General features: G+C 48.0%; 4 protein-coding genes, 5 long non-coding RNA genes, 1 other non-coding gene and 2 pseudogenes across 17 annotated transcripts in view; 7 read left to right on the forward strand and 5 right to left on the reverse strand.

Annotated features, from left to right (window-relative positions):
* Positions 1–2,106, forward strand: part of BANF2 (BANF family member 2) — a 6,116-nt gene extending 4,010 nt beyond the window's left edge. The window contains exon 2 of the mRNA XM_069548898.1: positions 1,936–2,106. Coding sequence (XP_069404999.1) covers positions 1,936–2,082 — 147 coding nt within the window. The 3' untranslated portion in view covers positions 2,083–2,106. The remainder of the gene's footprint in view (positions 1–1,935) is intronic.
* Positions 2,107–52,195: 50,089 nt separating this feature from the next.
* On the forward strand, positions 52,196–53,171 carry LOC138417250 (KATNB1-like protein 1 pseudogene; annotated as a pseudogene).
* Positions 53,172–70,958: 17,787 nt separating this feature from the next.
* Positions 70,959–90,107, forward strand: LOC138416947 (uncharacterized). Its single transcript, XR_011247906.1, has 2 exons — positions 70,959–71,092; positions 88,467–90,107. It is a non-coding gene; the product is annotated as an uncharacterized lncRNA (long non-coding RNA).
* Positions 90,108–92,631: 2,524 nt separating this feature from the next.
* Positions 92,632–102,380, forward strand: LOC138416946 (uncharacterized). The gene is made up of 2 exons (XR_011247905.1): positions 92,632–93,623; positions 102,247–102,380. It is a non-coding gene; the product is annotated as an uncharacterized lncRNA (long non-coding RNA).
* An 8,114-nt stretch (positions 102,381–110,494) lies between these two features.
* Positions 110,495–116,296, reverse strand: LOC138416949 (uncharacterized). Of its 2 annotated transcripts, XR_011247911.1 has the most exons (4): positions 116,107–116,296; positions 113,623–113,810; positions 110,969–111,322; positions 110,495–110,532 (listed from the first exon to the last, which is right to left on the reverse strand). It is a non-coding gene; the product is annotated as an uncharacterized lncRNA (long non-coding RNA). The 2 variants fall into 2 exon arrangements; XR_011247910.1 differs by lacking the exons at positions 110,495–110,532; positions 110,969–111,322 and adding an exon at positions 114,218–114,398 and having other exon boundaries at positions 113,623–113,838; positions 116,107–116,277.
* LOC138416948 (uncharacterized) lies at positions 114,091–118,362 on the forward strand. 3 transcript variants are annotated; one of them, XR_011247907.1, is made up of 5 exons: positions 114,091–114,231; positions 114,897–115,095; positions 115,698–115,781; positions 116,817–117,122; positions 117,528–118,362. It is a non-coding gene; the product is annotated as an uncharacterized lncRNA (long non-coding RNA). The 3 variants fall into 3 exon arrangements; XR_011247909.1 differs by having other exon boundaries at positions 114,093–114,231; positions 115,607–115,781; XR_011247908.1 differs by lacking the exon at positions 115,698–115,781.
* Positions 118,363–127,696: 9,334 nt separating this feature from the next.
* On the forward strand, positions 127,697–128,164 carry LOC138929733 (small ribosomal subunit protein uS12-like; annotated as a pseudogene).
* Positions 128,165–140,876: 12,712 nt separating this feature from the next.
* Positions 140,877–165,923, reverse strand: SNX5 (sorting nexin 5). 2 transcript variants are annotated; one of them, XM_069546473.1, is made up of 14 exons: positions 165,383–165,923; positions 165,054–165,131; positions 154,926–155,030; positions 153,773–153,883; positions 152,821–152,942; positions 151,247–151,370; positions 150,421–150,516; positions 149,184–149,289; positions 149,025–149,100; positions 148,022–148,061; positions 147,837–147,923; positions 145,721–145,880; positions 142,765–142,850; positions 140,877–141,619 (listed from the first exon to the last, which is right to left on the reverse strand). In XM_069546473.1, the coding sequence occupies exons 2-14, from the start codon at positions 165,102–165,104 to the stop codon at positions 141,569–141,571; spliced, it is 1,215 nt and encodes a 404-aa protein (XP_069402574.1). In that variant the 5' UTR covers positions 165,105–165,131; positions 165,383–165,923; the 3' UTR covers positions 140,877–141,568. The 2 variants fall into 2 exon arrangements, with proteins under 2 accessions (XP_069402574.1, XP_069402575.1); XM_069546474.1 differs by lacking the exon at positions 165,054–165,131 and having other exon boundaries at positions 165,383–165,684.
* On the reverse strand, positions 156,130–159,583 carry LOC138416952 (uncharacterized). Its single transcript, XR_011247912.1, has 3 exons — positions 158,890–159,583; positions 158,282–158,400; positions 156,130–156,191 (listed from the first exon to the last, which is right to left on the reverse strand). It is a non-coding gene; the product is annotated as an uncharacterized lncRNA (long non-coding RNA).
* LOC138417934 (small nucleolar RNA SNORD17) lies at positions 159,348–159,583 on the reverse strand. Its single transcript, XR_011248351.1, has one exon. It is a non-coding gene; the product is annotated as a small nucleolar RNA SNORD17 (small nucleolar RNA).
* MGME1 (mitochondrial genome maintenance exonuclease 1) lies at positions 164,824–176,133 on the forward strand. 4 transcript variants are annotated; one of them, XM_069546472.1, is made up of 6 exons: positions 164,826–165,660; positions 166,137–166,257; positions 167,648–168,229; positions 171,566–171,785; positions 174,492–174,624; positions 174,972–176,133. In XM_069546472.1, the coding sequence occupies exons 3-6, from the start codon at positions 167,716–167,718 to the stop codon at positions 175,131–175,133; spliced, it is 1,029 nt and encodes a 342-aa protein (XP_069402573.1). In that variant the 5' UTR covers positions 164,826–165,660; positions 166,137–166,257; positions 167,648–167,715; the 3' UTR covers positions 175,134–176,133. The 4 variants fall into 4 exon arrangements, with proteins under 4 accessions (XP_069402570.1, XP_069402573.1, XP_069402571.1 ...); XM_069546471.1 differs by having other exon boundaries at positions 165,631–165,811; XM_069546469.1 differs by lacking the exon at positions 166,137–166,257 and having other exon boundaries at positions 164,824–165,660.
* Positions 176,134–197,341: 21,208 nt separating this feature from the next.
* On the reverse strand, positions 197,342–223,506 carry OVOL2 (ovo like zinc finger 2). Its single transcript, XM_069546475.1, has 4 exons — positions 221,913–223,506; positions 221,009–221,229; positions 210,604–210,793; positions 197,342–198,032 (listed from the first exon to the last, which is right to left on the reverse strand). The coding sequence occupies exons 1-4, from the start codon at positions 222,010–222,012 to the stop codon at positions 197,719–197,721; spliced, it is 825 nt and encodes a 274-aa protein (XP_069402576.1). The 5' UTR covers positions 222,013–223,506; the 3' UTR covers positions 197,342–197,718.
* Positions 223,507–252,377: the final 28,871 nt, after the last annotated feature.

Raw genomic sequence — 252,377 nt, forward strand, 5'->3', positions numbered from 1 at the left:
AGTACAAGGCCTGGGTGCCAACGTGGGTCACCTACAGGGACCCCAGACTCAAATATCACTGCTGTTGAGCAAGGAATGGGCACGCAAGCTAGAGCCTGGTCCAGACCTGCTCACAGGTGGGGTGTGGCATTGAGGGGACATCTTCCCTGGAGCCACCATCCCGTCACGTGGGCAAAGGCTGGCATGGGAGAGATGGTGGGAAAGTACGTCAGGGTGCCCGCATCCCTTTCCCTGCGGTCAGGTTCCTGTGCTCCCAGAAGGCAGAGGGTGGCTCCCTGGGTAGGAATTCACTCTCTGGAGCCCGGAGAGAAACCAAGAGGGCTTGGTTTCTATTAGGGCCATGATGAAGGCCCACAGCTCCAGCTTCCCTTGGGAGCAGAGAGAAGCAGGCTGACTTACCCAGCTCCAGAGACCCTCCTGCCTGCAGGATTTCTGGGAAGTTCACCTCTGGTCCTGAGAGCCACACACTCCCTGGCATCCTGGCTGCCGCACATGGAGGGGACTTGGAGACTCTGATGGCCAGAGCAGCGATGGATGCCAGCAGATGGCAGAGGCGCCAGGCCAGGCGGCAGTCGGGTTGCGCTGGAATGGGGCCCAGGACAGGAGTCCTAACCTTCTGGGTTTTCAGTGAGTCTATTCGGAGAGTGGATGGGATGCAAGAAACCGTCTCGGGGTCTGGAGCCTGTTGATGAAGTTCAAAAGGGCCTCTTACTATTATCATCGAGTTCTCTTTCCTGGGACAAAGCTCTGTGTTTCCTAATCTTGCACTGCCAACATTTACTGAAGCAATGGGCTCAATCCATATTCAGTAAATGTTCATTTTTTTAAAAAGTTGAATTAAAAAAAAAACTCAGTAAAATCACGCTTGAAAAGATGAGGATACTGATAAGTAAAATGAGGTGATTCTCAGCAATAACATTACTTTTTACAAAAGATGATTAAAACACCAGATAAAATGACCATGAAATCCTGGCCTTTGTTTCTTTTCAGAAACTGGATCTAGGCAAAAAAACCCCCACCAAACTCCAATGCTTAGGTATATTTTAAGACTAGAATTCAGCTTTTATTTAATGTCTTTTAAAAAATTCATCCCTTCAATAGTTCAAATGAAGTTTGCTTGGTTTTATGTAAGTGAAATACCCAGACACCAGCGGATTTTCCTGGAGAGGGCCCAGGACTTAAGGCCTGGACACTGGTTCCTATTCACTCCAGGCCGGAAAGCTGGGCACTGGATGCGACCTTAAATCTCCAGCCTTCCCTGTTCAGTGGCTCGGCCAGTCTGTGGATCTCAGATGTCTCTTTCTCCATGTGGTCCTTTCCCCTCAGTAGTAACAGTGATGAAAACAGCGTGAGAGGAATGAGAAGCTGTGGGACCAGGACTCGGAAAAACAGAGAACAGCCTAGAACTTTGACTAGTGTGTTTTTCATCCATCCACAGAGACTCTTCAGCAGGGAAGAGGGGCAAGGCTCAGCGTGCTCCACACCTTGTATGTTCCTCCCATGGACAAAAAGGATTTTGCATTTCTCCATTGGTCTCACTGGGGCCCCCCAGGTGGCTCTAGTGGTAAAGAACCCGCCTGCCGGGGCAGGAGACATAAGAGACATGGGTCAGTCCCTGGGTGGGAAAGATCCTCTGGAGGAGGAAATGGCAACCCACTCTAGTATTCTTGCCTGGAGAGTCCCTTGGACAGAGGAGTCTGGCGGGCTATAGTCCAGAGGGTCACACAGAGTCGGACACGACTGAGCACGCACGCAGGCACCTCTCAGCCAGGACCAGGCTCTGGTCAGGATAGAGTTCCCATGGCCTAGGTCAGGATTTCAGGGACGGCCACGGCCCCTTGGATCTGACCTGTGTCCGATCCTTGGTTTTCTCGGGTGTCCTCGCACTGGGGAAGGAAGAGCATAGCTGAGTACTTTCCTGTGTTCTCCCCACAGGCTTACGTCCTGTTGGGACAGTTTCTCCTGATGCACAAGAGGGAAGCCGAGTTTCAGAAGTGGCTCATCTGTTGCTGCGGAGCCACCGAGTTTGAGGCCCGGGAGTGTTCCAACTGCCTGAAGGAATGGTGCTCCTGCTTCCTGTAGACCCAGCCTGGCCCTGAGGCGCCTTCCCGGAAAACAATGCCTCTGCATTGACCCGGGCTCCAAGTCGTTATTTCCCTTTTTGCTTTATTGACACAGGTTTGTTATAAAAAACAGCTCAAGAAAATAAAAGAAGACAAATACAAGCACAGTGACCTCCAGATTCCACCCACAAACATTTGCCTTACGCCGATATCATGCCAGCTGTCTCTTGCTGCTGCTGCTGCTGCTGCTGCTGCTAAGTTGCTTCAGTCGTGTCCGACTCTGTGCGACCCCATAGATGGCAGCCCACCAGGCTCCCCTGTCCCTGGGATTCTCCAGGCAAGAATACTGGAGTGGGTTGCCATTTCCTTCTCCAATGCATGCATGAATGCTAAGTCACTTCAGTCATGTCTGACTCTGTGCGACCCCATGGACAGCAGCCTACCAGGCTCCTCCATCCATGGGATTTTCCAGGCAAGAGTACTGGAGTGGGTTGCCATTTCTTAGCATATGTTTATCTCCAGGAATGGATAATTTTATTTTAAAATGGGAATTCAATTTTAAGTCAGTGTAGTAGTTATCAACTGCTGCAGAACAAAGGAACCCAAAATGCAGCTGCTTATTAACAGGAACAATCATTTTATCTCACTCAGTTTCTGAGGGTCAGGAACTGAGTTGCTTGGGTGGGTGGGTCTATCTCAGGGCCCCCTGTGAGATTACAGACTGTGGGCCAGGGAGCAGATTGGCCTGGGCTGGAGAAGCCACATGGTTTCTCATGTAGCTGGTGGCCTGAGACCTCAGCTGCTCTCTGAGGGGGGCCTCTCTCAGGCTTCGATGACCTGGCTTCTAGGCTCTCCCAAAGCAGGTGACCCAGGAAGGAGTAAGAGGGCAGGAGGCCACCGTCTTTCATGACCTCAACTCTCACACAGCCTCACTTCTGCCTTGATTTGTTTTCAGAACCAAGTCCCTACGTCCTCAAGGGAGAATTAAACTTTTCTTAAAACAGCAAATAGTTCAGCTTAGTCACTCAGTCGTGTCTGACTCTCTGCGACCCCATGAACCGTAGCACGCCAGGCCTCCCAAAACTCCCGGAGTCCACCCAAACCTATGTCCATCAAATCGGTGATGCCATCCAGCCATCTCATCCTCTGTCATCCCCTTCTCCTCCTGCCCTCAATGTTTCCCAGCACCAGGGTCTTTTCAAATGAGTCAGGTCTTCGCATCAGGCGGCCAAAGTATTGGAGTTTCAGCTTCAACGTCAGTCCTTCCAATGAACACACAGGACTGATCTCCTTTAGGATGGACTGGTTGGATCTCCTTGCAGTCCAAGGGATTCTCAAGAGTCTTCTCTAACACAACAGTTCAAAAGCATCAATTCTTCAGTGCTCAGCTTTCTTTATAGTCCAACTCTCACATCCATACATGACTACTGGAAAAACTGTAGCCTTGACTAGATGGACCTTTGTTGGCAAAGTAATGTCTCTGCTTTTTAATATGCTGTCTAGGTTGGTCATAACTTTCCTTCCAAGGAGTAAGTGTCTTTTAATTTCATGGCTGCAGTCACCATCTGCAGTGATTTTGGAGCCCCCCCCAAAAAAGTCTGACACTGTTTCCACTATTTCCCCATCTATTTGCCATGAAGTGATGGGACAGGATGTCTAGTATGCAAACATTTCTAAGAGCATCACAGACAGGTTTTCGAGATACAATTTGCATATGGTTTAACTTGTCCTTCTCAGGTGTGTAGTCCTATGAACGCTGACAAATGTGCTGTCCTGGACCACCACATCTTCATCCACCCCCAGAGAGTCCCCTTTAATCACCCCTCACCCCTCCCCAGCCATTGGCAACCAAGGATCTGTTTTCTGTCCTCAGAGTTTTGACCTTTCCAGAAAACCGTATAAATGGAATTGCAGAATATGTAGCTTTTTGAGACTGGCATCTTTCACTTGGCGTAATTCAGCGAGGGTGGATCCGTGATACAGGTTTCTTCAACTTAAGAAACTTAGCAGCTGCTGTTGGTGTCCAGCTATATCCCGTGGACAATCACTGTCCTTGGGGATAGTGCTTCGCTCAAAAGCACCGACATCTCCTCGGCCTGAGGGGGTCTCTGGCTGCAGGAGTGGGTCAGCCCACGCACAGGGAAGAGAAGAAATGCCGGGAAGGTGACACCAGGGGAGCTCTCGGTCTTGATGGAAGTTGATGGTCCGAACGCCCCAGGTCCTCTCGCCATGGGTGGGGCAGCTCTGAGGAGGTTCCCCCAGTTCCCCAGGGGGGCTGAGCCAGGTTCCCCACAAAGAGAGGCCCCCTCTCTTTAATACCTAGCCCCACTTCCTCCCCGCTACATCCTGTGTTTCCAATAGCCTGCCCGGCCTTCCTGTAACTCCTCCTCCACCCCAACACACACACACACACACACACTGAAATACTCAAATTTAGAGTCTGCTTCCAGAAGAACCCAAACTAAGACAACCGTGTTAAGACTTGATTTTAATAGAAGAAAAAAGGTGGAACAGCGCTGAAAGAATTGCTGAACTTTACTGAATTTTTTCTTCATCACTAGATATAGTCATTTCTAAGTTCATTTCTTCTGAGTTTAAAGAATAATGTGAGGCAAACAGTAAGAGAGAGGTTAGCATCCTTAGGTTTATTGTAAACTCTGTTTTTCAATATTAGACAGTATAAACTTCCACTGGGTGGGGGGGCAGAGAAGGAAATCGACACTCTCACTTCTTCCCTCTCATTTTTAAATTGGCTTTATTGTTCCTTAAAAAAATTTTTTTTATTGTGGTATAGTTACTTTACAATGTGTTAGTTTCTATTGTACAGCAAAGAAGATCAGCTATATGTTTACATATATCCTCCTTTTTTTGAATTTCCTTTCCACTAGGTCACCACAGAGCACTGAGCAGAGTTCCCTGTGTTATACAGTAGGCTCTCACTCTGTTTTACACATTGTTGTATATTTGTGTCGATGCCAGTCTCCCAATTCATCTCACCTCCCTTTCTCCCCTTGATGTCTGTGTTTGTTCTCTACATCTATGTCTCTTTCTGCTTTGCAAATAGGTTCATCTGTACCATTTTCTAGGTTTCACATTCATGTGTTAATATAAGATATTTGTTTTTCTCTTTCTGACTTCATTCTCTATGACAGTCTCTGGGTCCTTTTAATTTCTCAAGGTTTAGAATGCGTATACCTCCTTCCCATAAGCGTAACCCCTCTAATTATTTAGTCTTAGTTTTATATTTAAGAGCTTATCATCAATCTTTGTTAGTATCGTCATTTTAAAAATCATAGCCTTGTCATTCTCAAATTCTTTATTTTGATACATTTTTTGTTGGTTGAGGTGGACAGAATCAATCCACCTCGATTGGAAAGGGTCACAGTATGCTGTGGGCTTTGCAGGTGGCTCTGTGGTAAAGAACTCGCCTGCCAAGACAAGAGACATAAGAGACATGGGTTCGATCCCTGGGTTGGGAAGATCCCCTGGAGGAGGGCATGGCAACCCACTCCAGTGTTCTTGCCTGGAGAATTCCATGGACAGAGGAGCCTGGAGGGCTACGGTCCACAGCGTCACAAGTTGGACAGGACTAGCATCAGGAGAGCTCTGATCGCGGTACTCAGGTGCATGGGAACTCCCTTTCAATGCCTGCTCCTGTGAGGACCATGGCCGTGGAAGGGAGATCTGGTGACTCACTCCCTGTATTTCAAAGTCTCTCTCCAAAGTGGTACATTCCACGGATGCTCATATTTCATTGGTCAAAGCAAGTAACATCATCCCTAACTCCAAGGGGCAAGAATTCTTCTGCATTCAGAAGAAGCAGAACTATTTGGTGACAGTAACAACCAAGACCACCCTCATTCAATGAAGCTCATTATTGTTTCTCTGGCTGCCTCCTGAGTGTTATGTTTCCTAAATTCATAGCATGGTTGGGGTCTTTCTACTGCGGTCTGAGTAACTCCTTCTAACTCTGCTTCTCTAGTTCTCCTCAAGGAGAGGCTGAGGAGGATTCCAAGTAAGCCAACGGGTTGGTCCAAAGACTTAAACAGCTGCATCTCCTGGGAGCTCAGGTTCTGACTGCCTAGAGTCTGTCCCTGTTGCTGCCTGCACAGCCCATCCTGAGATCAAGTCTCCGCTGAAATAGTCACGGTGTTTAGAAGTCACCTTCCTGCCCGGGATGGGAGCTGGTTGGCTCCAGGGAAGGAAGAGGGAAGTAGCTTACCCCTCACTCCCTCCCACTCTCCTCCGACACTGATGAAATTCATCCCTTTCACCAGGTTGGGGTCCAGGATCCTGTAGGAAGGTTGGGAGCTGAGAAGCCTAGAGGAGTTGAGCCCCAGGCCGGAGGAGCCTCTGCAGAAGGACCTAGCCCATAGACTCGAGTAGCTGTTCCCTGTGTGATATCATGGGTGGGACATCTGGATGAACCCTGTCCCCCCAGAGCTTCCCCATGAACACCAGGGATGCTCTGCATCAGCCATTCGATTCCTTCCATTCCGTTTTGTCTTCTTTGTAGGTAAAATTACTGGCTTCAGTTCTTCACTGCTCCCGGTATTTCCCTACCCCCATTATGTGATCGTGTATCCTCCCTATTAAAGGAAGAGTAACTCCCAGCCCCCTTGGGAGTTATTCTCCCCAAATTTGTAACTCTCCCCCAAAAACTACCATCCAGTGTTTTGTTGTATTTCTTTCTACTCCTTCTTCACTTGAATAGGTGTCCATTTGTTAATAACAGGTTTATTGAAATATATTTCACACATCATAAAATTCACTCTTTCAAAGTGTACAATTCGGTGGCCTTTGGTGTATTCCCAGAGTTGTGCAGCCACCACTGTTACTCAATTTCAGAATATATTCATCACCCCCAAAAGGATCTCCCATTAGCAGTTCCATTAGCTGTCACCCCTCCGTGCCCCCCAGCCTGCCCCTGGTAACCGCTAATCTACCTTCTGTCTCTATAGATTTGCCTGTTCTGGACATTTCATAAAAATAGTATCGTACAGTCTGCAGGCTTTTGTGACTGGCTTCTTTCAGTGAACATAAGGTATTCAAGGCTCATCATGGTACAGAAAGTGAGTGTGTTCATTTAAACAATAAATGGGGATCTCATTAAACATCAGGAAACATCTTGCTTCCTTCATTTATACATTAAAAATTTTTTTCCTCATTATTAATCTTTGAAAAATACTCTTTAGCAGTTATATAACAATTCATCAGATCTAAATGCAATAATGTATTGAACTGTTCCTGGTTTTGGACTTCTGGGGTTTCTATGAGCAGGTAATCATGTTTTATTGAATGGGTGAATGTTTATTGGATGAATGAATGAATGCATGAGTGGATGGATGAATGAATGGAGCCTTAAACATGAATCTTTGCAGCATTTCCTATTTCTCCTTTAGGAAGATGCTGAGAAAAGGATCTACAGTAGAGAAATGAACATTTAAAAAATTTTTCATTCTTACTGCAACTGTTTTTTTCTAGAAAGTTCGACCCAATCCGCTGAACGAGGTTTTAAGTTTGTCTGACCACATCTCACTCCATGAGTAAAACTGAATTCCTTATCACGGCCCAGGAGGCCCTGCAGTCTGGCCTGTCCCCTGCCTAATCCCTCTGTGTCTGCCCCCCACCCCCACCCCAGCCAGGCTGGCCTCCCTGTTGATCACACTCCCTTGCTGGCAGTGGGGCTGGTGGCCTCTGCACATCTGTCCCCTGTGCCCGGAGCCCTTCCCCAGCCCCTCACGGCTCATTGCTACCTTTCAAGGCTCTGCTTAAGAGACACTTCTGTGCAAGGTCCTCCTGTTCAAAACGTCACCCCCAGCAGCCCCTGTCTCCTCCCTCAGCTTAATTTCCTATTTCTCCATAGCACTTACCACCTTCTAATATTCTGCATAATGTGCTTACTTTGTTTATTGTTTCAACCCCCTAAAATGAACAATTTGAGCCTGGCCCAGTGTCTGGCATGGGGAGGCGTTCAATAAATAAGTGTGGAATTGAGTTGGCGGCCAGCATGGAGGGCTCTCCCTATTAAATCGGGGGCTTCCTCCCCTGGAGGCTCTGTCTTCCACCAAGTCCTAGTCAATGTTCTTTCTTGACTCAGCTCTGGAGCCAACTGGCCCATCCACTGCCTTGAGGACTGTGGATTCTGCCCCGTAGTGAAACCCGGAGGAAGCTCTCGGCCCCTGACAAACACGCCCCATTGACTGGAGAGCACTAAGGCGTGTTACTGGAAGGAGCCCAAACCTTCCCAGGGCCCACACAGAACAGAGCGCACCAGTGACCACACAGCCCCCTGGCCTTGGAGCCGCCTGTCAGGGCCTGGTGTCCTCACTAGCCTCCAGAGAGCAGCTCCAACCCAGACACAGATGGGAGCCCCCAGTCTCTGCAGAGCAGGCGGCTTCCTGGTGCACACAGCATGTTAAGGTGGGGAGAAGAAGCCCCCACAGTAAGCCGGGACTCCCCTCTCGGCCAGACTGGCAAAGCAGCAGGGCATTCCTCAGGGGCCTCCCATTGTGGGCCACTTCCGGCCAGTCTCCCAGGGGCTTCCAGGGCAGCCAGAGGATCAAAATCCCCAAATCCACACGGCGATGTGTTTAAAGGACCCACGAGTCAGTGGACGCTGACGCTTCATCATTTATGGTCTTGGGATTGGTCCTGAGCCAAGGAAGCACATTCATAAATGGCCCCAACCCCACAGCCACCCCCAGGTCACCCCCCCCAGCAGGCTGGCCCACCAGGAGGGCCAAAGGGCTTCCCTCCTGATCTGCCCCATAAATCCACTGCCCACCCAGACCCCCCTGCCCAGCCCCAGGACCCAGCCACTGTGGAGGGGGCCACTTGGTCCTTGCTGGGAACATTTCTGGAATTCGTCCTTCAGAATGACTATTAACCCTCAAGATATACTCTTAAATATTCCCAGTGGGTCAGATCTACATCTTCTGAAGGCCCATTTGAATTTGGGGGGAAATAAAGTTATTTAGAGCAAAGTCTGGTGAATAGGATGAGTGATTGAGTTGTGGAACACGATTGTTTAGAATTCCCCATTTAAGTGTGTAATGTACACAGAGAAAGACACACAAATTATAAGCAGGCAGCTTGGTGAGTTTTAGGGAATGGAATACAGCCCAGGTGGAGAACAGGTTTCTGCTGGCAGCCAGGAGGCCCTTCAAGCCCCTTCAGATAGGTCTACCTTCCACAGGCTATCCTGACTTCTAGCAGTAGAGACAGTTTAGCTTGCTCTTGAACTTGACGCAATGGGAGCCTGCAATGTGTACACTTCTGTGCCTGGCTCTTTCCGTGCTTGTTTGCAGGATTCATGCATGCTAATGAAGGCACAACTCTTTCTTTTTCGTGACTGTATACTATTCCGCTACACAACTGGACTAGCTTGTTTATTGACAAATAGTGCTGCAGAGAACATTCTTGTACCTGTCTTTTGATGGATGTATTCTCATTTGGGCATATACCCGGGGCAGAAGTGCTGGCTCGCAGGGCATATGTGTATTTAGCATTCCCAGACACTGCAAAACATTTCATCGTGAGACACAGTAACATAAACATTTCTTGAGAGGCTTGGATCTTGGGACGGGCACAATGTACCTCTCATACTGGCATTTCAGGCTCCCTACAAATAATTTCAAACTCCCTATCTCTCCCTAAACCCCAAGATTCCAGAGCACCCATCCAGGGAAGTCTTCATTTAAAGTTTTAGCTTTTTGTTCACCGTGGATTTTTTTTGCGTAAAGCATCTGCCTACAATGTGGGAGACCCAGGTTCAATCCCTGGGTCGGGAAGATCCCCTGGAGAAGGAAATGGCAACCCACTCCAGTATTCTTGCCTGGAAAATCCCATGGACAGAGGAATCTGGTAGCTACAGTCCATGGGGTCGCAAAGAATCGGACACGACTGAGCAACTTTCTTTCTTTTCAAATTAAAAAAAAATCATGTTAAAATGTTATTTATCCAGACTCCTGAGGTTCTAGGTGCCCCTTCAAAGTGGAGCTCAAGGCAAGTGCCTCCCTGCTTCTCAGTGGCCGCAGCCCTGGCCTTGTCTTCTTGTCAAGGTTCCTCTCAGCAAAGAGCCTGGCCTTGGGGTGGTAACCCCCACCAAGTGAGGCTGAGTGAGAGCAGAGGAGGAGTCCCATCATTGTGGCCCAGGGAACTTTACAGTCCTTTCCCTCTCCCCGACTCCCTGAGGCCTGCCAGGCTGGGAGGCCGGCTATTGAAGAATCATGGCCCTGGGCAGGTGGCTGGAAGTTCCCAGTTCACCCCCCCACCCCCGAGGCTGCCCTCCTCCCGCCAAGCCTCCTGCCACCTTTGAAATCTGCCCAGGGACCCCATTGATCTCACTTCCCTGGAGTTATTCTGAGTTGAGTCCTGTGAATCTTCCAAATTGAAGGCACGTTGCCCAACAGTTTGGTAGAAAAACACAATCGTCACCCATTTGGAGCCATAGATTTTTCCCCAGAGCTGTTCGGTTTCACTTCACTGTCCCCAGGTTCCAGGTTTCATTCCTTTTCGCTCTACAGCTGCTTTTCTCCGTCTCTCCCCACCCAACCCTGCAGGTGCTGCTGCCCAGGGCTCAGTTGGGAGGGGCTCTGGCAGTTTCTGCAGAGGTCAAGTTGTCAAGGGAGGCAACAGCTTTCTTTAAAATGAAAATGAGACTATTTCCCAGTCAAGTAGGGCAGCTTGCACCCCGACAAGAACCAAATGCCTCAGAAGACTGTATACTGCCGTTCCCCTAAGTAAACAAGCCCGTTCTATGAATTCATGGAGGCTGACCTACTCCTTCACCCCTCACCCCATGGCCCCACAGTCCCCTCCCAGATACACGCTGAAGGGGAAAGCATGAATCACAGCCCCCACACTGGAAACCACCCAGATGTCCATCAGTGGTAAAATGGTTCATTTGTTGCTTGTTGTGTCCAGCTCTTTGCAACCCCATGGACTGTAGCCTACCAGGCTCCTCTGTCCTTGGGATTCTCCAGGCAAGAATACTGGAGTGGGTTGCCATTTCCTTCTCCAGGTAAAATGATTCTTTAAAAAAAGGCAAAAATAAATAATCATCAATAATAACCATAACAACTAAAAAGAAGCAACAGCTCAGTCGTGTCCGACTCTTTTCAACTCTGTAAACTGTAGCTGGCCAGGCTCCTCTGTCCATGGGATTCTCCAGCCAAGTAAATAAGCGGATGAATAAATGCCATCCAATGGAATATCCTACAGCAGTGAGAATGAACAACTGTGACTATATACACAGAATGTTACGCTGAACAAAAGAAGCCAGGCACGGAGCACGTGCTGGGTGATTCCGTGCCTGTGGGGCACTGCCATCTGCCAATAGGGGCTGCCTTTCGGGGACAGGCTGCAGGCTGCCTTGCAGGGACAGGGCTCTGGGGCAGGTGTGGTCGTGGCTCTTGAGCTGGGCTGCTGTGTTTGTGAAAATGCATCAGACTGTACATTTAAACACCTGTGCACATTTCTATGTATCTGTTACATTTAAATGAGTCAGGAGCAACAGGCAGCTGTCTCCCTTCCCAACTGTCCTCTTGGACCTGATGAGCAGTGAGGTGGCGTGGTAGTAGAGAGGTGCACCTAGGCTCCTGAATGCCCCCCAGGAGAGGGGAGAGCCCTCAAAGCTGCCCCCACCTGTCCCATCCCAGAGTGGCTCAGCAGGGCTGGTCACCTGGATCAGGACTCCCTTCTTGTCCCCAGGACTCCAGTCCAGTCCAGTGGATGCCAGGGGCAGGGAGGTGGGCCCTCTTCTCCAAGGAGGAGAACCTGAGCCCTCTGAAGCAGAGCTGAGACAAGATCACTGTCACCTACCTGCAGGGCTGTGACAAGGACAATGGTACCCTTCAGCCAGATCAGCTCAGGCCCCCATGAATACACAGCCCATCCAGAGGCTGGCAGATCAGGAGGCAGCTCACGTGATACAGTCATCACGTGTGTCTTGAGAACCTCTTATTGGCCAGATGCTCTGCTGGGTGCTGGCAGTCCACCCCTGTCTGTGGCTCACTGACAGATGAAGATCCAATGTGAAAATAAACAAGGCAATCAATTCAACAGGACAGTGGACAGCAGACCCACCCCTAATATCTACCAGCTCCAGACAAGAGCTTGCATGAAAGCCACCAGCCTAGAGGCATAGGAAACCTGGGCTCAGCTACCTGGCACTTTTGGGCAACCACTGATGGTCACTGGATCCATGCCTCCCAGCATGGAGTGTGGGACATGGCAAGCCTCCCCAACACCTAAAAAAATCTGGAAACCCAGCCACATGTGTACTTCCCATAGAGACCAGTCAAAATCGGCTGATCATCTGTTCAGCAAGGCTAATTGGAAATGAGTCACTTTTATTACTCCCCTGGTGGGAGTGAGGACTGTCTACATATTGGTTGGGGTCTCTGGGGGTGTCAAGGCAGGGTAACCCCAAGACTATTTGAGATAGGGACAGAAATCCAATTCCAATTGGGTTGAACAGCAGTACAACAAATTTATTGGTTTATGTACCTGAGAAGTCTTGGGGGTTGGCTTCAGGAATAGCAGGCTCCTGGTGCTCCAGTTTTATTCCAGTCCCCTAAGTTTTAAGTATATTAATCCAGGTCAGATGGATCCATTAAGAATTTTTAAGTGTGGGTGGAGCAGAAGGAACCACTCACTGCTCAGGATTCTCTGGTTCTGCAGGTCCCAGGTCCTGGGAAGTCTCACGGCCTGGAAGGAGAGCAGTAGGGTCTTGCCCTCCATCCAGCAATCTGGAGGTCTGAACTCTGCATCCTAGGGGCTCAGCTTGTTTTGTTTGGCTCTTGTTTCATTTAGAAAATGCAGGGTCATTTGCTGACACTTATCAGTTAGGTTTTGAATAAAAATCCCCTGGAGGCCAACCCAGCAGCTTCTCTCTGCAGCCTCCTGCAGCGCAGGCTGGAACTCAACCCTGCTCCCTCCCCAGGAGACATTGACCAGCGACAAGGATGCTGGCAGAATAAATCCCCAGAATCCTTGCCATCAGTGGCAACTGTAAAGGATGCTCCATGCACCACGTCAGCTCCCTGGGCCTCAGCACCCCAGTTTACACTCTGACCAGCGTCTTCCCATCCTCTTCCTCCCTCAACCACCCGCACCCCCCATTCGTGCTTCCAGAAGTCGCCTCCCAATCCTCTGCTGGCAACAAGTCTTGTCTGCCTCTGCATTTCAATCCAACCCTCAGCCCAGTCCTCCCAGTGAAGCCCTCTGCCCTGCTGGGTGGATTCCTCTGGAGCTGGCTGGGACTCAGTCCTGATGCAAGAGCCATGGACCTCCCAGAGGCTTCTGCATTTGGAGAAAGACTGGGCCCAAGAGCCTGTCATTTCAGAGAAACCTCCGGCACAGCCTTCCTGGAGTTCTGCAGTTCCAGCCTTTTCTATGCTCGCTGTAGAAGCTGTGCAAGCAGCTATTTGCTTTCCAGCCTGGAGCACTGAGGGGCTCCTTCTAAATATATCTCGACACACTCACAACTCTCCACTGCCCAGATGCATGTTTGTCAGTTGCCCTTGAGCCTGTGGTCAAGCAGCTTGGTAGGACCCAGCCACGGGCCGAGGCTGTGGTTCAAAGTGCTTCGCCTGCTCTGTGGACACCCACCCTCCTGGAGAGAAATAGCAGGGTGGTGAGATTCATCATGAGGCTGGCTCCGAGGGCAGGGGCTTCGCAGAGCTTGACAATAGGCCTGGCGCTTATATTATGCACCAATAAATATTTGTTAGACAGAAATTCTGAAGCCATCTGGGTAGTTTTCTCCTCCTTTCTTTTAGAAGGAAGTCCACACACATAGGGTGTCATTGCTGGTAGCAAGCAACAACTGGAATTGACCTCACGTCCTGGGTGTCAGAGGGTTAATTCCTATGCTCTCTCATCTAATGGAATATTTGAGGCCTTTCATAGGGTGAGTGTCATGCTCTGAGCTGGAAGTACCTCCACGATGCTGTATTGTTAAGTGAAAGAGGAGCAGGCCAAAGACCGCTTGTGAGAAAAGGAAATACTGCTCATAGCTATGCGAAACACCTCTAGAAAGACAGAACACTGCAATCAGGGGGTCCTGGTGGGGAGAGGTTGAACGTGGAGGGTCAAGGTGAGCAAGAAACTTCACTTTGTATATTTTATAATGTATACACTATAAAAAATACACACACACACACACATATACACACATTTATGACCTACTTAGGGACCTGAAATGGGTTCTGCAGGGGAGAGGGCAGGGTACAAGGGTGATGGGTTATCCCTCCTGAACATGAATCTGGGCAGCCATTTCTGGGGGTGACTCTCTTCAGTGTCTTGGCTTCATCTCCTTGCCGTGGTTTCCAGGGCCTTCCAGGCCTGACTATGTGGCCTTGCCTCTCACCATGGCCCTCTCCCCCTTCCCCGCCTCTCTCTCTCCCACAGAGCCCACCTGGGACTTCCCAAGCAGGGCCTTGGCTCCCTCTCACCCCTGGGAACAGTGCCTCCCAAGGTACCTTCCACACTCTGTGACTGCCCCCTCACCCTGCCCCCCATCCCCAAGCTCTCACATCCTCCCTTCAGACTCTCCTGGGGTTGAAGTGTCTCTATCTCCTGCCACACGAAGCCCAAGAGGCAGCCCCAGCCACCAACACCTGGTCCAACTCAAGCATACACCCGACAACACACGATGGATGGATGAACAGATGGGTGGATGGAGAGATGGGTGGATGGATGAGCAGGTATGTGGATGGAGAGATGGGTGGGTGGATGAACGGATGGGTAGATGGATGAACAGATGGGTGGATGGATGAACAGGTGGGTGGATGAATGGATGGGTGGATGGATGAACAGGTGGGTAGATGGAGAGACGGGTGGGTGGATGAACAGGCAGGTAGATGAACAGGTAGGTGGATGGATGAACAGATGGTTGAATGAACAGATGAGTAGATGAATGGATAGGTGGATGGATCTATTTGGAAGGGGCTGTAGCAGCCCAGACCCACCAAGACTCACTGGCTGTTACCGCCTTCCTTTGCAGTATCTGCCTCTTTTCATTCAAAGGCGGTGCCTAAAGCCTCTGGAGGATGCTTTGCCTGTGAACAGGTCAGGCTGGAAGCGCCCTGGGAATTAGCCCCAGCACCTCAGCCAATGACCCATGGCACAAACCCACTCTCCTCTCTTGGGGTGGTGGGCATCATACTGAGGAGTGGGCACCGCAGCCTCACAGAGCATCCCCACACAGGTATCCAGCTCCATGACGCGCCAGTACCAGCTCCTCCCCTTCCCTTCTGACCCGCACCCAACCCTTATCAACAACTCCTGGCCCCCTCCCAAATAAATGACTTGCCCGTGAATCCTTGCCTCAAGGTCCAATGGCAGGACTTCTTACACGTACACCATCTGACGGTGCACGAAGCTACACTGGGGCCGCCAAGGCCAGGCCCTGGACCTTCACTGGCCCCTCTGCAGAGTGTACCCAGGTGGGCACAGGAAAGGACAGAGACTGGTGAGGATTCAGAAGAGGGGGCTACGACTGCCAAGCTGACAGAAGCAGCCAGGGTTCCAGGCGCGGAGGAAAACACAAGGCCGGGGCAGAGAGCAGGATGGAGGCGAAAGGCCTTCCGCAGGGCAGCACAGGATGCCTAGGGGGAGGTAGGGGGTGGGCTCCCCCAAGTCCTGCCGTGAGCTGGGCCGAGGCGCTCAGGGAGGGAGGCGGAAGCCCATGGCCACGTCCCGTCCAGCCCTGGGAGGGAGGCCCAGGCGGGCCATGATCAAGCATGAAGCGACTCACTGCAGACTGGGTGAGGCCGGAGCTCGGGTCTACCTGTAGGGCCACCTGAGGGGTAAAGTGGGCCCCGAATGAACATTCCCAGGTTTTCTACTGAAGAATCCACCCCTCTGACAGCCTGGGGGCCAAGGCACAGATTTGAGGGGGAGGACAAAGCTCTCTTTCGGGTCTTGAACTTGCACTTTCAGGATCCCGAATTAAAGATGGCTTCTGGCCTTGGGTAGGGGGATAGCACAGGTGGCTGACAGGACAGACATGGACTCCACACGTGAGGCAGTGGCCACCAGGAAAGGCAGCCAGGAGTCTGGACAGTGTGGACCCTCCCTACAGCCCAGATCTGCTGCCTCTGTTCTCTCTGGTTCTGGGGTAAGACAGGTAGGTCTGAAGCTCCAGACACAGTCAGGAAGGGACCTCTACACATGCCACCTGCTGCAGCAGAGGGACCCGGCTCCTCTCTGAAAGCGAGATGCCAGAGCCACACCTGGCACATAGTGGCTGCTCAATGAGTATATGGCAAATACAGGAAGAGATCCCAGGTCCAGTCTAGGAGCTGACCTAACAGTGAACACATGGAGTCTGCCCTTTAGGGAGGAGATTACCATAAGGTGATGTTCAATACTAAGTGCTTTGAAGCAAATGGACAGGGCTATACCCTGATGGCAGGAAGTGGATGTGGTGTGGGGCTTGGAAAGCTGCTCTGAGCTGAGACCCAAAGGATGTGAAGGTGCAAGCTTTGGGCAGGTGAGGAGCTATATCCCCGACAGAGGGCATGGCCAACACACACCACACACACACACAATTTAAAACTAGAGAAGCAAGGCTAAAGTTGGAACAGGCCTTGCTTATGCCAGAGTAAAGCAAATAATAAGTGATGTCATGGAATAAAGGGTAAGGCATGTGGTTAGGGGTTCAGCTTTGCCGCTAACTCCCCATGTGGCCCTGAGGGACATTCTCTCTGGGCTTCCTTCCTTCTTGCTGCAAAATGAGGGATGTGGCTAGCATGTGGAGGTAAGGGGGAGCACACCACCTCTGAGAAAGACTGTGTGCATCTCTTTCCAGCTCCACGGCCAGTGGCATCACACACGTGGGACGAGATGGGCCATCGAGGGACTGTTTATGCCATGGACATCGGCAAGTGCTGCAAATCAGGTTTGTTTTTTTTTTTTTTTTGAGAGCTAGTTGCTAAATATTTACCAGCACACTGGCCTAGACAGTACTCCCCAACTCTTGCTAAAGTCTCCTAAGTGTAGATGAGAGCTTGTCCCTATCCCAGAGGTCAGGGAACTCAGCCTCTCAGGAGAACTCTCTTTAAATCCTCCTACTGTCATTCCTGGGCTTCCCTTGTGGCTTCCCTGGCAGCTGGTAAAGAATCTGCCTGCAATGCGGGAGACCTGAGTTCCATCCCTGGGTTGGGAAGATCTCCTGGAGAAGGGAAAGGCTACCCACTCCAGTATTCTGGCCTGGAGAGTTCCAGGGTCTGTATAGTCCATGGGGTTGCAAAGCGTCAGACACGACTGAGCGACTTTCACTTTCACTGTCATTTTTAAATTCAGTTTTACATTCTGTGCCTTAAGGGAGCTCTGCATTTTGCTTCCTCACACATTGCAAAATAAAAAAATTTTACTTCCCTGACTTTAGGGACATGCCTGTTGTTAGTGCTGTGGGTTTGTTAATATCACACACACACACACCTGTTCTTCCCGCCTGAGTGTCCCCTGTGCTCAAAGCCAGCATCATTCAGTCCCTCCAGGTGTAAGGCCTCCCCCTCCATCCTCTCTCCCTCCTTTATCTCTGTTCCTTCCAAACCCCAGGCCCTGGACTTGGACTTGGGCCCTGGGGGGTAGGGGAGGAAGCCAGCCCCGTTGGCCCACTGATGAATGCATGGGTGCCCCGTGGCTCAGGACAGAAGCAGGCAAAATCCTCCCAGGACAGTGGTACCCAGGCCCAGCCAGTAGACTGCCCCCACCTCTTGGGATTGAGCAGCCACCCGGCTCCTTGCAGGGGGCCCCACAAACGTTGCCAGCACCCACGGGGTGTGTCTCCGTAGACAGAAAGGAACAGGACTTCCCTTTCCTCCCCCTGCCCCTCTGGAAGCATGTGGGCTTAGCCCTTCACGCCGCGGCTGGGCTGGGAGATTGCGGATGCCACGGGCTTCCTGGCTGACCTTGGACAGACATTTGTGTTTTGTCTATGCCTCTTTCTCCACCGCTGGCTGCCACCAACCTCATTGTTGGGGGTGGCTGGGCCGGGGGGAATTCTCCGAGGTGGCCTCGAAAAGCAGACAATAGTTCCACACACAGAGCTGGGCATGTTGGCTGAGGGTCCATATCACTGAGAGAGGGGCCAAGACCCCTCTGCATGGATGCCAGCCCCTAGGGTGTGAGAATGTCCATCACGGAAAATTCCAGGACATTCCAAAGCAATGCCATGCCCCAAAGGGGACCTGAGACCTTTGTGGAAGGGAGCAGAATGTGATGGGGGGGATGCCTGGGAACAGTTACACAGTAAAGGGGCCCTGTCCTCCCCACTCCTCTAAGCTTCGTGCTGTTTCTAACTCCCGGCCTCAGGACTGCCTCCCCCATCACTCTACCCAACTGGCCCGCAAGGATGCCGCTTCATTGCAGATTCAACGGCTACTCCCCAGAATGCAGCCCACCACCCATATTGTGATATTTGTACAACCTTTGACCTCCTTCACTTAAACGTTCTTCTCTATGGGGGTCTTAGCTGGGGTTCAGCAGAGCAGAGCCCAGGACTTGGTTGCAGAGGGTTCCCTCGGGAGGAGGCCCCGGAGGCAGGAGTAAGGTCAGAGGAGGGAGGCCGGGACAGAGCTCCTGGTCTTGGGCACCTGGGGTTTGCTCCCTCCTTGGCACCCCCACCAGGAATGTACAGGATGTGCCCTAGGGTTATCTCTGCAGAGGACAAAAGCTGGAGCTTGAGCTGTGCCCCGCGGTTACTTCCCAGGGGCATGAACCCCCCGAGGCAGTGAGAGCCAGCGTGGTGGGTGCTCGTGCTGGGAACGCGCTGCATGCACAGGAAGTGTCTACGCTGTGGCCATGGTCAGCGGCCGATGGAGGGATGAGGTGGGGGATGCCAGGTGTCCCCTGGACTTGACTCCCCAACAGCTCCCCTGTGGCCCGCCTCCTTCCCCAGAACACATCTCTCCACCTGTTTCCAGGGCCTCTGAGCCCCGCCCCTCGCAAATCTCCTCACCCACCCTGCTCCCCACAGACCCCTCACCCCTGCCCTTCCACCCGAAGCCTTTGGCTTGTCTCCTGCGCTGCACAAAGCCCATTGTGCGAACACTCTTCTGTTTGCGCTTCTTCCTCCCCCAGGAAGCTTCTTACAAGCAGAGACAGTGGCCTGTCACCTACCACAGAGCTGGGCACGCTGGAGCAGCTCCGCACGGTGCCCAGAGAGGTCACCAGGCGGCGTCTGTGGGGAGCTGGGCTGGTCTGCGGCTCGTGGTGCTTGCTGACACCTCTGGCACTTTGACGGGGTTCAGCTGGGGCCGCCAACCGGAGCGTCCACAGGGTGCCTCTCCAGCATGGTGGTCTCAGACAGGGGGTCACAGAGGCTCAGAAGTCCTGCCAGCCAGGAGAAGGCCGCCGGAAGTCACAGAGCAACCCGCCCCTCACGCCCCGCTGGTGGAAGTGGACATGAGCCCACCCGTTCAGGGAGAGGGACATAGACTCCACCCCTCCAAGGGAGGAGTGCCCAAGAGTTTGTGGTCTCCCATGGCCTCTGGTGGGGAAGGAATATATGAAGAGGGGAGAGGGGATAAAATAAAATAAATAAAAAATTCTATGTTGGATGGTGGCTCCATCAACATGACTAACTCCAGGAACCTGTGAACGTGACCTTATTTGGCAAAAAATAAAATAAAATCTTTGCAGAAGAAATTAACTTATGGACTAAGATGAGATCATCTGGGATTAACTGGTGGGCCCTAAATCCAACAGCAGGTGAGCCCATAAGAGTGAGGCAGAGGGTGATCAGACAGAAGAGGAATCACGGCGAGGATGGGGTCATGTAGCTGTCAGCCAAGGGGCGCCCGGAGCTGCCCAAAGCAGGACAGAGCAGGCAGGGTCCTCACCTAGAGCCTATAGAAGGAGTGGGGCCTGGCCACACCTCGGTTTTGGACTTCTAGTCTGAGGATCTGTGGGATGATAAACTTCCGATTTAAAAAATGGTTTTCATTTTATGGAGGTATAGTGGATTTACAATTGTGTTAATTTCTGCTATACAGCAAAATGAGTCATACACATATATGCTTTTTTGGCATATTCTTTTCCATTATGGCTTATTACAAGATACTGAATATAGTTTGCTGTGCTATACAGTAGGACATTGCTATTTATCCATCTTCTATACACTGGTTTGCATCTGCTGACCCCGCACTCCCACTCCATCCCTTCTGCACTCCCTCTCCCCCGGGCAATCACAAGTCTGTTCTCACAGACTCTGTCTGTGGGTCTGCTTTGCACATCAGTTCATATGTGTCAATTTTAGATTCCGTGTATAAGTGATATCATGTGATACTTGTCTTTTTCTATCTGATTCACTTCACTTAGTATCATAGTCTCTAAACCCATCTGTATTGTTTCCCACAAGTGGCATTGTTTCATCCTTTTTACGGCTGAGTAATACTCCATTGTCTGTATGTACCACGTCTTCTTTCTCCATTCATCTGCCAGTAGACACTTACGTTGCTTCCATGTCTTGGCTATTGTGAAGAGGGCTGCTATGAACGCTGGATGCATATACCTTTTCAAATGAGTTTTCTCTGGCTGTGTGCCCAGGAGTGGGGTTTCTGGATCAAATGGCAACTCTGTTTTTAGAGTTCCAATGTTTGAAGTCACCGGTTTGTGGTCATTTGTCACAGCAGCCCCAGAGAATTGATAGGCACTGAAACAGGACAAAGTAAGAGGATTTTAAGAAAGGGATTCTTTCCCTCTCAGTCTGACAGAGGCCAAAGCCAACCGATGCTTGGCTCAGACGCACAGAAACCAGGTGACGATCCTGTCTCCTGACTGCCTCAGGGTTAGGCAGGGCTGAATCTGAGAGGCCAGAGGGGCAGAGAGTCCTCTGAGGAAAGTGGCTGGAGGCTGGGAGGCCCACCCTCCTGGGAACCAGTGGGGAGGCGGCCGCCTCACCTCAGCCTAGGAATGTGAAGGCAGGAGGCCATGGCCTGTGGCCCGAGGAACAGGTAGGCTGTGACGGTTGCACTGGAACCAGCCAGACCCCCAGGGGTGGCGACGGCAGGGCCAGGATGCCTGCACACTTGCCGGGCACCAGACAAGGGTGAGAGAGGCCGGGACCAGAGCCGTTTCAGGTCCTATTGGGGTGCAGCCCTTCCCTGGCCCTCAGCTCTCCTCTCTGGACTTCTTTCCACCTGGAAGAGCCAGGGGCAGCCAGGTGAGACGTGAGGAGGGTGGGAAGCTCAGGGCTGAGAAATGGTGATGGAGCCCATCCCACCGTCTCACTCCCTGCTGCCAGTGCCCTCCCTGATCTGGGCAGCACTGACACGTGCAGCGTTAGGGTGATGACTCTGCACTGAGCATATCAGGTGTTATTGATACAGCGAGTCAATTCTTGCATCTGAAAAGGGGCCAGAAGACACTTGTCCCGGGGCCTGCACTCTGCCTGCTCCAGAATTCTGTTTACTCACATTTGTCTAAATACACATGACTCAGACCAATGGACTGCCCTGAACTCCACCTCCTGACCATCCAGAGATGTGAGCGGCCACAGCCTAAAACCCCTGTGGGCTCCACCCGAAGACTAGGTGCGGGCTCCACCCGAAGACTAGGTGCAGGCCCCTCCTGTTTGCACGGGAACCTGATCAAGGCCCATCCTCAGCAGACCCACAGGGAGCTGGGGCAGGAATTCAACCCGGAGGCAAGGGGAGCTGGGCGTTGGTCAGTCACTGGCTGCCCTGCAGGGAGATGGACTCCCAGACCCCAGGTGCTCCTGGCTCTAAGGGGTGGGGGTGGCTGTAACACCGAGGGCAGGTACCTGAAACCACAGGTGTCTGCAAAGCACACAGATGCTGGAAAAATGACCCCATGGGTCAGGGAAGGGGAAGAGAGAAGAGACATGCACCCCCACAAATCACATAAGATTTATTGCCGTGGCCATGGACTAGGACTCCAAGGATTGAAAATGGCCCTGGTAGCCTGTCCTATGTCACCGTAGGAGCTCCACCAAGGTCCCCGCTCTGAGTAGCCATCAGGGGTGCCATTAACACTGCTGTCAATGGCCAGGCAGGTGACACGGTGTCCGCTTCCGTGTGGAAGGGTGGTTGCTTCCTCCAGGAAACAATACACAGCCCCAAGTTACACTTCTGGTGCCAGACGACTTATGGAAGCCAGTGGGTGGCCTGCCACCCCAGGGTTCCTGAGCCCAGAGCCACAGAAGGTGGCTCTGCTTGGATGCCTGGCCAAGCTGAGAAGGGCGGCCCTTCAGTGACAGCACAAAGGGGAGGCTCTTGGGCTTCCCTGGTGGCTCAGAATCTTCCTGTAATGCGGGAAACCTGGCTTCGATCCCTAGGTTGGGAAGATTCCCTGGAGAAGGGCATGGCAACCCACTCCAGTATTCTTATCTGGAGGATCCCCATGGACAGAGGACCTGGTGGGCTACAGTTCATGGAGTTGCAAAGAGTTGGACATGACTGAGCACCTAAGTGCACACTTGTCTGGATGCACTTTTATCTTCTTTCACTAATCCCAGTTGCCCACCCACATCCATCCACCCCCCCTCTCCTGCATTTTCCCATTGCTTCTCTCCTTCTGACTCAGGGATGTCAAAGCCACAGACACTCAGAGCATCACTCAGCCGCACGGGACCCTCAGGGACAAAGAGGAATTTCACTCATGATCTAGAAGACTAAAAGGAAGGAGGCATATTTAAATCAGAAGGGGCGAACTATTTTTGCAAAGGACCTGATGGGAAATATTTTAGGCTTCCCAGGCCATAGAGTCTATTGGGAATGCATGCTCGGTTGCTTCAGTCGTGTCCAACTCTTTGCAACCCCCTCGACTATGGCCAGCCAGGCTCCTCTATCCATGTGATTCTCCTGGCAAGAATACCAGAGTGGGTTATCATTTCCTCCTTCTTAGCAAGCATAACTAGGTGATAGGCCTCCGTACTCTCCTAGGGTGGAGTTTTTGGCCCTCCAATGCCAAAAGTTTACTGAACTGGACACTCGTGCGTGCATGGTTGGAGGGCAGTGGTCCTCTCCAGTCTTAACTGGTTCAACTTAGACACAGCTGACCCCAAGTTTCTAAGAAAAACAACCTGGGCAAACATTGCTCGGGCCGCATGCTGTTTAGAGGACGTGCAGGTTTTAAAACGACCTTGAATAGTGAAGGCAAGTGATATGGACTTACTCGCTACCCATAGACTCACTGGGAAGGACTTCTTTCCCTGACAAAAGCTAAGCTGTTCTGCATGACTCCTATAGCCCCTTGCCCCAGCTTTCTACTAATGGACACCAGAGGAAAACAATGTTCTTTAATTTCCAGCATTGCACAGAGCTAAGTTGGAATTTATTAACTATCTAGTTAATAAATAGATTTTTATTAGAAACTAATAAATCTAATAAATAGATTATTATATTATTAATAAATAATAGAATATTTAATAATAATAGATTATTATTTAAAACTATCTAGTAAATAAATTGGTCAATACTTTATTAGTAATGTTTAAACAATTGCAGAAGTGCAGACAGAAGATCTGAGAAGTCAATAATTAGTGTCAAGTGACTGTCTAATGTGCAGTCAGAGGTCAAATAAGAGAATCCAAGAAAACCCAAAATAGATATCCATTAGCCAAAAACTGTAGGAATGTCATCAATTACTTAACATGGAGAGACTGAAGTTATGCCCATTCATGTGTCAATTCAGTCACCCATTCATCTGTTTATTAACAAACATTCAATGGTCTTATTTGGAGAGGGGTTTATTTTGTGTCCTCTCAAAGCAAACCTTGAGACAAGGATTCAAATGCAAGGGGGTGGTTTCTGGTGACTTGCACCAGCCAGCTCCCCTATTAAACCTCTCTGAAATGAGATGAAATCCATTCATTTCATGGTGTTGTCTCAAGCGGAATTTTTTAAATTGCAAATAACAAAACACACAAGTAATAGTGGCTTAAGAAATACAGACACAATTATCTAATAAAAAAAGAAACCTGCGGATGTGATAGTTTTGGCATAGCAGCCCAACGACATCAAGAAAGATCATAGATTTTCCCAGCATTCCTGCACCACCAACCTCAGAGAGTTCGTTATCACATTATGGTCACAAGATGGCTGCTGTAGCTCCAGACATCATAACCACACACAAGCATGGGAGGGACATTGCAGCTGATGGTACTCCAGTTCCTCCAATCTCCTTCCACCTTAGCCTTTGTGTGTGTGTGTGCGTGTGTGTGTGTGTGTGTGTGTGAGCTCAGGTGCTCAGTCGCTCAGTCATGTCTGACTCTGCGACCCTATGGAACTCCTCTGTCCATGAAATTTTCCACTTATTGCTGCTTCTGCTGGAGGCTCCATCTGCAACAGAAAGAACAGGATGAGCTTCCTCCTCTGCTGTTTTCAGTATCTCTCTGGTGCCTCCCATTGGAAGAACCTCAGCAGAAGCCTGTCGGCAAGACAGCCTGGCAAATGCCACTTGCGGAATTCCAGCCCCTTTGACATGGAGTGTTAGGTGATTCACAGAGCAGGGTGGAAGGTGTAGAGAGGATGGGTAGGTGGGTGTCAGGGAGGTCTATGTAGCATCAGAACTGGCCAAAGAGAGAGAGAGAGAAAGGACAATCCCCCTGTCCCTACTTTGGGGTGGCTTCTGCAGTAGAGTAATGGGGGTTCCAACATCCCACAGGTCATTGGACAAGATATCTTATCAGGTCCCTCCATTGCAAAAGAATTCCAGTTATGTATCGTCCACATTCGCATTTCCACGGCTATCTTCACTGCATGGTTTTATTCATTTTGAGGGGAGAAGTTGACTACGTGGCCTCTGTTAGACAGCCATCTCCCTGGTGACTGGGCTCACAGTCAGCTCCTCATTCGACTGCCTCCTTGCCTCCCAGCCCTGACTTCACCAGTGTTACCGATAGGCGTATGGCCTCTCTGTGTGTAGGGCATTTTTAAAACTCCGCTCTGCTCTTAAAACATGCCCAGGGTCTTAAAGGAAAGATCCCTTCCAAAACTTGGACAGGCACCAAAATAAACTGTACAGAAAAATAAAACCTCTTTCTCCCTCACTGAAGAGGGAGAGCTTATGAGCCTTGGGAATAAACAGTATGTTCTAATGTGTGTGGCCAGTGGGCAAAACTTTGAATATTCATGAACCATCTCCCTGCCCCTCCATCCTGCAACGAAGGTGTTGGAAACCATCATTTAGGTACCGCCCATTTAGAGGAAAGGTATATTAAGTATTGGTAGGCTGATGGACCAAAATGCTCTAAAAACAGTATTTTGGACAATTTCTTTAGAAGTTGGACTACTTTCTGATACAAGCGAAGGCAATGGAAAAAACTGGGCGAATGACTGATTCCAGATCAAAAGTCTGGATCAAAGAGACTTGCAGGTAGTTTTATAAGCTCTAGGCCCACCTCACGTCCCTCCCCACTTAATAACAACTCTTTTCACCCTGGCTTCCGTGCTGCGCCTCTGTCCCTTGCCATATGAGCTAACTGTGCACTACTTGCTTAGAATGTCTTGTGGGAACCAAACCAGTGCAGGGAGCAGAGCCTCCTAAAGTCTAATTAGGAAACTGCCAGACCTCCAGGATCAAGCCTTGAGGTCTTTTCCTCTCTAGGTCTTTCGGGTGTTCTCCAGGGTTGGATTAAGCCAAGGGTTCTCAACCTTGACTGCACATTAAAATCATCTCGGGAGCTTTTCAGTATCACCATACCCACGCCGTGGACACCCTGCCCCAGCAGTCTCTGGGGGTGCGCTCGGGGCATAGCGCTTTACCACGTGAGCAGTTTCACCTTGGCAACAGCCCAGGTTGCTGTGGTGGCTGGTCTCTGAGACGCTGCCCCCAGTCCCCACCCTTCCTGACATACACGTGACTGCCCCTCGGGGAGAGGCAATGTGTTCCTCCAGCACCTGAACCTGGCCAGCGCGATGCATGCCACTTCCGGTCTAGCCTCCAGGGAAGTGGCAGTCTCTGCTTTCTTCCTCCTGAAACATTTGCTCTTGGATGGTTCCCACTCAGAACCAGCTGCCATGCTGTGAGATGCCTGAGCCACATGGATAAACCATGTGGCAGATGAGTAGGGGTGAGTGGGTCAAGGAGATAGCTCATCACTAGCTGCCAATCGTGTACAGCACCTAGACAGAGTATTAAAAAGCAGAGACATTATTTTGCTGACAAAGGTCCATCTAGTCAGAGCTATGGTTTCTCCAGTAGTCACGTATGGATGTGAGAGTTGGACTGTAAAGAAGGCTGAGCGCTGAAGAATTGATGCTTTTGAACTGTGGTGTTGGAGAAGACTTTTGAGAGTCCCTTGGACTGCAAGGAGATCCAACTAGTCAGTCCTAAAGGAAATCAACCCTGAATATTCACTAGAAGGACTGATGCTGAAGCTGAAGCTCCAATACTTTGCCCACTTGATGCAAAGAGTCAAATTATTGGAAAAGACCCTAATGCTGGGAAAGATGGAAGGCAGGAGAAGGGGATGACAGAGGATGAGATGGTTGGATGGCATCACTGACTCGATGGACATGAGTTTGAGCAAGCTCCAGGAGTTGGTGAAGGACAGGGAAACCTGGCGTGCTGCAGTCCATGGGGTTGCAAAGAGTCGGACAAGACTGACCGACTGAACAGCAACAAATGTCAGGCAGCTCTCTGGGGGGGACCAGCCCAGTCAAACCTTCAGATGCCTGCAGTCCCTGATGACATCGACGGAAACCTCAAGAAGGACAACATGAAAGTGAACTTGCCCTGCTGAGCCTCCAGCATCTACAGATACAGGAGAAGGAGTGAATTGCCATCTGAAGCCAATAGGTTTGGGGTTATCGTCCACCATACAGCAATGATCAGCTGGAACCACCAGGAACCGTGTCATCCACAGGTAGACATTCTCCTAAGATACCCACTGTGCCCAGGGCATGAGGACACTGTACCTGCAGGGGCCCAACCCTGTCCACACTGAGTCTCACCTGCTCCCACAGCCTTGCTGGCACAGGGGCAGCAAAGAGAGGGCCACCATTTCCGTCCAGGGAGAAGTGAACCACCAGTTGTTCCCTTCTGGTCCAAAGAAGGATTCACCCTGTATTTAATTTTACTATAACATAGTATTCAGTTTTATATAGTGTGCTATAATTCATAGAGGTTTCCCTGGTACTGCAGCTGGTAAAGAATATGCCTGCAATGTAGGAGACTCCAGTTTGATTCCTGGGTAGAGAAGATCCCCTGGAGAAGGGATAGGCTACCCACTCAGGTATTCTTGGGTTTCCCCGGTGGCTCAGACAGTGAAGAATGTTCCCACAATGTGGGAGACCTGAGTTTGATCCCTGGGCTGGGAAGATGCCCTGGAGGAGTGCAAGGCAACACTTCAGTATTCTTGTCTGAAGAATCCCATGGACAGAGGAGCCTGGTGGGCTTCAGTCCATGGCAAAGAGTCAGACAGGACTGAGTGACTAAGCACAGGATAGCACAGCAGAGAATTCATAGATTTCCACTGGGTCCCTCCTGATCCTTCTGGAAGGGAAATACCATCAGCAGGCCCTTTTGCAGACGAGGGAGCAAAAGGCTCAGAGAGGGCATGTGACTTTGCCCAGATGGCACAGCTGGGGTTGGTAGAGGGACTGCCTTGAGTCCAAGCCAGAGTTTTTTTCTGCTATGCTGCACAGCTTCTCTGTTTTGGAAAAAACAAACATAAAAAACATCTTGAGGGTATGATGGAAAGTGCTGGTTGCCATTCAATATCTGTTCTCCCTTTCTGGGTAAACAACAAAATCATGGTTGTATTTAGGAAGGAATGTACCCAGCCAGACTCACATTTCCCTGTCTCTCTTGTAGCTAGGTGTGAAGGCATAACTACATGAGACATAAGCCTGGGTGTTGGTGGGGCTTCCAGGAAACCTCCTTCAAAGGCATCTGTCTCAGTTGAGATAAATGCCTTGTTTGCCTTTTCTCCTTCTTCCATCCTGAGTTCATACGATGGCTGGAGCTCTAGCAGCCACATTAGATCATGAGGATACTGTGAAGGCAGAAGTTACTTACGACAGACAAGGGAGCAGAAACATGCAGCAAGCTGGGGTTCTGCCCTGGGTCGTCTACTTCTGAACTTCTCATTTAGTGAAAGAACAAGTGCTTGGGGATTTAAGTCACCACTTTTTAGATCTCTGTTACTGCTGCTGCTGTTTAGTCACCAAGCCTTGTCCAATTCTTTGCGACCCCATGGACTGTAACCTGCCAGCCTCCTCTGTCCATGGGATTTTCCAGGCAAGAATACTGGAGTGGGTTGCCATTCCTTTCTCCAGGGGATCTTCCCGACCCAGAGATTGAACCCACATCTCCTGCATTGGCAGGTAGATTCTTTACCACTGAGCTTCTTGGGAAGCCAAGATCACCCTTTAAGGCACTGTTAAAATTGCCTGTGTCTGTCCTGCTTGCCCTAAACTATGAGCATTCTGAGGGCAGGACCTGAATACATTTCCCCATAATAAACTCTGTGAACAGGTCCAGCCCAAAGGCCTGAGCCACTGCCCCCAAAGGAACCACCCCACATGATCTGGTTCTAGAGGAGGGGCCAGCCCTCTGAGGAGGTGGCTCAGCTCTGCCTAGAGGCAGTGGGTCTGGCCAAAAAACTAAAGCAGGAGAGGAAGAACCAGAGAGTGAGAAAAATCAGAGTTAGGGGAAAGAGGGAAAGACATATAGAGAAGGGGAGAGGTGAAAAGGAGAGGGTGAGAGGGCAGAGCTAAGGTTATAACCAGAAAAGTGAAAGTGAAAGTTGCTCAGTTGTGTCCTACTCTTTGCGATCCCATGAACTATACAGTCCATGGAATTCTCCAGGCCAGAATACTGGAGTGGGTAGCCTTTCCCTTCTCCAGGGGATCATCCCAAGCCAGGGATCAAACCCAGATCTCTTGCAATGCAGGCAGATTCTTTACCAACTGAGCCACAAAGGAAACCCAAGAATACTGGAGTGGGTAGCCTATCCCTTCTCCAGGGGATCTTCCCGACCCAGGAATTGAACTGGGGTCTCCCACATTGCAGGCAGATTCTTTACCAACTGAGCTATCAGGGAACCAGAAAGGAGCTGCAAATATAGTTTGGTCTCTGCATCCCCAGGTTCTGCAGCTGTGGTTCACCCAATAGCAGAATCCGAGTTTGCAGATCTGGAACCCACGGGTGTGGAGGCTGGCTGTCCTGTGCCATCTTACATAAGGCACTCGAGCATCCATGCATTTAGATATCTCCGGGGGTCCTATAACCAATCTTCCTTAGATATCAAGCGGGGTAGTGATTGTGGTAGGTTAGTTGCTAAGCCATGCCGACTCTTTGCAACCCTACAGACTAGACTGTGGCCTGCCAGGCTCCTCTGTCCCAGGCCAGAATACCTGGAGTGGGTTGCCAGTCCCTTCTCCAAGGGATATTCCTGACCCAGGGATCAAACCGGCATCTGTATTGCAGGCATATTGTTTACCACTAACCGACGAGGGATGCTCCCACATCAAGGAACAACTGTATAAAGAGGTTGATGAGGACCCTCAGGGAGAGAGGAGACCAGCAGGAAACAAGCCTGTTTCACAGTCATCTCCCTCCCAGCTCTCGCCTCTCAGCTGCCCCGTAGAACTGACTCCGGCCATGTGTGCAGTTGGCTCAGGCCTCCAGTTCTGGAGCCAGAAACATAAACCAGAGAGTGAGGGAGGCAGAGGGTGGGGTGGGGGGGTCCAGAGACGGTGCACAGCACCCAGGACCCTGGGCCCTGGCACTCCTTTCCCGCCGCCCCCAAGGCAGGACAAGAATTCTAGCCTCCTGAGGCCACAAGAGCCCAAGGGGACAGTCTAAGGGCGGCCAAGGGTCTCAGAGCAGAGGCTGCACTGTGGCAGGAGGGGCTCTGGGCCAGGGCCCCACCAGGACCCATGAATCGAGCTGTGTCCTGGGAAGGGCTGGACCCGCCAGGAGTGTGGTTGCAGAGCCCACATAGCAGACAGTTCAGGACAGGAGAGGTTTTGTCACTGAAGAGACTCTGAGTCAAGCTGCAGGACATCCTGGCTACTCAGCCTGGGGGCTTGACAAGCACGTCTCCCAGGCCAGATCCCTGAGTCATCAGAACCCCCTGGGGGCAGGGGTAGGGGTCAGGCATATTTGAAAAGCAGAGTCTCAGGGCCCCGCCCCACCCCAGGGATTCTGAGTCCAAAGAGCAGGGGGTGGCCTGGCAAGCTGTGGACTTAAAAAAAAATCCCTGGAGATTCTGAGAGGCAGCAAACTCAAGAATCAGTGATCTAGAGCAAGGCTCAACAAACTTCTTCTGTAAAAAGCCAGGCTGTGAATATTTTAGGTCCTGCAGGCCAGTGGGTCTCTGACTTAACCACTCAGTTCTGCAGGGTGGCTCCACCAAAGCAGCTATAGATGGTGCAGAAATGGAGGGCACAAGCTGTGTTTCTGCGAAACTTTATTTATGGCCCCTGAAATCATAGGATTTTTAGATGTCATGAAATTAAAAAAAAAAAAAAATCCCCAGCCACTTAAAAAGTCAGAATCACCCCGAGCTCAAGTGCAGTGGGGACAGGACTTGGCCCGAGGGTCTCGTTCACAGATCCCGGCTCTAGACCAGAGCTACTGTGAGGAATCAAGAGCAGATGTTGAGAGTTTTGTTACAGCATCCAGGCACGGGTATGGAGGCTCCACTTGGCTGATGGGGTGATGGTGAATGTGCTGGTAAGCCCCGTGGGACTTGTGCTGCTTCCATCCTGAGATGGAGGACCACATGTGGTTGAAGGTGGGTGATGGGTCGGAATGTTTAACAACTGGGCCTCCGTCCCAGAAGTTTTGAAAAGCAGTGATTTATGGTATTCCTTTGACTTCACATGGGATCCAAATCCTCCTAATCTTTACCCAACCACAATCTCTAATTCTCCCTAAAATCTGCAGTCACAGCTACAACAAACAAAACAAATCATGCAAGGAGAGAAAGAGCTGGGAAGGAATATGACAAACGGGGAGTGAAGATTTTCGGAGGACAGTGACCATACATATCATTTCATTGTATTTGTCTGTTTTCCAAATTTTCTGTTAAGGAACACATGTGAATTTTATAATCGAAAGTTTTGGGACTTGGTGGTGTTGTTCAGTTGCTCAATAGTGTCTGACTCTTTATGACCCCATGGACTACAGCAAGCCACGCTTCCCTGTCTTTCACTATCTCCCGGAGTTTGCTCAAACTCATGTCCATTGAGTCGGTGATGCCATCCAACCATCTCATCCTCTGCCGTTCCCTTCTCCTCCTGCCCTCAATCTTTCCCAGCATCAGGGTCTTTTCCAATGAATCAGTTCTTTGCCTCTGGTGGCCAAAGTATTGAAGCTTCAGCTTCAGCATGTGGGACAGTTTTTTAAAAATAAGGAATGGTTTTACAGAAATTCTCTGGAGATAAATTCCTCCACCAGACAACCCTTCCTGCTGTCTCCCAGCCTTACAGTCAGTAAGTTCTTTTTTTTTTTTTTTTCCCCATTTTTATTGGAGTATAGCTGATCTACAGAGCTGTGTTAGTTTCAGGTGTAGAGTGAAGTGAGTCCACTATACATATACACACATCCACTCTTTCTGAGATCCTTTTACCATCTAGGTCATTCCAGAGTATTGAGAAGAGGAAGTTCTTTGTTATAATTTAATCCACATCTAGAGAATCAGGGAAGAGACGAAGAAAATGGAAAACACGTGCTGTCCTCATGACTGCGGAGCTGTTTCTTGTTATTCTTTGTTATTTTTAACAGGAGGCTCATGGGTGGAGGGCAGGGGTAGGTCAGGGCAGAGATGCTGCCAGCGGTCAGGAGTCTACCACCACGAGGACCGAGGGAGCAGAGAGCTTCCTGCACTGGGGCATCCGCTGGACCCTTCCCGGTGAGTGTCAGTCATGAGCTCCAAGAAAGAGTTTGGGAGACAGTTCAGAGCAAAACACTTCCTTCCAGGGAAAACCTCAAGTGTGCAGTGATCACAAGCATTCAAACCCTGATGTGGCCACTTGTTCACTGTGAATCTCAGGCTGAGCAGTGGGGCTCCCGGCGTGTCTTAGCTTTCCCCTCCAGGACAGTGGGGGTAGATAGTATGACCCCAGCTCCCCAGCCAGGCGACATGGAGACCAAGGGAGACAGCACACACAAGCGCACCTGACCCAGGTGGCCTCTGAGATGCCAGTTTTTCCCGTTTGCTCTGATGGCGGAGGTCAAGTTCGGTATCCCAGGCAAAGGGCAGAACATAATAACTCCTTCGATTTGGACGTGCTCTTCCAGAAGATGTGAGCTGGAGAGCAGACACCTTCTTTCTGGGTTCCAGTCCTACACCTGAGTGCACACGTTTGACTCTCCCCAGACCCCAAACTCAGCCCCAGAAACTAGCTTAGGATTCCCTTTGCTCAAGATCTTCTCAGTCCAAGTTAGTAACCACAGGTGGCCCGTTTAAATGTAAATTACTTTGATTTAAGTGAAATTTAAAAATTCAGTTCCTCGGTTGCACTGACCACATGTCAGATGTTCAGTAGCCACACGTGGGTGCTGTCGTGGATGGGACAGACACCATCCTGCCACCATCCCAGAAGGTTCCATCATACAGAGCTGTCCTGGAGGCTCAGTGGGACCCCAGAGGACTGCCTAGACAGCGATGGATTCTGGTGGCCTCTTGGCCTCTCATTTCTGCAATAACTCCTTCTCTATGTGAAAACAAGAATCTACTAAGGTGCCATCTTGGGTCTGGCATATTTAGGGGATGAGCAAGCAGACCCCTGCGTAGGTGAGGTCTGGTGGCCCCTGCAAGACTCACGCCCCGAAGCCAAAAGAGGCTTTTGCTCACTGGTTGACTGCCCTTTAAAAAAACAACCAATAAAGAGATGATACTTTTATATAGCCACTATGGAAGACAGTATGGAGATTCCTTTAAAGACTAGGAATAAAACCACCAAAGGACCCAGCAATCCCAGTCCTAGGCATGTACCCTGAGGAAACCAAAATTTAAAAAGACAAATGTACCCCAATGTTCATTGCTGCACTATTTACAATAGCTAGGATTTGGAAGCAACCTAGATGTCCATCTACAGATGACTGGATAAAAAAGCTGTGGTATATATATGTAATGGAATATTACTCAGTCATAAAAGGAATGCATTTGAGTCAGTTCTAATGAGGTGGATGAACCTGGAGGCTACTATACAGAGTGAAGTAAGTCAGAAAGAGAAAAACAAATATCATATATTAATGCATATATATGGAATCTAGAAAGGTGGTACTGATGAACGTCTTTGCAGGGCAGCAATGGAGATGCAGATACAGAGAACAGACTTGTGGTCATAGGGAGTGGGGAGGAAGGAGAGGGTGGGATATACAGAGAGAGTACATTACCATATGGAAAATAGATAGCCAATGGGAATGTGCTGTGTGACTCGGGGAACTCAAACAGAGGCTCTGTAACAACCTAGAGGGGTGATGGGGAGGGAGGTGAGAGAGAGGTTCAAGAGGGAAGGGACATATACATGTCTATGTCTGGTTCATGTTGATGTTTAGCAGAAACCAATACAATACTGTGAAGCAATTTTCCTTCAATTAAAAATAAGTAAATTTAATTATTAAAAAAAGAGGTGGTGCTTTTATTTTCTTTTTTAACAAGAATAGTTTAAAGAATTTGAATTCAGAACGGCTTGGTGATAGTTACAGTATGGAAAGAGAAAGGGCAGCTTTAAGCAGTGAGGACGCTGAGCTGCCAGACTGCTCAAGGGCCAAGGCGGTCCCTGGATGCCCCGGATCCTCCCAGGGGCACCAGGTTCTCAGCGGCACCCAGACGTACTGGGCTCCCCTGGATGGAGGATGGACCCAGCTCTGCTTCCCCAACCTTCTCCTCAGGGCCCTGGGGAATCTTCGCTTCTAATTCCAACCTCAGATGTGCTCTGTCCCTCCCTCAGGACATGGAGTGGCTGTCAGTGTCCACGGGCTCTGATCCCTCTGGGAGCTGAAGCCAAGCCCCGCGGTGCTGAGCGAGGTCGCAGGCTAAGCCTGCTTCACCCGCACTCCGGTGCAGTCGTCAGAAGTGTACAAATGTTATTGTACAGTGTAAAACAGTGCAAAAACCTCAACCCTTGGGCCAAGGGAGTCAGTGGGGTTAACTCCGTGGATCTGTCCCAGAGGCCTCAGTACAGCTGGGTGTCAGTTGCCCACCACGGTCAGCTGACCAACTGCACCCCACTTTGTCACCTCCCTCCCCTCTCTGTCTCCCTCCCTACACCTCTACTGCTCTGTTCTGGGATCACCTCCCAAACAAACAGTCTGCCCTCAAGACATTTGATTCAAGGATTGCTCCCAGAGAACACAACAGTTGTGGCAATCCGAACGCGGGTTGGAAAAGCATTTCCAGACACAGGGTATTTCAGAAGGGAGTTAGTTGATTAAGGACAAAGGGCAGAGATAATGCAGGCGCTGCGAGCACAGTGGGCCACCTCTTGACTGGCCAGGGAGAGAGGGGGATAGGGTTAGAATAGCAGGCCAGCTCAAGAGGGAGCTGACAATTTCCGTGGGTGAGTAGCCAATTTTTATAGTCTTAAGCCAAAGAAAATTCCTGCTGGGAGGATGGCATTAGGTGATTGGTTAGAGCACTTTAGAGTGAGGACCAGGGTGGGTATTTTTGCCTAACACGGGCCAGGAGGACGACAGGGGATGAGATGGTTGGATGGCATCACCAACTCGATGAACATGAGTTCGAGCAAGCTCCAGGAGTTGGTGACAGACAGGGAAGCCTGGCATGCTGCAGTCCATGGAGTTGCAAAGAGTCAGACATGACTGAGTGGCTGAACTGAACTGATTGATGGGCCAGGAAGTGGGCTGGTGATGATCCAGGGCTTTTGGTAATGGTTATAAGAGACTCAGTCCATTCTGGAAGTTGATCTTGTTTCTGGACTCTACATCTCTGGCCTTGGTGCAAGGCCTTGCAACTGTGACCTTGGCTTTGGACACGATGGCAACCTAAGACAGAGACCAAATCCCAAACAGTTCAAGAGCAGCACCAGGAAGTTCTAGAATCAAGAGAAAAATATGTTATTAAGATGAAAGGGGGAGCCGTCCTTTAAAATTCACAGAGAAGTTTTGAGCCATTTGTCAGCAAAGGAGCCCATCATCTGGGATCCCCAGGGCTCAAGAGGATCCCCGAGATTCAAATACCTCCTTCTGGACAACCTGGGGAGTGGAAAGGAAGAAGGGACCCATGCGTTTGCCTTGAAGGACCAGTTTAGACACCCTCCCCACTGAGGGGCCCAGATCCACAGCAGAAACCCAGTCCACCCAGCCAGATCTGGTCAGCCACGTTAAGGGAGACCTGCAGGCACAGTGCTACCCAGAAACCAGAAGGGGCAGACCTAGGACAGTGTGGTCCCAGGGTTGGTGGAGTCACGGGAAGAGAGCAGGCCACATTCTGCCCGGGGCCCTGGGCAGAGAGGGTCCAGCAGGCCACTCTCACCTTGTCTCCTCTCCACAGTGATGCCGACTTGCTGGTCAAGTCAGAGCACCCCCACTTCCTGCACCCTCATGGCACAGCAGGCTAGCAATGGCAAAAAGGCCTCCACACCAGGCATACCCACAGCTCCAGAGCAGCCATCAGCTGGCCGAGATGTAAGAGCCTAGAACTGTCTTCTGTGTATAAAATAGATAACTAATAAGGACCTCCTGAATAGCACAGAGAACTCTACTCAATGCTGCGTCATGACATGCAAGGGGAAAGAGTCTGAAAAAGAGAGGATGTATGTATACGTATAACTGATTCACTTTGCTGTACACCTGAAACAAGCACAGCATGGCCAATCAACTAAACTCCAATTTAAAACGTTTTTCATAATATAAAACAAAACACAACGGGGACTTCCCTGGTGGTCCGGTGGTTAAGAGTCCACCCGCCAGTGCAGAGGACATAGGTTTGATCCCTGCTTCTGAGGTCACTCCACATGCCGCCACACAACTATTGAAGCCCAAGCTCTCTAGGGTCCATGCTCTACAAGAGAAGCCACCTCAATGAGAAGCCCATGCACTGCAACCAGAGAGAGCAGTCCTGCTCGCTGCAACTAGAGAAAGCCCAGTCACAGCCACAAAGACCCAGTGCAGTCAAAAATAATGAAACAAACAATTCATTAAAAAAAAATACGGCTGTCCTCGCCGGCTACGTCTCCGTGCTTCTGCAAAAGCACTCAGTAGAGCAAACATTTCCTCTTGCTGTAGAGCTACACTGTTGTGTCTGATTCCCGATGGACTTTTCCAGACCATCTGCGTGGCCTGCGGGAGGAGCTGGGTCAGTGGTACGGACAGCTCACTGCCTAGATTATTGGACTCTTCTGGTTTTCAGCTTTGAATTTTGAACTAATTTTAGACTTAGAGGAAAGTTGCAAAAAATAATACAGAGCATTTGTGTGTGCTCCTCATTCTGCCTCCTCCCGTATTAGCATCTCACATCACCCAGCCTGGTAGCAAAGGACAGAAAATTAGCATTGCCAGATTCAGGTTAACATTCGGTAACTGAGCTGCAGAAAGTGGTCAGATTTCACCTTTCTTCCAGCACTGTCCTTCTGGGCCTGAATTTTATCCATGGGCCCACATTTCATTCCTTGACCGTTTCTTCTTAGTTTCCTGGGGTCTGGGGGAAATTCCTTGGTCTTTCCTGGTCTCCAAGGACCCTGACCCTACAGAGTACTGGTCAGTTATTTTGTAGAATGTCCTTCAACTTGGGTTTGTTCAACGTTGTCTCATAGCTGGAGTGAGGTTATGCATTTTTTTGGCAAGAATTCTCATGAAAATGACGTGCATCATCATGTCAGAGGTTTTCTGATGTCAATATGTCTTAATACTGGTGATATTAACATTGATCATTCAGCTAACACTATGTCTACCATGTTTCTCCACTATGAATGAAATTGTTTAAGATAGACTCTTTGGTGTCTGGCTTTTTTTTTTTTTTTTTTTGTCATACAATATCAAGATTTTGAGATTCAACCATATTTTGGCAGGTATTATGTATTCCCTTGCATTGCTGTGAAGTGTTTCACTATGTGAGCACAACGCCATTCCCCTCTACCTCTAGGTGAGGTGGGAAACATCAGCCTCTCCCTCTCCATTGCTACAGCACCATTTGGGTTGGTCCGTTGAGTACAGTTGTACAGCTCATGACCTGTGCAGCTGGACATGGCAAACTGTGATTCAAGGACTACCAGAATGACAATCTAGGGCCTCTGCTTTCCTTGCCCCAGCAGATTCTACTGCATGATCTCATTTGGAAACTCAGAGTGAAGCCCATGCTCTGGCATGGCAGTATGGTATAGTGGCTATGCTCATAAACTTTGAAATCCAAATCTTGGTTTGAATCTTTTTCTTGACACTCCTGAGCTAGGTGACCTTGAAAGAGGTACTTTTCACTGGGACTGTTCCATCAGTCAAAGTGATGCTGGTGGTACCTGTCCCATAAGGCTATTCCAAACATTGAATGAGATTTCCTTAGAAGAAAGCCCTTAGCATGGTGTCTGGCGTATGATAAACAGCCAGCAAATACTGTTATTGTTAATAACATCATTGTTGACTTTTATTATTTATTAATTAATAATATTTTAAGATTGTTCATTTGCTTCGCAGCCTCCATGGCCTAGTCAAGTTGACGCATAAATTAGCCATCACACAGACTTCCCTGGTGGTCCAGTGGCTAAGACTGCACTCCCAGTGCAGGGGCCTGAGTTCAGTCCCTGGTTGGGGAACTAGATCCCACATGCCACAACTGAAAGACCCCACAGGCTGCAGTGAAGACCCAGCACAGCCAAACAAATAAATATTTTTAAAAAATTAACCGTCATAGTGGGCTACAATTAGTGGCTTCCAGTCATGCAAAAGGTTGGAAAACTCAAAACCCTTCCTAAAGTCAATTCAGTGAATAACGAGGGAACTTGTCAGGTGGGGCTTCCTCCTGACCTTAGGGAGGAGTGGGGACTGTGGCTAACTGGGGAGCCCAGGCCTCGTTGAGCCCGGGTGGCCTGGGCTTTGCCCCAGTCCACCATCACATGGGGACATACTGTAGCCAGACTGCCAGACACACCAATTTTTTTTTTTTTCAAGAAACATTGAAATCTGAATTTCTATGTAAATTTTCTGTTTCTTTAATGCTGGCAACTAATTAAATTTTTAAAAATACATGCAGGCCAAACAAATCCAAGCAGAGAAGCACCCTCAGGCAGCTCATTTGCAATTCCTGACTTACAGGATCTTGCTGGATCTCTCAGCTTCCTTGTTGTACTTATTCATGGAGCTTTCGGTAGTAAAAATGGTATCTTTGCAGAGGACATAGTGAGTTCTTTCCAAACAGGATTTCTCTGCACACCCAGAGCAGCTTCATACACATGAGATCAGAATGTGCATCAGAGTCACCTAGAGGGCTTGCTCCAACGTTATCGGGTTCACCTCTTGTCTCTGTTCCACTGGATCCAGGGTAAAGGCCGAGGATTGGCATTTCTGCCAAGTCCTGCTGGTCCAGGGCCCAGACTTTGAGAACCATCAGCCTAGAGGGAGAAGGAGCTCTGGGTGGATGGTGTGGCTGGCTTGGCGACATGAAGGGGGACAGTGTGCAGCAGGGGAATGGGGGCGTGCTGGGTGGTCATCTGCTTCAAAGTCACTGGGTTACACCAGGCCCGTGCTACTGCTGTGGGGTGGCCCCTTTCTCAGCCCTGTCAGGGGTCCTGCTCCTTGGAGCTCCATAAGGAAGCAGGGATGGAGGACTGTGAGGGAAGGCACCTCCTACTCCACCGGGAATGATGCCCCAAGGTCCGGGAGCCTGGGAGTGAGCTTTCCTGGTCCCTCTTGGATGGTTGCACAGCAAGTGTACTTGACATGACATGTCATGTACCAATGAAATGCCATGACAAATGGCTAGAAAATGGGAAAATGGTAAACTTTATGCTATATATATTTTTTTTACTACAATGAAAATTATGTACGTGTGTGTGTGTATCTGTAGTTTCCTGGTAATTCGCTATAGCAGCCCCAGGAAGCTGATACATCCTCCATAAATGTTGGTGGAAAAATACAGGGAGAAGGAAGGTGCCTTTGAGGGTGGCCAGTAGTACAGAAAAAGACTTGACCTCAGTCTGGCTTCTCAGACCTAGGCCACCTCCCCAGACTTGGCGAGGGGGTGTCTCTTATTAGAAACACTTATTCTGGCCTCCTTGAGGCATCTGACAGCTTACGGAGAGCCAGCTGGAAGAAACCCCCCCACCCCACCCCCTAGAGGCCAGGCTGGACATCCTAGGCCGTGTTCCCTGGATGGGCTCCAAAGCCCCCAAAGGAAAAGGAGTGGTGGGCCCCTGAGCCCCTGCACATGGCAGCAGGGGGAAGGGCTGGCTCTGCTGGCCCAACCAACCCAAACGGAAGCCACGTGCCTCTGCCAGGGACACCCCAGCCCCCCTTCCACAGAAAACAGGGCTTCCCCCTCGGAGGCCCCTCCCTGTACCCCTGGCCCTGCTTCACTGGTTCAGGTCCCATAAAGACTTCTCTCCAGTCTGAGACACGGGAAGGAGCAGATTCCCTGCAGCTGTTCTTCTGTGCTGCCAACCGCTGGCTCCCTTCATCCAGTCTAGCCTCTGCCCTCTACCTTAGGAGGGGCCCCAGCCCCCACGTCACAGTGACCAGAAAATCAAGAAGAATTCGCTGGAAATGCCTCAGGAATGCCCCTGCCCCCCACCCCTCAACACACACACACACTCTGAGGAGGAGGCCATGACAGCAAAGACAGAGGCTCCTCCCAGGATGACCCTCACGGGGTGGTGCTCCAGCAACCCCGCCCACACCCAGCTCCACACGCTTCACCTCACGCCCTCAGAATGTCCTCCTGGAGCCCACCTCTGGCCACAGGGAGGACAGCCTCACTGCCACGTGTCCCCCAGAAGTCTGGGACCGGCTGGGGTCCCAACGTCATCCTCCCTTCCCCAGCCCCAATGCTGACTTCAGGTAAGAATTTCCTATGTTCGGAGCTCCTCTTTTCCTTTGATTCTTTCTTTAAATCATGACCAAAGATGTCTTGAATTTTCCCTTTGGCCAAGAGATACAGGCCTCCTAACAAGCATGTAGCCCTGCCCATCCCTCTGACCTGTATCCCAGCCCAGACGTCCAGGCCCCTTGTCAGTAGGCAGTGGGGCAAACAGACGCCCTAAGCGTGGAGCTGAAGCTGCAGCTGGCAGCAAGGGGAGGGGCTCCTGGCTGGAGGAGGCCAGGGCTGCACCCACGGACAGGGCTGGCTGTCCACTATCTCAGCCTCATTGTCAGCTCTGGTTAAGGCAATCAGGGCGGGGCCCTGAAAAGACTTTCTTCCCCTCTCCCCTGAGAACATCCCCCAACATGGTCCTCAAGCAACTGGAGTCCCTAAATCCAGCATCCTCACAGTTTGCCCAGCTCTGCACCACCTGCATTTAGTCCAAGCTGGTAACGAGTTGAGATGGTCCCCAGCTATCACCTGCACTCCTAAAAGCCTGACCATTCTGCTTCTCTCTTAGCACATCCACCCCCATCCGCCCTCTTCTCTGGGCAGTTAGCGCGGAGCGATGCTGCGTGGCCATCCTGGCTTCAGTCAGCCCTGGGCCCCAGCCCTGGCTCAGCCATGTGAACTGTGCTGGCCCATGTTCTATTTTCACTCACCGGCCTGAGCCACGGGGCCAGACAGAAGCCCATACCACGTATCTGAATATCTAAGTGTGATAAATCAAGCTAATGAGTAAAATATACTCCATGTCCCCACCTTGACTGTATTCTTTCCAAAGACCTGGGAGGCTAGGTTTGAGGTGAGAATTCTCGGGCTCCATGGAGACCCACTCCAGGACGTGGCCACGGGGGGAGTGTGGACCAGGTGAAGGCCTGGCCCCTGGCCTGCCCCCAGCCACTCCACCTGTTACCACCAAAGCCTCCTACATGTGCGCAGCACCTCCCAGCCCCGCGACTAAAGAGCTTTCACAAATAGCTGCCTCTCGGCCACTCCTCCACACGCTCCAGTCCTGGGTTTCCGTTGAAAGAGAGTGTTAGTCGCTCAGTCATGCCCAACTCTTTGAAACCCCATGGACTGCAGCCCTCCAGGCTCCTCTGCCCATGGGATTTTCCAGGCAAGGATACTGGAGCGGGTTGCCATTTCCTTCTCCGGGGGGGATCTTCTTGACCCAGGGATTGAACCTGGCTCTCCTGCACTGCAGAAAGAGTGAGCTACTTTACCGACTGAGCTACGAGGGTTTCCTTTGGGGTTGGGTTTAAGGTCAGGGAGGAGACCCACATGGGCCCTGGGAGGAGGCCTCCAGCCATTGGGGCAGGAGATCCAGGGAATCAGGTATATCGGGCTTGGTCCAGATGGTCTCACAGGCTCTAGGTAGGTGTGTCCCCCAGCACCCAGCCTCCTTACCCCAAGGAGAGAGCAGAACCTTCTAAAGCAGGGGTCCCCAGACTCCAGGCCACAGACCGATAACTCCTGTCAGATTGGTGGCGACATTAGGGTAAAAATGAAGTGCACAATAAACGTAATATTCTTGAATCATCCCCAAACTGTGCCTCCTGCCCAGTGCATGGAAAACCTGTCTTCCACAAAACTGGTCCCTGGTGCCAAAAGAAAGTTGGGTATCTTCTCTAAAGCACAGGGTACGCCCCTCCACTTGCTGAGAGGTCTCAGCCACTGCTGGTGTGATCTTAGGATATTTTCTCAACCTTTCTATTCTCAGCTGCCTCCTTGATAACTTGTCCCACAGAGGTGATGTGAAGGTTGACTGGGATACAGCAAGTAAAACCTCCAGCACAGCATCTAAAATGTGGAAAGTGAGTAAATACTGCTGGACAGATTCGTCGTGTTTGCTGATTTTTTCCTGGCATGAATCCTCCCCCCATGGTGGATTTCAAACTGTCCACGTTACTTTACTGAACCTGAGCTGGCGTGACCTGGCTCTGGCCTCTGCTGATGGTTTCCAAAGGATGCAGACAAGACCGGTGAAGTCAGTGCCAAGAACGAGTGGCAGGAGAGATCGTGTTGGGGGTGGAATGAGGGGTGGTACCTTCTGAAAGGGATGCCATATGGGGTGAGCTTTGAGGGTGTGGGAAGAGATGTGTGAAGATTTCCCAGGCAAGAGGGGCAGCTTGGGCAAAGGCCCAGGGCTGGGAGAGCCCCAGGAACATGGAAGACCCACCCCAGTCAGAGGTGGGGTACCCAGAGAAAGATGCTGGAAGATCTGATTGGAAAGCACTTGAAAGCAGAGCTGAGGACTTAACTCACGTGGCAATGGGGAGCCACGGAGGCGTGTGTGCAGGGGCTGATGTGGTCCAGAGGATGAAGCAGGAGCAGGTGGAGGTGGCCCGGATGCAGGGGGAGCCTGGATGGGAGGTGGGGGTGAGGGGTCGAGGAGCAGCCCCAGCTGCCCAGCCAGGAGTTCATAGGAGGGACAGGCAGATGCAAAGGGTCGTGTTAAACTCTGCTCTGAGGCTACAGCTGGGGATTTGCTGTTAGTTTCCTCTGAGGAATTGTTCTCCTAGAGAGAGGAGAAATGCTAATGGTCATGTCCTGAAAACACTTGCATCTTCCAGACAAAGAATGAGGGGTCTCCAGTGGCCCCTGTAGGGGAGAATTTGCAGGGAAGGGGGCTTCTCCAAAGGCCTCCCTGCACAAGGTCCAGCATCCTTCGAGGACCCTCTAAGTCTCAAGTTCCTCTTGGTCGCCTATCTCCATGGTAACAAAGGGAAGATAGGCCAGGGAAAGCTGAGCGTGTAATTTGTGTGGGAGAGGCCTAGCAATCCTGATCAGGTTGAGGGGTAGGGGGTACCCTTCAGCCCTGTCATGCTCCATGCACCCTGCTGTTGTCCTAAATGAGGGTGGGCGTGAGGAGTCATCAAAGACCCATGTGCCCCTTACACTATGACATATCGTCCCCTTAATCCTCACACACATTCTGTCTGGAAATCGGTATTTATAGCTCCATTTTACAGATGGAGGAGCTGAGGCCCAAAGAGGGGAAGGGCTCCAGCAGGCAGGATGCGGGAGGGCAAGTGCTCTCCCATGCCCAGGGCTCTGCCTTGGGATGTCCAGCCAGTCCAGGGGCAGGAAACTTGCACCTGTGCAATATCAGAAGGAGCAGAGAAGCCTTTCTGCGGTCATCGGCAACTCAACAGCCTAACGATGCTGGTCTGAAGAAGCCTTGGGGACCCTCGGGCCAGCACATTGCACCTGTGTTCACCGCACAGAGGCAGCCCTTACAGTGACCCAGGTGGAGACACCTCCATCCGTGAGTGTGGAACCAGAATAGAGCCCAGCCACCTCGGGACCAGATGAACAGAGTTGAGTTCACATGAAACACGGGCCTCTCCCAAAGTCTTGAAAGGGTTTTCCAAAGTGTCTTCTTATTGTTCAGTCACTAAGTCATGTCCGACTCTTTGCAACCCCATGGACTGCAGAACGCCAAAATATCTCCCAGAGCTTGCTCAAACTCATGTCCACTGAGTCCATGATGCCATCCACCTATCTCATCCTCTGTCTCCCCCTTCTCCTCCTGCCCTCAGTCTTTCCCAGCATCAGGGTCTTTTCCAATGAGTCAGCTCTTTGCATCAGATGGCCAAAGTACTGGAGCTTCAGCTTCAGCCTCAGTCCTTCCAATGAATATTCAATGTTGATTTCCTTTAGGATTGACTGGTTTGATCCCTTGGTTTGCTATCCAAGGGACTCTCTAGAGTCTTCTTCAGCCACAAAGTTCAAAAGCATCAAAAGTGGCTAGAAGAGGCAAACACAGGAGAAGAAGGAGGGGGGCAGGAGTGAGGGAATATTCCAAACCCACAGCCCCACCACTACATCTCCAAACATCCCTTCCCCACCTCTCTCCAAAGTCACACAGCACAGCGAGGTCTCCTCTCCACCCCCCACTCACCACAGGCCCCAGCCCTCTCTGCCTTCCTCCCTCGCCCCCTCCTCTCCGCCCTGCTCTCCACTCCAAGCTCCCTCCTCCAGGAGGCTTTCCTCTGAGAGCAGCTGTAACGCTTTCTCTGGAAAATCGATTTAGTCTCTCGCATCTTCTAAATATCTCCTGCCCATCATCCCATGAACACCCCAAGGCTGGGGGGAGGAAGGCCAGCCAAGGCTAAGGGGGAAATGTGCGTGTCACAGTCACTCATTACTCATTCTACCAGACGGTGGGGAAGGTCCTGGGCTGCAGCTGAAGACACCTGGGTGTCACCTCAGCTCCATCACTCAGGAGGTATGTGACCTCCAGTGGGACAGTTAAGCCTTGGACTTTGACTTAGAGCAGAAATTGGAAGCAGGGGCTCCTCCCCCTGGGATGAGAGATGCCGTGAACTTTGAACCTGCCGGATCTGGGGCAGAGGAGTGAGAGACAGAATCATATCCCATCCCGGGGAAACAGACCCAAACAGAAGGATGCTTCTAGAACACAGTCGGTCTGTGGTCCTCCAAAGCGTCACAAAGAACACAGGACTCTAGAGAGACGTGACGGCTGAAGGCGGCATGATCTGGGGGTGGATCCCTATCGTGGGATGGGGGGGAGGACATCTATAAAGGACATTATGGGCACAACTGGAGTGTGTGCGTGGATCACACAGTAGATCATCGTTTTGCGTCCATGTCCCATCTCATGAAGCTGATAAACTGTACAGCGGGTGTGTAAGAAGATGCCCTTGTGTTTGGGAGACACACACTGAAGTACTGACAGGCGAAACCAAGGACTCTCCAGCTTTTCCAAATGTTTCAGAAATTAATAATAGCCCAAGTGTATACATGCGTGTGTGTGTATGATACATATACACTACACATGGGCCTCCCTGGTGGCTCACATGGTAAAGAATCTGCATGGAATGCAGGAGACCCAGCTTCAATCCCTGAGTTGGGATGATCCCCTAGAGAACTAAATGGCAACCCACTCCATTTTGTTTGAAAAATCCCTTGGACAAAGGATCCACTGTCCATCGGGTTATAAAAAGTCAGACACGACTGAGTGACTAACACTCGCATACTATACTTACGTTTTATTTATATATGGAGAGGACAGTGCCAAATGCTAACAAATAGGAAATCTGATAAAGTTTTGATCTTATTTTAATAAGTTTTCTATGGAAGCATTTCAAAGCAAAGAGTTAAAAAGAAAAACAACAGTGGCACACAGGAGTCCTGTGGTTATGAACTTTAAAATATCAGAGAAGCTTGTTACCCAGCTCTCATTCAACAAGGGTTTGCTGAGCACCTGCTATATGTCAAACACCGCTAGGAACTGGGGCCTGGGGGAAAGAAGCCCCAGTCTAGAAGGCCAGACCAAGATCAGGAGTGCACATGGTGAGAAAGAATGCATTACTGTTGCACTCCCCCATCGTCCTCGGGCCCCAAGGCTCTCGTGCCCTGGGAGGGCTGGGGCCCACTACCTGGAGGCCCTTCCCAGGTACTGCCCACACCTGAAGGCGTCTACTTTGGCACTCCCCTCCCAGAATCTGATGGCTGCTCATTTGGGGGTCCAGTTAAAGGCTGCTGGCCCCTTGTCTGGATTTGGGGTAACAATTAAGGCCTCCCAGCTTCAGCTCTCCCACAGGGTCAGCCAGACCCCTGGGAGACAGCACGGCAACTCAGCTTCTCCCTTTGCCAAGAGCACACTGCCGAAGACCCAGGGTTTGTGTCCAAGGAAACTGAGAACTCCAAAGTCCCAGCAGGAATCGAATGCCAGAGTCAGATCAGGCAAAGTCGAGGTGGGCTCTCAAAGGAACGATTGACAGGAGTGTGGGTGGGGTGTGGTGGGACCACAAGGGACAAGGCAGTGAGCTGGGGCTGGGAGCAACCAGGCTGTGGTTACCCCTACAACGGCGGTCCCCAGAGAGAGTGGTCATATGGAGCAGCGTCCTTCAGGGAGACACGGCCAGCCTGAGAGGGCCCTGCAGACGGAGACCTCTGCCCCTCCATTCTCCCCACCTGCCCTGAGTCACCCCCCGCCCGGGGGCTCGGGGCACAGGGGATGGAGAAGGTGGGGGTGGGTCTGGGGACAGGTGGAAAACAGGAAATGGCAACCCACTTCAGTATTCTTGCCTGGAGAATCCCATGTGCAGAGGAGCCTGGTGGGCTATAGTCCGTGAGTCGCAAAGAGTTGGACAGGACTGAGTGACTGACACTTTTACTTTCACTTCAGGGCCCAATATTCCACCTTTGGATCTTATCCCTTTGAGAATCTGATGGGAATTCTAAACTCTCCCAGGGAAATGGAACCTAAACACACAACACAACTTTGCACCTAATTTGAGAATTTCATGGATACTCCCCCAGGAAGGCACTATAGCATCAGTTACACAGTGCAGTGCTATGGAGTGGTCCAAGTGGACCCTCAAATATGGGCTCTGGAAGGGAGGAGAAAAGCAGAAGAAAGGGAGGAGGTGCCAGTACCCTTATCCTACAAAGCTGGGAATCGAGAGTTACATCAGCAACTGTTGTTGGAATAGGAGGTGCTCCTGCAGAAACCAGAAACAGTCTCAGAAAGTTCACACATTGGGAACAGGGATCTAAATGCTCATCTGGGCGACTGCAGGCTGAGTAGCTACTGTCTAATGATGGGGACTGAGGAGTGGAGGTACACGTTTGAGATCTGGAGTTTGGAGAGAAAAACTGGAACTAACTTCCAAAAGATGTTGTCTCTCGGACAGGTAGGAAAGCTCAGCGGGTGAGGTGCAACTGTTTTCATGTTAATGTTTTCTGATACGTCTGAGTTGTTGCCACATATGTGTGTGGTGTATGTACTGTATATTACTTTGATAAATAAAAATAACTTTTATTTTAAAAGCCTTGCTTTGTGTCTGCCCTTGTCTCTACCCCTGCAGGTCCCCGAGGCAGGCAAACCCCACATCCCTCCAGCAGGCTGGCTCACTCCCACCTGTGGAGCAGAAACAGCCCTGCTTCTGCCACCTAATTCTGTGTCATAAAAACCCGAAAATGCTGACTCAGAACAGTAATGCATTCTTTCTCACCATTCTGCGGATTGACCAGGTGGTTCTGGCTGGGAGCTCAAGAGAGCTGTTGACCAGAAGCCTCTGTTACTATGTGTGTGTGTGGGGGGGGGCGGTGGGGGGGGTGTATGTGTGTGTATGGTGTGTGGTATGTGGTGTGTGTGCGTATGTGTCTGTATGGTATGTGTGTGTGTGTATGGTGTGTGGGGGGGCTATGTGTGTGTATGGGGTGTGTGTGTGTGTATGGTGTGTGGTGTGTGTGTGTATGTGTCTGTATGCTGTGTGTGTGTGTATGGTGTGTGTATGTGTGTGTATGGTGTGTGGTGTGTGATGTGTGTATGTGTGTGTATGGTGCGTGTGTATGGTGTGTGGTGTGTGTGTGTGATGTGTGTACATATGGTGTGTGGTGTGCGTGTATGGTGTGTGTGTGTATGGTGTATGTGTGGGGGGTATATGTGTGTATGGTATGTGTGTGTATGGTGTGTGTGTGCATATGGTATGTGGCATGTGTGTATGGTATATGTGTGTATGATATGTGTGTGTATGGTATGTGTATGTATGGTGTGTGTGAGTGTATGGTGTGTGGGGTGTGTGTGTGTGGTGTATGTGTGTATGGTATGTGTGTGTACGTGTATGTGTATATATGGTGTGTGCTGTGTGTGGGGGGGTATGTGTGTAGGGTGTGTGTGCATATGGTGTGGTGTATGCGTGTGTGTGTGTGCTGTGTGTGTGCATATGGTGTGTAAGGTGTGTGTGTGTGGTATGTGTGTGTGTTTGTTGGTGTGTACATGTGTGGCATGTGTGTGTATGTATGGTGTGTGTGTGTGCAGGCACAGCCACTCTGCACAAGTGTTTCCTGAATGTCCAGGTGCAACCTGCAAAGACTCAGGTTGAAGGTCCCAGGTCCCAGCCTGTCTCACTTGGGAGGGAGACAATTGTGACAGGGTGAGAAGGGAGGGGAAGGACCAATGGCCAGATACGCATCTTAGTGAGACTTCTGACGGTCTTTCGAGGCTTCTAGGCAAGAGAGTAACAGACAAGACAGTCACACTCACTGAACTCCCCAGGCGGAGGTGTGGAGCCATCATTACACAGGTCCCTGGGGTGTTGTCTCTGAAGGAGACACAGAAATCTGGAGCACACATGGCCTCCAGGAAGAGACAGAAAAGGAGAGAGACCCTTGAGTATGAATTCTTCTGTATGTTCTGGGTTTTATTTCATGTGAGCAGCTCTTCAAAAGCAGAACTTAAGATCGATCCTGGCAAAGTAGACAATAGTTCACCCAAGTTTCTTCATAAAGAGGAATCAGTCAAATCCAAATTGAAGAGAATTCTGCAAAACAAATGGGTTCCCCGGATGGCTCAGCCAGTAAAGAATCTGCCTGCAATGCAGGAGATGTGGGTTCAATCTCTGGATCAATACCAGTGTCTGGAAAGACAAGGAGGGTAGGAGAAGATTCACATGAGAGGCGGTAGAGAAGACCCAGCAGTGGGGGGAGGTGATGGGCCTTACCTGGACCCTGGATCACGAGGGAAAGGCCAGGATTAGGAAACCTGGCAAAATCTGAATACTGGCCCCAGAGAGACACCAGATGTGCCTCTGTCAGATTCACTGGTGTGATAAGGGTTTTGTTCTTATAAAGGAGAATGTTCATTTCTTAGAATAGATGTGCAGACTTACCCGCACAAAATGTGCAACTTTCAAATAGTTCAAGGGGGGAAAAAGAACCAAGAAGAAAAGAATGAAGGAAATATTACTGATTTTTTTTGGACCAACGTCTGTGTTTCTATAGTGAGATAGAGTAAACGTGGCAAAACGTTGACTGGTGATGAATTTGACAGTTATTATTCTCACAGTTTTCTGTGGCTGAAAATTTTTTCAAATGAAAAGTCAGGGGAAAATTAAGATGAACGTAAAATAAAAATCCTTTTTAAACAATGGCTTATGAAAGGAAAAAATAACGAGTGTTGCCAGATTCTAGAATGAATGTTGAAACTTTTCATATTTTAGTCAAAAACACATCCCTCCCCCGGACAGCAGTGGCCAGCTGACCCGCCCCCTCCTGCAGGTGACAGGACGCTCAGGCTTCCAGATGCCTTTTTGAAAACACTCACCTGGACTCCACACAAAGGGAGAAACAAATCACGGTAAAGGCACTGAGGGAGCCACATGCTCAGAAAATTCTCCGTTCTTTGCAAGCATGTAGACATTTCCAACAGTGCAATGACCTGACCTTTTTCACACACCAAGCCAAAGTCATTTTTCTTTGAATAAGCTCAGATTTAGAACAAGAAAATTATCCAGGTGGCCTTTAAAGCACGAGTGTGATTGTGGGAGCTCCCAGCACCAGAGCAGCAAGAGGGGCCAGGTTGATGGCTAGTGACTTGGGTCCATTGGACCAGTAATGTCCCTCCTTCTACACGCAGGTGCTGGTTGTTTCACCACAAATTCAGAGTGTGGACTGGCCACCACGCTGCATTTCCGGTAAAACTGGAGATATTAAGAAAGAAAACTCGTTACCATTCACAGTTGCCCAGCAGTGAGTTGGCCCTGATAGACGTCTGCAGAGGAGGGTGTTGATAGTACCAGGGGGCACCCAGGGAGAGGGGTCCTGGCTGGGCCAGTAGTGCCTGTAGACGGGAATCCTGAGATGCAAAGAGGTGTGGAAAACTGGGGGTGCTGAGGACAAGGTCTTGAATTTGACTCTGGGTATTCAGATTCGGGATCCAATCCTGAGCTGGCACAGTCTCTCCAAGCCTTAGACCGGGCTAGTGAGGAGCCAAAAAGAGGTGTGCTCTGAAGACAAAGAGAGGGGAAGCCTCTGAAGCCCCTGGGTGTGGATGAGCACAGACCAGACCTGGATGTGCTCCATGGGGACCAGACCTGGGGTTCCTCCATCGCTGCGCAGGGGCAAGTGGAAGGTGTGTTTTGTGGCCCTGGCGGGGAGAGTGGGGAAGGTGGGACCAAGGAGCCACCCCCCAAGGAGAAAAGAGATGCTTCATGAACTTCAGGGCTTCTGCTTCCCCCAGTGGAATTTGCAAGTTTGGATTCTGAACTGAACCCTTCAAGAAAACGGGGCTGAGACTAAGGCAGGATCTGTCACCCACCTCCCCACCAACTCCCCACTAAATATGTGCTAAAGAAAGCAGTTTCATAGTTTATATCCATCGAGAAAAGAGGGAGCCTTCAGAAGAGCCTGATTCACTAGGACAATTGAGCGGCCACCTGGGAAAAATTAAGCAGGATCCCCACCTTACTCCTCAGCCCAAAATAGACACAAGAAAAGATGCTCGGGACCGCTATTTATCAGAGAGATGCAAATCAAAACCACAATGAGATGTCAGCTCACACCTGTCAGAATGGCCACCGTCAAAAAGACCACAGATAACAAATGCCGGTGACAATGTGTAGGAAAGGAAATACTCATACTCTGTTGCTGGGAATGGAAAAAGAGGCAGCCACTATGGAAAACATATGGAGGTTCCTCAAAAAATCAAAAATAGAATTACCATATGAGCCAGCAATACTACTCCTGGGTATTGTCTTGAAGAAAACAAAATGCTAATTTGAAATATTATTTGAGATATTTGTTATATGCACTCTTATGTTCATTGCAGCATTATTTGCAATAGCCAAGACATGGAAGCAACCTAAGTGCCTACCAGTATATGAATAGATGCTGATGAGTTTTTATATATGGATACAGTTTAGGTTTTATATGTATTTATAAACATACACACACACAGACACATGGAATATTAGTCATTAAAATAAGTTAATCTTGCCATTTACAACAACACAGATAAATCTAGAGTGTTTTATGCTAAGTGAAATAAGTCAGACAGAGAGGGACAAATGCTGCACACGGTATTTTCATTTTATGTGGAATCTAATAAACAAAACAGAAACAGACTCATAAATATAAAGAAGAAACAGGTGGTCACCAACAGGTCAGGGGTTGAGTAAAATAGCTGAAGGAGATGAAGAGCCACAAACTTCCAATTACAAAATAAATAATTCACAGGGATGTGGTTTACAGCTAATAGAATATAGTAATAAATACTAATTTTTATGTATGGTGAAGATGGTTGCTAGAATTATTGCTATGATCATTGCATAATTCATTTGATTGTCAATTTACTATGTAGTACATCTGACACTAACATAATATTGTTCATCAACTACACTTCAATAAATAAATAAGTACATAAATAAGTAAATTCCAGATGGGTCAGAAATTCAAACATTAAAACAAACCATATAAGCATTAGGAAAATGGAATAAGTTTTTAAAATAAGCTCAGAGTGGGAAAGATTTTTCTCAGCAAAACAAAATTTGGAAGGCATTTTCTAAAGTAATAAATTTAATTATATTAAAATTTTAAATTCAAGTGTCAAATAAAAGTCCAATTATAAACAAAATACAAAGAAGTTTACAACTTGGGGGTTGGCAAAGGTCAATTTCCTTAATATATAAAGCACTTCTAAATATCAATTGAAAAAAAAGCCAACCAAAGTGAAGCGAAAGTCGCTCAGTCATGTCTGACTCTTTGCGACCCTATGGACTGTAGCCCAGCAGGTTCCCCTGTCCATGGGATTCTCCAGGCAAGAATTCTGGAGTGGGTATCCATTCCCTTCTCCAAGGGATCTTCCCAACTCAGGGATCGAACCCAGGTCTCCCACATTGCAGGTGGATTCTTTACCATCTGAACCACCAGGGAAGTCCAGAAAAAGGCCAACAATCTAATTTAAAAAAAAGAAAACAAGATGGGGAATGCCCTGGTGGTCCAATGTTTAAGACTCCATGTTTCTGCTGCAGGGGGCATGAGTTCAATCCCTGGTCTGGGAACTAAGATCCTACATGCTAGCTGGTACACCCAAAAAAAAAAGAAAAATGGGAAAGGTTAGAAAAGAACTTATAGAAATGGGAATAAAGGGTCTTTGAACATAATGAGAAGACACTTTAACCACACTGGTATAAAGAAGAAAGAATTATAATGACTATACTTACCAATTACTTTTAGCTCCTGGGCTGGTAAATATCAAAAAGTTTGATGGCCCTCTGTGTTGGTGAGGATGTAGAGAAACAGAAGCTCTCAAATATTGTTGATGGGACTTAAGAAATCAGTACAAGGGCCGCGCGCGCGGCGGCGTTTGAATGGCCGTTCCTGGATCTCGGCCGGGGAGCCGAGGGATAGTCTGGGCTGCCGGGCGCAGTCGGTCAGCGCCTGGGCTGGGCGGAGGCGCCGGGGTACCATGAGGCGCCGGTATTTAAGAGATTATGGCATCTGAATCCCACAATGTTAAAAAACGCAACTTTTGTAATAATACTGAGGATCATTCCATTGATCTTCCTAGAAAAAGGATCTCTAATTTCACTAATAAGAACATGAAGGAGGTTAAGAAATCTCCAAAACAGTTGGCTGCTTACATAACTAGAACAGTTGGACAAGCTGTGAAAAGCCCAGATAAACTACGTAAGGTGATCTATAGAAGAAAGAAAGTTCATCATCCTATTCAAAATCCTTGTTACAGAAAAAAGCAGTCCCCTAAAAGTGGGGGCTGTGTCATGGCAAATAAAGAAAATGAACTGGCTTGTGCAGGCCACCTCCCTGAAAAATTACGGCATGAGAGTCGAACATATTTGATTAACTCCAGTGATTCTGGTTCTTCACAGACAGAAAGCCCATCATCAAAATACAGTGGCTTTTTTTCTGAAGTTTCTCAGGACCATGAAACAATGGCACAGGTTTTGTTCAGCAGGAATTTGAGACTGAATGTAGCTTTAACTTTCTGGAGAAAGAGAAGTATTAGTGAACTTGTAGCATATTTAGTAAGGATAGAGGACCTTGGAGTTGTGGTAGATTGCCTTCCCGTGCTCACCAATAGTTTACAGGAGGAAAAACAGTATATCTCACTTGGCTGCTGTGTAGATTTGTTGCCTCTAGTAAAGTCACTACTTAAAAGCAGATTTGAAGAATATATAATAGTTGGTTTAAACTGGCTTCAAGCAGTCATAAAAAGGTGGTGGTCAGAACTATCATCCAAAACAGAAGTTGTGAACGATGGAAATATTCAGATTTTAAAACAGCAATTAAGTGGATTGTGGGAACAGGAAAACCATCTTACTTTGGTTCCAGGATATACTGGTAATATAGCCAAGTTGCATTGAAAGACTTCATCTATAGCATTTGGCTATTCAAAACATCCTTGGACTATATGATTTCCCCAAAAATATCTCATCTGAGAACTGTGAACTATGGAAGAAATCAAAACCATTTTTTCCTCTAAAGAAACGTATGATGAAACCACTAATGAAATGCTACCGATCTGCTTCACATTGAAGTGGAAGAAGATCCAAAAGGAGCAGCTTCAGCTTCAATGAGGTGAAAGTGCACTACGGAGATTGTTCACCTCTGCTGCGTTTGGGATTTATATGGTTATTTGGTAACATTGTTTAAGAACTACTGGGTCTTAATGCAATCCTGCATAAGAATATAATTTATACTATGTGAAAAATAAGACAGGACTTATTACTAGGAATCACAGAGACCAATCATCATTACTTTTTTTTAAGATTGTGTTTTATAAGAAAACACTTATATGTGTGCAGCTACTATTTTCTTATGTTGAAAAGACTTTGAAAGTTTAAACCATTATAGCAAATAATCAGTACTAAAAGTTTTTTGTTCACACTGAGATACTGTGTATGCAAAATGCCTTAATTATTAATAAGCCAATGTGTATGATAACAATATCTGTTTAAGAAAATTAAAAGCAACCATGCTTCTGGCATGATAAAATCATGGAATTAAATCAGGGGTTTCCATTCATGTAGAATGTTGTTAAAACTTATTCTACACCGTTCTTAAAACTTGAGAATATTTTTAGTATCTCTGATTTTTTTTTTTTTTGCCAGAATCATGTCATGTAGGTATGTATGTGTTACTCCTATATATAAGAAAAAGGCGAATCTGTATTTGTATGAATGCTTAACTGGAAATGTCTATGGAATTGACTAATTTATATTCACTTTTTATTGTATATAGATTTCTGATATTTTCAGTTCTGTATCATTTAAAGTTTTCTTTATTTGAGTAAAAAAAAAAAAAAAAGAAATCAGTACAGTCACCCTAGAGGGCATTTTGACAACATTTATCAAAACTAAAACTGCACATATCTTTTGGCCAAGAACACCACTGCCAGGATTTATCCTGCAGACACACAGGCACTTGCGCCAAGCAGTCTAGTTACAAAGATAAAGATGCTCACTGTGGCTTAGAGAGATAGCAAGATTGGGAGCAACCCAAAGGCCTAGAAATATAGAATTGGTTAAACAAATATATATCCTACAAGGGATACTAACAGCCACTTTTTAAAATGAAGAAGCACTTTCTGTGCCCATACAAAACTATCTCCAAAATATATTAAATGAATATACAGTTGCCCCTTCCACAGTGGGATTGGGTTCAGGCCCCCACCCCCACATTTAGTCACACCCCAAAATCCTCAGATGCTCGAGTTCTTCATATAAAATGGTGTAGTGTTTGCATATGTTAGACCTCCATCCTCCCATAAACTTTAAACCATCTCTAGATTACCTACAATACCTAATACAATGCTGGCCCACACAGCAAATCCAGGTTTTGCTTTTTTGGAACTTTCTGGAATTGGGGGGAGGAATTTTTTTTAATTTATTTATTTTTAATTGAAAAGTGAAAGTGAAAGTCCCTCAGTCGTATCTAGCTCTTTGGGACCCCATGGACTATACAGTTCATGGAATTCTCCAGGCCAGAATACTGGAGTGGGTAGCTGTTCCCTTCTCCAGGGGATCTTCCCAACCCCGGGAATTGAACCCAGGTCTCCCACATTGCAGGTGGATTCTTTACCAGCTGAGCCACCAGGGAAGCCCAAGAATACTGGAGTGGGTAGCCTATCCCTTCTTCAGCGGATCTTCCCAGCTCAGGAATCGAACTGGGATCTCCTGCATTGCTGGCCAATTCTTTACCAACTGAGCTATCAGGGAACCCTTTTTAATTGAAAGATGATTGCTTTACAGTATTATGTTGGTTTCTGCCAAATATCAACATGAATCAGCCATAGGTATACCTATGTCCCCTCCCTTTTGCTCCCTCCCACCTCCCTCCCCATCCCACCCCTCTAGGTTGTTACAGAACCCATTTGAGTTCCCTGAGTCACACAGCAAATTCCCATTGGCTATCTATTTTACATACGGTAATATATGTTTCCATGTTACACTCTCCATATATTCTACCCTCTCTTTCCTCCTTTGGGGGAATATTTTTGATCCACAATTTATTGAACCCATAGTGTGGAACTTGCAGATAGGAAGGGCTGACTCTGTGTGTGTGTGCGTGTGTGTGCATGTGTGTCCTGCATATAATATATTTATATGTACATACAAGTGTATATAATCTATATTATACATTTGTACATAACTTGCACAAAATATACACATATGTATGCTTGCAGGGACTACCTCTGGAAGACGCACAGGTAGTGGTTCTTTCTAGAGAAGAAGGGATAGAGGGATGAAGCCACTTATGTTTCATGTGTGATTATACTAACATGTAGATGTTTTACCTATTTTGAAAAATAACACACTTTACATTTGGGTAGATCAGCCACGTCTTCCTCATGGACAAGTTCAATCCCTCAAGACAGAAACCAGACACTTAGGGGACCCCAAAGGTGATGCAGGCTTGGAAATGGAGAGACCCATTGGAGGGCCCCGTGCACCCCACTGCTCCACCCTGGAGCCAGCCCCAAACCCAGGGAACATGCTTCTGGCAAACTGGCCAGGCAGAGAGAGATTGGTAGTGTGGGGAGAGGGGTAGTGGGCTCTCCTAAGCCAGGAGCCAGTCACCTCCAAGAGAAGAATGAAGGAGGCAGGGCCAGGACAAGACTCAAGGAGGTGGCTGGGTCAGAAAGGGCTGCTGAGAGGGGCCTGGGTCAGCCCAGGTTGGGGTGGAGGTGCAGAGCTCCTTCTCAGACAAAGACCTGGGCCCATCAGCCTCTGAGCAACTCGAAGGTCCCTCAAGGCTGGAAGCAGCCCCTCAACTCCACCAGCCACATTTCCGCTGAGAAGTCGGCCTGTGTTTGCGGCCACCACATAGGCTGGACTGAGTCAAGGAATTCCAAGAACAGTCGGCTCCTGCACCACCAACGACCCCCCACCAGACGTGCGGTTGAGCTGGACTTGGGTCTGCACTCTGTAACATCAGCCGTTTCTCTGTGCCCAGGTTTTCCCTTCTATGTCTCAGTTAAGTGTTCCTTTTGGAAAACTTTCAGCCTTTTTATGGCATAGTTAAGGGGAGAGGAATTTTTCCAGAACTCAAAAGACGCTGGTTTAGCTGGGTTGGGAGGAGAGGGAGATTTAGGGGAGAAGAGCCGGAGCAGCTGTGGCTGGGGTGAGGGTGGAGGGACAACGTGAGACCTTGGGGAGCGGGGGACTGGACTCCTCCAGGCCTGGGCCACCTGTCCCAGGGGCCTCGGGTGCTGAGTCTCGACGGCCTACACACATTACAGCTCTCCAGCCTTTGGTCCTCCGGTACCTCTCGTCACCCCTCAAGTCTCCTGCCCTGGCACTGTCAACCCTCAACACACATGTTCAAACATTCCCTGCCAGCCCCGGACCCCCGTGGTTCCCTTCCTCCCCACAGCTAGCCTTCACCTCTCTCCAGCGACACCAGAGAGAAAAACTGCTGGGGAAAAGAACTTTCTGGAATCCACCCCAGCTAAAGTTGCTAAGAGCAACTCAGAGGAGAGCAAGGAAAGTCCACTGAGGCCACAGACCCACCTGGACTCCAGGGACTTGCAGGGACTTCTGGGGGTCTTTGGAGCCCTGTCCAGTCTGCCCACTCAGACCCCCTCGGCCCAGCCCCTCTGTGAGACGTCTGCTTTCTCCACTCTGTCGTCTTCCTCCCATGGCTCGTTGACTTCCTGCCAAACCATTTCCCTCCTGGCTCCAAACTTCTGTCGGGAAAGAAATGAAATCAGCACTTGGAGGACTGGAAGGGGAAAAACAGCTGCTTCTAACAAAGTGGGGTGGGGGAGGGACTGGCAAGCAGCTGGATCCTGGTAGAAAAGGAAGTGTCTGGTGGGGACGCCGAGCTTATAGCCAGAGGGGCAAACTCACAGCCCAGCGGGCACCAGGATGGAGGCTTCCTATGGGCATCTTGGGCTGCAGTCTTCAGACGCAAACACATCTCATGTTCAAGTTAACCGTCCTCGGCTGTATGTTTCCCCCCACTTGATAGATGTGAGTCCAGCATCTTTCCTCTTGACTCTCCTATGAAGAAAAATTATAGTGCATGTGTTTGGAACATGATAGAGAACAGAGGGGGCTGCGGCATCAGGACCCTCCACTAATATTGATTGGCACAGGAAGATACAGTGGCCTCCACCAATTGCGGCCACGTGGATCGTGGGCCTCCGATAATAAATCTGACCTAGAGACTCGGATTCTTGTGCACAGATCACCTGAGATTTAAATGTTGGCAACTAGCTTCCCTGTTGGCTCAGACGGTAAAGAATTTGCCTGCAATACAGAAGACCCAGGTTTAATCCCTGGGTCGGAAATATCCCCTGGAGAAGGGAATGGAATCCGGTATTCTTGCCTAGAGAACTCCGTGGACAGAGGAGCCTGGTGGGTTACAGTCCAGGGGGTCACAAAGAGTCAGACACGACTGAACGACTAACAACGAATGCAGAGGCCTTAAGGCACTGGCAGACCAGCTCACTGAGGGTTGAGTAAAATTAATGTGAGAGCTGGGCTGACAGGTCAGAGGCGGAGACCTTTCTTTATGGGTGATAGCCGATGAGTGGGCTTGGCTGATTGGGCCACTGTGGCCTGGAGTGGGCAATGCCCGGGGCCCCATCCACCCCTTGAGTCTCCTTTTCTCCTCCCCGCTCAAAAGGGCTTTTGCTCTCCGGAGAGTGCCGCTTGGGCTCGTCCTTGAAAGGCTGCCCGCCTACCACAGAGTTTCCTTGCCTGGAGACAGTGAGCCCGGAGTACTGGAACTTCACAGTCTTCTTCCAGACCCTGCTCGTCCACCATCTTTGGTGAAGGACTAACAGGAGTGTGGACATTTGGCCCTCTTGCCTCGAGTCAGGATGACCCTGAGCATCCTTCACGCTCCAGAGGTCCCAAGGCTAACACACCCTCTGTGGGACTCTGCCTAAAACTGCTCCTGCCATGGCCTTCCCTCTGCCCTGAGCTGCTTTCTCCACTCCCTTCAAAGTTTCTCCTGGGAGAACTTCCTTAATAAACCACAGGCACACGAGCCCTTGTCCCAGGATCTGTTCTGGAGGCCCCTCCCATAGACATAGCCAGGCTAACAGACAACTCCGCCCACAGTGGAAAAAAGAAGTTTGCCAGGAGCTGAAACCACAGTTAGAGAGCCTCAGAACTGTCAAAGGACACTGCCTTTTCTGAGAACCAGCTTAGGATGCTCAGGGCTCCCACAGCCCCTCTGCTCTCCTGTCCCACCCCACCCCTTCCTCTGCAAGTCACCCTTCTTTTACCGTGTGGTTGCTCCCAAAGCTCCCCTCCCCCAGGTCCTCCCCCCACCACCTGGCAGCCATGCAGACTGTATGTCTGGGTGGGACTTGACTGGCAAAACCCAATTTCAGTAAGTCCCAGCCCTGTTGCATAGTGGCTGGTACAAAAAACCCACCTGGAAGTCATTTAGAAAACAAAAAAAAATTCCCAGGGAATGCTCCGGGGAGTGGGCAGAAGTAACTCAGTTATCTTGAAGATGGAAATTCTAGAAGACAGAAGCAACCTTGATATGAAGGCTTGGAAAATGAGGGAAGTCGGTGAGAACAGAGGTTAGGGTTAGCAGCCAGACTGGATGGTTGTGGTAGACTCTACAGTTTCCCTGGTGGCTCAGTGGTAAAGAACCCACCTGCCAATGCAGGAGACGCAGGAGACATAGGTTTGATTCCTGGGTCAGGAAGATTCCCTGGAGAAGGGAATGGCAACCCACACCAGTATTTTCACTTGGGAAAATCCCATGGACAGAGGAGACTAGTGGGCTACAGTCCATGGGGTTGCAAACAGTCAGACATGACTGAGCGGGCCCTCATGCACAGAAGAGGCTGGATGAGAAAATGGAAGAGAAAGGAGGACAGAGACCAAACCTGGTGTCTGTTGGTTGCAACCAAAAGCACCTAGGAAGTGAAGGAAGCCAGTTAGTGCTGTGGGCAGCTGGGACACTCAGGACAGAGGTGACCACCAGAGAGAGGCAAGGGCCTCAGAGTTACCCCAACCAAGGGGAAGGGACCTGGGGCAATACCCATCAATTTCTACCAGCCAGAGCAGCAGGGCTCCAGCTCCTGGGGCCTCCCACTAGATTCCTAGGAGGAGATTTTTTTTAAACTCACGATGCCTGGGTCCACGTCCAGAGATCCTGGGTTCACGAGCCCCAGCACTAGGGCTGGAAAAAGCTCCCCAGGGAATCCATGTGCACAGTACGGCTTGGGAAGCCCCAGTCTCACTGACTTCTCGGATTCCCTGGAGCCTGCAGGCTCAGGGCCTCCCTAAATAAGTTCAGCTGAGGATGGAAACCCTGGGAAAGCTGCCAGTGCAGCTGGAGATAAATCACTCATGGGCCGGGACCGTAGCCCGTGGAGACTTGAGAAGCGGGGGTTTTGGCCTTCACTCCGCTGTTTGCGCTCCCGTGACCAGAACGGAGCCCGACCCACAGACGTTCTTTTCAGGAGGAAAGAAAAAACGTCAAACACATTTTCTGAGGTTTAATTTCCTCCCAGTGTCCTGAGGAAACCTTCCTAAAGCTCAGGCACCCTCAACTGAGTCTCCGGTATAACATCAAAGACTTTGAAATCGATACCCAGTATGATTTTGCTAAAGTAAATAAAAACCAGGGGAGGAGGAAAATTAAAAAGAGCCTGGGTCTAGGAGAGGCCGAACCTCCACCGAGAAAGTGAAAAAAAGAGGCTGGTTGGGGTTGGGGAGGGGGCAGAATTCTGAGAGTTTCAAATTCAGAGAAAGGGTTGCCAGATTCAGCAAATAAAAAGAGTCTCATTCAATCAAAACCTGGATGCCTAGTTCAATTTGAATTGCAGATGAACACTGAATAATTCTTTTAGTGTAGAAGTGTGTCCTATGCCATAGGGGTCATACTTATATTAAATATTGCATGGGGCAAATATTAAAAGTTGTATGCATTGCCTATCTGAAATTCAAACTTAACTAGGCATCCTGATTTTATCTGGCAACCCTAAAACCTACAGGAGAGTAGATAGGTCTCAACTGATTGTGCTGTGCTCAGTTGTGTCTGACTCTTTGCGACTCCATGGGCCCTAGCCTGCCATGCTCCTCTGTGCATGGGATTCTCCAGGCAAGAATACTGGAGTGGGTTGCTATTGCCACTCGTTCAGTTCAATCAGTTCAGTCGCTCAGTCAGGTCCAACTCTTTGCAACCCCATGAGCTGCAGCACACCAGGCCTCCTTGTGTATCCCCAGCTCCGGGAGTTTGTTCGAACTCATGTCCATCAAGTCGGTGATGCCATTCAACCATCTCATCCTCTGTCATCCCCTTCTCCTCCTGCCTTCAATCTTTCCCAGCATCAGGGTCTTTTCAAATGAGTCAGTTCTTCTCATCAGGTGGCCAAAGTATTGGAGTTTCAGCTTCAGCATCAGTCCTTTCAATGCATATTCAGGACTGATTTCCTTTAGGAGGGACTGGTTGGATCTCCTTACTATCCAAGGGACTCTCAAGAGTCTTCTCCAACACCACAGTTCAAAAGCATCAATTCTTCAGTGCTCAGCTTTCTTTTTAGTCCAGTTCTCACATCCATACATGACTACTGGAAAAACCATAGCATTGACTAGATGGACCTTTGTTGGCAAAGTAATGTCTCTGTTTTTTAACATGCTATCTAGGCTGGTCATAGCTTTTCTTCCAAGGAGCAAGGGTCTTTTAATTTCATGGCTGCAGTCACCATCTGCAGTGACTGGGGGCCCAAAAAAATAAAGTCTGTCACTGTTTCCATTGTTTCCCCATCTATTTGTCATGAAAGTGATGGGACCAGATGCCATGATCTTAGTTTTCTGAATGTTGAGTTTTACGCCAGCTTTTTCACTCTGCTCTTTCACTTTCATCAAGAGGCTCTTTAGTTCTCTTTGCTTTTTGCCATAAGGGTGGTGTCATCTGCATATCTGAGGTTATTGATATTTCTCCTGGCAATCTTGATTCCAGCTTGTGCTTCATCCAGCCTGGCATTTTGCACGATGTACTCTGCATATAAGTTAAATAAGCAGGGTGACAATATACAGCCTTGACGTACTCCTTTCCCAATTTGGAACCTGTCTGTTGTTCCATGTCCAGTTCTAACTGTTGCTTCTTGACCTGCATACAGATTTCTCAGGAGGCAGGTAAGGTGGTCTGGGATTCCCATCTCTTTAAGAATATTCCACAGTTTGTCATGATACACACAACCAAAGACTTTGGGGTAGTCAATAAAGCAGAATTAGATGTATTTTCTGGAGCCCTCTTACTTTTTTGATGATCCAGCAGATGCTGGCAATTTGATCTCTGGTTCCTCTGCCTTTTCTAAACCCAGCTTGAACATCTGGAAGTTCACGGTTCACCTACTGTTGTGGCCTGGCTTGGAGAATTTTGAGCATTTTGCAATTGTGTAGTCGTTTGAGCAATCTTTGGCATTGTCCTTCTTTGGGACTGGAATGAAAACTGACCTTTTCCAGTCCTGTGGCCACTGCTGAGTTTTCCAAATTTGCTGGCATGCTGAGTGCAGCACTTTAACAGCATCATCTTTTAGGATTTGAAATGGCTCAACTAGAATTCCATCGCCTCTACTAGCTTTGTTTGTAGTGACGTTTCCTAAGGCCTACTTGACTTCACACTCTGGAATGTCTGGCTCTAGGTGAGCTGATCACACCATCATGGTTATGTGGGTCATGAAGATCATTTTTGTATAGTTCTTTTGTGTATTGTTGCCACCTCTTCTTAATATCTTCTGCTTCTGTTATGTCCATACCATTTCTGTCCTTTATTGTGCCGATCTTTGTATGAAATATTCCCTTGGCATAATTTTCTGGAAGAGATCTCTAGTCTTTCCCATTCTATTGTTTTCCCCTATTTCTTTGCATCGATTGCTGAGGAAAGTTTTATCTCTCCTTGCCATTCTTTGGAACTCTGCATTCAGATGCTTATATCTTTCCTTTTCTCCTTTGCTTTTCGTGTCCCTTCTTTTCTCAGCTATATGTAAGGCCTCCTCAGAAAACCATTTTGCCTTTTTGCATTTCTTTTTCTTGGGGATGGTCTTGATCACTGCCTCTTGTACAATGTCATGAACCTCTGTCCGTAGTTCTTCAGGCACTCTGTCTATTAGATCTAATCCCTTGAATCTATTTCTCATTTCTACTGTTTAATCGTAAGGCATTTGATTTAGGTCATATCTGAATGGTCTAGTGATTTTCCCTACTTTCTTCAACTTAAGTCTGAATTTGGCAATGAGGAGTTCATGGTCTGAGCCACAGTCTGCTCCTGGTCTTGCTTTTGCTGACTGTATAGTGCTTCTCCATCTTCGTCTGCAAATCAATCTGATTTCTATATTGACCATCTGGTGATGTCCATGTGTAGAGTCTTTTCTTGTGTTTTTGGAAGAGGGTGTTTGCTATGACCAGTGCATTCTCTTAGCAAAACTGCTAGCCTTTGCCCTGCTTCATTCATACTCCAAGGCCAAATTTGCCTGTTACTCCATGTATCTCTTGACTTCCTACTTTTGCATTCCAGTCCCCTATAATGAAAAGGACATCTTTTTTTGGTATTAGTTCTAGAAGGTCTCGTAGGTCTTCACAGAACTGTTCAACTTCAGCTTCTTCAGTGTTACAGGTCAGGGAATAGACTTGGATTACCATGATATTGAATGGTTTGCCTTGGAAATGAACAGAGATCGTTCTGTTATTTTTGAAGCTGCATCCAAGTACTGCATTTTGGACTCTTTTTTTGACTATGAGGGCTACTCCATTTCTTCTAATGGATTCTTGCCCACAATAGTAGATATAATGGTCCTCTGAGTTAAATTCACCCATTCCAGTCCATTTTAGTTCACGATCCCTAAAATGTTGATGTTCACTCTTGCCATTTCCTGTTTGACCATTTCCAATTTACCTTGATTCATGGACCTAACATTCCAGGTTCCTATGCAATATTGCTCTTTACAGCATCAGACTTTACTTCCATCTCAAGTCACATCCACAGCTGGACATTGTTTTTTCTTTGGCTCTGTCTCTTCACTCTTTCTGGAGTTATTTCTCCACTGATCTCTGGTAGCATACGGGTACCTACCAATCTGGGGAGTTCATCTTTCAGTGTCATATATTTTTGCTTTTTCATACTGTTCATGGGGTTCTCAAAGCAAGAATACTGAAGCGGTTTGCCATTCCCTTCTCCCGTGGACCACGTTTTGTCAGAACTCTCCACCATGACCCGTCCGTCTTGGGTGGCCCTACACAGAATGGCTCATAGCTTCATTGAGTTGGATAAGGCTGTGGTCCATGGGATCAGTTTGATTAGCTTTCTATGAATGTGGTTTTCATTCTGTCTGCCCTCTGAGGGATAAAGATAAGAGGCTTATGGAAGCTTCCTGATGGGAGAAACTGAGGGGGAAACTGGGTCTTGTTCTGATGGGCAACTGGTTAGGACTCCCTTACCTGGGTGTGAGAGTTACTGGTGTCTCTGCTTAGGTAGAGGTCTCTGGTTTCACCCGGGCATCCCTGACCAGGCAGGTTGTCTCTGGCCTTCTATCTGTAGGTAGAGTGGAAACGCCAGAAGAAGATGTGGAAGTAGACAGGAAAGGGAGGAATGAAGGGAGGAGGGGGTCCAGCTAGGGGTGCGGGGTGAGGGGCCCCACATCCCCTGGCCAGCCCTCCCCACTCCAACTCCACCCCACCCCACCCCGCGCTACAGGCCAGGGTAGAAATTGCCTCTCTCTCTGCCATCCGAGGATGTGGAGCGAAGGTCGGAAGACATCCCGTAGCTGCCCCAGCCCAGCAGCGACGGGAGGAAGACTGAAGGCTTACTCACCCCGCCCCGATACTCGACACTCGATACTCGGGGCCACCCCTTCCCCGCCCCCCACTCCCACCCCCTACACTTTTCTCCCGGGTTGCCTCCCTCCACCCTCCTCTCTCCCCACCAAATAAGGAACCAGAGGGAAGAGCGGCGGTGAGGATGCCCGGGGGCTGCTACCCTCCCTCCGGCAGGATCCGGCTGCCTAGCCGCCGGGGCTGGGGAGAGCAGCTGGAAGAGGCCCCTCGGGCCAAGGTCAGGGTTGGGGGGCCGGCGGCGGGCGTGAGGCTCGAGCCCCTGCAGGTGAGAAGGGCCCGAAGGCCCTTCGCTGGCCCCGCGCTGCCTGCGGCCCCTTCGTGGAGGATGACGTGGCGACGCGAGGCAGCGCCACGACTTCGGCCCAGACTTCCATCCCTCGGGATCCCGGATCCGACCCAAAGAAAAGAACTCAGACCCAGGAGAGACGTGTCCGGAAGCCGTCGCCCGTGGTAGGGGACACGGTTTAATAAATGTTGGTACATCAGCATAGTGCAATGTGACTTTATGTCTCCTGGAACTCCTTAGGTGCCCGATGGTTGACGGGCACCCTGCCCAGCCTCTGGGTACACAAAGGTAGAGATAAACTCGGTTCTTTGGCTCTTTCCGGGGAGTGAAGGCTCAGGGGCCGGGGGTCACAAGGGCAACAACAGGCCTTTAATAAGAGTTCAGTCTCCAGAAGCAGGTAGCCAGTGGCGGGTTTGGACATGGGTCTCTATCCAGCTGTGAGATGAGGACCTCAGAGGGACTTGGGGAGGGTCCAGTGGGGTTCTGCCTGTGAGGCCCTTGGCACAGAGCCTGGCATGTAGGTGAAGCTGCCAGCAGTCACGGATTGTCATTATTACTGTTATATTACTATAGGAGTGCAGTAGGTGCTGGGGGCTTCCCAGGTGGCACTAGTAACGAACCTGCCTGCCCGTGCAGCAGACATAAAGGACACAGGTTCAATCCCTGCGTCAGGAAGATCCTCTGGAGGAGGAGAGGGCAACCCACTTCAGTATTCTCGCCTGGGAAATCCCATGGACAGAGGAGCTTGGCAGGCTACCATCCACAGGGTCGCAAAGAGTCAGACATGACTGAATTGACTTAGTACTCAAGCAGGTGCTATAACAGAAGAATTACAGTGTAGGATGCTGGCCCAGAGACCAATGGGCTAAGTACCCTAACAAAGGGCACAGAAGCTTCCAGGAGGACACAGAACAGAGCACACTCTTAGCACAGAAGATGGGGCGTATCATTCTCCCTGGGGATGTCACCAAAGCTACCATAGGTGGCCGCTCAGCTAGATCATGAAGGATATGAGGTTTGCTGGATAACGAGAAATGAAAAGGTGTTTCAGGTGAAAGCGAACATGTGGGCAGGGCGGATTCCAAGATGGGCTTCTAAGTGTCTGGAGAAGACACAGATGAGTGAAGGGTTGCAGCTCTTCCCTCGTGAGCATCTGCCCTCGACTGCACATGTGCCAAGCTGGCCCTCCCTCTGTGACTGTCTGGACCCCACCAGGCACAGCCTCCATCACGGCGAGGTCCCCGTCCTTTCAGCGACCACGTCAACCCACTCAAGGTGCTCTGAGGCTCACATCCAAAGGGAAGGTTCTAGGTCTTTTATCTTTTTCTTCCCACAATGATTCTTGGCCCTTGTGCAAATCTGCTTACCCTTTTCCAGCCACCTTTGAGCTTTTCACGGGTGAGTCATTTTTATGTCCATTGGCCAAAATCCAAGCGAAAAGATCCCAAGTTCTTGAAAGAAGGGGCTGTCATGATAATATTAAGGATAACAGTTAACAAACATGGCGGCTTCCTCTCCATCAAGCACTTTGCTGATGCCTTCTCTGTGAATCACTGTTCTTACCCCCTGGTTTCAGGTAATGCAGCTGAGTTGAAGTGATCTGTTCAAGGGTCACCCAGTTAGTAATGGTGAATCAGATTCAAACCCAGGGCTGCCTTACTCCAGAGCTGATTCCAGTACCACTGGGCCATCTTTCTGCTTCTTCTTTTTTTTTTTTTTTTGGCTTGCAGCATGCAGGATCTTAATTCCCAACCAGGGATTGAACCCATGACTCCTACAGTGGAAGCAGAGTCTTAACCACTGGACCCCCAGGGAAGCCCCTGAACCATCTACTGAGAAAGCTAAACATGTCTAGTTAGGGCTTAGATCAAAAGAGGGGAGAAGGGAGGGCTCCTAACCTCTTCATTTGGAGGACAAGTTAGCTGGTGAAGATGTCACCAGCCCAGCAGGGGCCACAGCCACGGACCCAAGTACCATCTGGTGAGTGTCCTGTAAGCTCCAGATACCACCCTGCACATCATGTCTTTCAACCAAGGGAAATCACATGAGGTCTTTCAACCAAAGGAATTTAACACAGGGAATTTGTTTTGCAGCTTGGACTTCCTGAGGAGCCAAATGGGATGGTGAGGTGACCAGACAGTTTAGTGACAACAGTAAGTCACTGCTGCCATCACTAGGGCCAGGACAGGAAGGGAGAAGCTAGGGTTACTAGAGCCCATGGCTCAGGCCACCTGGCAGGTGCTGGAACCACAGTAGAAATGTAGCCACAGAAGCACAGGTTTGGGTGGGATTTCTGGCAACTACCCCCTAAGGTAGTTATTTTTGCCCCATTTTAGAGATGAGGAAACTGAGACTTAGAGAGGTTTAGTGACTGGCCCAACCATGAGGGAGGTCAGTGTGTCTGTCTTCATAGCTCTGGCCAAACCAGTCAGCTCAGGGACTTTGTGAGCCATTAAGAATTCAACAACAGAGGAAGACAACTTAGGAGCCTTCAGGTTCCAAAGACCCAACAACGGTGGGGGTAAGGGGTCAAGGGCCATTGGGTGACAACGATGCCTGTGTGTCTCTCCTGTGCTGTCCCGCCAAGTCCCAGCTGTAGCCCAGAGAGGTACATTACATGAAGCCTGGACTCTGACTATTGGGACTAAGGGCGATTCTTTTTCCTTTGAGGTCTGTATTTTCCAAATCTTCCCAGAAGAACACACACATCTTCATTAGCAGGAAGGACAGCTCATCTCCAGGCATCACTGAAAAGGCAGAAGTCTCCAGATGAAGCCTTTAGCAGAAGAAAAGTTGGGGCCAAAGATGGTGACACGAGGGAAGACTGGTCAACACAGGTGGCTCATCACCAGCCAGCAGCCTCCTCCCCGGAAGGGAACACAACCAGGAGGTGAAAACATGCAATGGTAAGAGCTTCCGTTCACACATACACACCCAGCCCTCTTCTGCACAACACACACATATGACACACACAAATGTACACACACAAACACACTCGTGTGCTCTCGTAAGCAGGCCCAGCACACATATTTGCTTACATGTACACATGAAACACACATACAAACCCACATTCCCATACACACATATCCACAAACGTGCAAATAATAACACACATGCACGTTTACACATGCCAAACAGAAGTCTGTTGTGCACATGCACACATCACACCCATGTACACACACACACAAACATCACATACACACAGGTTCATTCTGCTTCTTTTCAAATGAGACTTGGCAAAATGTTCCTTGTCCCAGGGAGTGTCTGGCCTCCTTGGAGTAGATCCCGGTATCACCTTCCAGGAACAGAGAAGGCTTCACTTTCCAGCCCCAGAACACAAGCCAAACAGGTGCTGTCTCACAGGTGGGCCCCAGAGAGCACCTCCCCCTGTGATGCGAGTGGAGACCCAGGCAGTCCCCCTGAGCACCCAGCAGTCCTGCAGCGCCCATCAGGCAGCCTGGGAGCTCCCTGAGGACCCACACCCTGCTGGGCCACCCCGAAGTCTCAGGAGCAGCTGCAGAATTGGCAGAGTCCACCTGTCCCCAGAGGAAGTTGTGAGGCCAGACCCAGCTGGGCACCCAGGAAGGCTCCTGGAGTCTCTTTATGAAGCAAGGGGTGCTGGGAAAGCTGAAGAGTCGCATCCAAATCAGTGAGGCTGGAACACACCCTCACACCAGGCAGAAAAATAAACTCAGAATGGCTTAAAGACTTAAATATAAGACAAGACATCATAAAACGCCTAGCAGAGAACATAGGTAAAACATTCTCTTACATAAATCTCACGGATGTTTTCTTAGGTCGGTTTCCCAAGGCAACAGAAATAAAAGCAAAAATAAACAAATGGGACCTAATCAAACTTACAAGCTTTTGTACAGCAAAGGAAATCATAAACAAAACAAGAGACAAGACTGGGAGAAAATATTTGCAAATGAGTCGACCAACAAGGGCTTACTTTCCAAAACATACAAACAACTCATACAACTCAATAACAAAAAGCAAACAACCCATCAAAAAATGGCAAAAGACCTAAATAGAAATTTCTCCAAAGAAGACATACAGATGGCCAATAGGCACAAGAAAAGATATTCAACATCAAAATTATTATTACAGAAATGCAAATCAAAACCACAGAGGTATCACCTAACACCTGTCAGAATGGTCATCATTAAAATGATGTCTAAAAACAATACATCCTGGAGAGGATGTGGAGAGAAGGGAACCCTTCTATACACTGTGGAAATGTAAATGTGGGAATGTAAATTGATGCAGCCACTATGGAAAACAGTATGGAGGTTCCTTAAAAAACAAGAAGCAGAATTACCACATGATCCAGTAATCCCACTACTGGGCATATATCCAGAGAAAACTCTAAATAAAAAAATACATGCACCCTAATGTTCATAGCAGTACTATTCACAATAGCCAAAACTTAAATGTACATTGACAGATGAATGGGTAAAGAAGCCATCATATATATACATACATGTATATATATATATATATAATGGAATATTACTCAGCCATAAAAAGAATGAAATAATGCCACTTTCAGGATCATGGATGGACCTAGAGATGATCACACTAAGTGAAGTAAGTCAGACAGAGAAGACAGTTACCATATGATGTCACTGATACGTGGAATCTAAAATATGACATGCATGAACTTATCTAAGAAACAGAAACAGATTCACAAACATAGAGAACAGACTTGTGGTTGCCAAGGGGAAGACAGGAAGGGGAGGGATGGAGTAGGAGTCTGGGGATTAGTAGATGCAAACTATTATATGTAGGATGGATAATCAACAAGGTCCTACTGTAAAGCACAGGGAACTATATTCAATATCCTGGGATAAACCATAATGGAAACAGATATGAAAAAAAGAAGAAGAAAGAAAGTTCCTTGCTGCAAGAATTCTCAGACCAAGCCCCTGTCCCTAGGTGGGCTCAGTTTCCTCCTCTGTAATGAAGGGGGCTCTCAGCACATCTCGGCACATCCCTTACCTACTGCATCAGGGTCTTATAGTTCAAGCTGCAGGTTTAGCCCCTGACCTTTGCAAGCAGGGGGAGAGGAATTTAATTCAGAGGCTAAAGTACATCCACCACTGTCAGTGCCACTATAAATATACATGCCGCTCACTCACCAGAGCGCCCAGGTGGCTCAGGGAGAGAACACACCTCACCAAGTGGTACATTTACCCTCTCTGGGCCCCTTCAGGTTAACCACAGCCCCCTGTGGCTTGCCAAAAACATGTGCCCATATGTTTCCTGGATGACAATGGAGCAGCAAAGGGCCTGGGATGGGAGGGGCCGCTGGAAGCCGAGGGCCTCCAGGAGGTCTAGAACAGGAAGCGGGTGGCAGGCTGGTCTGCAGGTGTGGGACAGGGTCTCACAGGCTTCTGAGCACCAAGGCAGGGGGCCTGCTTAGGGTGGGCTAAGATTCCCCTCTGTAGAAAGGTAACTTTCCAAAGAGGATGCCCAGCAGAGACTGAATTTAGAGCTTTTGCTTATTTATTTTTTTAATGTATTCATTTTTATTCATTTGGCTGCATCAGGTCTTAGTTGCATCATGCAAACGCTTAGTTGCAGCATCTGAGATCTAGTTCCCCAACCAGGGATCAAACCCAGGGCCCCTGCATTGGGAGCACAGAGTCTTAGCCACTGGAACACCAGAGAAGTCCTAGGGTGTTCATTTCTTTAGAAAGACCTTGCCCATTACATGGTAAGATAGATGAGGACAAGAAATTAGCTTTAAAAGACCTGGGCTTGGCATCCCTTTGAAAAGGAGACCCTTGATGGTCCAAGGAGTAAGGAGAGGGCACACAGGGGCAAGGTAACTCAGGGTGCCCAGATAGTGTTGCCCTTAACCCTGGTGAGAGCCCCCACGCTGGTCCTTCTGGGCTGTGTTGGGTAAGGAGTTGGTGAGACAAAGGGGACGTGTACAGCCAGATGACCCATAAGCTGTGTGACCCTCGGCAGGTTACTCAACCTCTCTGATCCTTCATTTCTTTCTCTAAAGTATGATGTCATGTGAAACTTTTACAAGGTTGAATCACAATGAATACTGAATGAAAACAGCTCTTCTAGGGCACACCCTCTTCTTCGAGGGCAGCATCCCCAGGCCCGTGGGGTGGCCCAGGGCCTCTGTCTGCAAGCTGCTTTCCCGGGCAGCTGCGGTAGCCAGAATCCCAACAGAAAAACAAGAGTCCAGGCCAACTGATTCTACAGGGAATTAATGTAGGAAGGAGCAGATGAAAACCTAATAGAAGCGGCAAGAAACCGCTGCTTCCCTCAGGCTGGAGGGACAGAGGAAGCAGGGCAAGATCAGTAGCTAAAACCAAAGAGGAGACAACGCCCGCTTGGGCTGGTTCAGAGCCGAAAGCGCTAGAGGTACCCGGCAGGGTTTCTCTCCTCCCGTGGAGGGGGAGGCGGTGCCGATCTCCCTTCCCCGCTTCCCATTGGCTGAACCTAGCGGGGATGCCCGCGTGCAAGGGGCCCTGGGAAATGTAGTCCACGGGGTCGGGCCAGGCAGCACTGCAGAGCAGGAGAGCGGGCGGGGGCGGGGGTGGACCCGATGGCTGTAGCTGATGCCCAGTTGTACCGTGGGGCGGAGAAGGGCTGCCTTCGGAGGCAACGGGTTTGCCTCTGCTGAATCTTCAAAGCTCCTCGGTCCACACATCGGTGGAGGAGGGTAAGTCTGGAGAGAGAAGCCTCTGTCACCCCGCACCATCAAGAGGGAGAACTGGAGAATGACCTTGTGGGCACTTCAGGTCACTTGACCCGGGGCCTGGGGAGCTAGTACGCTGGATCCCAACCCTGACCTCCCTGCACGATGGCTCCTGAGCCGCCCTGCCGGCCACAGCTGGGCATCTAACTCCGGGTTAGTGGAGAGCCGCCAACATGGGGGACGGGGAGAGGGTGGGGGAAAGGTGATGGGGGGGGGGGGTTGGTAATAGCAGTTGCTGTTGGTGAAGGCTTTAGGAGTCTAGGCGCTAAGCTTCATGCTCTAGATGGACAGTTTCATCTGTTCTTTTAACAACCCGTAATACGCACCAAGTATGTCCCCATAAAATCCAGGGGGAAAATTTTTTTTTATCGTCAAAAAATTTTAAAAGTATGTCCCAGGTGTCCACAAATAACTGAGCAAAGTCAAAATCCTGAAACTGAAAAATGGGAACCTCCCAGGAGGTCTGAGCCGGTGTGGCGTGACTGGCTGAGGCCAAACAAGACCTTAGGGTCAACATAATTTTCTGTTAGGTAGATAGAGAACCATTCACTTTGGCCTATGTTCTATGCAATACAGTGGGCATCAGCCCCCCCTCTGTTTTCCTTTAGTATTTATCATGATGCAGGTTTATAAAAGTTTCACATGACATTATACTTTAGGGGAAGAAATGAAGGATCGGAGAGGTTGAGTAACCTGCCTAGGGTCACACAGCTTGCCCGTGAGAGACAGCATGTTACTCTGTGATGGAGTGGCTGCTAATGAACCCCTCCCCCACTACTATTTCCCCACCTATCCAATCAGGTCCAGGGTGCCCGGCGCTGAGCTGAGGTGGCAGGCAGGGTGGTGATGTTGGATGTTTATATTCTGACAACATCCCAAGGCCAAATGCAAACTGGGCCATGCCCCAGAGTGTGATGCTACACTGCCTCCAGGTCATGATGGTGAGCACACCATGCATAGACGGAACAGGGTCAGTGGGAACCCCAGTGGTCAGCTCTCAGAAGCCTCTCTGGCTCTCCCTGACTTTTCCCTTTAAGCCAGTAAGACGATGGCAGCAGGAAGAGGCTATGAGGCTCTCCAGTCTCCCTTGCCCTGCAGGCCCCAAAGGGGTTGGGTGACTTGTCCAAGGTGACACAGCTGGTGGAGGATAACCCATACCACACGTGCAGCTGCAAAACCCATTTCATGCCTGCTTCCTCTCTCTGTCTCTGAAATGATGCCTCTTCACCACTTGAGTTTCGGTGGTTCAAACCTAGAGGGCAGAATGGGTTGGGTTGCATTTTTCACAAAAGCCTTCACAGGTCACAGGCAAGATTTTGCTTGTGAACTGAAAGTAGGAATTTATTAAGTATGGTTTAGGGCACAGCTCTCTCCCTCCTCCCCAACCCAAATATATCAGGATCTTTTCTCCTACCCCCAAAATTATATGACAGGGTGGAAAAGAGGAATCTGTTTCATTTTCCCACTCCTGGTGGGACATTTCCCCAAAAAGGCAATTCAATCCTCACTGGAAGATTAGGAAGAGGGCAGCTCCCAGTCTCATGGCTACATGAGACACAAGTAGATGAGAAGAGAGCTCAGACAGAGTCCAAAGCCTTGGGCTCCAGGCCTTTCATCCACCAGGCCTCTCATCCAGGCCTCAGCCATTTCATCGAGGGGTCAGGGGGCCACATCTTCCAGGTCCTTCTAGGAGGATTAACATTCTGCTAGAAGTCGTGTACTTGGGAGGCAGCAGTTGTAATACCTGAGTTCACAGCTAATGAGCTGCAGGGAGCAGGAGGCTATTTCAATGCACTCAGAGATGGGCAATCTACTTGAAAACGAGGCTACTTATGAATGCAAGGATGATATTACATCAGAGCATTTTGGCTGCTTAAAAAACACCCCCAAACTCAGTGTTTTAAAACAACAGCCATTTACTTAGCTCATGATTCTGCAAGTTAGCAGTTTGGGCTGGGCTCACTCCTATGGCCTGGGGCAGGGTTTGCCTGGCCTGGCTCCTGTGTCGATACAATGGCTCAGCCAAAGTGTATGGCTTCATCCTCACAGGGAAGCCTGGGCTTTATATCTTGTAGCTGGCAGGATCTGAAAACAAGAGCCGGGAGTTTCCCTGGGGGCTCAGTGGTAAAGAATCCGCCTACCAATGCAAGACACATGGGTTCGATCCCTAATCTGGGAAGATCGCACAAAGCCTATGCTCCACAACTATTGAGCCTGTGCTCCAGAGCCCGGGAGCTGCAACTACTGAAGTTCGTGCATCCGGAGCCCGTGCTCCACAACAAGAGAAGCCACCACAGTAAGAAGCCCATGCAACACAACTAGAGAGTAGACCCCGCTCACTACAACTAGAGAAAAGCCTTCAGAGCAACAAAGACCCAGCACAGCCAAAAGTAAATAAATAAAAATAAAATTTTAAAGACTGGAGCAGAAGAACTCAAGGTCACTGTGACTGTATTCCACTGCTAAGGTCAAGTGACAAGCCCAAGCCTGATTTGAGGATTGAGAAACTGGCTTCAGCTCTTCATGGGGGAAGCTGAAAAGTCACATCCCAAAGGGGCATGAACACAGGAAGGAAACAAAGACTATCACCATGTCCCCAGATATCCTTTCTAAAGTCTTCTAGGAAAAAAGCAGAGACTCCTGGCAAGAACAAAAATGTTGAATAGAATAGTCCACCCAAGCAAGGATTCTGTGGCATCAGCCCAGTGTGCACCTACTAAGTGCAAACTGCAAGTCTTAGCAGTGCTGAACTGGAGCCCCTGAGTCCTGATGCACAACAGCAACTGTTAAATCCTCTGGAATTTTGTGAGCCCTGTGTTGAACCATCACAGCTTGAAATTGACCATGGCAGGAATATTTACACCCTGGAATCAGCAAGCACCACAAATCAGGCAACTGAGTTAACAGGACTCCACTTGTTCAGTCACTCAGTCGTATCTGACCCTTTGCAACCCCATGGACTGCAGCACACCAGGCTTCCCTGTCCTTCACTATCTCCCAGAGTTTGCTCAAACTCGTTTCCATTGAGTCAGTGATGCCATCCAACCATCTCATCCTCTGTCATCCCCTTCTCCTCCTGCCTTCAATCTTTTCTAGCATCAGGATCTTTCCCAATGAGTTTGCTCTTCATATCAGATGACCAAACAAACACTACCATAACAAACACTTTCTCTCCCAACCCAATGAGTAAGACGGACAGATAGACAGTGAAAGATTATAAGACTCTAATCAGAACAGGCTGAGCGCAGTGCAAGGCAGAAGCCAAGAGACCGGAGGAGCTGGCTTTTTCTCTGGGCCTTGAAGGGTGAATAACGGGAGGCGAGGCTGCAACGGGAGTAAGGGGTGCAGGCAAAAGCAGAGAGCGGGGCTGAGATCACAGAGCGTCGTTTAGCCTGAGCTTGGCTTCCGGTGACGGTCAGAAGTTTACTGATCCCATCTCAATCTTGGGAAGTAAGGGGTCCAGGCAGGCACATGGCCCTCCCCCCACCAGCCCGTCCACCGTCCCGTTGCACGACCTTTTCCCTCCTCCTCCTCTAATTGGCTGCAGTGGGCAGTCCGTACACCCACCTGGATTTGACACCCGGCTGTGTGTGCTTAGACAAGTTGCTCAACCTCTCTGAATCTTTGTTTCCATGTCAACAAAATGGAGCAAAAGTAACTGCAGGGTCCCTGGGATTCAGGGGCTGATGCCGGTGTGGAACTTAGCATGTTGGCTACCCATAGAGTGGACACTCGGCGGGGAGTGTGTGTGAGAGAGAGACAGACAGGCAGGCAGACAGAAAGATTGGTTCTTCCCTCCTTTCTAGGCCCTGACCAAGCCCATCTCAGCCTCCCTCCACCCACTCTGGGCGGGGTGGGGGGGGTTTGGGGGCAAGGCCGCTCTCCTTCCCAAGCTTGCAGGGTTGGGGGAAGAAGGCCCCAGGTGACCTGGCCTTGTGTTGGTTGATTCTCTGTGGGCAGCCATGCTGAACCTTGACCACTTCAGTCCAGTTCACTGAAGTTGCTGCTTCAAACAAAGCATCCAAGGGGACTCCTGGCTGCAACCCCCCAGCTTGTCCACCTTGGTCTGCAGTTCAGGAACCCCATGATGGGATATGGCTGCCACACTTGCCTGGAAAGGCCTCTTTAGGAAACAGCACCAACCCCTCCAGGAACAAAAGGTGGGGTGTCTGGTTGGCGCAGGACCTAGATACAAGCCCAGAGGGTATGAGGGCCAGAAGTCAGCTGGGTCAGTGATCCAAGCAAATATTTGGCAGATCAAGGCTCAAGGCTGACCTTGAGAGTCCATCACTGGGTCCTCGGAGTGTGGGATCAGGCTACTCTCCCCCGCCTCCCCCTCACTGCAGGGGCAGGTGTTTCTAGCCCAGAGCGGCCCCCACCCCCCATTTTCCCAGCCCCCAACCTAGAGTTCCTGCCTTGCACACCTCACCCCAGTGGCTCCCCTACAAGTTAGTGTCTTCCCCAGAGTGAGGCGTGGGGGCCGCCAAGCATCTGACACTATGTATTCATTGAAAGGACTGATGCTGAAGCTGAAGCTCCAATACTTTGGCCACCTGATGTGAAGAACTGACTCATTGGAAATAGACCCTAGTGCTGGGAAAGATTGAAGGCAGGAGGAGAAGGGGACAACAGAGGATGAGATGGTTGGATGGCATCACCAACTCGATGGACATGAGTTTGAGTAAACTCTGGGAGTTGGCAATGGACAGGGAGGCCTGGCGTGCTGCAGGCCATGAGATTGCAGAGTCGGACATGACTGAGCCGCTGAATTGATTGATTGATCCCTCCTGAAGAGAGGCCCGCTACTCGCCCCCACCCCTAACATCCCAGCCCGGCTCTCAGTGCCCCTAGCTGGCAAGGATGTCCCCCTCCAAGCCTCTGAGGGAGACAGCCTCGGAGGCACGTGAGGGAGCTGGATGCACATCCCCCACGTCCCCTGCAATGGAGAAGGCTCCCGGTGCTTTCTTAGAAAGCTGCTGAGCACGGCCCCAGGCAAAGCCAAGAGCACGGCACTGCCTGCCCGGGTGCTTTGTTCCACTTCCTGGAGGGCTAAAAATACCCTGGCACTGCCAAGGAGCCCAGGGGAGCCAGCAGCGGGAGCGGTGATCAGGCACCTGCCACAGTTAAAAGGAGAAACGCAGTCACTCCTTCAGAGCAGAATGAGCCAGCTTCCTTTCCCCTGCCCGCTTGGTCCCCAAGACTCTCCCTTCTGTTTCCTCCTCTTGCCATCGAGGGGGCTCCCCTGGGCCCCTGCTGCACCCCTCTCCCTTCCTCCTTCCTCCCGCTGAACCACCTCCACCCCAGAGCAGATGACTGGGCTCTGACACGTGTCAGAACAGCCACTGTCCTGCAGAGCACCCCAGAAGCCTCATATTCCTCCAGCAAGGCTGTGATTAGCACCCAGGCTTCAGACGGAAATCCCTTAGTGGGTGAGAACCCAGGGGCTTCAGTTCAAGAGATGGGTCTTGACATCTGTCCAGCCTCAGTCCGTCTTTATCTTCTCAGGACCTCAGGCCTCTTTGAGAATCTGATGAGAGGTCTGGGCCCGGAGTAGCCTTCTCCAAGCAGTGGGAGGGAATGCACGATGGTCAGAGCCCCATCCAGAACCCCCCAAGCCCCCCCAAGTGAGGAGCCCTCCATGTGTTGGAAGCCGGGCCCTGAGTAACACCCTGAGATGGACGATGCGGGAGGGGTGAGGGAGTGGGTCGGGGCATGCAGACAACCGACAGGGCAAGTGTGGGGGAGAGGACCAAGGGCCATGTGGTGGGGGGCTGGAGGGGCCAGGACAAACCGGGGTGCAGAAAGGAAGAGGGCATATTTGAATGGGATTTTGAAGGACAGACAAAATTTAACCAGAGAGAAAATGTAGGGTCAGAGAAGGGCATGAAAAAATAGCCTGTCTGGAAGCAAGAGCAGCCAAAGGACTTGCATAGGGCTTGAGGGGCGAGCATGTCGGTTTTCCATTGCTGTGTAACAAGGAACACACGCTGGTTGTCTCACAGTTTCCGTAGGTCAGGGGTGAGCACAGCTCTGCTGGATTTTCTGCCCATGAGTTGCAGAAGGTGTCTGAGGGCTGTGGTATCCCTGAGGCTTCGAGGGGACAAATCTGCCTCTCACTTCATCCAGGTGACTGGCAGAATCCATTGCCTCACAACTCCAGGACCAAGAGCCCCAGGTTTCTACTGGAGGCCACTGCAGGCTCCTGGAAGCCTTCTCATCACATAAATTGGCTGAAATGGAATCTTATATCAGATAACCTAAGCAGGAAAACTACATTCTATGGTCAAACAGCCAGTCACAGGTCCCACCTACATCTGGGTGAGGGGATCACACAGAGGGGTAAAAATAGGGGGTGGAGTTCACCAGGCCATTGCAGAATTCTGCTGACCACAGTAAGACTTAGCTGGAAGACAGGGTCAAAGTCCAGTTGTGAAGACCCTTGATTCAGTGGGAAACAGAAAGCCCTGAAAGCGGCTGGGAGGAAAGGATGAGAGCAGAGGTACAAAGTCAGTGCCCTTTGGGAAGGCAGCTGCCATGGCTTAGTGTCCACTCAGCTGATTCTGATTTCCTTCTGGCCTCTATTCAAGTAAGTAATCAGTAAGTCTGATCAGTAAGTCTTCCCTGTCCACCTGACAGGAGAGGCTCACCTGCCTCTTCTCCCAACTCCTCACTCAGCCTTATTGTCTCACAGCCCTTACCACCATTGGTCCCGCTCTGTGTTTGCCTATCTATCTGCTCATTGTCTTTCGCTCCCTCATAGACTGCAAGAATTCTATTTGGCTTACTGCTGTATCTCCAGCCACATGAACAGTGCCTGGGGTAGAGCGCATGCTCAGTAAATATTTGCCTGTCACTCCAGACAGAAAGAATGGATGAATGAATGGGCTCAAGAAATTCTGGCAAGAGACTTGCTAAAACTGCCTGTGATTAAAATTCAGCAGCGGAAGAAGGCTGCACTGGTGACGCACTGAGGTTCGTGTTGATGAGTTGGGTGGTGATGCTCACCAGCATCTCCACGGGAAGGGGATGATCGCAATGGAAAATAGACACTGAGTTTAGCTTTGCTCGAATGAATCTGAGACAGCTGGGAGCAGCCAGGTTGGGATAGCTAGTAGGCAGTTGGAAATGTGAGATTCCAAGCTCATGAGATGAGTAGGGAACGGGAAATAGATTCCACAGTTAGTGCTCCTAGGGGACAGATAAGTCATGAGGTTAAACGACAGGAGAGAACCAACGAAGCATCTGGAAAGGAGTCCATCTGAGAGGTAAGAGGAGATGGGGCAGGGGGGCGGGCAGGGCAAAAAAGTTCCTGGAAGAAGGTGGTCCATGCTCAATGATGCAGACAGGCCAAGCAAACAAGACAAGAACCGAAAGACTTTGGTAATGAGGGGCCGCTGATGACCCCATGACAGCAATCTCAGAGGCATGAGGGATTCCAGGTCAGTGAGGGGCTGCAAGTGGTACCAAGTTCCCCTCAAGGAGGAACCTGGGATGACACTGAGAACAGACATGATCGTGAGGAAGGGAGGAGGGAAGAAACGGACAGGTCCCAGGGTGATGAAGGATGTTCTGGGACAGCCAATGAGCCCAGACTCAGACCCCGCTCACACTGGAACGTTCCCTGTCCTGCCCCGCCTCCACCCAGCCATCAACACAGAAGGAGCTAAGGAAAGGAGGGACTTGGATGGAGAACACATGCCGTCCCTTGAACCTGCCCCAGCCCTGGGCTTGAACTAGCTGCTGAGAGAAGCCTAAAAGGGAATCCTCAGCGGGGGAGTTCAGCATCTGAGGCCTCCTGGTTACTCATGGGGCATTCTCCTCTCACCTGTTCCCTGGGGCTGGAACCCACTGGGAGGAAAGGATGAGAACAGAGGTACAAGGTCAGTGCCTTCTGGGAAGGTGGTTGCCATGGTTCCAGGGAAGTGGATCAGGGGCTGTGGCCATGGGGAGGGAGAAGAAAGACCCAGTAAAAGACCCGTGGCAGATGGCAGCATCTCCCGTCCACGGGCTCTTCCACAATGAGACCTCGACACACCCCTTCCGAGAGGTGAGGCCTGAGTCTCTCCACCCTGACCCTGGTGGCCATTGTGACTCAACTAGTAGAGTCTGGCATAAAGCGCAGCAATGACCTCATCCTTGGGGTTGGACCTCACAGCTGAACAGAACCATGCAGCTTCTGAAGGTTTCTCTCTGGGAACATGTGTCTTTGTAGCTCTGAGCCACCACATAAGTCTGACTAACCTAAAACCACCACAAAGAAGGCCCTTTGACCTGGCCTCAGCTGAACTCCCAGCTGACACATGCCAGCCACACCTCTCACCAAGGCTCTTGAAAGCCATGGCTCTTGACCTTGATCTGCCTTGTTTCTGGGGTAGATCATAAGGCCCAACCTACCCCCCTCCCCTACCAGCCCTGAGAAGGCTGACTTTACCTCCCCAGGGCCTAGAGTGAGTGATAGGCAAGCAGGCCCTGGGCAGGGTATCGCCCCTGACCTGGTCCCCGTGGTGGTGGACACAAGTCACCTGCCAGCTCCCAGACCCCCACCCACTCCCCTCCAGGAAACATGAAAATCCAGAGACCATCCCAGGCCCCGCTGCACTCCAGGAAGAGAAACTGGGCAGCTGCCCAGAATCACACAAAATGGACTTTGGGCTGATTGCCCAAGCTGGACCAATGCCCCCACCTTCTTAGAAAGGGCACTGTTTCCGGAACCAAGGCCACAGCTTGTCACGAAAGCCAGATGTTGGCAGAGCAGGACAGATAGATGGGAGGGGCCACTTGAGCCAGATGGGGCACCTCCCTGATGCCTCCCCAGCCTGTCATTTGGGGGCAGGGAAGGCAATCCTCAAGTGCAGGGAGTAAGTCATTATGGAGGACAGTTCCAGCTGCTTCTGAGAACAGGCTGCAAGGGCACTGGGGACTCAACCCCCAAATCTCAGCCCTTAGCAGTGAGATAAACAGAGTTTGGGGAGCATCACAAGATGGTCCTCTTTAGAGCGAAATGGGTAAGGGGAAATCAGGAAGAAAATGTTTCATATCCTGTGCTTGTATTAGGATACATGTAACCGGCCATTTAGGATAGGGTTCGATTTATTATTTAAGTGGACTTTTATTCAGTTGGATGGCATCACCAACTCAATGGACATGAGTTTGAGCAAGCTTTGGGAGATGGTGAAGGACAGGGAAGCCTGGCATGCTGCAGTCCACGGGGTCGCAAAGAGTCGGACAAAACTGAATGACTGAACAATTCTCAGTTATCCATTCTTTTAAATAATTTTGTAAAATTTATCTTTGGCTATGCTGGGGGTTTCAGTGTGTCTGCCCTCTGATGCCCTCTTGCAACACCTACCATCTTACTTGGGTTTCTCTTACCTTGGGCGTGGGGTAGCTCTTCACGGCTGCTCCAGCAAAGCGCAGCCGCTGCTCCTTGCCTTGGACAAAGGGTATCTCCTCACTGCCGCCCTTCCTGACCTTCAACGTGGGATAGCTCCTCTAGGCCCTCCTGTGCCAGCGCAGCCACCGCTCCATGGATATGGGTTGATCTTCCTGGCCTCCGCCCCTGGCCTCAGGCATGGGGTGGCTCCTCCCGCCCCAGACCCTGGCCTCTGGATCACAGCCTTTTCTAACTCAATGAAACCAAGCCATGCCCACGGCGCAACCCAAGACGGGCGGGTCATGGTGAAGAGGTCTGACAGAATGTGGTCCACTGGAGAAGGGAATGGCAAACCACTTCAGTATTCTTGCCTTGAGAACCCCATGAACAGTATGAAAAGGCAAAATAATAGGATACTGAATGAGGAACTCCCCAGGTCAGTAGGTGTCCAATATGCTACTGGAGATCAGTGGAGAAATAACTCCAGAAAGAAAGAAGGGATGGAGCCAAAGCAAAAACAATACCCAGCTGTGGATGTGACTGGTGCTAGAAACAAAGTCTGATGCTGTAAAGAGCAATACTGCATAGGAACCTGAAATGTCAGGTCCATGAATCAAGGCAAATTGGAAGTGGTCAAACAAGAGATGGCAACAGTGAATGTCGACATTCTAGGAATTAGCGAACTAAAATGGACTGGAATGGGTGAATTTAACTCAGATGACCATTATATCTACTACTGCGGGCAGGAATCTCTCAGAAGAAATGGAGTAGCTATCATGGTCAGCAAAAGAGTCCAAAATGCAGTACTTGGATGCAGTCTCAAAAATGACAGAATGATCTCTGTTCGTCTCCAAGGCAAACCATTCAATATCACAGTTATCCAAGTCTATGCCCCAACCAGTAACGCTGAAGAAGTTGAAGTTGAACGGTTCTATGAAGACCTACAAGACCTTTTAGAACTAACATCCAAAAAAGATGTCCTTTTCATTATAGGGGACTGGAATGCAAAAGTAGGACGTCAAGCAACACCTGGAGTAACAGGCAAATTTGGCCTTGGAATGCGGAATGAAGCAGGGCAGACTAATAGAGTTTTGCCAAGAAAATGCACCGGTCATAGCAAACACCCTCTTCCAACAACACAAGAGAAGACTCTACACATGGACATCATCAGATAGTCAACACCAAACTCAGATTGATTATATTCTTTGCAGCCAAAGATGAAGAAGCTCTATACAGTCAGCAAAAACAAGACCGGGAGCTGACTGTGGCTCAGATCATGAACTCCTTATTGCCAAATTCAGACTTAAATTGAAGAAAGTAGGGAAAACCACTAGACCATTGAGGTATGACCTCAATCAAATCCCTTATGATTATACAGTGGAAGTGAGAAATAGATTTAAGGGCCTAGATCTGATAGATAGAGTGCCTGATGAACTATGGAATGAGGTTCGTGACATTGTACAGGAGACAGGGATCAAGACCATCCCCATGGAAAAGAAATGCAAAAAAGCAAAATGGCTGTCTGGGGAGGCCTTACAAATAGCTCTGAAAAGAAGAGAAGCTGATCTCTTTAACAAGTGGTGCTGGGAAAACTGGTCAACCACTTGTAAAAGAATGAAACTAGACCACTTTCTAACACCGCACACAAAAATAAACTCAAAATGGATTAAAGATCTAAATGTAAGACCAGAAACTATAAAACTCCTAGAGGAGAACATAGACAAAACACTCTCCGACATAAATCACAGCAGGATCCTCTATGATCCACCTCCCAGAATTCTGGAAATAAAAGCAAAAATAAACAAATGGGATCTAATTAAAATTAAAAGCTTCTGCACAACAAAGGAAAATATAAGCAAGGTGAAAAGACAGCCTTCTGAATGGGAGAAAATAATAGCAAATGAAGCAACTGACAACTAATCTAAAAAATATACAAGCAACTTATGCAGTTCAATTCCAGAAAAATAAACGACCCAATCAAAAAATGGGCCAAAGAACTAAATAGACATTTCTCCAAAGAAGACATATGGATGGCTAACAAACACATGAAAAGATGCTCAATATCACTCATTATCAGAGAAATGCAAATCAAAACCACAATGAGGTACCACTTCACACCAGTCAGAATGGCTGCAATCCAAAAATCTGCAAGCAATAAATGCTGGAGAGGGTGTGGAGAAAAGGGAACCCTCCTACACTGTTGGTGGGAATGCAAACTAGTACAGCCACTATGGAGAACAGTGTGGAGATTCCTTAAAAAATTGCAAATAGAACTACCTTATGACCCAGCAATCCCACTGCTGGGCATACACACCAAGGAAACCAGAATTGAAAGAGACACATGTACCCCAATGTTCATCGCAGCACTGTTTATAATAGCCAGGACATGGAAACAACCTAGATGTCCATCAGCAGATGAATGGATAAGAAAGCTGTGGTACATATACACAATGGAGTATTACTCAGCCGTTAAAAAGAATTCATTTGAATCAGTTCTGATGAGATGGATGAAACTGGAGCCGATTATACAGAGTGAAGTAAGCCAGAAAGAAAAACACCAATACAGTATACTAACACATATATATGGAATTTAGAAAGATGGCAATGACGACCCTGTATGCAAGACAGGAAAAAAGACACAGCTGTGTATAACGGACTTTTCGACTCAGAGGGAGAGGGAGAGGGTGGGATGATTTGGGAGAATGGCATTCTAACATGTATACTATCATGTAAGAATTAAATCGCCAGTCTATGTCTGACGCAGGATACAGCATGCTTGGGGCTGGTGCAGGTGATGACCCACAGAGATGTTATGGGGAGGGAGGTGGGAGGGGGGGTTCATGTTTGGGAACACATGTAAGAATTAAAAATTTTAAAATTAAAAAAATAAAAAACTAAAAAAAAACATAAAAAAATAAAGTTCTTGTCTACTAATCCCCCCCAAAAAAAGAAGAGAAGTTAAAAGCAAAGGAGAAAAGGAAAGATATAAGCATCTGAATGCAGAGTTCCAAAGAATAGCAAGAAGAGATAAGAAAGCCTTCCTCAGCGATCAATGCAAAGAAATAGAGGAAAAGAACAGAATGGGAAAGACTAGAGATCTCTTCAAGAAAATTAGAGATACCAAGGGAACATTTCATGCAAAGATGGGCTCGATAAAGGACAGAAATGGTCTGGACCTAACAGAAGCAGAAGATATTAAGAAGAGGTGGCAAGAATACACAGAAGAACTGTACAAAAGAGATCTTCACAACCCAGATAATCACGATGGTGTGATCACTCATCTAGAACCAGACATCCTGGAATGTGAAGTCAAGTGGGCCTTAGAAAGCATCACTACAAACAAAGCTAGAGGAGGTGATGGAATTCCAGTGGAGCTATTTCAAATCCTGAAAGATGATGCTGTGAAAGTGCTGCACTCAATATGCCAGCAAATTTGGAAAATTCAGCAGTGGCCACAGGACTGGAAAATGTTAGTTTTCATTCCAATCCCAAAGAAAGGCAATGCCAAAGAATGCTCAAACTACTGAACAATTGCACTCATCTCACACGCTAGTAAAGTAATGCTCAAAATTCTCCAAGCCAGGCTTCAACAATATATGAACCGTGAACTTCCTGATGTTCAAGCTGGTTTTAGAAAAGGCAGAGGAACCAGAGATCAAATTTCCAACATACGCTGGATCATTGAAAGAGCAAGAGAGTTCCAGAAAAACATCTATTTCTGCTTTCTTGACTATGCCAAAGCCTTTGACTGTGTGGATCACAATAAACTGTGGAAAATTCTTCAAGAGATGGGAATACCAGACCACCTGACCTGCCTCTTGAGAAATCTGTATGCAGGTCAGGAAGCAACAGTTAGAACTGGACATGGAACAACAGACTGGTTCCAAGTAGGAAAAGGAGTACATCAAGGCTGTATATTGTCACCCTGCTTATTTAACTTATATGCAGAGTACATCATGAGAAACGCTGGACTGGAAGAAACACAAGCTGGAATCAAGATTGCCAGGAGAGGAGAGGGAGAGGGTGGGATGATTTGGGAGAATGGCATTCTAACATGTATACTATCATGCCAGTAAGAATGCCAGTCTATGTCTGACGCAGGATACAGCATGCTTGGGGCTGGTGCATGGGGATGACCCACAGAGATGTTATGGGGAGGGAGGTGGGAGGGGGATGCATGTTTGGGAACACATGTAAGAATTAAAGATTTTTAAATTAAAAAAATTAAAAAAAAAAAAGATTGCCAGGAGAGCTGCAGTCCATGGGGTCACGAAGAGTCGGACACGACTGAGCGACTTCACTTTCACTTTTCACTTTCATGCATTAGAGAAGGAAATGGCAACCCACTCCAGTGTTCTTGCCTGGAGAATCCCAGGGACGGCAGAGCCTGGTGGTCTGCCGTCTATGGGGTCGCACCAAGTCGGACACGACTGAAGTGACTTAGCAGCAGCAGATATGCAGATGACAGCACCCTTCTGGCAGAAAGTAAAGAGGAACTAAAAAGCCTCTTGATGAAAGTGAAAGAGGAGAGTGAAAAAGTTGGCTTAAAGCTCAACATTCAGAAAACGAAGATCATGGCATCCGGTCCCATCACTTCATGGCAAATAGATGGGGAAACAGTGGAAACAGTGTCAGACTTTATTTTTGGGGGCTCCAAAATCACTGCAGATGGTGACTGCAGCCATGAAATTAAAAGACGCTTACTCTTTGGAAGAAAAGTTATGACCAACCTAGATAGCTTATTCAAAAGCAGAGACATTACTTTGCCAACTAAGGTCCATCTAGTCAAGGCTATGGTTTTTCTTGTGGTCATGTGTGGATGTGAGAGTTGGACTGTGAAGAAGGCTGAGCGCCGAAGAATTGCTGCTTTTGAACTGCAGTGTTGGAGAAGATTCTTGAGAGTCCCTTGGACTGCAAGGAGATCCAACCAGTCCATTCTGAAGGAGATCAGCCTTGGGATTTCTTTGGAAGGAATGATGCTAAAGCTGAAACTCCAGTACTTTGGCCACCTCATGTGAAGAGTTGATTCATTGGAAAAGACTCTGATGCTGGGAGGGATCGGGGGCAGGAGGAGAAGGGGACGACAGAGTATGAGATGGCTGGATGGCATCACTGAAATGGGCGTGAGTCTGAGTGAACTCTGGGAGATGGTGATGGACAGGGAGGCTTGGCGTGCTGCAGTTCATGGAGTTGCAAAGAGTTGGACACGACTGAGCGACTAAACTGAACTGAACTGATGCTGGGGGTTCCTTGCTTCCCAGGCTTTTCCCTTGTTGCAGAGAGCAGAGGCTATGCCCTAGGTGCAGTGTGCAGGCTTCTCATTGTGGTGGCTTCTCTTGTTGTGGAGCACGGGCTTTAGGACACATGAGCTTCAGTCGTCGTGGTGCACAGGCTTAGTTGTTCCACGGCATGTGGGATCTTCCCGGATCAGGGATCGAATCTGTGTCCCCTGCATTGGCAGGCAGATTCTTTACCACCAAGCCACCAGGGAATCCCTATGCATTCTTTTAACAAATATTCATGGAACATCTAATATGTGCCCATCTCCCCAAATGAGAAAGACATGCTTTCTTGAATACATATATGTGAAAATATGCAGAAGCTATCTCCAGGACAGTGGTCCTCAACCTGCATCCCCAGGGACATTTGTCATTGTCTGGAGATAATTTTGGCATCCGGTGGGTGCTGCTTATATCCTACAATGCACAAGACTGTCCCCATGACGTAGAACTATTTGGTCTGAAATGCCATTAGGGCTGACACTGAGAAACTCTGGGGCTGGAAAGATGAACATAACACAAGAAACAGGTGAGTGATGCTTACCTGTGGGGCAGAGGAACTGGGAGACCAGGATACATGGAGATTATACATGATACATGTGAGATGATTCTTCTCCATTGTGCACTGTTTTGAGCCATTTTGTAGAATGTCTTACCATGTGCATGTTTTCCTTATTTTCTAAAAGGAATAACTATGACTTGTCGTAGCCGTACTTATTTGGGAGCCTTCTGGTTGTTGGGGCAAAGGAATTTGAAGAGGAGGGAGTCCCAGGGTGTGCACAGTCTGGAGCACCTGCAGCTGTGGGCCATCCAGCCTCCTGTGGTCCAGGCTCCTCAACTTTGCCACTGACACTGAAGCCCCGGTCGCTCTTTCCCGATCACTGTTGGGTGTTCAGCAGCATCCCTGGCTTCTGCCCACTCCTTGCCAGGGGCATTCTCCCCTTCACTGTGACAGCCAAACATATTTCCAGATATTCCCAAATGTCCAAGGGGAGGCTGACAAGGGGCAAAATCACGTCTGGTTCGGAACCACTATGCCAAACCCACTCTGCAAATCCAAACACAGGGAATTTCCCATTCACTGACCTCACACATTTACAGTGGCCGGGCTGCATCCTCAGAGGGTCACGGAACCATGCAAACCAGCACAAGGACATGGAGTGAGCAGAAGCGTGGGGAGCAAAGAGTGGGCTTTCAGCTACCTGTGGAAACTGATGCTCCCCGATCCCTGAGACAAGAGGGGCCTCGGGACTCCTCTGAACCATCCACCCAGTTCACTGAGGAGGAAATAGAGCAGAGAGGTGATGTGGCCAGAGTCACACAGTGCATGATGACTGGTGACACTGGAACCACTGTTCCCTGTAGCATCCCGAGATGTCCCTTGGACAGGACATTTCCTTGTTCCTCATCCACTCTCTATTCTACGGGCATCCTGGAGTCTCCTGGGACACTCTCTTGAAAGTGGACCACCTAAGAGGGTGCAGGGCTAGCGTCCTGGGTTCTCCACATTTACCCTGCCTTTCTTGATAAGCTGTTCCCAGGCAGCACTAGCTTCAGTGTGAACTCGCTTGTTTGTGGACACAGGGTTGTCTCCCAAGAGTTCCTTCTGAGGCCACAGGAGCTGGGACCTGGGGAAAGCTGGTTTACAGAACCCTCTGACGTTTCAGTGACAGAGACCAGCAGGGAGGAATGGCTGAGAATCAAAATCCACCTAGTTTCAGGTCCCTGGGGAAAGGCAAGTCAGGGTGAGCCTGGCTTTGACAACAAAGTCAGCCAAGCCATCTGGTCCCTTCTCTCCTGGTATGAAAAGCCAGGCTGCTTTTTTCATGGTGAAGAACCCAGGCGTGGAAGCTGGACTGCCTGGGTTTGTAATCCTCTTCTGCTACTTTCTGCTGTGTGGTCTCAGGCAAGCTACTCAACCTCTCTGAGCCTGAGTAGTTACATCAATAACAGTGACCGCTTCATAGTATCATTAGAGTCAGCTAAAATAAAATACGTGACATTCTTAGCACAGCTACCAGCACATTGTACCTACAAGTTACATGATTCCACTGCTATTGCTGTATGATTCATTCTAAATATAATTAGGAATACAGTGTTTACAAATATGATATAAATATAATAATACCATGGCTCATGGGCCCAAAACAGGTTTTCACAAATAAATTTCATCTGGGGACAAATAGGCTAGAAAACGAATGAGACATTTCTGGTCATTTGTATGACATTCCCCCCACCCCCCATCCCATATTGGAAAATAAGAGGCACTTTTAAAAACAAATTTTAATGGTGGCCTAGCTCAACTGAACAGGACACAGTCGCCCTGTTCTTGGTTTCGGCTGCTTTCCATCTGCGGTGTTCTTCTCATTGATCAGAGATCAATCCCTAAGGCCCGGCAAAGGAAGCTTTTAATTGCTCTGGATGGACCGATTTGGGGCTTAGCTGCTCAAGCATATAATTGACTGAGAGAGAGGGAGAGAGGATGAATTACTTTGAGATTGCTTTGAGATAAACGTGTAGTCAGATCTCCCCCTCCCCAATCTGACCTAAAAGAGACCCCCTCGCCTGTCTCCCCCAGCTCTGGGTCTAGGAGGCCCAAAGCAGGAACCGCGTTTTCCTGCTTTTATCAAAATAACAATGGGTGATAATAACCACCACTCTCCTTCATCATTTGCACTTGCCGTAGGTTGGATTTCCCCAGAAGACCTGGGACAAACATGGAGTCAACCTTCTCTATTTGGAGGGAAGGCTGGAGGGACCAGGAAGGGAGAGGGAAAGTGAGTCAGAGAATGGGAGTCGGCCAATAAACGGTGTGTTGGCAAGCACGTAACCACTGGGACCCCTGGCACTTAACCCTCCAGGGAAATGTGGGGGCCGGCACAGAACACAGACTTCAGCATCAGCTTGTTCAAGGGACAAGGGGGCTGGGGGAAATTATACACCAGCCCGCTTGGTCACGGCCTCAGGGCTGCTCCTGGTCGAGGGGGAGTCAATTCCTGGCGTGTGCAGCCACCCCCAGGACAGGCAGCCAGGGGAAGGGTGACACAGACAGAGGGGGCCCCCTCTGGAAAGGGAATGTGTGGGGTGAAGGGGCACCGAGAGACTCAAATAACAAGCCCCCCAATAGGATGATTCTATTAGGGGAACCACTGGCTGAAATGACCCGCTGTGACCAGACACCACGGTAACCTTTTATATGAGTTGTTTTACAACAGGAGGTCCTGGTAAGAAATACAGAACTAACAAGCTACCACCAACTGGAAGAATTCGGGAAAGGTCAAAAGGAGAGAGGAAACTCCAGTCCATATATATGTCCTACCAACCTCCCAGGAGCCTTCTGGCTGGAAGCCATTTTGGCTGAGTGGATGCAAGCACCATCAGGAAGGACTCCTGACTCAGAAGGATTGGCCAGAGACAACCCAGGAGCTAATCCCATCACCATAAAACACAAGACTGTGAGCCACGTGGCAGAGCCCTTCTCCTGGTTCCCTTTGCGCTGCTGTTCTCTGCCCAGGCACCCCTTCCCAAAAAAGCCTCTTGCTTTGTCAGCATGCACGTCTCCTCGGACAATTCATTTTCAAGTGTTAGATAAGAGCCCACTCTCGGGCCCTTGGACGGGGTCCCCCTTCCTGTAACAATTCCCTGTTTCCCCACTCAAATATCCAAAGGATGTGTGACCTAACTGAATGTATTTAAGATAATCTTTCAGTCAATGAAATAGTTAATTATCTATTTATAACAAGTAACTTACTTGCCATCTGTGAGGTTGGCAAGTCATGATCACAGGTTATGTGGGACAACGTGTTACTTTAGAAGAGTGCTCTCGTCACCCTATCCTGTCACTCGATTTTTTTGCCACCTCATCCACTGCACCTGTGGGCTCAGGGCCTCTGCCATCATCAAAGCCACCTTTTGAGTCATCTGAGTCGTCTAAGCACGTCTTCTTCTCTCCCTTCTTGGTTCTCTGCGATGCAACATTTTTGAAATCTGTAGGATGCTTTCATGGGCATTTTTATCCAAGCTTCAAGCACCTATTTGCATAACATTAGGGCAGCTGGCGGTCCCATTCATCAGAGCTGTCCCTGCCTGATCCCCATCCTGTAACCACGGACTGCGTGTTCTTAAGTGTCCTCAAAGGATCTGTGCACACTCGCACTGGAGCCTATGACGCCATAGGATCCGTTCCAATCTGGGTTAAACTTGCTAACTGCCTCTCAAGCGGTTCCTCAGATGACCTTGGCCAGAAGGACCCATGCAGGTTGTTTTAGGCAGCATATCTCACTGGTTGTTCAAAAACTAATCACTAAGAGCACTCCACTACATGAAAGAATGTGTGCGTCTTTCTTGAAAATGAACAGCCTCCTGTTTCGGCATCATTTGGTGAGTGGGGAAATTCATGGTATATCCAGAGTGCTTTCGGTGGTTCTGGGCATAAGCTCGTGTAACCTCACTACCCAACCCTGTAAGGTGGGCTCTGGGATACTTCCCATTTTATGGATGGAGAAACTGAGTCTTGGAGATGGGAAGGGACTGGCCCAGAGTCACACAGGAAGAGGCAGTAGAGCGATCTGAACCCTGGGTCTGACTGAAAACAGGAGAGAAGAGGGCTGTAGGGGGCTGGGTCCCTCTGGAGTTGGGAAGGGCCCTGGGTGGAGAGAACACTGTGGAGCTAGACACCTTCGTCACATAACAGGAGCACGGCTGCTGAGCCTTAAGGGCCTCCATGTCTCCCAGGGGCCCCTGACCCCACTGGAGACCACCCCAGTCCAGGCCTGGAACCAATGGCCATGTAGGGGCACCATTGTCTCCCAGGCTGGGGGCAGGGCAGGGCGAGGAAATCCAGCAGCCACATGTGCACCCCTGAGTCCTGGGTGTGTTTCTTCTCTTCTGGAAATCAGGATGAGAAGAGAGAAGAGGAAGAGATGGAAAAGGGGAAACTGAGAGAAGACAGGGGCCTGATTTCCCCTAAAGGGCCACGAGAAGGGACATGGTGCAGCCACGGTTGCCGGATCCCAGACAGAGCTGGATCCTCCCAGGGTTGCCAGCCGTCCCACCAAAAGGCCTCCTTTGGCCTTGCTCTCATGTCTTCACAGCTGCAACGTGCAGAGGGTTCTCACAGGCAGGGTTTTAGTTTCACAAACATATGCTCAGAAAACGGTGCCTCCCACCCCACCCCACCGCCCCCTCACCACCACCCAACAGCAGCCACATCAGCAAATCATGCCACAGAGAAAAGGTCTGCTGCCAGCAGGGCTGGAAGACGGCAGGAGCCAAAGGCCACTCGGGTGGGATGCTCTGTTTTAAATTAGCCAGTGTCTATCCCCTCCCCCAGGGACAGTAACCAGACTTGGGGGTGAGCAGGTTTGCCCCAGCTCATGAACATTTGATGGACGATCCCCAGAGTGTGAGGCTGGGACCATCCATGGCCACACAAAACCTCCAGCTCACGTAGCCCAGTGACCTCAGAACAGACCGCAGAGGACAGGGCGAAGTGGCTTCTGGGACCCACCCAGTAGGACAGGCTCTAATCCCATATTCTCCTGGTTTCGCCTCATAATGGCTCCACTGGGCCCCTGAGTGGTCCCTGAACTGTCTAAAAAAGGAACACGTGTACTTTGTGGTGAGGACACTTACCACAATTTAGTCTCAAGACGAGACTGGAAGACAGCTGTCATCTCTGACAACCCTCTTCTTATGGGGTGGGGGCTCCCACTGTGAGGATCTCGGTGAATGGTAGGCGCCTGCCTCCTGGAACAGAGGCAGGGGAGGGCGGGGACCTTGGCCCAGACAATGGGATAACCCTGACCAGGGCTCCAAATGGTGTGACCTTGGGAAAATTAACCTCTTTAAGTGTCCATTCCTCACTCATAGAAAGGGAACAACAACTTATAACAACTTGATACGCTGTTGAGTGAAAACAGCAAAGCCCTAAAAATAATGCCTGACACAAAGTAAGTGCTCAACAAATATTAGATCTAATCTTCAAAACACCTTCAGAGGGTAAATAAGCGTCTTATCCCCATTTCTGGAATGGTAAACTGATGCTTTCCTTGTGGCTCAGCTGGTAAAGCATCTGCCTGCAGTGCAGGAGACCTAGGTTCGATTCCTGGGTTGGGAGGATCCCCTGGAGAAGGGAAAGGCTATCCACTCTGGTATTCTGGCCTGGAAAATTCCATGGACGGTATAGTCCATGGGGTCATAAAGGGTTGGACACGACTGAGCAACTTTCACTTTCAAACTGATGCTTAGAAAGGTTAAGGCCTGAAGTAAGTCAGAAAGAAAAACACCAATACAGAATATTAATGCATATATATGGAATTTAGAAAGATGGTAAGGATGACCCTATATGAGAGACAGCAAAAGAGACAGAGGTAAGGAACAGACTTTTGGACTCTGTGGGAGAAGGCGAGGGTGGGATGATTTGAGAGACTGGCATTGAAACACGTATATTATCATATGTGAAACAGATCGCCAGTCCAGGCTCCGTGCATGAGGCAGGGTGCTCAGGGCTGGTGCACTGGGATGACCCTGAGGGATGGGATGGGGAGGGAGGTGGGAGGCAAGGTCAGGATGGGGAACACATGCACACCCATGGCTGACTCATGTGATTGTATGGCAAAAACCACCGCAACATTGTAAAGTAATTAGCCTCCAATTAAAATAAAAAAAGAAAGAAGGACTAAATTGTGGTAAGTGTCCTCTCCTGGGCGGTAAGCAGTGGGGCCGGAGTTCAAACCGATCCCAGAGATGCCTGCAGGTTATGTTATGTAGATTAAATGCCTGTGTGCACCTACTAGATACACAGTGCAAGGTCCTGGGGATACGACTGTTGCCAGACCCCGCCCAGCCCCGCGCCCTCGCTGGGCGCTGACTTTGCTGGACCTCGGAGCAGCCCTGGCTGCAGCCAGAGGGATGCCCATCGCCCTCAGGCGACTCAGGACTGCGGCTGGGCTGCTGACGTGTCGGGAAGGAAGGGGAAGCCATCACCAAGGTGTGGGGCGTGGGGCACCCTCTTGGGGTGGCCGGAGTCTCCAAGAGCGCCCGCTGTATCGCTCGCTGCAGCTGCTACGGCTAAGTCACTTCAGTCGTGTACGACTCTGTGCGACCCCATAGACGGCAGCCCACCAGGCTCCCCCGTCCCTGGGATTCTCCAGGCAAGAACACTGGAGTGGGTTGCCATTTCCTTCTCCAATGTATGAAAGTGAAAAGTGAAAGGGAAGTCGCTCAGTGGTGTCCGACCCTCAGCATGGACTGCAGCCTACCAGGCTCCTCCATCCATGGGATTTTCCAGGCAAGAGTACTGGAGTGGGGTGCCATGGCCTTCTCGCTGCAGCTGGCGACCTTTAAATCCAGCTTTAAATAAACACTAGTCCGACCTGGAGCAAACCCGAAGGGAGGCGCCTGCTAGGGAAGTCCCGCCGCCCCGAGGCTGGCTGGTGGCGAGAGCCGAGCCTGCCCGAGGCCGCCACGTAGCGGAGTCGGCCTTCCGGCCCCCTCCCGGTCCGGCCCTGCCTGGCCCAGCCCACTCCGCAGGTCGCTGTCAGTCAGCCTTCCGAGCATCCCGGACTCCCGCGGAGATCCGGGAGGGCCTGCCCGTCAGGCCCCATCCACTACTGGCGGCTCTCACCGTAGCCCCGCCCACCGGCGCGGCCGACTCCTCCCCGGCTCCTGCCTCCGCGTTCGTGGTCCTCCATCTGCTCCTGCGCCGGATCTCCGCAGCCGCCTCCGCCTTCGTGCTCACACTCCCACAACACCCAACCCCCAGAGATTCAAGAGCATGCGCTCCAGCATCCGACTGGCTGAGTTCAAATCCCTGATTGCTGGATCTGTGACTTTGGAGAAGGTACTTCAACTCTCTGGGCCCCAGTTTCTCCGTCTGTAAAATGGGGATGATGGTAACAAGTGCTCACTCCATAAAATTATTGGGGAGCTCAAACAAAATAACACACATAATGGGCCTGGCTTAAAAATCAGTGCTGATCTCGTATAGCATGGAAAGGGGCTAATCAGAATACAGAGCTTAATCATCCCAAGGAGACTTCAGTTCAGTTCAGTCGCTCAATCGTGTCCGACTCTTTGCGACCCCATGAATCACAGCACGCCAGGCTTCCCTGTCCGTCACCAATTCCCAGAGTTCACTCAAACTCATGTCCATCGAGTGGGTGATGGCTTCCAGCCATCTCATCCTCTGTCGTCCCCTTCTCCTGCCCTCAGTCCCTCCCAGCATCAGGGTCTTTTCCAATGAGTCAACTCTTCACATGAGGTGGCCAAAGTATTGGAGTTTCAGCTTCAGCATCAGTCCTTCCAATGAACACCCAGGACTGATCTCCTTTAAGATGGACTGGTTGGATCTCCTTGCAGTCCAAGGGACTCTCAAGAGTCTTCTCCAACCCCACAGTTCAAAGGCATCAGTTCTTCGGCGCTCAGCTTTCTTCACAGTCCAACTCTCACATCCATACATGACCACAAGAAAAACCATAGCCTTGACTAGATGGACCTTTGTAGGCAAAGTAATATCTCTGCTTTTTAATATGCTATCTAGGTTGGTCATAGCTTTTCTTCCAAGGAGTAAGCGTCTTTTAATTTCATGGCCGCAATCACCATCTGCAGTGATTTTGGAGCCCCCAAAAATAAAGTCTGACACTGTTTCCACTGTTTCCCCATCTATTTCCCATGAAGTGATGGGACCAGATGCAGTGATCTTCGTTTTTTAAATGTTGAGCTTTAAGCCAACTCTTCCACTCTCTTCTTTCACTTTCATCAAGAGACATTTTAGTTCCTCTTCACTTTCTGCCATAAGGGTGGTGTCATCTGCATATCTAAGGTTATTGATATTTCTCCCGACAATCTTGATTCCAACTTGTGCTTCCTCCACCCCAGCGTTTCTCATGATGTACTCTGCATAGAAGTTAAATTATCAGGGTGACAATACACAGCCTTGACATACTCCTTTTCCTATTTGGAACGAGTCTGTTGTTTCATGTCCAGTTCTAACTGTTGCTTCCTGACCTGCATATAGGTTTCTCAAGAGGAAGGTCAGGTGGTCTGGTATTCCCATCTCTCTCAGAATTTTCCAAGTTTATTGTGATCCTCACAGTCAAAGGCTTTGGCATAGTCAAGAAAGCAGAAATAGATGTTTTTCTGGAACTCTCTTGCTTTTTCGATGATCCAGCGGATGTTGGCAATTTGACCTCTGGTTCTTCTGCCTTTTCTAAATCCAGCTTGAATATCTGGAAGTTCACGGTTCACGAATTGCTGAAGCCTGGCTTGGAGAATGTTGAGCATTACTTTACTAGCATGTGAGATGAGTACAATTGTGCAGTAGTTTGAGCATTCTTTGGCATTACCTTTCTTTGGGATTGGAATGAAAACTGACCTTTTCCAGTCCTGTGGCCACTGCTGAGTTTTCCAAATTTGCTGGCACATTGAGTGCAGCACTTTCACAGCATCATCTTTCAGGATTTGAAACAGCTCAACTGGAATTCCATCACCTCCACTAGCTTTGTTCATAGTGATCCTTCCTAAGGCCCACTCGACTTCACATTTCAGGATGTCTGGCTCTAGGTGAGTGATCACACCATCGTGATTATCTGGGTCTTGAAGCTATTATTTGTACAGTTTCTTCTGTGTATTCTTGCCACCTCTTCTTAATATCTTCTGACTTAGGGTTGACCAAAAAGTGGGGCAGGGGAAGTCCTGTTTCCAGGGACAGGAATTAAGGCTTTGCTCTAGAATAGGCAGGAGGTGGGGGAGGTGGAGGGGCCCCTCTCTGTCTTGTAGATACCACAGAGGCACTGGAATTCCACGGTCTGTGCTTGTTTATCAAGCACTTATCAAGCACCATCTGTGTGCCAAGCACCGCCAGGGGAAACCACAGCTCCTTGAGATCAGGGAGCTCTCAGAGTCCAGAGGCATCTAGCAACAGACTGCTGAAGGCAACAGGGAAGCACATAGAGCCACAGAAACGGAGAGGAACCAGCTCCAAGGCCCAGGGAGCACCTGGAAACCTCCCTGTCAGGGAGCTGGTCTCCAAGGAGGACCGCTTACATGGGCAGAGAGCATCGTCAGCTCTTGGATGTGTGGTAGGTCTCATTTGCTCAGCTGGGGAGATGGGCTGTGTTCCTTAGCCCCATTCAGCTGATGGAAAAGTAGAGGCCCAGAGAGTAAATATCATCTTCCCCAAGAGCAGGCTTTTAGTAAAAGGGTATTCTCTCAGATCCTAAAGAGCCAGTTCGCTCAGCTTCCAGGAGTTTACCAGAAGACCAGAGATGAGGGGGAGGAGAGAGGCTGGACAGATAGCCAGGCTGGCTGGCCACAGGCCCGGCGCAGGGTCTGGACTTTGTCCTGTGTGGGCTCGGCGAGCCTGCACACAAGTGTCCACACCCCCATGTTGCTCCGCCAGCTGTAAGACCAGACTTTGTCCCTGTGACTCCTAGAACTTCCTGAAACAGGGCTCCTCACCACGACACATGGTTTAAATGTAGTGATTTAAAACAAAGCTGTTGGAGAGAACAAGGGCCATTCCCACCAAGAAATCCTTTCCTCATCTTCCTGTCTTTGCAGTGTCCACACAGGCACGAGGAGGATGAGGGGGTGCCATCATTTATTGGGCACTGGGTGAGCCAGACCCTCTGCTGGGACCCTCACAAATATCAGTCCCTTCCATCCTTCAAATCAGAACCCTGGGGCAAGAGTCATGAGCAGGAAGCCACCTGGAATGAGAAGACGGAAGCCTGCCTCTGGCTGAGCCATGCAGACATCTCAGGAGGTTGGGGATGGGGGATTTGACTCCTCTCCCCCCACCAGTGCTGCAGGCTGGGGAGGCAGAGGCCTCTCCTGCTTCACTCAGAGCCCAGGCAGGCCGGGGAGCAGGCACAGGGAGCCTCTCGGCAAGGTGAGGTTAGACCAAGTAGGAGGTCCTGGCCAGCTTTGGCACCTGGTAGGTGGAGCAGCCAGACTTACTGAATAAAAAAGGCAAGATGCTATTTACATTTGAATTTCAGATCAATCAGAAATAAGGTGTAGTATAAGGTGTTCCATGGACTAGGGCTGTTGGGGTAGGGAACAAAGAGACAGGGACAGATTTAGGATTTGATGAGGAGATAGGCTCTGGGGGATTGCCATGAACTGGATGCAGGAGCCAGAGAAATCGGGATCCCCCAGGCTCCAGGCTTACAGCAATTGTATGGTTAGTGGGACCACTGAGTGAGCAAAGGCAATGGAGCAGGGTCAGATTAGCGAGGGGAACCAGGGGCTCTGTTTCTGGCTGTTAAGTTGAAGGTGTTTATTTGAGCCCCATGTGGAGGTTGCACAAGTCTGGGACTTAAGAAGGGACCTACTAGGGGCCTATCAGCATGTGGATGGAATTTAAAGCAATGGTTCTGGACGTGACCACCTGGAGCATGAGAGGGCAGAGACAGTGGTCCTGAACTTGACCTTGACCTTGAAGACTCTCAATATTTGCAGGTCATCCAGAGAGGGAAAGGCAGCCAAGGAAACAGAGTCAGAGCGGCCAGGGAGGTGGGAGGAAAGTCTACTGGGGCAGTAGACGCAACAGAGAAGGGTGTTTCTAGAAGGCACGGGCAGACTGTGCTGAATGCTGCAAGGAGGTAGGGAGCGGAAGCCAAGGCTGGCCTGCAGTGGACTGAAGGCAGAATTAGAGGGGAAGGTGCAGAGGGCCATCAAGGAATCCTGCAGTGTGGGTGGGGCTGGAGGCAGAGGGAACCAGGAGGCAGTGTGGTCCACAGTTCAGTTCAGTTCAGTTCAGTCGCTCAGTCCTGTCCGACTGTTTGCGACCCCATGAACCGCAGTACCCCAGGCCTCCCTGTCCATCACCAACTCCCGGAGACCACCCAAACCCATGTCCATTGTGTCAGTGATGCCATACAACCATCTCATCCTCTGTCGTCCCCTTCTCCTCCTGCCCTCAATCTTTCCCAGCACCAGGGTCTTTTCCAATGAGTAAGCTCTCCCCATCAGGTGGCCAAAGTATTGGAGTTTCAGATTCAACATCAGTCCCTCCAATGAATACCCAGGATTGATCTCCTTTAGGATGGACTGGTTGGCTCTCCTTGCAGTCCAAGGGACTCTCAAGAGTCTTTTCCAACACCATAGTTCAAAAACATCAAATCTTCAGCACTCAGCTTTCTTTATACTCCAACTCTCACATCCATACATGACTACTGGAAAAACCATAGCCTTGACTAGATGGACCTTTGCTGGCAAAGTAATATCTCTGCTTTTAAATAAGCAATCTACTTTGGTCATAACTTTCCCTCCAAGGAGTAAGTGTCTTAATTTCATGGTTGCAATCACCATCCGCAGTGATTTTGGAGCCCAGAAAAATTAAGTCAGCCACTGTTTCCAATGTTTCCCCATCTATTTGCCATGAAATGATGGGACCAGATGCTATGATCTTAGTTTTCTGAATGTTGAGCTTTAAGCCAACTTTTTCACTCTCTTCTTTCACTTTCATCAAGAGACTCTATTTCTTCTTCACTTTCTGCCATAAGAGTGGTGTCAGCTGCATATCTAAGGTTATTGATATTTCTCCCGGCAGTCTTGATTCCAACTTGTGCTTCCTCCACCCCAGCGTTTCTCATGATGTACTCTGCATATGTTAAATAAGTAGGGTGACAACATACAGCCTTGAAGTACTCCTTTTCCTATTTGGAACCAGTCTGTTGTTCCATCTCCAGTTCTAACTGTTGCTTCCTGACCTGCATATAGGTTTCTCAAGAGGCAGGTCAGGTGGTCTGGTATTCCCATCTCTCTCAGAATTTTCCACAGTTTATTGTGATCCACACAGTCAAAGGCTTTGGCATAGTCAAGAAAGCAGAAATAGATGTTTTTCCAGAACTCTCTTGCTTTTTTGATGATCCAGTGGATGTTGACGATTTGATCTCTGGTTCCTCTGCCTTTTCTAAATCCAGCTTGAACATCTGGAAGTTCACGGTTCATGTATTGCTGAAGCCTGGCTTGGAGAATGTTGAGCATTACTTTACTAGCATGTGAGATGAGTACAATTGTGCAGTAGTTTGAGCATTCTTTGGCATTACCTTTCTTTGGGATTGGAATGAAAACTGACCTTTTCCAGTCCTGTGGCCACTGCTGAGTTTTCCAAATTTGCTGGCATATTGAGTGCAGCACTTTCACAGCATCATCTTTCAGGATTTGAAACAGCTCAACTGGAATTCCATCACCTCCACTAGCTTTGTTCATAGTTATCCTTCCTAAGGCCCACCTGACTTCACATTCCAGGATGTCTGGCTCTAGGTGAATGATCACACCATTGTGATTATCTGGATCATGAAGCTCTTTTTTGTACAGTTCTTCTGTGTATTCTTGACACCTCTTCTTAATATCTTCTGCTTCTGTTACGTCCATACCATTTCTGACCTTTATTGAGCCCATCTTTGCATGAAATGTTCCCTTGGTATCTCTAATTTTCTTGAAGAGATCTCTAGTCTTTCCCATTCTATTGTTTTCCTCTATTTCTTTGCATCAATTGCTGAGGAAGGCTTTCTTATCTCTTCTTGCTATTCTTTGGAACTCTGCATTCAAATGGATATATCTTTCCTTTTCTCCTTTGCTTTTCGCTTCTCTTCTTTTCAGAGCTATTTGTAAGGCCTCCCCAGACAGCCATTTTGCTTTTTTGCATTTCTTTTTCTTGGGGATGGTCTTGATCCCTGTCTCCTATACAATGTCACGAACCTTATTCCATAGTTCATCAGACACTCTATCAGATCTAGTCCCTTAAATCTATTTCTTACTTCCACTGTGTAGTCATAAGGGATTTGATTTAGGTCCTACCTCAATGGTCTAGTGGTTTTCCCCACTTTCTTCAATTTAAGTCTGAATTTGGCAATAAAGAGTTCATGATCTGAGCCACAGTCCACTCCCAGTTTTGTTTTTGGTGACTGTATAGAGCTTCTCCATCTTTGGCTGCAAAGAATATAGTCAATCTGATTTCGGTGTTGACCATCTGGTAATATCCACGTGTAGAGTCTTCTCCTGTGTTGTTGGAAGTGGGTGTTTGCTATGACCAGTGTGTTCTCTTGGCAGAACTCTGTTAGCCTTTGCCCTGCTTCATTCTGTACTCCAAGGCCAAATTTGCCTGTTACTCCAGGTGTTTCTTGGCTTCCTACTTTCGCATTCCAGTCCCCTATAATGAAAAGGACATCTTTTGGGGGTGTTAGTTCTAGCAGGTCTTATAGGTCTTCACAGAACTGTTCAACTTCAGCTTCTTCAGCATTACTGGTCAGGCCATAGACTTGGATTACCGTGATATTGAAGCTTCCATCCATAACTTTTGGGGTACATTGCTACCTGGAGGCATAGAGACAAACCTTGACCACCCCCCTCTAACTGGCAGTGGAACCCTGGACAAATCAGGTCAAATGAAAATGGACTAAGGGTCTTTGAAAGTGTGTTAAGTGACACAAAAGAGTGTGAGGGATGAACACACACAACAATGTGGATGGATTTCAGAACTATTACAGAGTGAGAATCCCATGGAATGAGGAGCCTGGTAGGCTACAGTCCACGGGGTAGCAAAGAGTCGGACACGACTGAGCGACTTCACTTTCTTTTTCGTTCTTTCTACTTTGTGAGAGAAGCCAGCCTCAAAAGAGTCTCTGCAGTTGGACACCATTTATGTGAAGGTCAAGAACAGGCAAAACTCATCAAAGATGAAATAAAGATGTGAGCTATGGCTGCCTCTGGGGGCAGTGAGGGGGAGGGTGGACCAGGAAGGTGCTTGAGGGCACCATCTGGGTGACAGCGGCAATGGCCTGAACCTTGACAGGGTTCTGATTCACACAGGCAGATGCTTTTGTCAAAACTTGGCAGATGGCGTGCTTAAGATTTGGAAACTTCATTGCATGTAAATTTCACCTGAGAAAAATGAACTGTAAAGTAATTATTCAACAGAATGATACATGAGCTGAAGTGTTTAGGGGTGAAGTCTGCAACTCTCCTTGAAAGGTATAAAAAGAGATAAGATGGATTGATGGTTAGAGAGCCGGACAGATACACAGTGAAGCAAACAGAGCAAAATGTTATCCAGTGGTAAGTATTTGAATGTTTGCTCAACTTTTTTCAGAATTCACTTAACTTTTCTGTATGTTCAAAAAAATTTTTTTATAATAAAATGTTTGGGAGGGGAATAAAGAAAAAAGGATGTGTGAACACTTTCACCCACTCCCAAGATGTTTGTTGAGTGTTGACTGTACATCGGGTTCTGCGAGACTGGAGTGGTGCTGATGGTGGTCCCAGAGCTGTGGTGTGACATGCGCTCTGAGTGAGTTTTCCTAGAGCAGAGAACTGTCACTGTCCCTTCTCATGGGGGACACCAGAGACTAAGAAAAGCACACAAGTCTTCCAAATTTAAAGAAAGAAGCCACTGGAGCCAGTGGGGTAGGTGAACAGCCAAGCGAACAAATGAGATTTGGATTGGAATATTCAACACATGCTAGAACATTAAAGACAGTCAGATTTGGAAACAACTGCTTCAGCCCCAGAGGTTAAAATATGCTCCATCTAATTCGCCTACTGTCAGGGGTGGGGGTGGGGAGGTTGAAAAATGTTCCAGTCCCCTATGTCTATACAGCAGGAGAACATGAAACCCAGATGCCTCCACCCAGGATTTATCCTCACTGCCTTGTTTGAAGAGTCAAAGTTTGGCAGCAGCTGACATGTAGTTGTAGGGGTGGGGTCCTGGTTAAGTCATTTATGCATACTTAGACACTTCAATCATGTCCAGCTCTTTGTGACCTCAGGGTAGCCTGCCAGGCTTCTCTGTCCGTGGGATTTTCCAGAGAAGAATACTGGAGTGGGTTGCCACATTCTTCTTCACGAGGTCTTCCCAACCCATGTCTCCTAGGTCTCCTGGCTTGTAGGCAGATTCTTTACCCACTGAGCCATCAGGGAAGCCCTCAGTCATTTATGGTGGTTTAAAATGCAGTGGAATTCTCCACAGCTGTTAAAAATGAGTGCAGTAGCTCTATATGTCCTGGACTTTGAATAGCTGAAATTTTAATGTAAAGTAAAAATAACAATAAATATTTATATAAATGATCTTAATTATGTCAGAAATGTGTGTAGACATATACAGATGAATATAAACATATATCTCTCTATATATTATGCTCCTCTGTCCATAGAATTCTCCAGGCACGGGTACTGAAGTAGGTTGCTATTCCCTTCTCCAGGGGATCTTCCCGACCCAGGGGTTGAACCTGGGTCTCCTGCATTGAAGGCAGATTCTTTACCATCTGAGCCACCAGGGAAACCCCATATATTATGTCCTGCATGTCTGCCCAAATCCATATGTTGAACCTGTAACCCCCAATGTGGTGGTATGAGGAGGTGGGACCTTTGGGAGGTAATTAGGATTAGATGAGGTCATGAGGGTGGGGCCCCCAGCATGGAGTTAGTGTCCTTAAATGGAGTTCCCTCTCTACCAGGTGAAGACACGGTGAGAAGTTGGAATCTTCAGCCAAGAACTGGGCCCTTGGCAGACACCAAATCTTCGGGCTCTCTGATTTTGAACTTCCCAGCCTCTGCAACTGTGAGAAATAAATGTTTATTGTCTAAACCACACAGTCTGTGCTATTTTTGTTACAGTAGTCTGAGCTTAGACAGTATATAAATGTACACATACACACACAGCACCATGAAAATGTTCACCAAAATGCCAATAAAGCCACTTTTCTGTGATGGAATTTGAATTATTTTTTTCTTCACTTGGTCTTCCCTGGTAGCTCAGACAGTAAAGAATCCACCTGCAATGCAGGAGACCTCAGTTCGATCCCAGATCTCCTGGGGAGGGGAACGGCTACCCACTCCAGTATTCTGGCCTGAAAAATTCCATGGACAGAGGAGCCTGGTGGGCTACATACAGTCCATAGGGTCACAAAGAGTCGGACACGACTGAGCAACTTTCCCTTTCACTTTTTCTTCACTTTCTGTATTGTTTAAAATGTTCACAATAAGCATGTATCATTTTCATGAAGCAATTCTCTTTAAAGATATTTCTTGGAGTAAACTGACACTTGCAAAATCCCCACAAATGTGTCCTCCTCACCCTGAGTCCAGAAGCAGGAGGAGCTTTAAGAGGGTGGGTGAGCTGGGGACCCTCTCCTGAGTAATTCAGGGCATTTCTATTTTCTCCTGAGCCCTGAGACAGGAGAAGTGATATCATTTGTGGAGCCAGGGAAAAATCAAATTGTAGAGCTCCTTGTTCAAAAATCATGAAGAATTTCAAGATGCTGATAGCAGAGCATTAAGCCAAGCGTGAGACTCTGGTGAGCACAGGGTCTATATGAGGCCCACCCAGCCTGGCGAGACCATCTGGGAAGTAGCTGGCAAGGCAGCCAGAAAAAATGGTGCAGGAGGAACTAACTGTGGCCTTAGGAGGCTGAGTGAGGGATCCTCACGGACCATCAGCTCACCGGGAGTCTCCCCAGGGCCAGCGTGAGAAACGTTCCGTACCTGAGTCTTGGAAGGCTGCCCTTTGGAGTGTGCAAACCCCACAGCCCCGTTCATGGTGGGTGGGGGTTGTTGAGCTGCTTTAATTAGCAAGGGGGCATCAGGAGAGCCTCCTGCCCTGGGATAGAGTGAGCCCTTTGGAAGCAGCAGCCATCCACGGTGTGGCACCTTCTCCTGGGAACCCTCAGACAAACCCTGGGAGCCCCCAGCCCAGCCCTCCATCCCCCTGGCCAGGTCTCCCTGGGGCCCTGTGACCACCTCATCCAGCTGCTCACGGAAAACCTGCTCCAGTGCCCTGACTCTGGCCACAAGGAGACCCTGTGTCCGACCAGCAGTACAAAGGCAGGTCTGTGAGGGGAGGGCAGGGACCAGGGCACGGGCAGGGGCTCCCACATGGTCCTCGGGCTATGGATTGGGCTAAGGGCTCCACGAACTCTCTGCTAACCAGTTCCAGCCACTAGCTGTCCACACCCTCCAGCCCAGCTGAAAGGGACCCCAGAGATGGAAGTGAAGACCAGCGGCACACAGCCAGCCCGTCCAGCGGGCACCCGCGTTCCCCTGCTGCCTCCTCCCAGCCGTGCTCCACTGGCAAACCTGTGTTTCCACCGAACCAGAGACCCCTTGAGTCCATGCCCAGCCCCTCTCAACCCTTCAAACACACCTCCTCCACGTTCCCCAAGACTCCCTCTGCTGCAAGGACCCTTCACTCCAAGACTTCATACTGGGCGCCTGCTGCAAGCCCAGGTCCACGGCAGCATCTCCAGGCCGGGTGCCAACCTCAGCAGGTGCCTTGTCCCCGGCCACCCAAGTGCACACAGCAGGCGCTCAGTAGGTGGACCTCCTCTGAGCCGACTGAACTGAAGGCTGGGCCTCTACCTTGAGCACTCGCAGGGCTTCCTTGCTCCAGCTGAAGGTGCTCAGACAGCACCTCAGCTGCGGGCAAGGGTGAAAAGATGGAATGGGGGTGGTGAGGTCTGGGGGCGATGAGGTCTGATGCTGCCAGGAGCCACCTCCACCCACGAGGGTCAGAAGCCTTTGGGTGCTTCCCGCAGCTTCCTCTCCCAGTAGGACAATTCTGGGGCGCATCCCACCTGCTTCCTCGGGCGGTGCCAGCAGGATGGGGTCCCAGGTGCCCCATAGGAACTGCCCACGAATGCATTGTGACCTCCCCTTCCAGCCTCCTTGCCATCTCTCCCCGTGCTGGGGCATCATCTGGCAAATACCTGCCTGCACTGGGCTGGTGCAGGTCCCTCTGGCACAGAACTTCATCCCAGGCCTCCTCTCAGCCCCTGTTTCCCTCACACGTGAAAAACATTTGTCCCCCATCTGTCAGGCATCAGGCAGGGGTGCCTTGGAGTGAGGAGAAACCTTCTGTAGGCCTCCTCCCCCTGTTCTCGGCAGTGGGGGAGGTGGGGAGAAAGAAAGTAGAACCTGGAAAGGAGAGGCAGGGAGAGAAGGTCTGAGTGTTGGGTACCTGGACACCACAGCCCAGGGCTGAGCACCCTCACTGGCTTCTCCAGAAAGGCCCTGCAGGCTTAGGACCTGCCCTGCCCCCCAAGCCCTGGAAAACTCAGCGCTATGGCAGAAAGCAAAGAGGAACTAAAGAGCCTCTCGAGGAAAGTAATAGAGGAGAGTGAAAAAGCTGGCTTAAAACTCAACATTCAAAAAACAGATCATGGCATAGGATCCCATCATTTCATGGCAAATAGATGGGAAACAATGGAAACAGTGACAGACTTTATTTTCTTGGGCTCCAAAATCACTGTGGATGGTGACTGCAGCCACGAAATTAAAAGACAATGCTTGCTCCTTGGAAGGAAAGTTATGACAAACTTAGACAGCTTATTAAAAAGCAGAGTCATTACTGTTCCAACAAAGGTCCATATAGTCAAAGCTATGGTTTTTCCAGTAGTCATGTATGGTTGTAAGAGTTGGACAATAAAGAAAGCTGAGCTCTGAAAAATTGATCCTTTCAAACTCTGGTGTTGGAGAAGACTCTTGAGAGTCCCTTGGACTGCAAGGAGACCCAACCAGTCAATCCTAAAGGAAATCAACCCTGAATATTCATTGGAAGGACTGATGCTGAAGCTGAAGCACCAATATTTTGGCTACCTGATATGAAGAGCTGACTCATTGGAAAAGACCCTGATGCTGGGAAAGATTGAAGGCAGGAGGAGAAGGGGGCGACAGGGGACAAGATGGTTAGATGGCATCACTGACTCCATGGGCATGAGTTTGAGCAAGCTCCAGGAGATAGTGAAGGACAGGGAAGCCTGGCACGTTGCAGTCTATGAGGTCACAAAGAGTGATTAAAGTGAGGGCTTGTGTTGCCTCGGTGTCTGGTCCCCCTCTTCCTGGTGGGTACAGCCTTGGGGAGACTGGAAGGAGATGCAGGGAGGGCTCAGGGCATTGATCCACCCCTGTGCCCCAGCTAGCCAGCAACTGGAGCCCCTCTCCCTGCGCCCTGCTGGCCAGCGCTGCTAGTGGACACCTCATCAGCCCTTGCGGTTCTCTCCACTCTCCCCACCTGGCTGTGAACAGCCTCTCCATTGGGAAAATGTCCTTAGTGACCCCCACTGAGTTGCTGCTGGTCTGTTGTTGTCCTGACAGGAGTGGAGGCCAGGAGGCCACCACACTCCAGCCTTTTTCCATGTCTGGAAAATGGGTGTGACGATAGCAATGCTAACATCTCGATGATCTCAAAATGACAAATGACAGGCCCTTCTTCAGACCCACTTGAGGAAGAGGAAATTCTCAGAAGGCACTGGGGCCCCTGCCGTGATGGAGGAACCCGAGCCAGGGTCTATGACTGGTTCCTTTTGTCTTTCTGTCCTTCCCCCTTCTCCGCTGCATCTCACATACACCCAGCTAAGCTTCCCCTCCAGCTCACCAGTCCTTTCGGTCTCAATCAATATAGACGTTATTGCACAAAAACGACTCACATGTGTACGGCGGGAGCCTGCTTCTGTTCACTGATCACCAGGCGCCTCGCCCAACCTGCTGTATGTTCCTTTGCTCTGCAGCCACATGGCCCCACATCTTCTGGGTGTCCTACTAACCTTTACTCCCTTGACCTTTACACCCTAACCCCAGGGTGTTTTTGCAGTAACTGTCACCAGTGTCTGGAGCACAAGTCCTTTTAGAGTCCTCTCCCAGGATCCTTTTTTTTTTTTGCCCGCACAGCTTGTGAGATTTTAGTTCCTTGACCAGAGATGGAACCTAGCACCCTCAGCACTGAGCGTGTAGAGTCCTAACCATTAGGCAGCCAGGGAAGTCTCAGGGTCCCTTCAGAAGCAGATGCTGCCTTCCTCTCCATCCTGACTGCCTTGCTCCATCCCCAGCCCTTGTCCTGGCTCCCACCTGGAGCTCATGAGACGGTGCAGTACAAGCATGCCACCCTGTCCTCCAGTCCTGCCCTGACATTCTCTCCGGGGACAGACCCCTGGGGCACAACATCATCCCATTTGGTCCGTGTTCCCCAGCAGCCAAGACTTTTAAAACACCGTTGAGCCTTACACTGAAGAAAACACAAAGCTACTCTTGTCTTCTCCCGGCCAGGCCACCTCTGCTCTTTAAGTTCAGACACTAGCCATTCGATTGAGCACACGCATGCGCATCGTTCCTAAGGTTTTCAAAAGAGGAAAAGGACACCCAGAATTTTTTCAAATATTGCACAAAATATAGTTTCAAATATCGTGTCAGGCACAGTCCCTGGGGGCACAGAGGGCACTCAAATGGGGCAATTTGAGGGGAGTTGGATAAGCAGACTGTTGACAAAGGTGCAGGAGGATTCAGTGCCGGGTTAGGCAGAATCCTGGGGTGAGCAATTTCGGGGTTCCTTCCCAGATGATCCAGAGAGAATGACCCACATGAGGTCCTGGACAGGAGCAGGGGACCTCAGGGGAGGGCGGTCCCTGACCTCTGCAGACCCAGAAAGGAAGGAGCTGGGGGGTGGGGGGGTCAATATCCAGACCTTGCCTTTCTCCTACCCTGCACGTACCACCCCCCTGGGTGGACCCTGCTGAAAACAGGATGTCCTGGCTTAAATGTCCAGCATCCTGGGACACAGGTCAGAGTAGACAGGGACCAGGGGTGGGGGCCTGGGCGAGGCACAAAGAGAGGAGGAGCAGTGGGAGATACTTGCTCACAACAGATTTGAAAGTGTGCAGTGCAATTAGCAATGATGGATTTAGTGAAAAGGGAGTAGTTATTTGCACAACTAAATGCTTTTTGGATTTTACAAACATTGCTAACTAGTTATCTTGAAAATAACAAACTTCCCCCTTGCAAGTAAACTGTAGTTCCATTCATGGACAATTCAGCTGACTCAGCACTCCCAACATCCAGGTAAACCAAATCAGGGTGCACTCATGGGTGGGCTTTGAGTGACGCTCACTTCTGGAAAAGGTCCCCTCTTGCGGTGTTCGATGGCATCTGAATGGGGAGAGGGCAAACAGTTTTCCCAGAAGAAAATTAGAGACTGAGGAAAAAGGAGGCAGATGCTAGAAGGCCAGGAAGCCAGCCAGCCATCCCACGGAGGCACAAGTTGATATGCAAAGCTCACCCCATTCCTTAGCAGCTAAATGCTGATTGAAACACCAGTCTGTCGTCCCCAACAGTTTGCGAGAATATTTCAGGCAGCCTTCCACTTTGATCTGTTATCTTTAAGCCTGACCAGCACAATCTTTCCTGGTGGCTCAGACAGTAAAGAATCTGCCTGCAATTCGTGAGACCTGGGTTCCATCCCTGGGTTGGGAAGATCCCCTGGAGAAGGGAACGGCTACCTACTCCAGTATTCTTGGGCTTCCCTCGTGGATCAGTCAGTAAAGAATCTGCCTCCAGTGCTGGAGACCTGGGTTTGATCCCTGGGTTGGGAAGATCCCCTGGAGGAGGGCATGACAATCCACTCCAGTATTCTTGCCTAGAGAATCCCATGGACAGAGGAGCCTGGAATCAGACACGACTGAGCGACTAAGCACAGCACAGTCTTTCGCATAGATGTTCCTTCTTGATGCTCCATCAGAGACACTCAGGCCAGCCACGTGAGCCCCTGCCTTGGGTGACCAGGCAGCCAGTGAACATTTCCCGGGAAAGTCCTTGTGATGGAATTTTCTCCTATGCTCTCAGCGCTTGGGAGACGTCATCGCCAAGTGGTGCTTCATTTGTGACGTTGTGTCGCATGACACCTACAGGGACAGACCCACATCCAGCTGGCGGCTCTGCTCAGTGCCAAGGCCCAAGCTGCCCACAGCACCCCAGCCAGCAGACTTGCGGCTGAGTCCAGGTCCCCCGACGCTGCTCCTGGCACAGCACGTCCACCAGCTCCCTGTTGGACACCTGACCTCAGCTAGAAGTCCCAGACACAGACAGAACCTCCACGTGCTGGCATGGCTGTTCCAAACAGCCTCGTGCAGACCCTCTCCTGGTTCCCTGTCTCTTCTCACCTAACGCACGTGGGTAACTGCCTTTCACAGACGGAAGACGATAGCGAAGCGCCACCCTGAACTGGGCAGGACAACATGCAGGAAGCCCAGAAGACACTGCAGATTTAAAGAGCCCCTTTGAACAACTGACCTTTTGAGACAAATCCCAGGGACCTTGGCACAGCCTCTGAGGCGGCAGAGTGGGGAGGGCACGTGGGCCACTGACAGGTCACTGACTGCTCAGCTGCACCTCCGGTGCCTTCTTGAAATGCCTATTGTTTCCTGACAGCAGTGGGGGCTGTGGACTGGCTGGCTCCCGGTGTCACATCCCCTCAATGGAAGCCTTTGTCTCCTGCCAGAGGCTCCATGGTTCTTGTCTTCACGGTGCATCACCCTCACCCGAAGGCCTGCTCTGTGGACCGTGTCCTGGCAGGGCTCCAAGGAAGCCGTCAATCCCTCCTGGCACGTGCAGAAGCACCACTGGCTGAACGGGGAAGCAGAGATCTCCATCCTGGAGCTGGGCTGGAACTAGGTCAACCCAAGTAGGGGAGGATTTCATCACACCCTCCAGCTCCTGATCACCTTCCAGCCACATGGCATCCCGTCCTGCTGTTCCCATGGTAACCAAACTTTCAAATGGACCCCTACCTCTTCCTGGCAATGGGTCCCCCACCACGTTTCATAGAGCTGACCTGCGTGATCAGTTTCGGAAATGGCAGGATGTGACTAGGTCATGATAGACCTTGTGGGTTCCACCTGCTCTCCCCAGGGTCGTGGCTCTGGGGAGAGTCAGCTGCCACATGCTGAGGACCCCCAAGCAGCCTTGTGGAGAGTCTGTGGGGTAAAGATCTGAGGCCTCCTGCCAACGGCCAGCATGAGCACTTCATCCATGTGAGTGAGCCGTCTTGGAAGCCAGTCTTCCAACCCCAGTCAAGCCTTCAGGTGAGTGTAGACCTTGCACCTTGATGACAACCTCACAGGAGACCCTGAGCCAGGACCACACGGCTAAGCCACTCTTGAATTCCGGACCCACAGAAATGGTGAGACAGTGAACGACTCTTGTTGCTTTAGGCGACTCTATTTTATTACACATTACATGGTGTTATGTAGCTTCCTGTTCTTTGGTGGTAAAGTTTGAAGGGCTGAGGGGCACGATGCAGAGTGGTGAAAGGGAGAGGATGGACAGGGTCAATGACCCAGCACACTTGTTTCCTGATTCCTTACTTCCTGCCCCTCATTGTAAAAAAAGGAAAGAAGTGTTAAAAATATAAGGGTTATCCCAGACATTCCAACCAGCAGTCAGTGCCTAGGATCTCCCCCCAAGCCCCCCAAGAACTGGACACTGCCCTCCCACAAAGTGTCCCAAATCCTGTTCTCCTAAAAAAAAAAAAGAGAGAGAGAGACAGTGTAGCATAAATGAATATCAACAGTATAGACAAATACTCTTGACAAATAGAGCCCTGAGCTCCTTTCCAAAGAAATTACTGCCTGGCCAGAACTTCTCAACCCATTGTGTGCTTGGCAATGGGTTCTTCTGAAAATCTAACCTTCTCTCTCATCTGTTTCATCTTAGCTTTATTCTAAAGTTCCAAGCTACTGAGGGACTTCTCTGGGGTCCAGTGGTTAAGATTCTGAGCTTCCAACGCTAGGGGCATTGGTTCAGTCCCTCATGGGGGAAATAAGATCCCACATGCTGTGCAGTGCAGCAAAACAAACAAACAAACAAACAAACAAAAAACATCATAAAGTGCCAAGCTATTGAACTAACTCATCTCAGCTTGGGGACCACTTTCACTCTTACCTCCAACGTTGTATCACCTTCATATCCGGTGTCTGCGTCTGTAATGTTGACTGAAACAGTGACCTGGGCAGAGCTAACTGCAGAGCCCTCTGGCCCTTCTTTGCAGACCCCACCACTGCCTGGGGCCAGAGACCCCTTCATGACAAACACGTTGCAGAGAGCTGTGCAACCTGCCACAAATGCCCCAGAAATACTCTCATTACCAATGAGTTTATGTTAGTCTCTCAGTTGCGTCTGACTCTTTATAACCCCATGGACTGTAGCCCACTAGGCTTCTCTGTCCATGGTATTCTCCAGGCAAGAACACTGGAGTGGGTTGCCATTTCCTTCTCCAGGGGATCTTTCCAACTCAGGGATCGAACCCGGGTCTCCCACACTGCAGCCAAATTCTTTTCTGTCTGAGCCACCAGGGAAGTGAGTTTGCCAATCCATTATCTGAATGCTGACTGGACACAGCTCATTCATGCTACTCACCAGCCTGTCTGCAAAGTGATCTTAGCTTGTGTTTTAGTTTCTGCAGATTCTGTAACAAAGTGCCACAAAGCTGGTGCCTTAAAACAACAGAAATAGATTCTCTCAAGGTTCCAGAGGTCAGAAATCTGAAATCTGTATCACTGGATGCAAACCAAGGTGTGAGCAGGGTTCTTCTCCCTCTGAGGGCTCTGGGGATGGAACTGGTTCCTCATATCTTCCAGCTCTAGTGCCCACTGGCCTTCCTGGGCTGTGGCTGCATCACTCCAGCATCCAAGTCCAGCATCTTCAGTCTTTCTCTGCTCTGTCATCAATTCACTCTCTCCTCTCCGTGTGTAGGTCTCCCTCTGCCTGTCTCTTATAAGGACACACAGGATGGCATTTAGGGTTCAGGCAGATAATCCAAGATAATGTCTCAAAATCCTTGTCATAGCAGATGAGGAGATAATTATAGAACATGAAAGCATATAATATTTTTATATAAAAATACATATTTCAATAATTTTGAAAAAATAAAAAGATCCTTGTTACATCTGCCAAGACCCTTTTTCCTTATAACATTAATAGGTCCAGGGATTAGGATCTGATTTCTCAATGGGGTGGGAGGATTATTCAGCTCACCTCCACCAAGTTTTCCCACCTCACGGTCACTTCACTCCTTCCTGATGCTTACAAAGAAGCTTCATCACGCTCTGCTGTATATCATTTTCCTAAAGTTAACCTCAGGATTACCAATATCTCTACTTTTATCAATCCACTGGAGAACTCTACTTCCCCAGACCACATCCCTCTGAACATAAAATTGGGTTCATAATAAATCAAAACAGCATTTCTCAAGTTTGCCATTATTGCTAGTTCTCCAGCCCCCTGGAAACATCAGGACTCCCTAGAATGCACCTCTTAGGTGGAGGCAGGCTAGAGGTTGAGGTCATGATTTCTCAGTTTGGACTTCCTGGGTCTGAACCCTGGCCCCATCACTGTGGCCAGCTGTACTTTCCAAAGATGGACACCAAAATCTCTCCCGCCCCAATGCTCTTCCTGAGCTCATCAAGAGGTGGAGTCTCTTTCTCCACCCACTTTCATCTAGATTAGCCTATACTGTGCTTTCTCCCACAGAGAAACATAGTGGGAAAGACACTGGGCCTCTTCCGCTGGGCTGGCAGTTTCCTGTTCTTGCCTCTTGGAATATTCCTTCTTGGGATGCTTCTCTCTGAAGCCAGCTACTGGGCTGCGAGCAAGCCCACCACATAGAGACCACTTGTGGCTGCGGTGGCTGACAGCTTCCAGATGGCCAGCCCTGTCAAGCCTTCAGATGCCTCCAGTCCCATCAACATCTGTCTGCAGCCACAGTAGACCTCAAATGAAGACCACCCAGTGAGCCCAGACAATGGGCAGGACCACAAATGACAATAAATTGTTGTCTTGGACTGCAAGGAGATCCAACCAGTCCATTCTAAAGGAGATCAGTCCTGGGTGTTCTTTGGAAGGACTGATGCTAAAGCTGAAGCTCCAGTACTTTGGCCACCTCATGCGAAGAGTTGACTCATTGGAAAAGACTCTGATGCTGGGAGGGATTGAGGGCAGGAGGAGAAGGGGACGACAGAGGATGAGATGGCTGAATGACTCGATGGACGTGAGTTTGAGTGAACTCCAGGAGTTGGTGATGGACAGGGAGGCCTGGCGTGCTGTAATTCATGGGGTCACGAAGAGTCGGACACGACTGAGCAACTGAACTGAACTGAAGCAGTCGAGTCTTGGGATGGCTTATTATACAGCAGTAGATATTCAGATGAGCCACTTACTAACTGCGTAGTCTCAGGTGAGGAACAGGCCTTAGTTGAGGGTCCGGTCAGAAGGAGACTCTACAATAAAGACATGGTGCCTGTAGTTTACCTGGACTCCAGGAAACACAGGTAGGAGAGTGTGGAGGTGAGAAAGGAAGAGAATACAGCCAACAGAAGGAGAGCATTTGTGAGCAGGTTACCATGGTGACCAGTCCCTCCGGGACCCACAATTATCTCCTCAATAAGAAGGTGCAGCCTCTGTGGGAAATGCTATGATGTTTCCTCAGAAACTTAAAATTGCCATATGACCCAGCAATCCCACTTCTCAGTATGCATCCAAAATCATTGAAAGCAGGATCTCGAAGGGGTATTTGCACACTCATGTTCACAGCAGTATTATTCACAACAGCCAAGAGGTGGAAGCTACCCTGGTGTCCATCAGTGGATGAATGGATAAGCAAGATGTGATAAATACATATGGTGGAATATTTTCCAGCCTAAAAAATAAGGAAATTCCGTCACTTGCTGCAACATGGATACACCTTGAGGACTTTATGCTAAATGAAAGAAGCCAGTCACACAAGGACAAATGCTGTGTGATTCTACTTAAGCACAGTATCTAAAGTAGTCAAATTCATAGAAACAGAAAGCAGAATGGTGGTTATCAGGGACTGGGGGAGGGGAACGAGGAGCTATTCAGTGGGCACATGGTTTCAGTTTTGTAAGATGAAAAGTTTTAGAAATCTGTTGCATAACAAAGTGCCTACCGGTAACACTGCAAAGTCAAAAACGGTTAAGATGGTATGTGCGCTTTTATCATAATTAAAAAAAAAAAATTGTCTCAGCAAGAAGCAAACAAATTGGGGTATTTACCATCAATTTCCTGGTTGAGGGCATTAACTTGCTCAACCCTCAGAGGATCAGAGGACACCCCTGTGCAGAAATACAGGAAGTCATCAGCCATATGTGATTCTCGGGGTGACCTCTGGATGACCAAGGACCTGGGTAGGGAGCTTATGGAGTCTTACACATCACCTACGTTTGAGTTTTGGTTTCCTTGTCTGTAAAACAAAAATGAGAAGGACCCACCTGAAAAAAAAATAGAAATAGCCACCTGGTCAGACGGTTGTGAAGGCTGTTTTGGGTGACGCAAGCTCCCTACCTCCCGCCCCACCCCCACCCCCACCCCGCCTCTCCAGCCTGAATTTAAGTGTGCAGAGCTTAATCTCAAACTGAGACCTGCCCCCATCACAGACCCTGCCTCCCCCCTTTCGTTTTTACAAATCAGTGATGTATTTGCCTAGGCCCAAACTTTTGGAATGAGCCTCTGAGTTTTGCAAAGAATGAGGCAGTGGCTCTGGGTCCCAAAGCTGCACTCAGCCTCCCTGGACTCAGTTTCCTCCTCCCAGCTCACAGACGACCCGCTGAGGGATGTGGACACACAGGCAGCCCTCTCACCAACCCCTACCAGCGTGATACCAGGTGGAGTCCTTGTGTAACTGGCTTCTTTCATTGAGCACAGCGTCCTCAAGGCGTATCTATGTTGCAGCATGTGACAGAATTTCCTTATTTTGGGGGGCAGACAAGACTTGGCTCTTCTTTATCTCGATTCTTGCTCCAAGCAGGGCTTTCAAAGCCCCTTCTGGAAGCTGGGAGAAAAGGAGCCAAAATATTTGCAGCGGTTCCAGCTGGTTTTAGGACTCAGGGAGTAGCTATCTTCTTCTTTATGCTTTCAGGATTTTCCACAATAGGCACATTCTATTTTTTTATTGACAGAAAAGCAAATTTATGTTTTTTTAAGCAAGCAATTTCAAAGCCCACGTGGTTGCCTCCAGCATTCTTTGTAGCCTCAGCTCATTCTGGGCGTCAGCTTTTCATTATTCTATCTCCTGCCTCTCTGACTTGAGTCCTCCACCTTTGGACCTCAGCTCCATCCTTCACAAATCTGAGTTAATCGCAGATGCTTGAACAAACCACATCAGCTTCCCTGTATGCGTCCTTTTGATTTCTTACTTCTCTTTTTAAAATTATTTTTTATTGGAGTATTGCTGCTTTACAATGTTGTATTAGTTTCTGCCGTACAGCAAAGTGAATCAGCCATATGTATACATATATCCCATCTTTTTTAAAATTTTCTTCCCATTTAGGACACTGTAAAGAATCCACCTGCCAATACAGGAGACGCAGGTTCGATCCCTGGGTTGGGAAGTTCCCTGAAGAAGGCAATGGCAACCCACTCCAGTGTTCTTGCCTGGAGAAACCCATGGACAGAGGAACCTGGTGGGCTACAGTCCAAGGGGTCACAAGAGAGTCAAACACGACTGAGCAACTAAACCACAACAACAAGTGAGCAATGAGTAGAGTTCCCTGTGCTCCAGAGTAGGTTCTCATTAGTTATCTGTTTATGCGTAGTATCAATAGTATCAATAGTTACCTATTCATGTGTAGTATCGATAGTGTCATAGTATCCAGAGTAGGTTCTCATTAGTTACCTATTCATGCGTAGTATCGATAGTATCATAGTATCCAGAGTAGGTTCTCATTAGTTATCATCTACTTATGCATAGTATCAATAGCGTATATATGTCAATCTCATTCTCTCAGTTCATCCCATCCCACTACCTGGGCCTTAATTTTCCTTCTCACTGGGAGTGTTTATAACCCAAATTTGCTTTACAATCTCCCAAACCAAGAAACTGCCCTCACATTCTCTCAGTACGATGCACTGAGCAGAAAGCAGCATCCCTTCCCTAAAATTCTGGCTGAGAATGCATGACTTGAGCCTAATCTGAGGAAACATCAGACAGGGCTAAACCAAGAGAGCATCTGTAACATGACCGGCTCTTTCTCTTCAAAGACGTCAGTGTTGTGAAAGCCTGAGGAGTGGCTTAGGAGAGAGAGAACCATCGGAGGCAACTTGTGATCCTAAATGTCATTTTGTTTAAAAGGATAATATTGGGACAGTTGGTGAAATTTGAATCTGAATGAGGCCTAAGGTGACGTCACTGGGTTGACTGAAGTTCCTGAGTCAGGTAACCACCCTGTGATTCCAGGAGAGAATGTCCTTTGTATTTTTTGGAATTATACCACCAAAGCTTTGGGAGGTAAAGAGTGTCCTAGCTGCAACCTGTTCTCGTATAATTCAGAAACACACACACACGTAGAACGTGGATGAAGAGTAAAAAAGAAGTTCTTTGTTCTATTCTTGGGATTTTTCTGTAAGCCTGAAGTTACGGTGAAATTAAAAGGGAAAAAAAATCCTGCAAACCTCAGGCAGCACAGGCCCATCACCTGCGGTCTGGGCGTTTAGTTCTCTGACCAGAACCTCCCTCCAGTCCACACTCATCCCGCACTCACCACAATGCCCCGCTGGCCCGTCAGAACTTCCATTTGGAAACCTCTTAGGGGCCGTCTCCCTAAGGAAGGTGGAGAGGCCTCTCCCTGTCCCGCTGCAGGGCAGGAAGGCCTCTCCGCTACAGATCCTGGATTCTCAACGTCACAGCAGCAGTTCTCACCCTCGGCAGCCCTGAAAACTCCAGGCTGAGGAAACGCCCTTGATGACAAAACACGCAGGCTCTCGGCAGGGGGGCGGGGGGGGGCCAGACCTCCTGAGTCAGAATCTGCACGTTAAACAAGCTTTCTGGATTTCCGGGTAGGGCAGCTTTAAAGGAAATCCCCAGCATCTCACACGTGTGTTGGGGCCCCCAAGCACTTGAGACTCAGGATGGAGTGACTGAGGTGGCAGGCGGGGGTGGGGGGGTGGGGGGTGGGGGGGTAGGGGTTGGGAGGGCCGGGGGAGGGGAAGGGGAGGGGGATGTCCCCTCAGGGTGACCCAAAAATCCCTAGTAAAAGATGGTTAACAGAACCTAGACAGAGGCACCAGACTGCTGGACCAGAACGGGAGGAAGGAAGCAGACAGAGATCCTGCTGGAGTTAACTGTCCAGAGAGCAGAGTGGGGATGAAGACAACCCCTGCCCGCCCTGTCCGCCCTGCCCCAAGAGCCCCTTGGTATGCCCTTTGATTTGACCTCCAGAGAATAAAGCTGACACAGCCCCTTGACTCCTAGGAGACGACCCTCTGGTGACACTGAGCAGGAAGACAAGCTCCGAACTAGATGTCTGTCATCGTCACCTGCAGGGGATGCTCTTACCATCTGTAGACGTCGCCCTCAGGCGGCACTGCACTCCAGAGTCTCAAGGAAGGTATTATTATCCCCAATTTACAGACGAAGAAACTGAGGCTCAAAGAGATGACTTTGCTTGCCCCAAGCCACAGCAGCTGTTAAGTGGCAAGGCCAGACTGACTTCCAAATCGCTCCGGTTCCACTGGCTTGACAATAAGCTAACTGAAGCTGAACCCTCATCTGGATGTGGTGAGCAGGGGCCTTAACTGGCTGCTATGCTGAATCTCCGTTTACTCTCTGCTCTCTCCTTTGCTGAAATGACAGAAACAAAGGTTACTCTAAAGCTGTGACCCTCGGGCATGTGTGGCTATTTAAACTTTAATTACAATTAAATAACATTTACAATTCAGTTTCTCAGTCAGATGAGCCAGGTGTCAAGCACTCAGCAGTTACACATGGCCAGTGGCTACAGAAATCACACAGGACAGATGGCAGCGCAAACTTCCAAAAGTTCCCTTGAATGGGACTAGTCCAGAAAAAATGTATATGCCCTTCACTACCCACAGTCACTCTTCGTTCCAAGTTAACTTTTTAATTTTTAAATGAAATGTCAGACCCACAAAGTTTACTTTTACCTTCTCATTTGTCAAATAGAAACCGGTATTTTCAGCCAGGAAACATCGGGTGTTATTAATAGAAGGGAGGCGCCTGCTGACATCACATGGTATTACAACCTAGCGCAATCAGACACTGGAAACTGGCCAGAGGCTGGCGTCCAACAGCCATCACTGCGGGATCCAGGAATCCACAGGTGTGGGAGAAAACCCATGTCAAGAGGAGATCCGGGATGAGGCTCCAGGAGGAGACACGGAGCCAGAGAATTCATCCATCAGCAAGCTGAAATCTCCAGCATTATACACCACGTGCCTGACACTAAGGACTTAAATGACTGATTGTTGGACTGATTGCTTGATTCTTAGGATTCTAGAATGGCACCACCGAGCATTTAACCTTCTTATCATTTTTTTTCTCCAACTGGACATATCCTTTATGTTATGAAGTCAATGGAGAAACAAGGGATCTCTGTTTAGCTGACATGAAAGTGTTCAATAACCAAGGGAGGTTAGAACTTCATGAAATCATCAGGAACAAGATGTCAAGTTTTCTGAGTCTCTGTTGTGGACACAGTGGGGGAAGGAGAGGGAGGGATGAATTGGGAGAGTAGAGCTGACATATATATAGTCCCATGTACAAAATAGGTAGCTAGTGCGAAGCCGCTGCAAAGCACAGGGAGCTCAGCCCAGTGCTCTGTGATGAGCTGGAGGGGAGGGATGGGGCAGTGGGAGGGAGGCTCAAGAGGAAGGGAATATATGTACACTGATAGCTGACTCATGTTGCTGCACAGCAGATACCAGCACAGCACTGTAAAACAATCATCTTCCAATTTAAAAAATCATAAAATAAAAATATCATTTGCAACCTAAAAAAACATGGCTTTGAGTCTCTGGTAAAACATGAAAAGACATCCCTGGTTTTTCCTTTGACCCACAGTGTCAGGAATGAAAGATGGCCTGCCTGATTGGGAGATGAATCAAACCCCAAATCATTCATTCATCCATTCAGTTCACAAATACTGATAGGGCTGTACGGGAGCCAGGTGGCCACTTACCTGAGCCCTGCACACAAAGGGACACAAAATCCATCCCTGATCTGGAAGTCACCCTGCGCAAAGCAAGTGCTCAGCAAAGACCTGGACAGGGCAGCCTCTAAGATGTCTCCTGGGGATCTTGGGATCCAGGTGCTGGGATGCCTGGGCTACTGGCTATGGATCTTGACACTGAAGAAACTAGAGTGTGGATGGCGATGCAATTCCAGTGCCCCCAGATACTGGGAGGCTTTTCATGGGATCCGAGCAAGCCGATCAACAGGTTTGAGCCAGGGTTGTGTTAGTGATCTGGTGGCCAAAGGCTGCTTACAGGTTGCTGTCCCGAACTGGAGGGGGCCCACGATCTGGCCTAGCTTCAGGGGGATGGGAAAGTAGAAAATGGAGAACACCATTTATTACCAGGTCCACAAAAGCCTGCTTTCAAATAGGAAAAAAAAAAAGAACAGTCCCCTATTTCATGAATTTTACTGACTCTCAGTCTTGCTCGTAGGCTGTTCTCAGTATTAGGGAGATAGATCCATTAACTTCTGGGGCCAGGAGCAGACTCATTACCAAGATCCCTTCTCTCACTCCCATCTTCTGCACAAACCCACTTGAGCCCCTTCTCAATTCCTGGCATAAGTAGGCCACTGTTTCATGATGCTTTTCCCTTAATAAAAATTTCTCAGATACCCAATAGAAAAAGTGGGCAAACAACTTAGACATGGCAATTAGCCAAATGGCCGGGAAACATGAAAAGGTGATTCACATTAGTGGTTACAGGGGTTACAAATTAAAACTCCGAGTCCTGGACTGTGTACTCAACAGGATGGCTACAACCAAAGCTCTGGAAACATTCAGGGGAGTGAGGCTGGGGAGTAACAAGGGCACACACATCGTCAGTGAAAAGGTGGATTGGTCCAAGCCCTGCAGAATCCTGTCAGGTAGTTCTGCTAAAATTAAACATACCTGTAACATCTGACTGAGCAGATACCCTCCTGGGGATGAGCCAAAGGAAAGCAGGTTCCTCAGAAGCACCCATTGCAGCTGAACCGCGAATAGCCAAACCCTAAACTCAACCCCAGAGAAGGCAATGGCACCCCACTTCAGTACTCTTGCCTGGAAAATCCCATGGATGGAGGAGCCTGGAAGGCTGCAGTCCAAGGGGTCGCTGAGGGTCGGACATGACTGAGCGACTTCACTTTCACTTTGCACTTTCATGCATTGGATAAGGAAATGGCAACCCACTCCAGTGTTCTTGCCTGGAGAATCCCAGGGACGGGGGAGCCTGATGGGCTGCCGTCTATGGGGTCGCACAGAGTCGGACACGACTGAAGCGACTTAGCAGCAGCAGCAAACTCAACCCAAATGCCCATCAGTGGAAGAACACAGGAATACATGGTGTGCAGCACAGAGGGGAGATGAGTGAATTGCTCTTACACACAATGCTATGGATAAAGCTCAAAAACAACGTAAAGGAAAAGCAACCAGACATGAAGCAGCACATCCCATCTAACTATTTTTATATGGAGTTTGACAGTTTGTTTGTGACACTGGGGTCACAACAGGGGGGCAGTGGGCAGTGGGGCTTGGGAAGAGGGCTTGAGGGGCCACACTGGATGATGGAACGTCCTCTGTGCTGACCCGAGTGGTGGTCACATGGGTGTAGACAGTGGTAAAAATTCTTCAAACCATCCACTTAAGAATTTTTTGTTTTGTTTTGCTTTAATATTTGTTTGTTGGGCTGCAGTGGGTCTTAGTTGCAGCATGTGAACTCTTCATTGCGGGACATGGGATTTAGTTCCTTAACCAGGGATTGAACCCAAGCTCCCTGTTATGGGAGCACGGAGTCTTAGCCACTGGACCACCAGGTCCCTGTCCACTTAAAATGTGTCCATTTTATCATCTGTAAATGATGCCTTAATAAAAAAGTAAATAAAAACAATCAAACGTCTTGGTGACCACCCTTGACAGAGGCATGGCTGGACAGCAAAATCTCACCTGTACTAATGTGACCCCATCCCCTGGGAGTTTACTAGGGCAGTCTCAAACACCCAGTTCCCAGGCCCTTGGCAACAGTTTCCATCCTTACCGCTCAGCTGGCACCAAAAATGGCGTGTCTCTTTCCAGCCAAGCAGGCTGTGGCACCTCCTGCAGGTCTCCAGGGACCCCCTCCCTGGAGTTGTCCTCCAACAGCTCCCAAGCCCCTGGGCCCAAGTGCTGCCGGCCCCGCCCTGGACCCAGGAGCCAGGCCTGCTCAGAACCTCAGAGTGGGTACTGCTGGACTTCAGCGAAAGCTTACGGGGCCACAAGTACACTGGACATACAGGACTGCTCTGGAAGGGAAGGTTAGACAAAGGAAGAAATGCTTTAGGAGGGTCCTGTATTTAAAACTCCTTTTCTGTCAATCACTTATACTTCAATTTTTAAAAATTTTTAAATAAATAAACCAGACACCTTTTTCTGCTAAAATTGCACAGTTTCAGCCATGTTGCACCCCAGCCCACAGACCGGGGGATGTCAACTTCAGTTGTACATCAGAATCCCATGGAGCTGTGAAACGTAGGGTGCCAGGCCCACCCCCAAAGACCAGCTGAATCAGACCCTCCCACACAGTGATGCTCAAGGCGTGCTCCTGAAGCAGGAACATGTTAGAAATGCAAACGCCCACTGAGACCTCCTGGATTCTGGAACTGCTCCCAGCAATCTCTGTCATAATTGTTCTAAGAAGCCCTCCCAGTGACTGATACATGCTCTAGTGCGAGGCCCTCTCCTGTGGTTAGAAATTTGCATTCCTCACGGGTTCACAGGTGGTACAGACACTGATGTTCTGGGAACCATCACTGTCTAACTGTCTAATGGGCAGACCCAGCTCTGAGGGGTGGGGATTAAAAGCTGCCCAGGCGAGTGACTCTGACCCAGGTGAGGGTTCATAAATGCTTCCATGGACTGTAATCATTGAATGTGGCAGGAGACCCACAGAGGTGAGGACACTGCAGGAGGAGAAATGAAATTTGTTCTGGGGGCTTCTTCTCATCCAGTGAAACTGTAACTTGGGGTTCTTGGTGTGGTAGGACTTACTTGCTAGCTGTCTACCCCTAGTGTTTTCTGGCAAGATAGGAACTGAAGAGGTTTCTGGAAGAACACTGTACAAAAGCCTTAGCTGGGGAAAAAGCCCGGTTTTATCCTCAAAGGTTAATCTTTGGTCCATGATGGATGTGGAAGCAAGGGTGGGGAAACTGAAGAATAAAGGGGATGGAGAAGAAGAGAGTCGATGTGGGGCTGGGCACGAGCCAGTCACAGGCTGACAGAGAGAGAGCTAGGGGGAGGGGTGGGGGGAGGGGAGGAGACACATCTTTCCAAGTAGAACTGACTCTTAAAAAAAAAAAATTGAGCCCCAAGAAGGGTTTTGTGTAAGATTAGAGGGAAGAATGGAGCAGGCTGACCTGCAAAGCAGGAAGGAAAAGGATTGAAGTGAGTCCAGAGGGATCTGAAAGGACTGAGGGGGTGGGGAGGTCAGCTGGCCAGGGGAAGGGGTCAGTGGCAGAGGACTGAAGCTTCCTGTTTTCAGACTAATGGACACGGGTGGAGGGGGAGGAAGGAGAGGGTGGGAAGAATGGAGAGAGTAACTTGGAAGCATATATACGACCATGTGTAAAACAGATAACCAATGGGAATTTGCTATTTGAATCAAGGAGCTCAAACTGGGGCTCTGTAACAACCTAGAGGGGTGGGAAGGGGTAGGAGGTGGGAGGGAGGTTAAAGAAAGAGGGGATACATGTATACCTGTGGCTGACTCATGTTGATGTATAGTGGAGGCCAACACAATATTATGAAGCAATTTTCCTTCAATTAAAAATGAATAAACTTGGGGGGAAAAAAGCTTTCTGTTCTAAGAAGGCAAACCACAGGCTGGCAGGAAACAGTCACCACACATAGATCTTAGGAAAAAACTTGCATTTAGAACATAGAGAGTAGTTGCACAGCTTACTGGTAGGAAGGCAGACAACTCAATGGAAAAAAAAAAAATGGGCAAAAGACATGAGTAGACACTTCACAAAGGATATACAGATGGCTGACGAGCCCATGAAAAGATGCTCAGCATGACTAGTCATCCGGGAAATGCAAAATAAAACCACAGCCAAATACCATGTAATACCCACAAGTATGGCTAAAATTAAGAACTTGCAATACCAAGTGTTGGCAGAAGGGAGAGCATCTGGAATTCTCATATTCTGCTGGCAGAAACTGAAAATTGAACAACCACTTGGGGAAATTCTGGAGTTCCTTTTAACATTAAACATATACCTACCCTGTGACCCAGCAAATCCGCTCAGATCTTTCCCAGAGTGCAATTAAAACAAATATCCACAAAAAGACTTATGGCTATATTTTTACATACCACTCCCAGAAAGTCTTTGCAAGTGCCAAGGAGGAAAAACTTTTCTCTGCCTTCTTAGCTTTGTGATCGGGGCCTGTAAATTAAGCTGAAAAAGGCACAGTAGTAAGAGAAAAAGCAGAGCTTATTTATTCATCCATGCAAGAGTCCTCAATAACAAGAGTAGTCCTTAGAATCTGGGCCTTATCTACTTACACACCTCACTTAGTAGGGGAAATGGAAGAGGAGGAAAAAGACTTCTAGAGGAAGAACAAGCAGGTTTCTTTAGGAAAGAAAAATGGGTTTTAGGAAAACAAACTGGCCAGTAGAACATTTGTGATGGTGTTTGTTCATGCAGGTCCTTCCATTTTCTTCATACACTGTGAAACTCTCCCAAGAGGGGCTTTTGGAAGGTTTATTCTTGGTCTCTCTCCTGCCCCAAAGAGGAAATTTATGATGATCCTCGTTTCTCAGAAATTTCTCCTTTTAGTCAGATAAAGGAAGCTCCAAGAAGACTTCTTTCTGCCTCTGTTGAATCTCAAATATCTTCAGTATAAAATAATCTTATATCAACTCTGGGGCTCTGAGCAGGTCTCACAAAGGGATGCACAGAAAAGTGATAATAGTGGTTATGGGTTTGTAGAGCAGGAGATGGAGGCAGGTAGAAACTGAGAGGTTGGGGACAGGAATAAAAGGAAAATATTTGGGGCACGTTTTTAATTTATTTTAAATTCTAGAAAGATATGAATGTGTTGCTCATTCAGAAAAATTTAAGGTCTAAGCATGTTTCTGATCCTTTTAAAGATAAGTTTCGACTCCCTATTTTAAAAAAGATGGATTTTTGCCTCATTAGCAAGGCCTAATAGGATCCAGCCCTGAGGGAGGTGCAAAGATTTTATCATCATTTGCTGCAACTTCTACTGGGAAAGGTTATAAGAATCAGGTCACTCTTTCCACTTTGCCAGGAAGGATACTTTCAGCAATGTCTTAGCTATAAGTCCCAGGACTCTCCCTCATTGTCCCTCCTGGTCTCCAGGAACACAAGACCAGCTGGAGAAGACTGGGGTGGGCTGGCAGTGGGTCTCCAAGAGCCAGCCGACAATGGAAACCATCCCCCTTCAAGCAGATGTCAGCTTATTCCTTGTGTTTTACACACGGGTAAAAGGGCAGGTTAAACTCTGACAAACATCTGCATCTTGTCCTGACATTCTGACTCACTGCCCTTAAAAGAATCAAGGTACTGTCCAGCTCAGAGAGGGAACTGTTCTTGATCTGAAGAAGACCCCAAAATAAGAATGCAAGGTCAATTCAAGGTTTTTCAGATATAGTTGGTGACAGGGTCTTACATGCCCTGAAATTTTAAAATACAAACCAGATAGGAAAAGAAAGGATCAAGGTTCTGATTCTGGGGACACATCTCATTTCCAGAACATGCCAAGCACACTCCCATCCAGAGGGCATTAAACCCCTCCTCTCACAATCTTGTCACATTACCCCTGCATCTCATCCTGAGCTCATTCGTTTAAATGCACCTCCCTCAAAATACATCTAAGATAACCCTAAATATGTAAGTCCACCCAAGCAGTCTCTAAAACACATCCCTTTCATCATTTTAGTCTCTTCAGAGTCCATGTGCATGCATGCGTGTTAAGTTGCTTCACTTGTCTCCGACTCTTTGCAACCCCATGGACTGTAGCCTGGCTCTGTCTGTGGGATTCTCCAGGCAAATACCAGAGTGTGTTGCCATGCTCTCCTCCAGGGGATCTTCCCCACCCAGGATTGAACTCAGTTCTCTTATGTCTCCTGCATTGGCAGGCAGGCAGGTTCTTTACCACTAGCACCAACTTCAGAGTCCTTACCACCCTCAAATTCTTTCTTATTTGTTCATTACCTGTCTCTAAGAATGTCTCCAACAGTGCAGCTATAACTGGCTCCTTCTTCCCCTTCCCCAGTGTTTCCAGCAAGTGCCTAGCAAATAGTAAGGGCTCAGTATGTACTCAATGGATGAATAAATGAATAAAAGTTCAACTTGAGATGTCTGCAAAATATCCAAGGAGCAATGTCAAATGAGAACTGTCTAAGGTCTACTGTACAGTACAGAGAACTATATTCAATATCCTATGATAAACCATAATGGAAAGGAATATGAAAAAAAGGTATATATGTGTATAACTGAAGCACTTTGCTGTACTGCAAAAATTAACACAACATTGTACATCAACTGTACTTCAACTAAAATTAATTTTTATAAGTATAGTTATGTTGAAATAAAGTTTTCAAAAGCAAAAAAAAATTAATTTTAAAACACCAAGAGAACGAGCAAAAAAAAAACAGGAGAGCTGTTAAGTGTGGGCATCTTTAGAACAAATTCATTCTTTAAATCTATAGGAATCAGTGAACCACCTGAAGAAAGACTTAATGAAAGAAAGGGTCTGAGCTCCTAGGAACCCAGGCTTCCAAGGTGAGTAGAGAAAGGGGAGAAAGTGAAGAAGAGCAAGAAGAGTCTGGCGAGGCAGAAGAAAAACCAGGAGAAGCCAGTGTTGTGGAGGCTGAGAGACAAGAGGGTTTGGAGAGGAAGGAGTGGCCGCCTGTGTGGAACATGACTGCAGGGTGGGCAGCAGGGAAGCGGTGAGGATCTGGGCCAGGCAGGTCCAGTGTGGCGATAGGCAGAAACCAGCCGGGAATAGACAGACGCATGAATGGGCCGGGGGAGGAGTGAAAGCCCAAGTGTCAAAGACTCTATGAGGAAGGTTGGCTGCGTCAATCGGTGGAAAAACTGGGTGTAGCTGTAGGCAGATGTGCATCCAGGGAAGATCCTCTTCTGCTTAATATTTTATTGTGAAAACTGTCAAACCTGCAAAAAGTTGAAAGAAGAGTATAACACACATCACTTCACCCTTTACCTAAGTTCATTATTTGTTAACGTTCTGCCTCATTTACTACCCCTCCCCATGACACACACACATAGTCATTTTGGGGTGCACATACTCCTAAATACTGCAGTGTGCTTTTCCTAGGAACAAGACCATTCTCTTCCGTGAGCTCAATGCCACATCCCACTCAGAGAAACGGACCATTGAATCAATAATGTCATCCCGCGCACAGACCGTGTAGACATGCCCCAGCAACAGACACATTCTTTACACTTGCTTTCTTTTTTCCCATCCTGTAGCCAATCGGGGTCCACGCATTCCCTTTGGTTGTCACGTCTCTGTTCTCTCCTTTAATCAGAAACAGTCCTTGGCTTTTTTTGTCTGTTTGTCTTTCACGGCACTGACACGTTTGAAGGGTCCGGGTTGATTGTCACGTAGCTCATCCCAAATACTGGGGACTTTGTCTGATTGTTTCCTCATGACTGGACTCAGGTTAAACATTTTTTTGACAGGATTACCACATAGATGATGTGAGCTTCTCAAGGGAGATTTTAAAGATGGAAAAAAAATACTCCTTGAATGATGTCAATGATTCAGTAGATCAGGGACAATGCTGGGGAGGCACAGAAGTGGAGCAAGGAAGGAGGTCATGATGTCTTTGAATTTGCTGGACGGAGGTGGGGGGCTGGTTGTGTTATGGGGTTCCAGAATGCAGAATGAATGAATGGATAGACACAAGCATTTGAGAAAATTCAACCTCTATCTATAATTTTTTAAAAAACAAAAACTGTCAGAAAAATAGAAATAGAGAGGAACTGACTCAACTTAACCCTAACCCTGGCTGCTGAGCCAGCTAACAACTTCTGCACCCTCTTCAGCTCTGAGGGTTTCTCTCCCTTACTGTTCCATGTGAGCTGGGATTCAGGAAGGAGCCGAGACTAATACCTTTGCTCAGCCTACCCTCAACTCAGAAGGCAGGAGCTAGAATTTTACTCTCTGTTTGAACCTAAAATCCAAATTCTCTCCTTGACTGCTGGCCCCCTCACACAAGGCTTGTTTACAACCAGCCAGCCAGTCTCCTCCTCCCAGCCTCTCAGGTTGCAACTGTGCCTTCTTTCTCACCAGTCTGCACCTGAGTTTTACTGTTCATTTAATCGCATCTCACTGCAGGGCAGAGTGGGTGGTTTATCCCTCTGTTAGGAGGTAGGGAAGAGTCTGGAAAATTCACTTTTAAGTGTAACCTGCCTGCCTTAGATCAACGTTGCCTCAGTTCAGCTCAGCTCAGTTGCTCAGTCACGTCCGACTCTTTGCGACCCCAGGGACTGCAGCACGCCAGGCCTCCCTGTCCATCACCAACCCCCGGAGTTTACTCACACTCATGTCCATTGAGTCAGTGAGGCCATCCAATCATCTCATCCTCTGCTGTCCCCTTCTCCGTCTTTCCCAGCATCAGAGTCTTTTCAGATGAGTCAGTTCTTCACATCAGGTGACCAAAGTATTGGAGTTTCAGCTTCAGCATCAGTCCTTCCAATGAATATTCAGGACTGATTTCCTTTAGGATGGACTGGTTGGATCTCCTTGCAGTCCAAGGGACTCTCAAGAGTCTTCTCCAACACCACAGTTCAGATGTCATATTTTTTACATTATGCAAGTAATATTTGGTTATATTCTTTTCATAAACATTAAGCCCTTATGAAAGATTCCCCCTTTACTCACCACTCCCAATACAAGCAGATCTTGGTGATACTGCAGGCTTGGGCCCAGACGACAGCAATAAAGCAGGTCGCACAAATTCTTTTGGTTTCCCAGGACACATAAAGATGTTCACACTGTCTCTTAAGTGTGGTAGCATTATGTCCAAAAGGCAATGTGTATACCTTAATTATAAAGTACTTTCCTTTTCACTCAGGCCTGTGATACCGGCAGGATGGGCAAGTGTCACAGCCTTCATACTGCCAGGAAGCTCCATAGCCACTGACCAGTCTAGAAGTGGCATGATAAACAGTACAAGAAAGCCCATGCGGGCACAGCACTGAAGGCCAACCCTTTTGGAGGCACTTCTCATGCCAAGGGAACTGTGCTTGAAAAAGCAGGGGTTGAAACCAAACAGCCAGATTCTGCCATCAGGAAGTGTCCCAGGGTTCAGCTAATCAAGAATGGTAAAAAAAAAAAAAAAAAAGATCACAGCTTTTGTACTCAATGATGGTGGCTTAAATTTTATTGAGGAAAATGATGATGTTCTGGTTGTTGGCTTTGGTCACAAAGGACATGCTATTGGCGACATTCCTGGAGTCCACTTTAAGGTTATCAAAGTAGCCATGTATTTGTTTTGACCTTATACAAAGGTAAGAAGGAAAGACCAAGCTCATACATTCTGATGATGAAAGCACAATAGTAATAAATTTTCATATGCCAAAAAAAGTACTTTCCTTCCCATAGGCCATGTGGTGCAGCCTCCCCAAAAAACTTCTTTCTTGATAAAAAATGATAACCATCATCTGAGCCTTCAAGGAGTCATAATATTTTGCAGTACTAACACTGAAGATCACCACTCACAGATCACCATCACAAACATGATAATAATGAAAAATTCTGAAATATTGCAAGAATTACCCAAATGTGACACAGAGACAGGAAGTGAGCAAATGCTGCTGAGAAAGTGGCACTAATAGACATGTTCAACGTGGGGTTGGCACAAACGTCGAATTTGTAAAAAAAAAAAAAAAAGCAATGCCTGTAAAGCACAATAAAGTGATGTGCAACCAAGCAAGGTGTCTGTACCAGACAGATGTGTCTGCAGTCCCGTTCTTATACATTTTCACATGTATTCACAAGCCCATAGGAAACATAAAGTGTTGTTTTATTGTGGGTTGTTTGCCTTTTTTTTTTTTTTTAACATTTAACACATAAGAGCACTGTATCATTTCAGTTCTGAGTCTCAGCCACTTTTCTATGTTAGGTCTTATAAATTTCTCACTTTTAGTTTTTTTACCCTTACCTGGATTTTATACTGTGCACATAACATGTTTATATAGTCATTCTTTAATTAATAAATATTTAGGTTCTTTCCTGTTTGTTTTGCAAGCAGCACAGCTGAGCATCACAGCACAGGGTCTGTGGTCCTGTGCCCCGGGCTGAGGTAAACACTGAGAAACTTTTATAGCAATTTGGTAGAGTGATGCTATGTCAAATCTCACAATAAAAATCATCACCATCACAAACATGATAATCATGAAAAATTCTGAAATATTGCAAGAATTACCCAAATGTGACACAGAGACACAAGGTGAGCAAATGCTGCTGAGAAAGTGGCACCAATAGACATGTTCAACAGGGGGCATTGTATTTTGTAAGCCTTTGTGTTTTAGAAACTTTATCCCTCTAGCAATTCATTTCTACTGTAAGAGTAAAAAATGTATTAGTTTGTGATAGGTTGGAAATAAAGGCTGGAGCTTGCTCAGGATCACGGAGAAGTCGTGCTTTTGTGACCAGCCTCACCCACCCACGATGTCACACTTCTGCAGATTCAAAGAAGTGATTCTCTTGGTTATAGGATGTGGACATTTTTGTATTATAATAGACCGTGTCAACTTGCCCCCTCAAAGGGGCCAAGACAGCCTCCTCCCACCTCCACACACACACACACCAATCACTAGTGTTTTCTTTTCTTTTGGCCATCTTGAGCAGAATCTTAGTTTCCCCACCAGGGATGGAACCTGGGCCCTTGGCAGTAAGAGCACAGAGTCCTAACCACTGGACCACCAGAGAATTCCCACAGTTGAACTTTTAACTCACATGTTCCTGAAAATCAGGAAGGTGGGACTTCTTTTTATATGTTCATTGTCTCTTTCCGTTTCTTGGAGCCCAGAAAGTTAGCCAGGCCCTGGACTGTGACAGCCCTTTTTTCACCTCATCTGCTTTGAAGTCCTAGGTGGTCTCAGGAGGTGGGCCAGACCAGGATGATTCCCTCTTTGTTCAAGGAGGCAGGGCTGCACCCGGGGCCCACAACGAACCGCAGACAGCTGATGGCAAAGCCCAGGTCTCCCAGCCCAGAATTCTCACTCCAGACCCAGAAGGAAAAGCCCAGGCCCAGGAGCTCAGCAGAACAGGCTGGGAACGCAGGTCAGGCTGTGAGGAGTCAGAAGAAGAAGCCAGAACTAACTCTAACCCTAAGCTCTGTCTCCCTTCCCCACGCCCCACCGGGATCACCACCCTTTAGAAAGCCCTTGCCTTTGAATCCTTGCAACAGGTCGACTTCTGAAGGAACCCAAACTAAGGACTTCCCAGCTCTCTCAGGAGTTGGTAAGATCAGGTGAAGCTTGTAAACAAAGGTTAAGGTTAACCTCATGACCTCTCGGCACGCCCCCCTGTGCCACACAAAAGGAGCTCCTAGTCAGTGTGACTCCAGTGTCCTCCAGCTTTCAGTCCCCAGGGAGCTCCCTGGGGGGACTCCAAGATAGAAGGGACAGGAACTGTAAAAGGCAGTCATTTTGGAGCTGATTTGGACTCTGCCTGGTTTGAACAGCTCCCCATACAAAAATCACAACTTCTAACTCCACGTGGCAGGGATTCCTTCAAATACACAGTTCTGCCAACACACCAGTCAACTAAGGAATATGTTTTACGTATAATCTAGCCCATAATGGATATCAAACAGAAGGTGTGACCTTGCCCTCAAAGGCCCACAGAACCCAAGCAGAATATCTAACGATTAGCCAAGCGAGAAGAAAGGGCAGCAAAATCCTGGGAAACCATAAGGAGCCAGGAAACATGGGGGCTCGTCCACAGGACTCAGGAGTCCTGACGGCGCTCCTAGCAACCAGGGTTGCAGGACTGGGAATAAAGTAAAAAATGACTCTATCAAAAAAATTAAAAAAAAAAAAGACTCTATCAGATTATCAGTCACAGAACAGAAGATCCCTAAGTCCACCTTGATAGAAATAGCTACCTGATTAAGTCAGTCCATGGAGCAGAAAGGACAGCTCTTTTTTGCTGTGGAAATCTGATCAATACAATCTGATCAATACACAGAGAGAAGGTGAGGAGGGAGGGAAAAACAGAGCAATGTTGAAGACAAAATCTGCTGGCTGATGGAGGCTAGAACTGTGGAAATTTGAGGAGAAAAGGCACCTGAACAGCCTCCAGGAATCTCCCCTGAGGTGTCTGTTCATGGGGCAGGGGTGAGAAGTGACTATGACCTCGCAGAGGGAAAACCCCTTGGGACCTCTTGACCAGAGAGCCCAGTGTGTGCACACGTGTGCAAGTTCAGTCGTGTCCAACTCTTTTCGACCCCATGGACTGTAGCCCACCAGGCTCCTCTGTCCATGGAATTTTCCAGGCAAGAATAGCGGACTGGTTAGCCATTCCCTTCTCCAGGGGATCTTCCAGACACAGGGGGTCGAACCCTCGTTTCCTGCATGTCCTGTACTGGCAGGCAGGTTCTTTAACCAGCTGAGCCACTGGGGAATCCAAAAGCCAGGCATCGTTGCACAAGTCAACACCGTGACCCTGTGGCCCGGGATCCCAGGCTCCATGTTTGTGGTGCCCTGGCCAGGCGCAGGTCCTCCACCCAGCTGTGAGGACCCCACCAAGCCTGGGCTGAGGGGCCTTTGCCAGGTGACCGGTCAACACTCCTCGCAGGTATTCAGGTCCTGACAGACAAGGAACAGCTTGGGAACCTTTGCCAAGGGCAACGCAGCAGAGATAGTACAAGCAGATGCATGTGCAGGGTACTGGATGTGTTCCTGGAGCCAAGAAGGACTTTAGTGGAAAAGCTGGCGAGGTTCACACAGGGTCTCAGCTTGGACTCAGGGTGTTAGTGTCAGTTAAACTTTGACTTGACCACTGGGCTACGTGTTTGTAAGTTTGGGGAGGCTGGTAGAGGAGGATGGGAAGCTTTCTGTACTGTCCTCGCAACTTTGCTACCAGTACTTCTTGAAATGTAGTTCAAAATGAAGTGTTTTAAGAAGCAGCAAACGTGCAGTTTGCCATCAAAGTCCATCTTAGGAAAGGAACCACTGCCACACCTGTGTTGATGTGAGCGATGCTCAAAACTAGGGCGACGGACCGCAAAATATTCTGCTGTGTGTGGGAGGGAGGTAAGAGCCAAGGTCCCTAGGTTCTGAGGAGACAAAAATTACAAGATCCTATCTGAACAGGGTGACAGAGGATGAGATGGTTGGATGGCATCACTGACTCAAAGGACATGAGTTTGAGCAAGCTCCAGGAGATGGTAAAGGACAGGGAAGCCTGGTGTGCTGCAATCCATGGGGTTGCAAAGAGTCAGACACAACTGAACAACACCAATATGAATAAATTTGGCAGACAAAAATGTTAAGTGGCCTGTCCAAGGGCCAGTCGCACACTAATCAATAGCATTTTGCAACTCTGGGGTCCCAGCTGGGGCTTCCCGGGCTTGTGTGCCGCACCCACCCAGGCCAGGAGCTGGTTTCCTAGAAAACCACATGCAAATCTGTTTCAAGAGTACATCCTGTCCCCACAGCCTCCATGTGGCTTGTTCAAGCTGGGATCAGGAGCCCTGGTGCAGCCAGGAGCATTTGGGGGACATCTGGGGGAAATGTGCTTGGGACCAGACTCAATGTGTGGGGGGCCAGACGACCGGTTCAATGTGAAGTGACCTGGGAGAGCTGTGCTGGGCCCAGCAGAGGTGGGGCTGTCCGAGGAGCCTGTTTGCAGAGAGGAGGGAGCCCCCAGGGCTGCCACGTCTGCTCAGCCCTTTAAGCAAATACTGAGCTGTTTGCAGCCAGGGGAGAAACAAATATTGATGGAGTGAGGAGCAGCACAAGGCCAGGAGGCTGAGGCCACAGAGGGAGCCTGGCCAAAGAAGAGTCCTTGGAAGGAGCCCCGAGATCCCCAGGCCACAGAGCTCCCCCCTGCAGGGCCCCAGAGAGAGGCCTTTACACGTTGCCCTCAAGGCTTTTTGGCTGAGATGCTGCTGGGGCGCTTGGGATCAGTGGCCAGGATGGGAGCCACGCCAGGGGCTCGGTCGGTGGGCAGTGTTTGGCAAAGGCGTAGCACCAAAGGGCCGCCTGTGGTCTATGACGAGCACCAGGTCTGGAAGATCCTAGGTGAATCTGATCCTACTGCAGCGGGTGCTTCATGGGTCCTGGGGGCATCCTCGGGGGGCAAGGAGCTTCTTGATATGCATGCAGGGCTGTCATCAGAGGCCCCCTAAGGGCTCTGGGTAAAAATGTACTTTCCTGCCCCGAGCACTCCCGCCCCCATACCCCTCCATTCACCCAGAGACGGAGCCTTGGACTGTGCATTTTTAGCACCTTCCCTGGTGATTCTAAGCCCGTTCAGGTGTGAGGCCCATTAGACCCATTTCACAGAAGAGTAAGTCGAGACCCACAGTGGGAAGTGGGTGGGCACATCTTCCTTTGGTTGTGAGTGTGGAGGGAGGGCAGCTAGGGAGGGTGGAGGGGCCAGGCGTCCTCCTCACCTCTCCCAGCCCCCAGGAACAGCGAGCTTGCTTCCACCACTTTGGCCAGGAATGCCTTTCCCTCCCTCCACCAGGTTGTCCAGACCATCCCTCTGACCAGGGGGTCTCATCCCTGCCTATAGGACCCCCACCTCCAGCCCAGGAAGGAGGCCCTGGGGGTGGGGTGTCAGCAGGGGAGGGGGAAGTCACACTTGTGCAGAAGGAAAGCCTGCAAGACCACTGGGTGTCTCCCCTGTCCTGCCACTCAGTGACTTCACTTACTTTTCTGTAGTTTCTCCCTTAGCATGTAATTTGGGGGAAATTAAACAATTTAAGAAACTTGGGGGACAAGAAGAAGTTTTCACGAAAAAAGCACAAACTGTGACATTAAACCAGGCTGAGTTGGAGTCTCCGTGGCCATGTGGCCTCGGGTGGGTCACTCTGAGCCCTGGCTGCTCACTTGCAACACAGGGGATTGCAGGAACTTGCAAACGTGGCCTTGATGTTTGCAGCACTCCATCAAAAAGCGGGGACAAATAGCCCTCCCCTTGAATCTTATAAGTTAACAAAATACCTCAGAAGTGACCGTGCTGGGAGGGTGAGATGAATTGGAAGATTGGGATTAAAACATACACTATCAATACTGTGTATTAATATAAAATAATTAATGAGAACCTACTGTATAGCACAGGGAACTCTACTCTGTGCTCCGTGGTGACCTAAATGGGGAGGAAACCCAAAAGGGAGGGGATATACGTATATGTATGACTGATTTACTTTGTTGTACAGTAGAAACTAACACCACATTGTAAAAGCAATTATACTCCAATGGAAATTAATTTAAAAATGGAGTGACAGTGCCGGTTCCGAGCCCAGACTCACTCTCCTGGAAGCTTGTCCAGAGGCCACGAACATATGCTGGGTGAGGCTTGCTGAGGGCCAGGACTCCACAGAGCCGAGACCACCCTTCCCAGGCACGGTCGTTCTAAGCCCCCACCCCCACCGGCCTGGCAGCCAACCTTGGCTGGTGGAGTAAGCCCAGATACCAGAAATACTGCCTGTCTGGGTCTAGCCATTAAAAATCAAGAGCTGTTATTTTAAGCTACTAGGTGCTGGAGCGGTTGTTACACAGCACTAGCTAACGGAAACAGACCCTAAAAATGCCCCACTGGACAACCATCGTCCTTGCTCTTTTTTTAAAATTTACTTAATTTTTAACTGAAGGATAACTGCTTTACAGAATTTTGCTGATTTCTGCCGAACATCAACAGGAATCAGCCATGGGTATATGTATGTCCCCTCCCTCTTGAATATCCTTGCTCTTTCTTTCCTTTTTCCTCCACCTGGACTCTCTTCCCAAACACCCACGGGCCTCTCTCATCACCTTCAGGCCTCTGATGAGTGAAGCTACCCTTGGCAATTTCATGTAAAATAACGGCTCCAGCCCTGCTCACCCTCCCAGACACGTGTCTCAGCAAAGCAGCATTGCAACACCTCTACGAACCTGCTCGTTTGTTTACTGTTGCTCTTGCCCCCACACTGACAGCAGAATAAAGTCCAGGAGGGCAAGGATGGTGTGTGTTTCATCCCCTGCTGTCCCTCGTGCCCAGCACATGGTTCAGGCTGTTGGTAGAGTGAGTGATGAGTTCTCCTCATGCTCCTGTGACTCTTATTCATCAGGTTATAGACCACCCTGGGTAGAGTCATTCTGGGCATTCCCCCCTCAGCCTGCCTCACTCCAGACACTCACTGCCCTGGTCTTTGCCTTTGAACGCTGATGCCTTTAGAGTGTGAATGGGACTCCACATCACCTAGTGGTCCCCTTTCCCTCCATCCACCACTGGGGACGCTTTCACCCCTGGGTACACTTCCACTCTTACTTTTCAGATGGGAAATCAGGGGCTGAGTGACTTGTCCAAGGAGATGGGGGTAATTGGAGGCACGTCTTGTCCAGTGCTCGGTCAGACCACTGGATAGAGGCGCCTCCTGCTTCCTGGCCCCGGGCCCCAAAGAACCCCCAGCCAGGAGACCCCACCAGAACCCTCAAGGTTGCGGCTGACCTGCCCTCCCTGCAGTAGAAGCTCTGGCATCCCTGGTGCCTCAAGACGCTGACCTCAGCTCAGACTTGTTTAGTGTGAAGCCTACAGCAGGGCTCTTGGACCTTGGCCTCAGGGCACCTCTGCACTGAGACCTTCAGAGGCTAAGGGAGAGGGGCAAGGAGCAGGTGACCTGCCACCTCCGGGCAGCTGCCTCCTGCCCCTCAACCTCCCTCACCCCTGTGGGCCCCTTGAAGTAGATACTGGTCATTCAGGAGTGCTTGAGTGCTCCGTCCTGTCTGACTCTCTGTGACCCCACAGGCTGTAGCCTGCCAGACTCCTGTGTAACTGGGGAGGAAAACCACCAAGTGTGTCTCTGGAGCTCCCGAGAGCACTCTGTTTGCTGGGGTTCAGGCTCTTCACATGATCAGGGCAGAGGGTGTGGGTCGGGAGGCCTGGCAGGGGGTGCGGAGGCTAGGAGGCCGGGGTCTGGGCCTGTGGACTCCCACCTCCAACCACCCCACCATGGCCGAGGACTCCCAGCTCCTGCCCCTTTCTGGGTGGGTCCCTCCCTGGGGGAGCAGCTGGGCCCCGGGACAGAGGGCCCACTGTGTGTGCAGGGGCAGCAGTGGGTGGCCTTGGTGGTTGGTGTGGATCCCAGGGCACCTGCAGTGCCCGGCGGGACAGAGACCAGAGTGGCTCCCAGGGCGTGGGGTGTCCACAGAGCAGGGCCGGGGAGCGGAGGGCTCATGTGGTTGACTCGCCTCCTTCGGGGGAAGTGCTGGGTTGCCTCCTCCCCACCCCCAGCCAAGGGGCTTCACCTGCTAAATGGCCCCTGTGGGTATGCAGCTCCAGTCTGGGGCCGGGGTCTAGGGGCTGCAGGGGCTGCCTGCCTGGCCAGAGAAAAGTCACCACCTGTCAACCTCTGACTGCCCTCTGGACGCCTGAGATAGGAACCCAGGCAGAGATGGAATTCCTAGAATTAGCCCCCAGGTAAATGGCTTCCCAGATGGTCTTTTTGTTATTGTTTAGTCGCTAAGTCACGTTTGACTCTTTGCAACCCCATGGACTGCAGCATGCCAGGCTTCCCTGTCCTTCACTATCTCACACTCAATGAGATGTAAGACATTCGATCCCTGGGTCAGGAAGATCCCCTGGAGGAGGGCATGGCAACCCACTCCAGTATTCTTGCCTGGAGAATCCCATGGACAGAGGAGCCTGGCGGGCTACAGTCCACAGGGCTGCAGAGTTGGACACAATTGAGCATCTGAGCACCTGTTATTAAATGGCTCCAAACCAGTGGAACAAACAGCCCTAAATGGGAGTCTGCTGTGTGCACGGCCCTCAATCAAGAGCCGGTGGGGACAAATAAGGGGACAACGTCACTTTCAAGAAGCACCTACTATGCACTGAGTACTGTGCTTCCAAAGCCTTTGCCTGGACCACCTCCCTCAGTCTTCACAGCTCCTCCAACTAGTTGGGACTATTACCCAGGACAAAACTGATGTTCCAACGGCCCTTAGGTATACATAGGGGGCCCCCAAACCTCTCCATCTTGGCCCTCCTGTTGTGCTCAGAGCAACCCCTCAACCACTAGAGCACCGCCCCCCCACCAACCCTGCCCTTGTCCCCATGTAAAAGTGCAGAGGTGTGAGCTTTGGCAGTGGCTGGTGGAGGGAGGCAGAAGCAAACCAACTGGGTGATGAGAAAGCATCAGTGTCCTCACCCCCAGGAGACACAGACCAGTCAGAGGAACGAGCCTGGGAAGAAAATGAGCAGAATTAAACCCCAACACGAGGCAGGGATGCAGGAGAGGGAACCACCCAGAGCCAGATGCTGGGCATCCGACTGCCATGCCCCTGCTCTCTTTCCAGTCCTGTGATGCTTCCACAAAGCATCTGGAAAAGCACCTAGAACAGCACTAGGTGGACCACTGCCTCCCACTCTACTCCAGAGAGCTTGCTAACAGGTTCTCCCTCCCCTTGCAGGGCTCTGCACACAACTGCAGACCACCCCCCAACCCCCAGAGGAGTCAGCCAGCTGGAAAAAGCAGCCCCTTCATTAAGGCAAGGAGGGGACTCCCACTGTAGCCCCCAGGTCCTGGGAAACTGCTGAGGAGACAAAATAAAATTAGAGGGAAGGGCAGTGAGCAGCTCACAGGGCAGGAGTGGGCGGTTCAGTCTCTCCTCAGGCCGATTAGATGCGGTCCCAGCCCAGGCCCTGGGGAGACGTAACCCACCTCCTAATGGGTTGAGGGCTTCCTCGTCAAAACCCAGGGGGCTCCAGCCACAGCCTTCTGGACAGAGCTTGGCTTCTCACTCTAGCAGGACCAAGCGTTCCCACAGGCACCCTCTGACCTGTGTGTCAAGCTGAGATTCATGTTCCTCATCTGTAAAATGGGTCTAATGAGCACTTGGCTCATGGTAATGACTGGATTCACCTAAACAAGGGGCCCTGATTCTGCCTCTACATTAGAACCAGGGGTGAGTGCTGTCCACTAACCCCCTACACTGGAATCAGAAACTTGGGGGTCGACCCAGGAATCAGCAATTTTAACACATTTTTTTCCTTATTTTTTTTGGGGGGGGTAGGTCACGTAGATCTAGGAGTCTAAGCCTGGACACCAGGGGAGTCCCCAGGCTTCAGCATTTTAAGTCTCCCACAGTAGCTCTGAACCAGCTACCACCCCTCTGGACCACACTGAACCTTCCCATCCATCATACAGAAAGTCCCATTGGTCACCGTGGGTCTGGAGATACCTTCATTCACCTGCCTGGCTCCCGGGCTGGGAGGGCTTCAAGGCTGGGCTTAGCTGGCCCCTCCTGCACGTGGCCTGGCTTCTCCCAGCATCCCAGCTAGAGAGACAGACAGACAGACACTGGGAGAGACCAGACGGAGCAGAAAGCAAGGCTTCCTCCTGTCCCTATGGGAAGGTTCCACCCGCACCCACCCACAGTGCTGCTCTGTCCCATCCCACGGATTACAAGCATGTCACCAAAGCCAGCCTGGGTTCAAGGGGAGGGAGATCAGACTCCTGGGGCGGGTGGTCCCATTATAGAAGCACACATCGGGTATGGACACCTCGGGAGCAAACCTCCTCAGGGGAGCGTCTGAAAATCAGGTGGGGCTTTGCAGTTGAGGACTGGGCCTTTATGTTGCATCAGAAGGGTCTTTTGTAGACGAAGGTCATAATCAGACGTGGCGAGTAAACTTGGGAGACAAAATAAAATTAGAGGGAAGGGCAGTGAGCAGGGGCTTCCTGACAACCCTGACCCCTGCCGCCCTCCTCAGCTTGCCCACACTGGCCTGTCTGGGGCCCTGACTCTGTCCCAGCCCCGCTCTGTGGGACAAGCGTTCTGCAGCAGTGCAGACAGGTCCAGAGGACTGAAGACACAAACAAGAAACACTTGTGCAGCAAGCCCCACAGGCTTTGCAGCAGTTTCCTTCTGGAAAAATCCACTGACTTACCACTGTCTGGGCCAGGGCAGCTTCCCGGAACAAATGGACTTCATCCATCACCCGCCTGTGGGTGTTCAGTGGCTGTGTTTCCCCTGGTCCTCAGGAGCCTCTTCCTGGGTTCTTCCTCCCACTCTTGCCCTTAAGTCCATGCCTGGCCACTTGCCTGCTAGAGACTGACAAGGTTGATGATACAATCAACTGCCCAGAGCAGAGATGAGTGACTCATCCCCGAGTGACTTGCTCAGCTGTCTGCAGGCACCTCCTTTCCCTGGCAGGCCAGGCCTGCAGGGAGCTGAGCATTCCATCACTTGGCCAGGAATTAGCATATTAGGTCTGAATCTGGGAAAAACTGGCCCTAGCCTAAACTCAGCAGGGCTTTAACTTGCTGCTCTGGAATCTAGCCTGGTCTCAGAACAGGGAGGAGTCCCCTCCTGTGACCTTGCAGTGTTTTTCAGTTGTTGTTGACTCTTTGCAACCCCAGGGACTGCAGCACGCCAGGTTTCAAACACATCATTCCCACCCCAGTCTTCAAACTCTACCAAAATGACAAGTCTGCGACATGGGAGTTAAAAAATAAGGCCAGTCTTTCCTGACCCCCTCAAAACCTCCACCTCTTTGACTGATGCTAAAAACTCTCGTTAGGCTGAGGGTGCACCACATGAATTAATGCAAGAGCTGAAAGGCAGGTGTAGGATGAGTGGCTGGAGGCTGGGATTAAGGGCTCTCTTTTCCCAAGATTACAGGTCTCACAATTTAACAAGCTTTAAAAAGAGGTTTTGTAAAGCAAGAAAGACCCAATTAAAATTAAAATCCTCCTAAAACGGCTATGCTAAATCTTTGTGTCTAAGTGAAGCCTTTGCAGGATGGGGAGGAAGGCTGCTGGAACGGGGGTAAGGCTGTGTGTGAGGCCCACCCTCACCTCCTCCACACTTGCCTACAGGGGGTCCTGCCTTTTCTGGTGGGACCGACAGTCCAGACAAAAAGATGCACAAGTGTTCGGGCTTCTGGACTCCAAGGCTGAAGAAGCCAAGCCCTGGATCATTTTCTGTAAAATACCAACCACCACATGCATAGGTAGAGGGGAAATCAGAAACATTCAGTAACCGACTTTCATGGGATGCAGTATGATTGAGGATTTCTCCTTCCTAGCTTATAGTTTGAATTCCTTTCTAGTAGTCAGAAGTAAAGATTATAAACAGAAAAGTGAACACCTTTTGAATGGCAACAATCACTTGGCTCTGTCCGTGCTGAGCGGTGTGGGGGTGGGAGCCTGTCCTCTCAGCACCCAGTTCTCCTGGCCCCTGGGGAAGAGCCCAGGTTTGCAGAAAGGCAGTAATGGCTCCAGACAGACATGGGGTGAGGCGGTACGACTAGAAATGCCCCCCCCCAAACCCCATAGAGCTTCACGACCAGCAAGATGTTAGTGCAGAAGGCAAACACAACCCATTACCGTGAGGGGCACCTAGTTTAAAGCTCTGCTGCACTACAGACCTGGCTGGCTCAGAAGGGGAGCCCCTTGAGCCACCAAGCACGACCAGAACTTGGTCCCCAGCATCCTGGCCACCTATACCACACCCAGCAATGGCTGTCCAAACCAAGTGCCCCTCGCTAAGCCCTGAGGCAAGGTGGGCCGGCAGCCACAACTCCTGGGTCCAGGTGCAACCCCAGACACACCTGAGTGTTGGTTACCGGGATGCCAGGTGAGGACGGAGACACGGTTAGGAACCCAGACTGTTTAAATCGACAAGAGCAGGAACGGCTTGTGTCCAGGCCTGTTGAGTAAATTTTAGCTGCTAAACTGGCTGGGAAGACAAGACTTCAGCATCAGTTTAACATTTGTTCAAAACCAATGTCTTACAACCCCCACACCAGTTATAACTGATTAAGACTGCTAAAAGCAGTGGGGTGGGTGAACTTTTTTACAGTCTCCAAGTATATCTTTCAAATAATTATAAAAGATGTAATAAAACTTCAGAGGTGGAAATCTGGCAGATACCACCTCAAGGCTGTTACGGATGATGGGGCAGACGGACCCTTATGAACAGGCCTGTCCCCTGAATGTGAAGATGAGAAGAGAGGCCAGGACAGTGCCAGGCAACTACCCCACCACCCCAAAGCCGGGCTGCAGCCTCGACGCACTGGGCCTGTTTCCCCCAGAATCACTCCACAGACAGGAGAGCATGGATTATTTTATTGGATGCTTTATAAAAAGTCCAAGCACACACATACTGTGCCCCCACCAGGAAGGGAGGGGTTCACATTAGTTGTTCTTATACCCTCAAGATAAGCCTCTCCCCACAAATATTTGTATCCCCAGCTACAAAAATGGAGTTGCAAAGGGTATATATAAAGATACGGTATTTTTCTTGCTCTTGTTATAGTACAAACAGCTGAAGGTGACTACCGATCTATGAGTAAGAAAGGGGAAAATCACTTGACAAAGGGATGGAATGTCTGTTACCTGCAACGAGTAGCTGACTCATCTGCCATTAACAGGTACCTACCCTAAATTACAGGGATGCGGGCACATGAAACTTGAGATGACATGTGCAGGGCCCCTGCTGATTACACTCGCTCCAGAAGGCACGTGATTCCGCACCCCTTCTTCATTACTACAAATTAAAGGAGAACCCAGTACTTAAGATTCTACCCACTGAGGTATTAACTGCATCAAGATTAGTTATGTCCAAGGAGCATGCAATAGAAATATTTTTAAACCAACATGGTTAAGTGTTAAGATCTTTAGAAATCAAAATATGTATTCACATAATTTTAAACTGAAGTCAAGATAAATCAAGTCAATCTTCTGTGGTAATGATTTGAGTGCAAGTGATGCTGGCTTTCTTCACATTCAGTCCTTCACTCAGTTGTTCTTGAACAGGTCGATGCAGCTTTGCAGGAGGGACACGTTGTTCTGGAAGAAAGGAATCCAGTGAATGCTCCAGACCTCCCACCTCCAAGTCACCTGAGCTCAGGCCTCAGCCCCACGGACATCTGGGCTGGTGCTTGTTTTTCATGCAGTGACACCTGAGCCACAAGTCCCCTCGCCCTGGTCACTGCCCTCAGCACCCTCACCCCACGCCCACCCCAGGTCTGCTCCCACTGTAGCCACGCCAACCCCACTCATGTAGCTGAACCTACACGCAACATAAATGAGAGGTCAAAGGCCTTGGAAAGACTGGATAAAAAGTTGCTAAAAATCAGTTGTGGGTGAGATTACCAATGATAAATATTCACATAGGACTTGGCAGGATATGTTTTACAAAGTTCTCACTTTAAAGGAACTCAAATAACTTAGAATACTCAGAACATTATGTATAAATCACATACAGACGATACTTTAAAACTCAATTTAGAAGGTCAGATATGGTAGGACATAAAGAACCAAGTGAGGAAACATCTCTGTTGTGGTCAAAATAAAGGAATTCAACACACCACAAATGTCCAGTCTCCCTGCTTTAGCCAGTGTAGATGAGCAGTGACACTGACCCAACCGCCCTGGGCCAGACAGCACCCTAGGGGGTCAGGATCAGCTGCACCCAGCAACCACCCAAAGAGCTTCGAGCCAGGGTACAAAAACCCTGAAGAGCTCAGGCAGGACTCTAACATGCTCCAGCACTGCTCTCCATCTCTTCTGGGCTAAATTATCCTTCACACAATACATATATAAGGACATTTTTCTTCCTTTTTAAACCAAAAAGGAATTAGTAACAGAAGTCTAAAGTTAGCAAATTGGCAAATTTAAGCTTGCAACTGCTATGATGGCTGCTTACAAATTACTAGGACAAGCCCTCCACAGCATGGCCCACAGGGCGTCAGGAGGGAAGCAGGGTAACCGCCACCAAGAATGCTCTTCTCACAAAGCAGCTTTCCATCAAGACTGCATTTCAGATTTCTAGTTTGCAGTGGAAAAAATACTCCATCAAATGGCTCCCATCCACCCACAGGGGAGTAAGACCACAAAGCCAGCCCCAACTGCATGATGATACTGGAATAGTGAATTGGAAGTTAATTTGAAAAACACCCTCCAAAGCTGACTCGTGTGAAGATAAGACTTACCCTGGCATGCTTTATTTCCAGTTCAGACATTTCAATTAGATTCTTCCTGAACGCTGCCACTCTCTTCCGCTTGAAATTGATTAGCTCTACAAAACAACGTTTACCAAGAAAAACTGAGCAATTTCCGTCTTTAACTTCCATACCTCATTTTCACAAACAAAATGATCTCCAGAGCTCTGGTTCCCACCACACCTCACCTTTCACTTCTCTCTGCCATCGGAACACACACCTGACATGGAAACTGTCCCTGAGCACCTGGGGTTCCCTGAGCTGAGCTGCTTGGCCTTTTCCCTTCAGGATGCAGTGTGTGTGGCGAGTGGGCGGGGAGGGGGCCACACTGACTTGCAGCAAGGGTCTTTTTATGGGTTATTTTAAACTTCCTTTGATCAAATCCCCCTCAGCCTCAGGGGATGCTGAGGGTCTGAGAAGTAAACTCACGCTCTCGAACCTTATCTACACAGTAGAAAAGAAATGTCACGTTAAGAGCCACGTAAAAACTCAGAAACATACACTGACATTAATGACAGTAGTTCAGATGTTATCAGGCTGGTCGTGCAGGATGTCATAATAAGCTCTCCTCCTTCCCTCCAGGACCAGACAGAACTCAAGAGACATCCATCCGTCTCCCAGGACGCCTGCCCACCTTGCTGTGCTTGTTCAACAGCTCCCATCTAGTCAGCCACAACTTTAGAGCCTCAACCTAGGGCCACGAGGCTAAGAGCCCCTCATCTTGGTACCCTACAGGACACTGCACTTTTACAAGCAGTACACCCAGGCTTATCAAATGCCATCAGCACAAACCTTCCGCAACAGAGTTTGGCCTAAACTGGCACCATTTTAAGAAAAACACAAAAATTATCAAAGCCACTAACTCTGGTCTATATAATTACCTGAGATTTCAATGCAGTAGCTTTGAAGTGTCCTTTTTCCTTATACATTTAAATTAGTTATTTTTTCTTTTAAAGCTAGAATTTTACTTTAAGTACAGGGCAGTAAGGAGGAGGTGCCTCTCCAAAAGAAATCCCAAAAGGCAGCCGCATGGGTGTGTCCACAGGCCACGAGCAGAGATTCTGCACAGAGGAGCCCAGTCCCTCCCAGGGAGGGCACCATGGTCCTGGCCAGACTCAGCCAAAACAAAGGAGCAGAACCCTCCAGATCCACGGAGGAGGGGAATGTTCTGAGAGAACAGTCTTATGATGAGATATGGATTTTACATGGAAACCTAGAGTTTTGAAGGGGGAGGCTGTCTTGAGGATGAATCCAGTACACAATCCGCCATAACGCACATTCACATTCTGTAAGACCACAGTCTTCAACTTTTGCTCTGCTATGTTCCACAGCCCCTAAGAGCTTCACGGTAGTGAGATCCCCTATGGAAAAGACTACCTATTACACTCATGTTTAATGGAAATGGTATGCCATCTCCCAATAAAGTTATAAACCTATGCTTTATCTTCTTATTTTTGACATGTGGAATCTAAGTTTCCTGACCAGGGACTGAACCTGTGCCCCCTGCACTAGAAGCGTGGCATCTTAACCACAGGGAAGTCCTAAGTTATTTTAAAAAGCCCATTATCCAGGAATGGTAGAGGGCAAGAAAGAACCCTGGACGTGGACCAGAACTGAGGCACTACCATGGACTCATGATTCCTGCGGAGCAGGTGTGCGTGCACACCCTGACACTTGCTCGCCGTCAGGGGAGGGGTCTAGGAGAAGCAGCGCCCCAGAAGCAACGGGCACACAGTGTCCTCAATATGGGCTCCTGGAAGAAACGGTGACTTTCAGGGCTGGAGTAGAAGTCTAAGACTAAAACAGAGTATCTAAACGCTCAAAAAGACGGGGGTGTCATAGCACACACAGCTTAAAGGCATGCCCATGGGCTCACTCTGGACAATATAAACACCAAAATAGCTTAATACACTGAAAAATTTTAAAACTTCTGGAAAATAGGAATCCAGAATTCTAGCAAAAATGATTTTAAAAAAGTAAGGGAGAGAAGGGAAAGCTTGTGCTAATAAAGGATAGACAGCACTGAAGGCTGGCCTGGAAAGGAGGGCTGGAGTGCAGGAGAGACAACTGCCTCTGGCCACATCCAGGGAGGAAGGGCGATGCCCAGTCTCAGTCTCCTACAGTCTGTTCATCAGCAGCTCATAGGATAAAAAAGTCAAATACACAGTGGACAAACCCCTGACCGTGTCATCAAAACACACAGATATGAGGGGATGATGGACTCAACATATCCTCAAATGTGATGCCCTCGAAAGGACACAATTACACAGCACCCAGAACCCAATCGTGAGGAGATAGACCAAACAAAAGTGAGGGACATCTGTTAATATTTGTAAAAAGAAATCAGTCTTCCAAAAGACAAATGTGATTTAAAACAAACAAACCAACCAAAAAAAACTAACTAAACCTGAGATGTGTTCCTTCCAGATTAAGGGAGATTTTAGAGTGAAAACTAAATGCAACCCACAATGGTAACTGTATTTCAGAAACAAAGCCAAGTTTTTACAGATAAAACAACTAAGGATATAACTTAATCTCAAACAGTTAAAAAAAAAAAAAAACACCCAGATGTGTTTATAAAATTACACAGTAGGAGCTCATGAACGTGTGCAGGTGGCACCGAGGACACGTGCGCATCCTCTGCACCATTTGGACAACTTCTCTCCGAAAACTTCTAAAATTGTTTCCCAATGAAAAGTGAAAGTAGGGATTTTCCTGGAGGTCCAGTGAGTTAAGAATCAGCACTGCAATGGCAGGGCTATGAGTTGGATCCCTGGTCAGGAACAAGGATCCCATGTGCCGAGGAGCAACAAAGCCAGCCAGCGTGCCACAACTGGAGTCCATGCGCAGCCACGAGATTATCTCACATCCTGCAACGAGGACCTGACAGAGCAAATACAAATATTTTTTTTAAAGAAAGCAAAAACAAAGAAGTGGCCTCACTCACCTTCTTTTGCAGATTCAGAGAGCTGTTCAAACTTCTGGCAGCATTCCTGCTGGTGTGTCTCGGCCAGCTTGACATCTTTGCTCTTTAACCGGGCCTTATCCAGCGCTTTATTTGAATTCTCATAGTCGATGAGGGCTTTGGTGCGTCGGTATAAGAGATCCTAGAAGGCAAATCAACAGACATGATACATGGTAGTTAAACCTATACTGAAGAATCTCTAGAACAGAACAGGAAGACCATCTAAAGTCTCTAAGAACAAGACAAGTACCTTGGTATACTGCCTGAAAGGTCAGACGGCAGCCACCTCAGGTACTTCCACCCCTTAAGATCTCAACATGAGGCAGGGAAGGGCAATTAATTAATGCAATGTTGAGTCTTCCCAGACTTCTCAAAATGCATCAAGAGAAGGAACCAAACAGTGATGACCACAAGGTCATTTCCCAAAAGAAAACATGTCAAAAGACTAATCGCTTAAAATAAAACTAAACTATGGGGAAAAGAATTTCTACTTCCTGATGACCTTTCCCCATTAGCTTAAAATTTTATGCTGCCTAATTTAGTACATTTCATATAAAAATCATATCAACAACCTCAGATATGCAGATAATAATACCACTCTAATGGCAGAAAGTGAAGAGTAACTAAAAAGTCTCTTGATAAGAGTGAAAAGAAAGGGGAAAAGTTAGCTTAAACCTCATCCAAAAAAAAAAAAAGTCATGGCATCCAGTTCCCAGCACTTCATGGCAAATAGATGGGGAAAAAGTGGAAACACTGACAAATTTTGTTTTCTTGGGCTCCAAAATCACTAGACACGACTGCAGCCACAAAGTTAAAACACACTTGCTCCGTGGAAGAAAAGCTATGATGAACTCAGCATATTAAAAAACAGACAGCACTTTGCCATGGTTTTTCCAGTGGTCATGTATAGATTTGAGATTTGGACCATAAACAAAGCTGAGAGCCAAACAATTGATACTAACTGTGGCACTGGAGAAGACTCTTGAGAGTCCCGGGGACAGCAAGGAGATCAAACCAGTCAATTCTATAGGAAGTCAACCCTGAACATTCACTGGAAGGACTGACGCTGAAGCTCCAATACTTTGGCCACCTGATGCAGACAGCCAACTCAATGGAAAAGACCCTGATGCTGGGAAAGACTGGGGACAGAAGGGGGCAACAGAGGACAGATGGTTGGATGGCATCACCGATTCAATGGACATGAGTTTGAGCAACAGATGAATGTGAGATAGTGAAGGACAGGAAAACCTGGTGTGCTGCAGTTCATGGGGTCGCAGAGTTGGACATGACTTAGTGACTGAAAGATAATGATGACGTAAAAATAATTTAAACATGTCGTTAGGACAGTGTAGACAGTGAAGAATGCGTGTTCCATTCCCAAATGTCACTCTGCTTACACTTCATCTTGCTTTTGGTTAAGCGATGCTTCATGACTCAAAGGATGCAGTGACAACTACAATAAAAGAACACAAACCCCAAAGCCCTTCCTGCCTCAGAAAGAGTCCCTTAGGTGTATGTCCACTTATGTCCCCATCCAGCAGCATATTAACTCCCCAAACTTTTATCTGTCTGTATTAACTCCCCAAACACTTATTAACTCCAGGCCCCTGAAGAACACACACTACGGACTTGGTATCACACCTAAGAAGGCACGTCACTGAGAAGATCTCAATCGAAGATGGACCTGGGAGACACACACACCCTCAGAATAGAACGAACTGAGAGACTTCCACAAATACCTGAGGCACTGAAGACCCAGCCTGACCTCCCCTCCCCGAGCAGTGAGCGCCCAGCCAATGAGCTTCTGCTTGGGACCAGTGCCCTCATGCCAATGACATGCCTTCCCAGACTCTCTGTCTTTGCACTCCTTGCCCCAAAATACAGCCCACTCCAGACCTTCAATGCAATCTCCCGTGGCTTCCCATGCAGCATGCAATTCCTCTGCTCTTCCTGGATAAACTGGTGTTTGCCTCAGTTTGCTTCTTTACTTAGGGTGACATCACTTACCTGAACGATCCTAACAAATTCCCATCTCCCTACATTTCTAACCCAGAGAATGCACTTGCATCACCAGGCCCTGTTTGGGAGAAGCCCTCACCTTGGCAGCCTCTATGTTGAGCATGTAGTATCGCAGGAGCTCTGTCAGCTTCAAGTCTTCATCTGAGGAGACTCGACTCTCCACTTTCTGTTAAACAACAAAACAAAGCAAAGGCCACCGTCATCTAAGCAGGAATCTACAGACTATAAAATGTATGCTATGAAGACCAGTGTAAAAATCCTTACCCTAAGTTTTTCAAACAGCTCAGCCACCTTCAACAGGTACCTGCAAATATACACAATTCTGACTTAAGGTCTTAAATACACTACCACCCACCAGACCAAGCCTAGTAGAACAGTCAGTCATTCCATGGTAACAGCTGGGCAGTGGCTCCAGGACCCAGCCCCACCCTGCCCGGACCCTAGAATCCAGATGCTCAAGCCCCTGACATAGATAATACATGCACACCCTCTTATATATGTTAAATCATCTTTAGATTACTTCCTGTGCCTGATAAAATGTAAATGGATGCAAACAGTTTTAAGTACAATGTAAATGCTATGCAAATAGTGGCTGATGTGCAGCAAATTCAAGTTTCGCTTTTTGGAACTTTCTAAAAAATGTTTATCTATCTGCAGTTTCTTCTAGTTTGCAGATGCAGAACCCATGGATATGGAGGGGGCCAACTGTACCATCTCATACCAGAAATAACCTGAATAGAGACACTGAAAAACCTCACTCAGTGACAAATCCAAACAAATTAATCAAACCACCCGGTGGTTCAGGTGATAGAAATCTGCCTGCCAACACAGGAGACAGCCCCTAGTCTGGGAGGCTTCCACGTGCCGTGAAAGGGAAACCAAGCCGGTGTGCCACAACCACTGAGGCTGCATGCCTAGAGCCCTGAGCTCCACAACAAGAAGTCCATGCACCATAATGAGAACAGCCCCAGAGCAGTCAACGATTAACTTAAAAAACCACGAAAACAGACACATATATGTCTGACAGCAATCAAATCCTTGACAGCAGTTACCACACTTGGTACAGAAGTGCCCTGAATTCCCTATAGATGGCTTAGAAGTACTCCTGTTTGGAGGGTGTATAAAATGCATACTGGAGACCATCCACCCTCAATGGGCTTATACTCAAGACAGCACTGAACTATGCAGCCCTTATCCATCATACTCTTAATTGTGCAACAGTTTCCAATTAGGGGATGAGAGAAAATGTCTCCCAACAAAAACTTACTTCTTGATGACTGTAGGCTCCTCTAAAGCCAGGCTATGCAAGCAGGCTGCGGTGTGGATATAATCATCTGCGACATCTGTGGGAACAGGGACAGCCCTTTCATGTGAACAGAGCTGGCACTTGAGCAGAGGTAGGGGGCTAGTGGGTGAGTGCACTCACTTTTATGAGATCTGGTCATCCTGTCAGCCTTTGCACAGGAATCCTTGATCCTGTTGTAATAGTTGATGAGGAAAGTCTTCTCTTGCTCAAAAAAATCATCTACCTCCTAAAAGGGAAGGAAAAAAAGTTTCAAAGAAGCAAAACTTCTACATAAGAACATATATTCTATATTTTAAAAATAAGCTTGGGCATAAGAAGTTTAACCTCTAAGGACCACGGAAATTTAAATAATTTTTAAAATTAACATTTCACACCAGGGATTAGCAAAAGTGAAAGGCTGGCAAGAAACATCGAGAGAACCATTTTGAAGAGCCATTTAGCACAGCCTAGTAAACCTTGCTGACCTCCAGCAGCAATTCCACTAAAGTGGTGGTCCAGCTAGGTCTTGCTACCTTGCCTTAGATACCTGCATTTCTGAAACATGGCCTGGGATGCAATACTGGCATCTGGGGGGCACTGACCAGGGATGCCGAACACCCTTACTACAGACAGGTATCAGCACACCGTCACCACCATCCAGAGACAGCCCAAGAGCTTCCAAACTTCTGACAAGGCCTGTGTTACCCACATCCTAGTCTCCTTACTCAAGACCACAAGTGGCAAAATCAGACACCAGACAGTAACTGAGGAGCAAAGAAACAAACCACACCTAGGATGCTACTGAGAAACTTGGACATTTATGTTCCAGAACAGCACTGTCCAACAGAAATAACATGAGCCAAACATGCCACTTAGAACTTTCTACTTAGTAGCCACAGTATAAAAAGAAACAGGTAAAATTACTTCTCATATTTTGTTTTTTTCATTACCAAAGGCCTACAAATCCAGTGTGTAAACAAAACAGAAACCTCGGTCCCTTAATTACATCAGGGCACCGCACTGGTCAGGTGCTCAGCTCCACACAAGGCAGGGGCTGCAGGGACGCGCAGCTGTGGAGAGCAGCACCAAAGACTGGCCACGTAGCTTATGCTCTTAAGGATAATGGAGTGTCGCTTCCTTACAGAAAAGGAGACAACAAAAACTGAAGCGTGAGGCTCTTATCCCTTCTCCTGGGAAAGAACAGGTATTTTGGGAAAATGAGCCAAAGTTCAGTAAGCTGATAAAAATAACCAAAACTTGAAAATATTTCCATTTTGAGAAGCTAACACCATTTGTTTCACAAATACCTATTCTGAAGAAAGAAAAGGTCACCTATTCACACGAAGAGAATTTTCTTAAACAGTTAGAAGCCACTTACTTTAACTCCTGAAAAAAGAACTTCATCAGCACTTTTCACCACACTTTTAAAAAAGCCACCAAACATCTCTTTAGTATTTTTTCGCCTGACACTTAGCTGAAAAGAAATTCAAAACAGTTAATGGTACATGTATTTTCCATCAAGTTCTGAACACATCTATAGTAACTGTTCACTAGTATAAGCACACCCAAGACACCTTAAACCCCATTGTAACCGCATCTACAATATTAAGCAAAACAACTAAACCTAAGGACAGGTGATAATTCTATGACTCAGGAGGTATTCTGAAAAACTATCTATGCGTCAAGTCTTGTGTGTGAGTGCTCAGTCATGTCTGACTCTTTTCGACCCCATGGACTATAGCCCACCAGGTTCCCCTGTCCATGGAATTTTCCCAGCAAGATATTTAAGTGGGCTACCATCTTCTACTCCAGGGGATCTTCCTGGCCCAAGGATTGAACCAGAGTCTCTTGCATATTCTATGACTCTGGAGATACTTTGAAAAACTATCTAGGCATCAAGTCTTGGTGCCCTTAAATTCTGGGTAGAATTGTTATGCTATTATTCATTGGTTAGAAGACTATGAGGAAATTTGTAAGTCAGTGCTTGACTCATATATAATAAAGAAAAAGAATGTATCCTTTTAAGGCAACCATATGTCTCCTTTCAATGAAAAAAAAAAACAAATGTGGATCAACTTTCAAATAACCCCAAAATTAACTGAAGGGGTAAAGGAAAATCCAACTTTGAAAGTCAGTTTTTCAGAAACTATGTATTTTTTTGTACACTGCAATTAGATTGTGGAAATGGAATTAAAATAACTTACATCTTGATCATATTCCAAGAACACGTGGAAGTTGCGGTCCTTACTGAGAACAGGGTGGGAAGAGAGCCGCTGGAGAAAGACTTCGTGTGAAGACACCGTCTTCTTGAAGACAGCAAGGTACTCCCTGCAACACAAGGCACACAGTGCCACTCAGCCCACCACCCAGCACCACTCCTGGGCACCAGCGCACTCCCCCACAGCCACACACACCACCTGAACTGGCCCCAAGCAGCCTGGCTTAATGCAGCATCCAGCTAGGTAATGAGGCAGCTCTAATTTGGGAATTTTTGGAACAGCCATGGAAGGGGATGGAGCCGGCAATGGCAGCCCACTACAGCACTCTCGCCTGGAGAATCCCAGGGACAGGGGAGCCTGGTAGGCTGCAGTCCATGGGGCTGCACAGAGTCGGACACAACTGAAGCTATACGACTGAGCGACTTCACTTTCACGCATTGGAGAAGGAAATAGCAATCCACTGCAGTGCTCTCGCCTGGAGAATCCCAGAGACGGAGAAGCCTGGTGGGCTGCCATCTATGGGGTCGCACAGAGTCAGACACAACTAAAGTGACTTAGCAGCAGCAGCATGGAAGGGGAAGTGGCATAAGCAGAGTTGGTGGACACATCTGTCAAGCCCAAACCCACGTGCAATTACAGCACACAACAATGGCTTCTTTAAAACCAGGACAGTCCTTTAATTCTGCAGCCATGTACACAGCCATGAGTCTAACAAAGCTGGGAACTATCAGAAATTACAAAGTGGCTTTATCTCAACCTACACACTCTACGCTCAACAGCAGGAGACCAACTCTCCAAGTTTGGTGCTCTATCCTCAGAGCTGCCCGTGCAGGCCTGGCAGGAGTGTGAGCCCGGGCCTAGCTCACCTGGGCCTGTGGCAGCATATTGGCAAGAACTGCTGAAATGGACCCCAGTGAATAGGAGACGGGCAAGAGGAAGGAGCAGGATGATAGTTCTTGCAAACCTCCAACTATGGCATAAAGAATCCATTTTTGTTTCAAAGAATTACAATCAGATTAAAGTAGGCTTCTTGCAGACCTGGACTTCTTTCAAGCCATCAATGTAGCCATTGTTAGAATGCTTCCTTGTTAACAGCACTTGCTACAATCTAATTTCAACTGTATTTCCAGTAAATAAACGTCAGGGAAAAAAGCTTTTGTACATTACAGTCTAAAGTTTAGTTCTTCACTTTGCCAGACCAACATTCCATGACTAGCATTGTTTACAAAGAGAAAAATTAGTCTAAACAGTATCACCAGGTGGTTCAGTTGCTAAGTCGTGTCCGAATCTTGCAACCCCATGGACTGTATGTAGCCTGCCAGGCCTCCTCTGTCCGTGGGATCCTCCAGGCAAGAATACTGGCGTCGGTTGCCATTTCCTTCTCCAAGTATCATCAGGGAATCATCTAAAGACCAGGCCCCCATACCCCCATGCCAACTCATTGACAGCAGCCATGCCATTCATTAACTGCTACACTTGAAAACCTTAGCTGGCAGATTCTCTTTGCTGTACAATGTCATTTTTCTCCTCAGAAGACAGGGCCCCATCAAGTCACTTACGCTTCTAGCTCTTGCTTCATCTTGGCAAATTCTTCTTTCGTCATTGACCCTTCACCCTCTCCAAGCTTCTGCATCTTCTCTCGAGGGCCATCGAAGTCAGGCTTGGTCGGCGCCGGCGGAATCTGCAGGCAAGGTACTGACTTCCTGAGCACCCTCACGGCCCACCCCTCACCCCACAGGAGGTGGGGGAAGCGGGGCTCTCTGAAAGTCAACTGTGCTTTCTCTTACCCTCATTCCTTTTGGCCATTTAAAAAAGGGTCCTCCCTACAACTGGGCACTCACTTTGACATCTGTTCGGTTAACAGCTTAACAATTTGTAAGGCAAACTGTATATCCTGCTGCAACTATCTAATTGATATATTACAACCAAGGCTAAAATAAAACCAATGAAGAAGCACCATCCAGGTAATAATCTCTGGACTTACAAGTACTTTTTTTATTCCAGGACGAAAGATTCTAATTTTGCATGAGCATTCTTAAAAGCTTCAGTACTGATTTTAACTATTTGGCCAGATTCTTGGCCTGGCAGGTCAAGCCACATTTCTCTGTCATTTAATCAGCTCTCTTTCTGTAGCCAGGCATCAACTCTCCACAGCTGAGCACAAAGACAACTGCCTTCTCAGCAGACTACACACACCAACCACCACCACCACCACCAGGATCAATTCAACTCGATGGCTGAAAGGAAATGCCACACCCAAAAGTAGACAAGACTTTACACCACGGAAATGCTTACCCTCTTAGACTGTAGACTATAAAACTGTGCTTCTAACATTGTTTTCACTTACTTTAGATTTTACCAGTAACAGCTAACATATACTCTAGTTGACAGATGAACTCAGACTATTTTGACACCCATTATACAAAGTGGGTAAATTTCTCAAAACAAAATGAATACCAAGGTATTAGAAACTGGCTTCGATAATTATCTGATTATTCAAAATGCACTTACAATAAGCCCAGCATAGTCTGTAGTTTCAATAAGAGTATCATGTAGCCACACAAAGTCTTCATGTTGCCTTGTAACAGAAAACTCTGGGCTCTGAAACGTGGGCAGTGTGGTCTGTAAAGAGAAAACAAAGTGACAGTTAACTACCATTTTCCGAAAAAGTGGTTTGGATTTCATGCAGTGCACAATGGGAAAAATGCACAATAAATCATCTGGTTTTTAAGAGATCTAATAAAGAACAAAGTGGCAACACATGACCTCCCTACCACTGGGAAAGTCAGAGCTAAGATTCAATGTGTTCTTCAAAGAATTCTAGTCACACAGCTCCACCTTTCAGCTTGACTCAAGACAGATATATGCACACCGCCTCCTGAGGAACAGGTATGCTAATCACGCACCAGGGCAGCAGAGAAACCCATGAGGGAGAGGACCTCAGGGACACACATGTGCTGGGGGAGGCACCCGCCAAAAGCTCTCGCTCCAAATGTCCTGCCTCAGACTGTGCCTACACCACTCTATCTAGACCTATACCTCAGTCCCTCACCTGTAAGATGGCCATCAGAAAAAATCATAATGGAAATCATGTCCAGAAAATCAGGTCCATGTAACCCCTTTACAACAGTGCCTGGCATAAGACAAGCACTGAGTACACTTGACTAGCATGGAAGAAGAAGGGCTAAAAATGTTCCTGAAAGGGCTCTGATCTCAGTTAAACTTTCTGTCGTTTTCAGACTGGCATAGTGCTTTTGTCAAATTAGAAACCTGGAGAATTAATACAACATGGTAAATCAGTTACACTTGAAGATGGAATTTTTAAAATTTGGAGAAAAAGTCTTGAATCATAACAGGTTAAGTGATGGCCAAGAACTGAGCAAAGATGGGAAAAGCAAGCACTTGCCACGCATGCAAATTAGAAACAAAGGTGGAGCTGTGCAGGACTGGTGTGCTTCCCAGGCAGAACACAAGCCCCACTCACACCAGCAGAGTGGGCCCAAGGCTCCCCCACAGTGCACAGGGCTTAACAGGAGCAGGCATCTGATGAGTGAGGAGGGGCCTCCCTCAGGAGTGCTACCCTTCAGCAGCACTTCAGCTCACGCCCACTGTGGCAGATGTAACCTGGCACTGTTTTCACCACTGCAGTCATTCTGTCACTTACCTTGGTGTGCACTGTAAATTTGACTTTATCTCTCTCACTGAGTGCATCAGGTATGTCAATCTGAAGCGAGGGATCAACATTCAGGTCCACTGACACAGATCTCAGCTGAAATACATTTTTTAGCTATTAGTCTCAAGTCCACTTTAGTCCTAAAAGGCATCCTTCCAAAAATGGGGTGCTAGTAATAAAACTTTTAGTAATCTATGCATGACCATTTAAAACACAGCCAGTTGAGATATCTATTTGCAACTGTGGGGACAACTGCTCTTCAGTGCATGGGTGCGTCCCGTGAATTCCCATAATCTAAAAAAAGCAACTATGTGATTCTCATCTCATGTACATTACATACTTTGTATGAAAAACAAATTTAACCTAATACTTAAAGAACTGTACTAAGAAGGCTTCAAATAGATAAAAATGAAATCATGAACTTCCTACATACATGCCCAAATTACAAAAACATTCAAGAGGTGTTAGAGGCTGGGATAACCTAGAGACAGAAGGTACAAAGAACAGTCATGTGGTGTGAGATCTTGGATGGAGGAAAAAATCCGCTCCAGAGTGGACCTATGTATATTCAGGGACTGTCTCAAGGAGATGAGAGATCTAGAACAGGAGATGAGCTGTAAAAACCAACAAAGGCATAAACTATCAGAACTCCACTGTGATTACATATAAATAAAGCAGACGGGTGAGCACTACCATGGAAACAAAAATAACTTATTTTTGTGAGCTGGAAATTCAAGAGGAAAATACTCAACTCCAATTTTGCCAGTTTTAAAAGAATTCTTTAAAGAAGTGTATTTTGGGGGAAAAAGTGGCTAAATGGTTTCTCTTAAAAAGAAAATTCCTACTGAATCTAAAATATGGTAAATTCTTTCATTCTTAAGACAGATAGGCTGACAGTGGATCTGAAGGCCTGTCAGATGACAAATTGCATGGATTAAGCATCTCATCCCTCCCCAGGCCCACAACTGTAAGCTGGAGCTGAAGGGAGGCTGCCAGGATACTCTGTGTTACTGAACACAGGAAGATGGAGATGCCAAGTGGAGATCGGACCTCAGAAGATGAGGGAACAGGGAATCCCAAGTATTTATTTCCCTCTGAATTCTTTTCTTCAAAATAAAACCACCAAAGACAGGAAAGTTGGTTCCATTAAGTATAAAAAGACTAAATATATTTTCTAAAAATGTATGGGATTACTTCTTACTTCTTTGTAGTATCTCAGGAAGAGTCAGTACGTCCCGTTTTTCTTCAGCACTGTGACTAAGAAAAAAATTTTGATTGCAATAGCCAGAGTTAGCCTTGTAACAACAGCTTTCCGAGCTAGAAGAACTAAGCCTCATGTTCTTGCCACCAGAACTTGATTTTAACATCAGCTATTTGAGACCACAACATACTTAACAGTTCCTGCCATGTCAACCTAAACATGTATTTCAAATAAATTCTTGATGACACCTATGAAATATTTGCTTGTTTGGCTTAATTTTCACATGTCCATTTACAAAATCTCTGCAAACAAAGATAAAGCTTCAAGGTCAGGGATACTTCATTTCATCAGAGCTGTGACTCTGGCTCCTGACATTTCTGATAAAACCTCCCTCCTGATAATTCATGACTGGGCAAATACAGTATTCAGAAAGACCTCACAACACACACACAACTCACAATAGTCTGACTGCAAAGAGTACTGGCCACCCGCCTGATCTTAACGTTTCTGTGTGTCAGAATCGGTACATGAATAAAGCTGGTCTGGTTAATGGTGGAAAGAAAGGGCAGACCCGGGGCCAAGACTAAAGAGCATTTTCCTGAGCTCAGCAAGAAGGGTCACGTTTCCTGAGACTCTGCTGCCTCAAGAGGTCACAAATCCTGGCTTCCTCTCAATTTCTGAACATGCTGACAATTCCATCTAAGTGCTAAGCCCCATAAGCCAGCAAGCACCACCAGCACTGCCTCCGGAATTAGGGGTGGAGCACCCAGGCAGATGTACATGGGCTCATCACAGCAGGAATCAAAGCTGCAATGGGCTTCACAGGTGGACGCTGAGGTCGGCCCTGTTCCCACACCTCCAACCACACAGGTAACCCCAGATTTTTCCTGTCTTCCTTTCTGGTCAGCAAAGCTATTTCATTTTTTACTGTGAGATAGTGTGATAAGGCAGAGAAGGCAATGGCACCCCACTCCAGTACTTTGCCTGGAAAATCCCATGGATGGAGGAGCCTGGTAGGCTGCAGAGTCGGACATGACTGAAGTGACTTAGCAGAAGCAGCAGCAGCAGTGTGATAAGGACACAAAGTTAACAAAGCCCATTCGAGGTTGGAAAGACTGCACCTTAACAAGACATCAAGCACCCAGCTTCTTAATCTCACCCCTTAACATGATATAATACCCTTCTCCCACAGACAAAGCAATCAACAATTTAAAAAAATCTCACAACAGATAACAGGAAAAGTTTGCATTTGGGCCTTAAGGAATTGTCTGAAAAGTTAGGTGCAAAATTTTGAGTATGCAAACCCTCACTAACTCAAAAACCGCCCCTATTCACAAGTCAAAGGAACTTCCTTGTACTGTAGCTCTCCAGACAAGGAAGAGATAAATCACAGAGGAGTAAAAAGTTGCGAAATGTTTCAAGCTTCTAAGTCAGCACTGTATCCTCACTCCGGAAGAATCCACTGTGATTAAAAGCTCAGCACTCCTTTTTCTGATCCATCAACAGAACCAACACCCCACAGTCCCTCCTAAATACATAAACCAACAGGGTGGAGGGTACAGGAGCAGGTGGCACGCCTCCACACAAAGCCCCTCTCACCACCTGTTCCCTAGTTTCAGCAAGCATCCCCAAGCTGCCTCAGCGTGTGAAGGGAGGCTTCAGAACCAAGTCTAACCTTAGGCAAGTTAATTTTGTTTCTCATCCCCTTAGGCCACTTGTGAGAACCAAATTTAAAATATATTTACTCTATGTGGAAGGCAAGTTGTAAAGGACTACAGTGATCTTTGTGAGAAGAACAGGGAGTAAACAAGCATTTCTTCATTTGGAAAACAAAATTTTAACTGTTTTAAGAAATCTGGGGGGCCTCCCTAATGGTCCAGTGGTTACCAGCTGGTGCTTCCACTACGAGGTGTGCAGATTTGCTCCCTGGTCAGGGAATCAAGATTTCACATGCCTCGTGACCCCGCAGAAAGGGAATCTGAATGCTTGATAAGAGAACTTGAAATGGAGAAAAACTAACACCAAACCCCTGCGCACTCCCTCACCTGTTCATCAGAGCTGGGGCACCTGACCCTGCCCAAAGGATGGTCTGCAGAGTTCTGAGCTGCCAAGGACACTCAGGGTCCAGATCTCACACCTGACTCACCTGGTACAAGGCCAAGTTAACACCATCTGCAAAACCCCCTCTTCAAAAGGTGAAGCAGTTCAGAGATGGCAAAGAGTACACCTCTGTGGCTGGACAACACACAAAGCTAGATTCAGAACCTTCGGTGGAAGATAAAGTATAATAAACGTTACCATTGGGTAGAGACTCCAGTTTACACTACTACCATAAGGCCAAATGACCAAAAAAATGTGAAGAAACCATCTCCACAGTGACTCTCATCTGCTAGAATGGGGTCTAGCTTAACATTACTTAAATCTAACCAGTTCTGTATGCATGCCTGCCTTTCACATTTAAGTGCCTCTCCCTTCTCTAGCCCCAGAGCAGAAAGCACCCAGCCAGTACGGGCTACACCAGGTTCTTCCCATCAAACTGATGCTCTCTGAAGGATGCTCCTTTGCTATCCCTTCACCTGACTGCCTAACATACCGAAGACCCCTACTGGGGACAGGACCAAAACCACAGATAACCCATGTAAGCAGCATGGAGCCATTATTTCATTTGGAAAGGGAGGGATGCCATGCCTAGTCCAATACACTTTAGTAAGGAAATAAATCCAAAAATGCTCTGCTGCAGAAAATCCAAATTACCGGATTTGTAGCAAGTTCTGAACGCAGACTCACATGAGGCAGCCTTATGAAACAGACACTGCTCTGTCACTGTTTCAGCTCACAGGAAGGAAGTGTTCTGTAAGAAATTCTAGTGTCACATCTATCTTTCTCTCAATTTCTCTTTATGGTTTTAGTTCTTCTGCCCTGAAGCTAACTGAAACCTGTCTGTGTTCTATGCCAGCTCAGCCCTGGAGCACCAGTACAGGAAAAACTGAACTATGAGCAACACAAGAGCTCTGCCCTTCCAGGTAGCACTGTATCTGTGGTTCATCTCCTCCCTCCACTACTGTCTCTCCCCTCCCTGCAATTCCAGCCCTGCTAATATTGTACCTCAGTCTTCAAGGAACACAGAACCAAAGACTTCGAGATCTCTCTACTCACAAACATAACAGCTATGGAAAGTCACTAACTAAAAACCAGGTAAAGAACTGCAGCAAGTGATCAGATTTCCACCACTCATCTTGGTGAGATGAGCCCACAGGGACCCATCCCTGCCGACACCAGCCATTCTTACCGGTAGTCCACCAACACACAAGCCGTCCACAGTAGAACACAGCAGACTGCAGGGCATTTGGCAACCACGTAACCCAGAGTTCCTAGAACAGGAACCCAGGCTTGGAAGAAGGTCAGTGCAGCGTACTCAGCGAATGGATAAACTGGATCATCATTTCACAAGGCTGCAAGCCCATGAGCTAGTCAGATGCCAAGATGGAACCAAAAAGAGATTAAGATGAATCATTGGCTAAAGTGAAATTCACTGAGAAATCCATCTAATTACAAGCTATCTGGATTATTTTCAAGAGTTCACAAGGTGAAAGGCTGAACTGCAAGACCTATAAACATCTCCTAGCACAGAAATTCTATTGAGAATCAACATACCACTGCTACAGAGGATGTAGCTGCCACACACGTGTGCACACACAGACTAGTTTCTTCCTTTCACAGCTGCTGCTGCTGCTGCTAAGTCGCTTCAGTTGTGTCCGACTCTGTGTGACCCCACAGACGGCAGCCCACCAGGCTCCCCCGTCCCTGGGATTCTCCAGACAAGAACACTGGAGTGGGTTGCCATTTCCTTCTTCAATGCATGAAAGTGAAAAGTGAAAGTGAAAGTCACTCAGTCATGTCCGACCCTCAGCGACCCCATGGACTGTAGCCTGCCAGGCTCCTCCGTCCATGGGATTTTCCAGGCAAGAGTACTGGAGTGGCTAAAACCATTCATGTACTGCTTCCCTGATAGCTCAAGTGGTAAAGTACCCGCCTGCAATGCAGGAGACCCTGGTTCAATTCCTGAGTTGGAAGATCCACTGGAGAAGGGATAGGCTACCTACTGCAGTATTCTTGGGCTTCCCTGGTGGCTCAGCTGGTAAACAATCTGACTGCAATGTGGGAGACCTGGGTTGGATCCCTGGATTGGCAAGATCCCCGGGAGAAGGGAAAGGCAGAATACTGCAGTATTCTGGCTTGGAGAACGACAGGGACTGTATAGTCCATGGGGTCACAAGAGTCTGACACAACTGAATGACCTTCACTTCACCTACTATTCGATCTCATGAAGTCTCCCTACCAGAAGTTCCCACTCTATCAAGTCCACAACTCTTTACAGAGCAGTCTTACTTTATGTTCAACCCAAGATCAAAGAGGAAAATTTGAGAAAAAAATCTACCTTTACCATCAACAAAGATTACTCAGCAACATGGATAGAGCTGCCAGAGCTTAGGATTGTGTCATCTGAGTTTGAGACACAAAAGGCAACAGAGAGAATAGAAGGCTGCCTGTTCCTGGTGGACTTCTTGTGTTCAGGTAAAGGTACCACACGTGCCAGATCTTTCAGATGTAAGTATTTTAACCTCATTTTATCACTCACCAGCTACCCGGCACCCCCCAGCACACATGCGAACTTTTTACGTCCTGCTCTTGAGGGTAAGGCTGGCAACACTTGCATTTGTGCCCCATACCACGGGCACTATAACTAGACACAAGGGCTTGTGGAGCTACCCCTCACAAACAAGTAAACCATAAACTCTTCTGACAGAAAACACGTACCACAGTTTAGCATAAGCAACTATTGAGAAAACTACAGTTTTCTCTCCAGACCATGTATTAGTGTCTGAACAATTTACACCAAATGTGTAAAAAGAGGGGAAGTCAAGCCAAGGACCCAATGTCTGCACTGAAGGTCAGTTGCTCTTGCACCTTCACTCTTACCTATGTATTTATGTTTTGCCTTTGGGGTACGAGACAGTTGAGAAATTTCACTTTCCCCTTTTAGAGGGGGAAATCTCTTCGTAAGAGTTACTCCGTGGGGACTTCCCTGATGGTACAGTGACTGCGACTGCGCTACCCAGTGCTGGGGGGCATAGGTTTGATCTCTGGTCAGGGAGCTGGGCAGCTAAAATACATAAATAATCGTGTTTTTTTTTTTTTTTAAGGAGTAACTCAATGGCTAGTTAGAAAACATACAGGTGTTGGGGGTGAAGTATCCTTTTCAGGGTGGGGGTTAAGGAGCAAGTTTCTCACAGTAATGTAAAGATACTTCTCAATTTAGACCCATAGAAAACAAATCTGCTATTCATGCAAGACAAGTTGTCCCAGCATCCCTTCCCTCTATAAAGCTGGGTTCACTGAAAGGTTGCTTCCGTAAATTCTACCTAACTTCACTGCCTGTGCCTGTCACCACTGTTCAATGGTACTATATCCTAATTTCCTCAAGCAATCAGGACAACAGAGAGCAATACATTTAAAAAGCAGACTTTTAAACCACGTTCTACCCTGCAGCACAGTCTCAGTCAACTCAATTCTGCCCCACACCACTTTGGCATCAGAGCCTCAGGTTTCCACTGTCCAAAGTGGCCGGGGAACTCCAACAGGCTAAGCGCAGCAGCCTTTGTAACCCTCCACTACCCAGAACCCTTCAGCATCTTTTGATCAGGTTCCTCAATACTGAGTGAAAGCTAATTCTATTAATGTCAAAGATAGTCAACAATGCTTATGTTTTATGCTATTTCTTTAGAATTTCTCAAACATCTAAAAAACCTAGAAACAAATTGGCACATTAAAGATTAGCCTCTAACATAAGCTGACCTACCCACCATACCATCTTAGAAAGTCTAAACTGGTGATTCTCAACCAAGACATTTGACAATGTCTGCATTTATTTTTGACAGCCACTAAGGAAGCCCAAAATGTCTGTCAGCAGTGCTCAGATTAAGAAACCCTGGTTCAAGCTGAAGCTCTACATTATTAGATCTTGGTCTTACTAGGTCTCATACCAAAGAACTTAGATCTCAGAATCCAAAAAATTCTCACATAATCTCCCTGGGCCATTTCTTCCCGCAGCAGATCAAGTGGGCAGATCGTGATCTGTCTCGGTAATACTCACAAAAGGAGATCTTAAGACACTCTGTGCAATTTGCTGATCCAGAACTAAGGCGTGGGCAACTCTGAGAAGTCATACTTCTAGAATTTAAAGTCATGCCATAAACAGTGGAAAATTTCAGCCCACAAGAATCAGTTACTCTGGACTTTGCAGTATTGGTGAAAATTCAGGTTGTCTCTGTAATGTAAGTTATAGGACACTCCATCTAGGCTGGTAGAGTGGTGTCCCTACAGACAACTTCCACACGTGTTAATTGCCTACAAACCAGAGCATCAGCAGGTAAAACATTAATGACTGGCTCTGAAAAGGAAAACACCATCCAAAGCCTAGGTAACCAACTAGTGAAAAGTTAAGGTGAAAGTAACAAGGCTAGGCTGCGGTGGGGAGCGGGCTTACAAAGCTGTGTACACTGGCACATTGACTTCAGCTCACTAACAAGAGTCACAAAATACCCCAGGAGACAATCAGGACCCACCCTCCATTTGCCACAGATTGGCAAGACTCACAGGATCACAACAGACACACAGTCTGTGGGTGGGAACCTAAGTGTGATGTTGAAAGGACCTTGAGGTCAACAGGAGACCTGGAGAACATGCAAACGACTGGAGGCCTGAATAAATATCTCAGGGGAACAAGGTTCTGCATAACCCAATTTTTCCCCCTAACCATTAAAAACTACAGACACCTTAGGATGTTGATCCAGCCAGTGTATGTTTTGGCCCGGAAGGTGGGGGGAGGCGGGGCCTCAGTACTGCACTAATTTATCTTGGAGATGAACCTGATGGTATCAAAGTTTTAGTTAACTGTTCCAGGGGCTGGACTTGGCAAAACCTTACTTTTCTAGACTTAAGGACCATAACACAACCTTTCCCATCAGTACAGGATTAGTTAAAAACCAAATTAATCATGCAACTGCTTTCTGGGCAAGGGACAAATCAACACCATCAGCTCAAATGGAAACCACTAAATGGAAGCACCAGGCTACTGGATACAGGCCAATTCTCCTGTTTTGCAAGCCAAAAATTCTGTAGAGGGATTAAAAATCCTCGAGATCAACTATGCTCCCTGACTTATTAGTGGGGCCAACTTTGAAGAACCCCTATCCTCATGGAAATCCCTAAGCAGATAATCGCAAAGTTTAAACTTCTAATATTTTCAGCAAAAAAGCAAAATTTTTCAGTTAACTAACAAAGCTGTATTACAGCAATATAACTGTCTGCCCAAGATCTGTCCGTCTGTTATTTCACTCTTGTCCCATTTGGAACTCCCTTTTTTTGGTGAACATTAAAAACCATTTTAATGTTGGTTTCTTAAAAACCTCAGAGCTCAGTTGGTAAAGAATCTGCCTGCAATGTGGGAGACCTGGGTTCGATCCCTGGTTTGGGAAGAGCCCCTGGAGAAGGGAAAGTCTATCCACTCCAGTATTCTGGCCTGGAAAATTCCATGGACTATACAGTCCATGGGGTCGAAGAGTCGAACAAGCCTGAACTTTCACTTCAAAAACCATCTTAATCCACATCACAGGACCAGTATCCGAGATGAGAAAGAAAAATGAAGCTGTGTTAAGAGTAACATTTAAGTTTCCTATTTCCTTACTTCTCCAATTAAAAAAAAAAACGGGGCAATAATTCTATATAGTCCTTTCCTGTAGTCACTAAAACCAGAAGGAAGTAGCCTTCACAATCCTGTCCTGCTGGAGGGTCAGAGGGTGGTGAAGGTACTTAAAACCAATCAGGGATATACAATACTAACAAACGGAAAAGTCGACTGAAGTTTTAAACAGCATGTAAAACTAATTATGGGTCGAAAAAGGAGATGCAAGGTGAGGGATATCAAAATTTCTATTTGGTCACCTAAACTTCTAGAGAGAAAACTACCTTTGGAATCGTCTAGCAAAAGTCTTCTCAAGCTCCCACTTCTGGCTTTAGGGAGGGGAAAAAAAAAAATTCTTTCAGCTTTGAAAGAAATAAACACACCCCCAACGAAAACGCTCTCCTCACACTTTCAGTAACTAACCCAGCAGCGGTACAACCGTCACCTACTAGATGAAAAGGTCTGTCCAAAGACCTGTGGACCATAAAACGTGCTTTGGTTTCTAAAGCGATGACTTTCAGACTAAATCTGAGAGCACCTCGAGTTTCTAGATTACCGTTTTTCAATTTTCTGTTAGAAAAACTTTTTTGTTGACGGTTCTGCACAAACCGCGGTGGCTCACACCAACCCCTGTATTCTCCAAAGTAACTGGCCAAGACAGGACCAATAAAAGCGGAGACCTAATTCGATCTTTAATTGGCTACGATGACAGGCATTTATTGCACTGGTTACCTTTTAGATCTCCAGATGCGAGTGGCAGGGAAGAATAATTTAACATCCACACACGTGTAAAGGGCGAAAAGTTCAGCTATTTGAGAACCTCATAAAATGACCCAAGTCCCGCAGCGGCGCACTGAGCGCTTAGTGAAGTTGCAGGGCACACGAGTCCGACTTCGGCCTGGGCGGAATTTCCCCAGAATTTCTGGAAGGGTGGGGGCGGTTCGGAGCTCCTTTGCACCATGCAAAGTGGGTCTCACGTGCACCGCCGGGCTCCCCGGGGGAGAGCTGTGTACCGCACAGGCGCAGCGTGCGCCCTCGGCCCGAGTCCCGGGAGCGCCCCGGACCATGCGAAAGGAGGGCGGCGGGGTACCCTGGGGGCCCGCGAAAGGAGCGTGGGGCCCAGAGGCCCGGTGGGGCCTCCCGGCCCGGAGCCCGAGCACGGCCAGGGCCTCACCTTACTGCGGTCCTCCTCCTGCTGCTGCAACACCTCGGGAACCGCGGCCATGGCGACGCGGGTCTCGAGCGGGGCCGCCTGGGTGTGCGAGGAGAGAAGAGGCTGGGCCGCCGCCACCGCCGGGGCGCCTCTCAGGGGAAGGGGCGGCCGCGGCCCCGCCTCCGCCAGCCTCCCTGCCCGACGGCGGAGGGAAGCCTCGAGATTCCGCCACCGTCCCAGCAGCCCCGGGAAAGGCGAGCGGCGCCCCCACGTGCTCCCCCAGGGCGGCCTCCCCCGTCCCCGCTGCCGTCCATCTTGGAGCCGGGCAAAGAAGCGACGCGGGGGCCTACCCTCGCTCCGGGCCACCCGGAAGCCGCCAACCGCAGGGCCGCCCTGGGGACGCGGAAGCCCAGGAGCTCTAGTAGCGAGGCGCGTCTCAAGAAAGGGCGCGCGCGTCTGTGCCGGAGGAATTTATTACTCAGCCAGAGCCCAAGATGGCGACGAGCTCTGACGTCACGAGACCTCGCGAGAGAGAGAAATGGCGCGATTTGGAGACGCCCGCGCTCTCGCCGGAGGGAGAGTTCCCCCCCGACTGAGCGCCGGAGAATGGACGAAGCTGGGGGACCAGGTATAGGGGCGGGGCATGAGCGCCGCAGTGCTTGCTGGGGCCGCCGTGCCTGGGCGGGGCCTAGCCTGAGGGCAAAGCGCGGGACGGACGAAAGGACCAGCCCGCGGGGTCGTTCGCGCGCTGAAGCTAGCGGAGGGCACCGGCTTCTGAGGTACCTCCCTGCCGGCCGTTCCCTACTGTGATTCTCGCGCGAGGGTCCGCCGCCGGCCTGGTCCTGTGGGGCTCCGCCGAAGCGCGTACATGGCGGCGGGGCCCTGCTGACCGCCCCTGGCGGTTCAAACCGGTTGGGAGCGCGAGTGCCCAGTGTTGAATGGATCCTAGCGGCGCCCACTGTAGGGGGTGTGAGGGGTTAGATGAGAGCTCTCCCTCCATGCTACTTTTCAGAGAGTCTGGTTTTCAATCTTCTGGTTTCCTGGGGAGAAGTGGGGAGGAATAAATGGGAGATTTGGGAGTGACATATTGTTGCTCTTGTTCAGTCGTGCACGACTCTTTGCGACCCATGGACTGCAGCCCAGCAGGTGGACTGCAGCACGCCAGACCTCTGTCCTCCACTGTCTTCTGGCGTTTGATCGAATCCATGCCCATCAAGTTGGTGAGGTGAGCTTCCCTGGTGGCTCAGGCGGTGAAGATCTCTCACCGTCTTATCTTCTCTTGCCGCCTTCTGCCTTTGCCTTCAAGCTTTCCCAGCATCAGGGTCTTATTGGAAAGACCCAGTCTTTCCTTATTGGAAAGACCGCTCTTCACATCAGGTGGCCAAACTATTGGAACTTCAGCAGCAGCCCTTCCAGTGACTATTCAAGGTTGATTTCCTTTAGGATTGATTGGGTTTGATCTCTTGGCTGTCTAAGGGACTCTCAAGAGTCTTCTTCAGCACCGCAATTTGAAAGGGTTGTGACACATACCCTACTACTTCTGAAGAAGGAAATGGCAACCCACTCCAGTATTTTTGTCTGGAGAGTCCATGGCGTAGCAAAGAGTCGGACACCACAGCACATAGGCAAACAAGGACCTGCTGTAAAGCACAGAAAACTCTGTTCGATACTCTGCAATGGCCTATATGGGATAAGAATCTTAAAAGAGAGGGGATATATGTGTATGTATAACGGAGTCACTTTGCTCTACACCTAAAACTAATATAACATTGTAAATCAGCTATACTCCAATAAAAATTTTTTTTCAGAAATCTGATGTTTAGGGATTAGTGGTTAAACTGCTAGTGTGACCACCAGGCCCCTCTAGCATCCTGTCCTGTGTTTCTTTGTATCACACAGAGCTCCCTTCATAGGCGGCAGTTGGCACCATAGTGAATTTTAGGGACACGTTGTCCCAAGCTGTCTACTAGTTCACGTTTAACAAATCCTGGTCCTTCAAAAGTAGTTTTGTACAGATAGTACCAATTCCAAGCTCAGCTGCAGGACAAGACAAGAAATTGACTGATAAGCTGTTGAGACAAGGAATAGCAATTTTATTTGGAAAGCCAGCAGACCTAGAGGATGGTGGACTAATGCCCCAAAGAGCCATTTTTCCAGAGTTAGAATTGAGACTCCTTTTATCCTAAAAGGAGGGAGTGTCACTGGTTGTTGCAAACTTCTTGGTGCAGGAATCCTTTGTTGTAGCTGCCCGGGGAGGTCTGGTCACAATGCTCCTAAAAACCTCAAACAAGACAATTATTTTCTGTCCTGTAACTTTTTATGCTTGGAAACATGTTAATACCTTTAAAGATCAGAACTCTGAGGATGGGCTCTCCTGTATATTCCAAGCTATAGGCATAACATTCTCCTACAAAAGGTGTAAAGACCATATTAAGCCCTGGCAGGGAGCTACAGTTAGAATTAAAAGAATAGATCCAATATGGAGTCAGGTTTGTTCTCTGTTAAACATGTCTAAAAAGTTATTGAACACAATTTTAAAGAGCAATATACAGTTGCAGCTTTCACTTTCATGGTTCAAACATTTAACACATCTAACACCACTTTCTCTTTGATAGGAAAGCAAAAGTTAAAAAGGCCTTCAACATTACAAGTATACCAGAGGGAAGTGAAAAAAAGTCTAAAGATGAAGGTATTTCAGACCATCTGTAGACAGCTTCAAAGTTCAAAGAGGTTTTTTGTAGAAGCAGCCCCCTGTGTTGTTTTCTCCACTTCCTCTTATTTGCGTGGCCGGAAGAAAAGAGTGAACCCTTATGAACAAGTGGACCAGGAAAAATACTCTGATTTGGTCAGGTCTGTCTTGTCATTCAGAGACCATGCTCGGACTCCACAGACTCTGTTCGAGGAAGATGCTTTACTCTATGGACCGGTGAGTAAGAGTAAGGCCCCAAAGCAAGAAGAAGAAGCAGGAGTTCCACAAAACTGGTTTCCTCTGTTCAATCCAGAGAAAAGCATAAAACCAAACCCAGCAAGGGATCCTCCAGTTCCTCTGAAAATCCCTTTGCAAAGGAATTCGATACCAAGTGTGACCCGAGTCCTGCAGCAGACCATGACGTCAGAACAGACTTTCTACCTGGAGAAGTGGAGGCAGCGCATGATTCTGGAACTGGGAGAGGATGGCTTTGCTGAATATACTTCAAGTAATCTTCTCAATCCTGATGCTTACAGTTATTATGTTTCCCAGAGTAGAAGGCACCCCTATAGCTAGTGAGGAGCTGCTTTCAGATGATAGTATTAACAGCATTTTTTTATAACTCACTTCTTTATCATGACAACCCTATGAAGCACAGTTACAATTATCCCCATTTTACAGATAAAGCAGAGAGATCAAGCACTTTGACTAAACGATGTATAAAATTCATTTGTTTTATAAGCTGTAGACTTCAGTATTAGAATTTCCTGTTTTGTTTTTTTGATGGAATAGTCAATCATCACATAATGGAGTTCTAGTTGTTGCTAGGCATTCTGTTCAGAATCTAGTAAATGCCCCCTTGGTCTGCTTATCAGCAGAGACTGACTCGTAAATTTAAAGACTGGCAATAAGTCAGAACGTGTGATCTGTATTTAGATCTTAGTAAACCGAGGTAGATGTTCAGAGCCTGCAACTCCTGTCCTAACTCACTAACTTGGACAACCAAAGAGAATAGCTTTTGTAAAACATATTCCACCCAAAAGCAAGGTGAAAGAAGAGACTGTTAGTACAGGTGAATTCGCTGCTGTCCCAGCAGGATCACAGTTGTTAAAGCTGAGTTTGCACTGAGCATCCTTTAGTCCCCGCTTCCTAGAGTGCAGGACATGCACCCATACTGGTCCAGAAGCACTTTAATTTTTAATACAGAAGTAATACTTTGAGGCATCTTAGAACAAAGATATGTGTGTGCATAGCACATTAAACTTGTGGTCACATGTGTTTTAAAGGAAAAATGTTAAGTATTTAGGTGGCGTTTGGATATGGCGAAAATGGTCAAGCCCCATATAAATTCCTCAGCTGCCTCAGCCAAGGACTGGATGCCAGAGCTGACTACCTTCTTAACCTGGTTAATTAGTAACAACCACCAAATTTCTCAGCTTGTTAAATGAGCAACATTTTTAAAAAATATTTTAATGGCATTTTAAGTTTTTTATCTGAAACACTAGCATTTAAAATGGACATTGTTTCCTATGGAAAGTTTTGTTTTGTTTTATTCTCTTTAAACCAGAAATATTACAGCTTGTGGGAATCTAAGAAACCTGCTGGGATGTTACATACCTAGGTCTGTAGCTCTTGGCACAAAGGAAGGAAGTACTTTGCTGGCTCTTTGATAAAGGGTAGGAGTTGTTTGGTTTGAGCCAGCCCACTATCCCAGGCAGAAAGAAAACTGGTTGACTCCATGAAGTCAACTTTATAGATCTAGATTACTATGATATGATTTCTCCGTCAATTTAGGATCAACCTTAAACAGGCAGAATTAATTTTTTTTTTTTTTTAATAATAGGGCAATCACATACAGATTCATGTCATGGCCCAAAATGAAGAAAGAATAAGAGCAGGAAGGGACGTCCCTGGCAGTCCAGTGGCTCCACTGCAGCAGTGCTAGTTCCATCCCTGGTCAGGGAACTAAGATGCCACATGCTGCACAGTGTGACCAGAAAAACCCCAAAACAGGGTCATTTTCCCAAGCACCAATTTACCTTTTGAAGATTGCAGAGGATAAGAAAGTCTGACTTTGATTTATACTTGTGTTGATCCTAGAGGGAAAGCTGGCGGTTATTTTTTCCGGGGTTGCTTTTTTTTGTTTTTTGTTTTTTTTGCTACATTGAATAGTTTTTTAATTCTAAAATACCCATGCTTGTCAGTTAGAATATAGGAGATTCATGATTTTTTTGTTGTTAATATAAGACTTGAAAACACTGCACTTTCATTCCTTTAATTTATTCAAGGAACACTCTAACTTAATTGCTATCTGCAATAACTCTTAAATCTTTTAAAATTTATTTTCACAAGTTGAATCATGTTTAATGTTCTTAGCTTTACAATCCTAAGGGATCCTGTAACCCAGATCCTCGTGTTTGTTGCCTCGCACCTTACACGTGAAGAGCTCGCCAGGGATAAAGACTGCACTGGAGAATGGGTTGTCTCTTAGCTTGGCTGTTGATAAAGCAGTTTTTTTCCTTCCTGTTTTTAACATGTTTGTGTTCTGCTTCATTAAAGCTAATCTGTAGATGAAAACTACACTTCTTTTCCCTGGGTTTTAATTCCATAAGCCTTAAACATTTGTAGGCCTTTTATGTACTGATAAATCCAGTTAAGCCAGGTAAATTTGGAGTGGAATAACTTAGGTCCTCAGTTGAATTTCACTTCACTTTCTAAGTTGTGTCCCTAAAGCAATTCCATTTTTTGCCAGTAATAGAACTGACCTTTCAAAACCTTTGTAAAAACTAGTTGGCAAAGGTAACATGGTTTGACATTGCCTCATTAGCTGAGATGACTCCCCATTTTCTGTGGGTGTGTCTCCAAGCACATATATTTCCTCCTCTGTTTCTGTGTGTCACTCTACCTGATGGCCCCTGAGTTTTCTTCTTGCTCTTCTGGGTGATGGGCTGGAATGAGCTTGGACTCTGAGGCCAGGCCCATGCAGCTTTTTGCTTTTGGGCAATTTAATAGCCACTGCCTGGGCCTCATTAAAATGGGAGTGAAGAGCCTTATCTTGCCAGGTTGCTGTGTTTGAAAGTTAACAGTTTGAAAGTGCCAAACAGCGCTTAGCATAGCAACACCCTCTGTCTTTCCTTCCTTAATCAAGAGTCAAGTGAATATATAATATATCTCGCACTTGTTGAATATGTTTATGTCCTCTTTTCTTAAAAGTGTGTGAGAGAAAAAAAAAAAAACGAGGACAGAGCCGCTATCTCAGGCTGCTTTCGTCCTAAAAGCAAGCGCAGGTGCAGAATGTCATGTTTTCCTCCCCTCCCCCAAGCCCCACAATGTTAATTCCTGCATGCCTTGATTTTCATGCCTTTCCTGTCACTAAGCCTATTGGTAAAGGATGCCTCCACCAGTGTTCATAAGTCAGATTTGGTTGTAAAAAGAACTATAAACAAGCGCAGTTCTCTAAATGTCTAACAACTATCACAGCTGGTTAACTTACTGGTTACCTACATTAAATGAATTCTAAAATTCACAGTGCTATGTGAATTCACTAGATATGGTCCTGTAGCCCCCCAAATCTTCAATTCTAGCTTTGGCCTAATTCTACTAGAAATGCTTCAGTTTAATCCATTGTATTATCTAAGCTCTTCTAGTCCCTGTTGTTCTCAAAATGCATTCTTAGGCATTCTTAGGAGGCTGAAATATGGTTTCTTAGAGGTTGTCACTTAAAGGAAATTCATGTGATTTTTAATTTCACTGTTCAGAGTCTTACAGAGTATTTGTTCTTTAGTACTAGCTTTGTTTGGGATATTTTGTTGTTGTTGTCCGTTTCCTCTGATTTTCTTTTCAGACATGTTTTTACAAGGGAAGCAATTTCATGGAGCCTTGGAAAGCATACTTTCACCCCAGGGGAACTTAAAAGAGAGAGATGAAAGTCTCCTTGAATCTGGCTATGTCCAAAGTGTGCAGCATGTTTTGAAAGACATCAGTGGAGTGCGGGCCCTGGAAAGTGCGGTGAAACATGAGACCTTACAGTATGTGGGTCTTCTGGACTGTGTGGCTGATTATCAGTAAGTATATTTGGTTTTTCACATCAAGTGTGGAGGTGAGAGAATTCTGGGTGGACGCACGGTTCCCATCCAGCACTAGTTTTTCCTCTCACCTCCTGCTTCAAGGTAGAGCCTGTGCAAAGTCGCATCAGGTGAGAGCCACATCATCCTTGTCAATCTGTGTGCCCAAGTCAGGGTGTTTGGCGGAGGAAAGGTGTAACTGTCCAGTATGGCTAGGATGGCCTGTTTTCCAGCATGTCCCCCCGCTCCCTATGCTCAGGCAAGGTACCAGCCATAAGATCCAATCTGATTCCTGCATTGTTTTTCCTGTTTTGCTAAAAATGACACCGTGGTCTGTTGGCCCTGAAAATCAACTTTCTTCAAGGCTTCCATGCAGTGTTTGACATGCATAGGAACACTGAGCTCACTAAAACTTCCTGTGATCTTTAAATTGCTGCTGTTACTGTTTTCCCCACTTATTCCAGATTTCGAGGGTAGATATAATCTGCAGATATCCATATTCCCCAAAAAAGCATGTGAGCAATAAAGAGGGTGGGGGCAAAATCTGTTAGTATAACCCATGGAACTCTAGTTAAAAGATACTGAGCTCTGGAGACAAGCTGCCTGAGTTTGGTTTCTGGGTTTTCTTCTTAACTTTGGGCTACTTACTTAGCTTCTCTGTACCTCCATTCATTCATCTGTAAAATAGGACAAATAATAGTACCTACCTCACAGGTTTGTTACAGAGGTTAAATGTAATCCTGGTACAGTACTTAAAATGCATACTATCTGCTCAGAAAGTGTTAGCTTTGTTATTTTGACCCTCTTCTCTCTTTTTAACTGCTGTTTAGTATGAATGAACTGTATTCACTTCCATATTGGGAGCTCTGGGTTATTTCTAGAGTTTCACAGTTACAAACTGTAGCAGTGACCAGGTCTCCTCGTGTTCTGTCCGGACAGTTTTTTCCGGCAGGTGCACAGGTTCATTGGTTTGTTTTGGTGAGCGACCTATGAGATATGAATAAATCCAGTCGATCTGAAGTAGGCCTGAGCACAAATAATTCTTAAATTCTCCAGGCACTTGTCACTTGCACCCGGCATAGCAAACCATTGCTCTATGGTACAGACCTGAAAGGGAAATTGCGGGGTCACAGGGAACGGGTGTTTTAACACTATGTCTCATCATTCCAGTCTGTTTTTCAAAATTAACTAGGCTAAGCACCTTTTCATTTGTTAAAGAGCTATTTGTGGACTGTCTTACTGCAATTTTAATTTGGGTTTATACTATTAAGATTTTTTTTACATAATATTAAGTTCTATAAGTTATAGCACATTTCTGGTACATGGCAGAAGTTGATACTGTAGGATATTTTGATTTTATCAAGGGAGAGAACTGGGAATGGTAGTCCCCTGGGGATGATGGGACCTCTCTTCGTTTGCAGAGATTGTCAAGCTTTACAGGATGGAAAACAGTTACAAAGATGATGTTATTACCTCCACATCTGTACCATCCGGTAGGGTAGCGGTGGGCCCCATAGGTCGCTAAGCGCTTGACTAGGGCTGGTCCAAACGGACGTGTGCTGTAAATACACAAACTAGATTTCAGTGAGTTCGCACAAAAAAGAATGTAAAATATCTCACTAACAACTTTTTAATGTTAATTATATACTTAAATGATCATATTTTGGATATATTGGGTTAAATAAAATGTTAAGATTTTACCTGTTTCTTTTTGGATGTAGCTACTGGAAAATTTTAAATGGTGTGTATAGCTCACATTTTCTTTCATTTAGACAGCGCTCCTCTAGCCTGGTTTTATAAATACCTTCAGTTCAGTTCAGTCGCTCAGTCGTGTCCAACTTTGTGACCCCATGAATTGCAGCACGCCAGGCCTCCCTGTCCATCACCAACTCTCGGAGTTCACTAAATACCTTGCATAGGTTCTAACTCCAGGGCTATGTTAACAAGGAGATCTCCCTCTGAACAGCTGGTTTTGAACCTGAAGTCAAGGCAGAGCAGTAAGCGCGCTTGAGGGTCACTGGTTCTCAACCCATCTGCCCTGCAGTCCTTTTAACATGGGGTTGGCAAGTGTAAAACCCCACCAGGATGGGGGAGAGGGAGGAAGGTACTGGTTATTTTACTAAAAAAAAAAGAAGTGGCAGGACTTTTTCTTTTCCCAAGATCCCTAATAGAAAATAATATATCCCTTCCCTGTGTGTAAACTTCTAGGACAGGAACCAGGTCTTCTCATTTGAATTTATACATATTGCTGCTACTTTTAAGTGTTGATGGACTTGAACTCCAGCTTTGGTTTCTGAGGCGCCATGATGCTTGGTCCCTTACAATGGGGACTTTGCTGCTGGTCTGTTGTGGTTCATTCTGATAGACATTTGAAGCAAAGCAGATGTAGTTTCAGTTCCCTTGTCAACTATTAAACTGTGGAGGTCCAAAGAGAAGCCTAGAAAGTTTAGAGGCTTGCTCTGGGGAGACTGGGCCCTCGCTGCAGCCCTGTGGTCAACCCCTTCACACCTCATCACTGACCTGAATGAGGGGCTCAACACCTCTTCAGTTCCAAGGAAAGCTCAGGAGGGCTGTCTGCTTGGAACTGGGGGCAATGGAAGCCATAGTCATTGGGTGACAAGCAGCAAACTATAGTAAGAAAAGGGTTAACCTAACAGTCTCAGTTTGAGCTGTCACCTTCAAGGGCTTCCTTTGGTTTCTCTCTAGGGGCAAGCTTTGTGTGATTGATTGGAAGACATCAGAGAAGCCAAAGCCTTTCATCCGAAACACATTTGACAACCCACTGCAAGTTGTGGCATATGTCGGTGCTCTGAACCACGACACCAACTACAGCTTTCAGGTCAGGACGCAGAGCCTGGCTTGCTTCAGGCTTTGCCCATGCCAGGCCATAGCGCCTTCAAGTTCTGTCCTGTGTGTGTCCGACTGCTTCCTCTGTTCTGTCCTTCTGCACTTCACAGAGCACTTTCCCCACTTCCTGGGCTTTTTGTTGTTAATAGTTCTTTAATGATCACAGCGGGTTCTTTATGTTCATCTTTCTGTTCTTGTGTATCATCAGCCCGACTTAGAAACTGAGGTGGGAGCTCTCAGTGCTGATTGTTTTGCTCTGGGCTTGCCCTGGAGTGAAAAGGGCTCGAGCTTCTGTCCTGCTGCCGCTGCAAACTCTGAAATCGCCCTGCTCTTTCCTAGGTTCAGTGCGGCTTGATCGTGGTGGCCTACAAAAACGGGTCCCCTGCCCACCCACATTTCATGGACGCCGAGCTCTGCTCCCAGTACTGGGCAAAGTGGCTTCTTCGACTGGAAGAATATACAAAGAAGGAAAAGAGCCAGAATATCCAGAAACTAGATTAGGGGCAGGAAGCCTCATGGGAACAGGAAGTGCTTGATCACAGTTGGGAAGTTGTGTCGCTGTTTGCTGTGATCTGAGATCAGGTGCCATAGGGTCTGAGAGCTACATCAACACAGGCGCAACCAGTAACTTGTTGGAATTATTGCAACTAAAAAGATGAAGCCAGAAAAGTTAAATTCAAAGAATTGGACTCGTGCCCATAAAAGACCAGCTCTGCTACCTCTGGCTGGCATTTTCCTGGATAAGGGGCAGACAGCACTGGACTGGCACAGTGTTGGTGACTCTCAGACCTTCTGTGTCCAGGGCAGGACATTCAGTCTTCGCACTGAGACATTCAGGGTGGTGAGGTTTGGTGTGCCAAGTGCTTTCCTGAGGCACACCGTGGGGATGGGGCCACACACCCCCAGGGTGTGTGTGCAGTGAGAATTCCTATCAGCTAACTGCTTCTGCCAGTGGAGGTTCCTAAATCATGCCTTAGGTTTTGGGGTTCCCTGTATTTCATATGAGGAAGAAAGCATCCATTTACCATTTTTAAAGAATAAACATGTGATCTCTTAGCCTCCAGTAAACATTGCTCTCCGGAAAGATGGTGCACACTCCCCCTATCGTTGCATTGCCCCTTGGCCTTCTTCCAGGTAATTCTCAGAAGTGGCTGGGCCTTCTCTGAGAATCATACTTCTGGGTATTTTGGTAGCTATCTTCTGGTTTCAGTCATGGAACCGTGTACATGGAGAAAATTGTTTATGAAATTTGCCAGCTACGGGGAATAATAATGACATGTTTTGGTTTCTTTTTTTCCGTGATCAGTGATAAAATTGATTAGTAGTCACTGGGTTTGGGAAACCTAAATAAACGCCCACTACCACCCTGAGGGATGGCTCCCTGTGTCATGGAGAAGGTTAGCACTTAAGTTACAGTTGCTATCTTAAAATAGTAGGTGCTACAATCACTTTTTGCTTTCATTAGCCATTAATTATAAGAAATAAAAGATGAAGTAAAGGCTTTTGGTTTTGCTTTTTATTTAAATATGTGCATTTACAGGGTGATTTCACAAACCTGGAATTGTTTAGATTTTGTTTGTAAATTCAGAATCTTAACCCATCTTAATCTTGACCCAGTAGCTTTGGGGTGTGTTATATGTATATGCACACACGGTCACCTCACAGGGAACGTGAGCTTTGAGTGGGGCGGAGGATTGAGGGAGACTTTGTGATGACCCTCCACACCTCTCATGCTTTTCAAGCGGCCTAGTGAGTGAATGAGTGAAAATTGCTCAGTCGTGTCCAACTCTGCAACCCCGTGGACTGTAGAATCCATGGAATTCTCCAGGCCAGAATACTGGAGTGGGTAGCCTTTCCCTTCACCAGGGGATCTTCCCCATGCAGGGATCAAACCCAGGTCTCCCACATTGCAGACAGATTCTTTACCAGCTGAGCCACAAAGGAAGCCTCTCAAGCAGCCTATATTCCTGTAATTTCCAAAGTCAGGAATCACATGAGACTATTCGGAGTGTCCCAGCTGGTGTGGCCCCAGCCCCACCAAGCACCACCCTGGAGTTCAGAAGCCCAGATCCAGCAAGTTCTCTCTGGTGAAGATAGTCACACCCTGGACCTGTCGTTCTGCACCCTGCGCTAGTTCAGTTCAGTCCCAAGCTAGTTCAGTTCAATCATTCAGCCATGTCTGAGTCTTTGTGACCCCATGGACTGTAGCATGCCAGGCCTCCCTGTCCATCACCAACTCTGGGAATTTACTCAAGCTCATGTCCATTGGGTCGGTGATGCCATTCAACCATCTCATCCTCTCTTGTCCCCTTCTCCCGCCTTCAGTCTTTCCCAGCATCAGGGTCTTTTCCACTAAATCAGCTCTTTACCTCAGGTGGCCAAAGTATTGGAGTTTCAGTTTCAGCATCAGTCCTTCCAATGAACAGCCAGGACTGATCTCCTTTAGGATGGACTGTTTTGATCTCCTTGCAGTCCAAGGGACTCGCAAGAGTCTTCTCCAACACCACAGTTCAAAAGCATCTGTTCTTCAGCGTTCAGCTTTCTTTATGGTCCAACTCTCACATCCATACATGACTACTGGAAAAACCATAGATTTGACTATATGGAACTTTGTTGGTAAAGTAATGTCTCTGCTTTTTAATACGCTGTCTAGGTTGACCATAGCTTTTCTTCCAGGGAGCAAGTGTCTTAATTTCATTACTGCAGTCACTGTTTGAGTGATTTTGGAGCCCAAGAAAATAAAAGTCTGTCACTGTTTCCATTGTTTCCCCATCTGTTTGCCATGAAGTGATGGGACCAGATGCCATGGTCTTAGTGTTTTGAATGTTGAGTTTTAAGCCAGCTTTTTCACTCTTTCACTTTCATCAGGAGGCTCTTTAGTTCCTCTTTGCTTTCTGCCATAAGAGTGGTATCATCTGCATATCTGAGATTACTGATATTCCCCCTGCAATCTTGATTCCAGTTTGTGCTTCATCCAGTCCAGCGTTTCGCATGATATACTCCGCATATAAGTTAAATAAGCAGGGTGACAACATACAGCCTTGACGTATTCCTTTCTCAATTTGGAACCAGTTCGTTGTTCCATGTCCGGTTCTACCTATTGCTTCTTGACCTGCATACAGATTTCTCAGGAGGCAGGTAAGGTAGTCTGGTAGCCCCATCTCTTGAAGAATTTTCCACAGCTTGTTGAGATCCATACAGTCAAAGGCTTTAGCATAGTCAATGAAGCAGAAGTAGATGTTTTTCTGGCGGTCTCTTGCTTTTTCTATGATCCGGCAGATGTTGGCAATTTGCTCCCAAGCTAAGGTGGCACCAATTGTGCCATGAAGGACCCTCAATCTGCCCAGGAAGCCCTGCTGGGGGCAAGGACAATTACAGCCTCCCTGCAGCCCCCACCGCTCAGCCTCCCCAGTGATGGATGCTCAGCCCTGGGGGTGTGGGGGGGGTCAAGCGAAATGCAGTTTCACTGCTGAGGCTCAGAAGAGCACATCTAAGGAGCCACAGGTTTTCAAGAGTCGCCGTGGCTGTTACCGGTGTCTGGATTCCTCCTGCTCCCAAGTGTGACGTGGCGTATTAACCTCCAGTGAAGTGAAACAGGACTTGCAGCAAGGAGAGAGTCTAATTGAGGATAATTCAAACATTTTGAAAAGGAGGTGCAGATAGCTCTCACAAAAGTGCAGAACAGCCAAACTGCCCTGAGCTTTGAGAGCATCCAGTAGATGCAAAGCTATCTGCTCAAAAACTATTCCCCTTTTTCATCTGCAGTCCTACACTTTTTTTTTTTTGGCCTGTGGCTTGTGGAATCTTAGTTCCCTGACCAGGGATTGAACCCAAGCCCTGGCACTGAAAGTGCAGAATCCTAACCACTGTACCACTGGGGAAACTTCCTATGCCTTATTATTATTAATGCATTTAGCAGCTAGCAAAAGCTCCATGGTGGCACTGAAAGCCAAATTTCAATTTTTTACCCCCCTCAGACTTGGCTTCTCGCTCAGAGCCATTAATCTGGGACCATTAACCTCTATAAACCTCTTCCAGTTCTAGGAAAGCTTGTCAACAAAATCCAACATAACGATTTTCTAAGCATTCACCCTAGTGAATACAGGAAGCAGGTTAGTCCTAAGTCATTGTGTTTCTAGGTAACCCATTTGCATGGAGAATCCCATGGACAGAGGAGCCTGGCGGGCTACACTCCATGGGGTCACAAAGAGTCGGACATAAAGAGAGCACATAAAGTCATTCTTACTTAATTTGCCTACAGGCTTTAGAAGGAGTTGGAGGGGATAATTTGTTTTAATCACTGATCTTTCCACCTGAGCAATGATACATTTGATTATAACCTACCCCACCGTCCTCCTACACACAAAAACCAAAGCAAGGTAGGTTGGACCTTTTATGTTTTAAGAAATACCTTAGCCGTTTGGAGTTGGTGCCTAAGGAGAAACACTGTCTTAAATCAAACCAATCAGTTACTAAGTAAAAGACAGAAGTGACTCTCCTGGGTTCCCACCACCTCCTTCCTTTCCTTCCAGGTTAACAAGATGTCCTGGCTGGCATCTAACCGCTCAACTTGAAAGCTATTTACACCAAAGAGAATTTCTAGGGAGACCACCTTATGTGAGCAAAGGCTTCCCTGGTGCCTTGACAATCATAGCTGTCAGGTTTAAGAAATGCATTTGTGAAGATCAATCATAAAACACTATTTGGAGTTAGAGTGGGATTTGAGATTTTTCCTTTTTGCTCAAGAGGTTTAGGGAGGGAGATGGGGAGACAGAGAAAAAAATAATAGGCATTACACATAAAAGCTCTTCTCCTTAATCCTGTTTCCCTCTCCCTTGCGATGTGTGTATGCCTGTTAAGTCACTTTAGTCGTGTCCGACTCTTTGCAACCCCGTGGACTGTAGCCTGCCAGGCTCCTCTGTCCAAGGGACTCTCCAGGAAGAATATTGGAATGGGTAGCCATTCCCTTCTCCAGGGGATCTTCCTGACCCAGGGATAGAACTCGGGTCTCTGGCATTGCAGGTAGATTCTTTAACCGTCTGAGCCACCAGGGAAGCCTCCATCATAAATAAACACCATCATAAATTTGGTGTGTTCTCTTTCTAGCATGTCCTTTTGCAGTCTTAAAACTTACACCTGGGCTGGTCTCCATGCATAACAGGCAGTTCTGCTTTCTGTGTTGGTTTCTACCTCTGTCTCAACACGAGTCTCAAGACCATCCAGGTTGATGGCCCTAAATCCAGCACAGGGCCCCCAGCCACTCTGCATGTCCCCTCCTACTTCACAGTCTCACCCGTGAGCTGTTAGACTGTTCTCTCCCACCGACGGCGCTGCAGTGAGCATGCCCACGTGTGCCTGTTCACAGGACACACGAGGCACATGCAGTGCAGCGGAAGCAGATGTGGGTCTTGGCCCTGCCACTTACCAGCTCTGTGACCTTGGGCAAGTTACCGGACCTCTCTGTGGCTGACTTCCTCATTTGTAAGTTGATGGGAAATGAGAGCATTTCTTTGAGCTGTGCAGATTAAATGTGGCTGCATGCCTGGCACACGACAGGCTTCATCTTCATCAAGATAAGGCCTGCCGTGTCCACCGGATCCCCATCGTGCCCGGCGTGAGCGTCACTGCCCAGTTCCCCCACCACTGTGATGTCAGCTCCCACCATGCTAAGTCTTTTCGGTTGTATCCAACTCATGGAGACCCCGTGGATTGTAGCCCTCAAGGCTCCTCTGTCCATAGGATTCTCCAGGCAAGAATACTGGAGTGGGTTGCCATTTCCTGCTCCAGAGATCTTCCCGACCCAAGGATCGAACCCTCGGCTCTTAATGTCTCCTGCATTGGCAGGTGGATTCTTTACCACTAGCGCCACCTGGGAAGCCCTTCCCGCTCCCACCAGTGCTGCTGAAATGTCCTGCTTTTCTGTATCTTCACTATTAGGAGCGCGTAACATGCTAACACGATGGGGTGAAAATTTTTACTTTATAGCTTCAAAAGTGTTATTGCTTGAATTGTCGTTTGTGTCGCTAAGTCGTGTCCAACTGCAACCCCAATAAATGTAGCCAGCCGCTAAGTCGCTTCAGTCGTGTCCGACTCTGTGCGACCCCATAGACAGCAGCCCACCAGGGTCCCCCATCCCTGGGATTCTCCAGGCAAGAACACTAGAGTGGGTTGCCATTTCCTTCTCCAATGCATGAAAGTGAAAAGTGAAAGTGAACCCGCAGGCTCCTCTAAAATCTGTGTTAAAACGGGACTGCCACCTAGTGGTGGGAGAAGATGGCCTGCAGTTAGGGCAAGAAGCCCAAGTACGGGTGGACCCACGCATACCTCATTGGGCATTTCAGTCATTCACACACATCTGAAGTGAAGCAAACCACATGAGAGTTCTTCTCTTCTCTTCTTCCCATTTGAGGCAGCTTGTGATTCCTCACTTTTTCTGGTATGACAGTGTGGAGACCTGGCTGCCCAGTGCTGGAGTGGGGTAGATTAGGAACAAAGCTGTTTACAGAACGGTGGCTTCTGAGGCTCCAGCCGGGGAGGCTTTCCCTGAGCAAACATCGTCCCATGGGGGGAGATTCAGGAGCAGGCAGTCATCAGGGCTGTGCTGAAAAACTGCCTCCCGGGGCTGAGCTGAGCCCCAGTCAACGTCCTTCCAAACCAAGACCTTGGACAGCCTGCTCTGAAGACTTCTAAGATCACAGCTGAAAAAGATGAATGCACGAAAATGTCCAGTCACTAAGTCATGTCCAACTCTTTGCGACCCCATGGCCTGCAGCACGCCAGGCTTCTCTGTCCATCACTGACTGACTCCCTGAGTTTCCTCAAACTCATGTCCGTTGAGTTGATGATGCCATCCAACCATCTCATCCCCTCTCACCCCCTTCTCTTACCCTCAGTTTTTCCCAGCATCAGGACCTTTTCCAATTAGTAAGTTCTTTGCATCAGGTGGCCAAAGTATTGGAGCTTCAGCTTCAGCATCAGTCTTTCCAATGAATATTCAGGGTTGATTTCCTTTAGGATTAACTGGTTGGACCTCCTTGCAGTCCAAGGGACTCTCAAGAGTCTTCTCTGACACCACAGTTCAAAAGCATCAATTTTTAGGTGCTCAGCCTTCTTTATGTTCCAACTCTCACATCCACTCATGACTACTGGAAAAACCATAGCTTTGACTAGACGGACCTTAGTCGTCAAAGTGATGTCCCTGCTTTTTAAAACACTATCTAGGTTTGACATAGCTGTTCTTCCAAGGAGCAAGTGTCCTTTAATTTTGTGGCTGCAGTCACTGTCTGCGCTGATTTTTGGAGCCCAAGAAAATGAAATCTGACACTTTCCAACATGAAAATATTAATCCATACTAATCAAGGTTACTATACATATTAAAAAGCCTCTAAAAAAATGTTCCATGAACAATAGGGTGTTAAAAAGCAATGACTGGGACTTCTCTGTGGCACAGTGGATAAGAATGCACCTGCCAATGCAGGGGACACGAATTCAATCCCTGGTCCCAGAAGATTCCACATGCCACAGAGCAGCTAAGCCTGTGTGCCGGACAGCACAACTATTGAGCCTGTGCTCTGAAACTTGGGAGCCGCAACAACTGAAGCCTGTGTGCCCTAGAGCTCATGCTCAGTAACACGTGAAGCCACCGCAATGAGAAGCCCGCTCACCCCAACTAGAAAGACCGCACAAAGCAATGAAGACCCAGCACAACCAAAAATAAATAAAATTATTTTTTGTTAAAGCAATGATTAACATAACACTGTAAAGAAACTGTACTCCAATAAAAAATTTTAATTAATTGATTTCCACACTTAAAAAAGCAATGATGCTGAGATGTCATATAACATGTCTGTAAGAAGTCAGGACTGTCACTAAATGAATGGGATAGGAAACGATAGAAAAAGAAAGTCTAAACAACAAGCAAAGGTCAACTGTGATTAGAAACATCCATTTAGGCCAGTCCCATCTATAGCATGGGCTCCCATGTCTCTGAGTTATTGTTTGCACTGAAGCCTTTGCCGAAAACAATTTCCCTTCATCCCTTTGTTTGACCAAGCCTTAGCTCTTTAAGTGCTTGGACCTGAACCCCAGCCTGCCCTGACCAGTACAGAGCGGAGACGGGGAGCCTCAGCATCGGGCGGGCTGGATCCAAGTCCAGCCTTGCAGTGTCAGGCAAGTCACTCCCCTCCCCTGTGTCTCTCTCCTCATCAGGTAATGGGGACAGTTCTGACCCCAGTGCTGTCGGGAAAATTAATTCAAGGAAACGTGTGATGATGCTGGAGATGGAAGGGGTACTGGACAAGCATCCGTTCCATCCTCCTTGGAGCTGGCACCAATCAGCATGTGACGGTTCCATCCTCCTCTGGCCTCCTCTGGAGCCACTGTTTTCACCACCCATTTGCATTCTTAGTTGTGTCCTACTGTTTCTGTCACTTCACCCTTCCAGATGTCTGTGTCGCCTCCCCATTCACAGGACACATCAACGGCGCCTGACAGATGCGGGTCTTCAGTACATCCGTGTATGCGCTCATTGAACTGCCCCACGTGTGAGTGCTTCTTTATCCATCACCACAATCAGCAGTTACACACAAGGTGGGGGATTTTTTAAAAATCCAAGACTTGGTGACCGCCACAGAACATGACACAAGGGCCAGGTGGGCACAAGATGTGAACCTGTGTGCATCCTGAATGCAAGACCAAGAAAGTGAAAGAGACTGATAAAAGTCACATGAACAATTTTAAGAGAGATGAGTGGAAGGACAAACAACGAAAGGGAGCTAGCCTGCCCGAGAGCAGGAAAAGACCTGGTGGATCAGAGTGGCCCCCAGAGACATTCTGGTTAGTTCTGGTCAGCTCTTTGCTGAGAAGCTGTGGCTTCACTCATGAGCTTGGCAATTTGAAAGGTAGTATATGTAGATCTGAGCTCTTCCCTGGTGGCTCAGAGGTTAAAGTGTCTGCCTGCAATGCAGGAGACCTGGGTTCAATCCCTGGGTCGGGAAGATCCCCTGGAGAAGAAAATGGCAACCCACTCCAGTATTCTTGCCTGGAGAATCCCATGGAGAGAGGAGCCTGGTGGCTATAGTCCATGGGGTAGCAAAGAGTCGGACAGGACTGAGCGACTTCACTTTCACTTTCCTTTCACTTTATATGTAGATCCAGGCTACAGGAGACAGGCCTGTAGAGGGGGCTTTGTGAGGCAGGATAGAGGAGGACAGGATGATAAGAGCACAGGGTGCGAGTTAGAGGTTTATTCACCCCTTCACCCAACAAATGTTTACTGAGTGTCTGTTTTGTGACAACTTGGGCAAGACACCAAGGACACAAGAGAGACATGGAGTTTACAGTCTAAAGCTACAGAAATAAACTCCACCTCTTTTCTTGTTGCTGTTTTATTTATTATTATTTTTAAACTTTTTATTTTGTATTGGCCAATAGCCGATTAATAACACTGTGATAGTTTCAGGTGAACCGCAAAGGGACACAGCCATACATACGCATGTATCCAATTCCTCTCCAAACTCCCCCGCCATCCAGGCTGCCACATAACATTGAGCAGAGTTCCCAGTGCTTTACAGTAGGTCATTTTTGGTATCCATTTTAAATATACCAGTGTTAAACTCTACCTCTTGAAAAGAAAGGCCAAAACATTGCAAAGGTGTGTGAATCCAGGGAAGGGAAGAAATGGGGCTGTTTTTACAGTCCACCATGCTAATGGCATGACCCAGACAAGCTACACAAAGTCTTTGAGCCTCAGTTTATAAATGGACAAGATAATAACTACTTTGCAGGGTTTTTATAGAGATTAGAAATAACAAATGTAAAGTCCCTTGCACATAACCGATACTCAGTAGTAGCTGTGTTATTGTTGTGAGTAATGAAGACGTATCATCTCTATTGGGCACGAGTGTTTCCTAAACTTCTGTCAATCCTGTACCACCACCAGGATGTTCACCATACCCAAGGACCACTTAGACAATTATTTACACAATGTTTTTCTTTAAACACTCTCTTATTTGAAGAAATTTATTTCAAAAGCAAACTGTATCTCACCACCACTCTGAAAAGGAGCTATGACCTGCTGTAAACAGGAGGCAATGTAAAATAAAGACAACAGAAATAAAACAGTGCTCTTCATTCTAACTCAGTTCCCTTGCTTTCTGAAGGTCAAATCTGAGGCCCACTTTCTCTTGGTTAAAGAAGCGCCCAAAGCTACAGCCTACCGAGGTTTCCTTCTTAGTATATTTGGAGAGATAAGAGGCCTTTTTCGTAGTGCGCTCGGGTTATTTGGAGCAGCACACAGAGTGGTCTCGAGTCGTCAGGAAAACACTGAGTCCAGACCAGAGACCAAAGGGAGAGAATGGCCTGTCTGGCCCCCTCCCACCCTCATGACAGCCATGGGCCTCTGACGGGCTCTAAGACGGGGGACATACCGTGGGACAAGGTCTCAGGTGTGCCTCCTGGACCTGTCACTTCCTAGCCACGTAACCTTGGGCCCATCCATTGGTATGTAGGAAACCTTGGTTTCCTCAATGGCAGAATGCAGCTGGTAACTTCTTACGTGCCTCATGGAGTGGCCATAAGACCCAATTGTGAACGAACTTGTATGTCGCTTTGCTTCTTAATCTGTAAACTACTGTATAAACAGAGCTGGTCATGTGGATAGTCCCCGAGGCCAGGCATGAAGAAGTGGAGGCAAAAGGGTGAAGTTAGAGGAAGGGAGAGCCTGCCTGCTAGCCGCTGCTATAGACAGATGATCAAGTGCGGGCACACTGGTGATGGAATCAGTGCCCTTACAGGAAGAAGCCAGAGAGTCGGCTTGCTCACCTCCCCCTTCTCGGGGACACAGTGAGAATTTGGTGGCCATCTGCAACTGGAAAAGGACCTTCACTAGAACATGCTAACCCCTGATCTTGGACTTGCGGCCTCCAGAACTGGGAGAAATACATTTCTGTTGTTTCTAAATCACCCCATTTATGGTACTTTGTTATAGCAGCCTGAGCTAATGCTTCTTAGTAAGAAGCTGAGAACTTTGGCCTACAGGTTTCATGGTGTTGCAGGTGGACAAAAGCTCCATGGGGCTAAATGCCCCTGGGGCCACCCTCAGCCAACAGGTCACACGTGGTGGATGAAGAGCCAGCTCCCCACCCCTTGGGGTGCCCTGAGCCCCCAGCAGTAACCTGTTTCTGGTTAACCCTGAGCTGTCTTCTCTTTCCCTTTAACTTCCCTGGGACCACATCACAGCCCTGTCTGCTGCCCGGACAGTCGTGAGCTGGTCAACTGGATGAACGGACAAGACGCTTGGCAGCAAAGGACAGGGGTGCAGCTTGCCCACCGCCCCATGCAGGCTGCTGCTCCCAGCGCGTCCAGACCACACGGGGCACGTGTGCAGCCTACAGCTCCGGCACAGGAAAAGCGCTTCTCAGCTGTCCCCACCAGCCTGCTATTTGTCATCCCATCCATCTGCTGTCCCCACGAAACACTCCCCCACGTCAGCTAAAATGGTGCACTGGGCTTGGAACTGGTTGAGAAAACGTCAGGCGGATGGAACCGAGGAGAAACCCGAAATAGCAACCCTGTGGACTGTCGTGGTGGCCACAGGACTTGAGCCTCGGCACAGAAGGCCAGACCCCGGGGCCCAGAAGGCCTCTCCAGAGGGATTGTTCCATGGTGTGGGGTGCAGGGAAGGCCCTGGGAGGTGTGAGCAGTTGGGTCATCTCCCTCTACTCATCTACCTGAGGCCTGGTGCCTCCACCCCTTCTTCCAACTTCCTTTCCCTCCTGCTTCTTGTCCCCTCTCTGGGAACAGAGGCAATTCCCCAGATATAAAACAGGATATGTTTAAAGCTGCTATTAAATATGTTTATCTATTAGTTTTCCAATCAATCTTCCATGTGGCAGGAGTACAATAAAAATGTGTGGATTCTTGGAACTTCCCTGGGGTCCAGTGGTTAGGACTCTATGCTTCCACTGCAGAGGGCTGCAGGTGGACCAAACTAAGATCTCTGTGTTCTTGCGAGCTGGAGACTGGATGTTTTTTTCCTCAGAGGAAAGGGGTCATTCTCACCAAGGCTGTTTTGATCTCAGAAGAGTGGGTCCTTACACATTCATCCATTCAACGTGTACTGAGAGCCTACCATGAACCAGGCAGTGTCCTCAGCCCCAGGGATAACATGATGAGCAGAACAAACAAATGCCCACCTCGCGGAGATTGCAGGGCAGTGAGAGAGACAGGTAGTAAACAAATGCATGTATAAATGTCATGTTTTAAGTGCCGTGAAGAAAAACAACACAGAGGAAAGGAAACAGAGGCTACCTCTTGAGTGGTAATCAGGCAGTGTTCCAGTTCCATGGGGCCGCATGACAGGCCTCCTCAAATCTGAGTGATGGAAACAACAATCACTTTATTATCATTCAGGATTCTGTGGACTGACTGGGTTCAGCTGGGTGGTTCTTCTGCTCCCCATAGAGTATTCCTGGGGCTGCTGTCATATGAGGCTTCGCTGGGTGGGAATATTCCAGGTGATTCATTCACACACCTGTATCTCGGCTGCATGATGAGAAGCCCAGGCCCTGCTGGGATGTCAGAAGAGCTGAGCCCCTCTGCGTGCAGTCTCAGGGCTGTTCCCTCTTTGCTTGGCCTGTCCATATGGCCTTTCCCACAGCCTTTCCAGCAGGGTGGTCAGACATCTTATGTGGCAGCTCAAGGCTCCCCAAATTGAAAAGTAGAAGGTGCCGGGACTTCCCTGATGGTTCAGGGGTTAAAAATCGCCTGCCAGTGCAGGGGACACAGGTTCAGAAGACCCCACATGCCATGGAGCAACTAAGCCTGTGTGCCACAACTACTGAAGCCAGCTCCCTAGAGTCTATGCTCCACCACAAGAGAAGCCACTGCAATGAAAAGCCTTCACACTGCCACTAGAGAGGAGACCCCACTCACAACCAGAGCAAGCCCTCACCGCAATGAAGACCCAGCACGGCCAAAAAATAACAAAATAAATTTTTTAAATAAATAAAATTTTATTAAAAAAAAAAAAAAGCAGAAGCTGCCAGGCCACGCTAAGGCATAGTTCCAGAGTTGGCACAGCATCACCTCTGACAGATCATGTTGGTTAAAGTAAGTCATGGGACCAACTCAGATTCCACGTAGAAGGGGGGCTGCATGGGACAGAGCACTGAGGGGCATGGTTCACTGGGTGCTGGTCACCCAGAGGCCTTGATGATGGTGTGACATTTGGGCAGAGACCAGAATAAAGTGAAGAGGTGAGCATGCAGCTATCCAGGGCGTGCAAAGGCCCTGAGGCAGGGATGTGCCTGGGCTGTGAGAGGAAAGCAGAGTCCACTGTGGCTAGAGCTAAGCTCTGGGCTGTGAGGTCAGGGGCAGCCTGCAGGCCAGGGAAGGGGACCGGGGAGTTGTGACCTTCAGGACCCACAACAGTCACCTGGTCTCAGTGCTGCTGGATCCTGGGCTTTCAGGTCCAGACTCCCCATCACTCTCACCAAGGCCCCAGGACAACCCTGTTTCACCTGCAGCCTCCCCTCCGCAGCTCTGCGTGTGCCTCCTCTGCTGGATGACGTCTCCACAGCTCTGAACACCCCTACGCGCTTCCAGGTTCTACTCATTTGTCTTACCTCTGTGTGCACGTGCACTCAGTCATGTCCGACTCTTGGCGACCCAATGGACTGTAGCCCACCAGGCTCCTCTGTCCACTGGGATTCTCCAGGCAAGAATACCGGATGGGTTGCCATGCTCTCCTCCAGGGGATCTTCCTGACCTTCTGTAAATCAAAATGTGCTGTGAATAGACAGGCAGGGATTTGGGTTGGCTTCGTGTGCAGGCCCATGAATAATACATGTGTGAGCAAACTAATCGGTCACTCCCTGCAGCACCCCCACCCCCGTCCTGATCTAACAATGTTTGGGACATATGGGGCAGGACTGCCTAGTAAATAATGAACAACTAAATTAACTTGGCAACAGAATAGCTCTTATATTAATAGTTCACTCCATTTATCTCAGTCACCTTCCAGTAAGCAATTATCCAGGGAGAATGAAGAAGTAAAGAAAATAGCCTTAGAAATAGCCTCAATGGAGACTGCAGGTCACAGGACAGCCTCCACTTCACCTGTGACCCCAGTATGCCCCGCAAGCCAGTCCTCAGACTAACTATCACAGCCTAGAGAGTCCTGGGTTAAAGGCAGAGAGGTGGTGAGAGGACATGAAGAAAGTGAAGCCAGGGCAGGTGTGGCCTCCTGGGCTGCAGGGCGTGGAGACAAGCAGTCCATGGGCCATGGTGGCTCGGGAAGCCTTGCCCATAAATGGTGTGACAGCAGGTGATGTTTATTAAGTGACCGGGTCACTCATAACAGATCAGACTGTGTTCACCGTCTTCCATTTAAGATGAGGAAGTACACACATCTGGGAAAGATTTTCATTTGAAGGGACAAGCAGGTGCTCACCTACTTGTGACAGAATATGTGATAGAAAATACCTGTGAAGTTATGCCCACCCCACCGCACCCCTCCTTTCCAATGGCAGCTCCTTCGTAGTCCCTGTTGCTGGCCCCTCCTTCACTCCCTACCCCCATGCAGGCCTGCCCACATGCCCATGAACGAACCTACAGCATTTCTTTTCCCTGGAACATTGGCATCTAGCCTCATGTCTTCATGCCCTTTCTGCTCTAGCAAGGTTCAGGATCCCCTATCCAACTCCAATCTCGAGGCAGAGCTCTCACCTTTCCAGACTCCTGGACATCTCATCAACTTGAAAAGATCCAAACCAGAACTCTGGACTCCAGACCTCCCCAGACCTAACTCCTCATGCTTGGTCATCCGGTCATCCTCATATCAGTAAATGGCACTTCGACTCTTGCACAAAAACTCTGGAGTCATCCTTGACTCTAGGGTGATGATCGTCTCATTCATATTTAAACTGAAACTGCCCCAGACGAAGAAAGATGTATGGTCTGACGATAACCCACATCCAATTCATCAACTAACCCAGTTAGCTCCATTCTGAAAAATATAACCCAGCATCTAGACATTCTCACCACCTCCTCCACTATCACCCTGGTCCAAACATTCCTCATGTCCTGCCTTTATTTCTGCAGTGCCCTCCGAGCTGGTCTCCCCACCTCCACCCAAGCCTCCCGCCTCCAAATCTGTTCCCACAGCAGCCTCAACCAGCCTGCTCCAACCTCAGTGAGATCACTTTTCTCTTCTGCTCAGAACTCTCAATGGTCTCCCAATTCATTCAGGAGAAAAGCTGCCCTCTTTGCAACAGCCTGCAGCGGCTGCCTGCTGCCCCACCTCTTTGACCTGTCTACACTCGCCCAGCCCTCCTCAGCCCCTGCTCTCAGACATGCTGAGCCGAGCGCATGTTTGTCCCAGCCTCAGGCTCTCCTCTCTGCCCTCATTTTCGCCAGGCCACATGTCCCCACCCACCTCCCCAACACAAAACACCTAAACTCCCACCTTTTCTGTCTTCCCTCGTCCCTCTGTCTTCCCTTGTCCCACCGTCCTCGCTGTGGATGGCAGATTTCGTTGCCTAAAAAGGGCCACAGAGAGATATGGACGGTTCTCATTAGCTCATCTAGAACCATCCTCCCACCAAAGGGGAAGACTCATTTCCCTCCCCTCAATGTGGACCGGCCTTAGGGACTTGCCTCTGACAGAAAATATGGCAGAAGTGACCCAGCAGGGCTCTGGAGGCAGCCTCCTCACAGGAGACAGCAGCCTGATGCTCCCTGCACAACATTTCCTAGGAAGCCACCACATCAGAGGAAACCCGCAGAGAGACAATGAGGAGAGACACACAGGGAGGCACACGCAGGCGACAGCCAGCATCAGGTACCAGATGCTCAAGAGAACCAGCCTTCAGATGGGCCCGAGGCCCAGACTCCCCACAGTGGAGGGCGGCCGTCCCCGCCAGCCTGTGCTGTGCCCTGTCCCCGTTCCTGCCCACCCCCGGCCCTGAGCCAAGTTTGGCAGTGTTTATGGTCATAGTAATGGGACACCAATTCTGATCTTCTCTATACTGTGTAACATAGGAGACTTCCCTGGTGGTCCAGTGATTAGGACTTGGCACTTTCACTGCCATAGGCCTGGGGTCAATCCCTGGTCCAGGAACTAGGATCCCACAAGCCACACAGCGTGGCCCCCCAAAAAGTATATGTTTATTGCTTATTTCTCATCTGTCTTCCCCCAAGAGAGACAGTACTCCTGGAGGGCAAGGACTTGGCTCCATTTCCTCCAGCCTTGATATTTAGTACCGCACACACAGTGGGTACTCAGTCAATATTCGTTGAACACACGAATCTCTGCTAATTAAAGAAAACTGCTCCTCACTATAATTCGCAATACCTTCTGCCGAGGCATAAGACCTTTTCCTGAAGACAGCGTTCTCTGGTGTGTTTTGGACCAGCTCCCTGTTAAAAAATATCTCTTGTCAGCCATCTGGAAAATGATAAAGTTGGATCCATACCTCCCACTATACGCCAGGAAATGGTCCAAACGGATCAAAGATTTATACGCGATAAAATGAAACCATTAAAGTCCTAAAAAAAAGCATGACAGAATTCGGATACAACCTTAGAGTAGGAAGGCCTTTCTAACTACGATTCACACTCCAGCGGCCATAAAAGAAAATGATGGATCAATTCAAACTACAGAAACATCACAAAACTTCTGCTTGGCCAAAAAAAAGCCAGCATGAGCAAAACTGAAAGATGAATGATGATCTAGGAGAAAATCAGCAAACAAACAAATTTCTACTGGTTGGACAGAAAAAAAGGCCAACATCCCAACAGAAAAATGGGCATTCAGGCAGTTCATGGGGAAAGGAACTACGAACAGGCCTTAATCAAATGAAAAGCATGCAACCTCTTTCTCTCACGCAGAATAAGAAAAATGTGAAACAAAACATGTGAGAATTGCACCATAAAGAAGGCTGAGCACCGAAGAATTGATACTTTTGAATTGTAGTGCTGGACTCTTGAGAGTCCCTTAGATAGCAGGATCAAACCAGTCAATCCTAAAGGAAATCAGCCCTGAATATTCACTGGAAGGACTGATGCTGAAGCTGTGATACTTCGTCCACCTGATGGGAAGAACCAACTCATTGGAAAAGATCCTGATAGTGAGAAACATTGAAGTCAAAAGGAAAAGGGGGCAGCAGAGGATGAGATGATTAGATAGCAGCACTGACTCAGTGGACTTGAACTTGGGCAAACTCCAGGAGACAGTGAGGGACAGGGATGCCTGGCATGCTGTAGTCCATGTGGCTGCAAATAGTTGGACAAGATTTAGTGACTGAAGAAAACAAAACTATTTGTCCCCTATCAGCTTGGTCCAAATCTCAAATCATGGCAAAACAAGGTCAGTAGGGTGTGGGGAGAGGGCAATCTCACACTTTGTTTGTGAGACTGCTAATCAAATTGGTATATCTCTGTGTTAGGGAATTGGACCATATTGATCAATGCTATGGAGGGTCTATCCTTAGCCCTAACAATTGCATTTCTGGGACTTTATCCTACAGACATGTCTGCACATATGTGAAGTAACAAATATACAAAGTTACTCATTGTAGCATTCTTCATAGTAGCAAAATGTTGGAAACAACATAAATGCCCATCACTAGCAGTTAGTGCTATATCCACAGGATACAATAGCTGCTGCTCAGTCACTTTAGTCATGTCCGACTCTATGCGACCCCACAGACAGCAGCCCACCAGGCTCCCCCGTCCCTGGGATTCTCCAGGCAAGAACACTGGAGTGGGTTGCCATTTCCTTCTCCAATGCATGAAAGTGAAAAGTGAAAGTGAAGTCGCTCAGTCGTGTCCAACTTAGCGATTCCATGGACTGTAGCCTACCAGGCTTCTCCGTCCATGGGACTTTCCAGGCAAGACTACTGGAGTGGGGTGCCATTGCCTTCTCCGGGATATGATAGCAGGCAGCTATAAAGGAGAATGAGGCTTCTTTTTTGTACTGTTACGGTAAGAGCTATGAGATGTATTATTAGAAGAAAAGTATAGTGGTGGGGAGAGGAATAAATTAGGAGTTTGGGATTAGCAAATACAAACTATTATATATAAAACAGAAACAACAAGGTCCTATCATGTAGCACGGGTTACTATATTCAATCTTTTAATAAACTGTAATGGAAAAGAATATGAAAAAGAATATGTATATGTATAAGTAAATCACTTTGCTGTACCCCAGAAACTAATGCAACACTGTAATATAACTATACTTCAATAAAAAATAAAGAAAAAAAGAAAAACACAGGGTTCCAAAGAGTATGCATGATGCTAATTTTAAAAAACAACGGTAGAGAACAAGGACACATATGTTCATATTTGCTTCTATAGGAGTAAAGAAACTCCAGAAGGTTCCCAAGAAGCTAACAGTGGTTGATCATGATGGATGGTAGAGGAGAGGCTTGGCAGATGAGAGGCACGTGTGGGGGAAGGACTTGTCTTTGCATATATTTAAAAGTATTTTTTATTTCTCTCCCAAACACAAGATAATTTGCAATAAGTGATTCACTCCTTTAGCTCCAAAAGAGGTCCCTTATCAAAACGTAAATACTGGACCTCAATCGGTTTCACAGCTAAGAATCCATTCCTATGATCTTTCCCTCCCTCGCCTTGGAAACCACCACGTGAACCACCCCTGGATGCCAAGAGTGTTGGCTGCTTAACAGCCCGGTGGTCCTGCCTCCCCGCCACTTCCCAGGGATAAGCCACAGCCAGCAGCCTCCCTCGGCCTCAAGGTGAGACTCCGTCTGTGGCTCCTGAGATCAGGCTGCGGCTAGACTCCAGCTGCACCCACATCCTCGCCTGGTTTCTCTCTGTTGTACCTGGCATCCCTCACCTCCTTCCCAGTTTCTCTTGAGAGCCTCCCCCAAGAAATCACATGCCCTCGATTCCTGGTCTCAGGCTCTGCTTCAAGGAACCCAACCTAGGACATCAAGCACATACAGCGCATGGGTGATAACAGATCCCTCTTTCCAAAACAAACCACCAGAAGGCACTTCTGACGAGCACAAGAATTCGTTTCCATTCTCGGTGCTGACCGAAGATCAATCAACAGCAGAGAACTTCCTGACCTAGCTTGACTTCGTACAGGCTAATGGATGGATTCCGATGAGGGCAGAAGATAACAAAAGTTCATCCATATCCATCCTCACCACTATAGACTTAAGTTTCCAGGGCTGCTAACCTGAGAACCAGTGCCCTAAATCCTGATCCTGGATGCTATAGTGAGAGTTCCTGACAACTGGCTGAGAGCAGGACAAGCAAACGGGTGGGAGGAGGGGACAGAGGCTCGGGTGGTTGTCAGCTGGTTTTGCCTGCCACAGCAGAATCTGCAAGCTGCTCCCATGATCTGTCCCCTCTGCCCTGGCCTACGAGAGCCCATGGCTCAGGACCTGTGTTCTCTCCCCCACACCCCCCCCCCAACATGGCGAAGTCCTCACCCTGGAATATGACTGGGCTATGTGCCATTTCTGGCCAGCTGATTCAGAGGGTGGGAGGGACCTGTCCACACCTGAACCAGACCCAGTGCCGCCCCATCCATGTCCCCTCAGCATTTGCTGTACTTGGTATATTAACATTGCTCACAGCCAAGCCCTCGGGCTCTGCCTGAGGGGTTTTCTTGGCACTTGAGGCACGCCTGGTCACTGCACAGGGCAAGATGGAAAGGCCCAGAAATGAATGCTCCCATGCCAACATCCTCAACCAAACCTCAGGCATGCAGAGCCAGTGGACAATGGTTTGCTGTGCCCCTCCTGTGGGCAACTGCCTCCCAGAGACCCCCCGCTGGGACTGACTGCCCACCAGTAACTTTCCTGGTTGTATTTGTGTGTGCATGCTCAATCGCTAAGTCATGTCCCCCTCTTTGCGACCCCATGGACTGTAGCCCATCAGGCTCCTCTGCCCAGGGGATTTCCCAGGCAAGAATATCAGAGTGGGTTGCCATTTCCTTTTCTAGGGAATCTTCAACTCAGGGATCGAACCCGCATCCCCTGCATTGGCAGGCGGATTCTCTGTCACTGTGCCACCTGGGGAAGCCCAACTTTCCTAGTTATGGTTCCTGTATTGTCTTCCTTCTCCTGTCCCACTCCCCCACACCCTACATCTGTTCTTTCCTGGGATCACCTCCTAAGCCAGCAACTTGACCTTGAACTCTCACCTCAGAACCAGCTTCTGGAGGAAACCAAACCGCGACACTTCTCTTACTGGCCAAAACCCAGATGCTCAGCTCCAATGAAGCACATATTGACAAGGAACCAGAGCGGCAGACACGGGAAGTCCGGGTCCCTAAGTAATGGCATGGAGGTGAGCTACCTGCCAACCCAGAGCCACCAGGTGAGGAGGAAACATCCTGCTTTAAGCCACATCACGTGCTGGGAATCTTTGTTCCCGCAGCTGTGCCCTGTCTTAGCTGGTACACCGGCCCAATATCCATGTCCTCTCTGGTCAAAGAACCCTGCTTTCCTGCTGGGGACCCACTCAGACCTCTCCTAGGCCAGAGGTGTAGTCAGCCTGCCCTCTCAGCCCTGCTTCAGAGGAGGCAGGAGCCCCAGGTCAGGCCTGGGCACAGAGCATAGTGATTGGCTGGGGTCAAGTGGAGGCAGTGATGAGAGAGAAACTGGGCCAATCAGAGACAAGAAGCATCAGCCCAGGATAAGGCCCCATCGGGAACAGTGGATGGTCATCCAGCCCCCGTTCGTACCTGCCTGAGAAAGAAGCCACCTGGAGGAAAACTGGATAAAAGAAAAAAAGATACAGGATCAAATGATTTAAGCACCTAGGCCCAGCCACCCCTGAAGCTGGAACAACCCCAGACATTACAGCTAATACATTCTTTTTGTTCATTAAAGTCATTTTAAATTGACTTTTTGTCACTTGCAACCAGAAGAGTTCTGTTTAATAAAACTCTGACCCTAAAGAGAACACCACGTCAGCCAGTTCACAATACCCTGTGCAAAACCAGCCAGAGGGCAGCTGGTCCAGACAGAGTCACTTAGGTGTTCCCTTACAGGAATGTCAGATAACCGAGGAAAAAGAACCAGCCGCCTCCTAGCTTCTCTCTCCTGCGTTAAGTGCTGAGACCCAACGCTACTCGCCCATTGGAGCCACGGTTGAGCCCTCAGCACTGGCTCTGTCCCAGGAGGCTGCACCTGGCAACCACCCCACCCCACCCCACATGCCGCCGTGGGTCCCAAGGGCGACCCTGCCACAGCTGATGCCCAAATGCACTGTTCAGACCACACGGCACCGCAGCCCCGGCCCAAATAGCCAGAGCTGCAGACAGTCGAGAGGACCCATGTAGCCCCGCGGTGCGGTCTTGCCCTTCACCACTGCCCTGGGGTGATGACACAGATGGTGAGGACCCCCCAAAGCTTGCCTTCGCCTCACACCAGCCTCAGGTGCAGCCAATGTTGAACCTGAGGCCTCGTCTTTCCCTTCTGAAGGGAGGGTGGGGAGACGGGGGGAAAGGAGTTCTGACCAGATTTAGGATCCCTGGACCCTTCCTCCAGCAGCCAGTTCCAGCCGCAGCTCCAGGCACAGAGATGCTGACCCTATAGGAGCGACCAGAGAACGTCATGCTTGGCTTGGTGCCTGGTGCATCACAGGTGTGAAAAGAGAATTTATTTCCTCCTTCCTTCCTTCTGAAGAAAAGTGCTGCTGACTCCACAGAGAAGTGTCGAGTTATAGGATGTACCACTTAAACCAGACTGTAGCCTGAAGTCTGACCACAGTGTTGGGGGCGGGGGGAGGAAATGGGCTAAAGAAGGTGGAAGCGATGGGGGAGGGAAGAAGGGGAGGATGATGTGGCAGGGAGAAAAGAAGAAATGGCCATGCCATTGAAACGTTCCCAGACCAGCCCCAAAGCCGAGGTTTTCTTAACTTTCCAGAGGGGGAATGAACCTGTGCACTCAGCTAGCGCCTAGGGGTCAAGGGGCAGCGAGGTTCTGTGGATCAGACCTCCTGCTTGGTTCCAGCAGCTCCTGGGATTGGGGTAAACCTCTCCCGCCACAGTGGCTCTGGGGAGATCCGGGTCCTTCCTCTCACCCCTCCAGGCATGGAGGGGACCCTGAAAACCACCCCACACTCCCTCCCCTCCAGCTTCCCTTTTGTTCCATCTCAGTCTCAGGGTCACTTTCTCGCTAACGTCCCAGGTGAGGACGTGTAGGTGGCTGAAGGTCACTGCGCTCAGCACTCACAGACCGCGAAGGAGATACTGATGCCACCGTTGTCCCCCACCACCACTCAAGGGCACTAAGTATGCTCCAGGGCTCTTCATGCTCTAGCCTTGGCCCCAATGCCAGACTCAAGGAAGGTGGACGACGGCCTTCAGCCAGCAGGCCTGACCCCAGAGGCCAGAGCATCTCCATGGGAACGCCCTGGCCACCAAGAGTGTCTGTGAGCCCGTCCAAGTCGAACCCAGCACCTCTGCCCAGCTCACCAGGCATGTGTTTACCTTTACCCAGTGCTCAAGATTCGCTTCTTCAAACCCACCCACTAGCATAAAACATCAACCCCCAAACAACCTGAAGTCAAAGGTCCCGCAATAAGCCCTAGACAGGGAGCACCAGGTCAGTACTCTCCTGTTGCATTCTGAGCCGGATAATTCCACAAGGATGTTCCCTTTATTAGAATAATTCCGGCCAATGCTTTCAGAATAACAGAATTCGTTTTCCTTGCTGGAGTAGCATTTCAAGTGGAAGTACTTTTATTTCAAGGCACCATATCAATCTCTCCAAGGGTGTTTCTCTCAGAACACCCCTGCCTCCATGTGTGAAAATCCTAAAAACAAAACAAAAACAAAAACTAGACCCAGACGGTGATCACAGCCCTCCACAAGCTTCCATTAGTGTGATAGCGTTCCTGAGGGCCCAGCAGCCAGTTCCAGCAGAGGCCTAATGCCACTGTTATCAATGACAGTGTTGGCACGGAGCCCCCATTGAGGCCCCCAGGACAGAGAGATGAACGGACCACTTGGACTCTGGAAAAGCACGTGGGGCAGGGGACCTACAAGACCAGGAATCCGTGGACACGTGGCAGAGTTGGCATCCACGCCCCTCTCCTACTTCTCCTCCTCCTCGCTCAGGTTGGCGTTTCCCTGGAGCGAGGATGTCATCTTGTTTTGCAAGAGAGCTGCCAGTTTCTTGGATGTCTTTTTGAGGAACGCGCTGCCGGGGTGGGCACCGTTCACGTGCAGGTACAGGTCCTCCTGGGTGGGGCCCGTGTAGCCGCAGTCCTCGCAGACGTACAGCTTATCCCGGCGCTGCTTATAGGCGTACTGCTGCTGCACCCCGTGGATCTTCTTCAGGTGGGACTCTAAGGAGCAGCGCTGGGTGAAGGCTTTGTGGCAGACATCACACTTGTAGGGGCGAATGCCTGCAGGGGCGAGGGGCAGACACAGAACCAGTGGGTCAAGGCCAAGCCAGAGCCTCCCACCTATAAGGCCATTAAAAGTCATCCCATACAACCCAATGGCAAAAAGCCCCCCAAATGATCCGATTCAAAAAACATGCAAAGGAACTGAATAGGCATTTTTCCAAAGAAGACATACAAAGGGCTCAGAGACACAAGGGAAGATGCCCAGCAACACCAATCATCAGAAAAGTACAAATTGCCACCACACAGGTAGGAGAGCCAACTCATTGAAAAAGACCCTGATGCTGGGAAAAATTGAAGGCAAAAGGAGAAGAGGGTAGCAGAGGATGAGATGGTTAGATAGCATCACCAACTCAAAGGATATGAGTTTGAGCAAACTCTAGGAGATAGTGAAAGGACAGAGGAGGCTGGCATGCTGTAGTCCATGGGGTCACAAAGAGTCAGACATGAGTTGGCAATTGAACAAGGTAGGAGAAATCACCTCACACCTGTCAGAATTTCTATTATCAACAGGACAAGAGGTAACGAATGCTGGAGAAGGTGTGGAGAAAAGGGTACCCTCATGCACTGTTGGTGGGAATGTAGTTTGGTGCAGCCATTGTGGAGAACAGGGTGGAGGTTCCTTGAAAACTTAAAGACAGACCTTCCATATGATCCAGGAATCCCACTATCCGTATTTATCCAAAGAAAGTGAAAACAGGATCTCAGGAAGCTATCTCCACACCCATGTTCACTGTAGCGTTATTCACAACAGTCAAGACATGGAAACAGCCTAAGTGCCCCTCAGCAAATGAATGGATAAAGGAGATGAGGCACGTATCTGCAACAGAGACTCATTCAGCCAGGACAAAGGAGGAGATCCTGCCATTTGCAACAATGTGGATGCACTTGAGGACGTTATATTCAGTGAGATGAGCCATACAGAGGAGGACAGACAGCGTGTGGCATCACTTAGATGCAGTAAAGTCCAACTCCCCCGAGAAACAAGAGAAACACACTTGTCAGGGGCTCCCGGGTTGGGGAAACAGGGAGAAAAAAAGAATCACCATAACCAAGGATGAAGAATATGAGGAAAATGGTTAATGCAGGAGACAAAATTGTCCACAGAGCAAACATGATAAAAACAGACGCAAACAGCAAAATTACCACCTGGCTTTAAGAGGAGGTACTCTAATCTTCTCACTTGCCTGCCTTAATGTTTGGGTTTCAGAGTGGGCAGAGTAAACCATACTTTTTATTTTAGTCTGGGTTTTCCTGGAAAAGGAGGTATTTGGAAGGTGCCTCCAGGAAGGGAGACCCCAGGAACAGTGTGAGGTGACTCCCCACCTTCAGGGCAGGGAGAAGATGACAAGGTGGTGGTTGGGGGGGAGGTCATCCAGTCAGTGGGCAACCAGAGTTCAACTGGTCAAGCAAGATAGGGGACAGAGGAGAACACACACCTCCGAGTCACCCTGCCCCTTGGGAGCTGGGGTCTTTGTCCCTCCGCTCAGGCAGCACCCTGGAGAGTGCCCTTGGTGGGTGGGGCTCTCTCTCCCCAGCAGGTCCCGCCTGCCTGGAGGTGGGGGTGGGGGGCCTCCAGCAAGAACACCCATAGTGGTCAGCTTCGACGTGGACAGACGTGCTCAGAAGTGACAAGGGGCAGGGGCAGGGGCAGGGCACTGATGGCATTAGCTACAGTCAGGAAAGCATCTCCAACCTAGATCTCACGCTGACTTTAAATCTGGTCTACTATCAGTGGGGCCTGCCTCCTGGCTGGAGAAGCCACAGGTACCATGCAGAGCAAGAAGCTCAGCAATCAAATGACAGTCACCCCCATGCCCCCACGGGTACCCCACTTGGTGAGATGGAGCTTCTAGAAGTCCAGAGAGGTCCATGGAGCAGAGAGGAGGCTGCGAGTAGTTAGACCATCTCAGGGCCTGGTGGCCAGGAGGACCACTTCCCACAGGAATCCCCAAAGCTTTAGGCTCAAAATTTAAGAGTATGCAAAACCATCAATCAAGATAAGTATTTTCAAGGACTTCCTGAACAGTGGTACAGTGGTTAGGACTGGCACTTCCACCACAGGGGACATGGGTTTGATCTCAGGTAGGGGAACTAGGATCCTGCATGCCCCATGGTGCAGCCAAAAAAAGCAAAAGTTGTTTGAGTTGCTGAAAAAATAGTGAAAATTAAAATTCACACTCTAAAGTGCTTATTTGACTTATACAACAATGAAATTTATTATGATTTTACTATCCTAGCTTTAATGGAAGCAAACTATTAAAAGATATCTTCAAAATCTACTTTTTTTGCTTAACAATATTCCTAGGGTACCAGCCAGAATGGCAATCATTAAAAAGTCAACAAATAAATGCTACAGAGGGTGTGGAGAAAAGGGAACCCTTCTACACTAACAGTGGGGATGTAAATTGGTGCAGCCACTATGGAGAACAGTATGGAGGTTCCTCAAAAAACTAGAATAGAGTTGCCATATGATCCAGCAATCCCACCCCTGGGCATATATTCAGACAAAACTATAATTCAGAAAAATGTATGCACCCCAATGTTCACAGCAGCACTATTACAATAGTCAAGATTGTATCTGACTCTTTGCAACCCCACGGACTGTAGCCCACTAGGCTCCTCTGTCCATGGGATTCTCTAGGCAAGAATACTGGAGTGGGTTGCCATTTCCTTCCCCAGGGGATCTTCCCAACCCAGGGATCGAACCCAGGACTCCTGCATTGCCGGCAGATTCTTTACCATCTGAGCCACCAGGGAAGCCAAAAAAAAGAACATATATGTATAACTAAGTCACTTCGCTATATAACAGAAATTAATACAACGTTATAAAACAACTATACTTCAATAAAAAATAAAAATAAGTAAATAGTCCTGGAGAGTTTACCATGGTAGTGCTTACAGCCTGATTTCATCCCTTTTTAGCAGCACCACAGTGTTTTGTTGTTCAGCTGCACCCAAATCCCATCTTTAAAGACTATAGAGATTAAGAAGCACTGCTGCAGCCCACACTCTCGCGTCACATCACGCTGCCTTGTACAACCTGGTACTAAGGTGTGGTCCACCCCACATCACATCACCTAAGAGCTTGCTGGAAGTGCAGAGCCTCGAGCCCCCACCCTAGACCTCCTGATTCAAGCGAAAGCAGTGGTTCTCAGATCTGAGTCCAAAACAGAATCACCTAGATAGAGGGCTTGTCAAAACACAGATTCCGGGCCCCCCACCCTCACTTGGCAATCCTGGTTCTGGGGTGGGGCCAAGAACCTGTATTTTCTAGCTGGTTCCCAGGTGATGCTGAGGCTACTTATGCTGAGGTCTGAAGCGATGCCAGATGAAGCCACAGGACAGCACTTGGGGTGTCTGAGGCAGACATGCACCCCAGTCTTTTCCCCAAGGTTCCAAGTCCCCAGTTCCTTACTGGTGCTTCCTGGAGAGCTCTATTCTGTTTATGAAGTTACACAGATGATAAAGGAAGTCAAAATGGAAAACAAAAAAAAAACTCCCCACCCTCACTCAACCACCTGAACAAATTGAATGGCTTCCACTATTCTTCCATATCCAGAAGCCTCCATCGTTGCCTCTACACTCAGTGTGAAAAAAGTCCCATCAGCTCAGTGTTGTGGTGGGGTGTTCCTCCAGCCCAGCCAAGCAGAAGGCAGGCCTGTATTATATTCTGCTGGTTCCAGAAAAACTGCCAAAAGAAACTTCATTATAACGCTCAGCACTTGGCATATAATAGGTGCTCAGGAAATCACTTTTGAAAGAATGAATGAACCCTCCTGGCCGAGGAAAAGAAAGGAAGATCCCCTGGAGGAGGAAGCGGCAACGCACGCCTGTATTCTCGCCTGGAGAGCCCCATGGACAGCGGAGCCTGGCAGGCTACAGTATGGGGTCGCCAAGAGTCAGACACGACTGGGCAACAGATACTGTCGCTGTCAATCACCTTTCAATGAATGAATGAATGAGCCCTGCTGGCGCGGGAGGGGAGAGGCCAGCCACATCTTGGGGGCCAGTTTTCTACAAGCATAGGGGCTATGAGGAGACCTGCCCCAAGGAATACACCATGCAGGTTGCATGTTTGGGCCCCAAGGGGCTTTGTGCTACCCAGGCCTCTGGGCCCACATGGCAGCTGGCTTCTACCACCTCTGGCTAATCAAGAATCACCCTGATTTCAAGCCTGAAGCTCATCAAGACAAATTCACTGAGAGACCAGCTGCTCCTTTCAGGAGGGATCGGAAACAGCCCACGACTATTTTAAAACATCCAAACTCAGCCGGTGGGGAAACCAGCACACTCCACCAGCTTTAACCTGGAGCAATGACTCCTGGATTCTGGAAGTGGGTGCTTTTCCCACCCTGCTCCCCGAGGGCCCCACCCCATGGTGGCCTGAGAAGGGGGGTGAACAGGGCTGCACTGCTTGTCCCGAGCCCTTCCCCTCGGACAAGTCCACAGGCAGAGTCATGTCTCCTTCCTCTCTCATCCAGCTGCTCAGCTGAATCGTACGGGCGCCGCATCCAGCGCAGAGTGGATGGCAAGGGCGAGAGGGTATCGGAACCCTGCGTTGTGTGGATGACAGAGGCGGGGAGGGGGCGACAGAAGGCCCCCACACCTTGTTATTGCAGTTAATTCTGCCTTCTACAAACCTGCTCCCCCCACCCCATGACCACATTCACCCCTCACTCACTGGAGCAAGCAGACCCTGTCACATAGCAGCTGCCTCTCAGTGACTCTGGGCCTGGGAACAAGTTCCTGCCTCCTGGAGTCCTCCTTTCCCCTACAGACTCAGAGGTCAGCAAAGAAGATGGCCAGGAAGGAGCCCAGGTGAGGGAGACCAATGTCAAGGTCTCCCTGTCTTGGACAGGAGTGCTCTTGAACAATGGCTAATCGTGTCTGTGCTGGGAGTGGGGTTCCAGAACTGAGAGACACCATCCCTGACACCTAGACAGTAACAGAGTCCAGGGCCACTGGAAACCCAGGCATTACCCATCAGCCACTCATCAACCCAGTCCATGCCTCAGTTTCCTTACCTATAAAATGGGGACAATAATTAATACCCCCTCATAAGGCTCCTCTGAGGAGTAACTGAGATCTCATGAGCCAAGGATCCAGCACACAGTAAAAACTCAACAGGACGAAGTCTCAAGTGCCTACAATCCAGGTCAAAAGAACGCAGACACTCTTTAGAATGTCTTGTTGTTCAGTTGGTAAGTCGTGTCTTTTTTGGGACCCCATGGACTGTAGCCTGCCAGGCTCCTCTGTCCATGGGATTTTCCAGGCAAGAATACTGGAGTGGATTGCAATTTCCTACTCACAAAAGAGCCAGACACGACTTAGTGATAAAACAACAACAATATTTACAGAGGACTTCTTTAATGTGTTACATTTCTTAAATGTAAACATATATTTTTAATGTATACCTAAGTGATATTGAAGGAGCCAAAGCAATGATTCAATCACAGTATCATTTGTCAATGATAAAAATAAAAGCATGTTAGTGACTGAAAAACAAAAAAAAAACGGCATTTGTTAAAAAGCATTATGGAACAGACATGTGATGAAATTATTTAGAAAGCATTAAAAGTTATAAAAAATCAAAATTTTTAAAAAAGGATAACATTTTAAAATGTGGTCCCTAGGGACTTCACTGGCAGTGGTTAGGACTCCATGTTTCCACTGCATGGGGCTTGGGTTCGATCCCTAGCTGGGGAACAAAGATCCTGTATGCCACGTGGCATGGCAATATATATATAATAATAAAATGTGGTCCCTAGGCAGCTGGTGGAGAGAGGCAGGAACAGACTTCCTTCCCCAACCACGTTCAGTGCTGTGCTGTGGGCCTGTATCACCTGGTCCAGAAAATACTGTGTGTGGGATATCACAAAGGGTTCCTTCTTTTCAAATGTTCTATTTCTACTGCCAAATCAAGCTTCATCTCACATATTCCCAAAGAAAAGTCTTTGTTACTGGCAATATCTGTTTTTGTTCTGCTTACTGTATCTAAATCTCCTTTACTGAAGTGGGCTTCCTCGAAAAGCTCTCTGCAGGCCTCCTCATGGGAGTGGACATTTAGGGCAACATCCATGCCCATAAATAAACATCAGAAGCGGTCTACCCTTCAGCCAGCTTCAGGGAGACTATCTGCAGGAAGACTAACACAAGTAGGCAAAGAATATATAAGATTTGTGATTGTGTTCTCTAAAATTAGAAGAGAGGGTGAGAAACAAAAGAAATAGGGAAGGGAGGAAAGGAAAAAAAACCCTGAAAATGAAAGACAGTGTTACAATTGGAGCAAGAAAAAAAAAATGACAGTGCCTCCATATTTGAAATTACATCATCATCTCACAATCAGAAACACTCTGACACCCATTCAACAGAGTGAGACACCTCCACCAATGCAGGTAGGAAACAGTCTCCCAGAGAGATAGTACATGAAAGCGCAGTGTGTACTAAAAGTTTCTGGGGAAAAAAATTAAATGGTAGTTTGCTTTCAGGAGGGGCTTCCCTGGTGGCTCAAGATGGTCAGGAGTCTGCCTGCAGTGTGGGAGACCTGGGTTCGATCCCTGGTTTGGGAAGATCCCCTGGAGGAGGAAATGGCAACCCACTCCAGTATTCTTGCCTGGGGAATCCCATGGACAGAGGAGTGCGGCAGACTACGGTCCATGGGGTCGGACATGACTGAGCGACTTCACTTTGCTTTCAAGAGTGGAAATAGGGCTTGGTGTGGAGAGGCTTCTTTTTTTTTTTTCTTTCTTTCATTCTTTCCCTTTCATATGATTTTTTGTAGCTAAAAAGTAAGTGAAAATCAAAAAGGGGAGAGCTTGTTGAGTGAAGGAGTCTGTGTTCTGCTCCTCAGCTCCCTGGGCTGGGAGGGGTGGAGGTAACTCTATTGTTCCCCCACGCACCCCACTCAAGCCTCTCCCAGCCTGTGCTTCTCCCAATCCAATCTCTCCACTCCTTTCCTTTTGCCTCCAAACAAACAACACCATCGTTTCCTCCTCTTCAATCAAGACGGGATTTGTTGGCCTTTCTTTCTCAATGTGGCCCAGATGGAAGATAAGGCCAGAGGGCCCCTTGGGGGCTGGGGCGGGGGGGGCAGGGCAGGGCAGACACAACTGCTCTGGTTAACAGCATCCCCCATTCCCTCAAGTGACCTCCAACCTGAATTCCTCAGTCTCCCCCCATGGAACTCAGAAGCTTCCACAGGAATGACAAGCACCTCGAACTGACTCTTTTATTCTAGCCAGAGTTGTAAAGGTATAACCAACATGGGTTACGCGCTCTGGAGCCTCTCACAAACTGAGCGGGTGACCCCAGACACGTGTGCCCTTTTCAGCTGGTTGCAGCAGCTATGCTTTCTCCTTTATAGCTTCTATGTTGACTGAAGTTTTTCACACAAAAGTAGTCACTTGTACAAATAAGGAAAATAAAATGCTTTCAATTAAATCCATATTTGTCCGATGAGCCTGGCACATCTGGTCACAGTGACGAACAACACCCAGACCACACACCTGACACCTCCGCAGACGTGACTCGGCGTTTCCTCTCGCCCCCTGGCGCCAGCGGTGCTCAGGGTCCCCAGACATCGTGCTCAGGGTCCCCAGGCATCGAGGGCAGAGACGGTGAGTACCGAGTCTGGCCCATGCTGGTTGCTACATTCTACTCTAAATGATAGATCTCCCCCCGACCAAAAAACAAAACCGTCTCCTTCCATGGATGGCCAGCTGGTTCAACCTAAAAGATTTAAACAAAGCCAAAAGAATATTCTCTAAAAACAGACCCATGACATTTTTCATGGGCTATGAACTGAATATACATTCCTTTCTTGAAAGCTCTCCCCCACACTACCCCCCTCCATCCACTGTCTCATTTTGACCTGATGCTGGCCTCAGTGACCCTGTCACCTCCTCTCAAACAGAGCAAATCCCTCTATTCTGTGTGCAGTGAGTGTTCTTGGTTCCCCAACCAGACCCCCTTGAGTGGGCCCCCACTTGCCTGGGGCAGGACAGGCCTATAGAGCCAGTCCCACCCAAGACCCCAGTGGGATCAGGCTAAGGCCACATCCCTGCTACACTGTGAAGCTCCCCGCTGCCTCGCAGGCTTCTCCCAAGAGCCACCCTTCAATACATTGGTTTATAAGAATCACCATCTCAGGGACGTCTCTGGTCATCCAGTGGCTGAGACTATGCGCTCCCAATGCTGGGGGCCCGGGTTCAATTGGTCAGAGAACTAAAGATCCCGCATGCCACAACTAAGACCGGGCACAGCCAAATAACTAAAAATAAAAGTAATTATTTAAAAAAAAAAGAAAAAGAATCACCATCTCAGAAACTGCTTGTAGGGAACCCAACCTAAAACCATCTGGATTGAAAATAGCCACTCGTTTGCCAATATATTTTCACAAGATGGTAACAGAGCTGCTTCTTTCTATTCCAGTTTCTTTCAACCTGGAGTCAGATGTCATGTGGCTACTCCTCCCAACCCTCCATCTCACTAGTACACCCCCTATCTACTCTTTCTTTGGTGAAGTCATATCCAAAAGAGAAGTCTATAATCTTTTCTTTCATCTACTTGGATATTAAGGTCAGACATTTCCAGGCTCCGGTTTCCCTGGGTTTTTTCCAAGATGTTTCCTCCTGTTCTGAGTCTTTCCTTAGATGCCCTGTTCTCTCCGGGGATGCAGAGTGGAGGAGGAGATGAGGGGGAGGGGATTCATCCTGCTTTTTGGGCCCCACCCAGCTCTGTCCACCTCTCAACACTGTCCCTCCAATTCTCAAAACAAGGGTCCAGAGATCTTAGGTAAGTTTTTACATTAATCATGGACTGGCCCAACTGGACTGGAAGCAATCGTAACCTTCATTGAACTAGCTACTGTACTTGGGAAAACAGAGTCCACATCTTTGCTTCTGGTCCAAATACAACATTTACCTGTCACTATCCAGAGCAAAAATCCAGCATCTGCGTCTCAATCAAAGGCAAAGCCAAGTTCACAGAATTCTGGTGAGCTCTTTGGAGCTAGTGAGGTGGTTCACACGAGCTACAAGGTCAGAAGACCCCCAAGACTTTGCTCTTCTTACCGATTATCCCTTCGGCGTAGAGCTCAGAGCTTACAGGGCAGGCCTCTCGAGCCAGGAGGCCAGGTCTGCCCCTCCAGCTCCTGCTCAGCAGCCTCACCGCAGCTGGTGGCCTTTTGTTGATCTGCCAGCAGTTAATTTGTCAACAAGCCCTTGACTCCTCTCTCTGGTTCATCATTACCTGGAGGCAAGTCTCCATCAGAAAATAAACCAGAGCAGGGAAAACAGGTTCAAGACATTTCCTTAATACTTTTTGTTAACCACCATAAAGAATCTACCTGCAATGCAGGAGATGTGTGTTTGATCCCTGGGTCAGGAAGATCTGGAGGCAGAAATAGCAACCCACTTCAGTATTCTTAACTGGGAAATCCCATGGGCAGAGGAGCCTGGCAGGCTACAGTCTATGGGGTCACAAAGAGTTGGACACGGCTGAGCATCAGAAGACCAGAGGTCTAGAACTGGCTCTGGGCCCCTTAAGAAGCTTAAGGAGGAGTCACTTTAAGAGTTAAAATTATGATTAAAAATATTAAAATCATTATCTATAGATTCAATGATCTAAGAACTGTCCAATAGAGACTCAAATGCAAATCACTTGGACTTTCCCAGAGGTCCTGTGGTTATGTTCTGTTCTTCCACTGCAGGGGTGAGGGTTCAATCCCTGGTCAGGGAACTAAGATCCCACATGCTGCATGGTACAGCAAAAAAAAAAATTCAAGTCACTTTGTAGTTTTATAGTTCACGATTTTTTTGGTGGGAGGGCTGTACCACCTAGCTTGTGGGATCCCAGGGATTTTCGGCCTCTCCTTTAGTAGTCACTAGAGGTCTTTCTTGCTCCTCTTTCAGGGCTCAACCAAGAGGACACCTCCTCCGAGAAGCCTCCCTGATGCCACTTTCTCTTCTGTCTGGCACACCCGCTGGCTTTCTTGGGGAGTCCAGGGTTTGGGTTCTTTCTCTCTATGTGGGCTGAGGTCTTTGGAAGCACAGAGGTGAGTCTTCAGGCCTCAGGAAAACTCTGCCAACTATTTCAATGTTTACCACCTCTAATAGCTCATATTTACTAAGTGCTTACAGAGTGCAAAGCACTTTATACACCATTATTGCCCTGAAATCTCACAGCCATCACTTAGGTGGTAGGTATTTAAACCCCATGCCCACTTTAGAGATGGACAAACTAAAGCAAAAAAGAAAAAGTAATTTGGACAAGCCTGCACAGACAGCTAGCTCAGATCTGGATTTCTTAACCACTATGTGACTGATTCAACTTGCAAACTCTTCCCTGAGAGTGGTCAGTCCCTCATATTTCTACTAACGGAGAATTAACTCAGTCACAGATGAGGCAGCTCCATGTTTACTCCAACTGACCGTACCAGCAGCCCACAGCGCTCCCCGAGCCCCCTTCACTTTGTCTTAAAGGCCAGGCCCCAGGATCAGGGAGTGGCCAGAGAACCCACCAGGCAAGGTGCTGCAGAAGAAATAGGCCATGCCTTCTACGACATCCTCAGAAAAAGATGCAAAGCTGAGGAACTCTCCAGGACAACCAACGACAAATGACTGGGCAACCGGTCCCCAGTTTCTTAACCTCTTGGGTTAGTTGCCTGTTAGACCAGCTTTGTAGCCACTTGTTGGGTCCATTGATAGCTGGGGCTGCCCCATCAACCACAGAACCCCTCCAACTTTCATAGGACCATCTACCACCTACAGGACCCTTCACCCTATTTAGGACCCTCCACAATTACACCAGACTCCCACCACCTATAGGACCCTTCACCCTATTTAGGACCCTCCACAATTACACCAGACTCCCACCACCTATAGGACCCTTCACCCTATTTAGGACCCTCCACAATTACCCTACCACCGGCCACTCCCTAAGCATTCTTCCTGCCTCAACCCAAGGCAGGCCACAGAGGTCAAACTTTTACAGGTTCTCTCATGTTCAGGACTGAAATGAAAGTATTAAAGCTAGACCCCAGAGAGCATCCTCTACTGATTCCACTTTCATCACATTCAAAGCCAGACAACAGTCAGTGCTGCTGCCAGAAGTCAGGCTAACAGTGCCTCTCGGGGGTAAACTGACAGTGACCAGAGCGGCTTCAGGGCAGGGCAGTGACTCACAGGGTCTGTCAATACTCCAGCTGGTTAGATGGGTGTGTTCACTCTGCAGAAACTCCTACATTCTCAAACTGTGCTCTTATGACATGTGTGCTCTTCTGGATGCATTGTTACTTTTAAATGAAATTTTAAATGAAAATTTCACTTTAGCAAAGTTTTTTTAAAGGAAAAAAGAAAAACTTTTGGCATGCCAGACCACTCTTTGGGGTGAAGGACACCCTTCTGAGGCCAGGAAGGAGCTCACAGCTAGTACCCTAAGAACAAAATGTGTGACAGAGTCTATAAAGGAAATCTCAATAGCAAGGATCTGAGAAGGGCCCTGTGTGGGGCTTGGGGAGCTGGGAGCCCCACTGAGAGAGAGGAGTGGACATTTCCCCACCCCCAAAATGCCAGGGGGGCGGAAACCCTGAACCCTGAAAGGGCCTGAGGGATCAGCAGGACTATAACAAATTCTAAGGACTGTAGGGAGAGACAGAGGGACCCGCATAAGACTGACTGGTCAGGATGGGATGAGAGGATGGAGCCCAGTGGGGTGGGTGAGGGTTCGGAGGGGCTGGGACAGGAGGCAGATTTGAAGATGGGAGCCAGACCGAGAGGGCCTTTATATGGAACCCAACAAGATGGAGACTTTGAATTTCATCCTGCCCAGAGTTGGAGATTTTTTTTTTAAGCTGGGAAATGGCATCTTAGAATTCTCAAGGGATCTCTCTGGCAAAGGTGTGGTCCTCAAGAAGCCTGCAGACCAGACATCTCCTACACAAAACTACGGAGGCTACCAGCAATCAGAGGTGCTGGCAGACCAGCGAGCAAGTACCCCCTAGGGCTGTCTGTGGAAGGAGATGGTGGGGACACAGACCCGCTGCACAAGAAGGGGGCGCTGAGGAAGGCTGTGGAGGGCAGGCCCGCCCTCCTGACCTGCCACACCGGACCCTTCCTCCCCACCCCCGCAGAAGGCTTGGCGTGTGCTAAGTCTGCTGAGTGTTTTCTTTTTCTGAGCTCCCAGGAGGAACCAACGTGATGCTATTTTGAGACAGGATCACTTCCCGAGAGAGAGAAGCACAAAATATCTGCAGAGGGACCACAGGAACCGCGTTCTAGCGTCAGCCCGGCCCAATGGCTGCACCTGACGCCCAGATGTTCCGAGTGGGCATCCCAGGGCACTTCCAACCAGTGACCTGCCTTCAACCGCATCTCACTGGGGACGAGACCAGTCTGCGGCGGGGGCGGGGGGAAGGGGCGGGGGTGGGTGGTCACGGGCCCCGGGGGGCACTGCTGCAGGCGGCCTGGCTCCAAATGGCCCTCCCTCAGCTCCCCTCACCCCCGCTCCGCTATCCTTCCAGAAAGGGCTCCCTCCTTCTTGACGCAGGAGCTCACGCCGCGCCCCTCACCTGTGTGCGTGCGCACATGCCGCTTGAGGTCGAAGGTGTCGTTGAAGCCCTTTCCGCAGAAGCTGCACAGGTGCCTCTTCACCTGGCTGTGGCACTTGAGGTGCCGGTTGAGCATGCGCTGCAGACGGAAGGCCTTGCCGCACAGGTCGCAGCTATGCAGGGCCGCATCGCCGCAGGTGCCTGTGGTGAACTGGGGCAGAGAGGGGCGTGAGGTCCAGTGCGGAGTGGGGAGGCGAGGGGAGGGGAGGGGTTGGCCCTGGCTTGGGCTGCCCCGCCTCCCACTAAAAATTCCCAACAGGTGTAGGCTTTGGGCAGCCAGGTGGAACAGAGCAGCTCCTCCTACATCCATGCTCTTATTTCCAGCGGCACCCCGCCCCCAGCAAGTGGGGGTGGGACCACCAGCCTAGTGGGATGCACTCTCTGGAAGGGGGAGGATGGTGCCCTTCCCGGCCTTAGTCCTTCCTCCTTGCTAGAGCTCCAGCTGCCACCTTGGACCCCGAGGGGGAAGCGAGTGCTGAAGATGGAAGGGAGAAAGAGAGGAGTGTAGGTCTGATAACATCCCAGAGCCCCCAGAGACAGCCATAGTCAATTCCTTCCTTGCGGGCCTGCACCGGAATCCATCAAAATGGACTGTCTCCTCACCCCCTGGATCTGGCAGAGCCTCTGTCACTTCCAGATCTTAAGAGACCTAGCAGCGGCTTTTCTCCCTCCTCCCTCTTGGAAGCCAGAGGCCACCAAGAAGCCCGAGCACACCATGCTGTGAGGAAGCCCAAGCAGCTCGGCAGAGGAGCAGTGAGGTGCCAGGTGTGGATAAGCGGTCACTGGACCTTCCGGCCCACCCAGGACTACCACCAGCTGGGTGAACAAACCGGCCCAGAGGAGAACTGTCTAGCCCAGCCATGCCCCAGCTCCTGACCCAGAATCATGAACAAATGACAGTTGGCTTCCGAAGGGACTTGGTCAGAATCCCACAGCTTCATTACCAGAAAAACCATAATCAAATCCCAGGTTCCGAACGGTCTACTCCATTCTCTCAACTGCATTTGCTGCCTCAAAGGAAGAAAACAGAATCTCTATGTGATGAAAAACACCAGATCTGCTATGTTCATCAAAGGTTTCCTAGATCCTTTAGAAGATGGATCCAATTGTTCTGCCAAAATTCTGTTCATCAGTTCAGTTCAGTTTAGTCGCTCAGTCGTGTCCAACTCTTTGCGACCCCATGAATCGCAGCACGCCAGGCTTCCCTATCCATCACCAACTCCCGGAGTTCACTCAGACTCACGTCCATCGAGTCAGTGAAAAACTTGTTTCAGACAAGTGTCATTCACAAGAAGACTTGGTCCTTCCCTGGCTTAACACCTTCCACGTCTCAAACATCCTCCTTTCATCCACCCAAGGTACCACCTCCACCAAGCCCCAACTCACCTGTTCCCTCCCAGATAAGCTTCTTCAGGCTCTGCAATGCCTGCCCAAACTGGTCCCAATATCCCTAATACCAGAGCCTCTCAAACCCCAGTGTGCACATGAATCCTCTGGGGGTCTTGTTAAAATGCAACTTCTGATTCAGGAGGTCTGCTGGGGTCTGAATTTCTAGCCAGCTCCCAGGAGACGCCACCGTGCAGTCCACGGACCACACTTGAGACATGAAGGACTGGCCTTCAGATGGTTTAGCACTTTATTCCAACTCATTCCAGAGGCTTCCATCACACAGAAGCATTTCCTCAGGGTTCACCTGTTTTCCTCAACTAAATGCCTGGTGGAAGTCAGCAAGCGTTTGTGCAGGTTCCAGCCTCCATACCCCAAGCCTAGATGGCAGCCCTGCACCATGCAGGTCAGAAAGAGTTTCTGGGCAATGACTCACAGGTGGCAGAATGTGAAGATCCCAGAGCAGGGCTTTTCAATCGGCCCCCTCCAGTGGTTCATTCTCAACTGTTCCATCTTAGTCTCAGCCGACATTAATGTGTACCTAATTGCAGACAGAGCCTGTGCTCTGAGCTGGAGGGTGCCCCATCACCAGGATGGCTTGTCCCCAAGAAGCGGCTGGTCTAGGCACAGGCCACTGCCATCCAGGAAGTCCAGGGTGCAAGAGGCTGCTCAGAGAGGCACCTAACCCCAGACGGGGGTGGGGGTGGGGCATGTCCTGGTGCAAGATAACATGCTTCTAGGGAACTGAGTGTCTCAGCCACAGAGGAGGAAGAAGACAGGGGAAGGACAAAGAAGATTCAGGAGAGGGCTGGGAAACAGGAGCGGCATTGGGTCCAGCCTGGCTAGCCTGAGCCCTGGAGAGCAGCTGATGAAGAGAGCAGAGGAAGCAGAGAAGCGGAGAAGGGCAGGGCTCTACCTGGGGTCCCTGATGAACTGGACTGTCAGAGGGAGGTGGGAGGTGGGGCACACTGGAAGATACAAGAGGACCACGGGGCTTGAGTCTAAAGACCTTCCTGCCTCATACCCCACGTCTGCCCTGTGTCCGCTGAGGTGGTGGGATGTGACAGAGCCTGAGGGCGACTCCGCTGTGCCCAAGGCTCTCCTGTCACCAGGACAGGCAGTGGTCTCCTCCTCGTCCACAGTGCCCAAGTCCCCATTCTGGTCACTGCCTCCATTGAAGGGATGTGAAAAAGACTAAATATAGCCCAAATCTTGGCAAAGGGTACTTGGAGCTTCTCAAAGCCAAGTCTATACAGGAAGGTCATTTGAGAGGTCACACAGCTAATAAAATAGAACACAGGCAAATGACCCTGGTCACTCTGATTAGAAACGCGAAGAAAGGGAGAGCTGTCTTCTGAAAGCCCCGCATCAACGTGCCCAGGGAACGTGCCGACCACAGCTCCAACCTGGACTCTTACTTACTGTAATCCTCTCAGTAAATTCCTATTTTAAAAATGCTCTGCATGCAACATAGATACTTCCTGTACTGGAAGTATCTGTCCAGGGTGGGACAGTATACTGTCCAGGATGGAAATCTCATATCAGTGGCACTTTTTGGTTTGAAAAGAAGAAAATGCTGAGGGCAGAGGGGAGGGGGTCAGTAATCACTGAAGGTGGTGCACAGCCAGCGGGCCATCTGACTGAGCAAGATATAGACAGCTTTCTTTCTAACCTTGGGAAGCAAAGAGGAGTGAGGGGACTCCAGAGGAAGGGCACCTCATTCTCAGGGAGCTTCCCCCTGGTCTTCCCAGAGCAAAAGGAAAAGTTCTCCCATGAGCCTCAGCGAAGGAAGGGTTCCCATTTCTCCACATTTATGCGCATCCCCATTTCACAATATGGAAAACGGAGTTACTGCTAAATGCTTATCCAGAGAATCCCCAGAAAGGACCACCTGCTGCCTGTAAATGTGTCCTGAGCAGTCCAGCCCCAGACACTGATGAATTGTATCCAGAGCCTCTAAAAAGAGTCTCTCTTTGAAAGATGTAGGCTTAATTAAAAGGCAAAAGGTCATGGCTGATAAAGCCAGCTTCTGCCAAACTAGTTCACTTGTCAGAAAGAAAGCATAGGACTTTCCTGGCAGTTCACTGGTTAAGACTCCGAGTTCCAATGCAGGGGGTGCGCATTCAATTCCTGGTTGGAAAATCGGATCCCACATGCTGAACGGCCAAAAGAAAATTTTTTAATGGCAAAGGGGAAGGAAAAATTCCTTCATCAGAAAGAAAAGAGAGATGCCTTATTAGTCAGCCATAAGAAAGAATGAAATATTGCCATTTGTAGCAACATAGACAAACCTAGAGATGACCATACAAGTGAAGTCAGAGAAAGATAAATACTACATGATATCACTTAAATGTAGAATCTAAAAAATAATACAAATGAACTTATTTATGAAACAGAAATAGACTCACAGATATAGAAAACAAACATAGTTACCAAAGGGGAAAGAAGGAGGGGAAGAGGGGTAAATTAGGAGTATGGGATTAACAGATACACACTACTACATATAAAACAGATAACCAACAAGGATTTACAGTATAGCCCAGGGAACTATATTCAATATCTTGTAGTAACCTATAAAGGAAAAGAATCAGAAAAAAAAAAATATATATATATATGTATAACAGAATGTCTTTGCTGTACCTGTCAAACTAACACAATATTGTAAATCAACTATACATCAATTAAAAAAAAAAAGGAAAAATCCCCAAGAATTCTGCAGAAAAACATTTGGAGGATAAATTTCTAAAGATGAAATTTATCCCACAGAGCACACTTCACATATGCCTGGAAATTTGGTCTGGATAGCAAAAGGTGGGAAAACTACCTACATGTCCATCAATAGGGACTTGTTACAAAATTTAAAAAGATGGTAGGATCATATAACAAAAGCAGCTAGCAAAAAAGACAGAAGACTGACTACCAGCCACCTGAGTAAGCCCTCCTGGATATCCTGCCCAGTCAACCTCCAGGAGACTCCAGTCCCACTGGCATCCGATTGCACTCACAGGAGAGACCCCAGGCAACACCCACCTAGCTGAGCACAGTCAAGTCACAGAACTAGAAGATATCATAACACACTATACCAAGCTACTAAATCTGGGGTTGTCTGTGAAGCAGCAGCAGATCACTGGAATGGTAATAGATGTATCACATTCTCTTAAGACCACCATATTTGTGAGTGCTAAGTCGCTTCAGTCGTGTCCAGCTCTTTGCATCCCCATGGACCGTAGCCCGCCTGGCTCCTCTGTCCATGGGATTCTCCAGGCAAGAATACTGGAGTGGGTTGCCATGCCCTCTTCCAAGGAGGTCATCCTGACCTAGGGATCAAACCCCAGTCTCCTGGAGCTCCTGCACTGCAGGCGTATTCTTTACCACTGAGACACCGGGGGAAGCCCCAAATGGGATTAGATGAGCTCTTTTCTTAAATTCAAATCCCGCTCTACCACTCACAGTCTGGGAAGTAGGCAAGTTACTCAACCTCTCTAAGGGTAATTTCATACCCCTCCCCCCATTAAATGTGGGCAATAACGATACTTGCCTCTTGGGATTGTTAAGGAATACTAGTTGCCCGGTAAATGCTAACTCTTAGAGTTTGACAAGTTCCAGCGTCCTGTGATCCTAAACAAAACGTAACAAAACCTCTTGTTTCTCCACCTGTCTTTTGAGTTTTCCTCTCACTGATGGAAGAAAAAGGGAACTAACCTTCAGCGTGGGTCACCAGACCCTAGTCCTTCATCTGCAATTCTGAAATCGAAAAAGTTCCAAAAACCAACATTCTCTCTTATCTCCATTGGCAACAAAACCAGAAGCTACCGTCTGGTGTCAATACTCATGCTTCGATATAGAAATTATTAATGTGTGCAATTACAGGGTACTGCTCCAGATACCGTGTCATCTTCTGAAAAAGTTTAATGGTCTCACCCTTAATCCAAAATTAACTCTCCGAAAGGCTCAGCACTGAAGTGGGGAAGCTACCATGGAGGGTGGGAGGTGACATCAGTCTGGAGATTCATTAACTAATTGGTGATTAACTCACGGCCAGAAAGATGAAGAGAGACAGTTAATTCCCTGCAGCTTGGCGCTTTCTTATGCTGTCCTGTTTTCTTCAGGATCTCGGCTTTCGTTTTAAAATACACACAAAATTCCCTTCTAGTTCTTTTGAAAAATAGTCCTCTGCAGCAGAAACAAACCCATCATTGTATCAGAGCTACGGAAGACTTCAGGAGCGCCCGGGGAGGTGGGGACTTGGGCTGGCCCTCTGACCAACTTCAAAGCTGGCTAAGGTCACTTACCTGTCAACTTCTAAAGAAAAAAAAAAATCCTTTATTTTCTGTGGATGCTTCCACCAGACAAGTTCCTTAAATTAATGAACCTATTTCCTGCAGTAGGCTATCGTGGGTCTAGGCTACCTTCCATGGCCATGTGGACAAGATTACCACTGACACATCTGCTTATGTCTGAGTGCTCAAAACATGGTAAGTGTAATTCCCCAATTTCTTTGGGATAAAAATACCCCTCCTGCATCCTTAAGCATCACAATTCCTCTACATGGCAGAATGTAGTCTTCCCAAATGCAGAGATGCTGAAGGGAACATATCCCTATCATCCAGAAGAAACAGGGGCTAAAACACTTGCAGGTGCCCACACTGACATTTTGATGGGGCTTGCAGTCTGCAAAATGTGTGCCTACAGTTCCCAGGGACAGGCCCATGGGTCTGGGCATGACGTGTGGGAGCGGGAGGGATAACCCTGTGCTTTGTTTCCTGTCATGTGGTAGAAACTGCTTCAGGTTCCCTCATGTCACACTAGTGGCTAAGGTGATAGCACAACAACACAGCTACACAACAGCAACTACACACCACAACGACAGCACAGTATACTAAAGAATAAGGAGCCTTGGGTTGGGCTTTGCCACCAGCACCTGTGAGGGACTCAAAACAACCTCTCTAGCTTTATCTTTCTCCCCATAAATATGAGGAGACTGGACCACATCTGGGTCCTTGAGTAGATCCTGTGGGTGGACAGGCTCAGCCTCTGTCCCCACTCTGAGGTGGACCATCCTGCATAGGAGAGGCTAGAAAGCGTGATGCAACATTTCCCAGAATCCCTTGCAGCTGTGGTCTTTAGATGTAACCTGGGTTCCACCAGTTACATGCATTGTTGGAGATTTGACTTCAGGCGGGCCTGAGTTAACTGAGCCAAGGCAAGTATGCAGCAATTTTTTTACACCTTGCATTAGCAGAAGAATCATGATGGGCAAATAGCAGCCATAGTGGCCACCGCAGTAGCTCCCTAGGCAGCCCAGTTCTGCAGTGTGGCTCTGGGAGTCACTCCTGGGAGCTCAGCCTGGTCTCTCTTTATCCCAATTTGAAAGGAAGTGTTAGTCGCTCAGTCGTGTCTGACTCTTTGCAACCCCATGGACTATAGCCCCCCAGGCTCCTCTGTCCATGGAATTCTCCAGGCAAGGATACTGGAGTGGGGTGCCATTTCCTTCTCCTGACCCAGGGATCAAACCCAGGTCTCTTGCATTGCAGGCAAATTCTTTACCATCTGAGCCACCAGGAAAGACTTACCCCATTAAATGCCCCATAATTAACCATCATCTGCAGCTCACACGTTGTTCTCCTATTTCTCCTTTTCCCCCTTTAAATTAATTTAAGCTTTTTCAAGTATCCATTCCAAGCATTTTTCCCTTTTCCCTTCCTGTTTTCCCCCAAACACTGTCACTTATATCTAGGAACTGTTGACTCCTCCTTCCCTGCCTGTATTTCTCTTCCATGTTGACTTACGTCCTCCTATGAGTCAGGCATTACTGTACCAGCTGCTGGAAATATGAGCCCACTAGGAATGTTCCTGCCTTTTGTGGCTCTAGAGTCAAGAAGAGGAGTCTGGTTAGCCAAGGAGATGGTAAGTTATAAGGTTGGAGCTTCCAATTCTGTCTTGGGAGACTGAAGTCAACAGGCAAGGAGTTAGGGATGAGGCTTATGTTGCCTTCCAAACATCAAATGGGTGTATTTTTTCCAAATAATACTTAAATCCAGCCAATCCAGTTGGCAAGTCCCTTGCCCTTGCTGGGGGCAACAAAATATTGGATTAACAAAATCTGCCACAGGTCACTATTGGCTAACTCCCCCCTGGGCAGTTTGTACACTAAGAAAATCGCTTAGCATTTTGTATCCACTGTCTACCCCAATGCTTGAGAGGCCCATTCTATTATTTCTCCATTTCACAGATCAGGGAACTGAGGCTCAGAACAGATAACATATCTCCAAGCACAGCTGGTGAGATGGACCTAAATGAGGTTTTCCTTCTCCCACGGCCCCGCATCTGTCCCCAAGGGAGCATCCACATTTCTTGGCTTGGCCCCTTTACCATCTCAGCCTATCCCAGCTATATTTCCAGCTCCTCACCCTGACTCTCCCTGACCCCAGGCCCGTTTCCCATCCTCCCTTCAGCTCTGAGTCCTGTTCTTACTCAAGCTTCAGGCTCAGCCCTAAAGCCTGCCTCTTCGCACTCTCTCACTGCCCTCGAATCCACACCAAGAAACCTCCCTCTGCTAAGAATGTATTGTATCTTTCCTCGTGCTTCTGGTTGAGCGTTCACTTTCCTGTAATAGTGTTAATAATTAATATAGTATTTGTGTCTCTCCACCAACCCAAAGAATCCTAGCTGGAGTTACTGGGCACCTACCATGTTTTCTGATTGACTCATTTATCCTCACTACTCTATGAGGCAAATGTCATTACTATTAATATTCCCACTTTACAGATGAGGAAACTGAAGCCTGGAAGGTTTGAAAGTGAAAGTGAAGTCGCTCAGTCATGTCCGACTCTTTGCGACCCCATGGACTGTGGCCTATCAGGCTCCTCCGATCATGGGATTTTCCAGGCAAGAGTGCTGGAGTGGATTGCCATTTCCTTGCAAAAGCCAGAGCGTAGAACCCTAACCATTACTGTCAGATGGTTCTGAAACACAAGGGTGGCACAACTTTATCTCCTGGCTGCCTTACGTACAGCAGGCACTAAATGCTGTGGATGGAGCTTCTCTCTGTCCTTCTCTGGTTCTAAGAACCAACTGTTTAATGAGTGCCTTCTAGTTATTGAAAAAAATGCATCTTGCTCAAGTGGCTTCCCCCTCTTAGACCGTTTGTTGTACTTTGCACAGAACTCTAAAGTTACACCACGTGCTAAGGTAAGGGAGGTTTGACCAGTCATTTGAAAATGGACCATACCATGGCTGATAATTCTATAATCTTGGAGCATCTTGACACCAAGATGTCTCCTAGTTTTGAGTGGAAGCAGAGAGGAGGAGGAACCTGAACTTCGGCCTCAGTAAACAAACAAAAACTCCCCTGGAAATTTAGTTAACGGTTGAGGAGCAAACTACACTCCACCCCCAGCCCTGGGGGCAGCACAAAGACAAGGATCCTGGGAATAAGATCAGTTTCATCCCCTTAATCCAGGGCCCCAGTGGAGCTGTTGGCCCGGGGCATCAGAGATCTCCTAAAACGGTGGTTAAGGGACTGGATAATTTTCCCCTGCCACTTCCTTTCCAGGCAATGTGGGCAGTTGGGGGATAGAGGTTTAAACTAGCTAAGGACCATCCCCAAAACCACGTTTCAATTGTCCTTCCAGCCGGGTGATAAATATGCAAGTGGGACACTTTGTAGAATTTCCTGGAGGGCAGAGGTAGCAGCCTCAGGCAAACTGTCCCTCCCACTTAACCCCACCAGGCCCAGAAAAGCCTCCCACCAGCTGACTTTGAACCTTTCCAAGCAGGATGCCCACACCCAGTCGGCAGCATCCTTTAAAGCCGTCTTTCCTAAGGATTCCCAGCTCCAGCATCTAGCCTCAATTCATAACCAAATCACCCCAGCCTATCCCGGAGCCAAGCCCCAGGAGCCAGGAATATGCACGGGGGAGGGAAAACCCCTCCCACCAAAAGTAACGGAAGTTTTCCCAATCCACAGTGTTCTAGGGCTTCCTCCCCATCCCCCGGCCTGGGCAGGGGGCGCGTTGGGACCGCCCAGGAGCGCCCGAGAATTAACACCTACACCGAGGGACTGGAGCCCGCAAAAGTTCGCATTAAGGCCCACCTGGCTAGGAGCTGGGGTCATATGATTCCTAAAAACACCACTCCCTGGCTCCGACTGGCTGTGAGTCAGTGGAATGGGACTTAATCTTGGAGGTAGCGGATACCTTTGAGCAGGCAATCTTGGAAGTTCCACCCAGGAAAGCGCAGATGGGCGTCGTGATAAACTGTGGCCTACAATTCCAAGAGGCTGGGTGGTGGGGTGGGGAGTAAATCGCGAGAACAGAGGGAAACAAACATTGCAAGCCAGTGCGGGTGGAGCCATGGGGCAATTTGCAGTTGAATCCGATTATCCGTGAATATGATTCAAGAAGATTTGATAAACACCAGTTTAAAAGTGCCCGGCACAGACCTCGTGTCTAATGGGCACTTCATAATTGGCACTGGGAATAGTTGTTACTGTGAAAGACCTACTGTGTGCCAAGCTCCCACGACTGTCTCCGGAACACAAGGAACCGGGCGAAACTCCCTTCGAGTTCAAACAGCCCTGGGAACTGCGCCCCAGAGGAGGGGATCCCAGGGCCTGGGGTCCCTCCTTTCCCACCCTCAGAACTCCAACGGCCTGGTTGTGCTTCAGGCTCTATGCCCAGGAAGGGGGAAGGAGGCTGTGCCTGAGCGCTTTGGGCAGCTCCAGAGGCCACGCGGGAGGACTGTGCCCGCGCGGGGAGCGGGTCTTCCGGGCGCAGCGGCCTGCTAGCCCGCAAGCAGGAGGACACGCGGAGGCGCCCTGGCCGCGGCCCAAGGGCAGGTGCAGGAGCGGCGCAGCGGGCGCGCAGGGTGCACCGGTGCCCGGGCGCGCGGGCGGGCGCGGCAGGGAGGGGCGCCGGCCCCGGGAGCCCGACGCCAGGGCGTGGTGCAGGTGGCAGCGGGGGCAGAGTCGACTCCGTACCTTGATTTTCGACCTGGCGACCGGGCGCTGCTTCGCCGCCAGGTGTCCATCCGGGCCCTCGCCGTCGCCGGGCTCTGGGGTTTCGCGCTCCGGGCCGCGCGGGGACGAGCTGCTCTCTGCGCCTCCCGGCTCCCCCGCGCTGCTGCTGCCGCCGCCGGTGCTACTGCCGCCGTCGCTGCGGCAGTCCTCTGGGGGATCGTGGAGCAGACGGCCCAGGCCCACTGCGGAGCGAGGGCCGCGCCCCGACACACAGACACGCGGCGTCAGGCCCGGGCGCCCGCGGCAGTTTGACCTGCGGGCGGTGCCGCCGCCGCCCCTCCCCGGACCTGGGCACCTCGCCAAGTGGGCAACGCCGCGGGGGTGGGCAAGCGAGCCCCCGACTCGGCCTCCCGAGCAAGCTCGGAGTCCTGGGTGGTGTGGGGGGACGTCCGCTCCTCGTTCCCAGTTCCCATGCCCACGAGGTTCGAGGGCCAAGCGCGGCTGGGGACACCGCGCGCCAAATTTCCACTCCCTGGGACGCTGATGGGGGGACCCGATCTCGAGCCACCTAGCCCCAGAGAGGTTGACCCATCCCTGTGTAACCTCACGAGAACGTGGGTTTGAGGTTGCCCCTTTGTGGCCCCCAGTCCCCCTCCTGGGCCACCTCTGCCCGCAGCAGCCAACGGTCCCGCCGCCGGGCAATTAAAGGCGTCCACTAGGGGGGAGGGGGTGCAGGGCGTCTGGGGTTCCCAGCCTCTAACTCTCGGTCCTCTCGCGCCCCAGTAACTTCCTCCCCCCTCCCCCAAAGGAGGGGCATGGGGGACGGAGGGAGTCCAGCCCGGGTCGTGGAGTAGAGGGGACCCGGCCACCCCTGCCCCCACCCCAGGAACCCGGCGCCCAGGCCCGGCCCCCGTGCGGCGCTCACCTGGGATGTAGGTGTCTGCCCTCTCCTCGTCCGGGAGCTCATCCCAGCTGCGGACCGAGACCCCCAGGCTCCTCCTCTTCACCAGGAAGACTTTGGGCATCGTGGGGGCCCTCTCCCCGGACTGCGGGCCCCTAGTCCCGGTTGCTCCCCGCTAAAGGCGGCGGCGGCGGCTTGGTCCCCGGCTCCCCGCGGCCGGAGCCCACCTTCCCGCCCCGCCTGCCCCTTCCTTCCGCCCCCCACCGCCGCCGCGCGGCCGGGCCTCTCCCCCGCACGCCGGGAGACTTCCAGCCTCCGGGCTCAGCGACACCTCTGCCTGAAATCGCGGGTGAGACCACGCCGAGGAAAAAAGTTTCATAAGGTGGAATAGAAAAGGCACCAGGAAACTTGGGATTGAGCATGCGCCCTGCAACATAACGGTGTCAACAAGCTCGCTACCTGTCCGACCGGTTCCGGCGGCCGGGGCTGCCTGTTCCAGCCCTTCCTTAGGCATGAATGTTTGCAAAAGAATTTAACGTCTGATTCTCCCCCCTCCCCTTTGTAAAAAGGGAAGGACGCTTCCCTCTGAACCCCCTGCCCCATGCCGCACCACAGGCACTTCAGGGTGATCTCCTGGAACGAAACCCGGCGCGCGCTTCCCGGGGCATCGAGCTGGGGCCTCCCGCTAGTGCCCGCCCCCGGCCCCCACCCGTGGATTCGTCTCCGACAAGCAAGCCAGAAAATGGCTCAGCTCCTTTGGACCTTGTGGATCATTCCTGGGTTTGTTGAAGTCTCGGTTGTGGAGGCCGCGGGGAGACGCCCGGGATTCTGATCCGGTAAAGAGGGAACTTGGGGGCTTCGGTTCCCCTTCATCTACAACAGCTCCCCCTTCCCCCAGTAAACACAGTAAAAAAAAAAAATTTTTTTTTAAATTCAGCATCTTTAGAACACGTTATTTTGGGCAATACAATCTAAGAAAAACCAGTCCGTTTGCTTCCTCCCCAAGCCCCTTCCATCCTGCGAACCTTCTCACCCCTAAATAAACACTCTGGAAAAAAAAAAGCCAAGTGCTAGTTATGCAAACGCAGCTTCAAAACAATTTTCTTATTCTCGCGCACTCCCATGATTGCTCCCCCAACCATTTGCTCCCCAAATTCTGAGGCTGGGAAATACTTTCCAGGAAGCCAGTCAAGATGGGTTTACCTCCCCTTACCGCCCCTACTGGGAGCTTGGCTGGATAACTTAGGGTTTAATTTAGGTTTGGGGTTTGGGTTTTGTTTTGTATGGGGTTTTGTTTTGTTTTAATCTACCTTTATACCTGGAGGGCCAGGGATGGCGGGGAGGGGAGAAGGAAGGGGAGATGGTAAGAAAAGGATGCCAAGTTTCTAAGAACAGCTGTACCCGCTTTGGGGGATAGAGGGCCCGCCGCCGGTCCCACACCCCTGCTCGGATGTGCCCAGGGGTGCAGGGCACCGCCTCCACGGCCGCAGGGTCACCCCCTTCCTGGAGATCAGACACGTTCCAGCTCCGGGGGCTGCGGGGGCGCGGCCGGCCCGGGGTGCCCTGGCGCCAGCCACTCGCCCAACCGCCGGACTCACCTGTCTGTAACCTGACCCGCAGTGCGACCTGCCCACAGGGCGGGAGAATCAACACAGCGGTTTTCCCCGTCCTCTTCCGCCCTGGAATGGCCCTTGGGGACACGGCAGCCTGGTAACGGATTTCTCGGCTCGGCGGCAACACTCCGGGTGCTCGGAGAGGGGCGCAGCTCAGCCCCGACTGCCGGGGACAGACGCCCCCCGCCTCCGGGGCTGCCCTCAAGGGCTACCCATCTCTGGGCTCATCCCTGTCTGGACCCCAGATTTTCTCTGCGAACGATCAATGCAGAAGGAAAAAAACTTGGAGCGGAGAGAACCCGGGGGAGGAAGAGGAAGACATCTCCATAGCCGCACGAGGAGACCAGGCTTCTTTCTCGTCCGAGGCCGATGGCGCAGCTTCTGGGAGCCTCTGCGAGTGTATTTTTATCTACCAACAAACTGGAGCCTGATTAGAAAGAAGACGCTTGGTTGAATGGAAGTAAAAATAGAGTAAAACTGTGAAATCATTGACGTATGCCCCATCTCATAAAAACCTTAAAAACTTCACTTTTTTTCAAAATTCCTTATTTTACAAAAAAAAAAGAAAACAAAAAACCCATTAACAGAGCTGGTTTTTTTCTTTTTTCTTTCAGTGGATTTCAAATCACTGAGTATCTGATCCACTCTGTTCATTATTTGAAAACACTGTAGAATGACAGGCTCTAAGGCAAGATATCTCAAAATGTAGCTCAATACTTAGGGCATTAAGGGGGGAGGATAACAGGTTTAATCACACTTTTATTTGACCATGTTGGATGCACACCTAATCTTACATTTACTGGATATCTCTTTGGAAGAAGGGAATTCTGATGTTATCTTTCTTTTGTGTGTGATCAGACCAGATGGGTTTATCAACAGTATTATTAACATTTTCAAAGAATCAGTTTTGCCTCTGTTGACTTCTCTCTTGTGTAACGTCAGTATTCTAAGTTTTGTGGGAGGTATTGATAGAGCATCACCTCAAAGTAGGGTAAGAAATGAAAAAAAAAAAGAAAGAAATGAACTCAATTCTTTTAAAAATCTCAAAAGTGTGGAGTTGGAAGAGTGGTCCAGAGCTCACCCAGTATTAGGGGGAGGAGGTGGCCCCCCCTCGTTAGGTGTGTAGTCAGCCTTGCTTGAATACCTCCAGAGCTGTGAAGCTCATTTTTCCAAAATAACAGCCCATGTTCCATTTTGACAACACTGCTGTTAGAAAACTTTTCCTTCCATTTTATGGAAATCTGTTTCCCCGCATTTCTACCTCCCCTCCCCATTCTGTCCTCAGGGTCTGCTGCGCCCCCTCCCCCTGGTTCTAAACCAGGAAAAAAACACCTCCCCTATCCTGTCCTAAGACTCCTTTTCTCTGGTAATGTATGGTCAAGTTGCAATAGACAGGTACAAACCTGCTCAGTGGCATCCTCAGAGCATACAGTTATGAGGACAGGTTAGGGTGTTGGGAAAAATATTCCTTAGATTTTTTTTTAACTTTTTATTGAAGCATATAACATACAGTTGGACTTCCTTGGTGGCTCAATGGTAAAAAAAAATCCACCTGCCAATACAGGAGAGGTGGGTTTGATCCCTGGGTCGAGAAGATCCCCTGGAGAAGGAAATGGCAACCCAGTCCAGTGTTCTTGCCTGGGAAATCCCATGGACAGAGAAGCCTGGCGGGTTACAGTCTATGGAGTCAAATAAGAATCAGAGGTGACTTAGTAGAGAACAACAACTTAATGTAGCATTAGAAAAAAATGCACAAATTATAAGTCCACAGCTTGATAACTTTTTGCAAACTGAATTCATCTTTGAATCAGCACCCCAGAACAAGAGAAAGCTACTTGCTCTATTCAACAATAGACCAGCTTTCTTATAGGATTCAATAAGACAAAAAAGAAGAAATAAAGGTACAGGGTTATAAAGGAAATAACAAACCATCATTTGTAGTCAGTATGATTGTCTGGGTGGAAAACTCAAGAGAATCTTCAGATAAATTATTAAAAGTAATAAGAGAGTTTAGCAAAGTTGTTTATAGAAAATCTGTGTATATGTATTGTGTCAATTGCATTTCTACATAGTAAACAGTCAGAAAAATTAAAAGCCTAATTTAAAAAGTGACTTACAACAGCAACCAAAATACAAATAGCCTTAAAATAAATTTTCTAAAAATATTGTGCAAATTTCCTGTGAATAAAATTCAAAAACTTTTATTGGAAAGTGTTAAAGAATATGCTAATCAATGGAAAGATTTACCATACTAACAGATTGTTGGACTCCACATGAAAAAGAGGTAAAAAAAATCTCCAAATTCATCTGTAGATTTAATACAATTCTTAAAAATACTTAAAAAAAAAGACACTTCTGTGCATGTGTGTTCATGTTGTGTCCAACTCATTTGAGACCCCATGGACTGTAGCCCACCAAGTTCCTCTGTCCGTGGGATTTCCCAGGCAAGAATACTAAAGTGGGTTGCTGTTTCCTACTCCAGGGGACCTTCTTGACCCAGGGATCAAACTTGTGTCTCTTGCATCTCCTGTATTGGTAGGCAGATTCTTTACCACTGGGCCACCTGTGGGGTCTGCTCAAATTATTGTAAAGTATATATGAAAGAATAACCACCCCACTCCTGAAGAAAAACAAGGTATGCAGACAGTATCAGACATCAGTGGTAATTAAAATAGTGTGAGACATTGGTGCACAGCTGGGCATTGGTGGACGGACAGAGATTGGTGCATAAGTAGACATCAGTGTACAAGTTGACTGCCAGTACAGAACAGAGAACCCAGAAAGAGACCCACATGTGTGATTTATGAGAGAAGGCACTGCACAGCAGTGGGGAAAGATATGTCATTCAATAGGTGAAAGTGGAATACTGGTTATCCATTTGGGGAAAAAGTAAAGGAAACTGAATAACGTGCACACAGAACAATTTTCAGTGGATTAAACATTGAAATATGCATATATATATATATATATATATATATATATATACACATAGATAACGTAGAAGAATGTATTCATGATCAGAGGGTAGAGAAGAATTTCTTAAGAAACAAAAACAGACCACAAAAGTTGATAAGGCTGAAACGGATCATAAAGTTGATAAGGCTGACTGCAGAAAAATTAAAAATGTATCAAGATGGGGTGGGAGGTGGGAGGGGGCTTCAGGATTGAGAACTCATGTACACCCGTGGCGGATTCATGTCAATGTATGGCAAAACCAATACAGTATTGTAAAGTAAAATAAAGTAAAAATAAAAATAAAATAAAATAAAATTACTAGCTAAAAAAAAAGTATCAAGAGGCACAAGAGAATGGTAAGCTAAACAGCAGAGAACTTTTTGCAACACATTTATCTTACAAATGATTAGAATCCAGACTATCTAAAGAACTCTCATGAATGAATGTGAAAAAGACAAACAATAGAAAGATGGCAAAAGACTTAGACAAGCATCTCCCAGAAGAGAAAACATGAATGGTTCATCAACATATATAAAGATACTCAGCCTCATTAGTAAATAGGAAAATACAAATTAAAATGACAACAAAATATGATTTCAGATGGCTCAGATGGTAGAGTTTGCCTGCAATGCAGGAGATCTGGGCTCAGTCTCTGGGCCTAGAAGATCCCCTGGGGAAGGGAACAGCTGACCAATCCACTGTTCTTGCCTGGAGAAGTCCAGGGACAGAGAAGCCTGGTAAACTACAGTCAATGGGATTGTGAATGATCAAACACGACTGAACAAACTACCAACTTTCAAAATGTTTGAGTCTGACAATACTCAAATGAAATTGGTCAAATATTTCTAGTAGGTATGTATATTCACGGAAGCACTTTGGGGGCTTCCCAGTTTCATTATTCAATTTCCTTTATTTTTTCCCCTGATAGTCCAGTGGCTAATAAGACTCTGTGCTCCCAATGCAGTGCATCTGGGTTCAGTTCCTGTTTAGGGAACTTGATCCCACATACCACAGCTAGAAACTCCCGCATGCTACACGTGAAAACTGAAGATTGAAGATCCCAGTGCAGCAGCTAAGACCTGACACAGCCAAATAAGTATTTTTTTAAAATTTTTTGGGAAAGAGTTTTTCTTTACCTAGTCAAATTGGACATACACATGCTAAATGACACAGATATTCCACTTCAGGTTCTAAATCTAGAAAAAGTCTTGCACTTTTGTACCAAGAGTCACAGACGAGAATACTCATCATAGCAGCATTTATTATACTTAGAAAAAAAAAGAATCTCAACGCAATCCAAACGACCATCAATAACTGATGTGATTAAAACATGGTGATAAATCTGTACAGTGAGAAGGAATAGCTCGTAGCCACACACATTAACAAAAGTAAGTCTCAAAACATATTGTTGAAAGAAAAAAAGCAAGTGACAGAAGAAGTGTACTATAAGATTCAAATTACTTTAAAAAACAGATCAAAGTAAACCATATCTTGTTTAGGAATACGGACATGTGTTAAAACCATTAGTCAACAAGCAATGACTTGGAAGAGTCTCTGGAGACTAGGCTGATTTAAAACAACGAATACCGAAGGTTACCTACTGTATGATTCCAGAATGTATATAACATTCTTTTTATTGCTTATTTTTTTAAATTTTATTCTACTTCTATTTGTAGTAAAGATGTACAGGAAGGTAGATTGTCCATTGTTATAGTAGGTTTACCAGAAGGACAGACCCTATGACTTTCCTCGTGGTCCATTGGCTAAGACTCCACACTCTCAATGCAGGGGGCCCAGGTTCCATCCCTGGTCAGAGAACTAGAGCCTGCATGCCACGGGTAAGGATCAAATAAATAAAAATAGTATTAAAAAAAATCAAAACACTTTCCAAATTCCCTTAAAAAAAGAAAAAGGCCCTGCCTATGACTGTTGTAATCCTTGACACTTTCTTAGAGGCAGCAACATCTCTTCCAGTTTTGCTTGTTTAGTTCAGAAACTAAATGTGTTCACAGTGATACTTCTGTATACTTGAGTTTGGTGCATTATCTTTTAACATCCTATGTGGGAAAATGAAGACTCAGGGCATACTTCAGTCTCTGATCCCACTAAAATTAGTCATTTCCTTTTTTAAAAAATTAACTTTCTTGATTTGGGAGAATGGCATTGAAACGTGTATAATATCATATATGAAACAAATAGCCAGTCCAGGTTTGATGCATGATACTGGATGCTTGGGGCTGGTGCACTGAGACGACCCAGAGGGATGGTACGGGGAGGGAGGAGGGTTCGGGATGGGGAACACGTGTATACCTGTGGCGGATTCATGTTGATGTATGGCAAAACCAATACAATATCGTAAAGTAATTAACCTCCAATTAAAATAAATAAATTTATATTTTTAAAAAAATTAACTTTCTACCTTCATATTTGTTTTACGTTTTGTATTAGTTTTCTAGGGCTACATAAAGTGTAACGCTCAGTCGTATCTGACTCTTTGAGACCCCATGGACTGTAGCCCGCCAGGCTCCTCTGTCCATGAAATTCTCCAGGCCAGAATACTGGAGTGGGTAGCCGTTCTCTGTGCCAGGGGATCTTCCCAACCCAAGGATTGAACCCAGGTCTCCCATTCTTGAAATGACACAATCATAAAAATGGAGAAAAGATCAGTGGTTCTCAAAGAGTTAAGGATTTGTAAATAGGTAACCTGAGGGATTCTTGTGTGATGGAACTGCTCCATACCTGTAGTAGCTAATAGTCCAACATGCATATATGATACAGTTTTACAGAATTAAACACACACACTCACACAGAGGCTTCCCACGTGGGGCCAGTGGTAAAGAACCTCCCTACCAATGCGAGAGACATAAGAGACATGGGTTCAATCCCTGGGTCAGGAAGATCCTCTGGAGTAGGGCATGCTCACCCCCTCCAGTATTCTTGCCTGGAGAATTCCACGGACACAGAAGCCTGGTGGGCTACAGTCCATAGGATCGAAAAGGGACAGACACAACTGAAGCAACTTAGCATTCATGCACACGAACACACACACAGGGGCTTACCTGGTGGTCCAGTGGTTACGATTTCACTTTCCAATGCAGGGGGTGTGGATTCCAAGCTAAGATCCCACATGCCTTCTGGCCAAAAAACCAAAACATAGAAGCAATATTGTAACAAATTCAATAAAGACTCAAAAAATAAATGGTCCACATCCCACCCCCTCCAAAAAAAAGACTTAAAAAAAATGAAAAAAAAAAAGAGAGAGAAAAAAAAAATAAAATGAACACACACACACCACCACCACCACTCACACACCAGTGAGTACAAGTAAAACTGTGTAGGTCTGGAAAAGACCTGTGGGTTGTCTCAATGCCAATATTCTGCTGATAATATACTTCACTTGTTCTCTATGACTTACCGTTGGGGGAAACTGGATAAAGGAAAACAACTGCATGTGAAACTGTATTATCTCAAAATTAAAGTGTCCTACTCTGAATTCTCCAGGCCAGAATACTGGAGTGGGTAGCCTTTCCCTTCTTCAGGGGATCTTCCCAACCCAGGTCTCCCACATTGCAGGTGGATTCTTTACCAGCTGAGCCACAAGGGAAGCCCAGCAATAGAGTTCATCTTCAAAGTTTTCATCACAAGGAAAAAAATTGTGTGTGGTGATGAATATTAACTAAATTTATTGTGGTAATCATTTTGCAACACATATATGTATCAAATCATTGCATTGTACACCTAAAACAGATTGAATGCTATATGTCAATTATATCACAATTAAAAAAACAAACAAACAAACACTAGGCAAAGCAAGAAAATGATCAATACAAAAGTCATCAGAATGTTGTTCACTTGGAAAGAAGACCAGGTGTGAAATTGTTGTTGTTGTTCAGCGGCTCAGTCATGTCTCTTGGTGACTCTTTACAACTCTTTTATGACCCCATGGATTGCAGCACGCCAGGCTTCCCTGTCCTTCACCATCTCCTGGAGTTTGCTCAAACTCATGTCCGTTGAGTCGATGATGCTACCCAACCATTTCATCCTCTGTCACCCGCTTCTCCTCCTGCCCTCAGTCTTTCCCAGCATCAGGGTCTTTTCCAATGTGTTCTTTACATCAGGTGGCCAAAGTATTGGAGCTTCAGCTTTAGCATCAGTCTTTCCAAAGAATATTCAGGATTGATTTCCTTTAGGATTGACTGGTTTGATCTCCTTGCAGTCCAAGGGACTCTCAAGAATCTTCTCCAACACCACAGTTTGAAAGCATCAATTCTTGGGCCCTCAGGCTTCTCTACGGTCCAACTCTCACATCCATACATGACTACTGGAAAAACCATAGCTTTGACTAGACGGATCTTTGTCAGCAAAGTGATATCTCTGCTTTTTAACACACTGTCTAGGTTTGTCATAGCTTTTCCTCCAAGGAACAAGCATTTTTTAATTGCATGGCTGCAGTCACTGTCCTGAGTAATTGTGGAGCCCAAGAAAATAAAGTCTGTCACTGTTTCCATTTCTTCCCCCATCCATTTGCCATGAAGTGGTGGGACTGAATGCCATGGTCTTAGTTTTTCGGATGTTGAGTTTTAAGCCAACCTCTTTCATCTTCATCAAGAGGTCTTTAGCTCCTCTTCACTTTCTCCCATAAGGACGGTGTCATCAGTATATCTGAGCTGATTGATCTTTCTCCCAGTGATCTTCATTCCAGCTTGTGTTTCATCCAGCCTGGCATTTCATATGAGGTACTCTGCATATAAGCTAAATAAGCAGTGTGACAATATACAGCCTTGACATACTCCTTTCCCAATTTGGAACCAGTCCACTGTTACATATCTGGTTCTATCTGTTGCTTCTTAACCTTCATACATGTTTCCAGGAGGCAGGTGTAAAATTAGGCAGGGATAAACAGGGGGTGCCCAGGTGTTTCAGTCTGTAAGGAACCTGCCTGCAGTGCAGGAGACCTGGATTTGATCCCTGGCTTGGGAAGATCCCCTGGAGGAGGGTATGGCAACCCACTCTAGTATTCTGGCCTGGAGAATCTCATGGACAGAGGAGCCTGCTGGGCTACAGTCCACGGGGTAGCAAAGAATTGGACACCACTGAGCAACTAAGCACAGCACACAAACAGGGGTAGGGGTGGGGGTTCCGAAGTCCTGGCAATATTGTATTACTCAACCTGGAAAATGAGAATAATTGCTGCTGTTATTTAATCATGTATTCATATTAAAAACTGTCTTGTCACTGTAATATATTTGACAATATTCTTTAAAATTTAACAAACCAAATGGCTGATGTGGTGCACATCTTCACTTTTGGGTAATCTCCCCTTAAGAGTCACAAGGGAGCAGGGAGATTCCTTTCTCAGACTCCTGTGTGGCTGGGTGCAAGCCTGTGACCCGGGATCTACCCCTGGGTTTTAGGGTCCTGGAGGCAGGTCCTGAGCTCAGTGAGGATGGATCCCGGCCACCCAGACGGCCGCAGCAAAGCCCCCAGTGGAGACGCTCGGAACTGCAGTCTGAGCATCCTTTTGCTTGCTGCTCCCTTCCTAGACAGATTCTAGGGTCTCCTGGAGATTTCGTGAGCTCCCTAACATCTTTAACAAATTATTTTCCTGATTAAACAAGGTAGAGTGCAGTCTGTTGCCATCTTGGGTCATCTATGCTGCAACTGGGGTTGTCTCCAGGACTTCATTAGGCTGTCTTCCAATCAAGGACATTACCCTCAGATGACTGTAATTCAAAATAAAAACAATAAACCACAAAACAGGTATCCTTTTTAAAAATCTCTCCTTTATAGAAAAATTTGCAAGATTCTGGTTAAACTCCTGGATGCGAAGTCTCTCTCTCTCCTTTCTCAGCCCCTTTCTGTTGCCCTAAATAGACACCTAGTGTGCCTCTAGTCCCATACTATCCCAAATGAGAACCACCAGCTGGTCACATGTAGCTGCTGAGCACCTGAAAGGTGGTTGGTCTGAACTGAGATGTGCTTTAAGTGTAACACACTGGACTTTGAAGACACTATGAAAAAAAGACTACAAAATATTTCATTACTACTTTTGTATATCATTTTATATGTTGAAATGATAATACTTTGAATGCATGCATGCTAAGTCGCTTCAGTCGTGTTCAGCTCTGTGTGACCCTATGGACTGTAGCCCACCAGGCTCCTCTGTCCATAAGATTTTCCAGGCAAGAATACTGGAGTGGATTGCCATGCCCTCCTCCAGGTAATCCCTATCCAGGGATCAAACCCATGTCTCTTACATCTCCTGCATTAGTAGGCAGGTTCTTAACCACTAAAGCCACTTGGGAAGCCCAATAGTTTGAATATATTGGGTCAAATAAAATGAAATATTAAGATAAAGTTCAAGGGTTTTGGTTTTGTTTTTCGCTTTTTATATTTTCAGAAAATTTAACACTACTCTGTTATTTGAGTTATAATTTTATCTGACAGTGCTGGTCTAGACTATTGATGACCAGCAAGGGGAGCCTGTGCAGTTCTAGAAGGCTGTTCTTTGCCATCCTCACATTTCTGGTCAATACTGTGATTTGGGGCGGGGGGGGGGGGCAGTTGACAGGGAGGCCACGTTGAAGGCCAAGGACTTGGCTTTGTACCATGGCTCTGCCATTGACATGCTCCAGGGACATGCAAAGTCATTTAAATTCTCTGAGCCACAGGGTCTTTATCCATAACGTGGGATGATAACGTGTCTCTTACCTACTTCACACAGTTGCTGAAAATCAAATGGACCATATTTGTGAACGTGCGTGTTGGAAGCATTTCCTATTGTTTAAATACCAATGACCAATGTTAATCGAATTGCCTTCCCTAATCTAGACACTGGGTCACCTGCACTAGCCACGTTGTTTCACCAAACAACCATCTATGGGAGAGAAAAACTTTTTGTACTCATTTCACAAGTGAGGAAACCAAAGCTTTAAAAGGCTAAGGACCACTGCTCTTAGGGAAGCACCAGCTGCCAAGAGCATCCACCCTGCACTCAGCAGAAACGAGCAGTGTATCCATCAGGGACCCCAGCTGGCCCGAGATGTGTTATGCGGGGACCCCCGTTCGCCTGAGGATTACTCAGTCTGTAAACACACTCAAAATCTTCCAAGAACAAAATCTTAGTGTCTCTTCCACACTAATGAGCTCTCCATGCTCCTGGGTGCACCTGTGTCTGGGGCAGGGACACCTCTACCTGCGGAGGCCACCTGGTGTTTCCACCTGCCCTCTGGCATCCATTCCCCCATCTTCTAGTAACTGAACATGCAGTTCTGGGTGGGCTGACTCTACCCTCTTGGGCAGGTGGGCACTTAACCTGGCTAATTAGACCCTTTGATTTGGCCACTGTGATTGCTTCTGGGGCAGAGATCCAAACTGAACCAGCACTGGGGAGGAGCTGTTGCCAGGACAGCTGGAGGGGGAGAGAGGATGTGACACAAGCCCAGGGCAGGCAACCAGCAGCTGCCCGAGAATGTCGGCAACATGGGGGAAGGCGATGCCAAGAGACGGAGAGAGCCAGCCTGCGTGCTCAGGATGGTTCTGGATCCAGCCCAGCCTGAAGCAAGTCTACCCCTGGGACTCCTGAATAAATTCTCTCTCCCTCTTGCTCAAGCCAGTGGGAGTGGTGCTTTGTCATTTTCTACCAAGAGTTTCACCTAAATACCTAATGAAAATGACGCTTGTTTGCTTCTCTGCTCTCCGGTGAGTCATAGAAAAGACAGTGTATCCCTTACCCATGAACCACAAGCTGGGTCTCCAAAGACCAGCAGGACACAGTGTTTTGTTTTGTTTTGTTTTTCAATTATTTGTTTATTTGACTTAGCTGGGTCTTAGTTGTGGCCCATAGGATCTTCAGTTGAGGCATGCGGAATCTAGTTCCCTAACCAGGAATTGAACCCAGGGCCGCTGAGTTGGGAGGGAGGAGACTTAGACACTAGACTGCCAGGGAAGTGCCCGCAATGACTTTTTCACTTACTCCTATGAAACAGAAGGTGTGGTTCTATAAACTAAGTACGAACATAGGAAGCAACTGATTTCTATCTTTTAGGCACATAAACATGTAAATATAAATAGATAATCTGCTATGAACATTTCTGCAAAACTTTGTATGGATATATGTTTTTATTTCTCCCAAGTAAATACCTAGAAGTGGCATTACCTAGCAACTGATGGTCCTACTTGCTCCACATGCTTGTCTTGTGTGTGTTTGCCAATTTCAGCCCTTCTAATAGGAGGAGTGGTATTTTATTGTGGTTTTAATGTACATTTCCCTAATTGCCTGAGCTTTTTTCACCACCAGGTTAAAAATGTATTTATGAGTATATATGTATGTCAGTGTGTTAGTCATTCAGTCATGTCTTTTGACTCTTTGTGACCCCATGAACTAGGTAGCCTGCCAGGCTCTTCTGTCCATGGGATTCTCCAGGCAAGAATACTGCGGTGGGTTGCCATTTCCTTCGCCAGGGGATCTTCCCAACCCAGGGATGGAATCCAGGTCTGCATTGCAGGCAGATTCTTTACCATCTGAGCCACCAGGGGAGACTTAACAAATTAAGTTTCATTATGGTTAAGTGTCTTTTCAGATATTTTGACTATCTGTGGGTGTTGTTTGCTTATTATGGACTAGTGAGAATTCCCTGAATATGAAAAGTCATCATATATATATATATATTTTTCCCTAGTCTGATGCTTGTCTTTCCATCCTCTTAGCTTTGTCTTTGAAGAGCAGTTTTTAATTTTGATGTAGTCCAGTTTATCCATTGTTCTTTTGGAATTATAGTACTATGTGTATCTAAGAAAAATTTCTTAGATTTTGAGACTTTCTTAAAATTTTAGGAACATTTTCTCCCAGAAATTTCTTCTAGAAATTTTGTAGTTTAACGGCCTTGAGTTTAGGTCTATGATCTGTTTTGAGTTAATTTTTGTGTATGGTACAAGATGTGGATTGAAGTTTGAGCTTTTGCGTATGAATATACAATTGTTGTGGTACCGTTTGTTGAAAGGACTATTGTGTCTCTACTGAATCACCTTTGTTACCTTTGTTGAAAATCAGTCGTCTGTATACTTGTGGGTCAATCGCTGGACCCTATTCTATTCTGTTGATTTATTTGTGTATTTTAATGCCACACTGTCTTTATTACTGTGGCTTCATGAATCTTGGAATCAAGTTCTGTAAATCATTCAATTTTGTTCGTCTTTTTCACAGCTATTTTGACTCTTCTGGGTCCTTTGCATTTCCATATGAATTTTGGAATCAGCTTGTCAATGTCTACAATAAAGCTTGCTGGAAATGTAAGATATATATATATATATATAAAGCTTGGGAGTGAGTTGATTATCATTATGAGTTACTGATCTAATCACCATAAGAGACTTACAGTTGTGTATGAATCCAGATCCACACACTCAGGTATGGGGACCACGTCACAAGATTTTATCTTCTTTAACCTGACTCCACGCTTCCATCCCAATGGTGAGTTTGCCATGGAGCCACCTCTTCCACCTCCTCATCTCCTCACTGCTTCTGGATCATGGGCCCCCGCCTCCCTCCCCAGCCTGAGCAACCTCCCGGCTCTCCCTCCATCCACACCCCACTGCCCCCCAACTCATGAGTTTAGGTTTTCTTTATAGACTGCAAGAGAGATGCCCTCAAAAGCCCTTGATTTTCAACCCAGACCTTCCTGAAGACTAGAAAGCATGAAGAAACATCTACCTGGTTGGTACGAATGGAAGAAAAATTACTGTTTGAACAGAATACAAATATCTCAGTAATTTTCCTACCACGAGGCTTCCCAATAATGAACTCACCGTTGTTGTTTGTCAACCAGACAAGGCTCTGTGGCTGTTTGGAGTGTATTTACTGCTCTCTGGCAAATATTAACATGGAATGCCCCAGGTGAGAAGGTGGTTCTCTTTTTAATTGAGACCCTTCTGACTAGGTCCTGGAGAAAATCTCAGCTTGGTGCTAATCAGTCTTCAACACCTTTCTAATACTGGCTAGATTCCCTTTAAGTAGCAAGCCAACCTCAGGCTTTGATCTTCTGTCAGGCATGCCAGTGGTAAATGGTTAAACTTTAACAACCTCATTCTGTTGGGCTATGCGCTCAGATGCTCAGTCGCCTCTAACTCTTTGCGACCCCACAGCCTGAAGCCCACCAGGCTCCTCTGTCTATGGGATTCTCTTGGCAAGAATAGGGGAGTGCCATTTCCTCCTCCAGGGGATCTTTCCAACTCAGGGATCAGAGCTGTGTCTCCGTCTCCTGCATTGGTTGGCGGATTCTTTACCACTAGCACCACATATTGCCACCTATATTTTCACCACTGATTAAAGAAAGTGATACTGCCTTTCTCTTTCTAGTAGTGCTGTGAAATGTCCTATTTATTGATTTATCAATTTTTATATTTTATTAGATGATGTGATTTTATTTATTTAATTTTTGAAATTGAAGTATAGTTGATTTATAATATCATATTAATGTCAGATGTACAACATGATGATTCAGTAATTTTACAGAGTATATTCCATTATAAATTATTCCAAGAGAATGGCTGTAATTCCCTGTGCTATAGTGACACTATAGATCGTATAGTGTTTGTCTTTGTCTGACTTATTTCACTTAGCATAATACCCTTCATGTTTACTCACATTGTTGCAAATAGCAGAATTTCATTTTTTATGGCTGAGTTAAAATTTCCTTTTATTTATTTATTTTTCTTTTGGACCATGCCAGGTTGCATGTGGGATCTTGTGCCCTGACCAGGGATTGAACCCTTGCCCCGTGCAGTGGAAGCACAGAATCTTAACCAGTAGATCACTAGGTAAGTCCCTATATGCGGAATTTTAGATTCTTTTAGATTTCTCTCCATCTCTTACCCCCACCTCTTGTGATTAATTTGTCGAAGAAGCCAAGTTGTGTGTCTGGTGGGATGTCCCACAATTCTGAAGTGCTGATTCCATCCCCCTTCCCCTGCTTGGCCCCCACACTAACGTGTTCTGCAAGGGGGTTGCTGGATCTAGAGCTCGATCAGACTCAGAATGGGTTTTTTTGGCAAGAATGCATCAGTTGGTGTTGAGTTCTTCCATCAGGCAATGTAAAATATCTTGTCCCTCGTTTGTGTGGTTTAGCACCATTGATATGTATTACCTATGTCCATATTTCTCTAGGGATTTATATTAATAGACTGTGGATGCTCTAATTCTATCTTCCCTTCTTTAATTTTATTTTTTTTCATTTTCTTTGGACTTATGCCCAGGGGTGGAATTGCTGGATTATATGGTAGCTCTATTTTTAGTTTTTTGAGGAATCTCTATACTGTCTCCATAGCAGCTGCACCAATTTACATTCTTACCAACAGTGCTCAAGGGTCCCCTTTTTCCACATTCTCATCTTCATTTGTTGTTTGTAGACTTTTCGATGATTATCATTCTGACAGGTGCAAGGAGATATCTTCCTGTGGCTGTGATTTGCATATTTTTTCTTTTGGCTCATGGGATTAGTTGCTCCATAGCACATGCGGTCTTCCTGGACCAGGGATAGAATCTGTGTCTCCCGCATTGGAAGGCAGATTCTTTACCATTGATCCACCAGGGAAGCCCTATCATTTCTTCTTTATTAGCTGGAGTGTTCTATAAAGAGATGCTTCTTGTCAACAATTTACCTTTGAGATACAATTTACAGATAAAGTTAGATCAATGCCTGTTCTAGAGGGTCATCTCAACAGCGGGGACACATTTGAGGGTCCTCTTGTCTTCAGTACTCTTGTTCAGTGTTCTGCACCAGACATTCTATAGACCTGCCTGGTATCTCCTCCATCCCCAATACCCTCAATTCTCTGATTCTTTCTTCCTTTGCTGCACACATCTGAAAAAATCCCATGCTGAAAGGCTTGTACCACCTACCTGCCTTCCTCTGGGCCTGTCCCTGAGCTGGGGAGCCTTACTGAAAAAAATGACCAACCAGGGCCAGCTGCTTTCACAAACCTGGAGCCCACTCTGTTTCTCCACTGAGGCATGAGATGTGCCTAGTGAGTCTAAAGAAATAAATGTCTACTCTTATTTACATTAAAGACAACTGGTCTCATGCGGCTAGTGGCTACCATATCGGACAGCACAGATTATAGAACATTTTTCTGATTTCAGGGAAAAAGTTCTATTCTGCTCGTCTAGAAAACTGATTTTCCATTCCCCAAGATGTCGAGTTCATACATTGCCCCCTTGCCTCAAAACTCCTCTATCATTTTCTCCACTCTGCTTTCATTCTTCCCTAAGAATACAGTGTGTAGAATCTTCCAGATAAATCCTTCATTCTTTATTATTATTTATTTGGCTGCATCAGGACTTAGTTGCAGCATATGGGATCTTCATTTAGGCTCAGGCTCGGTAGTTGCGGTGCACAGGCTCACTTGCGATACAGCATGCAGGATCTTAGTATCCGACCAGAGATCAAACCGTGTCCCCTGCATTGCAAGCTGGATTCTTAACCACTGGATCACCAGGGAAGTCCCAACTCTTCATTCTTTGTGGAATATATAGAAGCTCCCTGGTACAAGCTTCCTCAGTCTCCTGCCTCTAATCCACAAAATCTATGCACACTTGCTAGCATGGGGTTAATGCCTAGCTTCCACCAGAGGCCAAAGCCCCCATGAGGCTTCAAATCCAGCCCCTTTTTCATCATCAAGGACTTTGCCCCTTCTGTGTGGTCCAGCTCCCTCACTCTATCAGTCGCTCCCATCTGCAAGCAAATACCTTCATCTTCAGTCTTTGAAAATCCTTCCTTTATCCCCCGGCCCCTCTCCCCTCCCCCTCACCCTGCCCCGGTTTTCTGATGCCTATTCAAGTCAAAAGCATTCATTCTGCCAGCAGGTCTCAAACTGTGGTCCTCAGGGTAGTAGCATCAGCCTGACCTGGAACTTTGTTAGAAATGCAAACCCAGGCACTGTCCTTGACTTCTGTGCCCAGGAATCTGGGCTTTACCCAGATTCTGGTGATTCTGGTAAGCACTGGGGTTTGAGAAGCACACTACATGCTCTATAATATGTACCTACATCACTTTCTGTTCTCTCTTCCTCCTTCAGCTGAACTGTTGTTCTCAGCTCGTCCTCAGAGCTGGATGCTGGCTCCTTTCATCTTCCCTACCTTTGTTCTTTCCCAAGCAGATCTCACCCATTTCTTATTGTTAAATTTCAATTCCTTCAAAGTCATAGGTGCAAACCACACCTTCCTTAGAGTTTCAGATTCCCCTGGATCAATTGCTTATTTGGTGTCTCCATTCTGAGTCTCTGTAAACCATCCCAGTAAGTCTGAAAAAGTCCTGAAGGTTTCCTCAAAATCCCTCCTTCCCCTGTCCCTGCCCCCAGACTTCCCCATCAGTAAGTAGCATTCATTCAGCAGCCCCAGAGGAAACCTAAAGTAAAAAGTGAAAGCTGCTCAGTTGTGTCTGACTCTGTGCGACCCCATGGACTGTACGACCAAGGAATTCTCCAGGCCAGAATACTGGAGTGGGTAGCTGTTCCCTTCTCCAGGAGATCTTCCCGACCCAGGAATCAAACCCAGGTCTCCTGCATGGCAATGTGATTCTTTACCGTCTGAGCCACCAGAGAAGCCCCGAAAGGAAGCCTAATAATCATCCCAATTCTTCCTTCTTCTCACTACCCCTTCTCATCCTTCATTCCTCTTTGCTGTGAGACATATTGACAAGTCTGGAGACTAAGATGTGGACTCTCCATCCTCAAATGTGGGTTGCACAGTGACTGATTTTTTCAAAGAGGACAGTACAGAAAGGAAAACAAAAGTAATTTTAGTGGACAAACCCAATAAATACTCTCTCAGCTAGATGATCAAGAGGGACCTCAACCATGATTAGTCGTGTGTCTAACACGCACTCTTGATGAGACATGATGAAAATGGTGCTTTGCCTCCCAAACACACATAACCCCAGCCTCTTCACGAGAAAAACCTCAGATATGGTCTACAAACACTAAATGCTGGAGAGGATGTGGAGAAAAGGGAACCCTCTTATATTGTTGGTAGAAATGTAAATTGATGCAGCCACTATGGAGAATAGTATGGAGGTTCCTTTAAAAACTAAAAATAGAATTATCACATGACCCAGCACCCAGCAATTCCACTCCTGGGCATGTATCTGTTGCTGCTGCTGCTAAGTCACTTCAGTCGTGTCCGACTCTGTGAGACCCCAGAGACGGCAGCCCACCAGGGTCCCCCATCCCTGGGATTCTCCAGGCAAGAACACTGGAGTGGGATGCCATTTCCTTCTCCAATGCATGAAAGTGAAAAGTGAAAAGTGAAAGTGATGTCACACAGTCGTGTCTGACTCTTAGCGACCCCATGGACTGCAGCCTACCAGCTCCTCCGTCCATGGGATTTTCCAGGCAAGAGTACCAGAGTGGGTTGCCATTGCCTTCTCCGGGGGTATGTATCTAGAGAAAACTAATTCTCTAGAGAAAACTCTAATTCTAAAAGATGTGTGTATCCCAAAGTTCACAGCAGTACTATTTACAATAGCTAGGACACAGAAGCAACCTAAATGTCCATCAACAGACGAATGGATAAGAAAGATGTGGTACACACACACACACACACACACACACACACACACAAACAGTATACTACTTAGCCATAAGAAAGAATGTTTATTTGCTGCCAGTAAGTAAACCCATTTTCCACCTGTTCTGTAGTTCATTGTAGTTTAAACTACCAGATATTTAGTTATATTAGTGATTTTGTTTATATCATGTAAAATATAATATATAATAATAGGAGAAAGAAAGAATGAAATAATGTCACTTGCAGCAACATGGATGGATGGGTGGATCTAGAGATTATCATACTAACTGAAGTAAGTCAGAGAAAGACAAATACTATATGATTTCACTTATATGTGAAATCTAAAATATGATACAAATCAACTTACTAACAAAACAGAAACAGACTCACACATATAGAAAACAAACTTATGGGACTTTCCTGGTGGTACAGTGGATACGACTCTGCTTGCCAGTGTGGAGGACATGGGTTCGATCCCACGGTCTGGGAAGATTCCACCTGCTTCAGAGCAATTAAGCCCGTGAGTCACAGCTACTGAAGCCCAGGTGCTGCAACTACTGAAGCTCGTACCCCTAGAGCCTGTGCCCCACAGCAAAAGAAGTCACCTAGATCAGAAGCCTGTGCACTGCAGCTGGAGGAAACCTGTGCAGCAACACATACCCAGCACAGCCAAAAATAAATTAATAAATATTTTTTTAAAAGCCTATAATCTAATGGACAAGATAAACCAGCGAACCAACAGTCACAGTAGAGTGAAAAACGTGTGCATGCATGCAGGTCTTTAGAAGAGAGGCCCAAGTATTACTCATATTTGTAAAACACCCCCCCGCCATCCAGTTCAGAGCCTGGATCAGGCCTTCCATAAACACTAATTTAACTGAGGACTTACTGAATGTCAAGCATGGGTAAATTTCTTTATAATCACTTCCTATGGAGAGAAATAGCTAGATGGATGTTGTGAAAAGTTTAATGAAATTAACTTAATTATTGATTAATAACGGCTTCCCTGTGGCTCAGCTGGTAAAGAATCTGCCTACAATGCAGGAGACCTGGGTTCAATCCCTGGGCTGGGAAGATTCCTTGGAGAAGGGAAAGGCTACCCACTCCAGTATTCTGGCCTGGAGAATTCCATGGACTGTCGAATCCATGGGGTCACATTAATAAATTTTTGCTCAATTAATAACCAAATTAATTAATCTTTATTAACTATTGATAAAATTTTGGGAGCAAAGATCCACGTGCCTCATGGCCAAAAAGCTAAAACATACAGCAGAAGCAATATTATAACAAATTCAGTTCTTTAAAAATAGTTCATAGCAACAACCAAAAAAAAAAGATTTGCACTTTTACTTGTGTAATACCCCAGTGTTTTAAAATGCTTAAGATTTTAAAGTTATTTTAATCTGATTTGTGTACTAGGTGATGTGTACAAGGAGCTAAGATTCACTCTCCACTGTTACTTTCTTGGGAGCAGGCTTCTTGTCTGAGCCTGACAAACACAGGACACTGTGCTAGGCTCCAGGGACACCAAGCAAAGACGTGGTCCCTCCCTAGACAAAATACTGTTCCTAACACAAAGGGGAGCATGTGTTTGGAATCCACCAAATTCAGGATTACGTTTTGTCCTGCTTGGTGAAAATACAGCTGCATGAGAAGAAAAGTGATCATTTTCTTCAAGAGCAAAAAGGTTTTTCAAAGGACATATAATCCTGTCCTGGCATCAGAAGGGGATTAGACCTTCCACATTGCAGACCACTCCTGAAGAGTGATCTTGCCGTGGACAGTGAAGAGCACAGATCAGAATGCATGCTGGAATGACCGTGGAGCTCTGTGTGCCATTTAGCTGCCAATAGACTTCCTGGGGACATCTCGTTCTTTCTTCTGTCCCCATGTTGGTTTGATTTATGCACTCTTTGCCTGAGGTCTTCATGTTCCTCACAGAGAGTTCCCAAATAAGAATGTTAGTCTGTCCCTTGTAAGAAAAATACTAAACCTTAACTCATTTTTTTGAGGGGGTTATTTACGTATGCTAGGTTTGAATGACACTTTGATGCGATTGTTGTACTTCTCTTTCTCCAAGTTCCCAAATGCTATCAACTTATCCTTAAAATGCAAACAAGCAAAAACCATTCGAAACAGAAAGAAACTAAGACAACTATATAAGTTTTTAATGATCTTAAAAGTACCTGGTTATGAAATTGGCTGCTACTGGAAAAGGATCAAAGTTGCATACATTTTCCTAATATTAACTCATTTATTCTGCAAAGATCTGTTCATCTTCTTTTGCACTTTAGCTCACTTTTACTGATCATGTGGGAAGTGCAGTAATAGGTAAAGTGCTGTCAGAAACAAACAAGATACAGCTTTTGCCTCCAGGAGTTCAAAATATGACAGGAATGAAGAGATCTTTGGGTGTGGCATATTAAATAATAATAATACAAGAATTAGATAAACTACATCTGACTATATAAGAATTTTGAAAAATTTCTACAAAGATATCAAGATAGGAAAAATGACATCATTAGATGTGAGGTGATTAAAACCTATTTTAGTGGGTACGTTTTACTGCCTTTTTTGGTAAAAATGAGGGAAAATATTTGTATTTGCTTCCATATACTTACACTCTGGGAAGATTCATGCAAAATGAAGACAGAAATTATCCTAAGGCAGGAGGGAAGATCTGGACAAATGGGGAAAGAGTGTTCACTGCTTACCATATGTAAGTGTAAATTACAGTTTGAAGACTAGGTACCAAAACAAAATGTGAAATATCTCATTGATAAATTTTTATATTGATTACATGTTAGAAGGACAGTTCAGATATATTGGGTCAAACAAAATATATAAAAGTTCATTTCAGCTGTTTATTTTTTCATTTCTGTTTTTCTTTTCTTGTTTTTGATATGGTACAAGAAAATATAAGATGACACCTGTGGCTCATGTCCTATCTCCTGGATGGCACTGCTGGACAAAAGAGAGACCTTTGAACACTCAGTGAAGATTTTCCAGCTTATTTCCTTCTCATGTCTTGGTCATTCATCTCTTCCTTCAATTATCTGAAAACATCACAATACTTCATAGATTCATGTATAAACTATCTGAAGTTCATATCTATTTCTTGCCACAAAATTAAATCGCAGGATGTTGCAAGAATTCAGAAAAAGATTAAATCACCTTGAGTTCTACTCAAGTAGAGAGGGGAAACCATGAATTTAACATGTGGCCTGAACACATGTATTTATCTCCACTCATCCCAGAGTTCACTAAAATAACCACATACAGATTTAAAAAGCCATACAAACCCTATTAGGGCACAGACGACAGAAGTGACCACAAGCAAAAAAGAGACATCAGCACTGTTTTTAAAGATGGAAAGTAGACAGACAAGCGCAAGCAGGAAGAGGCTTGGTAGATCAAACTCGTCTCAAATGCCGCATTGGGGATAGGGTGGTGGATAAAAGCAAGGGGCTTTAAAAAATAAGCTTTTTTTTTTTTTTTTTTTGCATCAGAATACTGGAAAAGCTACTCTGGTGGCTCAACAGTAAAGAAGTCACCTGCAATGCAGGAGACATGGGTTCGATCCCTGGGTTGGGAAGATCCCCTGGAGAAGGAAATGGCAACCACTTCAGTATTCTTGCCTGGGAAATCCACATGTCTCTGCCCTCAGCTCCGCCCCCCCCCCCCATCCCTGCTCATTTGTTGCATGGTCAGTGAGGCTCACTCTGATCATCATATTTTTATTGTAATCTGACTTCCTCTCACTACTGGCACTCCTAACCCTCCTATCCTGCTCTGCTGTTCTTATTACTTTCTAACACACAAGACCAGTGATATATTTATGTCTATTCACTTTATCTGTTTTCTTCATGAGGATACTTTAAGGCAAGTCTTTTGTCTCTCTCTCTATATATATATATATATCCCAAGTACCTAAAACAGTATCTGGTACATGTTAGGCAACAAATAAGCATTTGTTGAATGCATGAACAAATGAAGCATGGAGACAAGGCTGAATGAGAAATCACCAGAGAATTCTTATTTATGGAATCAATCCATCAATGAGCCTGGAGACAATGAGGGGATGAGCAATGTCAATCCTGGTTGGTTGAGGTGAGATAAAGGCTAAAATAATTCACTAACTATAAACTTTATGTCATGAGTGGAATTCCTGACAAGGAATTCCAATTCCTGTAAGTCCTATATTATGTCCTGATGATTCATCCATACATTTCTGTGACAAATAGTACCACAAAGAACTCACTTCATTGAAAGAGGAATAATAAAAATTAAAACAATAATAATAAAAGATGAAATATTAAATTTATAAATTTATTCACAAGAAAAAAAGCTGAGGAAAATAACAGAAAAAAGAAAAGATAAATGAAGACCCCTCCCTGGAAAAATGTTACCCAAGAGCACATGAGAATCTGACCATACATATGGTCAGTTCAGTTCAGCTCAGTCGCTCAGTCGTGTCCGACTCTTTGCGACCCCATGAACCAGGCCTCCCTGTCCATCACCATCTCCCGGAGTTCCCTCAGACTCAGCCATCTCATCCTGGGTCGTGCCTTCTCCTCCTGCCCCCAATCCCTCCCAGCATCAGAGTCTTTTCCAATGAGTCAACTCTTCGCATGAGGTGGCCAAAGTACTGGAGCTTCAGCTTTAGCATCATTCCTTCCAAAGAAATCCCAGGGCTGATCTCCTTCAGAATGGACTGGTTGAATCTCCCTGCAGTCCAAGGGACTCTCAAGAGTCTTCTCCAACACCACAGTTAAAACGCATCAATTCTTCGGCGCTCAGCCTTCTTCACAGTCCAACTCTCACATCCATACATGACTACTGGAAAAACCATAGCCTTGACTAGATGGACCTTAGTTGGCAAAGTAATGTCTCTGCTTTTGACTATACTATCTAGGTTGGTCATAACTTTTCTTCCAAGGAGTAAGGGTCTTCTAATTTCATGGCTGCAGTCACCATCTGCAGTGATTTTGGAGACCCAAAATATAAAGCCTGACACTGTTTCCACTGTTTCCCCATCTATTTGCCATGAAGTGATGGGACCAGATGCCATGATCTTCGTTTTCTGAATGTTGAGCTTTAAGCCAGATTTTTCACTCTCCTCTTTCACTTTCATCAAGAGGCTTTTTAGCTCCTCTTCACTTTCTGCCATAAGGGTGGTGTCATCTGCATATCTGAGGTTATTGATATTTCTCCCGGCAATCTTGATTCCAGCTTGTGTTTCTTCCAGTCCAGCATTTCTCATGATGTACTCTGCATATAAGTTAAATAAGCAGGGTGACAATATATAGCCTTGATGTACTCCTTTTCCTATTTGGAACCAGTCTGTTGTTCCATGTCCAGTTCTAACTGTTGCTTCCTGATCTGCATACAGATTCCTCAAGAGGCAGGTCAGGTGGTCTGGTATTCCCACCTCTTTCAGAATTTTCCACAGTTTATTGTGATCCACACAGTCAAAGGCTTTGGCATAGTCAATAAAGCAGAAATAGATGTTTTTTTCTGGAACTCTCTTGCTTTTTCCATGATCCAGCAGATGTTGGCAATTTGATCTCTGGTTCCTCTGCCTTTTCTAAAACCAGCTTGAACATCAGGGAGTTCACGGTTCACGTATTGCTGAAGCCTGGCTTGGAGAATTTTGAGCATTACTTTACTAGCATGTGAGATGAGTGCATTGTGCGGTAGTTTGAGCATTCTTTGGCATTGCCTTTCTTTGGAATTGGAAGGAAAACTGACCTTTTCCAGTCCTGTGGCCACTGCTGAGTTTTCCAAACTTGCTGGCATATTGAGCGCAGCACTTTCACAGCATCATCTTTCAGGATTTGAAACAGCTCAACTGGAATTCCATCACCTCCACTAGCTTTGTTTGTAGTGATGCTTTCTAAGGCCCACTTGATTTCACATTCCAAGATGTCTGGCTCTAGATTAGTGATCATATCATTATGATTATCTGGGTCATGAAGATCTTTTTTGTACAGTTCTTCCGTGTATTCTTGCCACGTCTTCTTAATATCTTCTGCGTCTGTTAGGTCCAGACCATTTCCGTCCTTTATCGAGCCCATCTTTGCATGAAATGTTCCCTTGGTATCTCTAATTTTCTTGAAGAGATCTCTAGTCTTTCCCATTCTGTTGTTTTCCTCTATTTCTTTGCACTGATCGCTGAAGAAGGCTTTCTTATCTCTTCTTGCTATTCTTTGGAACTCTGCATTCAGATGCTTATATCTTTCCTTTTCTCCTTTGCTTTTTGCCTCTCATGACTCCTAAAACTCAATGAACAAATCTGCTTTATAAAATAAGAACATAAATTTAAAAAAAAAAGAACGTAAATTAGAGCTACAAGAGATTAAAGAAAGTGTAAAGAGACAACCAAAAGAAGAAGGAAGTGGTATCAGTAAAACTGTGAACTTCGAAGCCTTGCTTTAGGAATTTTACTTTTTTATTTCAAGAATCTTGCTCACCATAGAAATACTGAGAAAACAACTAGAAGCTGTCTGAGTCAACATTGTAGGAGCTCCAGAAAACAAGCAAAGGTTAGCAGCAACCAAGCAAACATCCATTCAAGAAGAGGTCATCTTCTGCACTTTGCTGGTGGTCCAGTGGTTAGGATTCCGTGCTCTCATTCCTAAGGGCCTGGGTTCAATCCTTAGTCAAAGAACTTCCTGGAAGCCTCACAGTGTGACTAAAAAAAAAAAAAAGGAAAAGTAAAAAATTGTACACGTATTATGAGTCCAAATTGATATAAATAAATGATTGAATAATTTCCTGAGTGGGAGAGAAGAGACACACCTCCAGTGCAGAATTATATAGTTCCTCTGTTGAATTCTCATTGATCCATTTCCATTGATCAATTCCAGCACTAGAGGGAAGACTGTCTTGGACCTACTGAGAGAAAGTCGATTTTCTCCAACAGGCCACCTTCCTTCAAGGACAGTTTGGACTATGGATGGCTGAAATGAGAAGCTAAGCTCAAGGAAGATGGGACCCTATTGCTTAACTATCTGCTAGGGCCCACACAGGGCCATACTTGAGGCAGGGCCCTACATTTGCTTTTTAAACAGTCCTAAATCCAATGGAAAGAGGAGCCTGGTAGGCTGCAGTCCATGGGGTCGCTAAGAGTCGGGCTTGACTGAGCAACTTCACTTTCACTTTTCACTTTCATGCTTTGGAGAAGGAAATGGCAACCCATTCCAGTGTTCTTGTCTGGAGAATCCCAGGGATGGGGGAGCCTGGTGGGCTGCCATCTCTGGGGTCTCACAGAGTCGGACACAACTGAATCGACTTCGCAGCAGCAGCAGCAATGGTGCCATCTGGGGTGCCATGTGGTGTGATGTTTCCAAACCATTTAGTGCTGAGATTGGAACATGTACATAAAAGATGATCACTGGCACCACTTCAGTGATGCTCTCCACCTTCTTCCTAAACAAACAGTGGCCTCTCTGCCTCCTCTTTCTTCCTCAGCCCTGCCTCACATGACCTTCAAGTTCACTATGCCTCCGCCCTCACCTGCGCACTCCTGCCCACCATTTATTCCACCTTGAACCTATGCTTGCCTATGGATACCTACTAGATAAGAGTAGATGATTAATATTACCAGAGACTTGGAAACCCACAATAGCTTCGAGGACCTGGCCCCGATTCAAACCTGCAGGACAGAAGCCACATTACACTCAGTGGTGAAGGCATTTTTTCAAATCCCACCCTTGCATGAGTGCAGGTGGAACCAGTGCTGATGACCACTGTGTTCAAACATGTGGAGGGGGCTGTACTTCCTCCACTTCATTTCCATTGCTTGGTTCTTCTCCAAGCTGCTGATCTCCAGCTGCACTTGTTTTTGACTTTGTGGCTCAGCCAGTAAAGAAACCACCTGCAATGTGGGAGACCTGGGTTTGATCCCTGGGTTGGGGAGATCCTCTGGAGGAGGGAGAGGCTACCCACTCCAGTATTTTGACCCGGAGAATTCCGTGGACATAGGGTCGCAAAGAGTCGGAGATGACAGAGCGACTTTCACTTTTACTTTGCAGGGACTACAGGGAAGGGCAAAGGGTAGTTTGCTATTCTAAGCAGTTTGGAGCTTTATCCTAAGGAATGGGGAGCCATTGGGAGGTTTTTGAGAAGGTCAGATTCATATTTTTGTCTTAAATGATATGTTCAATCTGATGGCAGTGTTTAGGTCTCCCAGTGGTTTTACGTAGGAAGAAGTATCAATCACCAGGGGCTTTCCAGGTGGCTCAGTGGTAAAGAATTCACTTGCCGATGCAGGAGACACAGGAGACCTGGGTTTGATCCCTGGGTTGGGCAGATCCCCTGAAGAAGGAAATGGCAACCTACTCCAGCATTCTCGTAGCCTGGCAGGAGTTGCATGGAGTTGCAAGTCTTACATGACTTAGCTACTAAACAATAGCAAATACATATATATGTGTGTATGTGTGTGTGTGTGTGTGTGTGCTTTTTCAAATTCTTTTCCACTACAGGATACTGAGTATAGTTATCTGTACTATACTGTAGGTTCTTGTTCTTTACCTAAATTATATAGTATATAGTAGCGTGTATATTGGAGAAGGCAACGGCACCCCACTCTAGTACTCTTGCCTGGACAATCCCATGGACGGAGGAGCCTGGGAGGCTGCAGTCCATGGGGTTGCTGAGAGTCAGACATGACTGAGCGACTTCACTTTCACTTTTCACTTTCATGCATTGGAGAAGGAAATGGCAACCCATTCCAGTGTTCTTGCCTGGAGAATCCCAGGGACGGGGAGTCTGGTGGGCTGCCGTCTATGGGGTCTCACAGAGTCAGACACAACTGAAGCGACTTAGCAGCAGCAGCATCGTGTATATGTTAATCCCATACTCCTAATTTATTCCCCCATTCCTTTTGGAAACCACAAGTTTGTTTTCTATGTCTATGAGTCTATTTCTGTTTTGTGAATAAGTTCGTTTGTAACATTTTTTAAAAATTCCACTTATAAGTCAGATCATGTATTTGTGTTTATCTGACTTACTTCACTGAATAAGACCTCAATTCTTGATAGTCATCATGGAGAAAAAACTTTCTTGGTGCAAGAGGCAATGATAAAATGTGAAGCCATTTTTTTTTTTCAGTTCATAATTTTACGTAAGATTTTTTTTTTTTTTTTTTGCCTTGCCCCACAGCTTGTTTCCCAGCCAGGGATTGAACCGGAGCCCTCAGTAGTAAAAGCATGAAGTCTTAATTGCTCAACTGCCAAGGATGTCCCTTATATAGGATTTTGTATATATGTATAGGCCATGCATATCAATATGAGCACAAAATCTATTACCACTTGATTCATGCTCACGAATACCCAGTAGCAGCATCAAGATTAGGAAACAGGGGACTTCCCTGGTGGTCCAGTGGTTAAGATTCTGAGCTCCCACTGCAGAGGGCCTGGGTTTGATCCTTGGCCAGGGAACTAGATCCCACATGTTGCAACCAAGATTTCGCATGCCACAACTAGGAACCGGCACAACCAAATAAATAAATATTAAAGGGGAAAAAAAAGATTGGGAAATAGGATGACATCAGCATCCCAGAAGACCCACTCACACTCTGTTCTTTCAGGAAATACTCTCCCACTCTGCCCCCACCCCCAGTAAGGTAAGCACCTGCAGATTTCTGCGAGTGGGATATACACAGATACACTTGCACATGTTTTGGGTACACACACGTATGCAGTTCTGTGGGGCCTCCATTTGGGGTTGAAGGTTCTGGGTCACAGGATTTAAACCAGTTCAGCTCCAGTAGATTCAGCTGAAGTGGTTCCAGGAGACACTCCCACCCAGAGCACAGCGCGTTCCAACTGTTCTACGTCTTTACTAACTCGTGGTATTGTCAGTTAAAGCCATTATTTTTTTTCACAATGATTCATAAATTTACGGCAGTCGAAATTGCCTGTCTTTAAAGGATCTAACAGCTCCTTTCTTCCATTAACAACTGGTAAGGTTGACATTTTTCTCTGACAACGTGACTGGATTTTGAATCCAAAGGAACTCAGCCAGCCACACCAAGAATTTTGAATCACGGTTGGGGCAAGTGCAGAGAGAATGCTTGCGCTGCCTCCAGCTGGGATGTTGCTGAAAGGCCCTCTGAGCTGCAAATGAACAGACTTCTCCCAAGGCTGTGAAGACAAGGATTACCCCTCCCGTCAGGGCCGAGGGGGTCCCCATCTCGCCACTCCTAGGGGACCCCTGAAGACTCACTGGCCACAGCATGACATGCATTACTGCCACATGCCTGACTTGGTGCAGTCACGCTGCTAATTCGTCATCTCAACCAGCATGCCCAGGGGGCAGCAGACATATCACTGTCCCCACAGTACAGAGGGGGAAACTGAGGCCCCCGGAGGTCAGGGACTGTCCCCAGTGAAGCCAGAAACCCTTTGTCGTAGAGCTTCACTCACCGAGGCCACTTTCTGAGAACAACATCCTGCCAGAGGGCAGCAAGGCTCCCACAAAGGGAGGAATGGGATACTCGAAAACTGAACTCGAGGCCCATGTGAACGGGGTGTAGCTGTCAGAAGCCAAATGAGCATCCTGAGAGGCCAATGCTCTGACCTCAGAACCTATGGGCAGTCCATTGCTTTCCTGTTCTCTTCTGTTTCTTTCTCTCTCTTCTCCCACCTGTGTGTCTAGCCTTAACTGCCTCCCTTTCTTTCCACTCCTCCCATTCTGTAAGTACCTGAAATACAGAATTACAAGAGTCTACATATACACATTTTCCTTGTTGACTACCTCAAGTTAAAAGTTCTCTGTTAAATCAAGTGAGTTCACTTTTAAACCAGGTGAGTTTAATCTTTTATGTCTTTTGAAAACAAAACTAAAAACCAATTATGTTGCTCTGTAACTTTCAGGCGGTGGACTCTGGGCAAGTTACCTTCCTCCTTTGTAAAATGGGCATAATAATAGCACCTATTGTGCAAATGAAATGAATTGATACATACAAACAGCTTTATTTTTTGCCTTCTTTTAATAACTTTATTGAAATCATAATTCAGTTCAGTTCAGTAGCTCAGTTGTGTCCGACTCTTTGCGACCCCATGAACTGCAGCACGCCAGGCCTCCCTGTCCATCACCAACTCCCGGAGTTTACTCAAACTGATGTCCACTGAGTTGGTGATGCCATCCAACCATCTCATCCTCTGTCCCCTTCTCCTCCTGCCCTCATTCTTTCCCAGCATCAGGGTCTTTTCAAATGAGTCAGTTCTTTGCATCAGGTGGCCAAAGTATTGGAGTTTCAGCTTCAACATCAGTCCTTCCAATGAACACCCAGGACTAATCTCCTTTAAGATGGACTGGTTGGCTCTCCTTGCAGTCCAAGGGACTCTCAAG

This window comes from Ovis canadensis, chromosome 13 (genome assembly GCF_042477335.2).
Source record: "Ovis canadensis isolate MfBH-ARS-UI-01 breed Bighorn chromosome 13, ARS-UI_OviCan_v2, whole genome shotgun sequence".
Taxonomy (NCBI): Eukaryota; Metazoa; Chordata; class Mammalia; order Artiodactyla; family Bovidae; genus Ovis; species Ovis canadensis.

What these genes read in the sequence shown, in the direction of transcription:
- OVOL2 (XM_069546475.1), bottom strand. Translation starts at nt 222,012, where the DNA reads ATGCCCAAAGTCTTCCTGGTGAAGAGGAGGAGCCTGGGGGTCTCGGTC. An exon ending in GGCAGACACCTACATCCCAG is followed by an intron (nt 221,230 to 221,912) that starts GTGAGCGCCGCA and finishes CTCGCTCCGCAG; the next exon opens with TGGGCCTGGGCCGTCTGCTC. An exon ending in TCGCCAGGTCGAAAATCAAG is followed by an intron (nt 210,794 to 221,008) that starts GTACGGAGTCGA and finishes TCTCTGCCCCAG; the next exon opens with TTCACCACAGGCACCTGCGG.
- SNX5 (XM_069546473.1), bottom strand. Translation starts at nt 165,104, where the DNA reads ATGGCCGCGGTTCCCGAGGTGTTGCAGCAGCAGGAGGAGGACCGCAGT. An exon ending in ATGAAGCAAGAGCTAGAAGC is followed by an intron (nt 151,371 to 152,820) that starts GTAAGTGACTTG and finishes CTTGTGTTGCAG; the next exon opens with GGAGTACCTTGCTGTCTTCA. An exon ending in AGCTGTTTGAAAAACTTAGG is followed by an intron (nt 147,924 to 148,021) that starts GTAAGGATTTTT and finishes GTTGTTTAACAG; the next exon opens with AAAGTGGAGAGTCGAGTCTC.
- MGME1 (XM_069546469.1), top strand. Translation starts at nt 165,639, where the DNA reads ATGGACGAAGCTGGGGGACCAG. An exon ending in GGACGAAGCTGGGGGACCAG is followed by an intron (nt 165,661 to 167,647) that starts GTATAGGGGCGG and finishes TCTCTTTGATAG; the next exon opens with GAAAGCAAAAGTTAAAAAGG. An exon ending in CTTTGCTGAATATACTTCAA is followed by an intron (nt 168,230 to 171,565) that starts GTAATCTTCTCA and finishes TTTTCTTTTCAG; the next exon opens with ACATGTTTTTACAAGGGAAG.